The sequence below is a fragment of the Oncorhynchus tshawytscha genome, linkage group LG07, assembly GCF_018296145.1.
Source record: "Oncorhynchus tshawytscha isolate Ot180627B linkage group LG07, Otsh_v2.0, whole genome shotgun sequence".
NCBI lineage: Eukaryota > Metazoa > Chordata > Actinopteri > Salmoniformes > Salmonidae > Oncorhynchus > Oncorhynchus tshawytscha.
In genome coordinates, this window is record NC_056435.1 from 55,036,342 (window position 1) to 55,324,699 (window position 288,358).

The following is a 288,358-nucleotide window of genomic DNA, read 5'->3' on the forward strand; positions in this document are numbered from 1 at the left end:
ACCATTATCCTTAGAGAGAGAGAGAGGCTCTATAGAGGCAGCTAGCCATGAGCCACCATTATCCTTAGAGAGAGAGAGAGGCTCTATAGAGGCAGCTAGCCATGAGCCACCATTATCCTTAGAGAGAGAGAGAGGCTCTATAGAGGCAGCTAGCCATGAGCCACCATTATCCTTAGAGAGAGAGAGAGAGGCTCTACAGAGGGGATGAAAGCAGGGTGGGGTCTCAGATTACCCCCTGACAGTGCCACTGTTTAATGACACTATGGCCTTAACCACTCCTCAGAGCCAGAGGACCAGGACTTTAATTTATTTTTATTTAACTAGGCAAGTCAGTTAAGAACAAATTGTTATCTACAATGACGGCTTGCCCCGGCCAAACCCGGACGGCGCTGGGCCAATTTTGCGCTATCCTATGGGACTCCCAATCACGGTCGGATGTGATGCAGCCTGGATTTGAACCAGGGACTGCAGTGACGCCTCTTTCACTGAGATGCAGTGCCTTAGACCACTGCTCCACTCAGGAGCATTTGGCTGGTCTGGGACTTGTCTGGGTGGGAGTGTTATCAGTGTCGTAGTTAGAGTGTAATTGCAGTGGTTGTTCTACTGGTGTAAGTTGGTTTTAAGTGGAGTAGTCAATTTTTGTCTCTATGTTTTCTGAATTGTTTAGCAGTATCCTGAGCTTTTTGTTCTTCATTTAAGATTGGGGGTTAGGGGCTGGTTAGCAGTAAGGATATAAAGTTAGGGTTTAGGGTTGGTGATAAAAAAAACATTTTGTCGGTAGAAAGCACCATACTTCCATCCTTTCTAGCATGGTCATATAGTGAGGAGGGGTGGCACAGGCCTGTCAGAGCTCCATGGTTTGGCTGCTGACTGGCAAGACCATGCACAACCTGGTGATCTTGGCACTGGGTAGAGGTTGCCTGGGCAGCAGGGTAGCCTGGTGGTCTAAGTTTGGCACCACTATCCAGGTTAGGACACACAGACAAAGAACTAGGACCTGGGAGATGATGGATGACAGAGAGGAATTTGAATACTGCTCTTGTCGCTCCCATGAATAGAGGCCTTCTGTGTTTTGTGTGTGTGTGTGTGTGTGTGTGTGTGTGTGTGTGTGTGTGTGTGTGTGTGTGTGTGTGTGTGTGACTGTGTGTGTGTGACTGTGTGTGTGACTGTGTGACTGTGTGTGTGTGACTGTGTGTGTGTGTGTGTGTGTGTGTGTGTGTGTGTGTGTGTGTGTGTGTGTGTGTGTGTGTGTGTGTGTGTGTGTGTGTGTGTGTGTGTGTGTGTGTGTGTGTGTGTGTGTGTGTGTGTGTGTGTGTGTGTGTGACTGTGTGTGACTGTGTGTGTGTGTGTGACTGTGTGTGTGTGACTGTGTGTGTGAGACTGTGTGTGTGTGTGTGACTGTGTGTGCGTGACTGTGTTTCAGTATGTGTGTGTGAGGGAATGCCTTCCATGAGGGCACCAGTGCCCAAATGTCCCAATACCAGCTCCTGAAAGACCAATTAAAATCTTCATTTTCTGGAAGAATGTTCTGCTGCTCAGCCAGATTCGGATTCTATAGTCATCTTTTAGAGAGGGGAGCTGACAACAAACCCACATTGGGAACAGCAGCCGTTGTCCTTTAGATAGTGCCACTTGACTTATTGCTGTGCTTTATCCCCGTAAAAAGAGCTCTTGGCATCACTTGCTGCCCATGTCTTCATCCAAAGCCCTTCTGGTTCAGCCCATAGTGGTTGAGTGGTCTAACCAAACAAAGCAAGCAGTGAGCTGGGGAGAATAGAGGTGCAGGGATTATTGACGGGCTTTCCTGTCATTTCCCAACCTCTCTATATATAAACCCCTCTATGGTTGAGTTTAGGGTTGCGTCCCAAATGGCACCCTATTCTCTACATAGTTCACTATTTTCGACCAGAGCCCTATGAGCCCTGGTCAGAAGTGAATAGGGTTTGACGTGGGATGCACCCTAGCTCAGGTCTAGCCTCCTCACACATCTCCCATAGAACCTCTTGAAAGAGGGTTCTGAAAAAGCCTTTAGGTGGGTAAGAGTGGGTAGGGGGAAGTGGGAGCTGCAGTTAAAGGCGGGCTGAACTTCTTGATTTAGCCTCGGTTTCAATTCTCCTCAGTGGAAAATGCGACTGAGAACCAGATTTGGGTTTTGGAGGCGCGCTTTGATATGGGTGTCTCGTGTGTGTGTGTTCGAAGGTGGTAAGTGTATGTAATTTCACTTTGCCAAAACAGTACACAGTTAGTCACTCACCCTTCTAGATAACTTAAACAGTCTGACCAGGTCTTGTTTGGAAGTAGCTTAGACTAGCTAGCAAGCTAGCCAAATTATTTCGCCAATTAGCTTCAACCGTGGCAAGGTTTATTTGACTTTGGATAGCCTCTGGGGCTATTTAGGGACCAAATATAAATTACACAATGTAATTCGGACAACATTTTCATGTTGCACATCTTTTAGTTGTCTCATTAAATGCTTTCAGTATTTTTCTATGAATTTCAAAAATGTTGGTTTGAGGTTTTAAAGTCATTGAAATTTGGAGCTATTGACATTTAAAATATTGTCCCATGTACATTGTCTAATTTACTGATGGTCCCTAACTAGCCCCATAGGGATATCCAATGTCAAACCAAATTCACCATGGGCATCGGTTCGATGGCAGCTGTCCTCTGAATTGATGATTACTTGGGTGCTGCCAGCTGTGGGCTGTTGGGCAGGATTGAAATAAACCATCTCAAGGAAAACTATTACTGTACCCTTCATTCCATGACATATATTTTTTTTTAAATCACTATCAAATCTCTGTTTTGGACATGACTGACTTTATGACCAAAATCAACCTATTTACACATTGTAGTCAATTGTGACACAAGAATAAATGTTTCTGACAAATATCGATGCCACATAGAAAATGCCTATCAGAGAAGTTGTTTATTGCCTACAGTTGCTCTTTAAACTGTGGCAGGACTTCAGTTGAATTAGCCTGCAGCTAGACAATATAAGACCACTGCTAGTTGTCTTACTGACTCCTGAGAGCCACACACTCAGAATGTCCTCAGACCTAAACCACGTGTTGATTAGGAGTCAGGAGAGAGGAAAGAGGAGGATGGGGTGATGGGGAGGAGGAGAGAGGAGAGAGGAGGAGAGAGATGGTGTGTGTTTTGTACTGCTCTTTTACACCAGTGATATACAGCTGTGTATGTGTGTGTATGTGTGTGTGTTTTCCCCAATGTGTGTGTGTATGTGTATTCAGAGGGACTACTGGGTGAGTGCCTGTCTCCAGCAAAAGGAAGTTGAGACAACCACATATAGGGCTGTGGCTGGCACAACATTTTGTCAGCTGGTGATTGTCAAGCAAATAACTGTCGTAATGATGGTAATTGACCGTTAATTAACATAAACACATTTAGAATCTCCTGGCTTCTACAAACCACTGATGCAGACCTTTGGAACATCTACATTTTAAAACATCTAATAAATCCATGTAATTTAGCCTACACCTTCACAATATATGCATTATTTATTTAAGACAGTTCTGAAGAAGCGAGATATGGAGAAATGTAGTCTATTTCAAAAGAACAGAATAGCATAATCTGAGTTGTCCTTGTGTTAGGTCCTAATCTGGCTATGCCATATGGCTGTGGGCTACACTATTTCATTTAGCAGACAAGATTTGCTTATAATTCCATGGCATTATTCTATAGAATGAAGAATACAATTGAACATAGCTGAATAAAATATAAAGGATATTTTCTCCAAATGATTTGAAGGAGTGCACTATTCTGTGTTGAGTGATTACCAAAGACATACAGTGAGGGGAAAAAAGTATTTGATCCCCTGCTGATTTTGTACGTTTGCCCACTGACAAAGAAATGATCAGTCTATAATTTTAATGGTAGGTTTATTTGAACAGTGAGAGACAGAATAACAACAACAAAAAAATCCAGAAAAACGCATGTCAAAAATGTTCTAATTTTTATTTTTTATTTCTTTCTTTATTTTTACCCCTTTTTCTCCCCAATTTTTCATGGTATCCAATTGTTTTTTAGTAGCTACTATCTTGTCTCATCGCTACAACTCCCATACGGGCTTGGGAGAGACGAAGGTTGAAAGTCATGCGTCCTCCGATACACAACCCAACCAAGCTGCATTGCTTCTTAACACAGCGCCATCCAACCCGGAAGGCAGCCGCACCAATGTGTCGGAGGAAACACCGTGCACCTGGCAACCTTGGTTAGCGTGCACTGCGCCCGGCCCTCCACAGGAGTTGCTGGTGCGCGATGAGACAAGGATTTCCCTACCGGCCAAACCCTCCCTAACCCGGACGACGCTAGGCCAATTGTGGGTCGCCCCAGGGCCAGAGCCATCAATCAGCATGGAGCTGCCAGAGCCGTCAGTCAGCCAGGAGCTGCCAGAGCTGCCTGTCACGCAGGCGATGCCAGAATCGCCCTTCACTCCGGAGCTGCCGGAGTCTCCCACCTGTCTGGCGCTGCTGGAGTCTCCCGCCTGTCCGGCGCTGCTGGAGTCTCCCGCCTGTCTGGCGCTGCTGGAGTCTCCCGCCTGTCTTGCGCTGCTGGAGAACCCCGCCTGTCCGGCGCTGCCGGAATCTCCCGTCCGTCCGGCGCTGCCGGAATCTCCCGTCCATTTTGGACCCGTGGCGAGGGTCCTCAGTCCGAGGTCGGCGGCGAGGGTCGCCTCTCTTAAGAGGCCACGGAGGCGAATAGAGAGGCGGAGTGGGAGTGGGGTCCGCAGCTGGAGGTTTTGCAGCTGGAGTCCGCACCTTTGGGGGGGTTTGTTTTTCTATGTTGGTTTTTGAGTTCCGCCTAGTATGGTTCTCAATCAGAGGCAGCTGTCAATTGTTGTCCCTGATTGAGAATCACACTTAGGTAGCCTGGGTTTCACTTTTGGGTTGTGGGTGTATGTCTTCCGTGTCAGTGTTTGTTGCCACACGGGACTGTTTCGTTCATTTCACGTTAATTATTTTGTTACTCGTAGTGTTCAGTTTATGTTTTAAAATTAACATTATGGACACTTAACACGCTGCGTTTTGGTCCTCCGAGCCTTCTCGCTTCTCCTCCTCAGAAGAGGAGGAAGTGATCCCTTACACAGATTCCAAACTCTCCACCATGGCCAAGACCAAAGAGCTCTCCATGGATGTCAGGGACGAGATTGTAGACCATCACAAGGCTGGTGTGTGCTACAAGACCATCGCCAAGCAGCTTGGTGAGAAGTTGACAACAGTTGGTGCGATTGTTCACAAATGGAAGAAACATAAAAGAACTGTCAATCTCCCTCGGCCTGGGGCTCCATGCAAGATCTCACCTCGTGGAGTTGCAATGATCATGAGAACAGTGAGGAATCAGCCCAGAACTACATGGGAGGATCTTGTCAATGATCTCAAGGCAGCTGGGACCAAAGTCATCAAGAAAACAATTGGTAACACACTACACCGTGAAGGACTGAAATCCTACAGCGCCCGCAAGGTCCCCCTGCTCATGCCCGTCTGAAGTTTGCCAATGAACATCAGAATGATTCAGAGGACAACTGGGTGAAAGTGTTGTGGTCAGATGAGACCAAAATGGAGCTCTTTGGCATCAACTCAACTCGCCGTGTTTGGAGGAGGAGGAATGCTGTCTATGACCCCAAGAACACCATCCCCACCATCAAACATGGAGGTGGAAACATTATGTTTTGGGGGTGTTTTTCTGCTAAGGGGACGGGACAACTTCACCGGATCAAAGGGACGATGGACGGGCCATGTACCGTCAAATCTTGGGTGGGAACCTCCTTCCCTCAGCCAGAGCATTAAAAATGGGTCGTGGATGGGTATTCCAGCATGACAATGACCCAGAACACACGGCCAAGGCAACAAAGGAGTGGCTCAAGAAGAAGCACATTAATGTCCTGGAGTGGCCTAGCCAGTCTCCAGACCTTAATCCCATAGAAAATCTGTGGAGGGAACTGAAGGTTCGAGTTGCCAAACGTCAGCCTCGAAACCTTGATGCCTTGGAGGAGATCTGCAAAGAGGAGAGGGACAAAATCCCCCCTGAGATGTGTGCAAACCTGGTGACCAACTACAAGAAATGTCTGACCTCTGTGATTGCCAACAAGGGTTTTGCCACCAAGTACTAAGTCATGTTTTGCAGAGGGGTCAAATACTTATTTCCCTCATTAAAATGCAAATCAATTTATAACTTTTTTGACGTGCGTTTTTCTGGATTTTGTTGTTGTTATTGTTCAAATAAACCTACCATTAAAATTATAGACTAATAATTTATTTGTCAGTGGGCAAACGTACAAAATCAGCAGGGGATCAAATACTTTTTTCCTTCACTGTAGGCTATATGCTTAATTTAGAGTTATTAATGTGGGCGGCAGGGTAGCCTAGTGGTTAGAGCGTTGGACTGGTAACCGAAAGGTTGCAGGTTCGAATCCCCGAGCTGACAAGGTACAAATCTGTCGTTCTGCCCCTGAACAGGCAGTTAGCCCACTGTTCCTAGGCCGTAATTGAAAATAAGAATTTGTTCTTAACTGACTTGCCTAGTAAAAGAAAAAAAATTGTAGCTTTAGTTCTTCTACAAACGTTGGGCAATATGTTTAGATTTCTAATACATTCTAAGGCTGCATGCGACTCTAATGATGATTTGAAAAAAGTATCTTGAAAGGCATGAGCTCTGCTTAGTTTTTTTTGTGCAGGCTGTACACACTTCATCAGTTGCTCATTCACAATATGACAAGCACTTGATAATGCCTAGAACTTCACGGCGCATCCCCTTTGTGTGGCCGTAATGCACCCTAACAAAAACATGCCTTTTGTGGCCAGTGGCTGCTGTGCCCTTCTCCCTGAGTGCTACGCACTCCATCACATGATGGGTCCTTCTCACAGGCTACGAGTTAAGACAGACACATCGGGACGCAGCTACGCTTGTCCTTATCCAATTCCGAGGTGCATATTGAAGATATTGGAAGAACTGTCCACATTTACTTTTCGTCAGCCAACAAGATGAGTAGGCCTAACGAACAGCAAAAGCACTAGCCTCAAAAACAATCACTGGCAAGAAAAAAAAAAACGTTTTTACACTATATGGCTGACGCAACAGATCAGAAAGTTTAGCTTAAAATGTTGATAAACTAATAGGCTATTTCTTCGCATTATAAGCGCAGCAATGCACACATGGTAGAAGGCGATAAGTGCAGCAATGCACACATGGTAGTAGGCTATAAGCGCAGCAATGCACACATGGTAGTAGGCTATAAGCGCAGCAATGCACACATGGCAGTAGGCGATAAGCGCAGCAATGCGCACATGGTAGTAGGCGATAAGCGCAGCAATGCACACATGGTAGTAGGCGATAAGCGCAGCAATGCGCACATGGTAGTAGGCGATACGCGCAGCAATGCGCACATGGTAGTAGGCGATAAGCGCAGCAATGTGCACATGGTAGTAGGCTATAAGCGCAGCAATGCACACATGGTAGTAGGCTATAAGCGCAGCAATGCACACATTGTAGAAGGCTATAAGCGCAGCAATGCACACATGGTAGTAGGCTATAAGCGCAGCAATGCACACATGGTAGTAGGCTATAAGTGCAGCAATGCACACATGGTAGTAGGCTATAAGCGCAGCAATGCACACATGGTAGTAGGCTATAAGCGCAGCAATGCACACATGGTAGTAGGCTATAAGCGCAGCAATGCACACATGGTAGTAGGCTATAAGCGCAGCAATGGACACATGGTAGTAGGCTATAAGCGCAGCAATGCACACATGGTAGTAGGCTATAAGCGCAGCAATGCACACATGGTAGTAGGCTATAAGCGCAGCAATGCACACATGGTAGTAGGCGATAAGCGGGAATTTTCCATTAGCGGAAAACACCAATCTTTAAAAGTGACAGCAAATGCAATTATGGATGTAATGCTTTTATTATAAAGGTGCATTTTTATGGTGAAAATGATCTTCCCAAACTTGAAACTCACGTGCTGCTTATGTATGTCAGTTAGGCTCTACACCCCTTGTGAAGAGGATTAATGTACTTCATTTTAAGAAGCATTTTAGTTGTGATACTAACCTTATTCAAACATAGGGCTAGGCTACATGATGTGTGGGCCTACGATTAAAAAAAGTCGCAAAACACAAGGCATTGTTTCTTATGCTGGGCATCATTCACAAATGACAATATATAATTCAAAAGTGATAGGCTAATATTGTCACCCATCAGACAGTTCTTGATTTCATCTTGTCTTTACATATACTAAATAATGTATGTGGGGAATTTGTTTTGATTCAGAGTGGACCATTATCATGTACCTGTATCGAAACAGGGGCAGCGGTGAAAAAATACCTGTCATCTATGCACTTAAATAGTGAATGGAGGACACTTTTCCTCGTGGTTTATTTTCATGCCAGCCAGGTAGGCTATACTCCTGTTGTAAAGAGAATCAATGTGCTTAATATTAGGAAAGTTGAGAAATAAACATAAAAGGCCTCGCCTATAGAAAGCTGATGGGATCCTCCTCTTTTTAGGAGAGGCATTACTCATGCAATTGCATGGCCTATTGAAATGTGGCGCAACATGAGCTCACGGGCTCTCATTAAGTGTTTGATTAGATTGTTGAATACATTTGCATTGATGTCAGAGTGATTAGAGGGGCAATGGAGTATGGAATACCAGCCTGTTGGCAAGTTTGGTAGGCTACTAATAACCACCAGCAGCAGCAGAGCTTGGAGAAGCCTAATTACTGTGACTAAATGTGGAATTTGACCGCAGGTGTTGTGATAATATGGTCACCACAACAGCCCCAACCACACATTCCTGTAGTTCCATCAACCTGTCTCTACCTTTTCCTCTTTAGTCCCCCCCAGCAGGAGAGGATAGTCCCCCTCCTCCTCCTCCTCCACCTCCTCCTCCTCCTCCTCCTCCCTCCTCATTCCTCCTCCTCCTCCTCCTCCTCCTCCTCCTCCACCTCCTCCTCCTCCTCCTCCTCCACTCCTCCTCCTCCACCTCCTCCTCCTCCTCCTCCTCCTCCATACTCCACCTCCTCCTCCTCCTCCTCCTCCTCCTGTTCTTCCTTTAACCTCCTCCTCCTCCTCCTCTCCTCCCTCCCTCCTCCTCCCTCCACCTCCTCCTCCTCCTCCTCCACCTCCTCCTCCTCCTCCTCCTCCTCCTCCACCTCCTCCCTCCTCCTCCTCCTCCACCTCCTCCTCCTCCTCCTCCTCCTGGAGGACCTCCTCCTCCTCCTCCTCCTCCACCTCCCTCCCTCCTCCCTCCTCCTCCTGTCCTCCTCCACCTCCTCCTCCTCCTCCTCCCCTCCTCCTCCTCCTCCTCCTCCTCCTCCTCCTCCTCCTCCTCCCTCCTCCTCCTCCTCCTCCTCCACCTCCTCCTCCCCCTCCTCCTCCTCCACCTCCCTCCTCCTCCACCTCCCTCCTCCTCCCACCTCCTCCTCCTCCTCCTCCTCCACCTCCTCCTCCTCCTCCCCTCCTCCTCCTCCTCCTCCCACCTCCTCCTCCTCCTCCTCCCTCCTCCTCCTCCTCCTCCCTCCTCCTCCTCCTCCTCCACCTCCTCCTCCTCCTCCTCCTCCTCCTCCACCTCCTCCTCCTCCTCCTCCTCCCCTCCTCCTCCACCTCCTCCTCCTCCTCCTCCTCCTCCTCCTCCCCTCCTCCTCCACCTCCTCCTCCTCCTCCTCCTCCTCCTCCTCCTCCTCCTCCTCCTCCTCCTCCTCCCTCCTCCTCCTCCTCCTCCTCCTCCTCCACCTCCTCCTCCACCTCCTCCTCCCTCCTCCTCCTCCTCCTCCACCTCCTCCTCCACCTCCTCCTCCTCCTCCACCTCCTCCTCCTCCTCCTCCTCCACCTCCTCCTCCTCCTCCACCTCCTCCTCCTCCTCCTCCTCCACCTCCTCCTCCTCCTCCTCCACCTCCTCCTCCCACCTCCTCCTCCTCCTCCTCCTCCTCCTCCTCCTCCTCCTCCTCCACCTCCTCCACCTCCTCCTCCTCCTCCTCCTCCTCCTCCTCCTCCTCCTCCTCCACCTCCTCCTCCTCCTCCTCCTCCTCCTCCTCCACCCATACTCCATGTTCTTCCTTTAATCAAGGTGTAGGACTTCAGTATGTCCTGCAGTAAGGTACTGACCACAGGCCAAGGTGAGGTAGAGCATGCAGAATATGTTACACCTGTGTCAGAACGTCACTGTAAAAAAGCCTTCAGTCTCCAGTCCTGTGTTATCAGATAAACCCCTGACTGTCTCAAACCCACACAGCGTGAAGGGAGACACTCTTGTCTCAAGGTCATGTTGCTCTACAGATTAGCAGTAAATTAGCAGCTAATGGTCGGCAGACAAAACAAAGGAGGGGACATTGGAATGTTTTAATTGGCCAGGGAGTGGGCTGGCAGGGGAAAGGACTGGAGAAATTAGATATTTGTGGCTCTCTTGAATCGCAGAGGAGAGGGATGGAGATAGGGAGGAAGAATCAAAAAAGAGAGAGAGGGAGACGTCAGACTGTGGTGTAGGCTGCTGTTTGGCTGATTTTCATAATTAAGGGTTTAGGTGTGTGGCCAAGTTTATAGTGCTTTGTCTTGAGTGTGAGTTGTGCATGTGTGTGTATCAAACAGCTAGCAAAACATTGCAAAATATAAAAATAACTTAAACTGGTTTGAAGTTGGGTCACTGATTCATGAAGGCTCACGAGGCCAAGCAGCCATATGGAGATTTTGATGTACAGTATAAAGCATGTTGTCTCATTGTCTTGTCTCAATGTGGATCCAAACTAAGTCATATATTTAGAACCGACGTGTTGTGTTCCAGCTGTATAGTCTGGTTTCTGAAGGAGACACTATTGCAACATGCATGTATGTGTGTGTGTGTGTGTGTGTGTGTGTGTGTGTGTGTGTGTGTGTGTGTGTCTGTGTTTCTTTCTGTCTATTCTGTAGTGTGTATCATGTCCTGAATGCTTTGCTGATCTTGATTAGTTGTGGCACTTCACTATCCCCTCTCTTTCTGCCTCTCTGTGCATACCCCCCCAACAGCTTGCACGCTAATATGTACTGTGTGTGCGTGCGTGCCTGCGCCTGTGCCTGTAGTTAGAGTTATGTATTCAAAGCAAATAGAGCATTGCCATGTTAGTCCACTGAGTCTCTGTGACAACTTCCATTTAACCACCTACCATTGCCATCAATGTATATGTGTGTGCATACTGTATATGTGGGTCCATGTGCAAGTGCATCTGTGTGTATCTGCCCAAAATATCTGCGGGGACAATGACCGATGTGGGCATTTTAAATCAGGTCATCAGAGATTGTCCATCTGTACTGTTTCATAACTCACCCTGTTTAAATAGGAATAATACTCTTTAAGGTTTCCTATTGATCCTCATGGATTATATAATACTCTTTCAGGTTTCCTATTGATCCTCATGGATTATATAATACTCTTTCAGGTTTCCTATTGATCCTCATGGATTATATAATACTCTTTCAGGTTTCCTATTGATCCTCATGGATTATATAATACTCTTTCAGGTTTCCTATTGATCCTCATGGATTATATAATACTCTTTAAGGTTTCCTATTGATCCTCATGGATTATATAATACTCTTTAAGGATTCCTATTGATCCTCATGGATTATATAATACTCTTTAAGGTTTCCTACTGATCCTCATGGATTATATAATACTCTTTAAGGTTTCCTATTGATCCTCATGGATTATATAATACTCTTTCAGGTTTCCTATTGATCCTCATGGATTATATAATACTCTTTCAGGTTTCCTATTGATCCTCATGGATTATATAATACTCTTTAAGGTTTCCTATTGATCCTCATGGATTATATAATACTCTTTAAGGTTTCCTATTGATCCTCATGGATTATATAATACTCTTTCAGGTTTCCTATTGATCCTCATGGATTATATAATACTCTTTAAGGTTTCCTATTGATCCTCATGGATTATATAATACTCTTTAAGGTTTCCTATTGATCCTCATGGATTATATAATACTCTTTAAGGTTTCCTATTGATCCTCATGGATTATATATTTTAGCTGCTTGGCTCCATGGTATTTTTAAATGGATTCACAGAAGCTGGGTTTCATTGTGGTACACAGTCTCTCTTACTTCTGGGTTAGTGCATGTACTGCACAGTATAGTTGACCAAGAAAATGCTAGGAGGGCTAACTAATATCGAATATCGAATAAAAATGGGTTGCTTGATATAATGTTAGCTAGTTGTCCAGGGCGCTAGTGTACATTCCTCCACTAATAGTGGACCAGGGCCAGAGCTATACAGTAAACATATACAGCAAACTAAACAACAAATGAATTAGCTGACATTCTGCCTGGTTGAATGCTCATCACCCTATGAGAAAGTATTTGTTCTTGAGTTGCTGATCTAACTGTTGATTATGATTTAGAGTGTGTCCTAAGGGGTGTTGTGCAGCACGTAGACTAAAGGTTAGAGCATTGGGCCAGTAACCATAAGGTCGCTGGTTCCAATACCCGAGCCGACAAGATGAAAAATCTGTCCATGGGCCCTTGAGCAAGGCAGCGGTAAGGTAGTGATAGTGTCACGGTTGAGATCGGTTGAAATTCCTTTTGCTACACCAGCCTGCCACATACTGTAAGTAAGTAGCCCTTTGCTTGTGCAGGCCGGAACAGAGCAAGAGCATAGGAGCGTCTCCTGTTTCTGTAGAATGAGGCAGCTCGATGTGCAAGTACACCACCTGGACAGGACGTTAACACAGGGCCTTACCTCCAATCTCAGTGTGGACACTCCACAAGGCCACTCGGTTGGTTGCCACACACAAATGTAGGATCTTAATTTGAGCCAGTGTGCTACAGCAGGAAAGTAATACGGTAGCAACAGCAAATGTGGATTATAATTCTAAATATTGGAAATTTTTATAGGGGTAAGGGTTGATACATTTTTTGTAAGAGGAAACCAAGTAGAAATGGCAAACTTCATTAGCCTTTTTAAACCTTAAATACACTACAAGTTAAACAATTAAGATCCTACATCTGTACTGTACATGTACATGCACACATATTCACCCAATTTGCAAAGGTCCTCTTCTACACACCTGAATGCAGTGTTTACCATGTTTACCACAACCTTTGCTAACACACGGTAGAATTACAGATAATCACATTGAACTTTTATTTTGTCTCTCTGCCATGTCTCACAAAAACAAACCATGTAAACCCCTGCTACCTCATGTTGAACGTCACATTATAACCTGCGCTCTTTTGGCACCCTCCCTCCATGGCTTGTGAATGAAGCAGAACACAACAGAGGTCATATAGTGAATCATTCTGATGGAGAGATGGTGAAGGTTGGAAAATGGGCTTCAGCAATGAGAACCCTTCTCTAATAGCACTGCTGAGTCTTTTTGTGTTGTATATCTTAAAGGAAAAACAAATGGAATAACACTAAGGCCTTAGCAGTGTCCACTTATCCACACTACTCTCCACTGTCCTATCAGTGATACCACAGTGATTGATGAGGAGGACAGGGCTGAGGAAGAGTTTGTATAATGGTAATGACAAGTGGAGACAGACTCTACAAGATTAGAGCTCTACATTTTTTGTATTGTGAGTGACCACCTGAATGTTTCTTGCCACAGCTTGGTCGTTGGTTCTCATTGGTTCCAGGTGGTTCCAGCCCAGCAAGACTAAGCTGTGCATGCAGCATCAGGCATATAAGTCTTGCTGAGATAGGTGTGGTTAGTCTATTGACTCTCCATGCCCTCCCTGAAGAAAATATGAAGTGAAGGAGGGATGAAACTGACATAGCACAGCTGAAATCCCTGAGGAGAAGAGAGGAGAGAGAGATGAAAAGGAAGATAGAGGTGGAACAGAAGGAGTCGAACAATGGATGAAAAGAAGGGAGGTAAAACAGGAATAGGAAGATAGATGAAGAAAAGTGTGAAACGGTAGAGAGGGGTCAAATTAAATCAAATGTATTTATATAGCCCTTCTTACATCAGCTGATATCTCAAAGTGCTGTACAGAAACCCAGCCTAAAACCCCAAACAGCAAGCAATGCAGATGTAGAAGCACGGTGGCTAGGAAAAACTCCCTAGAAAGGCCAAAACATAGGAAGAAACCTAGAGAGGAACCAGGCTATGAGGGGTGGCCAGTCCTCTTCTGGCTGTGCCGGGTGGAGATTGTAACAGAACATGGCCAAGATGTTCAAATGTTCATAAATGACCAGCAGGGTCAAATAATAATAATCACAGTAGTTGTCGAGGGTGCAGCAAGTCAGCACCTCAGGAGTAATTGTCAGTTGGCTTTTCATAGCCGATCACATTCAGAGTATCTCTACTGCTCCTGCTGTTTCTATAGAGTTGAAAATAGCAGGTCTGGGCCAGGTGGACTGGGGACAGCAAGGATTCATCATGCCAGGTAGTCCTGAGGCATGGTCCTAGGGCTCAGGTCCTCCGAGAGAGAGGAAGAAAGAGAGAAAGAGAGAATTAGAGAGAGCATACTTAAATTCACACAGGACACCGGATAAGACAGGAGAAGTACTCCAGATATAACAGACTGACCCTAGCCCCCCGACACATAAACTACTGCAGCCTAAATACTGGAGGCTGAGACAGGATGGGTCAGTAGACACTGTGGCCCCATCCGATGATACCCACTGACAGGGTCAAACAGGAAGGATATAACCCCACCCACTTTGCCAAAGCACAGCCCCCACACCACTAGAGGGATATCTTCAACCACCAATTTACCATCCTGAGACAAGGCCGAGTATAGCCCACAAAGATCTCCGCCACGGCACAACCCAAGGGGGGCAACCCAGGGGTGTATGTTATGCATTATCGGTCGGTCTGTCGGTCTCTCTCTCTCTCTCTCTCTCTCTCTCTCTCTCTCTCCGTCCATCCGTCCGTCCGTTCGTTCTGGGAGCTTCCAACGACCTGTGGAATACACAAGCCACAGTCTGGGCCATATGATATGAGCACTATTAACTTTTGATATTCAATTAAGCTTTCTGAGTCCTGCTTTGTGCCGTTATGTAACATTCAGGAGCACATCAGCACAGTCCCACATAGATTTTATGTGTGTGTGTGTGTGTCCTGTCTTAGTTGTGAAGGTTACATGATTAGGGGTGGTCTTGGGGTGGGTCGGGTTGAGTGTTTGGGGTGGGTGAGCACGGGGGGGGGATAACTGAAGCGGTTAAGCTGGCGACTGGCACTGTGGCAAAAGTTAATGATTGGAAAGTAGAGGTGGAGGCGAGGCGGCGGAGTGAGGGAGCAGACAGGGTAGAACAGAGGGAGGGAGCGAGTGAGAGAAGGAGCTGACGGAGAGAAAGAGGGGAAAGAGCATGATGCTTAAATCCAGTCGGCTGCTCCCCTGGGAATGTAATCCATATGTGTGCACGACTTCAGCTCTTGGAGAGAGAAAATGTCTTAGCCGCAAAGAAATGATTGTTTCTACTCTCTCCCCTATTTAAATTCCACTCATACTGGCCCCAATACCCTAGCTCTGAGTCAACTGTGTGCACACAGAGATAGAGAGGAAGGGAGAGAAAGAGAAAGGGGAGGGAGGAGGGACAAAGAGAGAAAGAAAGAGAGGGAGAGAGTAAAGAGGGAGGGAAGAGAAAGTGAGAGAGTTACTGTAGAATGAGAGAGGGGAGTGAACAAGTGATAGAGTTAGAGGGGAAGGAAGAGTGAGGAAGATAAACGAGAGGGAGAGAAGAAGAGTAGGTGAGAGGGAGAAGAGAAAATAGTTGAAAGAGAGAGGGCAGAGCAGACTGCATTTCCAGACAGAGTCTACTCAAGAGTAGAAGAGAGAAATATAGAAAGGAGAGAGAGAACATGGGGATCATGGAGGGGTCAGCAATGAGGTAGGTCTGTCTTTATTCTGCTCTAAATCCTTTGTGACGTTTGGTCTGCAACTGTAGCTATGACAGCGGAGACCATGTGGACTCCATGAGAGAGGGGTGTGTATGCATGCATCTAAGGTTCTAGTAAACAGAGGGATATATTTATTAAACCATTGAAATAATACAAAAAAGTATGTGCAACATTTTGATTGGTGCAAAGGATAACTGTTTTCTGTCGTCTGTATTCTTTTTTCTGTGATTGTGCATGTTTACATTCATGCATGGTCATATGTATGTTTGTGAAGCCGTGTGTGTGTGTGTATGTGTGTGTGTGTGTGTGTGTGTGTGCGCGCGCACATGTGTGTAAGGTTGTATATGAGTACATATGAATGCACATATAATCTAAGTTCACCTACTGCAGAAAGCAAGCTCTCTCTTCTAAATTGATCTATCACAGCTAGAATCACTGATGAAACCCTATTCCATATATAGTGCACTACGTTTGACCAGGCCCCCTAAGGAATGAAGGGAACAGGGTGCCATATGTTGGCCATAGAGTGGTTATAGCAGGCTCACCTTTAACAAACTACCAAGCTACCTGTTGAGACCTCTATTTCACTGAGCTGCAGTGTCATAGGTTGGATTAAGTCAGGGGTAAGTACTATTTGAAAAGGTCCGGTCAAACAAATTACCTAGGTGGCAAAGGTACGGATGGATATTGTAATTTATTGGTGTAGTAACAAACAGCGACCTCGCAACCCATGCCTTAGGATCAGTCTTAGAATCAAGTTTGGAGATGCATTGTGACAACCCACCTAGTGAGTAATGATGCCACTGAGGGTGATGAGTTATTCGCCATGACCTCTTATTCGTGCCTGGGTTCAACCTTCTGTGACACACACACACACACACACACACACACACACACACACACACACACACACACACACACACACACACACACACACACACACACACACACACACACACACACACACACACACACACACACACACACACAGAAAGAAACACAGACACACAGAGTTCTTGACCTCATTGTAAAATGCAGCTAATTGAAGGGAAGGCCAGTAACTTAGTGACCTGATGAGAGGCCTGGGGTGGCTGTTACGTAACTGTTTAATACACACTGTCTGTGTGGGCATGGAGGTGAACTGGAGGTTTGGTGATGGGTTAGATGAGTGATAGGAGTTTTGGTGTTTGGATGTGTGTAAAAGATGTTTGTCCTTGACAGAGTCAGACCCTGTGGAGGGTGAAAGTGTTTGAGGGGAGTAGATGAGAAGATTGGGTGAGGGCTCTAGGGGATGGTTGAGACAGGACTGGGTTTTCAGTTTTCAGAGATGAGGGAGTCTCTTCCACAGGGACATTTTCTTGGTAAACAGAGAGAGGGCACTGGCCTGTTCTTCCTGGAGGAATTGCTCAGAGAGAGAGAGAGAGAGAGAGAGAGAGAGAGAGAGAGCAAGCACAGTTCACCCACAATAAAGTTCAAGAAGAGGAGTGACAGACTGTTGACCTCCCCAGTAAAAGCAGGCATTCAGTTCAATTCAGCTCTATTTGCACTGTGTATCAAGTCATTTACCATACACTGACTAACAAAGGGCTCATCCATGCCTGTTCCCTTTAAAGTGGGGACAAGCATGACAATGGTATAGTACAACACATCTATAGGCTGTGAAGATTGATAAACATAGAAATGGACCAGATTATTGAGGGGGAACCCAAATTTCTACCGACACCTACCTTTCATCTCCTTTATGGGACAGTGCTCTGCCTGGGACTGCCTGAAAGATTTGTTGACACGTTAGTGAGTTAGTTAAAAAAGAGAGAGAGAGAGAGAGGAGACAGTCAGGGAAAAAGAGAAAGGTGAGAGAGAAAATTGGGAAAATGTGAAAACTCTAAACAAACAACATGAAGAGTTATCTACAGTGAGAGCAAAAAGTATTTGATCCCCTGTTGATTTTGTACGTTTGCCCACTGACAAAGAAATGATCCGTCTATAATTTTAATGGTAGGTTTATTTGAACAGTGAGAGACAGAATAACAAGAAAAAAATCCAGAAAAACGCACTTCAAAAATGTTATAAATTGATTTGCATTTTAATGAGCGAAATAAAGTATTTGACCCCTCTGCAAAACATGACTTAGTACTTGGTGGCAAAACCCTTGTTGGCAATCACAGAGGTCAGACGTTTCTTGTAGTTGGTCACCAGGTTTGCACACATCTCAGGAGGGATTTTGTCCCTCTCCTCTTTGCAGATCTTCTCCAAGTCATTAACCTCTCTGGGATATGTAGGATGCTAGCGTCCCACCTGGCCAAAAGCCAGGGGAAATGCAGAGTGCCAAATTCAAATAAATTACTATAAAAATCAAACTTTCATCAAATCACACATGCAAGATAGCAAATTAAAGTTACACTTGTGAATCCAGCCAACATGTCAGATTTCAAAAAGGCTTTTCGGCAAAAGCAAACAATGCTATCATCTGAGGATAGCACCTCCGTGAACAAAGAGAAAAACATATTTCAACCCTGCAGGCGTGACACAAAACGCAGAAATAAAAATATAATTCATCCCTTACATTTGACGAGCTTATTTTGTTGGCACTCCAATATGTCCCATTAACATCACAAATGGTCCTTTTGTACGATTAATTCCATCGATACAGTGGGGCAAAAAAGTATTTAGTCAGCCACCAATTGTGCAAGTTCTCCCACTTAAAAAGATGAGAGAGGCCTGTAATTTTCATCATAGGTACACTTCAACTATGACAGACAAAATGAGAAAAAAAATCCAGAAAATCACATTGTAGGATTTTTAATGAATTTATTTGCAAATTATGGTGGAAAATAAATATTTGGTCACCAACAAACAAGCAAGATTTCTGGCTCTCACAGACCTGTAACTTCTTCTTTAAGAGGCTCCTCTGTCCTCCACTCGTTACCTGTATTAATGGCACCTGTTTGAACTTGTTATCAGTATAAAAGACACCTGTCCACAACCTCAAACAGTCACACTCCAAACTCCACTATGGCCAAGGCCAAAGAGCTGTCAAAGGACACCAGAAACAAAATTGTAGACCTGCACCAGGCTAGGAAGACTGAATCTGCAATAGGTAAGCAGCTTGGTTTGAAGAAATCAACTGTGGGAGCAATTATTAGGAAAAGACCACTGATAATCTCCCTCGATCTGGGGCTCCATGCAAGACCCCGTGGGGTCAAAATGATCACAAGAACGGTGAGCAAAAATCCCAGAACCAAACGGGGGGACCTAGTGAATGACCTGCAGAGAGCTGGGACCAAAGTAACAAAGCCTACCATCAGTAACACACTACGCCACCAGGGACTCAAATCCTGCAGTGCCAGATGTGTCCCCCTGTTTAAGCCAGTACATGTCCAGGCCCGTCTGAAGTTTGCTAGAGAGCATTTGGATGATCCAGAAAAAGATTGGGAGAATGTCATATGGTCAGATGAAACCAAAATATAAATTTTTGGTAAAAACTCAACTCGTCGTGTTTGGAGGACAAAGAATGCTGAGTTGCATCCAAAGAACACCATACCTACTGTGAAGCATGGGGGTGGAAACATCATGCTTTGGGGCTGTTTTTCTGCAAAGGGACCAGGACGACTGATCCATGTAAAGGAAAGAATGAATGGGGCCATGTATCATGAGATTTTGAGTGAAAACCTCCTTCCACCAGCAAGGGCATTGAAGATGAAACGTGGCTGGGTCTTTCAGCATGGCAATGATCCCAAACACACCGCCCGGGCAGCGAAGGAGTGGCTTCATAAGAAGCATTTCAAGGTCCTGGAGTGGCCTAGCCAGTCTCCAGATCTCAACCCCATAGAAAATCTTTGGAGGGAGTTGAAAGTCTGTGTTGCCCAGCAACAGCCCCAAAACATCACTGCTCTAGAGGAGATCTGCATGGAGGAATGGGCCAAAATACCAGCAACATTGTTTGAAAAACCCGTGAAGACTTACAGAAAACGTTTGACCTCTGTCATTGCCAACAAAGGGTATATAACAAAGTATTGAGATAAACTTTTGTTATTGACCAAATTCTTATTTTCCACCATAATTTGCAAATACATTCATTAAAAATCCTACAATGTGATTTTCTGGATTTTTTTCCCTCATTTTGTCTGTCATAGTTGAAGTGTACCTATGATGAAAATTACAGGCCTCTCTCATCTTTTTAAGTGGGAGAACTTGCACAATTGGTGGCTGACTAAATAATTTAATGCCCCACTGTATATAACCAAAATGTACATTTATTTGGCGCATTTGATCCAGAAAAACACTGGTTACAACTTACGCAACGTGACTACAAAATATCCTAAAAGTTACCTGTAAACTTTGCCAAAACGTTTTAAACAACTTTAGGTGTTTTTTAACGTAAATAATTGATCAAATTGAAGACGGGATGATCTGTGTTCAATACAGGAGGAAAACAAACTGTAGCTAGCATTCTGGTCACGCGCCTCTATCTAACAGTACACTTCAAGTTACCCTCGTTCAAGATGGCCGTACTTCTTCATTACACAAAGGAATAACCTCAACCAATTTCTAAAGACTGTTGACATCCAGTGGAAGCAATAGGAACTGCAAGAAGGTCCCTTAGAAATCTGGATTCCCAATGAAAAACCATTGAAAAGAGAGTGACCTCAAAAATAAATCTGAATGGTTTGTCCTCTGGGTTTCGCTTGCTAAATTAGTTCTGTTATACTCACAGACATCATTCAAACAGTTTTAGAAACTTCAGCGTGGTTTCTATCCAAATCTACTAATAATATGCACATCTTATCTTCTGGGGATGAGTAGCAGGCAGTTGAATTTAGGCATGCATTTAATCTGGACGTGAAAATACTGCCCCCTATTACCAAGAAGTTAAGGTTTCGAGGCTGACGTTTGGCAACTCGAACCTTCAGCTCCCTCCACAGATTTTCTATGGGATTAAGGTCTGGAGACTGGCCACTACAGGACCTTGATTTTCTTCTTCTTGAGCCACTCCTTTGTTGCCTTGGCCGTGTGTTTTGGGTCATTGTCATGCTGGAATACCCATCCACGACCCATTTTCAATGCCCTGGCTGAGGGAAAGAGGATCTCACCCAAGATTTGACGGTACATGGCCCGTCCATCGTCCCTTTGATCCGGTGAAGTTGTTCTGTCCCCTTAGCAGAAAAACACCCCCAAAGCATAATGTTTCCACCTACATGTTTGACGGTGGGGATGGTGTTCTTGGGGTCATAGGCAGCATTCCTCCTCCTCCAAACATGGTGAGTTGAGTTGATGCCAAAGAGCTCCATTTTGGTCTCATCTGACCACAACACTTTCACCCAGTTGTCCTCTGAGTCATTCAGATGTTCATGGGCAAACTTCAGACTGGCATGTGCTTTCTTGAGCAGGGGGACCTTGCGGGCGCTGTAGGATTTCAGTCCTTCACGGCGTAGTGTGTTACCAATTGTTTTCTTGATGACTATGGTCCCAGCTACCTTGAGATCATTGACAAGATCCTCCCGTGTAGTTCTGGGCTGATTCCTCACCGTTCTCATGATCATTGCAACTCAGCGAGGTGAGATCTTGCATGGAACCCCAGGCCGAGGGAGATTGACAGTTCTTTTGTGTTTCTTCCATTTGCGAATAATCGCACCAACTGTTGTCACCTTCTCACCAAGCTACTTGGCAATGGTCTTGTAGTCCATTCCAGCCTTGTGTAGGTCTACAATCTTGTCCCTGACATCCTTGGAGAGCTCTTTGGTGTTGGCCACAGATTGCTTCTGTGGGCAGGTGTCTTTTATACAGGTAACAAACTGAGATTAGGAGCACTCCCTTTACGAGTGTGCCCCTAATCTCCATTCGTTACCTGTATAAAAGACACCTGGGAGCCAGAAATCTTTCTGATTGAGAGGGGGTCAAATACTTATTTCCCTCATTAAAATGCAAATCAAGTTAGACATTTTTTGACATGCGTTTTTCTGGATTTTTTTGTTGTTATTCTGTCTCTCACTGTTCAAATAAACCTTTCATTAAAATTATAGACTGATCATTTCTTTTTCAGTGGGCAAACGTACAAAATCAACAGGGGATAAAATACTTTTCTCCCTCACTGTATCCAAAATGGAGATGTGTGGATAAACCACTTCTCCAATCTTTTTGGCTCTATAACAAAGAACAACTGGCAAAAATGCATATGCATAATCAAATACAAATCTTAGAATCAATTATTAAAGACTATCAGAATTACATTGAATGAACTACAGAACAAAACACAAACCCTCCAATACAAAAAGGCTTGTGGGGTTGATGGTATCCTAAATGGAATGATAATACATACAGACAACAAATTCCAATTGGCTATACTTAAATTCTTTAATAACACCATCCTTAGCTCTGGCATCTTCCCCAATATTTGGAACCAAGGACTGATCACCTCAATCGACCAAAGTGGAAACAGATTTGACCCCAATAACTACCATGGGATATGCATCAACAGCAACCTTGGGAAAATCCTCTGCATTATCATTAACAGCAGACTTGTGAAAACAATGTACTGAGCAAATGTCAAATGGACTTTTTACCAAATTACCATATGACAAACTATGTAACATTTGGCAAACACACATTTCTTTCCACAGAGATGGGGTGAGACAGGGATGCATCTTAAGCCCTACAGTCTTCAGCATATATAACAACAAATTGGCAAGGGATCTAGAACAGTCTGCAGCACCCGGCCTCAATCTACTAGAATCTGAAGTCAAATGTCTATTGTTTGTTGATGACCTGGGTCTTCTTTCCCCAACCAAGGAGGGCCTACAGCAGCATCTAGATCTTCTGCACAGATTCTGTCAGACCTGGGGCCTGACAGTAAATCTCAGTAAGACAAAAATAATGGTGTTACAAAAAAGATCCATTTGCCAGGACCACGAATACAAATTCCATTAGACACCGTCGCCCTAGAGCACACAAAAAAACGATACATACTGTAGCAGGCTCAAGGGTGTAGGGTTTCCACATCTCCAAGTTCAATAACAAAACATGCACCAGTAGCATAACTAGAATGCAAATGGGGAGTTCATTAAGGATTTTGGTACACTGGGGAAGTAGGGGGAATTCATCAATTACTTCACAAGCCATTCTCGTTGTCTGTTCCATTCTCCAGGGGTAATCCTAAAACGTGGGTCCTCAGCCAATCCGGTTCGGTACACAAGGTAGGTAATCCGACAGTCCAGGTCACAACGGGTAATCTCACAGATATTGTTCTCTCTTCTCCCACTCTTCATAACGCACGATTTTCTCTCCATTCTCTAACCCTTTGTGCAGGCTGCTTCCTCTTTTATCCCTAATTACTCCCTGGCTTAATGACCCACAGCCTCGCCTCTTTGGGGCAGGAAGTCCATATAAGGCTCAGGGGTGGAGCCAGTGGGCTGCAAGATATCTCCCCTCAATAACCACTCCCTTCACCTCTCCCTGCCATCTGCCCCCACCCCCTCAAAGGGAGGGACGGTCCAGCTCCCTAGAGCATCCCTCCTGGAGAGTGCATCGGCATTTCCATGGGCTGCACCTGCTCTGTGGATGACAGAGAAAGCAAAATGCTGTAAGGATAGGAACTAGCGGGTGACCTGGGTGTTACTGTCCTAATTCCATGACATCCAAACCAGGGGTGCATGGTCTGTTACAAGTGTGATGTGTCATCCTAATAAGTAATACTTCAGCGTTTCCAGTGCCCACTTGATTGCTAGACATTCTTTCTCCACCGTGGAATATCTTTGTTCCCGTGGCAACAGCTTCCGGTGAATGTACATGACTGGGTGTTCCTCACCTTCTTGTAGCTGTGATAGGACGGCACCCACCCCTGTATCGGACGCATAGGTCTGTACCACCAGTGGTTTGGAGAAGTCCGGGGTCAACAGGACGAGTCCAGAACACAGTGCTCCCTTTAGGTCCAGGAAGGCTTTTACCGTCTCCTCGGTCCACGTCACCTGCGCGGGCAGACCGGTCAAGGGGCTGGCTAGGGAGGCAAAGTGTGGAATAAAGCTCCGGTAGTAACTACTCAACCCCACAAATGTGCCTACCTGCTTCTTGGTGAGGGGGTGGAGCCAGTCCTGAATCACCTCCACTTTCTTCACCTGGGGTTTGACACATCCCCTCCCAATCGTGTACCCCAGGTACACAGCCTCCCGCAGGCTGAGCCGACATTTCTTTGGGTTTGCTGTTAGCCCCACCTGCCGTAAGGCCTGTAATACCACGCTCAGCTGGTTTAGATGTATCTCCCACTCGCTCCCATGGATCACAATATCGTCAATGTATGCCACTGCATACTCCTGATGGGGTTGGAGAACCCGGTCCATCAACCTCTAGAAGGTGGCCGGGGCCCCGTGCAGCCCAAAGGGCAGCTTCTTGTAATGGAACTGTCCGTCCGGGGTGGCGAAAGTAGTTTTCTCTTGTGCCTCAGGAGCTAAGGGCACCTGCCAATAACCATTCATCAGGTCGAGCGTGCTGATAAATCGGGCAGTACCTAGCCATTCGATTAACTTCACCCACCTTCTCAATGACTTCGTATGGCCTGTTCCATCAGGCCAAAAACGTACATTCTGAGGTGGGGTCCAAATACCAACACTTTGTCTCCTGACTGAAAGTCCCTTTGTTGTGCCCCTCTGTTGTACACCCGCTGTTGGGCCTCCTGTGCCTACAGCATGTGTTTCCGTACCAGTGGCCATAGGGTTGCTATCCGATCTCTCATGTCCCCCACATGCGCCACCAAGGTTCGGTGGGGCGACGATTGCTGTTCTCAGGCTTCTTTAGCCACGTCCAACAGTCCTCGGGGTTGTCTCCCATACAGGATTTCGAAGGGATACAATCCTGTTGAAGCTTGGGGCACTTCTCATTTTGAGAACATCAGGTAGGGTAACAGCTGGTCCCACCCTCTTTATCATCTGCTTCAGGGTTCGATTGAATCTTTCCACCAACCCATTGGTCTGAGGGTGAGAAAATGAGGTGCGCAACTAGGTTATTTTCATTAGCTTGCATAGATCCTTCATGATTCATGACATGAACGGGATGCCCTCATCGATTAATATCTTGTTGGGGATGCCTACACAGGAGAACAGCATGACCAACTCACGTGCGATTCCCTTGGTGGCCATGGTGCGCAGGGGAATGGCTTCCGGGTACAAGGTGACATAATCCAGAATTGGTAGAATGTATTGGTGCCCTTGGTTGCTTTTGGGTAGAGGTCCCACCAGGTCCATTGTGATCCTGCTGAAAGGGACAGAAATAATGCGTAGGGGAATTAAGGGACTGCAAAAATTGGGTTTTGGCGCCACCTGCTGGCAGTTTTCTTCCACTGGCAAGTAAAATCGTGCCTTAATCCTGTCTAAGGTCTTCTCCACCCCTAGGTGAGTCCCAAGAAGGTGGGAATGTGCCAACTGCAGGACAGATGGTACAAGGGGATGGGGCACCAACAACAACACCAGACATTCATTACTCTTCTTCACAACCTGATATAGCAACTTCTTCTTTATAGAAAAATGGGGTACCCCCTCCATGGGCTTTCCGTCCACCATAGTCACCTGCTGGAGAGTTGAGCCAAGTTTGGCCAAGTTGAGATCCTCCATTTGGGCCATGCCAAACAGGCCTGCTAGGGACGTGGGCTCTGGCGTCACCTCATGGTCCATTGAAAACATATCTTTCAGACCCGCCACCTCTTCCTCCAGTCTGGCTTCAACAGTCCCCCTCCGAGAGGGGTTCAGTTGTTGCCTGGGGGTCCACTTCCTGGAATCCACATGTCTGGCACCCCTACCACCTCCTTCTGGCACCCCTACCACATTTCCGGCTTCATCCTCCCTTCTGGTTCCCTCTGTTCCCCAAGTCTCCGGACATTCTGGTCCACAGTTGGAGGAATATCGGGTGATCCCTCCCTATGACTACCGGCACAGGCAGGTTTGGGACGACTCCTACTGGTCCCGTGTGTTGTCCCCTTGTCGCCTGTAGGTGGTGGAGTGTGGTAGGGTCGTCCTGGGTCTCATCGTGTATGCACATGATGGCCACGGTCTCTGCAAGGTTCGGGGACTCGGCGACGTCAGGTCGGACAGGGTCACCATACTCCCAGAGTCCACAAGTGCCGTGGTGTCCTTTCCATTGGCTCTTACCAGGGTGACAGGGGAAGGACCACTCTCCCTAGCCCAGCATGCCATTAGCAAGCCGCAGGGCCGCCTGTTGGCTACCTCACTGGCTGAGGCTGAAGGCATCGGGACATCGCAGTTTGAACAGTTCCAGGCGATGTGTCCCGGCTCGCCACACTCATAGCATTTCCTGCTGACCATGTTCAGGCCATCTGGTTGTGGGTGTCCCCCCATCCTTCTTTCCGGCGTGGTCCTCCTTCATTTTCACTCCTTCATGCAAGTGGAAGGTTCTGCCTTCTGTGGTTGTCCGCTGCGCAGGACCTCCAAAGCCACCTGTTGTCCTTCCACCAGCTGATCTGCGCTCTGCGGAATAGCTTGGCTGGCTAACTTTTTAGTTTCGAATGGGAGAGAGGGTATAAATGTATCTATCACTTTCTAGATGGTCGTGAGCATCAGGGTTCAGCAGTTAGCTGCCTCTTGGCCAGCCTAATCAATAGCCCACCCAACTACCTCATCCCCATATTGTTATTTATTTTTTTGCTCCTTTGCACCCCAGTATCTCTACTTCCACATTCATATTCTGTACATCTATCATTGTTACAACAATGTACATAGCCATAATATGACTTTCATTAGTGTAATGTTTACTGATTATTTTTGATTGTTTAACTTTTTTAGTTATATTTTTCACTTGCTTTGGCAATGTAAACATGTGCCAATAAATCCCTTTGAATTGAATTGATAGAGAGAAAGTGTGGGGGTGAGAGAGAGAGAGTCAGTGGAACATCATGAGGACTCCTGGAGGTCTGGGGCTGGGGGGACTCCTGGAGGTCTGGGGGATAGGGTGACTCCTGGAGGTTTGGGGCTGAGGTGACTGCCGGAGGTCTGGGGGGTAGGGTGACTCCTGGAGGTCTGGGTGTAGGGTGATTCCAGGAGGTCTGGGGGTGACTCCTGGAGGTCTGGAGGTGACTCCTGGAGGTCTGGGAAGTAGGGTGACTCTAGGAGGTCTGGGGCTGGGGTGACTCCTGGAGGTCTGGGGGATGACTCCTGGAGGTCTAGGGTAGGGTGACTCCTGGAGGTCTGGGGCTGGGGTGACTCCTGGAGGTCTAGGGCTGGGGTGACTCCTGGAGGTCTGGGAAGTAGGGTGACTCTAGGAGGTCTGGGGCTGGGGTGACTCCTGGAGGTCTGGGGGATGACTCCTGGAGGTCTAGGGTAGGGTGACTCTTGGAGGTCTGGGGCTGGGGTGACTCCTAGAGGTCTAGGGCTGAGGCTAGGAGAGGGCTTGTTGTCCACTGAGCAGCTCAGGCTGATTTCACAGTGGGACTGTGGGAGGTCAAACAAGGAGCCAGAATACTTGACTCCTGAAAAGTTCACAAGATGATGCTTTTTCTTTGAGTTGCTGATACCACAATATTTAGGTTACTATATGATTAGAAAGGTACACTATGTATCTGTGTCATTAACACATTGGTTACTAACTTGTGTACTATCAGAAGATTGGTATGAGCATTTACTTCATTGAACAACAGTGTAAACCCGTGGGTATATTTGATATCTCATTCTGTGACACAAAAACAAACTGATGAAAGTCTGCCTCTGTTGCCGACTGGGGCAAAGTTGTGCTGCCCACATTTCCTGTTGTGCCGTACTGTAAAGTTCTGAAGGATAGTTTTGCCAGGTAATCAGTGAGCGGCATCTGCTGTGTCTGCCAGGGAAGAGCAGGCCAGGGCACAGCCTTGTCTTCTGAGCCCTGAGGACGACACTCCCCTTGAACGACACATTGGATGACGTTCCCCTGTGAGTAAACGCTCATTCACACACCAGAGCCAGAGGAAAATGACACACACACACACACACACATACACAATAGGTCCACATTTGTTTTAGTCTCGCCACCGTGACCAAGCCTATTAGCTAGCATGGTTCTGTCACTGCTAGTAACTACTCTTGGCTGGATAGGATGAAATATGATGAAATTGGCTGAACTCCCAAAAGACCCACATAATCCCCCCTTTGTTTAGTGTTCACTCAGACGCGTTCGGTCAGGAAGTTTACAAAGTCAGACGACGGAGGGGCCAATTTCCTCCTGAGTTCTATGTGAATGTAATCAGGGAAAGATGCTCCATACTAGTTACCCAGGCATTCAGCACAGGCCAAGAACAGGAACGTCTGACTGAGGTTATTCACCACAGCTTGAGTTCAGCTCTGACTCAAAGCAGCACTGTTATAGACTCCCATGCAACATCTAAATATCAGAGCCATAAATGGCTCCCTGAATAGTCTTGGTACCAGAGCGGTTTGAGTATACGAGTGTAAAGGGATATGACAAGGTGAAACAGTTGGAAGAGTAACCTTCACTTGAGAAAGTCAAGTGAGCACAATGGGGACTTTCTCAAGTGAAGGTTACTGTTCCACCTGTTTTTCCTTGTCATACCCCTTTACACTCGTATATGGGCTTGAAAATGGCAGATTTGCGCACTGATAAATCCCCTAATGAAAATGCAGGGGACATGCTATACATGATGTCAGAGCTCTGGCCATTCTGAACTTGACCATGACAAAACGTTTCCCCCATCCCTCCTGCTAATTGGGCAACATTTGCCCATTTCTTTGTTGTCTGAGTGAGGGAAATTATGTAAGTTAAGATGCCTCAATGTATTTTGAAAGATCAAACATTGAGGATTAAAATAATACCGTTTTGATGTCATAAAAGCAAGCGAAACACCTGTGAGTCCAAATGTGCACTTCACATTTCCACATCATAAAACTCATGTTAGTGTCAGCGTTTATGATCACTATGTTTGATGTACAGTTACAAGATGACATGGTGTCATACCCTGTGTTGTTCTGAATAGAATGAGTCTGTTTGTCTATTGTGAAGAGAATGTGCCGCAGCACACACACCTGAAAACACCTTTGACACTGTTCTCTGCGTACCAAAATGACCTTCTGTTTCCCTTAATTACATTGGGAAAGCCTAAGAACGTAATATCGTATTTTATAACTTAGCTAGTCATATTGGCAATAGAATAAGCTTCCAAATGATGCCCACCTGACCCAGATTGTGATTTATAGTGGACCGTTTTTGGATTGAGTAAACAACAACAGTAATTATATGGTGGCAGGCAGGGTTGTGTTCCAACAAAAACAACTACTAGTCTGCTTGCTCTAGTTCCTCAACAGCACAGCTAGGAGAGGTAAAACAAACACCTTATAGTTGACTCTTCTCTGAGTCGTTCAAGTGCATTGAAATGACTTAGGAACTGTGCACACTTCGGAGAGGTGTGTGGCAAATTGGAGACACCAGTTAGACCTCTCATTCAAACCCTGGTCATTTTTTAAATCTTATGTTGCACCTACCCCACATTTTCCAGAAATATTTTTTATCATGTTACTGAATGTATCTAGGATATTTTCAGTTTTTCATTATCAATAAATGTGGCGAAGAGTACAGTAAATGTAAAATGCACATCAAATAAATAGTGTAATGTTTAGATTCAGTCTTGTGTCTGTGAACTGACAATGTCCTCACCTTTGGCCTAATAATTTCCCACAATCTCCAGACTGTTCCCTTTCAATTTCTACCATGGTTATGCATTTCATATTTATTTTATGAGAAACATCTCAAATTAGCCCTATGCATATAGGTCAATTCCCTTGAGTGTAAAGGGTTAATGCTGTTTTTAATCATACTTGCTCCTCCTCCTTTCTGGGTTGTTGCGATAAATTGAATGTTCCACATGTTATCAGTGTGTTTATTCTCGGTGTATAAGGCGTATGGTTTGTGTTAGCAGTTAGCGTTGAGTGCTAAGAGGGACATTATACACACTAATTAGCCTGCCTGTAGGCGTATCTACCTGTCTTTAACTGAAGGCCACAGCATCTGCCAGCCTCTCCCTTTACTCTACTGTACTTCCCCCTCTCTTTTCCTCCGTTTCCTCCTCTCTTATCTGCAGCAGCTGTTTAATCAGAGCCGTGCCTCTCCCTTTACTCTACTGTACTTCCCCCTCTCTTTTCCTCCGTTTCCTCCTCTCTTATCTGCAGCAGCTGTTTAATCAGAGCCGTGCCTCTCCCTTTACTCTACTGTACTTCCCCCTCTCTTTTCCTCCGTTTCCTCCTCTCTTATCTGCAGCAGCTGTTTAATCAGAGCCGTGCCTCTCCCTTTACTCTACTGTACTTCCCCCTCTCTTTTCCTCCGTTTCCTCCTCTCTTATCTGCAGCAGCTGTTTAATCAGAGCCGTGCCTCTCCCTTTACTCTACTGTACTTCCCCCTCTCTTTTCCTCCGTTTCCTCCTCTCTTATCTGCAGCAGCTGTTTAATCAGAGCCGTGCCTCTCCCTTTACTCTACTGTACTTCCCCCTCTCTTTTCCTCCGTTTCCTCCTCTCTTATCTGCAGCAGCTGTTTAATCAGAGCCCTGCCTCTCCCTTTACTCTACTGTACTTCCCCCTCTCTTTTCCTCCGTTTCCTCCTCTCTTATCTGCAGCAGCTGTTTAATCAGAGCCGTGCCTCTCCCTTTACTCTACTGTACTTCCCCCTCTCTTTTCCTCCGTTTCCTCCTCTCTTATCTGCAGCAGCTGTTTAATCAGAGCCGTGCCTCTCCCTTTACTCTACTGTACTTCCCCCTCTCTTTTCCTCCGTTTCCTCCTCTCTTATCTGCAGCAGCTGTTTAATCAGAGCCGTGCCTCTCCCTTTACTCTACTGTACTTCCCCCTCTCTTTTCCTCCGTTTCCTCCTCTCTTATCTGCAGCAGCTGTTTAATCAGAGCCGTGCCTCTCCCTTTACTCTACTGTACTTCCCCCTCTCTTTTCCTCCGTTTCCTCCTCTCTTATCTGCAGCAGCTGTTTAATCAGAGCCGTGCCTCTCCCTTTACTCTACTGTACTTCCCCCTCTCTTTTCCTCCGTTTCCTCCTCTCTTATCTGCAGCAGCTGTTTAATCAGAGCCGTGCCTCTCCCTTTACTCTACTGTACTTCCCCCTCTCTTTTCCTCCGTTTCCTCCTCTCTTATCTGCAGCAGCTGTTTAATCAGAGCCGTGCCTCTCCCTTTACTCTACTGTACTTCCCCCTCTCTTTTCCTCCGTTTCCTCCTCTCTTATCTGCAGCAGCTGTTTAATCAGAGCCGTGCCTCTCCCTTTACTCTACTGTACTTCCCCCTCTCTTTTCCTCCGTTTCCTCCCTCTCTTATCTGCAGCAGCTGTTTAATCAGAGCCGTGCCTCTCCCTTTACTCTACTGTACTTCCCCCTCTCTTTTCCTCCGTTTCCTCCTCTCTTATCTGCAGCAGCTGTTTAATCAGAGCCGTGCCTCTCCCTTTACTCTACTGTACTTCCCCCTCTCTTTTCCTCCGTTTCCTCCTCTCTTATCTGCAGCAGCTGTTTAATCAGAGCCGTGCCTCTCCCTTTACTCTACTGTACTTCCCCCTCTCTTTTCCTCCGTTTCCTCCTCTCTTATCTGCAGCAGCTGTTTAATCAGAGCCGTGCCTCTCCCTTTACTCTACTGTACTTCCCCCTCTCTTTTCCTCCGTTTCCTCCTCTCTTATCTGCAGCAGCTGTTTAATCAGAGCCGTGCCTCTCCCTTTACTCTACTGTACTTCCCCCTCTCTTTTCCTCCGTTTCCTCCTCTCTTATCTGCAGCAGCTGTTTAATCAGAGCCGTGCCTCTCCCTTTACTCTACTGTACTCCCCCTCTCTTTTCCTCCGTTTCCTCCTCTCTTATCTGCAGCAGCTGTTTAATCAGAGCCGTGCCTCTCCCTTTACTCTACTGTACTTCCCCCTCTCTTTTCCTCCGTTTCCTCCTCTCTTATCTGCAGCAGCTGTTTAATCAGAGCCGTGCCTCTCCCTTTACTCTACTGTACTTCCCCCTCTCTTTTCCTCCGTTTCCTCCTCTCTTATCTGCAGCAGCTGTTTAATCAGAGCCGTGCCTCTCCCTTTACTCTACTGTACTTCCCCCTCTCTTTTCCTCCGTTTCCTCCTCTCTTATCTGCAGCAGCTGTTTAATCAGAGCCGTGCCTCTCCCTTTACTCTACTGTACTTCCCCTCTCTTTTCCTCCGTTTCCTCCTCTCTTATCTGCAGCAGCTGTTTAATCAGAGCCGTGCCTCTCCCTTTACTCTACTGTACTTCCCCCTCTCTTTTCCTCCGTTTCCTCCTCTCTTATCTGCAGCAGCTGTTTAATCAGAGCCGTGCCTCTCCCTTTACTCTACTGTACTTCCCCCTCTCTTTTCCTCCGTTTCCTCCTCTCTTATCTGCAGCAGCTGTTTAATCAGAGCCGTGCCTCTCCCTTTACTCTACTGTACTTCCCCCTCTCTTTTCCTCCGTTTCCTCCTCTCTTATCTGCAGCAGCTGTTTAATCAGAGCCGTGCCTCTCCCTTTACTCTACTGTACTTCCCCTCTCTTTTCCTCCGTTTCCTCCTCTCTTATCTGCAGCAGCTGTTTAATCAGAGCCGTGCCTCTCCCTTTACTCTACTGTACTTCCCCCTCTCTTTTCCTCCGTTTCCTCCTCTCTTATCTGCAGCAGCTGTTTAATCAGAGCCGTGCCTCTCCCTTTACTCTACTGTACTTCCCCCTCTCTTTTCCTCCGTTTCCTCCTCTCTTATCTGCAGCAGCTGTTTAATCAGAGCCGTGCCTCTCCCTTTACTCTACTGTACTTCCCCCTCTCTTTTCCTCCGTTTCCTCCTCTCTTATCTGCAGCAGCTGTTTAATCAGAGCCGTGCCTCTCCCTTTACTCTACTGTACTTCCCCCTCTCTTTTCCTCCGTTTCCTCCTCTCTTATCTGCAGCAGCTGTTTAATCAGAGCCGTGCCTCTCCCTTTACTCTACTGTACTTCCCCCTCTCTTTTCCTCCGTTTCCTCCTCTCTTATCTGCAGCAGCTGTTTAATCAGAGCCGTGCCTCTCCCTTTACTCTACGTACTTCCCCCTCTCTTTTCCTCCGTTTCCTCCTCTCTTATCTGCAGCAGCTGTTTAATCAGAGCCGTGCCTCTCCCTTTACTCTACTGTACTTCCCCCTCTCTTTTCCTCCGTTTCCTCCTCTCTTATCTGCAGCAGCTGTTTAATCAGAGCCGTGCCTCTCCCTTTACTCTACTGTACTTCCCCCTCTCTTTTCCTCCGTTTCCTCCTCTCTTATCTGCAGCAGCTGTTTAATCAGAGCCCTGCCTCTCTCTCAACTCCATGGTGACGTGGAGCGATAATTGGAAACGGGAGTGATTGAAGGGAATCGGATGTCCCTGTCAAAGAGAGAGGAGAGAGGGGAGCTAAAGAGGAGGGAGATTATATGTAATGCTCCTTTTCAGCGTTCTGATTTAATGTCATGTGGTGTTTAGAGGATGGCTTAGGTTTGACAGAAAACCTTCAGAAGAGAAGACTTGTTGTTGTCTGTTCTCTTCAGATCAATCCACTATCACTGAGCCAGATTAAGCCTACAAATGAAAAGCGTGTTTAAAGCAACTCTCCTCTGAAAGTCAATGATTTAGTCCAGGAGTAGACAGAATCTCGGTCTGTGAAACCATAGAGTAGACCTTATCCTTTCACACATCGTTTTTGTGCTTCCTGTCACTACTTTGGATTATGTCCAGTTAGTGGCCAACACGGTCTCAGCATCATGAGTCCTTTCCCACTTTCTCTGACAGTGCGATATAGCAGGATGAACAGGATGTGTTAGAGGGGTTCTGTTCTGTCATGATGTTTTCCTCTTCCTCAGACTCTCTGTGATCTGATCTTGGGGAGTCTTGTTAGCTCTGTGAGAAGGTTGACAAACTCCAGCTGCGTTGGTTAGGCCAAGGACTGATTTGTCTAACAGAACATTCCCTGGCCTAACCCTTCTCCCTCTCTGGGCTGTCTTAATCCATCTCTGCTTGTCACGGATTAGCTAGCTCACACCCTCCACTGCGTCAAAAGACTCCTTCATCACTTTTAATCTGTCTCTTTGCATCTGGGGTATGCTGTCTTCTGCCCCACTAACTAGCTCACCTTAAGATGTAGAGGAAGATTAACTTTATCATGCTTACCATGTCGCTGTGCCCAAATCAGACAGTTGAGTTGTGTTTGATGATACTGGATCACTGAGCCTCACTGCTAAAGAAGGCAGATAGCCACCTGTTAGCCAAAACAAGCGATAGTTCCATCAATGACTCTGTCATGGGTGGCTGCACCTCTGTGGACCACCAACATTCTCTACATGCTGTTATTCTTGTTGATTTTACTCCCTGTCTCACTGTTTGTTGTTGCAACTATCTTTTGGACTGGAAAAGAGATACACATTTACTCCCAGTTTCTAGAACACCAAGGTATCATAAATTGCTAGTATCTGAGACGAATAACATTGACATCTCTCTACAGAGAACAATACATCCTATTTTCTCCTCAGCCTGGTTGGTTTGACTCAGAAGGTTTGACTCCCAGGTCAATGATTGTGTGTGTGTTTTATAAAAACATAGTTTCACTTTGACATTATGTGGTATTGTGTGTAGGCCAGTGACAAAACATCTAAATGTAATCCATTTTAAATGTTCAATCAATCCACTTTATTTATAAAGACCTCTTTACATCAGCCGATGTCACAAGGTGCTGTACAGAAACCCAGCCTAAAACCCCAAACAGCAAGCAATGCAGATGTAGAAGCATGGAAAAACTCCCTAGAAAGGAAGGAACCTAGGAAGAAACCTAGACAGGAACCAGGCTCTGATGGGTGGCCAGTCCTCTTCTGGCTGTGCCAGGTGGAGATTATAACAGTACATGGCCAAGATGTTCAAATGTTCATAGATGACCAGCAGGGTCAAATAATAATAATCACAGTGGTTGAAGAGGGTGCAACAGATCAGTACCTCAGGAGGAAATGTCAGTTGGCTTTTCATAGCCGATCATTCAGAGACAGCAGGTGCGGTAGAGAGAGAGAGTCGAAAAAAGCAGGTCTGAGACAGGTAGCACATCCAGTGAACATGTCAGGGTTCCATAGCCGCAGGCAGAACAGTTGAAACTGGAGCAGCAGCATGACCAGGACTGGGGACAGCAAGGAGTCATCAGGCCAGGTAGTCCTGAGGCATGGTCCTAGGGCTCAGGTCCTATGAGAGAAGAGAAAGAGAGAGAATTAGAGGGAGCATACTTAAATTCACACAGGACACCGGAAAAGACAGGAGAAATACTCCAGATATAACAGACTGACCCCAGCCCCCTGACACATAAACTACTGCAGCATAAATACTGGAGGCTGAGACAGGAGGGGTCAGGAGACACTGTGGCCCCGTCTGAATTATGTCTGTAACACAGCAAAATACGGAAAAAGTCAAGGAGTGTAAATACTTTCTGAAGGCACTGTACATTTGGACTGCAACACTGAGGAATGTCCTTGAATTATTGTCTATTTACAGAATATGGGATTCAGTATACTTTAATGGACCTGTATTGACTCTGACATGGTTCTGTACTGTACTCTATGCCTGTGTTGACTCTGACATGGCTCTGTACTCTATGCCTGTGTTGACTCTGACATGGCTCTGTACTCTATGCCTGTGTTGACTCTGACATGGCTCTGTACTCTATGCCTGTGTTGACTCTGACATGGCTCTGTACTCTATGCCTGTGTTGACTCTGACATGGTTCTGTACTGTACTCTATGCCTGTGTTGACTCTGATATGGCTCTGTACTCTATGCCTGTGTTGACTCTGACATGGTTCTGTACTCTATGCCTGTGTTGATTCTTACATGGTTCTGTACTCTATGCCTGTGTTGATTCTTACATGGTTCTGTACTCTATGACTGTGTTGACTCTGACATGGTTCTGTACTCTATGCCTGTGTTGACTCTGACATGGTTCTGTACTCTATGCCTATGTTGAGTCTGACATGGTTCTGTACTCTATGCCTGTGTTGACTCTGACATGGCTCTGTACTTTATGCCTGTGTTGACTCTGACATGGCTCTGTACTCTATGCCTGTGTTGACTCTGACATGGCTCTGTACTGTACTCTATGCCTGTGTTGACTCTGACATGGTTCTGTACTGTATGCCTGTGTTGACTCTGACATGGTTCTGTACTGTACTCTATGCCTGTGTTGACTCTGACATGGCTCTGTACTGTACTCTATGCCTGTGTTGACTCTGACATGGCTCTGTACTGTACTCTATGCCTGTGTTGACTCTGACATGGCTCTGTACTGTACTCTATGCCTGTGTTGACTCTGACATGGTTCTGTATTGTACTCTATGCCTGTGTTGACTCTGACATGGCTCTGTACTGTACTCTATGCCTGTGTTGACTCTGACATGGCTCTGTACTGTACTCTATGCCTGTGTTGACTCTGACATGGCTCTGTACTCTATGCCTGTGTTGACTCTGACATGGCTCTGTACTGTACTCTATGCCTGTGTTGACTCTGACATGGTTCTGTAGTCTATGCCTGTGTTGACTCTGACATGGTTCTGTACTGTACTCTATGCCTGTGTTGACTCTGACATGGTTCTGTAGTCTATGCCTGTGTTGACTCTGACATGGTTCTGTACTCTATGCCTGTGTTGACTCTGACATGGCTCTGTACTCTATGCCTGTGTTGACCCTGATATGGCTCTGTACTCTATGCCTGTGTTGACTCTGACATGGCTCTGTACTGTACTCTATGCCTGTGTTGACTCTGACATGGCTCTGTACTGTACTCTATGCCTGTGTTGACTCTGACATGGCTCTGTACTGTACTCTATGCCTGTGTTGACTCTGACATGGTTCTGTACTCTATGCCTATGTTGACTCTGACATGGCTCTGTACTCTATGCCTGTGTTGACTCTGACATGGTTCTGTACTCTATGCCTGTGTTGACTCTGACATGGCTCTGTACTCTATGCCTGTGTTGACTCTGACATGGTTCTGTACTCTATGCCTGTGTTGACTCTGACATGGCTCTGTACTCTATGCCTGTGTTGACTCTGACATGGTTCTGTACTCTATGCCTGTGTTGACTCTGACATGGCTCTGTACTGTACTCTATGCCTATGTTGACTCTGACATGGTTCTGTACTCTATGCCTGTGTTGACTCTGACATGGTTCTGTACTCTATGCCTGTGTTGACTCTGACATGGCTCTGTACTCTATGCCTGTGTTGACTCTGACATGGCTCTGTACTCTATGCCTGTGTTGACTCTGACATGGCTCTGTACTGTACTCTATGCCTGTGTTGACTCTGACATGGCTATGTACTCTATGCCTGTGTTGACTCTGACATGGTTCTGTACTCTATGCCTGTGTTGACTCTGACATGGCTCTGTACTGTACTCTATGCCTGTGTTGACTCTGACATGGTTTCTTTACTGTATGCCTGTGTTGACTCTGACATGGTTCTGTACTGTACTCTATGCCTGTGTTGACTCTGACATGGTTCTGTACTGTACTCTATGCCTGTGTTGACTCTGACATGGCTCTGTACTCTATGCCTGTGTTGACTCTGACATGGCTCTGTACTGTACTCTATGCCTGTGTTGACTCTGACATGGCTCTGTACTGTCTATGCCTGTGTTGACTCTGACATGGTTCTGTACTCTATGCCTGTGTTGACTCTGACATGGTTCTGTACTCTATGCCTGTGTTCTGACATTACTTTACTCTATGCCTGTGTTGACTCTGACATGGTTCTGTACTGTACTCTATGCCTGTGTTGACTCTGACATGGCTCTCTGTACTCTATGCCTGTGTTGACTCTGACATGGCTCTGTAGTCTATGCCTGTGTTGACTCTGACATGGTTCTGTACTCTATGCCTGTGTTGACTCTGACATGGTTCTGTACTCTATGCCTGTGTTGACTCTGACATGGCTCTGTACTCTATGCCTGTGTTGACTCTGACATGGCTCTGTACTCTATGCCTGTGTTGACTCTGACATGGCTCTGTAGTCTATGCCTGTGTTGACTCTGACATGGTTCTGTACTCTATGCCTGTGTTGACTCTGACATGGCTCTGTACTCTATGCCTGTGTTGACTCTGACATGGCTCTTTACTCTATGCCTGTGTTGACTCTGACATGGCTCTGTACTGTACTCTATGCCTGTGTTGACCCTGATATGGCTCTGTACTCTATGCCTATGTTGACTCTGACATGGTTCTGTACTCTATGCCTGTGTTGACCCTGATATGGCTCTGTACTCTATGCCTATGTTGACTCTGACATGGTTCTGTACTCTATGCCTGTGTTGACTCTGACATGGCTCTGTACTCTATGCCTGTGTTGACTCTGACATGGCTCTTTACTCTATGCCTGTGTTGACTCTGACATGGCTCTGTACTGTACTCTATGCCTGTGTTGACTCTGACATGGCTCTGTACTCTATGCCTGTGTTGACTCTGACATGGTTCTGTACTCTATGCCTGTGTTGACTCTGACATGGCTCTGTACTGTACTCTATGCCTGTGTTGACTCTGGCCCCGCATGCTGCCGTGCCTACAGCAGGAAATCTCCCCTCAATTACACACACACACACACACACACACACACACACACACACACACACACACACACACACACACACACACACACACACACACACAGGATTTAGATGCCCCTTGTAATTAGAAAACTGTGTTTGTGTGTCTGTCTTTCTCTCTCTATATCTCTCTTTTTCTCTCTCTCTGTTTCTCTCTCTCTCCCTCACTCTTGAAGACCAGGGCTTTTCACTTAGTTTGCAGATCCATTGAATTGACACAGAAAGGCATCTTCCAGTGAGGTCCATCCATGTCAGTAGTGATGTCTATGCACTTAATCTAGTTATCTAGTTTATCGGTGCCTCAGAAACACATTAACTGCTGGGAAGATTAGCATTGATGTTAACATCGCTGATCAATAAATTTACTTTAGGTTAAGGTTTGGGGGCTCCAGAGGTTCACAATCAACTTAGGTCATCAGTTAATGAAGACTTGGACGGTATGTTTGCAGTAGTTTGTAGCTTGTAGCTTTTACAGTGTTGGTCAACTCTGAAGTCACTGTTTGCTGAAATGGTTCAGTCTCTGTACTAACAGGGGACATTGAAGGAATACTACAGTCACAATGTAGATATCAGCATTGCCTGGTTCTGTGTTCACAGTCTCACATGGATCTCACATGGATGATCTGCTTGATTGGCTTTGGCTTTAACCTTAAAGTGGGAACAGAGACAATGTATATGACAGTCAATCAGACACTCCAAGTTCCTATTCATTCATAATCTCCACTCACCAACTCTGAAACCTAGACGGCAATCAGCTTTCTTCTATAACTGTAGCAGTAGCAGTGGGGCAATTCCATGGCAACAGAATTACGCTTTGACTCCAAAAACATTGATTTCAAAGCTTAACAACCTTACAACTCTATGTACAAGGACAGCTTTGATAAATGTACACATACAATTTCACAAAAACATATTTACTGGAAGAACTGTGCAGATGCTTAGTTTGTTGGCAGAATTATGGTGAAATGTCCTTTTTGTGTCCACATTTTCCAAGAACTCTGTTAAATATCTGCTCTGAATGAAGATTCAAGATGTCTGCAGAAGGAATGGTGTCAGCTATGATATCACACCTTGAGTTTGAAAAAAATCATTTTGGTCCAAACTTGTGAAACATAGACATCTATGATTGCTTCAGATTTGGTCCGGCCAGAGTGGACTGACCAAATTTCAACTACTTTTCAACATCCATGGACGTTTGGTGTCGGTCGGTGCTCAGTGGTTGAGGATGTTTGTTACAGTAAATGGAAAGAGGGTAGGTATCATGGTAGGTGCCAGTAAGAGCCGGGAGAGGTGACATTAACTGAAGAGAGAGAGAAGGAGGTAACGGAATTGCAAGGCACAAGGATTTGTTTCTTAAACTTAGAGAAGGAAGATATGTTCCTGTTCCCAAGAAAGCTAAGGTTCCCAAGAAAGCTAAGGTTCCCAAGAAAGCTAAGGTAACTGAGCTAAACGGCTACCGCCCCGTAGCACTCACTTCCGTCATCATGAAGTGCTTTGAGAGACTAGTCAAGGACCATATCACCTCCACCCTAACTAGACCCACTCCAATTTGCTTACCGCCCAAATAGGTCCACAGACGATGCAATCTCAACCACACTGCACACTGCCCTAACCCATCTGGACAAGAGGAATACCTATGTGAGAATGCTGTTCATCGACTACAGCTCGGCATTTAACACCATATTGCCCTCCAAGCTCGTCATCAAGCTCGAGACCCTGGGTCTCCACCCCGCCCTGTGCAACTGGGTACTTGACTTCCTGACGGGCCGCCCCCAGGTGGTGAGGGTAGGCAACAACATCTCCACCCCGCTGATCCTCAACACTGGGGCCCCACAAGGGTGCGTTCTGAGCCTACTCCTGTACTCCCTGTTCACCCACGACTGCGTAGCCACGCACGCCTCCAACTCAATCATCAAGTTTGCGGACGACACAACAGTGGTAGGCTTGATTACCAACAACGACGAGACGGCCTACAGGGAGGAGGTGAGGGCCCTCGGAGTGTGGTGTCAGGAAAATAACCTCACACTCAACGTCAACAAAACTAAGGAGATGATTGTGGACTTCAGTAAACAGCAGAGGGAACACCCCCCTATCCACATCGATGGAACAGTAGTGGAGAGGGTAGTAAGTTTTAAGTTCCTCGGCGTACACATCACAGACAAACTGAATTGGTCCACCCACACAGACAGCATCGTGAAGAAGGCGCAGCAGCGCCTCTTCAACCTCAGGAGGCTGAAGAAATTCGGCTTATCACCAAAAGCACTCACAAACTTCTACAGATGCACAATCGAGAGCATCCTGTCGGGCCCACAACCGTAAGGCTCTCCAGAGGGTAGTGAGGTCTGCACAACGCATCATCGGGGGCAAACTACCTGCCCTCCAGGACACCTACACCACCCGATGTCACAGGAAGGCCATAAAGATCATCAAGGACAGCAACCACCCGAGCCACTGCCTGTTCACCCCGCTATCATCCAGAAGGCGAGGTCAGTACAGGTGCATCAAAGCTGGGACCGAGAGACTGAAAAACAGCTTCTATCTCAAGGCCATCAGACTGTTAAACAGCCACCACTAACATTGAGTGGCTGCTGCCAACACACTGACTCAACTCCAGCCACTACTAATGGGAATTGATGGGAAATGATGTCAAATATATCACTAGCCACTTTAAACAATGCTACCTAATATAATGTTCCCTACATTATTCATCTCATATGTATACGTATATACTGTACTCTATATCATCTACTGCATCCTTATGTAATACATGTATCACTAGCCACTTTAACTATGCCACTTTGTTTACATACTCATCTCATGTGTATATATTGCACTCAATACCATCTACTGTATCTTGCCTATGCCGCTCTGTACCATCACTCATTCATATATCTTTATGTACATATTCTATATCCCCTTACACTTGTGTCTATAAGGTAGTAGTTTTGGAATTGTTAGCTAGATTACTTGTTGGTTATTACTGCATTGTCAGAACTAGAAGCACAAGCATTTCGCTACACTCGCACTAACATCTGCTAACCATGTGTATGTGACAAATAAAATTTGATTTGATTTGATTTATTTATGTTGATATTAGTTGGCAGGGGTCTTTACTTTAACATTATCATATTTTTGATGTACTTCTGTTGTGCACTTGAGTGAGGACCCAAAAGCGGTTTAACAAAAACAGAGTCAAAAGAGTCCCCTTCTTAGCAGCAGAGGAGAATAGCTGGGTTGCGGCGACAGACTGCTGGTCTCTCTGGGTAGACGCGGGTCGTAGCGGACAGAGGTACCTGATCACACGTAGCATCAGAAGAACAGGCAGATTCCGACAGGATGGGACAAGGGTGAAGCAAACGAGACGATAGTTTGGTTCTGGCATGAGAAACTCAAACGAGAATCTGACAAAGAAAGAAGCAGGAACAGAGAGAAATAGAGACCTAATCAGAGGGAAAAAAAGGGAACAGGTGGGAAAAGGGTGAACGAGGTAGTTAGAGAAGATGAGGAACAGCTGGGGGAAGGAGAGGAAGAGAAGGTAACCTAATACGACCAGCAGAGGGAAACGGAGTGAAGAGAAAGAACAGGAACAAGACATAATATGACAATACATGACAGTACCCCCACTCACCGAGCGCCTCCTGGCGCACTCGAGGAGGAAACCTGGCGGCAACGGAGGAAATCATCGATCAGCGAACGGTCCAGCACGTCCCGAGAGGGAACCCAACTCCTTTCCTCAGGACCGTACCCCTCCCAATCTACTAGGTACTGATGACCACGGCCCCGAGGACGCATGTCCAAAATCTTACGGACCCTGTAGATAGGTGCGCCCTCGACAAGGATGGGGGGAGACGAGCGGGGCGCAAAGAACGGGCTTAACACAGGAGACATGGAAGACCGGGTGGACGCGACGAAGATATCGCGGGAGAAGAAGTCGCACTGCGACAGGATTAATGATCTGAGAAATACGGAACGGACCAATGGACCGCGGGGTCAACTTGCGAGAAGCTGTCTTAAGGGGAAGGTTTTGAGTGGAGAGCCATACTCTCTGACCGCGACAATATCTAGGACTCTTAGTTCTACGCTTATTAGCGGCTCTCACAGTCTGCGCCCTATAACGGCAAAGTGCAGACCTGACCCTCTTCCAGGTGCGCTCACAACGTTGGACAAAAGCCTGAGCGGAGGGGACGCAGGACTCAGCGAGCTGAGACGAGAACAGCGGAGGCTGGTACCCGAGGCTACTCTGAAAAGGAGATAGACCGGTCGCAGACGAAGGAAGCGAGTTGTGGGCGTATTCTGCCCAGGGGAGCTGTTCTGCCCAATACGCAGGGTTACGAAAAGAAAGACTGCGTAAGATGCGACCAATAGTCTGATTGGCCCGTTCTGCTTGACCGTTAGACTGAGGATGAAAGCCGGAAGAGAGACTGACGGAAGCTCCAATCAAACGGCAAAACTCCCTCCAAAATTGAGACGTGAATTGCGGACCCCTGTCCGAAACGACGTCTGACGGAAGGCCATGAATTCTGAAAACATTCTCGATGATGATTTGTGCCGTTTCTTTAGCAGAAGGGAGCTTAGCGAGGGGAATAAAATGAGCCGCCTTAGAGAACCTATCGACAACCGTAAGAATAACAGTCTTCCCCGCTGACGAAGGCAGTCCGGTGATAAAATCTAAGGCGATGTGAGACCACGGTCGAGAGGGAATGGGAAGCGGTCTGAGACGGCCGGCAGGAGGTGAGTTACCGGACTTAGTCTGCGCGCAGACCAAACAAGCAGCCACGAAACGACGCGTGTCACGCTCCCGAGTGGGCCACCAAAAACGCTGGCGAATGGAAGCAAGCGTACCCCGAACGCCGGGGTGGCCGGCTAACTTGGCAGAGTGAGCCCACTGAAGAACGGCCAGACGAGTAGGAACGGGAATGAAAAGAAGGTTCCTAGGACAAGCGCGCGGCGACGGAGTGTGAGTGAGTGCTTGCTTTACCTGCCTCTCAATTCCCCAGACAGTCAACCCGACAACACGCCCCTCAGGGAGAATCCCCTCGGGGTCGGTGGAGACTACTGAAGAACTGAAGAGACGAGATAAAGCATCAGGCTTGGTGTTCTTAGAGCCCGGACGATAAGAAATTACGAACTCGAAACGAGCGAAAAACAGCGCCCAACGAGCCTGACGCACATTAAGTCGTTTGGCAGAACGGATGTACTCAAGGTTCCTATGGTCAGTCCAAACGACAAAAGGAACGGTCGCCCCCTCCAACCACTGTCGCCATTCGCCTAGGGCTAAGCGGATGGCGAGCAGTTCGCTGTTTCCCGCATCATAGTTACGTTCCGACGGCGACAGGCGATGAGAAAAATACGCGCAAGGGTGGACCTTGTCGTCAGAGAGGGAGCGCTGAGAAAGAATGGCTCTCACGCCCACCTCTGACGCGTCAACCTCGACAACGAACTGTCTAGAGACGTCAGGTGTAACAAGGATAGGTGCGGATGTAAAACGATTCTTGAGAAGATCAAAAGCTCCCTGGGCGGAATCGGACCACTTAAAGCACGTCTTGACAGAAGTAAGGGCTGTGAGGGGAGCTGCCACCTGACCGAAATTACGGATGAAACGACGATAGAAATTCGCGAAGCCGAGAAAGCGCTGCAGCTCGACGCGTGACTTAGGAACGGGCCAATCAATGACAGCTTGGACCTTAGCGGGATCCATCTTAATGCCTTCAGCAGAAATAACAGAACCGAGAAATGTGACGGAGGAGGCATGAAAAGTGCACTTCTCAGCCTTCACATAAAGACAATTCTCTAAAAGGCGCTGGAGGACACGTCGAACGTGCTGAACATGAATCTGGAGTGACGGTGAAAAAAATCAGGATATCGTCAAGGTAAACGAAAACAAAGATGTTCAGCATGTCTCTCAGGACGTCATTTACTAATGCCTGAAAGACAGCTGGAGCGTTTGCGAGGCCGAAAGGAAGAACCCGGTATTCAAAGTGCCCTAACGGAGTGTTAAACGCCGTTTTCCACTCGTCCCCCTCCCTGACGCGCACGAGATGGTAAGCGTTACGAAGGTCCAACTTAGTGAAAAACCTGGCTCCCTGCAGGATCTCGAAGGCTGAAGACATAAGAGGAAGCGGATAACGATTCTTAACTGTTATGTCATTCAGCCCTCGATAATCTATGCAGGGGCGCAGGGACCCGTCCTTCTTCTTAACAAAAAAACCCCGCTCCGGCGGGAGAGGAGGAGGGGACTATGGTACCGGCGTCGAGAGCTACAGACAAATAATCTTCGAGAGCCTTACGTTCGGGAGCCGACAGAGAGTATAGTCTACCCGGGGGGGGTGGTTCCTGGAAGGAGATCAATACTACAATCATACGACCGGTGCGGAGGAAGAGAGGTGGCCCTGGACCGACTGAACACCGTGCGCAGATCGTGATATTCCTCCGGCACCCTCGTCAAATCACCAGGCTCCTCCTGTGAAGAAGAGACAGAGGAAACAGGAGGGATAGCAGACATTAAACATTTCACATGACAAGAGACGTTCCAGGAGAGGATAGAATTACTAGACCAATTAATAGAAGGATTATGACAAACTAGCCAGGGATGACCCAAAACAACAGGTGTAAAAGGTGAACGAAAAATTAAAAAAGAAATGGTTTCGCTATGATTACCAGAGACAGTGAGGGTTAAAGGTAGCGTTTCACGCTGAATTCTGGGGAGAGAACTCCCATCCAGAGCGAACAAGGCCGTGGGCTCCTTTAACTGTCTGAGAGGAATGTCATGTTCCCGAGCCCAGGTCTCGTCCATAAAACAGCCCTCCGCCCCAGAGTCTATCAAGGCGCTGCAGGAAGCTGACGAACCGGTCCAGCGTAGATGGGCCGACAAGGTAGTGCAGGATCTTGAAGGAGAGATCAGAGTAGTAGCGCTCACCAGTAGCCCTCCTCTTACTGATGAGCTCTGGCTTTTACTGGACATGAAGTGACAAAATGACCAGCGGAACCGCAATAGAGACAGAGGCGGTTGGTGATTCTCCGTTCCCTCTCCTTAGTCGAGATGCGGATACCCCCCAGCTGCATAGGCTCAGCACCCGAGCCGGCGGAGGAAGATGGTAGTGATGCGGAGAGGGGGGCAACGGAGAACGCGAGCTCCTTTCCTCGAGCTCGGTGACGAAGATCAATCCGTCGCTCTATGCGAATAGCGAGTTCAATCAAGGAATCCACGCTGGAAGGAACCTCCCGGGAGAGAATCTCATCCTTAACCTCCGCGCGGAGACCCTCCAGAAAACGAGCGAGCAAAGCCGGCTCGTTCCAGTCACTGGAGGCAGCAAGAGTGCGAAACTCAATAGAGTAATCTGTTATGGATCGATTACCTTGACATAGGGAAGACAGGACCCTGGAAGCTTCCTCCCCAAAAACAGAACGATCAAAAACCCGTTTCATCTCCTCCTTAAATTCCTGATACTGGTTAGTACACTCAGCCCTCGCCTCCCAGATAGCCGTGCCCCACTCACGAGCCCGTCCAGTAAGGAGAGATATGACGTAGGCGATACGAGCTGTGCTCCTGGAGTAAGTGTTGGGCTGGAGAGAAAACACAATATCACACTGGGTGAGGAACGAGCGGCATTCAGTGGCCTCCCCAGAGTAACACGGCGGGTTATTGATTCTGGGCTCCGGAGATTCGGAAGCCCTGGAAGTGGCCGGTGGATCGAGGCGGAGATGGTGAACCTGTCTTGTGAGGTCGGAGACTTGGGCGGTCAGGGTCTCAACGGCATGTCGAGCAAACAGACAATTCCTGCTCGTGTCTGCCTAGCATCGCTCCCTGGATCTCGACGGCTGAGTGGAAAGGATCCGAAATCGCTGGGTCCATTCTTGGTCAGATTCTTCTGTTGTGCACTTGAGTGAGGACCCAAAAGCGGTTTAACAAAAACAGAGTCAAAAGAGTCCCCTTCTTAGCAGCAGAGGAGAATAGCTGGGTTGCGGCGACAGACTGCTGGTCTCTCTGGGTAGACGCGGGTCGTAGCGGACAGAGGTACCTGATCACACGTAGCATCAGAAGAACAGGCAGATTCCGACAGGATGGGACAAGGGTGAAGCAAACGAGACAATAGTTTGGTTCTGGCATGAGAAACTCAAACGAGAATCTGACAAAGAAAGAAGCAGGAACAGAGAGAGAAATAGAGACCTAATCAGAGGGAAAAAAGGGAACAGGTGGGAAAAGGGTGAACGAGGTAGTTAGAGAAGATGAGGAACAGCTGGGGGAAGGAGAGGAAGAGAAGGTAACCTAATACGACCAGCAGAGGGAAACGGAGTGAAGAGAAAGAACAGGAACAAGACATAATATGACAATACATGACAACTTCTAATAACTTTTAAGACTTTTTCTGGTAGATGTTGTCTAAAACATTTAAAGACTTTGTCTGATAGATGTTGTCTAAGACCTTTTAAGACTGTCTGGTAGATGTTGTGTCAGACATTTTCCATCTGTTTGACCAGAAATGAAAGCCTTTGCTTATTCCTAATGTTGAGGATGGAAAATGGTTGAAAAATGTGTATATGCCTCAATTTCTCAAAAATATTGACTCTTAGCTATAATTCGACACCAAATTTAACATTATCCTATGAACTTTACATATTGGTGCTCATGGGTCATTTAAGATGGAAATGCCTAGTGGTATTGGATGATTTTCCATGATAAGAAGACTGCTTGTCTCACAATAATGAGAGGACACAAATACACTGCTTGTTGTTCTCCACTCTGTTCTGTTCTGCTCCGGGCATCTACAAATGTCTCTCAGAGACAATGGGACAGGAGCCCCTTCTCTCTCTCTTGCTCTCTCTCGCTCTCTCTGCCCCCCTCTCTTTCTCTCCCTCTGCATGGCATTAACTGTAGAGCTGGAGTGTGTTACAGTAGAGCTGCAGTGTGTTACAGTAGAGCTGCAATGTGTTACAGTAGAGCTGGAGTGTGTTACAGTGTGTTACAGTAGAGCTGCAGTGTGTTACAGTAGAGCTGGAGTGTGTTACAGTGTGTTACAGTAGTGCTGGAGTGTGTTACAGTAGAGCTGGAGTGTGTTACAGTAGAGCTGCAGTGTGTTACAGTAGAGCTGGAGTGTGTTAGTGTGTTACAGTAGAGCTGCAATGTGTTACAGTAGAGCTGGAGTGTGTTACAGTGTGTTACAGTAGAGCTGCAGTGTGTTACAGTAGAGCTGGAGTGTGTTACAGTGTGTTACAGTAGAGCTGCAATGTGTTACAGTAGAGCTGGAGTGTGTTACAGTGTGTTACAGTAGAGCTGTAATATGTTACAGTGTGTTACAGTAGAGCTGGAGTGTGTTAGTGTGTTACAGTAGAGCTGCAATGTGTTACAGTGTGTTACAGTAGAGCTGGAGTGTGTTAGTGTGTTACAGTAGAGCTGCAATGTGTTACAGTAGAGCTGGAGTGTGTTACAGTGTGTTACAGTAGAGCTGCAATGTGTTACAGTGTGTTACAGTAGAGCTGGAGTGTGTTAGTGTGTTACAGTAGAGCTGCAATGTGTTACAGTAGAGCTGGAGTGTGTTACAGTGTGTTACAGTAGAGCTGCAATGTGTTACAGTAGAGCTGGAGTGTGTTACAGTGTGTTACAGTAGAGCTGCAGTGTGTTACAGTAGAGCTGGAGTGTGTTACAGTGTGTTACAGTATAGCTGGAGTGTGTTACAGCGTGTTACAGTAGAGCTGGAGTGTGTTACAGTAGAGCTGCAGTGTGTTACAGTAGAGCTGGAGTGTGTTACAGTAGAGCTGCAGTGTGTTACAGTAGAGCTGCAGTGTGTTACAGTAGAGCTGCAGTGTGTTACAGTAGAGCTGGAGTGTGTTACAGTAGAGCTGCAGTGTGTTACAGCGTGTTACAGTAGAGCTGGAGTGTGTTACAGTAGAGCTGCAGTGTGTTACAGTAGAGCTGGAGTGTGTTACAGTAGAGCTGCAGTGTGTTACAGTAGAGCTACAGTGAGTTACAGTAGAGCTGCAGTGTGTTACAGTAGAGCTGGAGTGTGTTACAGTAGAGCTGCAGTGTGTTACAGTAGAGCTGCAGTGTGTTACAGTAGAGCTGGAGTGTGTTACAGTAGAGCTGCAGTGTGTTACAGTAGAGCTGGAGTGTGTTACAGTAGAGCTGCAGTGTGTTACAGTAGAGCTACAGTGAGTTACAGTAGAGCTGCAGTGTGTTACAGTAGAGCTGGAGTGTGTTACAGTAGAGCTGCAGTGTGTTACAGTAGAGCTGCAGTGTGTTACAGTAGAGCTGGAGTGTGTTACAGTAGAGCTACAGTGAGTTACAGGAGTGCTGGAGTGTGTTACAGTAGAGCTGGAGTGTGTTACAGTAGAGCTGCAGTGTGTTACAGTAGAGCTGGAGTGTGTTACAGTAGAGCTGCAGTGTGTTACAGTAGAGCTGCAGTGTGTTACAGTAGAGCTGCCGTGTGTTACAGTAGAGCTGGAGTGTGTTACAGTAGAGCTGGAGTGTGTTACAGGAGTGCTGGAGTGTGTTACAGTAGAGCTGCAGTGTTTGTGGGGGACAGAGTGACGGTGGAGTGGGCTGATTCAACAGTGGAGGTAGCTAGTCTGCTCTAGAATTGGAATGTTTCAATTGTTTTATGCACCAGTGCTAATATCCAATCGAAAATGAGAATAATAAAAAAACATGTATTTATTTACCAATATAAACGTGTAGAGTTGGACTTGAACATTATGTTATAATTGCAAATGCCCTCTCCTCTAGCTAGCACTGTGTGAGTACTGCTCTCCTGTCCTAGTGTGTAAGTCTATAGTAACGGTATGGCTGCTGTGCAGACTGACTTACCATGCTGTCAGGGTACTACACTGATCTGACTATGTCTGTGTCCCAAAATGGCACCCCATTGCTTATACACTGAGTGGACAAAACATTAAGAACACCTGCTCTTCATAGACTGACCAGGTGAGTCCAGGTGAAAGCTACGATGTCACCTGTTAAATCCACTTCAATCAGTGTAGATGAAGGGGAGGAGACAGGTTAGAGAAGGATTTTTAAGCATTGACACAATTGAGGCATGGATTGTGTATGTGTGCCATTCAGAGGGTGAATGGGAAAGACAAAATATTGAAGTGCCTTTGAACGGGGGTATGGTAGTAGGTGCCAGACGCACTGGTTTGAGTGTGTCAAGAACTGCAACGCTGCTGGGTTTTTCATGCTCAACTGTTTCCCGTTTGTACCAAGAATGGTCCACCACCCAAAGGACATCCAGCCAACGAGTCAACATGGGCCAGCATCCCTGTGAAATGCTTTCGACACCTTGTAGATTTCATGCCCTGATGAATTGAGGCCTAAAGGGGATGCAATGTTTTGTCGAATCAGTGTATAGTGCACTACTTTTGAATAAGTGTACTACATAGGGAACATGGTACCATTTGGGATGCAGGCTATGTCACCTTCATATCCTCCTCCTATCAAACACAACATCCTGTCATGTCAGACTTTTCCCTCAGCACATTGAATCTTAATGATCTTTTCTTCTATCTCTCAATTCTATTCAATTCAAGGGGCTTTAATTCGCATGGGAAACATATGGTAACATTGCCAAAATAATTGAAGTAGATAATATACAAAGGTTAAATAAACAATAAAAATGAACAGTAAACATTACTCTCTCTCTCTCTCTCTCTCTCTCTCTCTCTCTCTCTCTCTCTCTCTCTCTCTCTCTCTCTCTCTCTCTCTGTGTCCCTCCCTCTCTGTATCTCTGTATCTCTGTATCTCTGTATCTCTCTCTCTCTCTCTCTCTCTCTCTCTCTCTCTCTCTGTGTCCCTCCCTCTCTGTATCTCTGTATCTCTGTATCTCTCTCTCTCTCTCTCTCTCTCTCTGTCTCTCCCCCCCTCTCTCTCTGTGTGTGTGTCCCTCTCTCTCTGCATGTCTCTCTCTCTCTGTGTGTGCGTGTCTCTCTCTATCTTTGTCTCTCTCTGTGTGTGTCTCTCTCTGTAAGTCTCTCTCTCTCTCTCTGTAAGTCTCTCTCTCTCTTTCTGTTTGTGCCTGTTTGTGATCCACCTGATATTTACTAATATGTGACAGACCCAGAAACAGACTAGTTCACTTCTAGCCATAATAAAGTCCTTATAATAATAAGGGACTTGGACTAGATTAAATGTTCGAGTAATTCATATGGTCATATGACTCTCAGCATTACAGCAATCCCATTAAAGAAGCCTGCAATCACCATTACAGTATTACAGGCTTGGGGTTGACCTTGTATACCCAGAGCGGTAATGTCCAACCCTGCTACCCTCAGCTTACTAAAGTATCATCCTGTACATATGGGACACAGCTAGAACATTATGGAGGCCAAGTGTCATTTACTATAATGCTACAATATGAAAACAAACACATCATCATGTCATGTACCTGATGTAAAGGCTGTGTTTATTATTCAATGTGTGGCCACTGGCCAGATAAACAGACTACAAACAAAACCAACAATATTTTCTGGATTGTTGGTACATTTTGTTTTTCACACATCCATCTGCCCCCCCCCCCTCTCTTTCTCTCTGAGTAGAGTGACACATGTTTGCTATTAGACATTTTATTTCTCTGACACTAGAACTCATTCCACACCTCAGAGGCTCTGTCATCAGCGTGTGCAAGGCAGAAACCATGATATAACAATGCACAAACCTGGCCTTCACAGACACATCTCATTCCTTCTACTCCTCCTCCTCCAAAGAAAAAATGTATACAAATAATAAAAGTGAGAGAGAGACGAGAGAGAGAGAGGCGAGAGAGAGACGAGAGAAACGAGAGAGACGAGAGAGACGAGAGAGAGACGAGAGAGAGACGAGAGAGAGACGAGAGAGAGACTAGAGACGAGAGAGACGAGAGAGAGAGAGAGAGAGAGAGAGAGAGACAAGAGAGAGACGAGAGAGACAGAGAGAGACTGGAGACGAGAAAGACGAGAGAGACGGGAGAGACGAGAGAGACGAGAGAGAGACGAGAGAAAGACGAGAGAGACTAGAGACGAGAGAGTGACGAGAGAGTGACGAGAGAGACGAGAGAGCGACGAGAGAGACGAGAGAGAGAGATGAGAGATAGAGAGAGACGAGAGAGAGAGACTAGAGAGACGAGAGAGCGAGATGAGAGAGAGCAAGAGAGAGACGAGAGAGAGAGAGAGAGAGACGAGAGAGAGAGAGACTAGAGACGAGAGAGACGAGCGAGATGAGAGAGAGCAAGAGAAAGACGAGAGAGAGAGAGAGAGAGACGAGAGAGAGCAAGACGAGAGAGAGACGAGAGAGAGAGAGACGAGAGAGAGCGAGACAAGGGAGAACGAGAGAAAGGAGATGGAGAGAGAGGGAGAGAGAGAGAGATAGGGAGAGTGATATGGAGAGACGAGACTGAGGGAGAGGTGTGAGAAAAGGAAAGAGTTAGAAAGAGGAGAGAAAGAGTGAGGAGAGAAAGAGAGAGAGACAAAAGAGAGAGAGATAGAGACAGACAGAAAGTTATAGGGAGAGGGGAGACAGAGAGAGAAGTCATGCAGAAGAACAGCTCCTGACCTGTTATAACTTTTTGGTTGTTAAGAGCGAGATTGACACGATTAAATTAGCAAAAAATGTATAGGTAATCAAATTGTACAACTGAAAATCAACACAGGAGGAAAATATTGACAGAGAGTGAGTTAAAAGACCAATTTTCATCGTGCTAGCTAGCCAAATTAAAATCTGTCAGCTTGCCTACCGTCTAGCGCCAACTGTTTACTGGTGGTAACCATAGCAACATGGCCACTGAGGCAGCGCTAGCAGCGACAGAGAATGAGAGACTTTCCCTCCCTTTTTTTTGAATACCCAGCAGAAATCAAATCAGAGAAACGAAGAATCAATTTTAAACACAGAATTCTGAGGGAGAACCCAGAAACTTTGTTTGCCGACTGCTCGTGAAACAGCACTGTTAGAAACCTGTTATTTTACACAGACCACACTACTGCCTGGCATACAGCTGTAACCAGGCATTTCAGCTACAAAGAAAGGCATCTGTAAGAGAAGGCAAATCCACATATTTGAGGACAGCGATAAGGACCAGGAAAACAGGTTTCTGATGGTAAAAATGTATCAGAACGGCACAGTCATGGTCCAGGGCAGTGAGGCTGCACTCAGCTCTGTTGTGCAGGACTTCCCCACCTTAACGAAGATGGCGGAAAGCAAAAAAGAAAAGGACAGCACCCCGACCTCTCCCCTCACCTCAGGCACCCCTACAGCAGGGCTATCCTCCCCCTCCCCCTCACCTCAGGCACCCCTACAGCAGGGCTATCCTCCCCCTCCCCCTCACCTCAGGCACCCCTACAGCAGGGCTATCCTCCCACCTCCCCCTCACCTCAGGCACCCCTACAGCAGGGCTATCCTCCCCCTCCCCCTCACCTCAGGCACCCCTACAGCAGGGCTATCCTCCCCCTCCCCCTCACCTCAGGCACCCCTACAGCAGGGCTATCCTCCCCCTCCCCCTCACCTCAGGCACCCCTACAGCAGGGCTATCCTCTCCCCTCACCTCAGGCACCCCTACAGCAGGGCAATCCTCCCCCTCCCCCTCACTTCAGGCACCCCTACAGCAGGGCTATCCTCCCCCTCCCCCTCACCTCAGGCATCCCTACAACAGGGCTATCCTCCCCCTCCCCCTCACCTCAGGCACCCCTACAGCAGGGCTATCCTCTCCCCTCACCTCAGGCACCCCTACAGCAGGGCTATCCTCCCCCCCCTCAGGCACCCCTACAGCAGGGCACCCCTCACCTCAGGCACCCCACAGCAGGGCTATCCTCTCCCCTCACCTCAGGCACCCCTACAGCAGGGCTATCCTCTCCCCTCACATCATAGCACCCCTACAGCAGGGCTATCCTCCCCCCTGCCCGCCTACAACCACCAGAGCCAAGACCACACTACCATCAGCCTACTGAGAGACAGGCTGGCTGTGATAGAGGTATGGGTTAATGAGCTGAAGGAGCAGCCCCCCAGCTACACCATCACCAGCCCAGACACAGAGCTTCTATAAATTCATATCAACCAGTGCAGGACCCAGCTGAAGAACTCTGTCCAGGAGCTGATAGAGAGTCTTACCACAGCGCTTGAGGAGGTATAGGCCACCATGAGGAGAGAGATGGTGCAAGTAAAGGAGGAGATGGCAAATGAGTTGTCTGTCATCAAGAGGGTGCTACAGCACAGAGAACAGACTGTAGAGACTCCCAGAGAGAAGCTGCAGCCCCTCACCACCCTTAACAACCCCACTGACCCACCTTTACCCACAATCCCCACCCATACCGACAACACTTTACCCACACCCCCATTCAACAAGGAGGTGCACATGGGGACACCTACTACAGAGAGAAGCTCTCTGGCCCGACCTGACACACCCCCACACACCACTCCATGTACACAGGCCCTGTGTACTCCAGCCCCAGACCGTAAACGCACTAATCTGGTAAATGCCACTGAGGTGGCCATCCTCATTGACTGAAATGGGAAATTCATCCAAGAAGATAAACTGTTCCCCCACAACAAGGTGTCCAAAATATGGTGCCCAAAAACACAGGATGCACTCCACATCCTGTCCTAGCCTGACTTTGGCACACCAGGCCACATTATTATTCACACCGGCACCAACAACATGCGAGAGGAGCAGGAGAGAGTAGGCAGCCTGGTCAACTGAGTAGCAGAGAGGGCCTCTGAGCGGTTCCCCAACTCCCACATCACCATCTCCACTCTGCTGCCCCGCAAAGACTTGCATCCCCGTACCATTCAGAAAGTCAACTCTGACATCACCAGAGGGTGTGGCCTACTCCCGAACGTACACGTTGCTTACCATCCAACAATCACCCCGGAGCACCTGCACAACCACTCCCACCTAAGGAAGTAGACAGTACAGATGTCTGCCAAGTCTCTAAAGGACGTGGCACTTGGTAGACAAACATCCCATGCCGCACTGGACAGAGGACAACCCAGAGATCCCTACCAGACCACTGCACCACCAAAGAGCCCCAGGTCCCTTCAACGCCCCACCAGACCCAGCGCACCCCACAGGCCCCACCCACCACCAGAGCATCACCACCTCCATCAGCGCAGCCAGACTGGACCGGGCCCAGCCTGCTACCCCACACCAGACCTCCACCTCTACCAGACCAGAGAGGAAGCCCCCCGGCTCAGACCTGGCCCCCCTCCACTCCACAGGGCCCAACAGCAGGACCAGCGCAGCTACGCAGAGGTTATCAGAGGACAGCAGAACCCTGTAGGCTTGAGTGAGATTAAACAGCTCCTCCAATACATCTGCACTAAACGTGCACACGGATGCATGCACACACACACACACACACACACACACACACACACACACACACACACACACACACACACACACACACACACCATTGTACTACATTTACCTATTGTACTAGAATTTACTTGTTCAATAAATAGGAATATATATATATATATATAACAGAAGAAATGTTAGCTGTTATCCTGTTTATCTCACTCTTAACAACTTATTAGTTAGTAGTTACTGTATTTCTTACTGCTATTCTTTCTTTTTGCAACATGAAATCCGTATCAGTCAGCATGTGGAACATTCAGGGCCTAAACTCATCATCCTTTGGACTGAAGAGTTTAGCACTGGAGTTAAATCTTAAAGATGTTGACATCATCATTCTGCAGGAGACATGGTGTAAGGCTGACATTGTCACTCACTGTCCCACAGGCTACAGAGAGGTAATCATTCTGCAGGAGACATGGTGTAAGGCTGACATTGTCACTCACTGTCCCACAGGCTACAGAGAGGTAATCATTCTGCAGGAGACATGGTGTAAGGCTGACATTGTCACTCACTGTCCCACAGGCTACAGAGAGGTAATCATTCTGCAGGAGACATGGTGTAAGGCTGACATTGTCACTCACTGTCCCACAGGCTACAGAGAGGTAATCATTCTGCAGGAGACATGGTGTAAGGCTGACATTGTTACTCACTGTCCCACAGGCTACAGAGAGGTAATCATTCTGCAGGAGACATGGTGTAAGGCAGACATTGTCATTCACTGCCCCACAGGCTACAGAGAGGTAATCATTCTGTAGGAGACAGTTGTCATTGTCACTCACTGTCCCACAGGCTACAGAGGTAATCATTCTGCAGGAGACATAGTGTAAGCTGCTCACTGTCCCACAGGCTACAGAGGTAATCATTCTGCAGGAGACATGGTGTAAGGCTGACATTGTCACTCACTGTCCCACAGGCTACAGAGGTAATCATTCTGCAGGAGACATAGTGTAAGGCTGACATTGTCACTCACTGCCCCACAGGCTACAGAGAGGTAATCATTCTGCAGGAGACATGGTGTAAGGCTGACATTGTCACTCACTGTCCCACAGGCTACAGAGAGGTAATCATTCTGCAGGAGACATGGTGTAAGGCTGACATTGTCACTCACTGCCCCACAGGCTACAGAGAGGTAATCATTCTGCAGGAGACATGGTGTAAGGCTGACATTGTCATTCACTGCCCCACAGGCTACAGAGAGGTAATTGTGCCGTCAGAAACACAGCTCTGTCAATAGAGGTAGAGACTCTGGAGGACTGATCATTTGGTACAAACCAGAACTACAACATCTAATTGATCCCCTCAAAATTGGCAAATATCACATTTGGTTAAAACTGAAAAAAAAATACTTGTACTGACAGAAAAAGCTGTGTTCCTTTGCGCAATATATATCCCCCCCTCAGAATCCCCATATTACTCAGAGGAGATCTTCCCCACCCTTGAGGAAGAGACGTGCCATTTCCAGGCCCAGGGAAATGTGCTCATCTTTGGGGACAAAAATGAGTGCACAGGACCCCTACCTGATCTAATGACCACAAGGGGGACAGGTTTATTACAGGCCATACTGTTTCTAACTGTCTTCATCTCCCCCATAGAAACAACAGTGACAGCACCGTCAACAACCATGGAAGGGATCTGTTGCAGCTCTGTAGAAGCCTGGGTCTGTACTTTGTCAATGGTAGGGGGGGACTCTTTGGGGAGATGCACCTACTGCTCACCTCTTGGCCACAGTAGACTATATGATTACAGACATTGACCCTTTCTCTCTCAGTTCATTCACTGTCAGGCCACTAACACCTCTATCTGAACACAGCCAAATTATGTTGTTTCTCAAAAGAACAGACATGGAAACAACTTCACATTCACAGCCCAGTAATCTGTACAACATCAGAAATTCATACAGATGGGCCCAAAACAGCACAGAAGAATACCAGAAAGCAACCTGGAACGAAAATATCCAAACACTCTTAGATAACTTTCTGGATAGCGCATGCACTCACAGTAAAGAAGGCATCAATCTAGCAGTACAAGACATCAACTACAGTGGGGCAAAAAAGTATTTAGTCAGCCACCAATTGTGCAAGTTCTCCCACTTAAAAAGATGAGAGGCCTGTAATTTTCATCATAGGTACACTTCAACTATGACAGACAAAATGAGAAGAAAAAAATTCAGAAAATCACATTGATTTTTAATGAATTTATTTGCAAATTATGGTGGAAAATAAGTATTTGGTCAATAACAAAAGTTTATCTCAATACTTTGTTATATACCCTTTGTTGGCAATGACAGAGGTCAAATGTTTTCTGTAAGTCTCCACAAGGTTTTCACACACTGTTTCTGGTATTTTGGCCCATTCCTCCATGCAGATCTCCTCTAGAGCAGTGATGTTTTGGGGCTGTTGCTGGGCAACACATACTTTCAACTCCCTCCAAAGATTTTCTATGGGGTTGAGATCTGGAGACTGGCTAGGCCACTCCAGGACCTTGAAATGCTTCTTACGAAGCCACTCCTTTGTTGCCCGGGCGGTGTGTTTTGGATCATTGTCATGCTGAAAGACCCAGCCACGTTTCATCTTCAATGCCCTTGCTGATAGAAGGAGGTTTTCACTCAAAATCTCACGATACATGGCCCCATTCATTCTTTCCTTTACACTGATCAGTCGTCCTGGTCCCTTTGCAGAAAAACAGTCCCAAAGCATGATGTTTCCACCCCCATGCTTCACAGTAGGTATGGTGTTCTTTGGATGCAACTCAGCATTCTTTGTCCTCCAAACATGACGAGTTGAGTTTTTACCAAAAAGTTATATTTTGGTTTCATCTGACCATATGACATTCTCCCAATCTTCTTCTGGATCATCCAAATGCCCTCTAGTAAACTTCAGACGGGCCTGGACATGTACTGGCTTAAGCAGGGGAACACGACTGGCACTGCAGGATTTGAGTCCCTGGCGGCGTAGTGTGTTACTGATGGTAGGCTTTGTTACTTTGGTCCCAGCTCTCTGCAGGTCATTCACTAAGTCACCCCGTGTGGTTCTGGGATTTTTGCTCACTGTTCTTGTGATCATTTTGACCCCACGGGGTGAGATCTTGCGTGGAGCCCCAGATCGAGGGAGATTATCAGTGGTCTTGTATGTCTTCCATTTCCTAATAATTGCTCCCACAGTTGATTTCTTCAAACCAAGCTGCTTACCTATTGCAGATTCAGTCTTCTCAGTCCGGTGCAGGTCTTTGTTTCTGGTGTCCTTTGACAGCTTTTTGGTCTTGGCCATAGTGGAGTTTGGAGTGTGACTGTTTGAGGTTGTGGACAGGTGTCTTTTATACTGATAACAAGTTCAAACAGGTGCCATTAATACAGGTAACAAGTGGAGGACAGAGGAGCCTCTTAAAGAAGAAGTTACAGGTCTGTGAGAGCCAGAAATCTTGTTTGTTTGTAGGTGACCAAATACTTATTTTCCACCATAATTTGCAAATGAATTCATTAGAAATCCTACAATGTGATTTTCTGGATTTTTTTCTTCTCATTTTGTCTGTCATTGTTGAAGTGTACCTATGATGAAAATTACAGGCCTCTCTCATCTTTTTAAGTGGGAGAACTTGCACAATTGGTGGCTGACTAAATACTTTTTTGCCCCACTGTATATATTTAGGCAAACGGCGAAAGAAGCACAATTGAAATTGATTTAAACAAAACAAAAAAGACCACAAATGACAACTGGTTTGATGCAGATTGTAAAAGTATAAGGAATAAACTTAGAACACCATCCAACCAAAAGCACAGAGACCCACATAATGGTGAATTACGTCTTCATTACTGTGAGACTTTAAAACTCTATAAACGTACACGCAGAACCAAAAAAGCACAGTTCAACAGCAAGCAGCTGACACTAATTGAGGAGTCCATAAACACACACAACTTCTGGCAAAATTGGAAAAAAAATTAAAAATCTAAACAAGAGGAATTATCGATACAAAATGGTGACATATGGACAACCCATTTTAAAACACTCTACAACACTGTTCAAATTGACACAAACGCAGAACAATGCCAAATTCATGAGAAGTTGAATGGATTAGAAAAAGCTATAAAGGACAATGAAAATCCATTGGACTCCCCAATTACTGACCAGGAGCTCTATAAGAAACTTCAGGCCCTCACATTTAAAAAGGCATGCGGACCTGATGGCATCCTAAATGAGATGCTCAAACTCACTAGTGCAAAATTTCAATTGGCTATATTAAAACTGTTTAATTTGATCCTGAGTGTAGGTTATTTCCCTGACATCTGGAATCAAGGACTCATAACTCCAATCTTTAAGAACGGAGACAAATTTGACCCTAACAATTACAGAGGCATTTCTGTGAACAGTAACCTGGGGAAGGTTTTCTGTAGTATTATACATGTAAGTATTCTAAACTTCCTTAATAAGCACAATGTCTTGAGTAAAAGCCAAATTGGATTTATTCCAAAACATCGCACAACTGATAATATTTACACCATACACACCCTGATAGATAAACATGTCCACCAAAATAATACCAAAATATACGCTAGCTTTATCGAGTTCCAAAAAGCATTTGATTCTATTTGGCATACTGGACTGTTCAATAAAGTTATTGAAAGTGGTGTAGGGGGTAAAACATATGACATAATTAAATCAATATATACTGGCAATACGTGCAGTATTAAAATTGGTAAGAAAATAACAGAATTCTTTAACCAGAGGCAGGGGCCTTTGTCAGGGTTGCAATCTAAGCCCTGCACTCTTCAATATTTACATTAACGAATTGGCCACAATTCTAGAAAAATCCTCAGCCCCTAGTGTTAGTCTCCACAATTCAGAAGTTAAATGCCTACTCTTCGCAGATGACCTATGCCTGCTGTCACCCACAGCACATGGCCTACAGCAGAGCCTGGACCTGCTAGAGCAGTACTGCCAGACCTGGGCCCTGGCAGTAAACCCCAAAAAGACTAAAATAATGATTTTCAGGGAATTAGACTAAAGTTCTCAATTGGTAAAAAAATATATAGAATATTGTACACACTACAATTACTTGGGTTTAAAAATAAGCTGAACTGGAAACCTTAATGAGGCAGTGAATGAGCTGAGAGAGAAAGCACACAGGGCATTCTACGCCATTAAAAAGCTAACTCAAATTGAAATACCTATTAAAATTTGGCTAAAACTAATTGAATATGTCATTGAACCAATTGCACTTTATGGCAGCGAGGTGCGGGGTCCACTTACAAAACAAGATTTCATCAAATGGGATAAACACCCCATTGAAACCCTGCATGCAGAGTTCTGTGGCCAATATCCACTAATAATAAAAACTCAAAAAAGAGCAATTAAGTTTTGGAAACATCTAAAATACAGTGACCCCCCTCTAATATCATTACCAAGCCCTGCAATACCAAGAGCTGAGCAAAGAAAAGAGTCCCCTCATCCAGCCCCTGGGGCTGAGTTCACAAACCTGTTCTACTAACTCACTGAAGCCTCAGGACCAGAACATCCCAATCAATCAGGATAAACCAAATTACAACACAGTCAAAACGAAACTATAATGCTTATTGGGAAACACAAACACAAGCACAAAGCAAAATGCCGTGCTATCTGGCCCTAAATAGACAGTACACCGTGGCTAAATATTTGACCATGGTTACTGATCAAAACCTTAGAAAAACCTTGACAAAGTACAGACTCAGTGAGCACAGCCTTGCCATTGAGAAGGGTAGACACAGGAAAAACTGGCTCCCTGTAGAGGAAAGGCTGTCCAACCACTGCACAACAGCAGAACCTGAGACTGAGCTGCATTTCCTGACAAAATATAAAAAATATAAAACAATTAGAGAGCGTCATTTTCCCAAATTTGAAACCCTTATTCAAGGTTTCAAAGACCTCTCTGATGAGGATAGGCTACCCGTCCTGTTGGGGGAGGACGCAGAGAGCTGTGGGTTGGCAGAGCACTACATTGCTGCCTGCCATAAGTTGAGGGACAGTGTCTGACAGACCAATCAACCTGCACATGTATTCTACTGTATGCTTATTGTTATTATTGAATGTATGGTTATTTTGACACTTGGTTATTGTTGTTACTGATTCTCATTTTAATTTATTTTTTATATTGTAAATATCCAAAATAAGCTTTGGCAATATGTACATCGTTACGTCATACCAATAAAGCGAATTGAATTGAATTGAGAGAGAGACGAGAGAGAGAGAGAGAGACGAGAGAGAGAGACGAGAGAGAGAGAGAGAGAGAGAGACGAGAGAGAGAGAGAGAGAGAGAGAGAGAGAGAGAGAGAGAGAGAGAGAGAGAGAGACGAGAGAGGGTGAGAGAGAGAGAGACGAGAGAGAGGAGAGAGAGAGAGAGAGAGAGAGAGAGAGAGAGACGAGAGAGAGAGAGAGAGAGAGAGAGACGAGAGAGAGAGAGAGAGAGAGAGAGAGAGAGAGAGAGAGAGAGAGAGACGAGAGAGAGGAGAGAGAGAGAGAGAGAGGGTGAGAGAGAGAGAGAGAGAGAGAGACGAGAGAGACGAGAGAGAGAGAGAGAGAGAGAGATGAGAGAGAGAGAGAGAGAGAGAGAGAGAGGGAGAGATGAGAGAGATGGAGAGAGAGACAAGAGAGAGAGAGAGAGAGAGAGAGAGAGAGAGACGAGAGAGAGAGAGAGAGAGAGAGAGAGAGAGATGGAGAGACGAGAGAGAGAGAGAGAGAGAGAAAGAGAGAGAGAGAGAGAGAGAGAGAGAGAGAGAGAGAGAGAGAGGAGAGAGAGAGAGAGAGAGAGAGAGAGAGAGAGACAGAGAGAGAGAGGGAGAGAGATAGTAAGTTGGGTTTGGGTGAATTGTGTATTGGGTATATCCATGTCTAATTTATTATAATAGGCCATTGAGGGTATTGATCTGGAGGCTGAGGCTCTGTCTGGGACCAGTCTTCCCCCAAACAGATCAATGCAGCCTGGAACGGAACCCAAAGAAGTTCTACTTGAAACCAAAAAGGGTTCCTCAAAGGGTTCTCCTATGGGGACAGCTGAATAACTCTTATTGGTTCTAGATAGCACCTTTTTTTCTGAGTGTATAGTTTCCTTACATCCCCTCAGACAGATTCACCAAAGCTGTAATGTGATCACACCTTGCATGAAGTCATGATAACGAACATTCCCAGCCAGGCACACATTACATTACTATTAATAAATGTGCCTATTTACCAACACACACTAGGTCTGCAGAGACGATATATGGTTTTCATTCAGATAACAATACAGTACAAACACATCTTTTCAGGTCAATATAACCTCATTCCTACTATAAGGTCATAGGAAATCATTATTCCTTCATATAATACACAGCATTTATCCGTTTTCGGGAGAGAAGGGAAAGCTCCATTTTTTTGTGCGGCGCTAAAAGGTATAGATTTGTACAGTCATGTCCGTGTGGAAATGGGTTTAGTTTTATCTCTGGGTAACGTTCTGTATTTTATCAGTGATAGAAATGCCAAATAAATTGTTGATGCTTATCCCAAAACATTATTTATGAATCTTATGCTAGTTATAATGTTTAGATACTGGTCTGCCAGGTTCTGGGTAATAATATTCATTTTTCCATTACCAAATTCCTCCTCCTCTTCCTCCTCCTGTCTTCTTCTCTTCTAGTCCCTGGGTTTCTCTGTGTGATGTGGTGAGGGCCATGACTCAGTGCATGACTCCCATATTGACCTTCCGGCGCCGACAGAGATGGCCGCCTCGCTTCGCGTTCCTAGGAAACTATGCAGTTTTTTGTTTTTTTACGTGTTATTTCTTACATTAGTACCCCAGGTCATCTTAGGTTTCATTACATACAGTCGAGAAGAACTACTGAATATAAGATCAGCGTCAACTCACCATCAGTACGACCAAGAATATGTTTTTCGCGACACGGATCCTGTGTTCTGCCTTACAAACAGGACAACGGAGTGGATTCCATGCAGCGACCCAAAAAACGACTCCGAAAAAGAGGGAAACGAGGCGGTCTTCTGGTCAGACTCCGGAGACGGGCACACCGTGCACCACTCCCCAGCATTCTTCTTGCCAATGTCCAGTCTCTTGACAACAAGGTTGATGAAATCCGAGCAAGGGTAGCATTCCAGAGGGACATCAGAGACTGTAACGTTCTTTGCTTCACAGAAACATGGCTCACTGGAGAGACGCTATCCGAGGCGGTGCAGCCAACGGGTTTCTCCACGCATCGCGCCGACAGAAACAAACATCTTTCTGGTAAGAAGAGGGGCGGGGGCGTATGCCTTATGGCTAACGTGACATGGTGTGATGAAAGAAACATACAGGAACTCAAATCCTTCTGTTCACCTGATTTAGAATTCCTCACAATCAAATGTAGACCGCATTATCTACCAAGAGAATTCTCTTCGATTATAATCACAGCCGTATATATCCCCCCAAGCAGACACATCGATGGCTCTGAACGAACTTTATTTAACTCTCTGCAAACTGGAAACGATTTATCCGGAGGCTGCATTCATTGTAGCTGGGGATTTTAACAAGGCTAATCTGAAAACAAGACTCCCTAAATTTTATCAGCATATCGATTGCGCAACCAGGGGTGGAAAGACCTTGGATCATTGTTACTCTAACTTCCGTGACGCATATAAGGCCCTGCCCCGCCCCCCTTTTGGAAAAGCTGACCACGACTCCATTTTGTTGATCCCTGCCTACAGACAGAAACTAAAACAAGAGGCTCCCACGCTGAGGTCTGTCCAACGCTGGTCCGACCAAGCTGACTCCACACTCCAAGACTGCTTCCATCACGTGGACTGGGAGATGTTTTGTATTTCGTCAGATAACAATATTGACGAATACGCTGATTCGGTGTGCGAGTTCATTAGAACGTGCGTTGAAGATGTCGTTCCCATAGCAACGATTAAAACATTCCCTAACCAGAAACCGTGGATTGATGGCAGCATTCGTGTGAAACTGAAGGCGCGAACCACTGCTTTTAATCAGGGCAAGGTGTCTGGTAACATGACTGAATACAAACAGTGCAGCTACTCCCTCCGCAAGGCTATCAAACAAGCTAAGCGTCAGTACAGAGACAAAGTAGAATCTCAATTTAACGGCTCAGACACAAGAGGCATGTGGCAGGGTCTACAGTCAATCACGGACTACAGGAAGAAATCCAGCCCAGTCACGGACCAGGATGTCTTGCTCCCAGGCAGACTAAATAACTTTTTGCCCGCTTTGAGGACAATACAGTGCCACTGACACGGCCTGCAATGAAAACATGCGGTCTCTCCTTCACTGCAGCCGAGGTGAGTAAGACATTTAAACGTGTTAACCCTCGCAAGGCTGCAGGCCCAGACGGCATCCCCAGCCGCGCCCTCAGAGCATGCGCAGACCAGCTGGCCGGTGTGTTTACGGACATATTCAATCAATCCCTATACCAGTCTGCTGTTCCCACATGCTTCAAGAGGGCCACCATTGTTCCTGTTCCCAAGAAAGCTAAGGTAACTGAGCTAAACGACTACCGCCCCGTAGCACTCACATCCGTCATCATGAAGTGCTTTGAGAGACTAGTCAAGGACCATATCACCTCCACCCTACCTGACACCCTAGACCCACTCCAATTTGCTTACCGCCCAAATAGGTCCACAGACGATGCAATCTCAACCACACTGCACACTGCCCTAACCCATCTGGACAAGAGGAATACCTATGTGAGAATGCTGTTCATCGACTACAGCTCGGCATTCAACACCATAGTACCCTCCAAGCTCGTCATCAAGCTCGAGACCCTGGGTCTCGACCCCGCCCTGTGCAACTGGGTACTGGACTTCCTGACGGGCCGCCCCCAGGTGGTGAGGGTAGGCAACAACATCTCCTCCCCGCTGATCCTCAACACTGGGGCCCCACAAGGGTGCGTTCTGAGCCCTCTCCTGTACTCCCTGTTCACCCACGACTGCGTGGCCACGCACACCTCCAACTCAATCATCAAGTTTGCGGACGACACAACAGTGGTAGGCTTGATTACCAACAACGACGAGACGGCCTACAGGGAGGAGGTGAGGGCCCTCGGAGTGTGGTGTCAGGAAAATAACCTCACACTCATCGTCAACAAAACTAAGGAGATGATTGTGGACTTCAGGAAACAGCAGAGGGAACACCCCCTATCCACATCGATGGAACAGTAGTGGAGAGGGTAGCAAGTTTTAAGTTCCTCGGCATACACATCACAGACAAACTGAATTGGTCCACTCACACAGACAGCATCGTGAAGAAGGCGCAGCAGCGCCTCTTCAACCTCAGGAGGCTGAAGAAATTCGGCTTGTCACCAAAAGCACTCACAAACTTCTACAGATGCACAATCGAGAGCATCCTGGCGGGCTGTATCACCGCCTGGTACGGCAACTGCTCCGCCCTCAACCGTAAGGCTCTCCAGAGGGTAGTGAGGTCTGCACAACGCATCACCGGGGGCAAACTACCTGCCCTCCAGGACACCTACACCACCCGATGTTACAGGAAGGCCATAAAGATCATCAAGGACATCAACCACCCGAGCCACTGCCTGTTCACCCCGCTATCATCCAGAAGGCGAGGTCAGTACAGGTGCATCAAAGCTGGGACCGAGAGACTGAAAAACAGCTTCTATCTCAAGGCCATCAGACTGTTAAACAGCCACCACTAACATTGAGTGGCTACTGCCAACACACTGGCAATGACACTGACTCAACTCCAGCCACTTTAATAATGGGAATTGATGGGAAAATGTAAATATATCACTAGCCACTTTAAACAATGCTACCTTATATAATGTTACTTACCCTACATTATTCATCTCATATGCATACGTATATACTGTACTCTATATCATCGACTGCATCCTTATGTAATACATGTATCACTAGCCACTTTAACTATGCCACTTTGTTTACATACTCATCTCATATGTATATACTGTACTCGATATCATCAACTGTATCTTGCCTATGCTGCTCTGTACCATCACTCATTCATATATCCTTATGTACATATTCTTTATCCCCTTACACTGTGTATAAGACAGTAGTTTTGGAATTGTTAGTTAGATTACTTGTTGGTTATTACTGCATTGTCGGAACTAGAAGCACAAGCATTTCGCTACACTCGCATTAACATCTGCTAACCATGTGTATGTGACAAATAAAATTTGATTTGATTTGATTTGATATTAGGAAGACAGAGTAGATTTTACATCATCACTCTGCGACAGAGCCTTTACTGGAAATCTTTGTTGAGCCTACAGGAGTTTTGTTGTTTATGATTGATCATTTTCCTTCCTGATCATTAGGACCCTTCTGGGTTGTACTCACTCAGCTTCTGGGTTGTACTCACTCAGCTTCTGGGCAAAGAGAAAGAGAAACACCCTGCATAGTAATGTTGTAGGCGTGGGACGGGAGGTTTGTTTGTTAGTCTGGAAGTTTTCTCTGCTCCTCTCTTATTAGAATGCCACAGACAGGTAGAAAGTCTGGTTAAGGAGTTTGAGGTTTGAGAACCCGACCAGGTCACTGTGGCCCTGTTCTGAATGCTGTTCTGAACGCTTGCCAGCTAACTGCCTGCCAATAGGTAGGCAGGGTCATAGAAGGGTCAGAGAATGATCCAGCGGTCACATCATGACACTAAGAACTGCCACACACTGGGAGAGCATGTCCAAACTCTCACCTCGGGTTCCCTCTGAGAGAGCTAGCCTTCCAAGTGGCCTAACAATGTATTAAATCAGACAGCTACTCTTGACCTTAAATAGGTTTGATAACATAATACTACAGCAGCAGTGGAATAGCCCTTTGTTAAGTACCTTTGAACAGGCTTGTAAGTACATGCGTTTATGCTGCACTTGCTACTTCTGTTGTACACGTTATAGTGTTTACTTAGATTACAATAAGTAGCAGTGGTAAGGACTATGAAACTACCGGTACGTACATACAGGTACCTGGTACAAGATGATGACACCAGTTGTTGCCAACAGTATGTGAGGTAAAACGTTGCCAATGAGGCTTATACAGTAATGGGAGTCTTTCAAAAATATGTTTTGGATAGATTTCACCTGACTACTGCCAGAAACAGAGGCTGATATTCATCAGAAACTCCAAATGAGAAATAGTGGGGAATTCTAACACTGTACACTCTACACCTAGTGTACAAAACATTAGGAACACCTGCTCTTTCCATGACATAGACTGACCAGGTGGATCCAGGTGAAATCTATGATCCATTATTGATGTCAACTATTGAATCCACTTTAATCAGTGTAGATGAAGGGCAGGAGACAAGTTAAAGAAGGACTGTTAAGCCTTGAGACAATTGAGACATTTTTATTAATTTGATTTATTTCACCTTTATTTAACCAGGTAGGCAAGCTGAGAACAAGTTCTCATTTACAATTGTGACCTGGCCAAGATAAAGCAAAGCAGTTCGACACATACAACGACACAGAGTTACACATGGAGTAAAACAAACATACAGTCAATAATACAGTATAAACAAGTCTATATACGATGTGAGCAAATGAGGTGAGATAAGGGAGGTAAAGGCAAAAAAAGGCCATGGTGGCAAAGTAAATACAATATAGCAAGTAAAACACTGGAATGGTAGATTTGCAGTGGAAGAATGTGCAAAGTAGAAATAAAAATAATGGGGAGCAAAATAAAATAAAAATAAATAAAAATACAGTAGGGAAAGAGGTAGTTGTTTGGGCTAAATTATAGATGGGCTATGTACAGGTGAAGTAATCTGTGAGCTGCTCTGACAGTTGGTGCTTAAAGCTAGTGAGGGAGATAAGTGTTTCCAGTTTCAGAGATTTTTGTAGTTCGTTCCAGTCATTGGCAGCAGAGAACTGGAAGGAGAGGCGGCCAAAGAAAGAATTTGTTTTGGGGGTGACTAGAGAGGTATACCTGCTGGAGCGTGTGCTACAGGTGGGAGATGCTATGGTGACCAGCGAGCTGAGATAAGGGGGGACTTTACCTAGCAGGGTCTTGTAGATGACATGGAGCCAGTGGGTTTGGCGACGAGTATGAAGCGAGGGCCAGCCAACGAGAGCGTACAGGTCGCAATGGTGGGTAGTATATGGGGCTTTGGTGACAAAACGGATTGCACTGTGATAGACTGCATCCAATTTGTTGAGTAGGGTATTGGAGCCTATTTTGTAAATGACATCGCCAAAGTCGAGGATTGGTAGGATGGTCAGTTTTACAAGGGTATGTTTGGCAGCATGAGTGAAGGATGCTTTGTTGCGAAATAGGAAGCCAACTCTAGATTTAACTTTGGATTGGAGATGTTTGATATGGGTCTGGAAGGAGAGTTTACAGTCTAACCAGACACCTAAGTATTTGTAGTTGTCCACGTATTCTAAGTCAGAGCCGTCCAGAGTAGTGATGTTGGACAGGCGGGTAGGTGCAGGTAGCGATCGGTTGAAGAGCATTTATTTAGTTTTACTTGTATTTAAGAGCAATTGGAGGCCACGGAAGGAGAGTTGTATGGCATTGAAGCTTGCCTGGAGGGTTGTTAACACAGTGTCCAAAGAAGGGCCAGAAGTATACAGAAAGGTGTCGTCTGCGTAGAGGTGGATCAGAGACTCACCAGCAGCAAGAGCGACCTCATTGATGTATACAGAGAAGAGAGTCGGTCCAATAATTGAACCCTGTGGCACCCCCATAGAGACTGCCAGAGGTCCGGACAGCAGACCCTCAGATTTGACACACTGAACTCTATCAGAGAAGTAGTTGGTGAACCAGGCGAGGCAATCATTTGAGAAACCAAGGCTGTCGAGTCTGCCGATGAGGATGTGGTGATTGACAGAGTCGAAAGCCTTGGCCAGATGAATGAATACGGCTGCACAGTAATGTTTCTTATCGATGGCGGTTAAGATATCATTTAGGACCTTGAGCGTGGCTGATGTGCACCCATGACCAGCTCTGAAACCAGATTGCATAGCAGAGAAGGTATGGTGAGATTCGAAATGGTCGGTAATCTGTTTGTTGACTTGGCTTTCGAAGACCTTAGAAAGGCATGGTAGGATAGATATAGGATAGAGTGTCCCCCTCTTTATCATCTCTTTGGGAATCTCAGACGACACGAAAGAGAGGTTGAACAGGCTAGTAATAGGGGTGGCAACAATTTTGGCAGATAATTTTAGAAAGAAAGGGTCCAGATTGTCTAGCCTGGCTGATTTGTAGGGGTCCAGATTTTGCAGCTCATTCAGAACATCAGCTGACTGGATTTGGGAGAAGGAGAAATGGGGAATCCTTGGGCGAGTTGCTGTGGGAGGTGCAGTGCTGTTGACCGGGGTAGGAGTAGCCAGGTGGAAAGCATGGCCAGCCGTAGAAAAATGTAGAAATTCTCAATTATGGTGGAAAAATGCAGTTATTGTTCTTATTCTCCATGGACTTTACACTGTCCCAGAACTTTTTGAGTTAGTGTTGCAGGAAGCAAATTTCAGCTTGAAAAAGCTAGCCTTTGCTTTTCTAACTGCCTGTGTATAATGGTTTCTAGCTTCCCTGAACAGCTGCATATCACGGGGGCTGTTCGATGCTAATGCAGAATGCCATAGGATGTTTTTGTGTTGGTTAAGGGCAGTCAGGTCTGGGGAGAACCAAGGGCTATATCTGTTCCTGGTTCTAAATTTCTTGAATGGGGCATGTTTATTTAAGATGGTTAACGTGGATTGTGTCTGTGTGTCATTCAGAGGGTGAATGGACAAGACAAAATATTTAAGTGCCTTTGAACGGGGTATGGTAGTAGGTGCCAGGCACACTGGTTTGAGTGTGTCAAGAACTGCAACGCTGCTGGGTTTTTCATGCTCAACAGTTTCAGCCAGCCAACTTGACACAACTGTGGGAAGCATTGGAGTCAACATGGGTCAGCATCCCTGTGGAATGCTTTCGACACCTTGTAGAGTCAATGCCTCGACAAATTGAGGCTGTTCTGAGTGCAAAAGGGGGTGAAACTCAATATTAGGAAGGTGTTCCTAATGGTTTGTCCACTCACTGTCTACCAGGAGCAATCTAGCTCCGTCATTCTAATGTGAGCTGTAGTGTAGTTGTAGTTTCTCCACATCTCTCTAGGTTCTATGGAGACTACAATGCACAAAGACCAATCCCCTGCTATTTCTAAAAAGGAGTGATTAAAAATGCATGGGAACAATCACTTATAGTTCATTAGCTATTCATTAGACTCTGAAGATCCAACCATTCACACTGAGTAAAGACACATTATTCAAGAAAGCCATTTGATGACACTCAAAATAAAGGATTAATGCTGAAATTAATAATTCAGTAAGGACATGCAAGATTAATAGAATATGAGGGGGAAGGCTTTGTCTCCTCACACACAGTGGAAATATTAGATATTTCTGGTTTCCGTCAACATCTCAGCATCAACATTGAGCATTTGAGAATGGCAAAGAGAAATGGTATTGAAATAGTTTGTTAATTAATGGTTGTGAGTGATAGAGGTTGACAATAGTATGACTGAGGCACAATAACCTACATATTATTGGCTCAATAAGAATAGAGAGGAGATGAATCATTGTGTTTTCAGTGAGAAAGCACATCACACACACTGACTCATATTGTACTGTAGGCCTACTGTACACTGTACTCTCTCTCTCTCTCTCTCTCTCTCTCTCTCTGTCTCTCACTCTCTCTTGCTCTCTCTCTCTTTCTCTGTCTCTCTCTCTCTCTGTCTCTCTCTCTCTCTCTGTCTCTCACTCTCTCTTGCTCTCTCTCTCATCACCCACTCGCTCCGTGTGTTAGTCTCTGAGGGTTAATAGAAGTCTTCTTCCTCCTACTGCTGCTGTTATCTCACTGACCTTCTGGCTGGCTGCTGTTATCCCACTGACCTTCTGGCTGGCTGCTGTTAACACACTGACCTTCTGGCTGGCTGATGTTAACACACTGACCCTCTGGCTGGCTGATGTTAACCCACTGACCTTCTGTCTGGCTGCTGTTAACCCACTGACCTTCTGGCTGGCTGTTAACACACTGACCTTCTGGCTGGCTGCTGTTAACACACTGACCTTCTGGCTGGCTGCTGTTAACCCACTGACCTTCTGGCTTCTGGCTGGCTGCTGTTAACACCTTCTGGCTGGCTGGCTACTGTTAACACACTGACCTTCTGGCTGGCTGCTGTTAACACACTGACCCTCTGGCTGGCTGATGTTAAAACACTGACCTTCTGGCTGGCTGATGTTAAAACACTGACCTTCTGGCTGGCTGATGTCAACACACTGACTCTCTGGCTGGCTGATGTTAAAACACTGACCCTCTGGCTGGCTGATGTTAAAACACTGACCCTCTGGCTGGCTGATGTTAAAACACTGACCCTCTGGCTGGCTGATGTTAAAACACTGACCTTCTGGCTGGCCCTCCCATGATAGAAGAACAACTGACACTTACGTTTAAGGAGTGTTCCTTTAGAGTAAAACCATAGCCTCATGCAGAGAGAGAGAGATACATCATCCCATATATAACACACACATAACCCCTTCAGCCTCCCAGCCTCACTGCTATACCTAGTCCTGATGGTTGGATGCATGGTGTTGGTAACACTAAGGTTTCTGATTTGATTCCCTATGAGTCATATATGTGTCATAATGATTAGTATAAATGGCTGTGTAAAACCGTATTTTCCAGGTGCAAGGAATACTTTTCATTATTACTTCCACTGTGATTTATATGGAGAAATAAATCACATTAAAAGAAGAGTAGACTATGTGTCATGTTCTGACCTTTATTTCCTTTGTTTTGTCATTATTTAGTATGGTCAGGGCATGAGTTGGGGTGGGCAGTCTTTGTTTGTTTTTCTATGATTTGGGGATTTCCATTTTTCGGCCTAGTATGGTTCTCAATCAGAGGCAGGTGTCATTAGTTGTCTCTGATTGAGAATCATACTTAGGTAGCCTGGGTTTCACTGTGTGTTTGTGGGTGTTTGTTTCCGTGTCTGTGTTTTTCACCACACGGTACTGTTTTGGGTTTCGTTCATTCCACGTTTATTGTTTTTGTATTCAGTTGTTCATGTGTAGTATTTCTTATTAAAAGAACCATGGACACTTACCACACCGCATATTGGTCCTCCGATCCTTTTCCCCTCTCCTCTTTGGAAGAAGAGGAGGAAAACACTATGCATCTCAGCCTGGCTTTCTCCAATAAATCTCTTGTTTCATCTACTACATCACATGCACATGCACGCACACACACACACACACACACACACACACACACACACACACACACACACACACACACACACACACACACACACACACACACACACACACACACACACACACACACACACACACACACACACACACACACACACACACACACACACAGAGACATTAAGTCCAACCTCAGGTTATTTAGGCAAAGCAGACCAATACATCAGCAACCTGAGTCACTGAGCTATCTGATGTTGACTATCTGACATTGACTCTCTGACGTTGACTATCTGAGGTTAATTATCTGAGGTTAACTATCTCAGGTTAACTTTCTCAGGTTAAGTATCTCAGGTTAACTATCTCAGGTTAACTATCTCAGGTTAACTATCTGACGTTGACTATCTGAGGTTGACTATCTGAGGTGGACTATCTGAGGTTAACTATCTGAGGTTAGCTATCTAATGTTCGCTATCCGAGGTTCGCTATCTGAGGTTAACTATCTGATGTTAACTATCTGATGTTAACTATCTGATGTTCGCTATCTGAGGGTCGCTATCTGAGGTTCGCTATCTGAGGGTCGCTATCTGAGGGTCGCTATCTGAGGTTCGCTATCTGAGGTTCGCTATCTGAGGTTCGCTATCTGAGGTTCGCTATCTGAGGTTCACTATCTGAGGTTCACTATCTGAGGTTCACTATCTGAGAATCACAATCTGAGGTTCACTATCTGAGGTTCACTATCTGAGGTTAACTATCTGAGGTTAGCTATCTAATGTTCGCAATCTGAGGTTCACTATCTGAGGTTCACTATCTGAGGTTAACTTAGGGATCAGTGTCCCTTCCACGGGATGGTTGAGCTAAGGTAGGCTGATGTGATTAGCATGAGGTTGAAGTAAACAAGACATTTTCCTAGGGCATAGACATATCTTATATTGGCAGAAAGCTTACATTCTTGTTAATCCAACTGCACTGTCCAATTTACAGTAGCTGTTACAGTGTAAGAATATCATGCTATTTTTTGAGGAGAGTGCACAATTTTGAAAATGAAAAGTTATTAATTAACAAATTAAGCACATTTGGGCTGTCTTGATATAAAATTATGAACAGAAATGCAATGGTTCATTGGATCAGTCTAAAACTGTGCACATACACAGATGCCATCTAGTGACCAACATCTAAATTGCACATGGGCTGGAATAATGCATTGTGGCCTTTCTCTTGCATTTCAAAGATGATGGTATAAAAAATACAAAAGAACAGTTTTTTTTTCTTTGTTTTATCTATTACCAGATCTATTCCGTTATATTCTCCTACATTTCCTTCACATTTTCATAAACGCCAAAATGTTTCCTTTCAAATGGTACCAAGAATATGCATATCCTTGCTTCAGGTCCTGAGCTACAGGCAGTTAGATTTGGGTATGTCATTTTAGGAGGAAATTGAAAAAAAGGGGCTAATCCTTAAGAGTAAAATTATCTGAGGTTCACTATCTGAGGTTCACTATCTGAGGTTCACTATCTGAGGTTCACTATCTCTGGTGTGTGTGGAGTAATACAGAGTCTTCCTCATAGAAGAACACCTTCAATATATCACATTACAAATGGCCAAGTGTGTAGTACCCTAGAATATAAACTGTTACAAACAGATGCTTTACATGAAAAATAAAAATGTCTTGCAAAGCTAACGGTGACATTGTGACATTTTAATATGGCCACCCCAGCCCGGGCCCTTCATTCTGTGTTTTAATGCTGAGCTTGTGAAATATGGATCTAATTATGATGATATGAGTGACTGAGGAGCTACGTCTCTCCTCCCTCGCATTGGGAGGGAGGGAGAGAGAGGGGGAGGAAGGGATGGACACTGGGGGAGTAGGGGAGGGAACTGGGAAGGAAGAGGATGAAGAACGAAGGGAGCATGATAGAGAAGAGAGTGAGGAAGGGAGGGAGGGGTACTGATGTGCTGGCTGTTATACCTGAATGGCATACAACATACATCCTTTGTCTATAATCCACCTTCCACTCGTCCTCCACCCAGGCAGGTCCCTGGGACATGACTCTCCCTGCCAGACCTCAACAGAAGCTGGGATCATTCAGACCTTAGTCTGGGGCCCGGCAGCATGGCCACATGGGTCTCTGTTATACTGCCTTCCCATAGGGAGAAAGCAAAAGGGAGGGAGAGGGATGGAGAGAGAGAGAGAGAGAGAAAATGAGAGGGAGAGTAAGAGAGAGAGAGAGGGAAACAGCTAAATAATTTGAGCCTTGCAGTTCTGTTAGGCAAGGGAGCATGAGAGAGAGCGTGAGAGAGATAGGAGGGGGTGAGAAGAGTGACAGTGATAGAGAGCAATTGTGTGTGTGAGAGAGAGGAGAGAGAGTGGTTACAGCATGCATTCTCAAGGAGAGAAAGGAGGACAGCAATTACTATATCTAACACCAATCGGCTTCTTCCTGGCACTGGGTTAGCTAGCCAGCTGCTCCCCTCTCTCTCTCTCTCTCTCTCTCTCTCTCTCTCCATCCCTCTCTCTCTATCCCTCAAACTCTGTCTGTCTCATCTGTTATATGATTGATCCGGTGGAGGATGCTGAAGTTCCGTGCGGACCGGAGGGTTAGGTAGGTAGGGGGACAGCGGAGTGGCTGAGGCTGGGGGGAAGTGGTCTCTTCTGGGGCTGCCTGGCAACGTGGTGGTGGGAGAGGGAACCAGAAGCTGGAGGTCAGAGAGTACTGCAATGCAGTGCTGCTGTAGAGAAAGCACAAAAGTCTGGTTTATGGCTTTTATTGGGCAGTTGTGTGAGGCAGGGACTGATACAGTAGATCTGATATGTGTATAGGAATGTGTGTGTTTGTTTGGGCTATGGCTTGATTTTCATGCTAGCGTAAGTAGCCTATCAGGAATGGCTAAACACTGCTGGCATGTGTTCACCCTAAAACGTGACTACCTCAGAGGACAGTCAATGGAACTAGTCCATTGTTTTTCTAGTCATGTTGGAGTCCATTTTTTGGTCATATTAAGGACTCTGTGATGTTACCGTATGCTTTTTAGCCATTTGTTTGTCCATATGTAGAAACAGGCAGTGATGCGGTCTCTCTCTATATAGGTTTGTAGGTTACGCATGAACAGGCATGCTCAGTCTCAGGACGCTCTGAGACCAAGTCACACACATGCGCGGCGCGTCAGCAGCAGCTTGTCCTGTCCCCGTGCCCAGGCAGGCTGTAGTAGGTTTGTCAGGGGTTGTTATGGTTAGCTGCACACAGGCAGAAGTGCTCTGGTGTGTGTTCCTTTGACATCAGGAGGTGCATGCCTTCTGTCTGACTGTGCTCTTGGCTGGCTGCCCTTGTCCTCTCTACCTATCATTGTGTGTGTGTGTGTGTGTGTGTGTGTGTGTGTGTGTGTGTGTGTGTGTGTGTGTGTGTGTGTGTGTGTGTGTGTGTGTGTGTGTGTGTGTGTGTGTGCATGTGTGCGTGCGTGCGTGCGTGCGTGTATGCATGTGTGTGTGGAGTATACCATGATTCTCTGCATGGCAGGGTCTGGGCCAGATGCCACTAACATTCTATCATCCAGTAGCGGACAGAGCCAGATCCAGAGACAGAGGCAGACAGGCTGTGGGGGTGGAAGTGTTCTGCCCTGCTTTACATAGAGCAGTGTTTTTAAAACCTGGTTCTGGACATCCACAGGGTGTGCAGGCTTTTTTCCCAACCCAGCACCAAAACATCTGATTCAGCTAGTCAATGAATTCTCAAGAGTGAGTAGCTGGATGTGTTACATGTATTGATGGGCTGGAACAAATCCCTGCACCCCCTCTGGTCCCAGGAACAGTGCCTAAGTATAGTGTACGGCAAAAGACTACCATATGGAGCCTGTCCTCGTCAAAGGGTCAAGGCCCTGCTCTGGGCCTAGCTAGGTGCAGTCCTGAGGCTGCACTATGGACTATCCTTACAGTCTTCCCATGTTCTAATTCTTTGCCTTGGGCCTACAATATGTTTCCTCTTAGGCTGTAAAACTAGTAGGCTGGCTCCCCTAAGGCCTTGGATGAGCAGAGAGAAGCTTTCAGTTTATGGACCATAGCCTATATGTTTAGGTGAGAAGGGTGTGTTCCTATAAACATCTTTCTGACTCCAGGCCTTTCCTCAGGTCCAGTCTAAGCAGCCCATTCATTTGATCTGGCCCTCATGTCTAGTAGCTACGTTCAGCCTTCCTTTCAGACCAGCAGCAGGTGTATTCCGCAGGCAGTTTAGGGGGAACACACTCCTGTATGATTTATAAATCCACTTAAGAGATGAAGGGCTCTATTTTGGTTTGGCATTAAGCCAGCGTAATTGTCAAACGCATGCTAGTTTGCAATTTTGACCTGTAAAAGCTGGCACACTTCTATTTTCAAACCGTAGCGCCAGGATTGGTAATTTACCTATCTTGTATGAGTTTTGCACCGAAGTTGGAGGGGTGGCAACATCTGAGGTATGTCCTTAAGAACGTGTGCCAAAGTGCTAATTTCAGTATGCGCCTGTGGGGACAGTTAACACCAACCGAAAGCTGGTCTAGGCTATTACACTGTTATAACCAGCTCCTGTTATTATTGTGGATGTGTGTAAAACCCCTCCATGTAGACTATATGTCCAGCATGGAACGTGAGGTGAGATCATTTGATTTCAGTTTAGTTTGATTCAAAATCAAGCCATAGTAGGCTACCCTTACCCTACTAAACTGGAACATGCTTAACACCCCAGCCATCCTACAATCTAAGCTTGATGCCCTCAATCTCACACAAATTATCAATGAACCTACCAGGTACCTCCCCAAAGCCTTAAACATGGGCACCCTCATAGATATCATCCTAACCAACTTGCCCTCTAAATACACCTCTGCTGTCTTCAACCAAGATCTCAGCGATCCCTGCCTCATTGCATCCATAATGGGTCAGCGGTCAAACGACCTCCACTCATCACTGTCAAACACTCCCTGAAACACTTCAGCGAGCAGGCCTTTCTAATCGACCTGGCCGGGGTATCCTGGAAAGATATTGATCTCATCCTGTCAGTAGAGGATGCCTGGTTATTTTTTTAAATGCCTTCCTAACCATCTTAAATAAGCATGCCCCATTCAACAAATTTAGAACCAGGAACAGATATAGCCCTTGGTTCTCCCCAGACCTGACTGCCCTCAACCAACACAAAAACATCCTATGGCATTCTGCATTAGCATAGAACAGCCCCTGTGATATGCAGCTGTTCAGGGAAGCTAGAAACCAATATACACAGGCAGTTAGAAAAGCTAAGGCTAGCTTTTTCAAGCAGAAATTTGCTTCCTGCAACACTAACTCAAAAAAGTTCTGGGACACTGTAAAGTCCATGGAGAATAAGAACACCTCCTCCCAGCTGCCCACTGCACTGAAGATAGGAAACACTGTCACCACTGATAAATCCACTATAATTGAGAATTTCAATAAGCATTTTTCTACGGCTGGCCATGCTTTCCACCTGGCTACTCCTACCCCGGTCAACAGCACTGCACCCCCCACAGCAACTCGCCCAAGCCTTCCCCATTTCTCCTTCTCCCAAATCCAGTCAGCTGATGTTCTGAAAGAGCTGCAAAATCTGGACCCCTACAAATCAGCCGGGCTAGACAATCTGGACCCTTTCTTTCTAAAATTATCTGCCGAAATTGTTGACACCCCTATTAATAGCCTGTTCAACCTCTCTTTCGTGTCGTCTGAGATTCCCAAAGATTGGAAAGCAGCTGTGGTCATCCCCCTCTTCAAAGGGGGGGACATTCTTGACCCAAACTGCTACAGACCTATATCTATCCTACTCTGCCTTTCTAAGGTCTTCGAAAGCCAAGTCAACAAACAGATTACCGACCATTTCGAATCTCACCATACCTTCTCTGCTATGCAATCTGGTTTCAGAGCTGGTCATGGGTGCACCTCAGCCACGCTCAAGGTCCTAAACGATATCTTAACCGCCATCGATAAGAAACATTACTGTGCAGCCGTATTCATTGATCTGGCCAAGGCTTTCGACTCTGTCAATCACCACATCCTCATCGGCAGACTCGACAGCCTTGGTTTCTCAAATGATTGCCTCGCCTGGTTCACCAACTACTTATCTGATAGAGTTGAGTGTGTCAAATCAGAGGGTCTGCTGTCCGGACCTCTGGCAGTCTCTATGGGGGTGCCACAGGGTTCAATTCTTGGACCGACTCTCTTCTCTGTATACATCAATGATGTCGCTCTTGCTGCTGGTGAGTCTCTGATCCACCTCTACGCAGACGACACCATTCTGTATACTTCTGGCCCTTCTTTGGACACTGTGTTAACAACCCTCCAGGCAAGCTTCAATGCCATACAACTCTCCTTCCGTGGCCTCCAATTGCTCTTAAATACAAATCAAACTAAATGCATGCTCTTCAACCAATCGCTGCCTGCACCTGCCCGCCTGTCCAACATCACTACTCTGGACGGCTCTGACTTAGAATACGTGGACAACTACAAATACCTAGGTGTCTGGTGTCTGTAAACTCTCCTTCCAGACCCACATCAAACATCTCCAATCCAAAGTTAAATCTAGAATTGGCTTCCTATTTCGCAACAAAGCATCCTTCACTCATGCTGCCAAACATACCCTTGTAAAACAGACCATCCTACCAATCCTCGACTTCGGCGATGTCATTTACAAAATAGCCTCCAATACCCTACTCAACAAATTGGATGCAGTCTATCACAGTGGAATCCGTTTTGTCACCAAAGCCCCATACACCATTGCGACCTGTACGCTCTCGTTGGCTGACCCTCGCTTCATACTCGTCACCAAACCCACTGGCTCCATGTCATTTACAAGACCCTGCTAGGTAAAGTCCCCCTTATCTCAGCTCGCTGGTCACCATAGCATCACCCACCTGTAGCACGCGCTCCAGCAGGTATATCTCTCGGGTCACCCCCAAAACCAATTCTTTCTTTGGCCGCCTCTCCTTCCAGTTCTCTGCTGCCAATGACTGGAACGAACTACAAAAATCTCTGAAACTGGAAACACTTATCTCCCTCACTAGCTTTAAGCACCAACTGTCAGAGCAGCTCACAGATTACTTCACCTGTACATAGCCCATCTATAATTTAGCCCAAACAACTACCTCTTTCCCTACTGTATTTTTATTTATTTTAATTTTATTTTGCTCCCCATTATTTTTATTTCTACTTTGCACATTCTTCCACTGCAAATCTACCATTCCAGTGTTTTACTTGCTATATTGTATTTACTTTGCCACCATGGCCTTTTTTTGCCTTTACCTCCCTTATCTCACCTCATTTGCTCACATCGTATATAGACTTGTTTATACTGTATTAATGACTGTATGTTTGTTTTACTCCATGTGTAACTCTGTGTCGTTGTATGTGTCGAACTGCTTTGCTTTATCTTGGCCAGGTCGCAATTGTAAATGAGAACTTGTTCTCAGCTTGCCTACCTGGTTAAATAAAGGTGGAATAAAATAATAAAATAACAATACTGGAGCGGAAGCTGGTTCAACAGCAATGCACCTATATACTCGATGAAGCCAGTTACAACAATGTTGGCTGTTTACACTTCAAACACATTAAGCAATGTTGAGCAATGTGGATGTTTTTTTACAGTTGCTATCTCTCGTTGCTGTAGCCTTTACTATTTACTAAAGTGTAGTATTAATCCACAATGGACCAGGAGCAGAATACTCCGTGCCCCAAGCCAAATTGGAGTTGATAACCTGACCGTCCGTCAATAACCTACACAACTTGAGACAAAGGAATGCAGTATTAAAGGACCATTAAAGGGCTATTCTACCACTTTTGAACCCCATTGACATGCTCTCCAACACCATACCTGTGTCTACATATGTGAAAACCGCACGTCTATGTTTTGTCAAATCTACCTGATGACATCATCGATGACATCATTTCAACCCTACTCTGTGATGTCACAGACAAGCATTTTTCACAAATAATTTAAATGCTCTGTTTTCACATATCTAGACACTGGTTTGTTGCTGGAGATCATTAATATGAGGTTGAAAAGTGGCAGAATTGCCCTTTAAGCCACAGAATGCCGTGACTCGCCAGTGAGTGGCCAAGGCCTCATCACACCTACAACTTGATTATTCATCAAAACCCAGCCCTTTCCCGCCACCGCCAGCTATTGAGCTCGTAATTCTGGGTGTGAAAATAATACAAAATATTCCTGACACACCCCCTGACCTAAGCACTACCAGCAGAGCTTAGATGTACCATTGCATTATGTTTGTTAAAATAGAGCCACAAAAGTGATCCACTGGTATCTTTCACATACAAAAGTGCTGTTCGTTTAGCATAGGGGTCAATCTATGTGTACTGTATTTATTTTTATTTTTAATTTATTCGTTATTTTACCAGGTAAGTTGACTGAGAACACGTTCTCATTTGCAGCAACAACCTGGGGAATAGTTACAGGGGAGAGGAGGGGGATGAATGAGCCAATTGTAAACTGGGGATTATTAGGTATGTGTGTGAGAGGAGCAGGTTATGTCTATGTGTGCATGTGCGACGTGAGTGTGTTTAGGTATGCATGCTAGTATGTTCATGACTGTACATGACTGGGTGTGTAAGGGTTTGCATTTGTTTGTATCAGTGGAGGCTGGTGGGTGGAGACAAAGGAGGCTTATTGTAATTAATGGACTGGTGTAATAATGGTTTGATACCATTCCAGTCCAGCCATTACGATAAGCCTGTTCTTCAGTATATCTACAGTATGCCCTCCAGCCTCCTCTGGTTTGTGTTCATGTGACTGAGCCAGGTTGTGTTTCTATTGAATCTAGTCTACAGTAGAAGTAGCCTGGTTGATCAGATGAAATATTGAATAGAGTTCATTATATATCTGGTGAGGAGAATATCTGGGGTGTCAGACCCACAAAGGGAGGCAGGGTACCACACTGCACTGCTCTACCTATAAAACAAGGGATATTTACCACTGGTTAGATTACACTGTGCATCAGAAATAAGAGTTGTGCACACACACATGCACGCAGGCACACACACAGTCATCGGTTGTAAAATCAATAGCAGGGAAGGACACACAGATCACAGAAACACATCCACACCACACTAGACCACACCAGACCAGACCACTCCACAGCACACCACACTAGACCACACTAGACCACACCACACTAGGCCACACCACACTAGGCCACACTAGACCACACCACACTAGGCCACACTAGACCACACCACACTAGACCACACCACACTAGACCACACCACACTAGACCACACTAGACCACACCACACTAGACCACACCACACTAGACCACACCACACCACACTAGGCCACACTAGACCACACCACACTAGGCCACACTAGACCACACCACACTAGGCCACACTAGACCACACCACACTAGGCCACACTAGACCACACCACACTAGACCATACCACACTAGGCCACACTAGACCACACCACACTAGGCCACACTAGACCACACCACACTAGGCCACACTAGACCACACCACACTAGACCACACCACACTAGGCCACACTAGACCACACCACACTAGGCCACACTAGACCACACCACACTAGGCCACACTAGACCACACCACACTAGACCACACTAGACCACACCACACTAGGCCACACTAGACCACACCACACTAGACCACACCACACTAGACCACACCAGACCAGACCACTCCACAGCACACCACACTAGACCACACTAGACCACACCACACTAGACCACACCACAGCACACTAGGCCACACTAGACCACACCACACTAGGCCACACTAGACCACACCACACTAGGCCACACTAGAACACACCACACCACACTAGGCCACACTAGACCACACCACACTAGGCCACACTAGACCACACCACACTAGGCCACACTAGACCACACCACACTAGACCACACTAGACCACACCACACTAGGCCACACTAGACCACACCACACTAGACCACACCACACTAGACCACACCACACTAGACCACACCACACTAGACCACACCACACTAGACCACACCAGACCAGACCACTCCACAGCACACCACACTAGACCACACTAGACCACACCACACTAGACCACACCACACCACACCACACCACACTAGGCCACACTAGACCACACCACACTAGACCACACTAGACCACACCACACTAGGCCACACTAGACCACACTAGACCACACCACACTAGACCACACCATACTGGACCACACTAGACCACACCACACTAGACCACATCACACTAGACCACACCATACTAGACCACACTAGACCACACCACACTAGACCACACCACACTAGACCACACCATACTGGACCACACTAGACCACACCACACTAGACCACACTAGACCACACCACACTAGGCCACACTAGACCACACCACACTAGACCATACCACACTAGGCCACACTAGACCACACCACACTAGGCCACACTAGACCACACCACACTAGGCCACACTAGACCACACCACACTAGACCACACCACACTAGGCCACACTAGACCACACCACACTAGGCCACACTAGACCACACCACACTAGGCCACACTAGACCACACCACACTAGACCACACTAGACCACACCACACTAGGCCACACTAGACCACACCACACTAGACCACACCACACTAGACCACACCACACTAGACCACACCAGACCAGACCACTCCACAGCACACCACACTAGACCACACTAGACCACACCACACTAGACCACACCACACCACACTAGGCCACACTAGACCACACCACACTAGGCCACACTAGACCACACCACACTAGGCCACACTAGAACACACCACACCACACTAGGCCACACTAGACCACACCACACTAGGCCACACTAGACCACACCACACTAGGCCACACTAGACCACACCACACTAGACCACACTAGACCACACCACACTAGGCCACACTAGACCACACCACACTAGACCACACCACACTAGACCACACCACACTAGACCACACCACACTAGACCACACCAGACCAGACCACTCCACAGCACACCACACTAGACCACACTAGACCACACCACACTAGACCACACCACACCACACTAGGCCACACTAGACCACACCACACTAGGCCACACTAGACCACACCACACTAGACCACACTAGACCACACCACACTAGGCCACACTAGAACACACCACACCACACTAGGCCACACTAGACCACACCACACTAGGCCACACTAGACCACACCACACTAGGCCACACTAGACCACACCACACTAGACCACACTAGACCACACCACACTAGGCCACACTAGACCACACCACACTAGACCACACCACACTAGACCCACCACACTAGACCACACCAGACCAGACCACTCCACAGCACACCACACTAGACCACACTAGACCACACCACACTAGACCACACCACACCACACTAGGCCACACTAGACCACACCACACTAGGCCACACTAGAACACACCACACCACACTAGGCCACACTAGACCACACCACACTAGGCCACACTAGACCACACCACACTAGGCCACACTAGACCACACCACACTAGACCACACTAGACCACACCACACTAGGCCACACTAGACCACACCACACTAGACCACACCACACTAGACCACACCACACTAGACCACACCACACTAGACCACACCAGACCAGACCACTCCACAGCACACCACACTAGACCACACTAGACCACACCACACTAGACCACACCACACCACACCACACCACACTAGGCCACACTAGACCACACCACACTAGACCACACTAGACCACACCACACTAGGCCACACTAGACCACACTAGACCACACCACACTAGACCACACCATACTGGACCACACTAGACCACACCACACTAGACCACATCACACTAGACCACACCATACTAGACCACACTAGACCACACCACACTAGACCACACCACACTAGACCACACCACACTAGACCACACCATACTGGACCACACTAGACCACACCACACTAGACCACACCACACTAGACCACACCACACTAGACCACACTAGACCACACCACACTAGGCCACACTAGACCACACCACACTGGGCCACACTAGACCACACCACACTAGACCATACCACACTGGGCCACACTAGACCACACCACACTAGGCCACACTAGACCACACCACACTAGGCCACACTAGACCACACCACACTAGACCACACCACACTAGGCCACACTAGACCACACCACACTAGGCCACACTAGACCACACCACACTAGGCCACACTAGACCACACCACACTAGACCACACTAGACCACACCACACTAGGCCACACTAGACCACACCACACTAGACCACACCACACTAGACCACACCACACTAGACCACACCAGACCAGACCACTCCACAGCACACCACACTAGACCACACTAGACCACACCACACTAGACCACACCACACCACACTAGGCCACACTAGACCACACCACACTAGGCCACACTAGACCACACCACACTAGGCCACACTAGAACACACCACACCACACTAGGCCACACTAGACCACACCACACTAGGCCACACTCGACCACACCACACTAGGCCACACTAGACCACACCACACTAGACCACACTAGACCACACCACACTAGGCCACACTAGACCACACCACACTAGACCACACCACACTAGACCACACCACACTAGACCACACCACACTAGACCACACCAGACCAGACCACTCCACAGCACACCACACTAGACCACACTAGACCACACCACACTAGACCACACCACACCACACTAGGCCACACTAGACCACACCACACTAGGCCACACTAGACCACACCACACTAGACCACACTAGACCACACCACACTAGGCCACACTAGAACACACCACACCACACTAGGCCACACTAGACCACACCACACTAGGCCACACTAGACCACACCACACTAGGCCACACTAGACCACACCACACTAGACCACACTAGACCACACCACACTAGGCCACACTAGACCACACCACACTAGACCACACCACACTAGACCACACCACACTAGACCACACCAGACCAGACCACTCCACAGCACACCACACTAGACCACACTAGACCACACCACACTAGACCACACCACACCACACTAGGCCACACTAGACCACACCACACTAGGCCACACTAGAACACACCACACCACACTAGGCCACACTAGACCACACCACACTAGGCCACACTAGACCACACCACACTAGGCCACACTAGACGACACCACACTAGACCACACTAGACCACACCACACTAGGCCACACTAGACCACACCACACTAGACCACACCACACTAGACCACACCACACTAGACCACACCACACTAGACCACACCAGACCAGACCACTCCACAGCACACCACACTAGACCACACTAGACCACACCACACTAGGCCACACTAGACCACACCACACTAGGCCACACTAGACCACACCACACTAGACCATACCACACTAGGCCACACTAGACCACACCACACTAGGCCACACTAGACCACACCACACTAGGCCACACTAGACCACACCACACTAGACCACACCACACTAGGCCACACTAGACCACACCACACTAGGCCACACTAGACCACACCACACTAGGCCACACTAGACCACACCACACTAGACCACACTAGACCACACCACACTAGGCCACACTAGACCACACCACACTAGACCACACCACACTAGACCACACCACACTAGACCACACCAGACCAGACCACTCCACAGCACACCACACTAGACCACACTAGACCACACCACACTAGACCACACCACACCACACTAGGCCACACTAGACCACACCACACTAGGCCACACTAGACCACACCACACTAGGCCACACTAGAACACACCACACCACACTAGGCCACACTAGACCACACCACACTTGGCCACACTAGACCACACCACACTAGGCCACACTAGACCACACCACACTAGACCACACTAGACCACACCACACTAGGCCACACTAGACCACACCACACTAGACCACACCACACTAGACCACACCACACTAGACCACACCACACTAGACCACACCACACTAGACCACACCAGACCAGACCACTCCACAGCACACCACACTAGACCACACTAGACCACACCACACTAGACCACACCACACCACACTAGGCCACACTAGACCACACCACACTAGGCCACACTAGACCACACCACACTAGACCACACTAGACCACACCACACTAGGCCACACTAGAACACACCACACCACACTAGGCCACACTAGACCACACCACACTAGGCCACACTAGACCACACCACACTAGGCCACACTAGACCACACCACACTAGACCACACCACACTAGACCACACCACACTAGACCACACCACACTAGACCACACCAGACCAGACCACTCCACAGCACACCACACTAGACCACACTAGACCACACCACACTAGACCACACCACACTAGACCACACCATACTGGACCACACTAGACCACACCACACTAGACCACATCACACTAGACCACACCATACTAGACCACACTAGACCACACCACACTAGACCACACCACACTAGGCCACACTAGACCACACCACACTAGACCACACCACACTAGGCCACACTAGACCACACCACACTAGACCACACCACACTAGACCACACCACACTAGACCACACCAGACCAGACCACTCCACAGCACACCACACTAGACCACACTAGACCACACCACACTAGACCACACCACACCACACTAGGCCACACTAGACCACACCACACTAGAACACACCACACCACACTAGGCCACACTAGACCACACCACACTAGGCCACACTAGACCACACCACACTAGGCCACACTAGACCACACCACACTAGACCACACTAGACCACACCACACTAGGCCACACTAGACCACACCACACTAGACCACACCACACTAGACCACACCACACTAGACCACACCACACTAGACCACACCACACTAGACCACACCAGACCAGACCACTCCACAGCACACCACACTAGACCACACTAGACCACACCACACTAGACCACACCACACCACACTAGGCCACACTAGACCACACCACACTAGGCCACACTAGACCACACCACACTAGACCACACCACACCACACTAGGCCACACTAGAACACACCACACCACACTAGGCCACACTAGACCACACCACACTAGGCCACACTAGACCACACCACACTAGGCCACACTAGACCACACCACACTAGACCACACTAGACCACACCACACTAGGCCACACTAGGCCACACTAGACCACACCACACTAGGCCACACTAGACCACACCACACTAGACCACACTAGACCACACCATACTAGGCCACACTAGACCACACCACACTAGGCCACACTAGACCACACCACACTAGACCACACCACACTAGACCCACCACACTAGACCACACTAGACCACACCACACTAGACCACACCACACTAGACCACACCATACTGGACCACACTAGACCACACCACACTAGACCACATCACACTAGACCACACCATACTAGACCACACTAGACCACACCACACTAGACCACACCACACTAGACCACACCATACTGGACCACACTAGACCACACCACACTAGACCACACCACACTAGACCACACCACACTAGACCACACTAGCCCATACCATACCAGACCACACTAGACCACACCACACTAGACCACACTAGACCACACCACACTAGGCCACACTAGACCACACCACACTAGACCACACCACACTAGACCACACCATACTGGACCACACTAGACCACACCACACTAGACCACACCACACCACACTAGACCACACCATACCAGACCACACTAGACCACACTATATAGACTATCCTACTGAGTTCGATGGAAAGTGGAGCGAGAACTCATATTGCTGTGCACAATTGGCACAGCGTCGTCCCGGTTAGGGTTCGGCCGGGGTAGGCTGTCATTGTAAATAAGAATTTGTTCTTAACTGACTTGCCTAGTTAAATAAAGGTTAAATTAAAAAAATCACTATATCATGCTGACCACACGCCACACTCTGCTGCTGTTGTATAATGAAACAGTTCAGGTGGCTGAGGTGCTGTGTGGCTGCTGGGTTGCCGCGACGTCAGTAATCAACATGATTGATAAGTTATCGATCAGCTGCTCTCACCATGTCTGACAGCTTGACATCATGGGTCCACCAATATCCACCTCTCTATCTTTTTCTCTTTTTCTTCCTCTCCTCATCTCCAGCCAAAATGATCTGAGTGGACCAGCTGGACAGCCAGTGAGCCAGATCCAGCTGGAGGAGACTGCAACCATTCACACATACATAACGTGAGTACAACATTAATCTGACTTTGATACAACCTTACCGTAACCTAACCTGGAACAGTAAAGACACACATAACGTAAGTGCAAGATAATCTATCTTTGATACAACCTAACCCCAACCTAACCTCGACCAATAAACACATACCTGACATGAGTACAACCCAGTTATAACCATAATAGTATAATCTTAAACCAACATAACCCTAAACAGACTGATTCACAAATAGCTGACGTGACTACAATCCAACCTCAACCTTAATACAACCTAATCGTGACCATATAACAACACAACTTTAAAACCTACACATACTGTGTACAGTTACTACATTGAGTAAAACTTTAACCTAATTTAAATCTCTACACCAGGGTTCCCAACAGGCGACCCATGGAACAAATTTGGCCGATGTGTGATTTTATTTGGCCCCCCCCAAGTTTTCTGAGCAAAAATAAATACATATTTTATTTTTATTTTTGGGTGACTGTAAAAACACCAGCAAATTATCTCCAAGTGATTTTAATTTGGAGATAACTCCCACGCATTATAGAGAGATTTGTGTGATCGTATACAAATGTAGGCAAGGTTTGAAATTATTATGTTTTAGTCAAATAATATATTTGTTTGAGCTTCAATTTGCAGTCTACAAATGATTTGTAATTACGTTCTGGCCCCCTGACCATCTGCTCAAGAAAAAATTGGCCTGCGGCTGAATCTAGTTGATGATCCCTGCTGTAGAGACTTACCTGCAGGGAGTATACATCAAACTTGAACCCTAATGCCCATGTAACCTTTACTTGTGGTCTGCATCACCAGCAATGCAGAAATGTTGCAGAAAACTTGTGAAAATCTCTGCAGTTCCCTTCAAAGTGTTGCTGTATTGAGATAATAAATGAAACATCCCATTTACTCAGCTTTGCAGCCAACCTAACACTAACTCCTGACACCAGGGGGAAAAAAAGTTGAGACAAACATGATGGTGTCACGCACACAGACAAATGGGCTGTGATATGTGACATGGAGAGACAGTTTGTGTGAGAGGGGACAGAGATGGAATAGAGTAGCAGGTGTCACAGAGTCACTTTGTTCACCCCGGTCACTATGGGGGGAATGCACTGTGCTATTGTTACAGGAAAGCATTTGAGCTGATGGGAATCAGCAATCTGATAATTATGCAGAGTCCTGGGGTCTGCTAACTCACAAAGTGTGTTCATGAGAGGGTTACCTGGGTTTAGACACCGAGGACTATGACAATGATACCCCACCCATAATGTAATATAACGTATAACAATAATACCAGTAATTCCACATCCCTGACAGCGAGATAAATGCCCCCAGTGGTGTTAAGACAATACTCCCACCCCCTTCATTGTGTGTTCCCCACCACGATCAATACTGTATCGAGCTGATGATGCATTGACATTAATAATATATGATGTTACCTGTGAAGAGGCTGTGTTTTACTGTAAGTTATTCAAAGCGTCAATATAAAACACAGGGACTAACTCTTACAATGGGGATATTTAATATTTACCTTCAGTTTACTAGGGGAGTTGATGAAGAACAAGCCTCTCAAAGCCACCTGATCCTGCAAGCTTACATTAAATGCTGCATGGATAGCTTTTAATGTAAGCTGGCGGGATCAGGCAGATTTGAAGAACACTCTTTTATAGCAAAAAGCTGAGGAAGTGTTGCAGTGGAAGGAAAAGGGTTCAATTATTAAACTGGAAGATCTAGGGATGATTATTTGGCCACAGTTTAAAGGGTCAGGCTGGACATGTAGTCAGGACATCACCTGGTTAACACCTCTACTGTCATCATAACTGTCATGGGGATCTACAGGTAAATGCCAAAATAAAGGAAATACTTGCGGAAATGAGGGATACAAAGTATATTGAAAGCAGATGCTTACACACAGGTATGGCTCCTGATTTAATTATGCAATTAACATCCCATCATGCTTAGGGTAATTTAAAAAAAATGGCCATTATCTATCTACCATGGCTAGAAGAGATGTCAGAAAGAGGGGTCTCAAAGGAGCATGGGTTTAAAAGAATGTGTGTGTGTGTGTGGGGGGGGTATATGTGTGTGTGTGTCTCAGTCACCAGATATCAACCCGTTTGAACACATATGGGAGATTTTGGAGTGTCTCCTGAGACAGCGTTTTCCTCCACCATCAAGTTATAGGATTTATTGTGGAAGAATGGTGTCGTGGAATCTATGCCAAGGTGCATTAAATCTGTTCTGACTCGTGGTGGCCCAACACCCTATTAGGAAGACACTTTGTGGTGTTTCCTTTATTTTGGAAGTTACCTATACAATGACCATTGAGAGTCAGGACCTCGTTATGCACCTCAACACATCTCATCATAAGTGGGCTCTTATGTTAGTGTGGACTGACCATATTCTGGTGAAACAACTGGAGAAAGATTTATATGGGATTTCTTGTCATATTTGTGGCTTTTTCTGTGCATCAGAGCAGTTTGTTTGTGTCTGTATCATGTGTGTGTGGGTGTATTTATGAAAGAAAGAAAGAAAGAAAGGTCATGATCAGATGAGCTCCTGCATTTTTTGCAATTTGTTCCAGTCATTGGCAGCAGAAAACTGGAAGAAAAAGCGTCCACAGAGGTGTTGGCTTTGGGGATGACCTGTGAGATATACCTGCTGGAGTGTGTGCTACAGGTGGGTGTTGTTATGGTGACCAGTGAGCTGAGATAAGGCAGAGCTTTACCACTTATAGATGACCTGGAGTCAGTGGGTCTGGCGACTAATATGTAGCGAGGGCCAGCCGATGAGAGCATACAGGTCGCAGTGGTGGGTGGTATAAGGGGCTTTGGTGACAAAACGGATGACACTGTGATAGACTGCATCCAGTTTGCTGAGTAGAGTGTTGGAGGCAATTTTGTAAATGACATCGTTGAGGATCGGTAGGATAGTCAGTTTTACGAGGGTATGTTTTGCAGCGTGAGTGAAGGAGGCTTTGTTGCGAAATAGGAAGCCGATTCTACATTTAATTTTGGAGATGCTTAATATATATATATATTTTGTTACCTTTATTTAACTAGGCAAGTCAGTTAAGAACAAATTCTTATTTTCAATGACGGCCTAGGAACGGTGGGTTAACTGTCTTGTTCAGGGGCAGAATGACAGATTTTTTACCTTGTCAACTCGGGATTCAATCTTACAACCTTTTGGTTACTACCACTAGGCTACCTGCCGCCCCAAATATGAGTCTGGAAGGTGTCTAACCAGACACCTAGGTATTTGTAGTTGTCCACATATTCTAAGTCAGAACTGTCCAGAGTAGTGATGCTAGTCGGGCAGGCAGGTGTGGGCAGCGATCGGTTGAAGAGCATGCATTTAGTTTTACTAGCGTTTAAGAGCAGTTGGAGGCCACGGAACGAGTGTTGTATGGCATTGAAGCTCATCTGGAGGTTTGTTAACACAGTGTCCAAAGAAGGGCCAAATGTATACAGAATGGTGTCATCTGTGTAGAGGTGGATCAGGGAATCACCCGCAGCAAGAGCGACACCATTGATAAATAGAGAAGAGAGTCGTCCCGAGAATTGAACCCTGTGGTACCCCCATAGAGACTGCCAGAGGTCCGGACAACAGGCCCACCAATTTGACACACTGAACTCTATCTGAGAAGTAATTGGTGAACCAGGCGAGGCAGTCATTTGAAAACCAAGGCTATTGAGTCTGCCGATAAGAATATGATGATTGACAGAATCGAAAGCCTTGGCCAGGTCGATGAAGACGGCTGCAGAGTAATGTCTTTTATTGATGGAGGTTAAGATATCGTTTAGGACCTTGAGCATGGCTGAGGTGCACCCATGACCAGCTCTGAAACCAGATTGCATAGCGGAGAAGGTATGGTGGGATTCGAAATGGTCGGTGATCTGTTTGTTGACTTGGCTTTCGAAGACCTTAGAAAGGCAGGGTAGGATAGATATAGGATAGATATAATCTTTGGGAATCTCAGACGACACGAAAGAGAGGTTGAACAGGCTTGTAATAGGGGTGGCAACAATTTTGGCAGATAATTTTAGAAAGAAAGGGTCCAGATTGTCTAGCCCGGCTGATTTGTAGGGGTCCAGATTTTGCAGCTCATTCAGAACATCAGCTGACTGGATTTGGGAGAAGGATAAATGGGAAGGCTTGGGCGAGTTGCTGTGGGGGGTGCAGTGCTGTTGACCGGGGTAGGGGTGGCCAGGTGGAAAGCATGGCCAGCCGTAGAAAAATGCTTATTGAAATTCTCAATTATAGTGGATTTATCAGTGGTGTTCTTATTCTCCATAGACTTTACACTGTCCCAGAACTTTTTTGAGTTTGTGTTGCAGGAAGCACATTTCTGCTTGAAAAAGCTAGCCTTTGCTTTTCTAACTGCCTGTGTATATTGGTTTCTAGCTTCCCTGAAAAGTTGCATATCAAGGAGCTGTTCGATGCTAATGCAGAACGCCATAGGATGTTTTTGTGTTGGTTAAGGGCAGTCAGGTCTGGAGAGAACCAAGGGCTGTATCTGTTCTTAATTCTACATTTTTGAAAGGGGCATGCTTATTTAAGATGGTGAGGAAATTACTTTTAAAGAACAACCAGGCATCCTCTACTGACGGGATGCGGTGAATATACTTCCAGGATACCCAGGACAGGTCGATTAGAAAGGCCTACTCGCAGAAGTGCTTTAGGGAGCGTTTGACAGTGATGAGGGGTGGTCATTTGATCTCGGACCCATAATGGATGCAGACAATGAGGCAGTGATCGCTGAGATCCTGATTGGAAACAGCAGAGGTATATTTGGAGGGCAAGTTGGTCAGGATAATATCTATGAAGGTGCCATGTTTATGGATTTAGGTTTGTACCTGGTGTGTTCCTTGATAATTTGTGTGAGATTGAGGGCATCTAGTTTAGATTGTAGGACTGCTGGGGTGTTAAGCATATCCCAGTTTAGGTCACCTAACAGAACAAACTCTGAAGATAGATGGGGGGCAATCAATTCACATATGGTGTCCAATTCACATATGGTGTCCAAATGCTCTGAAAACAAAGGAAACCTGAAAACACCATCCAACCTGGAACTGAGTGAGTAATGTCTAATCTGAAGCTATATTTTATTTCCAAAAGCCAAGAAGAAAAATTACCCTGAATTACTTTGTAAGGACTGAAAGCTAAATTAAGGCTACCAAGCTTGATACAACTTCAATTAGCACTGACGTGTCAAGTCAGAGGTGTCAAAGCCCTTTAGCCCAACAATGGCAGGAGAGTCGAACAGTCAACTCCAACCAAATGGAGAGACCTTAGAAGCTGCCTCCCACGGTTGAGATGGAATTAAAATGCAGTAGCCTGTAAAGAATGATAAGGCAAGAAAAGATCACAAAATGAAGCTCCTTATGGAAAATCAAGAGACACTTTTTGCTGACTGTTACAAAAATGGGAACATCAGCAACCTCATCTTCCACACAAACCATCGCCTGGCATGGCACAGGCTATATTAGCACACTACCCCTTTGTTATGAGAGGGGGTGTTAACAAGGGGGGGAAACTCAGGATACCAGACAACGAGGACTCTGAGTCAGCTAATATAAATCTCTATAAGTCTGGAACAGTATTAGTACAGAGCAACCCCAAACAGTTTCAGCTGGACTTTCACCTCATCAAAGAAATAGCCCAGCAGGAGAGGCTCTCCCTTGAGAAAGATACCCCCACCCCGAGCAGGTCAGATCAGACCTCTTCATTATATAACCCCATAGATGAGCAACCCCAAGCGGAAAGTCAACCTCCCAGCACAAAGTACTACCCCCCCCATTGAAATGAAGGACACATTTACCCAGCTGGAGGTAAGGCAGGTGGAGCTGGAACAGCAGGTGATTACACTTCAGTCAGCACAGACCCAGACAACAGTCCAGCACAACAACACCCCCTTAACCAGACCCTGAGAGCTGGAGGTGGAGAGGCATATCTGCACTGGACTGTGGTGAGACAACATCAACAATATAAAAAGCAAGAGCATGAGAAGAACAGAGCACGAGAGGAGAGGATCAGACTGCTGGAGGAGAGGTTGAGGGGGGTGGCGTGTGACAGAGAACAACCAACTAGAGAGGTAGCCACCCCTGCAGAGAAGCCAGCAGAACAGCCCACCTCAGCTCCCGACAAAAGTCTTGACACCACAGCAGAACAGTCCACACCAGACCCTGACCATAGCGTCAACACCACAGAAGAACAGATCCCACCCCCTCTGAGCAAACCCCCTGTCCGCCACCCTGATAGCCCCCTGGATTTTGATAATTAGTGGGTATCGGCCTAATTCTGCTCTGCATGCATTATTTGGTGTTCTACGTTGTACACTGAGAATATTTTTGCAGAATTCTGCATGCAGAGTCTCAATTTGGTGTTTGTCCCATTTTGAGAATTCTTGGTTGGTGAGTGGACCCCAGACCTCACAACCGTAAAGGGCAATGGGTTCTGTAACCGATTCAAGTTTTTTTAGCCAGATCCTAATTGATATGTCAAATTTTATCTTCCTTTTGATGGCATAGAAGGCCCTCCTTGCCTTGTCTCTCAGATCGTTCACAGCTTTGTGGAAGTTACCTGTGGCGCTGATGTTTAGGCCGAGGTATGTTTCGTTTTCTGTGTGCCTAGGGCAACGGTGTCTAGATGGAAATTGTATTTCTTCTCTCTCTCTCTCTCTCTCTCTCTCGCTCTCCCTCTCTCTCTCTCTCTCTCTCTCTCTCTCTCTATCTATCTTCCCTCTCCCCATTACTCTAAATGCATTATTATCAAGGGTCATTTTTGACACTACAACATCAAGCAGGTGTTCTCAGAGATAGTGACATAAAGATAGTAGACAATATACTGTCTTTGCATGTGTTATTTTTGTTGGCTGTGTGAGTCATTAACTTTATCTCTTTGTCTCTCTGTGTCTCTGTAGGAGCTGTGATTTGGAGATGAATGGGAAGGCGGGAGGTAGAGGACCTGTGAGTTCACCCAACGACATCAACTCCAACAGCTCCACCATGGTATCAGACCTATCCTCCCCTGAATCCCAGACCCAGTCCCAGCCCTTCACACCCCGGGTCAGTGTATGCACGCACGCACGCACGCACACACACACACACACACACACACACACACACACACACACACACACACACACACACACACACACACACACACACACACACACACACACACACACACACACACACACACACACACACACACACACACACACACACACACACCTCACTACACATTTACACTTCACTACATCATACACCAAGTCAAGGTTTTCTGACAGATTCAATGATACAGAGAGCTCCATTCGGTTCTCTCATCTTTCCTCTCTCCTTCCCTACTTTCCTCTCTTCACTCTCTCCTTCCCTCCTGCCCTCTCCAGGCATCTCGTACTCCAAGGAAAGCTGCTACATTTGGGAAACGTTCTAACTCCATGCGGAGGAACCCTAAAGCGGAGGTGACCAAACAGGGCTGGCTATACAAACAGGTAAATCAGCTCTATACACTACACTGTAAGTAACATGGGGCAGTGTCCCCTCAAATACTGCATAATACCCCATGAATACCCCATAAATACCCCATAACTAGGACCAGATATAGCTCTTCTTCCAATATACCTAGTCTCTTCCATTTGTTTTGATACAGTATATCTCAGACACTGACTTTGTTTTGGTCCAGTGTTGCTTTCTCTCTCATGTTGTTTTGGTCTCATATCTGTCTTCCTTTTCTTCACATAGGGCAGAATTTCTCACACTGTTTTGGTATTAGTGTTACCCCTGACATTGTCTAAACTGTTGTGTTTTCTCTCTGGACTTCAATCCATCTCACTGTGTGTGTAATTCCCCCTGTTTCTCCCTGTAGGCCAGTTAAGCCCATCTCACGGTGTGTTATTTTCTCTCTCTCTCTCTCTCTCTCTCTCTCTCACTCTCACTCTCTTACCCTTACTCTCACTCTCACTGTTTCTCACTGTCTCCCCATAGGCCAGCAGTGGAGTGAAACAGTGGAACAAGAGATGGTTCGTCCTCACTGACCGATGCCTCTTTTACTACAAAGGTAGACTGACAGCAAGATCTTCTTTTTTTTAGTTCTCTTTTCTTTGTTTCATAGCCCATCTTCACCCTTCACTGGAGATCAACTTTATCATTCTGCTTTATTCTATTGCATTTTATTGTATAATTTAGTCAGAAATATTTGAACTAATATAATATTTATTGTTGTATTTTACTGTAAGTATACATTTTCTATCTAACCTTTATTTGAACCAGGAAGTCCCACTGAGACATGGGTAGTGTGTCAACTGCCAACCTATTCCCTATAGAGAACCCTAAACAGAGCCCTTTGTGGCTATAGAATGTATTTTCAAAAGAAGACCTGGCTAAGATGAGTCACTACACCTGCTACTTCAGTCTCTCTCTCTACTCTGTCTATTTAAGAGTCCTACTCTGTGGATTTGTTTGATTGTATCTGGATTGCAAACTGGAAAGCTTTTATCCATTCTTGGTTTGGTTCTACTTTTGTGGGCTGGTGTCACATTTAACTCTTCTCTTGTTTGTGTTTTTTACCATAGCTACCTGATGTCATGTCAGTGTGTTAGTTCTGTTGGCTGAGTAGAGGGCTGTGTGTTTGGCGCATATCACCACTGTGTCAGGACTGTTGACTTGTTCGAGGTGCTTTAATACCACACAGAAACATTTGTCAAATTCTCCTAACAATCTCTACTCTCCTCCATGCCAAGTCTCTGAGTGTTTGCGGTCTTCATCCGTTATCCACAGTCAGGAGAATAAACAATCTGTTATTTGAATATGGCACACGGCTTGACGTGTCTTCAATGTCGATGTACGAGCTATGTGTGTGTGGGTTTATGTGTGGCTCTGTGTACATATGGAAGTGTGTAGAAATATGTTTCACTGCATATTATAGTCTTTAAAGATGGAAATTCAACACTGACAGACACAGACATGTAAACACACACCCGCACACACACCCACATACACACACACATACAAACACACACACTCTCCTTATACAGCTCAGTCTCTCCCTCTCAGTGGTGAAGGTGACATCGATAGCACACTAGGTGAAGCAATTGTGGGATAGTGGAGTCTGTTGCGCTTGCAGGCAGGCAGGCCGGCAGACAGTCTGTTGCGCAGGCAGGCAGGCAGGCCGGCAGACAGTCTGTTGCACAGGCAGGCAGGCCGGCAGGCAGGCAGAAGGGTGACTTGCAAGATCAAGAAGATGAAAGGAGATGATAATGATGAAAATAACGTCATTTTGCCTCTTGTCTTCAGCACACATCAGTATTTTATGCCCTGCAGGACTTGTTGTCTGAGTGAGACAAAGCAGGAGCCATACCTACAGTAACTTGTTTACCACCATACCTATTCTTATCAGCACAGAATCCACAGTGTCTGTCACGTTCTGACCCTAGTTCTTGTGTTATTTTTTTGTTTTAGTTGGTCAGGATGTGAGTTGTGTGGGCATTCTATGTTTTGTGTTTCTAGGTTGGTTTTCTGTGTTCGGCCTAGTATGGTTCTCAATCAGAGGCAGGTGTCGTTAGTTGTCTCTGATTGAGAATCATACTTAGGTAGCCTGGGTTTCACTGTTGTTTTGTGGGTGATTGTTTCCGTGTCTGTGTTTGTTTGCCACACGGTACTGTTTTGGTTTTGTTCACGTTTATTGTTTTGTATTCATTGAGGGTTCAGTTTGTTTTTAAATAAACAACCATGGACACTTACCACGAAGCATCTTGGCCCGAACATTGCTACACCTCCTCTTCAGATGAAGAGGTTGTATTTATCTCCTCCATGCCAAGTCTCTGAGTATTTGCGGTCCTCATCCGTTATCCACAGTCAGGAGAATAAACAATCTGTTATTTGAATATGACACACTCTTCAGATGAAGAGGAGGAAAACCCTTACAGTGTCAATGTAATTGTTTTTTAAAAGCTTGTGTGAGGCCCCGCATACAGATTTAGAGAGAGAAAGTGAGAGAGCAGAAAATGAGAGAGCAGAAAAAGAGAGACCGAGAGAGAGACAGAGAGAGAGAGACAGAGAGAGAGATAGCAGAAAAAGAGGGAAGGGAGGGGAGAGATAGGAGATAACAGGAAGGGAGGGGAGGAGAGAGAGAGAGGAGATAACAGGAAGAAAGGGGAGGAGATTAGGAGAAATCTGGTGTGATTTTCCTCTTAGCAACCCCTCAAGCCCATTTTGTCCTTCAATGTTTTTAAGACCTACACCACTAAGCCTCATCACAAGTGAGAACACCTGGGGCAGCTACTTTGGATAATATTTTATGTTTTGCCGTTTCTCTTGTTCCTCCATCCCTGTTCAGTTTTCCCTAGGGGGCTGTAGTAGTAGAATATAATTCATCATGAGATGTGGTGACATTTCCCTCCCCAGGGACAAAGATGGTCTGCACTCAAACAGCTGGAGTAAAGGTGCCGTCTAAAATACATACATATTGAAGGATGACTGAGGATTTAGTTTTAGTACGTCTTGGTGCCTCTTTCACCTCTATCTCAGGACATAGTATATTCTGTAATTTATTTATTTAATCTTTATTTAAGCAGTGAGTCATGTGAGCTATGTCGAGACCCTCCCTGATCACACTGTCATAGAGGGTTGAACTTTGACCCCTTGCATGTGCGTGTAAGAACTTCATGAGGGTGTGGAATTTGTGTACTGTATGTGTGTGTTTGGAGCACTGCAGCATTTCGCTGTGTCACCGTAAACATTCCCTACAACATGCCCTACAACATGCCATAGCAACATGAACCTGGGATTGCATGTGAGAGCCATGTTTAGTGTGTGTGGTGTGTAACTGTGGGAGAAAGCATGCTTGTGTGCATGTTTTGGTGTGTGTATGTTTCTATCATTTGCTTTGTACAGTACATCTTGTACAATGGACAGCCTTCTTCTTATGCTTCTTTAACAGTTCAGTTGACATATTGCCCCTACCAATCAGATGATGATATTCTGGTGCCATGATGTTGTGCAGGCTGTGTGTGTGTGTGTGTCGTGTGTGTGCCTGTGTGTGTGTGAGCGTGTTTGTGTGTCTCTGTGTGCGAGTGAACACGTGAGTATGTGACACGATTCTTCCCTGTTGACTTAGTCCAAACACACCTTTTCCTAGTCCTGAGAGAGTGTGAACTCCAGGTTAAAAGTTGAACAAGATGAGTGAATGTGTTAGTGGATCTACCTGTATCCTGTGAACTACAGGATGCAACTAGGACATTGTTTTAATACTAGAGGGTGATACCACGCTAGCGGGAGAGGAAAATATTTTTGGTATTTCAATTGTTCTGGCAATTCTCACGGAGCAACTTAATTGGGAGGAAGGAGGTTTGATTATTTTTATTTTTTACATTGTATCACAAACCTTGTTTTTAAAAATCATGATGAAAGCGGCCATTTTAGACCCTTTTTTAGACCCAGACATGCCTCCTGTAAGACCCTATGATCTGTGAACCACACGATACACAACATCTTGGTCTCGTTATACTCCTTATAGTGTGCACTAACATATGGAGTATGTCTAGATTCTGAAGAAAAAAAAGTCACATTCATGAATTCAACATAAAACAAATTGATGTTAGTATCTAAAAACGACTCATTTTGATTTTGTTTGCTTAAAAATGCATTGTTGGGAACAATATACAAGTACATCAAATTTCAGAGTTTCTCTGTTAATTCTGAATGTATGATACATATTATGAGCACCACCAACACAGTGAACGGGAAAATGGATTCAAAAGGAACTCTGCTGGTGATTTCCTGAATGTGCAATCCCAAAGGAGGGCTGTGATTGGTAAATGAACTATAATTGGTCATATCATTAAAAGTTCCAGAGAGCCCACTCTGGAAATGTGACGTTTGAAGAGTATATTTACAAAAATAAGCTACATCAAAAAGGGTAGTTTTAAGATATTAATATGACTAGTTTTAACATTGAATAAATTCATGTTGTATTTCAGAATGTAGTTAACCTGGAACTGGCCCTGTTGTCTACACTATCCCGTACACACAGATGCAAATATGACCTGAATAAGGAACGCAAAGCAGATAAATTAAATGATAAGAATAGTCAGGAAAAAATCCCTGCTTGCATCTTTCTTATGGAATTGTTCCAGTTGTTCTGTGATTTAATAGCTCAATGTGGAGTCACTGTCATTTTTCCACATTCACATTCAGAAACTGGCCCCTGAGCCACACTCACTTTTCTACTGGTTCTCCATTTCTTCACCCCTTCTCTTGATGACATTACAGTCATTTAGCAGACATGCTTACCCAGAGCAACTTACAGTAGTGAAATATATATTTTTCTTCATACTGGGAATCAAACCCACAACCCCCACCCTGGCATTGCAAGCACCATGCTCTACCAACTGAGCCACATGGGACTCTTCTTCTGGTTACAGTGATTCTCTCTCTGGATTTAGCACACGTCTCATGGGTTGTTTTAGTCTTAGTTTCCCGCCCTTCTCTCCTAGTTGTGTTGTGGAAAAAGAGAGAGGAAGGGAGGGAGACATGACAATGGAGAATGTGTGACTGTGCAGTTTACTGCCTCGGTCTCCATGCCAGCAAGGAGAGAGGGGCGAGAAATGGGCAGAAAGAGGCCAAGGTCTTTTGTTGTTGGGACTTGGGGACATATTGTCAAAGCGTGCCAGCTGTCCTGGCCAGGAGAGGTGAAGTAGTGTTGGTGGTGCTCTGGACATTAGGAGTGTGTCTATAGGTTTTCCCCACCCGGGATTTGAACCTACATCCCTCCAGGTCTGTATCTCTAACAACTAGCCTACATACCACACCCATCTCTAAAGTTTCTCAAAACATCCTGACTGTCCAAGACTGTATGTACAATCAAGGACTTTACTTCACAAGTTACTTTGCCAATGTCCGAGCTGCCCCGGGCATACACCTAGAGTAACTCTCAGTGAAATAGAGCCCTTTATGTAACTGCCATCTTCAGAAGTGTTGAGCTGCTGTTGTTTTGGGATGCTAATACACAGCTGTCAGAGAGCTGATTTACTACTGCTGACCCTTCATCCACACACACACGCACGCATGCGAGGGAGTCTGTGTGGTGTCAAACAGGTGTGACAGTAGCAGCAGCAGGGAATGCAAGCCAGGAGTCAGACTGCCATGGTATGAGTCAGAATGAGGTGACATTTTCACAGGGAAACCTGTCATTGTAGGGGACCTTTCAATTACTGTGCTTCTTCAAAAGTGTGTGTGCTAGGAGGAGTGTCTTCAGAAATGTGTTTTTCCAGAGTTGTGTGTGTGTGTGTGTGTGTGTGTGTGTGTGTGTTGCCTCTCCTTCTGCCTCTGTGTCCATGGGTGGGGACAGGATTGGTTGTTGAATGCTGAGAGACTCTGCCACATGTTTCCCAATAACAACTCCTCAGGATGTGAAAGGCTGTTTGGCAATAAATCACATTGTTTCTCATTACATACATTATTTGTGTGTGTTTGTATGATGCTGTATATTTAGTACAACTTGGTAGCCTATAGTATATGTGGGATATTTAATTTATTTTCAGTTATTGTGTGTTTGAGAATGAGCACGTGTCTCTTACCATGCATGTGTGTGTGAGAGTTTTTGCATGAAATACAGAACATGTGAGGTCAGGTTTGAATTTGTTTGAGAGAGAGATGGGGAGAGGGAGACAGGAAGAGAGAGGGAGACGTGGCTATTTACCTGTCTGTGTGTAGCAGAACACCCTGCTCTCTGATTGTTGGAGAGAGGGCAGGTACAGTTGGCTGGAGGCCAGAATTCAGGATTCCAGCAACACTGAGTCACATGGGCTGATCGCTAATACAAACACACACACACACACTCGCAGACACACAGAGAGCACAGCACAGAGAGCACTCTATGATTGCACAAACACAAACACCATGCCTCCCTCTCCCTCCTCTCGCTCCCTCCCTCCTCCCCCTGTCTCTCGCTCGCTCGCTCTCTCTCAAACACACACATGAGATCTGCAAGAGAGAAAGGCTCGTGTCTATGCAGTACAGCTCTGCTAGAGAGAGAGAACGAGACAGCGAACAGCCGAGCGAGAGAACGAGAAAGCCAGGCAGAGTGAGAGTGAGACAGAGACAGAGCGAGAGGGCAGTAGCTACAGTGGACACCCTGCCAGCCTCATCTCCAGCCCCCGAAATGTTCATCATCTGCTCCATTATTTAATCAGCACAAGTGCTGCTCTTGCACTCCTCCTTTTCCCCAGCACTCTGCTTGTTTTTTTCTGCCTGTCGTTGGATCTACACCAGTATGTGTGAGTGTGTTGAAGAGAGTTTGAGTGTACTGTCACTTCTCACTGGACTGCTGGACCAACATGGATATCAATTCTAGGATTCCACTAGAGTGGGACGGAGGTCTGTTGTTCCAGGGAGGTTCTATGGTACTCACTGAGCCAGCTACAGCCACAGCTACAACTAGAGGAGAGGACCGACTGTCACAGCAGAACTGACTGTGTTTACCATTCAGTCCTCTTTACTCACTGTAGGTTGAGACCCATCAGATCATATTAGATCTGTTTCTCAGATTTGTTGTTTATTTTGATCTTCATTTGTTCTCTTTTTTCCTCTTCCTCCAATCCAGACGAGAAGGAGGAAGGAGTGTTGGGAAGTCTTCCTCTGCTAAGCTTTGGGATTGGAGGAGTGCAGACGTCGGATAACATCAGCCGAAAGCACGCCTTTAAGGTCAGTACCCTGAAGATGAGGCAGTACGATGAGTACAGTATACGATTATCAACCTGAACAGAGAGCGCAGAAGTGATATTGGGGCCATTTAAATGGTCTATCTAGGATTGGGGCTGATGGATTTGTTGGGGTTTGGATGCTGGGGACACGTGATTGTCCCTCAGACAACCCAGGGAGAAGTGGTGACATTGTGGACAGTAGGGGCAGTGTACAGTGGGGATAATAGGGAATGAGCAGAGATGTCTGGCAGCCTGTCAAAACCAAACACCTTTATTTATTTATTCCCCCTCTCTCTCTCTCTGTCTAGACTGTACTGTAGAGAGGTAGACTGTACTGTAGAGCGGTAGACTGTACTGTAGAGCGGTAGACTGTACTGTAGAGCGTTAGACTGTACTGTAGAGCGGTAGACTATACTGTAGAGAGGTAGACTATACTGAAGAGAGGTAGACTATACTGTAGAGAGGTAGACTATACTGTAGAGAGGTAGACTATACTGTAGAGAGGTAGACTATACTGTAGAGCGGTAGACTATACTGTAGAGAAGTAGACTATACTGTAGAGAAGTAGACTATACTGTTGAGCGGTAGACTATACTGTAGAGAGGTAGACTATACTGTAGAGAGGTAGACTATACTGTAGAGCGGTAGACTATACTGTAGAGAGGTAGACTATACTGTAGAGAGGTAGACTATACTGTAGAGAGGTAGACTATACTGTAGAGAGGTAGACTATACTGTAGAGCGGTAGACTATACTGTAGAGAGGTAGACTATACTGTAGAGAGGTAGACTATACTGTAGAGAGGTAGACTATACTGTAGAGCGGTAGACTATACTGTAGAGCGATAGACTATACTGTAGAGCGGTAGACTATACTGTAGAGAGGTAGACTATACTGTAGAGCGATAGACTATACTGTAGAGCGGTAGACTATACTGTAGAGAAATAGACTATACTGTAGAGCGGTAAACTGTACTGTAGAGTTGTACACTATACTGTAGAGCGGTAGACTGTACTGTAGAGAGGTAGACTATACTGTATAGAGGTAGACTATACTGTAGAGCGGTAGACTATACTGTAGAGAGGTAGACTATACTGTAGAGAGGTAGACTGTACTGTAGAGCGGTAGACTATACTGGAGAGCGGTAGACTATACTGTAGAGCGGTAGACTGTACTGTAGAGAAGTAGACTATACTGTTGAGCGGTAGACTATACTGTAGAGAGGTAGACTATACTGTAGAGCGGTAGACTGTACTGTAGAGAGGTAGACTATACTGTAGAGAGGTAGACTATACTGTAGAGAAGTAGACTATACTGTAGAGAAGTAGACTATACTGTTGAGCGGTAGACTATACTGTAGAGAGGTAGACTATACTGTAGAGAAGTAGACTATACTGTAGAGAAGTAGACTATACTGTTGAGCGGTGGACTATACTGTAGAGAGGTAGACTATACTGTAGAGAGGTGGACTATACTGTAGAGCGGTAGTGTATACTGTAGAGAGGTAGACTATACTGTAGAGCGGTAGACTATACTATAGAGCGGTAGACTATACTGTAGAGAGGTAGACTATACTGTAGAGAGGTGGACTATACTGTAGAGCGGTAGTGTATACGGTAGAGAGGTAGACTATCCTGTAGAGCGGTAGACTATACTGTAGAGAGGTAGACTATACTGTAGAGAGGTAGACTATACTGTAGAGAGGTAGACTATACTGTAGAGAGGTAGACTATACTGTAGAAAGGTAGACTATACTGTAGAGCGGTAGACTATCCTGTAGAGCGGTAGACTATACTGTAGAGCGGTAGACTATACTGTAGAGAAGTAGACTATACTGTAGAGAGGTAGACTATACTGTAGAGCGGTAGACTATACAATAGAGAGGTAGACTATACTGTAGAGCGGTAGACTGCACTGTAGAGAGGTAGACTATACTGTAGAGAGGTAGACTATACTGTAGAGAGGTAGACTGTACTGTAAAGCGGTAGACTGTACTGTAGAGCGGTAGACTGTACTGTAGAGCGGTAGACTATACTGTAGAGCGGTAGACTATACTGTAGAGTGGTAGACTATACTGTAGAGCGGAAGACTATACTGTAGAGAGGTAGACTATACTGTAGAGAGGTAAAACTAAACTGTAGAGCAGTAGACTATACTGTAGAGAGGTAGACTTTACTGTAGAGAGGTAGACTATACTGTTGAGCGGTAGACTATACTGTAGAGAGGTAGACTATACTGTAGAGCGGTAGACTATACTGTAGAGAGATAGACTATACTCTAGAGAGGTAGACTATACTGTAGAGTAGACTATACTGTAGACTATACTGTAGAGAAGTAGACTATACTGTAGAGAAGTAGACTATACTGTAGAGGTAGACTATACTGTAGAGAGGTAGACTATACTGTAGAGAGGTGGACTATACTGTAGAGCGGTAGTGTATACTGTAGAGAGGTAGACTATACTGTAGAGCGGTAGACTATACTGTAGAGAGGTAGACTATAATGTAGAGAGGTAGACTATACTGTAGAGCGGTAGACTATACTGTAGAGAGGTAGACTATACTGTAGAGAGGTGGACTATACTGTAGAGCGGTAGTGTATACTGTAGAGAGGTAGACTATACTGTAGAGCGGTAGACTATACTGTAGAGAGGTAGACTATACTGTAGAGAGGTAGACTATACTGTAGAGAGGTAGACTATACTGTAGAGAGGTAGACTATACTGTAGAGCGGTAGACTATACTGTAGAGAGGTAAAACTATACTGTAGAGCGGTAGACTATACTGTAGAGAGGTAGACTACTGTAGAGCGGTAGACTATACTGTTGAGCGGTAGACTATACTGTAGAGAGGTAGACTATACTGTAGAGAAGTAGACTATACTGTTGAGCGGTGGACTATACTGTAGAGAGGTAGACTATACTGTAGAGAGGTGGACTATACTGTAGAGCGGTAGTGTATACTGTAGAGAGGTAGACTATACTGTAGAGCGGTAGACTATACTGTAGAGAGGTAGACTATACTGTAGAGAGGTAGACTATACTGTAGAGAGGTAGACTATGCTGTAGAGAGGTAGACTATACTGTAGAGCGGTAGACTATACTGTAGAGAGGTAGACTATACTGTAGGGTGGTAGACTATACTGTAGAGCGGTAGACTATACTGTAGAGAGGTAGACTATACTGTAGAGAGGTAGACTATACTGTAGAGCGGTAGACTATACTGTAGAGCGGTAGACTGTACTGTAGAGACGTAGACTATACTGTAGAGCGGTGGACTATAGACTATACTGTATAGAGGTAGACTATAATGTAGAGCGGTAGACTATACTGTAGAGAGGTAGACTACTGTAGAGCGGTAGACTATACTGTAGAGAGGTAAAACTATACTGTAGAGCGGTAGACTGTACTGTAGAGAAGTAGACTATACTGTAGAGAGGTAGACTATACTGTAGAGCGGTAGACTGTACTGTAGAGCGGTAGACTGTACTATACTGTAGAGCCGTAGACTATACTGTAGAGCGGTAGACTATACTGTAGAGCGGTAGACTATACTGTAGAGAGGTAGACTATACTGTAGAGAGGTAGACTATACTGTAGAGAGGTAGACTATACTGTAGAGCGGTAGACTATACTGTAGAGAGGTAGACTGTACTGTAGAGCGGTCGACTATACTGTAGAGAGTTAGACTATACTGTAGAGCGGTAGACTATACTGTAGAGAGGTAGACTATACTGTAGAGAGGTAGACTATACTGTAGAGCGGTAGACTATACTGTAGAGCGGTAGACTGTACTGTAGAGACGTAGACTATACTGTAGAGCGTTAGACTATACTGTAGAGAGGTAGACTATACTGTAGAGAGGTAGACTATACTGTAGAGAGGTAGACTATACTGTAGAGCGGTAGACTATACTATAGAGAGGTAGACTATACTGTAGAGCGGTAGACTATACTGTAGAGAGGTAGACTATACTGTAGAGAGGTAGACTATACTGTAGAGAGGTAGACTGTACTGTAAAGCGGTAGACTGTACTGTAGAGCGGTAGACTGTACTGTAGAGCGGTAGACTATACTGTAGAGCGGTAGACTATACTGTAGAGTGGTAGACTATACTGTAGAGCGGAAGACTATACTGTAGAGAGGTAGACTATACTGTAGAGAGGTAAAACTAAACTGTAGAGCAGTAGACTATACTGTAGAGAGGTAGACTTTACTGTAGAGAGGTAGACTATACTGTTGAGCGGTAGACTATACTGTAGAGAGGTAGACTATACTGTAGAGCGGTAGACTATACTGTAGAGAGATAGACTATACTCTAGAGAGGTAGACTATACTGTAGAGAGGTAGACTATACTGTAGAGAAGTAGACTATACTGTAGAGAAGTAGACTATACTGTAGAGAAGTAGACTATACTGTAGAGAGGTAGACTATACTGTAGAGAGGTGGACTATACTGTAGAGCGGTAGTGTATACTGTAGAGAGGTAGACTATACTGTAGAGCGGTAGACTATACTGTAGAGAGGTAGACTATAATGTAGAGAGGTAGACTATACTGTAGAGAGGTAGACTATACTGTAGAGAGGTAGACTATACTGTAGAGAGGTGGACTATACTGTAGAGCGGTAGTGTATACGGTAGAGAGGTAGACTATACTGTAGAGCGATAGACTATACTGTAGAGCGGTAGACTATACTGTAGAGAAATAGACTATACTGTAGAGCGGTAAACTGTACTGTAGAGTTGTACACTATACTGTAGAGCGGTAGACTATACTGTAGAGAGGTAGACTATACTGTAGAGAGGTAGACTGTACTGTAAAGCGGTAGACTGTACTGTTGAGCGGTAGACTATACTGTAGAGAGGTAGACTATACTGTAGAGAAGTAGACTATACTGTAGAGAAGTAGACTATACTGTTGAGCGGTGGACTATACTGTAGAGAGGTAGACTATACTGTAGAGAGGTGGACTATACTGTAGAGCGGTAGTGTATACTGTAGAGAGGTAGACTATACTGTAGAGCGGTAGACTATACTGTAGAGAAGTAGACTATACTGTAGAGAAGTAGACTATACTGTTGAGCGGTGGACTATACTGTAGAGAGGTAGACTATACTGTAGAGAGGTGGACTATACTGTAGAGCGGTAGTGTATACTGTAGAGAGGTAGACTATACTGTAGAGCGGTAGACTATACTATAGAGCGGTAGACTATACTGTAGAGAGGTAGACTATACTGTAGAGAGGTGGACTATACTGTAGAGCGGTAGTGTATACGGTAGAGAGGTAGACTATACTGTAGAGCGGTAGACTATACTGTAGAGAGGTAGACTATACTGTAGAGAGGTAGACTATACTGTAGAGAGGTAGACTATACTGTAGAGAGGTAGACTATACTGTAGAGTGGTAGACTATACTGTAGAGCGGTAGACTATACTGTAGAGCGGTAGACTATACTGTAGAGCGGTAGACTATACTGTAGAGAAGTAGACTATACTGTAGAGAGGTAGACTATACTGTAGAGCGGTAGACTATACTATAGAGAGGTAGACTATACTGTAGAGCGGTAGACTGCACTGTAGAGAGGTAGACTATACTGTAGAGAGGTAGACTATACTGTAGAGAGGTAGACTGTACTGTAAAGCGGTAGACTGTACTGTAGAGCGGTAGACTGTACTGTAGAGCGGTAGACTATACTGTAGAGCGGTAGACTATACTGTAGAGTGGTAGACTATACTGTAGAGCGGTAGACTATACTGTAGAGAGGTAGACTATACTGTAGAGAGGTAAAACTAAACTGTAGAGCGGTAGACTATACTGTAGAGAGGTAGACTTTACTGTAGAGCGGTAGACTATACTGTAGAGCGGTAGACTATACTGTAGAGAGGTAGACTATACTGTAGAGAAGTAGACTATACTGTAGAGAAGTAGACTATACTGTTGAGCGGTAGACTATACTGTAGAGAGGTAGACTATACTGTAGAGAAGTAGACTATACTGTAGAGAAGTAGACTATACTGTAGAGAAGGTAGACTATACTATAGAGAGGTAGACTATACTGTAGAGAGGTGGACTATACTGTAGAGCGGTAGTGTATACGGTAGAGAGGTAGACTATACTGTAGAGCGATAGACTATACTGTAGAGCGGTAGACTATACTGTAGAGAAATAGACTATACTGTAGAGCGGTAAACTGTACTGTAGAGAGGTAGACTATACTGTAGAGAGGTGGACTATACTGTAGAGCGGTAGTGTATACTGTAGAGAGGTAGACTATACTGTAGAGCGGTAGACTATACTGTAGAGAGGTAGACTGTACTGTAGAGCGGTAGACTGTACTTTAGACGTAGACTATACTGTAGAGCCGTAGACTATACTGTAGAGAGCGGTAGACTATACTGTAGAGAGGTAGACTATACTGTAGAGAGGTAGACTATACTGTAGAGAGGTAGACTATACTGTAGAGCGGTAGACTGTACTGTAGAGCGGTAGACTGTACTGTAGAGAGGTAGACTGTACTGTAGAGAGGTAGACTGTACTGTAGAGAGGTAGACTATACTGTTGAGAGGTAGACTATACTGTAGAGAGGTAGACTATACTGTAGAGCGGTAGACTATACTGTAGAGCGGTAGAATATACTGTAGAAAGGTAGACTATACTGTAGAGCGGTAGACTATACTGTGGAGAGGTAGACTATACTGTAGAGAGGTAGACTATACTGTAGAGAGGTAGACTATACTGTAGAGCGGAAGACTATACTGTAGAGCGGTAGACTGTACTGTAGAGCCGTAGACTATACTGTAGAGCGGTAGACTATACTGTAGAGAGGTAGACTACTGTAGAGCGGTAGACTATACTGTTGAGCGGTAGACTATACTGTAGAGAGGTAGACTATACTGTAGAGAAGTAGACTATACTGTTGAGCGGTGGACTATACTGTAGAGAGGTAGAGTATACTGTAGAGAGGTGGACTATACTGTAGAGCGGTAGTGTATACTGTAGAGAGGTAGACTATACTGTAGAGCGGTAGACTATACTGTAGAGAGGTAGACTATACTGTAGAGAGGTAGACTATACTGTAGAGAGGTAGACTATACTGTAGAGAGGTAGACTATACTGTAGAGCGGTAGACTATACTGTAGAGAGGTAGACTATACTGTAGAGTGGTAGACTATACTGTAGAGCGGTAGACTATACTGTAGAGAGGTAGACTATACTGTAGAGAGGTAGACTATACTGTAGAGCGGTAGACTATACTGTAGAGCGGTAGACTGTACTGTAGAGACGTAGACTATACTGTAGAGCGGTGGACTATAGACTATACTGTATAGAGGTAGACTATAATGTAGAGCGGTAGACTATACTGTAGAGAGGTAGACTACTGTAGAGCGGTAGACTATATTGTAGAGAGGTAAAACTATACTGTAGAGTGGTAGACTGTACTGTAGAGAAGTAGACTATACTGTAGAGAGGTAGACTATACTGTAGAGCGGTAGACTGTACTGTAGAGCGGTAGACTGTACTTTAGAGCCGTAGACTATACTGTAGAGCCGTAGACTATACTGTAGAGCGGTAGACTATACTGTAGAGAGGTAAAACTATACTGTAGAGCGGTAGACTATACTGTAGAGAGGTAGACTACTGTAGAGCGGTAGACTATACAGTAAAGCGGTAGACTGTACTGTAGAGAGGTAGACTGTACTGTAGAGAGGTAGACTATACTGTAGAGAGGTAGACTATACTGTAGAGAGGTGGACTATACTGTAGAGCGGTAGACTATACTGTAGAGAGGTAGACTATACTGTAGAGCGGTAGACTATACTGTAGAGAGGTAGACTATACTGTAGAGAGGTAGACTATACTGTAGAGAGGTAGACTATACTGTAGAGAGGTAGACTATACTGTAGAGCGGTAGACTATACTGTAGAGAGGTAGACTATACTGTAGAGCGGTAGACTATACTGTAGAGAGGTAGACTATACTGTAGAGCGGTAGACTATACTGTTGAGCGGTAGACTATACTGTAGAGAGGTAGACTATACTGTAGAGCGGTAGACTATACTGTAGAGAAGTAGACTATACTGTTGAGCGGTGGACTATACTGTAGAGAGGTAGACTATACTGTAGAGAGGTGGACTATACTGTAGAGCGGTAGTGTATACTGTAGAGAGGTAGACTATACTGTAGAGCGGTAGACTATACTGTAGAGAGGTAGACTATACTGTAGAGCGGTAGACTATACTGTAGAGAGGTAGACTATACTGTAGAGAGGTAGACTATACTGTAGAGCGGTAGACTATACTGTAGAGAGGTAGACTATACTGTAGAGTGGTAGACTATACTGTAGAGCGGTAGACTATACTGTAGAGAGGTAGACTATACTGTAGAGAGGTAGACTATACTGTAGAGCGGTAGACTATACTGTAGAGCGGTAGACTGTACTGTAGAGACGTAGACTATACTGTAGAGCGGTGGTAGACTATACTGTAGAGAGGTAGACTATAATGTAGAGCGGTAGACTATACTGTAGAGAGGTAGACTATACTGTAGAGCGGTAGACTATACTGTAGAGCGGTAGACTATACTGTAGAGAGGTAGACTATACTGTAGAGCGGTAGACTATACTGTAGAGAGGTAGACTATACTGTAGAGAGGTAGACTATACTGTAGAGCGGTAGACTATACTGTAGAGAGGTAGACTATACTGTAGAGCGGTAGACTATACTGTAGAGAGTTAGACTATACTGTAGAGCGGTAGACTATACTGTAGAGAGGTAGACTATACTGTAGAGAGGTAGACTATACTGTAGAGCGGTAGACTATACTGTAGAGCGGTAGACTGTACTGTAGAGAGGTAGACTATACTGTAGAGCGGTAGACTATACTGTAGAGAGGTAGACTATACTGTAGAGAGGTGGACTATACTGTAGAGCGGTAGACTATACTGTAGAGAGGTAGACTATACTGTAGAGCGGTAGACTATACTGTAGAGAGGTAGACTATACTGTAGAGAGGTAGACTATACTGTAGAGAGGTAGACTATACTGTAGAGAGGTAGACTATACTGTAGAGTGGTAGACTATACTGTAGAGCGGTAGACTATCCTGTAGAGCGGTAGACTATACTGTAGAGCGGTAGACTATACTGTAGAGAAGTAGACTATACTGTAGAGAGGTAGACTATACTGTAGAGCGGTAGACTATACTGTAGAGAGGTAGACTATACTGTAGAGCGGTAGACTACTGTAGAGAGGTAGACTATACTGTAGAGAGGTAGACTATACTGTAGAGAGGTAGACTGTACTGTAGAGCGGTAGACTGTACTGTAGAGCGGTAGACTGTACTGTAGAGCGGTAGACTATACTGTAGAGCGGTAGACTATACTGTAGAGTGGTAGACTATACTGTAGAGCGGTAGACTATACTGTAGAGAGGTAGACTATACTGTAGAGAGGTAAAGACTAACTGTAGAGCGGTAGACTATACTGTAGAGAGGTAGACTATACTGTAGAGAAGTAGACTATACTGTTGAGCGGTAGACTATACTGTAGAGAGGTAGACTATACTGTAGAGCGGTAGACTGTACTGTAGAGAGGTAGACTATACTGTAGAGAGGTAGACTGTACTGTAGAGAGGTAGACTATACTGTAGAGAGGTAGACTATACTGTAGAGAAGTAGACTATACTGTAGAGAAGTAGACTATACTGTTGAGCGGTAGACTATACTGTAGAGAGGTAGACTATACTGTAGAGAAGTAGACTATACTGTAGAGAAGTAGACTATACTGTAGAGAGGTAGACTGTACTGTAGAGAGGTAGACTATACTGTAGAGAGGTAGACTATACTGTAGAGAAGTAGACTATACTGTAGAGAGGTAGACTATACTGTAGAGCGGTAGACTATACTGTAGAGAGGTAGACTATACTGTAGAGCGGTAGACTATACTGTAGAGAGGTAGACTATACTGTAGAGAGGTAGACTATACTGTAGAGAGGTAGACTATAGACTGTACTGTAGAGGTAGACTATACTGTAGAGCGGTAGACTATACTGTAGAGAGGTAGACTATACTGTAGAGCGGTAGACTATACTGTAGAGAGGTAGACTATATGTAGAGCGGTAGACTATACTGTTGAGCGGTAGACTATACTGTAGAGAGGTAGACTATACTGTAGAGAAGTAGACTATACTGTAGAGAAGTAGACTATACTGTTGAGCGGTGGACTATACTGTAGAGAGGTAGACTATACTGTAGAGAGGTGGACTATACTGTAGAGCGGTAGTGTATACTGTAGAGAGGTAGACTATACTGTAGAGCGGTAGACTATACTGTAGAGAGGTAGACTATACTGTAGAGAGGTAGACTATACTGTAGAGAGGTAGACTATACTGTAGAGAGGTAGACTATACTGTAGAGCGGTAGACTATACTGTAGAGAGGTAGACTATACTGTAGAGTGGTAGACTATACTGTAGAGCGGTAGACTATACTGTAGAGAGGTAGACTATACTGTAGAGAGGTAGACTATACTGTAGAGCGGTAGACTATACTGTAGAGCGGTAGACTGTACTGTAGAGACGTAGACTATACTGTAGAGCGGTGGACTATAGACTATACTGTATAGAGGTAGACTATAATGTAGAGCGGTAGACTATACTGTAGAGAGGTAGACTGTACTGTAGAGCGGTAGACTATACTGTAGAGAGGTAAAACTATACTGTAGAGTGGTAGACTGTACTGTAGAGAAGTAGACTATACTGTAGAGAGGTAGACTATACTGTAGAGCGGTAGACTGTACTGTAGAGCGGTAGACTGTACTTTAGAGCCGTAGACTATACTGTAGAGCCGTAGACTATACTGTAGAGCGGTAGACTATACTGTAGAGAGGTAGACTATACTGTAGAGAGGTAGACTATACTGTAGAGAGGTAGACTATACTGTAGAGCGGTAGACTATACTGTAGAGAGGTAGACTGTACTGTAAAGCGGTAGACTGTACTGTAGAGAGGTAGACTGTACTGTAGAGAGGTAGACTGTACTGTAGAGAGGTAGACTATACTGTAGAGAGGTAGACTATACTGTAGAGAGGTAGACTATACTGTAGAGCGGTAGACTATACTGTAGAGCGGTAGAATATACTGTAGAGAGGTAGACTATACTGTAGAGCGGTAGACTATACTGTAGAGAGGTAGACTATACTGTAGAGAGGTAGACTATACTGTAGAGCGGTAGACTATACTGTAGAGAGGTAGACTATACTGTAGAGCGGTCGACTATACTGTAGAGAGTTAGACTATACTGTAGAGCGGTAGACTATACTGTAGAGAGGTAGACTATACTGTAGAGAGGTAGACTATACTGTAGAGCGGTAGACTATACTGTAGAGCGGTAGACTGTACTGTAGAGACGTAGACTATACTGTAGAGCGGTGGACTATAGACTATACTGTATAGAGGTAGACTATAATGTAGAGCGGTAGACTATACTGTAGAGAGGTAGACTGTACTGTAGAGCGGTAGACTATACTGTAGAGAGTTAAAACTATACTGTAGAGCGGTAGACTGTACTGTAGAGAAGTAGACTATACTGTAGAGAGGTAGACTATACTGTAGAGCGGTAGACTGTACTGTAGAGCGGTAGACTGTACTGTAGAGCCGTAGACTATACTGTAGAGCCGTAGACTATACTGTAGAGCGGTAGACTATACTGTAGAGAGGTAGACTATACTGTAGAGAGGTAGACTATACTGTAGAGAGGTAGACTATACTGTAGAGCGGTAGACTATACTGTAGAGAGGTAGACTGTACTGTAAAGCGGTAGACTGTACTGTAGAGAGGTAGACTGTACTGTAGAGAGGTAGACTATACTGTAGAGAGGTAGACTATACTGTAGAGAGGTAGACTATACTGTAGAGCGGTAGACTATACTGTAGAGCGGTAGACTATACTGTAGAGAGGTAGACTATACTGTAGAGCGGTAGACTATACTGTAGAGAGGTAGACTATACTGTAGAGACGTAGACTATACTGTAGAGCGGTAGAATATACTGTAGAAAGGTAGACTATACTGTAGAGCGGTAGACTATACTGTGGAGAGGTAGACTATACTGTAGAGAGGTAGACTATACTGTAGAGAGGTAGACTATACTGTAGAGCGGAAGACTACTGTAGAGCGGTAGACTGTACTGTAGAGCCGTAGACTATACTGTAGAGCGGTAGACTATACTGTAGAGCGGTAGACTATACTGTAGAGAGGTAGACTATACTGTAGAGAGGTAGACTGTACTGTAGAGCGGTAGACTATACTGTAGAGAGGTAGACTATACTGTAGAGAGGTAGACTATACTGTAGAGCGGTAGACTATACTGTAGAGAGGTAGACTATACTGTAGAGAGGTAGACTATACTGTAGAGAAGTAGACTATACTGTTGAGAAGTAGACTATACTGTTGAGCGGTAGACTATACTCTAGAGAGGTAGACTATACTGTAGAGAGGTGGACTATACTGTAGAGCGGTAGACTATACTGTAGAGAGGTAGACTATACTGTAGAGCGGTAGACTATACTGTTGAGCAGTAGACTATACTGTAGAGAGGTAGACTATACTGTAGAGAAGTAGACTATACTGTAGAGAAGTAGACTATACTGTTGAGCGGTGGACTATACTGTAGAGAGGTAGACGATACTGTAGAGAGGTGGACTATACTGTAGAGCGGTAGTGTATACTGTAGAGAGGTACACTATACTGTAGAGCGGTAGACTATACTGTAGAGAGGTAGACTATACTGTAGAGAGGTAGACTATACTGTAGAGCGGTAGACTATACTGTAGAGAGGTAGACTATACTGTAGAGAGGTAGACTATACTGTAGAGAGGTAGACTATACTGTAGAGAGGTAGACTATACTGTAGAGAGGTAGACTATACTGTAGAGAGGTAGACTATACTGTAGAGTGGTAGACTATACTGTAGAGCGGTAGACTATACTGTAGAGCGGTAGACTATACTGTAGAGCGGTAGACTATACTGTAGAGAGGTAGACTATACTGTAGAGCGGTAGACTGCACTGTAGAGAGGTAGACTATACTGTAGAGCGGTAGACTATACTGTAGAGAGGTAGACTGTACTGTAAAGCGGTAGACTGTGCTGTAGAGAGGTAGACTGTCATGTAGAGAGGTAGACTATACTGTAGAGAGGTAGACTATACTGTAGAGAGGTAGACTATACTGTAGAGAGTTAGACTATACTGTAGAGCGGTAGACTATACTGTAGAGAGGTAGACTATACTGTAGAGCGGTAGACTATACTATAGAGCGGTAGACTATACTGTAGAGCGGTAGACTGTACTGTAGAGACGTAGACTATACTGTAGAGCGGTAGACTATAGACTATACTGTATAGAGGTAGACTATACTGTAGAGCGGTAGACTATACTGTAGAGAGGTAGACTGTACAGTAGAGCGGTAGACTATACTGTAGAGAGGTAAAACTATACTGTAGAGCGGTAGACTGTACTGTAGAGAAGTAGACTATACTGTAGAGAGGTAGACTATACTGTAGAGCGGTAGACTGTACTGTAGAGAGGTAGACTGTACTGTAAAGCGGTAGACTGTACTGTAGAGAGGTAGACTGTACTGTAGAGAGGTAGACTATACTGTAGAGAGGTAGACTATACTATAGAGCGGTAGACTGTACTGTAGAGCGGTAGACTGTCATGTAGAGAGGTAGACTATACTGTAGAGAGGTAGACTATACTGTAGAGAGGTAGACTATACTGTAGAGAGTTAGACTATACTGTAGAGCGGTAGACTATACTGTAGAGAGGTAGACTATACTGTAGAGCGGTAGACTATACTGTAGAGCGGTAGACTATACTGTAGAGAGTAGACTGTACTGTAGAGACGTAGACTATACTGTAGAGCGGTAGACTATAGACTATACTGTATAGAGGTAGACTATACTGTAGAGCGGTAGACTATACTGTAGAGAGGTAGACTGTACAGTAGAGCGGTAGACTATACTGTAGAGAGGTAAAACTATACTGTAGAGCCGTAGACTGTACTGTAGAGAAGTAGACTATACTGTAGAGAGGTAGACTATACTGTAGAGCGGTAGACTGTACTGTAGAGCGGTAGACTATACTGTAGAGAGGTAGACTATACTGTAGAGAGGTAGACTATACTGTAGAGAGGTAGACTATACTGTAGAGCGGTAGACTATACTGTAGAAAGGTAGACTGTACTGTAAAGCGGTAGACTGTACTGTAGAGAGGTAGACTGTACTGTAGAGAGGTAGACTATACTGTAGAGCGGTAGACTATACTGTAGAGAGGTAGACTGTACTGTAAAGCAGTAGACTGTACTGTAGAGAGGTAGACTGTACTGTAGAGAGGTAGACTGTACTGTAGAGAGGTAGACTATACTGTAGAGAAGTAGACTATACTGTTGAGAAGTAGACTATACTGTTGAGCGGTAGACTATACTGTAGAGAGGTGGACTATACTGTAGAGCGGTAGACTATACTGTAGAGAGGTAGACTATACTGTAGAGCGGTAGACTATACTGTAGAGAAGTAGACTATACTGTAGAGAGGTAGACTATACTGTAGAGCGGTAGACTATACTGTAGAGAGGTAGACTATACTGTAGAGAGGTAGACTATACTGTAGAGGGGTAGACTATACTGTAGAGAGGTAGACTATACTGTAGAGCAGTAGACTGCACTGTAGAGTGGTAGACTATACTGTAGAGCGGTAGACTGTACTGTAGAGAGGTAGACTATACTGTATAGAGGTAGACTATACTGTAGAGAAGTAGACTATACTGTAGAGAGGTAGACTATACTGTAGAGCAGTAGACTGTACTGTAGAGCGGTAGACTGTACTGTAGAGCCGTAGACTATACTGTAGAGCCGTAGACTATACTGTAGAGCGGTAGACTATACTGTAGAGCGGTAGACTATACTGTAGAGCGGTAGACTATACTGTAGAGAGGTAGACTATACTGTAGAGAGTTAGACTATACTGTAGAGCGGTAGACTATACTGTAGAGAGGTAGACTATACTGTAGAGCGGTAGACTATACTGTAGAGCGGTAGACTATACTGTAGAGCGGTAGACTATACTGTAGAGCGGTAGACAATACTGTAGAGAGGTAGACTATACTGTAGAGAGGTAGACTATACTGTAGAGCGGTAGACTATACTGTAGAGAGGTAGACTGTACTGTAAAGCGGTAGACTGTACTGTAGAGAGGTAGACTATACTGTAAAGCGGTAGACTGTACTGTAGAGAGGTAGACTGTACTGTAAAGCGGTAGACTATACTGTAGAGAGGTAGACTGTACTGTAAAGCGGTAGACTGTACTGTAGAGAGGTAGACTGTACTGTAGGGCAGTAGCTAGTTGGAGGTTTCACCCAGCTACATTGGCTCCTCTGTAGTACACATGGTTGTAGAAACAAATGGCAGTAGATGAATAGGCAAAATAATACAATGTAATGTTCTTACAGTACATTGACACAGTACTCTGGGTTCAGCTGGAATTTGTGGTGGTGCTGGTAGTGCTGGCCAGTAAAATGTTATTTGTCTCCTTACCTCCGTGTTGTTAGCCTGCTGCCTGGTGTTGATTCTACAGGGAGGCAGTGTGAGACAGTATGAATGAGTCATGAGGACAGAGCAGACCAGCCAGGGGTTTCTAGAGAGACCTTTAGTGTTTCAGGTATTAACAGTGTGGACTATAACTGGATGCACTAAGTGCTGCGTAGGTCTACAAAAGGCTGTCTGTGTTTCTGATGTTATAATACTGGAGCTTTACAAGCTATGAGATAGATCTTAATGCTCTGTGTTAACAAGTCAACCAAGTACATGGTTTTCAATGTTGCTTTTAAGGGCTTTGTACTGTACTGTACTGTACTGTACTGTACTGTACTGTACTATGCTGTATTGTTCTGCACTGTTCTGTATTGTTCTGTTCGTTCTGTTCTGTTCTGTTCTGTACTGTACTGTACTGTTCTGTATTGTTCTGTACTGTACTGTACTGTTCTGTACTGTTCTATATTGTACTGTACTGTACTGTACTGTACTGTATAGTTCTGTTTTGTTCTGTATTGTACTGTACTGTACTGTACTGTTCTGTATTGTTCTATATTGTACTGTACTGTTCTGTATCGTTCTGTTCTGTTCTGTATTGTACTGTACTGTACTGTACTGTTCTGTTCTATATTGTACTGTACTGTTCTGTATCATTCTGTTATGTTCTGTATTGTACTGTACTGTTCTGTTCTGTTCTGTATTGTTCTATTTTGTACTGTACTGTTCTGTATCGTTCTGTTCTGTTCTGTATTGTACTGTACTGTTCTATTCTGTATTGTTCTATATTGTACTGTACTGTACTGTACTGTACTGTTCTGTACTGTTCTGTATTGCACTGTACTGTACTGTACTGTACTGTACTGTTCTGTATTGCACTGTACTGTACTGTACTGTACTGTATTGTTCTGTACTGTATTGTATTGTTCTGTACTGTATTGTACTGTACTGTTCTGTATTGTTCTGTATTGTACTGTACTGTATTGTATTGTATTGTTCTGTACTGTATTGTACTGTTCTGTTCTGTTCTGTATTGCACTGTACTGTACTGTTCTGTATTGTTCTGTATTGTACTGTACTGTACTGTTCTGTATTATACTGTACTGTACTGTACTGTACTGTACTGTTCTTTTCTGTATTGTATTGTTCTGTATTGTTCTGTTCTGTACTGTTCTGTATTGTTCTGTTCTGTACTGTACTGTACTGTACTGTTCAGTATTGTATTGTACTGTACTGTACTGTACTGTTCTGTACTGTACTGTACTGTACTGTACTGTTCTGTATTGCACTGTACTGTACTGTACTGTTCTATTCTGTATTGTTCTGTATTGTACTGTACTGTACTGTACTGTACTGTTCTGTATTGCACTGTACTGTACTGTACTGTACTGTACTGTTCTGTATTGCACTGTACTGTACTGTACTGTACTGTATTGTTCTGTACTGTATTGTATTGTTCTGTACTGTATTGTACTGTACTGTTCTGTATTGTTCTGTATTGTACTGTACTGTATTGTATTGTATTGTTCTGTACTGTATTGTACTGTTCTGTTCTGTTCTGTATTGCACTGTACTGTACTGTTCTGTATTGTTCTGTATTGTACTGTACTGTACTGTTCTGTACTGTTCTGTATTATACTGTACTGTATTGTTCTGTACTTATATTGTTCTGTACTGTATTGTACTGTACTGTTCTGTATTGTTCTGTATTTACTGTTGTATTGTATTGTATTGTTCTTACTGTATTGTACTGTTCTGTTCTGTATTGTACTGTACTGTACTGTTCTGTATTATACTGTACTGTACTGTACTGTACTGTACTGTTCTTTTCTGTATTGTATTGTTCTGTATTGTTCTGTTCTGTACTGTTCTGTATTGTTCTGTTCTGTACTGTACTGTACTGTACTGTTCAGTATTGTATTGTACTGTATTGTACTGTACTGTTCTGTACTGTACTGTACTGTTCTGTATTGTTCTGTATTGTACTGTACTGTATTGTACTGTAATTTATTGTTCTGTATTGTACTGTACTGTATTGTATTGTACTGTATTGTACTGTATTGTTCTGTACTGTTCTGTATTGTTCCAGGAACGTGGCTCTCTGTATTAGCCAGGTATTTAGGATAGTATACAGTACATGGGGGTTAAGATACATCACAGTGTCTAAGTAAAGGAGGATGTGCAGCCAGATATTCAGGGGTAAGTGCTGTTATATTGTAAGACAGACAGACAGTACAGGTATGTCATAGTGTTTAAGTGTTCTCAGTACTAATACCGGGTGGTGTTCTGATCTGATCAGGCTCTCGTGAGTGGGGGGAAGGGAAGGTGTGTTTTTGGACTGGCCACCCTCGTCTGGTCTGGTGGGGCCCCTCGGGCTGAGGAGGGGTTGGGGCGGGTTGATACGGGACAGGAGGGAAGTCGAGTCTGAGCACGCTCCTGGAGTCTGCTGGGATTCCTGTAGAACTACATCTTTATGACGCCTGTTACTTCAAACCGACCAATGAGAGAGAAGCAGGGAGCGGGGGAGAGGGAGGGGAGACTCTAAAGTACATTTTAGCTTTGATTATAAGATTACCTTTCAAAGGTGAACTGCTTTGACTTGACTTTTCAGTACCTAAATATTTTGGGGGGCATGAAGTCATGAATGCTTCATTAAATGAAAGGGTATAATCTCTAACACTTTAGATATGAGCCTAATCAAGCCTATTCAATAGCACTATCAGATTGTTAGGTCTTTGAGGAATGATGTTTTGCTGTGAGCTCCCAACAGAGAGAGCAGCCTGGGTGTGTGGTGTGTGGTTTTCCGGCACCCCTCACAGCTTTTTTCCTCTCTTGGTTTCTTCCTACGTTCTGGCCTTTCTAGGGAGTTTTTCCTAGCCATAGTGCTTCTACACCAGCATTGCTTGCTGTTTGGGGTTTTAGGCTGGGTTTCTGTACAGCACTTTGAGATATCAGCTGATTTAAGAAGTTCTTTACAAATACATTGGATTTGATTTGGTGTGTGGTGTATGATGTGTGGTCTGTGCTGTGTGGTGTGTGGTGTGTGGTGTGTGGTCTGTGGTCTGTGCTGTGTGGTGTGTGGTGTGTGGTGTATGATGTGTGGTCTGTGCTGTGGTCTGTGCTGTGTGGTGTGTGGTGTGTGGGTATCTGTGGTCTGTGCTGTGTGGTGTGTGGTCTGTGGTCTATGATGTGTGGTCTGTGCTGTGTGTATGATGTGTGGTCTGTGCTGTGTGGTCTGTGGTCTGTGCTGTGTGGTGTGTGGTCTGTGGTCTGTGCTGTGTGGTGTGTGGTGTGTGGTGTGTGGTCTGTGGTCTGTGCTGTGTGGTGTGTGGTGTGTGGTCTGTGGTCTGTGGTCTGTGCTGTGTGGTGTGTGATGTGTGGTGTGTGATCTGTGGTCTGTGGTGTGTGATGTGGGGTGTGTGGTGTGTGGGTGTTTGACTGGTTTACTAGCATCTTAAGATTAAGTTACAGCTATAGGTGTCTGTGTGTGTGTGTGTGTGTGTGTGTGTGTGTGTGTGTGTGTGTGTGTGTGTGTGTGTGTTTTCTGACAGTGAACAGTGCCGCATATCAGGTGGCTTATGAAAGGGGATCGTTACTTCCTGCGGGCGTTTGTGCTACTTCCTGTACAGGTGCTTTTGTCCACTGTGTGTCATTATTGTGTTAGACATGTAAAAAATGTGGACTGTGTGTGTGTACATACGTTAATTTGTGTGTGTACATGCGTTAATTTGTGTGTGTGTGTGTATATGTGTGTGTACATGTGCTAATTTGTGTGTGTACATGCATTAATTTGTGTGTGTGTGTGTGTGTACATGCGTTAATTTGTGTGTGTGTGTGTACATGCGTTAATTTGTGTGTGTGTGTGTGTGTGTGTGTGTGTGTGTGTGTGTACATGCATTAATTTGTGTGTGTGTGTGTGTACATGCGTTAATTTGTGTGTGTGTATGTGTGTGTATGCATGCATTAATTTGTGTGTGTGTGTGTGTGTGTGTGTTTGTGTGTGTACATCCATTAATTTGTGTGTGTGTACATCCATTAATTTGTGTGTGTGTGTGTGTACATGCGTTAATTTGTGTGTGTATGTGTGTGTGTGTACATGCGTTAATTGTGTGTGTGTGTGTGTGTGTGTGTGTGTGTGTGTGTGTGTGTGTGTGTGTGTGTGTGTGTGTGTGTGTGTGTGTGTGTACACAACCATACGTCTACACCTTCAGAGATTGCACTAGTTATTATTAAACTCCATGGTGAGACTGAATGTCATGGTCTATACCACATTCACTCAGAGTGGTGTCACCTGAGTGGCAAATATTCCCAAATTAAATATTCTCTGAGACTTTTGGAGATGCTGCATTCCACAGTGGAAGTGCGTATGTGTCTATTTGTGTTAAGAGGGAGAGATAGAAAGAGGAAGAGAGAGGGGCAGAAAGTGTGAGAGAAAATTAACAGTCGGAGTGAGAACACTGCACAACACCAACACTGTACAACACCAACACTGTACAACACCAACACTGCACAACACCAACACTGTACAACACCAACACTGCACAACACCAACACTGCACAACACCAACACCAACACAACACTGCACACACCAACACTGCACAACACCAACACTGCACAACACCAACACTGCACAACACCAACACTGCACAACACCAACACTGCACAACACCACACAACACACTGCACAACACCAACACTGCACACCAACACTGCACAACACCAACACTGTACAACACCAACACTGTACAACACCACACTGCACAACACCAACACCAACACTACACAACACCAACACTGCACAACACCAACACTGCACAACACCAACACTATACAACACCAACACTGTACAACACCAACACTGCACAACACCAACACTGCACAACAGCAACACTGCACAACACCAACACTGCACAACAGCAACACTGCACAACACCAACAAGGTACAACACCAACACTGGACAACAATTTGTATGGACATGTTGCCTGTCCCAGACTAGCTAAGGGTTTTGGTCACATTTACATTTGAGTAATTTAGCAGACACTCTTATTCAGAGAGACTTACAGGAGCAATTTGGGTTAAGTGCCTTGCTCAAGGGCATATCGGCAGATTTTTACACCTAGTCGGCTCAGGGATTTAACCCAGCGACCTTTCCATTTCTGGACCAATAAATCAATCAATCAATCAATCAAATGTATTTATTAAGCCATTTTTACATCAGCCAATGTCACAAAGTGCTGTCCAGAGGAGGAGGTGAGGGCCCTCGGAGTGTGGTGTCAGGAAAATAACCTCACACTCAACGTCAACAAAACTAAAGAGATGATTGTGAGATGATTGTGGACTTCAGGAAACAGCAGAGGGAACACCCCCCTATCCACATCGATGGAACAGTAGTGGAGAGGGTAGCAAGTTTTAAGTTCCTCGGCATACACATCACAGACAAACTGAATTCGTCCACTCACACAGACAGCATCGTGAAGAAGGCGCAGCAGCGCCTCTTCAACCTCAGGAGGCTGAAGAAATTTGGCTTGTCACCAAAAGCACTCACAAACTTCTACAGATGCACAATCGAGAGCATCCTGGCGGGCTGTATCACCGCCTGGTACGGCAACTGCTCCGCCCACAACCGTAAGGCTCTCCAGAGGGTAGTGAGGTCTGCACAACGCATCACCGGGGGCAAACTACCTGCCCTCCAGGACACCTACACCACCCGATGTTACAGGAAGGCCATAAAGATCATCAAGGACATCAACCACCCGAGCCACTGCCTGTTCAGTGGCTCGGGTGAACATCCAGAAGGCGAGGTCAGTACAGGTGCATCAAAGCTGGGACCGAGAGACTGAAAAACATCTTCTATCTCAAGGCCATCAGACTGTTAAACAGCCACCACTAACATTGAGTGGCTGCTGCCAACACACTGACACTGACACTGACTCAACTCCAGCCACTTTAATAATGGGAATTGATGGGAAATGATGTAAATATATCACTAGCCACTTTAAACAATGCTACCTTATATAATGTTACTTACCCTACATTATTCATCTCATATGCATACGTATATACTGTACTCTATATCATCGACTGCATCCTTATGTAATACATGTATCACTAGCCACTTTAACTATGCCACTTTGTTTACATACTCATCTCATATGTATATACTGTACTCGATACCATCTACTGTATCTTGCCTATGCTGCTCTGTACCATCACTCATTCATATATCCTTATGTACATATTCTTTATCCCCTTACACTGTGTATAAGACAGTAGTTTTGGAATTGTTAGTTAGATTACTTGTTGGTTATTACTGCATTGTCGGAACTAGAAGCACAAGCATTTCGCTACACTCGCATTAACATCTGCTAACCATGTGTATGTGACAAATAAAATTTCATTTGATTTGATTTGAGAAACCCGGCCTAAAACCCCAAACAGCAAGCAATGCAGATGTAGAACACAGTGCTCTTTACCGTTAGGCTACCTGCCGACCTTGATCACAGATGGAAAACACAGATACATACACTAATGCTAACCTTAAACCTAACCCTAATGCTAACCTTAAACGTAACCTTAACCCCAAAACCCTAATTCTAACTGTTAAGCTTAAAATATAATTTGAACAAATTCAAGGCCTGAAAAAAGTAATAACCCCTCAAAAAACTTTTCTAACATTTCAGGACATTCAGGTAAAATGTTAGGACTTGGGGTCCTGCTAATGTAGGAAAACGCACACACGCACACACACACGCACACACACGCACACACACACACACACACACACACACACACACACACACACACACACACACACACACACACACACACACACACACACGCACACACACACACACACACACACACACACTCTCTCTCTCTCTCTCTCTCTCTCTCTCTCTCTCTCTGTAGGTCCGGCCTCAGAATAGTGCTCATAGAATATTAATGAAGAGGTCTTACATAAGTATAGTGCTGCAGCAGTGTATCAGTCTGATGTCATCAGTCTGATGTCATCAGTCTGATGTCTCTCTATCTCTGCTAGAACCTTCCCTTTCTGCGTGTGTATTTACCCAGATTCATAGACGTACACAAGCAATACTCATAAAAACATCCTAAGTTGGGAGCTACACTTAGAAATTAATAGGCTAGACTCAGAAAACCCATTATTTTGTCACAGCCCTCAAATAATCACTGTCAAAGGCATATATTTGGATAAATATATAGCACTGATTACTAAATAATCATTATACAACACACCAACACAAACACACACACATTCTCCCGCCAGCCCAGAACAGACAGTGAGACTGCCAGTGATAAGGGAGGATGTTCCTGTGGCGGGATCAAATCAGCGGATATTTTAGAGCGCCACCTATTGTTTTCAATAAAACTCAAACTTTCATTAAAACACAAATGCAAGGTAGTGAATTAAAGCTACACTCGTTGTGAATCTAGCCACCAAGTCAGATTTGTAAAATGCTTTTCGGCGAAAGCATGAGAAGCTATTATCTGATAGCATACACCCCCCAGAAATACCAGACCGTCAACAAAACAACAGATTTTGCGGTAGCCGGCGCTACCCAAAACGCAGAAATAAAATATAAAACTTTCATTACCTTTGACGAGCTTCTTTCTTGGCACTCCTATATGTCACATAAACATCACAATTGGGTCTTTTTCCCGATTAAATCCGTCATTGTATACCCAAAATGTGATTTGCTGAAGACCGGTCTGATCCAGAAAAATGCCCCTTTACATGACGCAACGTCACTTTTTAAAATTACAAAAGTTACCTATATACTTTTACAAATCACTTCAAATTACTTTTCTAAACCAACTTTAGGTATTAATAAACGTTAATAATCTATTAAATTGATCACGGGGCGATCTGTATTCGATAGCAGCAAGTCTTGAAATCATCGTCCATGTTTTCACATTCAAAACATCCTGTGGTGAGCCCAAAGAAAGGAAATGCGTCACGTTTCCAAACCAAGGATAAAGCAGCCCCTAAATGACAGCATTGGCGACATCATGTGGAAGCTGTAGGCATTTACAGGGGCTTGACATGTATTTTCTTCAGCCTTAGACAATACATTGACTGGCGGATGGATATTATTTTTGTGTTTTTGGTGAGCAGTTTTTCGAAGGATTTTGACTCCTAAACACGTTATGTTCTAGCCACAGACACGATTTAACCAGTTTTAGAGACTTCAGGGTGTTTTCTATACACACACACTTATCATATGCATATACTATATTCCTGGCATGAGTAGCAGGACGCTGAAATGTTGCGCGATTTTTAACAAAAAGCTGCGAAAATTCACAGCCTCCTTAAGAGGTTTTTAAGATGGTGCCGTTGTCATTCAGCAGGTTTAAAACTGATAAGGTTATATCATGTTTTGTGATTAGCACATTCCATATTCTTTGGCGTGAGAGGGGCCATTCCCAGCCCAGGACATACTCTAGATATGCCAGATATAGATATGCAGAGTATAGATGTGGGGCACATTCATATACTGTAGATATGCAGAGGTCCAGAGGTATTTGTATTACAGCAGGACATAGATATGCAAGGCATAGAGACTGTAGGGAGAGTCCATGCTGTATAAATCTAGAGAGCTGTGCATTGTAGGGGAACGAACATAGATATTAAAAGCCTAGATACTGTAGGGAGGGCCCATGTTGTAGAGATATACAGAGCTGTGCAGTGTAGCAGGTATAGATATGGAGGGTAATATGTTGCAATAATACAGAGGTGCTGAGGGATGCTTGGCTGGGGTCAATCTCTTATTTTCCCTCCCCTGATGCAGTCCCATTCACCCTTTCCCAACAGCCTGCCCAGCCTTTGAGTGTATGTGTTTGGAAAGTAAGTTTGTGTTATTTTTGTCTGTCCTCTCTTCGTCTCACCCTCCCTTTGTCGCCACTCCATAAGAAATAATTAGGTGGGTGCTTAGATTTGTCCTATTTCACACAAGTGGGGTCACGGATCAGCTGTTCTCAGTGGCAACCCTGGACCCGCCCTTCTCTCTATTTCAATCTCTCTCTTAACTAGCACCTGTTAAGAAGAGCTCTTCTACAGTACTGAATGATAGGATGACTGTCAGTGACATGCTGGCTCAGAGCGTAACTTCCTGGACTTATTTACTACTGGAGAGGGAGGGAGAGAGATGCTTTTTCTTCCTCTCCACCCCAGAGAAGCGTCTCATGACATGGAGATGTGATGCCAATGTACCCCAGGGCATGTTTGACTAGTCAGGCACACTGTGTATTGTATCTCTGCATCCGTCGCCTTGGTGTTTACACACACACCCAAGAACAAACACATGCACACAGGTTAGATCAGAAAGCAACAGAGTCTCACGAAGCTTGTGAGCAGTGCATGGAAGAACTAACGGACTTATATTTACTGACATTTACAAGAATGTTAGCAAGAGCAATGGGTAGTTGGGGAGGAGGAGGAGGGACAGCAGGGAGGTGGCATGGTATAGAGAATACAGAAGATGAGAGGAGAGGAGAGAGGGAGGACAAGGTTGGAAAGAGAATAGAAAAGGCTTAAAAGGGATGGAAGAAAATGAAAAGGGGAGGGAGGAGAGGAGAGGATGGAGGAAAGGAGAGGGGGGGCATGTTTCCCTGTTTTAATGGTTAGGAACATTTGCCCTCATCTGGCACATATTTCTGTTCCCTGTTCGGCGTTCCCATCGCCTCCTGTTAGAATCCTTGTTCAATGGAGTGAGCTGGGAGTATTCCATGAACCTCAGTTACACCTCAGTGTCTATTACACTGTAATCCCAACAGTATATACCCCTCTCCTCCCTCTCGCTGTCCTCATCACTCATCACTCAACTCTCCCACACCCCTCCCCTCTCTTCCCTCCCTCATCTCTCATCTCTCTCCCCCCTCCATGCAGTGCCCAGGGACAGAATATAATCATACACCTTTAACCCAGACCCATGTTACCAATGACCTGCATCCCTGACCTTATTACTGCTAGAATAACAGAGAGAGGGGAGAGAGAGATGGTGAAAAGAGATATGTGTATAGAGGGGGGGGAGAGAGATGGGGAGAGAGAGATGGTGAAAAGAGATATGTGTATAGAGATAGGGGGAGAGAGAGGGTGGAGAGAGAGATGGTGAAAAGAGATATGTGTATAGAGGGGGGAGATAGATGGTGAAAAGAGATATGTGTATAGAGGGTGGAGAGAGAGGGAGAGAGATGGTGAAAAGAGATATGTGTATAGAGGGGGGGGAGGGGAGAGAGATGGTGAAAAGAGATATGTGTATAGAGGGGGAGAGAGAGGGGAGAGAGATGGTGAAAAGAGATATGTGTATAGAGGGGGAGAGAGAGGGGGAGAGAGATGGTGAAAAGAGATATGTGCATAGAGGGTGGAGAGAGAGGGGAGAGAGATGGTAAAAAGAGATATGTGTATAGAGGGGGGATGGTTAAAAGAGAGGGGAGGTGGGAGAGAGAGATGGTGAAAAGAGATATGTGTATAGAGGGTGGAGAGAGAGGGGAGATAGATGGTGAAAAGAGATATGTGTATAGAGGGTGGAGAGAGAGGGGAGAGAGATGGTTGAAAAGAGAGATGTGTATAGAGGTGGGAGAGAGAGATGGTGAAAAGAGATATGTGTATAGAGGGTGGAGAGAGAGGGGAGAGAGATGGTGAAAAGAGATATGTGTATAGAGGGTGGAGAGACAGGGGAGAGAGATGGTGAAAAGAGATATGTGCATAGAGGGGGGAGAGAGACAGGGAGAGAGAGATGGTGAAAAGAGATATGTGTATAGGGTGGAGAGAGGGGAGAGAGATGGTGAAAAGAGATATGTGTATAGAGGGGGAGGAGATGGTGAAAAGAGATAGATAGGGGGAGAGAGATGGTGAAAAGAGATATGTGTATAGAGATGGGGGAGAGAGACAGAGGGAGAGAGAGATGGTGAGAAGAGATATGTGTATAGAGGGGAGAGAGACAGGGTGGGAGAGAGAGATGGTGAAAAGAGATATGTGTATAGAGAGTGGAGAGAGGGGGAGAGAGATGGTGAAAAGAGATATGTGTATAGAGGGTGGAGAGAGACAGGGGAGAGAGAGATGGTGAAAAGAGATATGTGTATAGAGGGGGAGAGAGGGGAGGGAGAGATGGTGAAAAGAGATATGTGAGGGGGAGAGAGATGGTGAAAAGAGATATGTGTATAGAGGGTGGAGAGAGACAGGGAGAGAGAGATGGTGAAAAGAGATGTGTATAGAGGGTGGAGAGAGACAGGGGAGAGAGATGGTGAAAAGAGATATGTGTATAGAGGGGGGAGAGAGAGGGGAGAGAGATGGTGAAAAGAGATATGTGTATAGAGGGTGGAGAGAGAGGTGAGAGAGATGGTGAAAAGAGATATGTGTATAGAGGGGGGAGAGAGAGGGGAGAGAGATGGTGAAAAGAGATATGTGTATAAAGGGGGAGAGAGAGATGAGGCTATAAAGTAGGTAGAGAGGGCAGAAGGAGAGAACATTTTGAGAAAGTGATCTCTGCCTTGATTGCCTATTAAATTCATAAAACTGTAAAAAAAAAGTTTATACACACCTACTCATTGAAGGGTTTTTATTTATTTTTTACTATTTTCTACATTGTAGAATAACAGTGAAGACTTCTAAACTATGAAATAACACATATGGAATCATATAGTAACCAAAAAAGTGTTAAACAAATCAAAATATATTTTGTGCAAAAAGTTTGCACACTTGGTATTTATTCTCTCAATCAACTTCATGAGGAATGCTTTTACAACAGGCTTTAAGGAGTTCCCACATATGATGAGCACGTGTCGACTGCTTTTCCTTCACTCTGCAGTCCAACTCATCCCAAACCATCTCAATTGGGTTGAGGTCAGTTGATTGTGGAGGCCAGGTGATCTGAAGCAGCACTCCATTACTCTCCTTCTTGTTCAAATAGCCCTTACACAGCCTGGAGGTGTGTTTTGGGTCACAGTCCTGTTGAAAAACAAATGATAGTCCCACTAAGTGAAAACCAGATGGGATGACATGTCACTGCAGATTGCTGTGGTAGCCATGCTGGTTAAGTGTGCCTTGAATTCTAAATAAATCATCAACACTGTCACCAGCAAAGCACCACCACACCATCACACCTCCTCCTCCATGCTTCACGGTGGGAACCACACATGCAGAGATAATCCATTCACCTACTCTGCATCTCACAAAGACACGGAGGTTGGAACCAAAAATGTCAAAATTTGACTCATCAGAGCAAAGGACAGATTTCCACCTGTCTAATGTCCATTGCTCATGTTTCTTGTCTCAAGCAAGTCTCTTCTTCTTATGGGTGTCCTTTAGTAGTGGTTTAGTTGCATCAATTTGACCATGAAGGCCTGATTCACACAGTATCCTCTGTGAAGCCTCTGTGAAGGATTTATTTGGGCTGTAATTTTCTGAGGCTGGTAACTCTAATGAACGTATCCTCTGCAGCAGAGGTAACTCTGGGTCTTCCTTTCCTGTGGGGGTCCTCATGAGAGCCAGTCTCATCATAGTGCTTGATAGTTTTTGCAACGGCACTTGAAGAAACATCAAAGTTCTTGAAATGTGAATGTTTTAAAGTAATGATGAACTGTCGTTTCTCTTTGCTTATTTGAGCTGTTCTTGCCATAATATGGACTTGGTCTTTAACCAAATAGAGCTGTCTTCTGTATACCACCTTGTCACAACTAAACTGATTGTCTCAAACGCATTAAGAAGGAAATAAAAACCACAAATTAACTTATAACAAGGTACACCTGTTAATTGAAGTTCATTCCAGGTGACTACCTCATGAAGCTGGTTGAGAGAATTCCAAGAGTGTGCAAAACTGTCATCAAGACAAAGGGTGGCTACTTTGAAGAATCTCAAATATAAAATATATTTTGATTTGTTTAACACTTTTTTGGTTACTACATGATTCCATATGTGTTATTTTGTTGTTTTGATGTCGTCACTATTATTTTACAATGTAGAAAATAGTAAAAATAAAGACAAACCCTTAAATGAGTAGGTGTGTCCAAACTTTTGACTGGTACTGTATTTCTTTTCAAACCATTTCTGCGGGGGGCTCCAGAAAAAAAATATCCCTCCAAGAATGAAATGTAGCCCCGTTCTTGCTGGACCATGTCATATTCATACAGTATAACCTACTGGTGCTGATGCTGTTACTATGGTGTTGCCATGGCTTGCATCAGCATCCTCTCTTAAGGAGGAGGTATACCAGCACCCTCCACCGTGGCAGGAAATTACGTTTATGGCATCATAGGCACATGACTTCAGCATCTCTCTCTCTCTCTCTCTCTCTCTCTCTGTCTCTCTCTGTCTCTCTCTCTCTCTCTCTCCCCTGTATCCCGCCACCCAACCCCCACCAGCTCAGAAGGGGATGGAGAAACAACATAAAGATCTTATTTCCCGCTACCTCGCTGTACTCTATTTTAAAGTAACAGTCAATGGTTATGATTCAGAATGTTGAAACATCATCATGATCTTACTTATCATCTTACTTACTTACTTACTTACTTAAGTATCATCAACTAGATTCAGCCGCGGGCCAATTATTTAATGAGCAGATGGTCTGGAGGCCGGAACGTAATTACAAATAATTTGTAGACTGTAAGAAGTACAAACAGATATAATAAAATAAAACATTTGTTTTATTTATGTTAAAATACAATCACACAATTGTAACATCTTATTTCCCCCTCCAGTAAAAATTGATTGTGATATTCTGTGGTTATGATTAAGGATGTAGAAATGATTTCAAAGCAGATTTTGCGTGCAGTATTAAAATATTGACTTGTAGAAATAAGGGAACCAGTGGGTCTCGTAGAGCTGGATGGAGGAGGAGGATGGTAGGGTTATGTTGAAGATTGGGGGAGGTAGGAAGAGTTCGATATCAAGAGACAATAAGGCTCCAGACATAGACACACCCATGCTCACATGCACTCACAACACACACACTCTGTCGATATCTTCTCAGCATGGATGACTGTTCTCTAGGTCCAGGCTATAATTAAACAGCCAAGAATAAGTATAGAGCTTCACAAATAACAACCTGACAGAAACACTCTCATCACACACAAACACACTCGCACACACACATATGCGCACGCATGTACACACACACACACATGTATACACGCACACACACATTGAGGAGAGAGGATGAGAAGAAGGAGAGAAGAAAGATAAGGGAGGATGGCTTGGAGATAGGCATTGGTCATCATGGTCATCCAGTCCAGTTTCAGTGATTCACCAGATCCTTGGCCTCAGTGATTCACCAGATTCTTGGCCTCAGTGGTTCACCAGGTTCTTGGCCTCAGTGATTCACCAGATCCTTGGCCTCAGTGATTCACCAGATCCTTGGCCTCAGTGATTCACCAGATCCTTGGCCTCAGTGATTCACCAGATTCTTGGCCTCAGTGGTTCACCAGGTTCTTGGCCTCAGTGATTCACCAGATCCTTGGCCTCAGTGATTCACCAGATCCTTGGCCTCAGTGATTCACCAGATCCTTGGCCTCAGTGATTCACCAGGCCTGGAAAAGACTCTGCTCTTTACCAAGCATGACTCAAAGCTGGATATTGATTTAAATAATTTGACCTTTTTTGCACAAATATTACAGTTGATTACTTTGACAATCATGCCTAATACACTATCTAATTGACCTGCCACTGTTTCTATATGGAAGGGTATTTTGCTACAGTTCCCAGACCAAACTGCTTACTGTAGAAATCATGCAAATCAGCAACTGCCAAGTCGACTTTAATCTAAGTAAACCCCCTAGCTAGCTAGCAGGAGCTGCTGTGCCATGGCCCTCACAGTCAATGAGTCACAACAACATAGGAGGGAGTGTTTTTCTCCTGATCACCGACTCTCCTCCTGAGTCCTGCCCCAAATGTGTATGGGTGTGTAGGGGATCCTGGGAAACACACACACACACACACACACACACACACACACATGGCTCGCTGTGTTAGTGTGTGCAGGACCGGTTTGACCACTGCACCGGGGGTGTGTGTGAGTTGTGGAACAGTTTGAGATCACACACCTGTACTTATGGTTGTTTTAGTCTTGGTGAGTCCGTTGACACGATGTGACGAATGACAAGACTTGCCAGGTCGTTCCTTTGAAATTATTTTTCTAGAGCGACCAGCTTTTCTTCTTGTTGCTGTTTTGACCTTGACAATGTACCATTCAGACAATTTCTATTGATAAACGAGATCTGAAACAGTCAGTCAACCTGTCAAGCTTTACGAGATGCATATGGAAGTAGGACTATAATAGTAATTATTATATGTTATTATATTGTGCATTATCTTGTTACATCACAAGTCAACAGAGATAAATAAGACAAATATGATCAGCTACTGAGCTAAAAGGGCACAGGTACGCGGAAAAACATCTGATGTGTCCTAAACGGGGTGCAGGTAAGTTGAGCCATAAAATGGTTTGTTTCTATGTACCTAGTTCAAAACATGTAATTTTGTAGGCATAGTACCCATTCTGTCAGTTACATATAGACCTTGGACCTCAAACTCCTCAACCAGAAACCCCTAAGTACTTGGTATATATGTGAGGAATACTGCCTCTGGTACTGGCTGGCCGCTGTCACAGAGAGACATAGGGAGGAAGGGAGTGCCTTCTCTCGTGTAGCCGTACCTCAAAATGACATTGTTGGCAGGCCTCATTTGGAGTTCTGGAGAATTTTGTATTAGCCTAAATGGCTACAATGTTCTGCCTCCAGTGACTACATTTTTGGTGGGATGTTACATTTGAAGAACCCCTCCCACATAGAAAGGATGTTATGTTCGTCACTGTTTTCAGATCGGGTAGGATATGCTGGTTTGTAACATTGCAGAAAATGGAAGAAAACCTGCAAGAAAAACTGAATTCTGTTTTGCCAGAACTGTTCTCTATACACACAACTGAGTCGATGAAGGCATTAAAACTCCTCTCCGTCCAAGCAAGGCATTTGATTGGTTTGACACATTGCGAGGCGTCACTGATTTACACTTGATTTACTCCCCTTTTTCGCTACTTTCTGCCATTGACTTCAACAGGCTTTCTGATTAGGGAAGCCTGGTTCTCGACGAGGCTAGGGAGTGCCTAACGAAGTTCCAGAGTAGCTAGTGTTACATCCTAATCAGTAGAAGATAGAAACATAAAGCATTGATTTGCTCAATCATGCAAATGTTAAGGTAATTAGTCTTCTTAGTGAAAGCCCTCCAGAGACCTTCTGCCTCTGTCAACTTGCACGGTTTAGGGAGAACGCGGTCAACAGTGCTCAACAACGGTCGAGAACAGTCAACGACGGTAGAGAACGGTCAAAAACGGTCAACAACAAAATTCCAAATGCAATACAAAGATCTATTGTATGAACGGTCAACATCAAAATTCAAAACGCAATACAGAGATCTATTGTATGAACGGTCAACATCAAAATTCAAAACGCAATACAGAGATCTATTGTATGAACGGTCAACATCAAAATTCAAAATGCAATACAGAGATCTATTGTATGAACGGTCAACATCAAAATTCAAAATGCAATACAGAGATCTATTGTATGAACGGTCAACATCAAAATTCAAAACGCAATACAGAGATCTATTGTATGAACGGTCAACATCAAAATTCAAAATGCAATACAGAGATCTATTGTATGAACGGTCAACATCAAAATTCAAAATGCAATACAGAGATCTATTGTATGAACGGTCAACATCAAAATTCAAAACGCAATACAGAGATCTATTGTATGAATGGTCAACATTAAAATTCAAAACGCAATACAGAGATCTATTGTATGAACGTGGCAAAGAGATTCAGTTTGAGACAGAAATATTGAGCAGTAGCAGCAGTGAACTAGGGTTTGACAGAGCTACAGCAGGCCTATAGATTCAGTATACAGTACAGTGTCTGGCAAACTACCTTCCATGTTGGCATCAAACACAACAACAATATTCTAATCTACATTCTAACTAGAATCTAGCCAAACTGTCTTGGAACTCTGGGTGCCAGCATGGCATACATTCCTATACTCAATCTCCAACCAAGTTGGCCAAGTTGTCTCTGAGGCCAGTGTGTGTGTGTGAACATATTTTTCAGCCCTTTGTCCTTCTGTCAGGACATTAACAGTCTGCCTAAGAAAAGAGCAACTCCACAGCAGCCGGAAGGTCTGGGACTGGGGAGGGTTGAGACACACATCACAACAACACTATAATTAAAACAGCTATTAGAGCCCAGAGAACAACAACACTATTCTAGTCCCAAGACACAGAACACTACTGGCTGTTATAGCTTGACAGGTTGACTGACTGTTTCAGATCTCGTTTTCTCCATTTCCGCCTGAATGACGAGCCCAAAGTAAATTGCCTGTTGCTCAGGCTCTGAAGCCAGGATATGCATATAATTGGTAACATTGGAAAGAAAACACTTTGAAGTTTGTAGAAATCGTAAAATAACATAGGAGAATATAACACAATAGATATGGTAGGAGAAAATCCAAAGAAAAACCAACCTGAATCTTTTTTATGTTGAGAGACCATGCTCTTACAATGGCAAGTATAAGGGCATACTGAAAATTAGCTCCCAGGATGCAATTCCTATGGCTTCCACAACAGTCTGTGTTCAAGGTTTCAGGCTTGTAACTTCCAAAATGATTAAGAAATATCAGTTTTAGTACAACGTCGCCATGAAGACAGGACACACCTGCCAAAATCGGTTTCCTATTGAACATACTTCACACAAAAAAAACATATAGTTTTATTACATTTTAGGGTATCTGAGGAGTAAATAGAAACATATTTTGACTTGTTGAAAGAAAGTTAAAGGGTAGATTTTCGGATTCCTTTCTCTGCATGTTGAACGAGTGGATTACTCAAATCGATGTCACCAACTAAACTTTTTGGGATATAAAGAAGAATTTTATCTAACAAAACGACACTACATGTTATAGCTTGGTCCATTTTGATGACAAGTCAGAGGAAGATTTTCAAAAAGTAAGTGAATATTTATTCGCTATTTGTGAATTTCTGAAACCTGCGGCGGTGGAAAAATATTTTGATGTCCTCAAACAATTGCATGGCATGTTTGCGCTGTAATAGCTACTGTAAATCGGACAGTGCAGTTAGATTAACAAGAATGTAAGCTTTTAACTGATATGAGACACTTATATGTATCTAAATGTTTAATATCCATAATTCTTATGATTATTTATTTGAATTGCGCGCCCTCCAGTTCCACCGGAAGTTGTCCCGCTAGCGGGATGCCTAGGCTTAAGAAGTTTTAACCTGATATGGTTATACTGACCTCATGTGACTGATGAAAGAAATTACAGTAAATATCACCCACGTTACCTTTGCATGTTGATGTTGTGTAGATTAGAACGGAGTGTGAGCTATTTTAACAATCACAATGACATCAGGGAAGAGACAGGACAGCTAATGGATGTATTTTCTCCTTAAAACCAGTTTTTCTTTCAGGATAGCAGTTGTTGCATGATATTTGTGGATCCTTGAGTTTTCCAGCAATATGAGGCTATGTCTAGGATAGGATCCTTACACTTACCTCTGTCTAGGATAGGATCCTTACCCTTACTTCTGTCTAGGATCCTTACCCTTACCTCTGTCTAGGATATGATCCTTACCCTTACCTCTGTCTAGGATATGATCCTTACCCTTACCTCTGTCTAGGATAGGATCCTTACCCTTACTTCTGTCTAGGATCCTTACACTTACCTCTGTCTAGGATAGGATCCTTACCCTTACTTCTGACTAGGATCCTTACCCTTACCTCTGTCTATGATATGATCCTTACCTTTACCTCTGTCTAGAATATGATCCTTACCCTTACTTCTGTCTAGAATATGATCCTTACCCTTACCTTTCTCTCTAGGACCCTCACCCTTACCCCTTGCCCACCATAACACCCTGAGTACCCCTCCAATTAAAGTGCTCTGACCTCTGAACTTTCACCTTTATAACCTCGGACCCTCACCAATTTCTCCTCTCCTTCCTCACTCCCCAAACTGCGAGGACCCCCGGGCATAGCTGTCTTCCATTGTGCCTGTGTAGAGTTACCCAGATGATCTTGTTCCATGTAGGTAGTTTTCACCTTTTATTCACCATTTCTCTTCTCCTTCTCCCAACTGCATGCTTACTCTGCTCACTGCATGGTGTTGGTCACTAACTGTTAAAGAGTGAGATGCTGGATTCACCTGGTTGGTTTTACTGTCAAGAGTCTGTGGATCCGGACAATGGTTTTATACTACATATTATTGGGCTTTGACATTGCAGGCAACATTGCAGGCAAGACACACTTGACTGATCTACAAATCACCTTTCATTATAAACAACTAGTTATTATTTTTTGTAGATCAGTCAGTCACAATTTATCCACAATGCATCACAGATTTGATAACTGCAGTGCCATCTAAAGGCTGGATATTCACAACTAACCTGGACTGTATTCTGAGTAATCTAAACTGACTGTGGTTTGAATATTGTGACTATTCACCAATACATCAGTCAATGTAAATACAACTATTTCATCTTACTTCACTATACTAGTCAAGCTGTGTACTAGTCAAGCTGTATACTAGTCATGATGTGTATTAGTCAAGCTGTCTATTAGTCAAGGTGTCTATTAGTCAAGCTGTGTACTAGTCATGATGTGTATTAGTCAAGCTGTGTACTAGTCAAGCTGACTATTAGTCAAACTGACTATTAGTCAAGCTGACTATTAGTCAAGCTGACTATTAGTCAAGCTGTCTATTAGTCAAGCTGTGTACTAGTCAAGCTGTTTATTAGTCAAGCTGTCTATTAGTCAAGCTGTGTACTAGTCAAGCTGTTTATTAGTCAAGCTGTCTATTAGTCAAGCTGACTATTTCAAGCTGTCTATTAGTCAAGCTGTGTACTAGTCAAGCTGTTTATTATGTCTATTCAATGTCAAGCTGTGTACTAGTCAAGCTGTTTATTAGTCAAGCTGTCTATTAGTCAAGCTGTATTTGTTGATCATTGACAATTATTCAATGCAACATTAAAATACATGTATGTGTTTGAGACCTGTGTATGTTTTTTTGCATCACAGCACAGTATGTGATGATTATGATGATGTTTCATGTTGAGGAAGGCTCTGTCTAACACTGTGTCTCCTCTCTGTCTGTCTATTACAGGTTTGGTACGAGGAAGAGGAGGAAGGTGAGATTAAGGGCCACATTGTGTTCTGTATGCAGGCTGAACACGCAGGAACACGCACATACTACTTCAGCGCTGAGACTGCTGAGGAACAGGAGGAGTGGGTCGACGCCATGAACGAGGCAGTCCACATACTCCCTTCATGGAGGTACGCACACATAGTGTACAAGCACACATGCACGCACACACGTAAGCAAGCAAGCACGCACGCACACACTCACACACACACACACACACACAAGAACACACGCACGCACACACACACACACACACACACACACACACACACACAAAAACACACACACGCACGCACACACACACACACGCACGCACACGTAAGCATGCAAACACATGCACGCAAACACACACACGTAAACAAGCATCCAAGCACACACGTAAGCACACACACGCATGCACAAACTCATACACACGTAAGCAAGCATGCGCACGCACGCACACACACACACACACACACACACACACACACATACACACACACACACATAAGCACGCACACACACACACACACAAGCACACACTCATGCACGCACACACACACATACACACACACAAACACACAAGCATGCACACACACACACAACCACTTAATGTATTGTAAGATCTTACAAATACACGTTCAAATACACACATAAAAACACACAAATACACACACACACACGCTAACTCTCTCCCTTCCTCACAGGACCACCAACTCAGAGGCCACCACACCCACAGCGGAACTCCATGGTAACACCTTGGTAACCAAAGGACCTGAACCACACACCCAGACACACACATACATCGAGGACAACAGCCAGACGACGGACTTCCAAGACCCAGAGCCCGGACCACGAAAACCCGCCCATCACAAGGTCAACGGGGTCGATGCCATGGAAACGCCCCTTCCCTCCACCAGCAACTCAGAGCAGGAGGGGAGGATGGAGGGAGAGAGGACAGGAGGGCCTGGACCTGGGGGTGCACACCATCCTCATCACCAACCCAATGGGTTTGGCCCCTACGGTCCCCCAAACGGACCCCCCCAGGGTAACGGGCGGCCGCTCCAGGGACCTCCAGAGGGAGGGATGATAGAGGGGAGGGAGGTGAGGGAGCAGCCTGAGAATGTGGTGCTGAGACGGGGCTTTGTGCCACGGACGAACCCTGAGAGACAGGCCCAGAGGAAGAGCTCCATGACCCAGCTACAGCAGTGGGTCAACCAGCGCAGAGTCATGGCTGTACAGGAGGACATGAACAGGTGAGAGAGAGAAAGAGGGAGCGAGAGAGAGGGATGGGAGCGAGAGGATAGAGAGAGAAAAAGAGAGCAGGAGAGAGAGCGAGAGAGAGGAGGGGATGGGAGAGAGGATGAGTAAGAGAGCTGTTTTTGTGTGTCTACAACCACGTCTCCCTTCAACCATCTTTCTGTCTCTCTTTTTATCTTCCCCCAGTAGCTCCCGTTACTACACAGTGAACCGGGGTGTTCCAGCTGACTACTACAGCGTCTACGGTAGCGTGGTGGGTGGTCCGGGCTACGTGGAGCAGTACCCCCTCTACCCCTTGGGCGTACGCCCTGACAGCATCTGCTCTGTGTCAGCCGTGGGCTACGACCGCCTGGGCCCCCCTCGCTGGACCAACGAGGACAAGAGATGCTCACTACGGGACGGACCCCCGCCCCCTCGAGACCCATACGGTCCCCCACCCGGCCCTGCCTATTACAACCAGATGGATGTAGCCCAGACCTCCATGAGGCGTCTCTCCATTCAGCCCAGGTCTAGGTCTGTCCCCAGGTCCCCCTCCCCATCCTCGGGTGGTCCCTGCTCACCCGGCCCTCATAGCTTTGCCTCGCCCATCCGCTCACCCTCGGCCCGGTTTGACAGAGGACCAAGCAGGCTACAGGAGGATGTGATCTACGCTGACCCCTCTGTGTACGGACTGAGGAGATCACTGAGCTCACCCAAGGTGAGAGGGGGGAGAGGGTGTGTGTGTGTGTGCACGCTTTGTCAGGGTATGTTTGTTATGCCTGACGATCATTTTTGGGGAAAAAGACCAGATGGTAGATGTGTTGCAATTTTCTACAATCACGTTGGCACAAATTTCCGATCCTTGAGGTCATTTTTCAAAACTCTAGACACAAAACTCAAAACGGTCATCACTTGTAACACAGTCTGTTCAATGGTCAAAACATTGCATTGTGCATTCATATCTTTAAAGAAACCTTGCACATGCAGTATTCTTTTTTCAAATATCTTGTTTAGCATGAAATACCATAGGAACATTAATTTAGATCACCCAAACACAAGATACTGATAGTTTCACTGTGTAGTTGTTTGTACAATCATTAAATATTCTAGTACCAAATATGTGATGTTTCATTATGGTACTACACATAAATACATCACTGTAAAATGACTAGTAGAGAGAATACAACAGACACAGTGGAATCATTTAACAAAATCTTAAATGTATTGATTAAATACAATAAAATCACAACATAGGTTTCTTTGAATCAAAGCAAAAATAATTAGCTACAAAAAAGAAAAAACTACAGTAAAACGTCAGCTGCAGTGTTCCTCACCTGGCTTACTGTAAAACATCACTGCAGTGTTCCTCACCTGGCTTACTGTAAAACATCACTGCAGTGTTCCTCACCTGGCTTACTGTAAAACATCACTGCAGTGTTCCTCACCTGGCTTACTGTAAAACATCACTGCAGTGTTCCTCACCTAACTTACTGTAAAAAGCAAAACAAAGGATTAATTACTGTACTTCTATATTTCCATCAACTCTGTCTTGTGGATTTGGCCAAAGGTTCTCTTCCACATCACAATGGATGTTTTCATTGGCCAAACATCTTGGGAAGAATCTTCAGGCAGGGTGAATCCAGGCCTGACACTGGTCTGCCGTGATGTCATTGCATACATCATCCATGGCCTGGAGAAGGGTGGCTTGTTCCTGAGGGCGCCTATCATATACCTTTCACCTCCACTTGGAGAAAAATGTCTCAATCGGGTTAAGGAAAGGAGAGTATAGGGGTGAAACCATGCTTGCACCATTTGAGCATGGTAGAACCTGACATTATCCCACGCAATGACATAGGTCACGACATCAGCTCTACAGACCCGATTTATCTCATCAAGAAGGTTACACAAGGAGAGCTGCTTCATATGATCCAATACGAGGTCTGCGTCCCACCACGACATCAGCTCTACAGACCCGATTTATCTCATCAAGGTTACACAAGGAGAGCTGCTTTATATGATCCAATACGAGGTCTGCGTCCCACCACGACATCAGCTCTACAGACCTGATTTATCTCATCAAGAAGGTTACACAAGGAGAGCTGCTTTATATGATCCAATACGAGGTCTGCGTCCCACCACGACATCAGCTCTACAGACCTGATTTATCTCATCAAGAAGGTTACACAAGGAGAGCTGCTTTATATGATCCAATACGAGGTCTGCATCCCACCACGACATCAGCTCTACAGACCCGATTTATCTCATCAAGAAGGTTACACAAGGAGAGCTGCTTTATATGATCCAATACGAGGTCTGCGTCCCACCACGACATCATGTTGTCCAGGTACTTGGTTGGTTGCCCGCTGGCCAATGAGATTCCAACCTCTCCTCCTTGTCTTGGCCAGGTTGAAGCCTGCTTCATCCAAAAAGAGGAATTTGTGAAGGTTTTCATCAGCATCCAGCTCCATCACCCTCTAGAAATACATTTTGGAAAGACAATTACAATGATGTAGAATTTTGGGGGAATTTTTCACAACAGGCATCAGGAACATACTCAGTCCTCAGTTGCTTCACTCTGTCTGCATTTCTTTCAAAGGGCACACGGTATAGCTGTTTTTCTTTCAAAAGGCACACGGTATAGCTGTTTTTCTTTCAAAAGGCACACGATATAGCTGTTTTTCTTTCAAAGGGCACACGGTATAGCTGTTTTTCTTTCAAAAGGCACACAGTATAGCTGTTTTTCTTTCAAAAGGCACACGGTATAGCTGTTTTTCTTTCAAAAGGCACACGGTATAGCTGTTTTTCTTTCAAAAGGCACACGGTATAGCTGTTTTTCTTTCAAAAGGCACACGGTATAGCTGTTTTTCTTTCAAAAGGCACACGGTATAGCTGTTTTTCTTTCAAAAGGCACACGGTATAGCTGTTTTTCTTTCAAAAGGCACACGGTATAGCTGTTTTCTTTCAAAAGGCACACGATATAGCTGTTTTTCTTTCAAAAGGCACACGGTATAGCTGTTTTTCTTTCAAAAGGCACACGATATAGGTGTTTTTCTTTCAAAGGGCACACGGTATAGCTGTTTTTCTTTCAAAAGGCACACGGTATAGCTGTTTTTCTTTCAAAAGGCAAGATGTGCTGCCGAATTTCTGTAAGGTGAATACTATTTCTGGCCTGAACCAAATTGACCACAGCCCGCTCTTGTTGGTCAGTCAGAATTTTGCCTCTGCGTCCCCTATTTGGCCTAGTCTCAATTCTGCAGGGAAAATTACAGTAAGTACACATTTAGTCACATCACCTACTCTGTGGTACACATTGGCATGTAGTATACAGTCATTTGACAATTGAGAGTAGCCTAATGTTTAATGCATTCTGAAGACTTACTGGTTCTCATTGTGGAAAGTGCTGATGATTGAGACGGTTGATCTTCTGAGGTTCGGTTGAATCATTGTAGCTGCCTCAGTCATTGTCATGCCATGATTTACAACATGGTCTACAACTATTGCTCGGATTTAATTGGACACTCTTTGCTGTTGCTGCCGCTGTCTTGGTCCCTGGCCTTGTCCTCTACCACGTTCCCCCACACCTCTCAAACGATGCCCACGACCACCTCTCAGAAGGGGTGCTTGTCCCCTGACATTCGTTTCACCAATACGTCTTCCTCGTCTTCCTCCTCTCACTGCTTGACCTCTGTTGTGACCTGGATCACCTGCCGGCTCCATGTTATCACTATGTTGTGGTAGGTGGATACCACTCACTTCACTATACAGCTCCATGTTATCACTATGTTGTTGTAGGTGGATACCACTCACTTCACTATACAGCTCCATGTTATCACTATGTTGTGGTAGGTGGATACCACTCACTTCACTATACAGCTCCATGTTATCACTATGTTGTGGTAGGTGGATACCACTCACTTCACTATACAGCTCCATGTTATCACTATGTTGTGGTAGGTGAATACCACTCAGTCCACTATACAGCTCCATGTTATCTCTATGTTGTGGTAGGTGGATACCACTCAGTCCACTATACAGCTCCATGTTATCACTATGTTGTGGTAGGTGAATACCACTCAGTCCACTATACAGCTCCATGTTATCACTATGTTGTTGTAGGTGGATACCACTCAGTCCACTATACAGCTCCATGTTATCACTATGTTGTGGTAGGTGAATACCACTCAGTCCACTATACAGCTCCATGTTATCACTATGTTGTTGTAGGTGGATACCACTCAGTCCACTATACAGCTCCATGTTATCACTATGTTGTGGTAGGTGAATACCACTCAGTCCACTATACAGCTCCATGTTATCACTATGTTGTGGTAGGTGGATACCACTCAGTCCACTATACAGCTCCATGTTATCACTATGTTGTGGTAGGTGGATACCACTCAGTCCACTATACAGCTCCATGTTATCACTATGTTGTGGTAGGTGGATACCACTCACTTCACTATACAGCTCCATGTTATCACTATGTTGTTGTAGGTGGATACCACTCAGTCCACTATACAGCTCCATGTTATCACTATGTTGTGGTAGGTGGATACCACTCAGTCCACTATACAGCTCCATGTTATCACTATGTTGTGGTAGGTGGATACCCAGTACCACTCAGTCCACTATACAGCTCCATGTTATCACTATGTTGTGGTAGGTGGATACCACTCAGTCCACTATACAGCTCCATGTTATCACTATGTTGTTGTAGGTGGATACCACTCAGTCCACTATACAGCTCCATGTTATCACTATGTTGTTGTAGGTGGATACCACTCAGTCCACTATACAGCTCCATGTTATCACTATGTTGTGGTAGGTGGATACCACTCAGTCCACTATACAGCTCCATGTTATCACTATGTTGTTGTAGGTGGATACCACTCAGTCCACTATACAGCTCCATGTTATCACTATGTTGTTGTAGGTGGATACCACTCAGTCCACTATACAGCTCCATGTTATCACTATGTTGTGGTAGGTGGATACCACTCAGTCCACTATACAGCTCCATGTTATCACTATGTTGTTGTAGGTGGATACCACTCAGTCCACTATACAGCTCCATGTTATCACTATGTTGTGGTAGGTGGATACCACTCAGTCCACTATACAGCTCCATGTTATCACTATGTTGTGGTAGGTGAATACCACTCAGTCCACTATACAGCTCCATGTTATCACTATGTTGTTGTAGGTGGATACCACTCAGTCCACTATACAGCTCCATGTTATCACTATGTTGTGGTAGGTGGATACCACTCAGTCCACTATACAGCTCCATGTTATCACTATGTTGTGGTAGGTGGATACCACTCAGTCCACTATACAGCTCCATGTTATCACTATGTTGTTGTAGGTGGATACCACTCAGTCCACTATACAGCTCCATGTTATCACTATGTTGTGGTAGGTGGATACCACTCAGTCCACTATACAGCTCCATGTTATCACTATGTTGTGGTAGGTGGATACCACTCAGTCCACTATACAGCTCCATGTTATCACTATGTTGTTGTAGGTGGATACCACTCAGTCCACTATACAGCTCCATGTTATCACTATGTTGTGGTAGGTGGATACCACTCAGTCCACTATACAGCTCCATGTTATCACTATGTTGTTGTAGGTGGATACCACTCAGTCCACTATACAGCTCCATGTTATCACTGTGTTGTTGTAGGTGGATACCACTCAGTCCACTATACAGCTCCATGTTATCACTGTGTTGTTGTAGGTGGATACCACTCAGTCCACTATACAGCTCCATGTTATCACTATGTTGTGGTAGGTGGATACCACTCAGTCCACTATACAGCTCCATGTTATCACTATGTTGTTGTAGGTGGATACCACTCAGTCCACTATACAGCTCCATGTTATCACTATGTTGTGGTAGGTGGATACCACTCAGTCCACTATACAGCTCCATGTTATCACTATGTTGTTGTAGGTGGATACCACTCAGTCCACTATACAGCTCCATGTTATCACTATGTTGTGGTAGGTGGATACCACTCAGTCCACTATACAGCTCCATGTTATCACTATGTTGTTGTAGGTGAATACCACTCAGTCCACTATACAGCTCCATGTTATCACTGTGTTGTTGTAGGTGGATACCACTCAGTCCACTATACAGCTCCATGTTATCACTATGTTGTGGTAGGTGGATACCACTCAGTCCACTATACAGCTCCATGTTATCACTATGTTGTGGTAGGTGGATACCACTCAGTCCACTATACAGCTCCATGTTATCACTATGTTGTGGTAGGTGGATACCACTCAGTCCACTATACAGCTCCATGTTATCACTATGTTGTGGTAGGTGGATACCACTCATTTCACTATATACTCGTACCACAATGTGAAATCAATCATCAGTAACGAGTTGTCAGTATTGGGAAAGCAATTACAAGGGCCTGCATACATACACTCACTGGCCACTTTATTAGACCATATTCAACCAATCCCTATACCAGTCTGCTGTTCCCACATGCTTCAAGAGGGCCACCATTGTTCCTGTTCCCAAGAAAGCTAAGGTAACTGAGCTAAACGACTACCGCCCCGTAGCACTCACATCCGTCATCATGAAGTGCTTTGAGAGACTAGTCAAGGACCATATCACCTCCACCCTACCTGACACCCTAGACCCACTCCAATTTGCTTACCGCCCAAATAGGTCCACAGACGATGCAATCTCAACCACACTGCACACTGCCCTAACCCATCTGAGGAACACTGAGAATGCCTACAGGGCATTCAACACCTCCTCCAACCCCGCTCGAGACCCTGTGCAACTGGGTACTGGACTTCCTGACGGGCCGCCCCCAGGTGGTGAGGGTAGGCAACAACATCTCCTCCCCGCTGATCCTCAACACTGGGGCCCCACAAGGGTGCGTTCTGAGCCCTCTCCTGTACTCCCTGTTCACCCACGACTGCGTGGCCACGCACGCCTCCAACTCAATCCAACTCAATTGATTACCAACAAGTTTGAGGGAGGAGGCGAGGGCCCTCGGAGTGTGGTGTCAGGAAAATAACCTCACACTCAACGTCAACAAAACTAAGGAGATGATTGTGGACTTCAGGAAACAGCAGAGGGAACACCCCCCCATCCACATCCACAACCTCAGGAGGCTGAAGAAATTCGGCTTGTCACCAAAAGCACTCACAAACTTCTACAGATGCACAATCGAGAGCATCCTGGCGGGCTGTATCACCGCCTGGTATGGCAACTGCACCGCCCTCAACCGTAAGGCTCTCCAGAGGGTAGTGAGGTCTGCACAACGCATCACCGGGGGCAAACTACCTGCCCTCCAGGACACCTACACCACCCGATGCTACAGGAAGGCCATAAAGATCATCAAGGACATCAACCACCCGAGCCACTGCCTGTTCACCCCGCTGTCATCCAGAAGGCGAGGTCAGTACAGGTGCATCAAAGCTGGGACCGAGAGACTGAAAAACAGCTTCTATCTCAAGGCCATCAGACTGTTAAACAGCCACCACTAACATTGAGTGGCTACTGCCAACACACTGTCAATGACACTGACTCTACTCCAGCCACTTTAATCATGGGAATTGATGGGAAATGATGTAAATATATCACTAGCCACTTTAAACAATGCTACCTTATATAATGTTACTTACCCTACATTATTCATCTCATATGCATACGTAGATACTGTACTCTATATCATCGACTGCATCCTTATGTAATACATGTATCACTAGCCACTTTAACTATGCCACTTTGTTTACATACTCATCTCATATGTATATACTGTACTCGATATCATCTACTGTATCTTGCCTATGCTGCTCTGTACCATCACTCATTCATATATCCTTATGTACATATTCTTTATCCCCTTACACTGTGTATAAGACAGTAGTTTTTTTGGAATTGTTAGTTAGATTACTTGTTCGTTATTACTGCATTGTCGGAACTAGAAGCACAAGCATTTCGCTACACTCGCATTAACATCTGCTAACCATGTGTATGTGACAAATAAAATTTGATTTGATTTGATTTGATTTAGGTACACCTGCTTGTTAACGCAAATAGCCTGCTCCTTCGAACAGCAAATCATGTGGCTGCCTGCAACTCAACATATAGAGTAGAGAGCTTTAGTTATTGTTCGACCAAACATTAGATTGGGCAAGATGCGTAATCTCAGCAACTTTGACCGTGGTATGATTGCTGGTGCCACACATGGTGGTTCCAGCATCTCAGAAACAGCTGCCCGCCTGCTTCTTTTTTTTTTGCACACTACAGTCTCTAGAGTTTACAGAGAATGGTGCGATAAACATAACACATTCAGTGAGCGGCAGTTCTGTGGGCAAAACACCTTGTTAATGAGAGAGGTCAGAGGAGAATGTCCAGACTCATTCAAGCTAACAGAAAGGCCACATGCTCAAATAACAGCCGTTTTAAAACAGTGGTGTGGAGAAGGGTATCTCTTACCGTACAACACTGAATAATTCAGGCTGTTGTGGAGGCAAAAGGGGGTCCTAGCCAGTACTAGATAGGTGTACCTAATTAAGTGGCCGGTGAGTGCACTGTCAAATGTCAGTAATGTCAAATCTGAAAACATGGTTCGGAAAAGTGGTACATGGGACATAGAAACAGTGTCTGATAAAGAATGATGATGAAACATTACATCCATAGATAATGTAGTCCAATTGGTTCATGTTCCACGGTAATTGGTGTCAATGGATCTTGTTATCCTGAAACTTTCATGATCTAAACATGGAATATTGTTCATCAGTTTCCATAAAACTATGCATTAAGAGTAACGCAACAGTTACTTATCATTTTGAGCAGTTGTATCAATTGATAGTTAGATCATTGTAATGAAATGAATAGACAGTCATCTCAGATGTAATGTGTGAATTGCATTTTGAAATGGTAACACTGAGGTTAAGTTGTGTCATTTTGAACAGGTGATTTTAGTTCAATGAACAAATGATCTTAGCTTTATGTGTATTGTATCCAAGCAATTGGAAAAAGTGTTAGAGTTTTGAAAAATGTGCATTTTGATCATCGGATTTGAGTTCTGTGTCTTGAGTTTTGAAAAATGACATCAAGGTTCTGAAATGAGTGCCAAAGTGATTGTAAAGATGTGTAATTTGTGAAGATTTTCTTTGTGTTGCTAGCCCAGTGATCATAGAACATCCCGGTTATTTCTCTTATTTCAGTATGATTACCCTGGAGACAGGAGGTCGCTAAGCCAAGGAATGTACCACTACAACTACCCTGCCTCCCCCTCTCTCCAAAGCAAAATGGTACGTCCTCCCAAAGCGTGTTACACTATCAAGAGACACAGACCAATGAGTCCAATGTCAAGTTTGTGAGACACTTGACTACAGCCCTCACACACACCTACACGAGCTTAGCGGGAAAATTGTGCTCGACAGCTACCTGTGCTTAAAATAAGATCAGCAGTGTCTCTAAAGGTATGTTATAGCTGTGCTTCACTGCTGTATCTGGTGTGAGTTCATATGTCTGTCCTCTCTTTCTGTCTTCTCTCTTTCTGTCTTCTCTCTTTCTGTCTTCTCTCTTTCTGTCTTCTCTCTTTCTGTCTTCTCTCTTTCTGTCTGTCCTCTCTTTCTGTCTTCTCTCTTTCTGTCTTCTCTCTTTCTGTCTTCTCTCTTTCTGTCTTCTCTCTTTCTGTCTTCTCTCTTTCTGTCTTCTCTCTTTCTGTCTTCTCTCTTTCTGTCTTCTCTCTTTCTGTCTGTCCTCTCTTTCTGTCTTCTCTCTTTCTGTCTTCTCTCTTTCTGTCTTCTCTCTTTCTGTCTTCTCTCTTTCTGTCTTCTCTCTTTCTGTCTGTCCTCTCTTTCTGTCTTCTCTCTTTCTGTCTTCTCTCTTTCTGTCTTCTCTCTTTCTGTCTTCTCTCTTTCTGTCTTCTCTCTTTCTGTCTTCTCTCTTTCTGTCTTCTCTCTTTCTGTCTTCTCTCTTTCTGTCTTCTCTCTTTCTGTCTGTCCTCTCTTTCTGTCTTCTCTCTTTCTGTCTATCTTTTGTTTTGTCTCTGTCACTCTTTCACCCTCTCTTTCTCTGTCTGTCTCTTTCTTTAATTCTGTCTCTGTTACTCTTTCTTTTTCTCTACATACACAACTCTCTCTCCTTGTACTCTTTGTTTATGTCTCTGCGTCTGCTGGTGCCACTGATGCTGTTGCTACTGGTTTCACTGGTTTCTCTGGTACTGGATCTTGCACTGTCCTCGTCCTTGTCACTGCTGCTGTCACTGCTGCTGCTTGTATCAGGAGGGCATTTTAGACTTGCAGCTCCAGAGAAACCTGGAGTACCTCGATCAACAGGTATGTGCCGTAGACATCTCTGAGCACAGCTTTACCACTACCTCTACTCAAGCACATGAACACTAACACACCAAACAAAATCCAATGTATTTTACACATACGTGCTATGTCACAATACATTGTAAAAGCTAGGTAACTAACAAATGACTTGGAAACAACGTTGATTCAACTAGTTTGTACCCAGTGGGAAAGCTTGGTAACTTACAGTGCCTTCGGAAAGTATTCAGACTTTGACTTTTTCCACATTTTGTTACGTTACAGCCTTTTTCTAAAATTGATTGAAATGTTTTTTTTTCTCATCAATCTACACACAATACCCCGTAATGATAAAGCAAAAGCAGGTCTTTTAGAAATTTTAGCAAATTTGTACATTTAAAAAAAAAAAACGGGATTGTGAGATTTACATAAGTATTCAGACCCTTTACACAGTACTTTTTTGAAGCACCTTTGGCAGCGATTAGAGCATTGATAGCGTCTTGTAGCATCTTGGGTGTGACGCTACAAGCTTGGCTCACCTGTTTTTGAGGAGTTTCTCAGATTCTTCTCTGCAGATCCTCTCAAGCTCTGTCATGCAGGATGGGGAGTGTTGCTGCACAGCTATTTTCAGGTCTCTCCAGAGATGTTCGATTGGGTTCAAGTCCGGGCTCTGGCTGGGCCACTCAAGGACAGTCAGAGACTTGTCCCAAAGCCACTCCTGTGTTGTCTTGGCAGTCTGCCTTGGGCCGTTGTCCTGTTGGAAGGTGAACCGTCGCCCCAGTCTGAGGACCTGAGGGATTTGGAGCAGGTTTTCATCAAGGATCTCTCTGTACTTTGCTCCGTTCATCTTTGCCTGGATCCTGACTGGTCTCCCAGTCCCTGCCGCTGAAAAACATCCCCACAGCATGATGCTGCCACCACCATGCTTCACTGTATGGATGGTGACAGGTTTCTTCCATACGTGACTCTTGGCATTCAGGCCAAAGAGATCAATATTTATTTGATCAGACTAGAGAATCTTGTTTCTCATGGTCTGAGAGTGTTTAAGTGCCTTTGGCAAACTCCAAGCGGGCTGTCATGTGCCTTTTACTGAGGAGTGGCTTCCGCCTGGCCACCATAAAGGCCCGATTGGTGGAGTGCTGCAGAGATGGTTGTCCTTTATCGTTCTGGAAGTTTCTCCCATCTCCACAGAGGACTTCTAGAGCTCTGTCAGAGTGACCAGCGGGTTCTTTGTCAGCTCCCCAACCAAGGCCCTTCTCCTTTGATTGGCCAGTTTTGCTGGGCAGCCAGCTGGCCAATTCCTGGAAGAGTCTTGGTACTTCCAACCTTTTTCCATTTAAGAATGATGGAGGGCCACTGTGTTCTTGGGGACCTTCAATGCTACAGACATTTTTTGGTTCCCTTCCCCAGATTTATTCCTTGATTCAATGCTGTCTCGGAGCTCTGCGGACAATTACTTTGATCTCATAGCTTGGTTTTTGCTCTGACATGCGCTGTCAACTACAGGACCTTATATAGACAGGTGTGTGCCTTTCCAAATCATGTCCAATTAATTGAATTTACCACAGGTGGACTCCAATCAAGTTGTAGAAACATCTCAAGGATGAACAATGGAAACTCTGAATACTTATGTAAATAAGCTATTTCTGTTTTCACTTTTTCATTGTGGGGTTTTGTGTGCAGATTTCTGAGGAATTTTGTTTATTTAATACATTTTAGAATCAGGCTGTAACATAACAAACTGTGGTAATGTCAAGTGGTCTGAATACTTTCCGGAGGCACTGTAGCTACTGAGAACAGAGAAGGTAGAGTCTAGACGTCTTGAGAACATGAGAATAATTACATTTGGATCACCCATAAACTGTTGGCTACACTAAACCCCTCACAAAGTGTGGTTGACAGCATTTGTGTGATGTTTGCCAAAGCATTTTTAAAATTTTTAATTTACCTTTATTTTACTAGGCAAGTCAGTTAAGAACAAATTCTTATTTTCAATGACGGCCTAGGAACAGTGGGTTAACTGCCTGTTCAGGGGCAGAACGACAGATTTTGTACCTTGTCAGCTCGGGGATTTGAATTTGCAACCTTTCGGTTACTAGTCCAATGCTCTAACCACTAGGCTACCCTGCCGCCCCATTCAGATGTATTGTCGTGTGGAAGATGTATTGTCCATGTTGTCCACACTGCTACCTGCTAAAAACCTGTTGTTTCTCACAACCACATTCCAGATTCACTCCCACTATTACCCTCTCTCCCCTGTCTCACTGTCACTGACTGCTTACACCTTCTGGTAATGACCAGTCTCTGGTAATGCAGTATACACACTCCATCAGATCTACAAGTACTGGAACTCTTTGTTCAACATTAAACACAAACAGAAAGTTGTCTCTTCGATTTAACCAATTTGATTCTCAAATTCAAATTAGAATAGAACCACACTAGTCAGGGACTGTTACTGCGGCCAAGCTCCTGTCTTTACTGTGACAACCAGCAGAATGATGGATAGTGTGTTTCGCCCCAGGTGAGCGGTGGAGATCACCTTATCGGCATGGTAACCAGAATGGTGAAGCGATCCTCCTCTAGAGCAAATCTCTTCTCACAAGAGAGGAGAGAGTGTCCCAGAGAGGCAGGTTTCAGCAAGACCCACAGGCCCCACAGTGGTCCCCAAATTATTTTCTTTCCACTGGGACCCACCTAAAGCCTTTCAACTTTTCGCATGAGTCATCATGGAAATACAAATAATGTTTCTAACCATGACCCAGTCACGCCATAACACAAAGGAAGGAGACATTACTACTCAAAGACCCCTATACCCTCACAATATTCCCCTTCCCCTAATATGCGTTTCCAAGATGTCTGTATCATTGTAGCACAGGTTGTTTGCCTTGTAGCCACATGGTTTCTGGTATCAGAACTCCTTGTGCAGGCTCTCTCTTTCCGCAGAGGTCAACTACTGCCCTCTTCAGGGCTTTTCTAGTCACTAGTGATTTAGGGCGTGGGGCTCAGGTGTAGTCTAGACAGAATCAAATCAAATTGAATAAAACTTTATTTGTCACATGCGCCGAATAGGTCTCATAGGGCGGTGCACAATTGTCTGGGTTAGGGGAGGGTTTGGCCGGGGTAGGCCGTCATTGTAAATAAGAATTTGTCTTTAACTGACTTGCCTAGTTAAATAAAGGTTAAAAAAATAAAAACAACAATGCAGTTCAAGAAAGAGCTAAGAAAAGTTTTTAATAAATAACCTAGAAAGTAACACAATAAAATAACACAAACGAGGCTATATACAGGAGGTACCAGTACCGAGTCAATGTGTGGGGGTACAGGATAGTTGAGGTAATTTGTACATGTAGGTAGGGTTGAAGTGACTATGTATAGATAATAAACAGCGTGTAGAAGCAGTGTAAAAACAAATGGGGGCAGAGGGGTCAATGTAAATAGTCCAGGTGGCCATTTGATTAATTGTTCATCAATCTTATGGCTTGGGGGTAGAAGCTGTTAAGGATTTTCCCCTCCCACTCCCACAAGCTCCCACAGCCAAGCCTACGAACCCCTATTCTAGCATGTGGCTTTTAGATGCTAGGCTCTATCCACAGAACTGGCTTTTGCTTTCTTTGTCTTACCAATTCATTTGCGATTTTAGTTCTCCATGTTGCTTCACAGTACTTTATGTTTCTTTGTCTTTCCATCTGTGTTCTATGTCATATCCTGTCTTGTGCTGTAGCTTAATAGTGTGTCAGTGCTTTACAACATCCCCAACCACCCTCCCTCTTTGTTGTACCCCTCTTTCTCCACTGTGATGTCATATCCTCCTTCATATACCATCCAATCACAGTCCCCCATAAGGACATAGATCAGTGTTTCCCGACCTTGGTCCTCGAGTACCTCCAACAAAACACAGTTTCGTTGTAGCCCTTGACATACAAACCGCATTCAACTCATTGAGGGCTTGATGATTAGTTGACAAGTTGAATCAGGTGTGCTTGTCCAGGGATAGAATAAAAATGTGTACTGTTGTGTGTACTCGAGGACCAGGGTTGGGAAAACTGAAATAGATGACCTGGATATGACCATGGACATTTTGACAGAGGGGGTAAGCATTCCAGTTCACCCTACTGCAAGGATCATGAACTGGATTCAGCCGCGGGTCGATTATTTCTTGAGCGGATCGTTAGGGGGCCGGAACATAATTACAAATAATGAGTAGAATGCAAACTGACCGCAAGAAGCCCAAATGTGTAGGAATACATTTGATCAGATTTCCAGGGCCTCCCGAGTGGCACAGCGGTCTAAGGCACTGCATCGCAGTGCTTGAGGTGTCACTACAGACCTGGGTTTGATCCCAGGCTGTGTCACAGCAAGCTGTGACCGGGAGACCCATGAGGCGGTGCACAACTGGACCATCGTTGTCCGGGATAGGGGAGGGTTCAGCCGGCTGGGATTTCCTTGTCCCATTGCGCTCTTGTGGCGTGCCGGGTGCTGGCAAACTGACTTCTGTCGCCAGCTGGACTGTGTTTCCTCCAAAACATTGGTGTGGCTGGGTTAAGTGAGCAATGTGTCAAGAAGCAGTGTGGCTTGGCAGGGTTGTGTTTAGGAGGATGCATGACCTTCGTCTCTCCCGAGTCCGTAGTCCGTTCTCACCAATTGGGGAGAAAAATTTTTAATTTTTTTTTTAAATCCCAAATTAAAATCACTTGGAGCTGATTTGCTGGTGTCTTTAGTCTTTTATGTCCAACATTAAAAAATATAAAAAATTGGGGGGCCAAATAAAATATGCAGAAAACTTGGGGGGTGGGGGGCAAATAAAATCACCCGCAGGCTAAATTCGGCCAGCGGACCGTCAGTTGGGGAACCCTGCCCTATCGGTGCTCTCTGTTCTATACTGTAAACAACCCAGATTTATATGTTTTTTGTTTGTTATTTTTTGTCATTATCTTATTTGTTCAGTATTAATACCGATGTGATATGTACTGTACTCTGAAGTAGTGATATACTATGCATGTACTACGCACATGGTATGGTGTTGTTATTACTAGTTCTGTTCTGTGATACGCCATTGATAAAATGTTGTTTACAACTGGGTGAGTCTGGGCCATTCCTACTGTATGGCTCACTGAAGCCTTCTATAAAATGATGTGTGTGTTGTTTACAACTGGGTGAGTCTGGGCCATTCCTACTGTATGGCTCACTGAAGCCTTCTATAAAATGTTGTTTACAACTGGGTGAGTCTGGGCCATTCCTACTGTATGGCTCACTGAAGCCTTCTGTAAAATGTTGTTTACAACTGGGTGAGTCTGGGCCATTCCTACTGTATGGCTCACTGAAGCCTTCTGTAAAATGTTGTTTACAACTGGGTGAGTCTGGGCCATTCCTACTGTATGGCTCACTGAAGCCTTCTGTAAAATGTTGTTTACAAATGGGTGAGTCTGGGCCATTCCTACTGTATGGCTCACTGAAGCCTTCTGTAAAATGTTGTTTACCACTGGGTGAGTCTGGGCCATTCCTACTGTATGGCTCACTGAAGCCTTCTGTAAAATGTTGTTTACCACTGGGTGAGTCTGGCCATTCCTACTGTGGTCTGGGCTTCATTACCACTGGGTGAGTCTGGGCCATTCCTACTGTATGGCTCACTGAAGCCTTCTGTAAAATGTTGTTTACCACTGGGTGAGTCTGGGCCATTCCTACTGTATGGCTCACTGAAGCCTTCTATAAAATGATGTGTGTGTTGTTTACAACTGGGTGAGTCTGGGCCATTCCTACTGTATGGCTCACTGAAGCCTTCTGTAAAATATTGTTTACAACTGGGTGAGTCTGGGCCATTCCTACTGTATGACTCACTGAAGCCTTCTATAAAATGATGTGTGTGTTGTTTACAACTGGGTGAGTCTGGGCCATTCCTACTGTATGACTCACTGAAGCCTTCTATAAAATGATGTGTGTGTTGTTTACAACTGGGTGAGTCTGGGCCATTCCTACTGTATGGCTCACTGAAGCCTTCTGTAAAATGTTGTTTACAACTGGGTGAGTCTGGGCCATTCCTACTGTATGGCTCACTGAAGCCTTCTGTAAAATGTTGTTTACAAATGGGTGAGTCTGGGCCATTCCTACTGTATGGCTCACTGAAAGTCTGGGCCTTCTGTAAAATGTTGTTTACAACTGGGTGAGTCTGGGCCATTCCTACTGTATGGCTCACTGTATGGCTCACTGAGCCTTCTGTAAAATGTTGTTTACAACTGGGTGAGTCTGGGCCATTCCTACTGTATGGCTCACTGAAGCCTTCTGTAAAATGTTGTTTACCACTGGGTGAGTCTGGGCCATTCCTACTGTATGGCTCACTGAAGCCTTCTGTAAAATGTTGTTTACCACTGGGTGAGTCTGGGCCATTCCTACTGTATGGCTCACTGAAGCCTTCTGTAAAATGTTGTTTACAACTGGGTGAGTCTGGGCCATTCCTACTGTATGGCTCACTGAAGCCTTCTATAAAATGATGTGTGTGTTGTTTACAACTGGGTGAGTCTGGGTCATTCCTACTGTATGGCTCACTGAAGCCTTCTATAAAATGATGTGTGTGTTGTTTACAACTGGGTGAGTCTGGGCCATTCCTACTGTATGGCTCACTGAAGCCTTCTATAAAATGATGTGTGTGTTGTTTACAACTGGGTGAGTCTGGGCCATTCCTACTATATGGCTCACTGAAGCCTTCTGTAAAATATTGTTTACAACTGGGTGAGTCTGGGCCATTCCTACTGTATGACTCACTGAAGCCTTCTATAAAATTATGTGTGTGTTGTTTACAACTGGGTGAGTCTGGGCCATTCCTACTGTATGACTCACTGAAGCCTTCTATAAAATGATGTGTGTGTTGTTTACAACTGGGTGAGTCTGGGCCATTCCTACTGTATGGCTCACTGAAACCTTCTGTAAAATGTTGTTTACAACTGGGTGAGTCTGGGCCATTCCTACTGTATGGCTCACTGAAGCCTTCTGTAAAATGTTGTTTACAACTGGGTGAGTCTGGGCCATTCCTACTGTATGGCTCACTGAAGCCTTCTGTAAAATGTTGTTTACAACTGGGTGAGTCTGGGCCACTCCTACTGTATGGCCCACTGAAGCCTTCTGTAAAATGTTGTTTACAACTGGGTGAGTCTGGGCCATTCCTACTGTATGGCTCACTGAAGCCTTCTGTAAAATGTTGTTTACAACTGGGTGAGTCTGGGCCATTCCTACTGTATGGCTCACTGAAGCCTTCTGTAAAATGTTGTTTACCACTGGGTGAGTCTGGGCCATTCCTACTGTATGGCTCACTGAAGCCTTCTGTAAAATGTTGTTTACAACTGGGTGAGTCTGGGCCATTCCTACTGTATGGCTCACTGAAGCCTTCTGTAAAATGTTGTTTACCACTGGGTGAGTCTGGGCCATTCCTACTGTATGGCTCACTGAAGCCTTCTGTAAAATGTTGTTTACCACTGGGTGAGTCTGGGCCATTCCTACTGTATGGCTCACTGAAGCCTTCTGTAAAATGTTGTTTACCACTGGGTGAGTCTGGGCCATTCCTACTGTATGGCTCACTGAAGCCTTCTGTAAAATGTTGTTTACAACTGGGTGAGTCTGGGCCATTCCTACTGTATGGCTCACTGAAGCCTTCTGTAAAATGTTGTTTACCACTGGGTGAGTCTGGGCCATTCCTACTGTGAAGCCTTCTGTAAAATGGCTCACTGATGGCTCACTGAAGCCTTCTGTAAAATGTTGTTTACCACTGGGTGAGTCTGGGCCTTCTGTAAAATGTTGTTTTTACCACTGGGTGAGTCTGGGCCATTCCATTACTGTATGGCTCACTGAAGCCTTCTGTAAAATGTTGTTTACAACTGGGTGAGTCTGGGCCATTCCTACTGTATGGCTCACTGAAGCCTTCTGTAAAATGTTGTTTACCACTGGGTGAGTCTGGGCCATTCCTACTGTATGGCTCACTGAAGCTTTCTGTAAAATGACGTGTGTGTTGTTTACAACTGGGTGAGTCTGGGCCATTCCTACTGTATGGCTCACTGAAGCCTTCTGTAAAATGATATGTGTGTTGTTTACAACTGGGTGAGTCTGGGCCATTCCTACTGTATGGCTCACTGAAGCCTTCTGTAAAATGTTGTTTACAACTGGGTGAGTCTGGGCCATTCCTACTGTATGGCTCACTGAAGCCTTCTGTAAAATGTTGTTTACAACTGGGTGAGTCTGGGCCATTCCTACTGTATGGCTCACTGAAGCCTTCTGTAAAATGTTGTTTACAACTGGGTGAGTCTGGGCCATTCCTACTGTATGGCTCACTGAAGCCTTCTGTAAAATGTTGTTTACCACTGGGTGAGTCTGGGCCACTCCTACTGTATGGCCCACTGAAGCCTTCTGTAAAATGTTGTTTACAACTGGGTGAGTCTGGGCCATTCCTACTGTATGGCTCACTGAAGCCTTCTGTAAAATGTTGTTTACCACTGGGTGAGTCTGGGCCATTCCTACTATATGGCTCACTGAAGCCTTCTGTAAAATGTTGTTTACAACTGGGTGAGTCTGGGCCACTCCTACTGTATGGCCCACTGAAGCCTTCTGTAAAATGTTGTTTACAACTGGGTGAGTCTGGGCCATTACTACTGTATGGCTCACTGAAGCCTTCTGTAAAATGTTGTTTACCACTGGGTGAGTCTGGGCCATTACTACTGTATGGCTCACTGAAGCCTTCTGTAAAATGTTGTTTACAACTGGGTGAGTCTGGGCCATTCCTACTGTATGGCTCACTGAAGCCTTCTGTAAAATGTTGTTTACCACTGGGTGAGTCTGGGCCATTACTACTGTATGGCTCACTGAAGCCTTCTGTAAAATGTTGTTTACCACTGGGTGAGTCTGGGCCATTCCTACTGTATGGCTCACTGAAGCCTTCTGTAAAATGTTGTTTACAACTGGGTGAGTCTGGGCCACTCCTACTGTATGGCCCACTGAAGCCTTCTGTAAAATGTTGTTTACAACTGGGTGAGTCTGGGCCATTACTACTGTATGGCTCACTGAAGCTTTCTGTAAAATGTTGTTTACCACTGGGTGAGTCTGGGCCATTACTACTGTATGGCTCACTGAAGCTTTCTGTAAAATGTTGTTTACCACTGGGTGAGTCTGGGCCATTCCTACTGTATGGCTCACTGAAGCCTTCTGTAAAATGTTGTTTACAACTGCCATTCCTACTGTATGGCTCACTGAGTCTGTAAAATGGCCATTCCTACTGTATGGCTCACTGAAGCCTTCTGTAAAATGTTGTTTACAACTGGGTGAGTCTGGGCCATTCCTACTGTATGGCTCACTGAAGCTTTCTGTAAAATGACGTGTGTGTTGTTTACAACTGGGTGAGTCTGGGCCATTCCTACTGTATGGCTCACTGAAGCCTTCTGTAAAATGATATGTGTGTTGTTTACAACTGGGTGAGTCTGGGCCATTCCTACTGTATGGCTCACTGAAGCCTTCTGTAAAATGTTGTTTACAACTGGGTGAGTCTGGGCCATTCCTACTGTATGGCTCACTGAAGCCTTCTGTAAAATGTTTACACTTGTTTACCACTGGGTGAGTCTGGGCCATTACTACTGTATGGCTCACTGAAGCCTTCTGTAAAATGTTGTTTACCACTGGGTGAGTCTGGGCCATTCCTACTGTATGGCTCACTGAAGCCTTCTGTAAAATGTTGTTTACCACTGGGTGAGTCTGGGCCATTCCTACTGTATGGCTCACTGAAGCCTTCTGTAAAATGTTGTTTACCACTGGGTGAGTCTGGGCCATTCCTACTGTATGGCTCACTGAAGCCTTCTGTAAAATGTTGTTTACCACTGGGTGAGTCTGGGCCATTACTACTGTATGGCTCACTGAAGCCTTCTGTAAAATGTTGTTTACCACTGGGTGAGTCTGGGCCATTACTACTGTATGGCTCACTGAAACTTTCTGTAAAATGATGTGTGTGTTGTTTACAACTGGGTGAGTCTGGGCCATTCCTACTGTATGGCTCACTGAAGCCTTCTGTAAAAAATGTTGTTTACAACTGGGTGAGTCTGGGCCATTCCTACTGTATGGCTCACTGAAGCCTTCTGTAAAATGTTGTTTACAACTGGGTGAGTCTGGGCCATTCCTACTGTATGGCTCACTGAAGCCTTCTGTAAAATGTTGTTTACAACTGGGTGAGTCTGGGCCATTCCTACTGTATGGCTCACTGAAGCCTTCTGTAAAATGTTGTTTACAACTGGGTGAGTCTGGGGCCATTCAACTACTGTATGGCTCACTGAAGCCTTCTGTAAAATGATATGTGTTTTGTTTACAACTGGGTGAGTCTGGGCCATTCCTACTGTATGGCTCACTGAAGCCTTCTGTAAAATGTTGTTTACAACTGGGTGAGTCTGGGCCATTCCTACTGTATGGCTCACTGAAGCCTTCTGTAAAATGTTGTTTACCACTGGGTGAGTCTGGGCCATTCCTACTGTATGGCTCACTGAAGCCTTCTGTAAAATGTTGTTTACAACTGGGTGAGTCTGGGCCATTCCTACTGTATGGCTCACTGAAGCCTTCTGTAAAATGTTGTTTACCACTGGGTGAGTCTGGGCCATTCCTACTGTATGGCTCACTGAAGCCTTCTGTAAAATGTTGTTTACCACTGGGTGAGTCTGGGCCATTACTACTGTATGGCTCACTGAAGCCTTCTGTAAAATGTTGTTTACCACTGGGTGAGTCTGGGCCATTACTACTGTATGGCTCACTGAAGCCTTCTGTAAAATGTTGTTTACCACTGGGTGAGTCTGGGCCATTACTACTGTATGGCTCACTGAAGCTTTCTGTAAAATGATGTGTGTGTTGTTTACAACTGGGTGAGTCTGGGCCATTCCTACTGTATGGCTCACTGAAGCCTTCTGTAAAATGATATGTGTGTTGTTTACAACTGGGTGAGTCTGGGCCATTCCTACTGTATGGCTCACTGAAGCCTTCTGTAAAATGTTGTTTACAACTGGGTGAGTCTGGGCCACTCCTACTGTATGGCTCACTGAAGCCTTCTGTAAAATGTTGTTTACAACTGGGTGAGTCTGGGCCATTCCTACTGTATGGCTCACTGAAGCCTTCTGTAAAATGTTGTTTACAACTGGGTGAGTCTGGGCCATTCCTACTGTATGGCTCACTGAAGCCTTCTGTAAAATGTTGTTTACCACTGGGTGAGTCTGGGCCATTCCTACTGTATGGCTCACTGAAGCCTTCTGTAAAATGTTGTTTACCACTGGGTGAGTCTGGGCCATTACTACTGTATGGCTCACTGAAGCCTTCTGTAAAATGTTGTTTACCACTGGGTGAGTCTGGGCCATTACTACTGTATGGCTCACTGAAGCCTTCTGTAAAATGTTGTTTACAACTGGGTGAGTCTGGGCCATTCCTACTGTATGGCTCACTGAAGCCTTCTGTAAAATGTTGTTTACCACTGGGTGAGTCTGGGCCATTACTACTGTATGGCTCACTGAAGCCTTCTGTAAAATGTTGTTTACAACTGGGTGAGTCTGGGCCATTCCTACTGTATGGCTCACTGAAGCCTTCTGTAAAATGTTGTTTACCACTGGGTGAGTCTGGGCCATTCCTACTGTATGGCTCACTGAAGCCTTCTGTAAAATGTTGTTTACCACTGGGTGAGTCTGGGCCATTCCTACTGTATGGCTCACTGAAGCCTTCTGTAAAATGTTGTTTACCACTGGGTGAGTCTGGGCCATTACTACTGTATGGCTCACTGAAGCCTTCTGTAAAATGTTGTTTACAACTGGGTGAGTCTGGGCCACTCCTACTGTATGGCCCACTGAAGCCTTCTGTAAAATGATGTTTACCACTGGGTGAGTCTGGGCCACTCCTACTGTATGGCTCACTGAAGCCTTCTATAAAATGATATGTGTGTTGTTTACAACTGGGTGAGTCTGGGCCATTCCTACTGTATGGCTCACTGAAGCCTTCTATAAAATGATATTTGTGTTGTTTACAACTGGGTGAGTCTGGGCCACTCCTACTGTATGGCTCACTGAAGCCTTCTATAAAATGATATGTGTGTTGTTTACAACTGGGTGAGTCTGGGCCACTCCTACTGTATGGCTCACTGAAGCCTTCTATAAAATGATATGTGTGTTGTTTACCACTGGGTGAGTCTGGGCCATTCCTACTGTATGGCTCACTGAAGCCTTCTGTAAAATGTTGTTTACCACTGGGTGAGTCTGGGCCATTCCTACTCTATGGCTCACTGAAGCCTTCTGTAAAATGATGTGCATGTTGTTTTACAAACCATTGGTCCACAAAGGATTAGTTTGATTAGGATCTGGTTGATATAATGTAAGTATTAAGAATCCTGTCTCTGTTTTCCCAGGTGCCTCCATTCCATGACCCCTACAGGGAGCTGCACCCTACACTGAAACTCAACGAGATGGAGACCAGCGTAAGGCCCTGTCCCTCCATCAAACCATCCCATAAACAGCCTCAAACTTCAGCCACCTCAACCTTCAGCCACCTTACTCGCTCTCACCTTACTCGCTCTCTCTCTCTAGAAACTTCTGGGTCGTCTGTGTGAACAGAACAGGATTCTAAAGGACCAGGAAGCAGTGGTCCACAGGCTGAGGATGGACAAGGTAGATAGAGAAGTTTTACCACTAAAATATTTCCCTAGTACTCTGCCAGCTCCAGGATTCTAAACATTTCAAAGTCCAGGCGAGTCCAGCTGAAGACACTGCATGTCTATTAGTATATCCTTTTACGAAATGTATTGTATTTATTTATTTATAAGGGACAATGCACATTAATCAACATCAATATTACAATAATGCAAAATCCATGTAAATGTGCCAAGGTTAGCCAAAAGCTCATTTGCACCTGTCGTCCCTGGGCAGGTAAGGGCCTACACAGCCACTATACAAATACTCACTAAAACAATACAACATACAAATACATTACATTCAACAATATATCATTCTAACAACCACAACCTCAACTGTTATCTTACATGAGGAACCACAGATAACTCGTGTACGTACTGGTTTGGATAGATTTGAGCAACAATCAGTGCAACTTCTCAAGTCCATGGGCATTGCATTCCAGTATTCCAGTATATTGTAGCTCTAACAGAGAAGGCCGATTTACCAATTTTACTGTGTTGAAAAGGGACAACGCAACCCCCTCGAGTTACTGTTCTTGTTATCCTGGAGGGGCTTTCCTTGAGCATGATATGCCAGTTTAGGGGTGGAGGGGCAAGAACATGCAGGATGTTAAAGACCAGGCTTGCATCGACATAATGCTTAAACTATCCTGACTAAATAAATTATGTTTGTAAATTATATGACAAAGGTGACAAATGTTTGGTTTGTTATCAAAACTCTTAACTGTTTGTTTGTAGAGTGATTCAATTGGTTTCAGAATAGTAGCTCCTGCTTGTGACCAGCATGTGAGGCAGTATCTCAGGTGTGAGAAGATCACAGCATGCATGTATAATTTGGCCTTCTCCAGAGGAAGGAAAGGTCTTACAAACCTAAAGTTGAATAATCCAATCTTGACAGTGTTAATCACCTTCACGTTTCTTAAATGTCAAGTTGGAGTCCAAAATGATGCCGAGATACATGAAGTTAGACACAACTTTCAGATTCTCACCATTAACAACAACAGCTAGTTGGGAAGAATCAATTGATTTCTTAGAGAAGTACATACAGTCTTGTCGATTTGTTAAAATTACATTTGTACCCTTTGACCTCTAAATAAAAATACAAATGCAGGCAAGAATTAGTCATTCATTCAGAAACATGTAACATAGCTAGTTGTTAACAACTAGTTGTCTATTTTTTGACTGTATATACAGTATTATATTTCTGCATACATCTGTATGTTAACTTGTGGGCAAGCAAGTGGGAGATCATTTATATACAGTGCCTTGCGAAAGTATTCGGCCCCCTTGAACTTTGCAACCTTTTGCCACATTTCAGGCTTCAAACATAAGGATATAAAACTGTATTTTTTTGTGAAGAATCAACAACAAGTGGGACACAATCATGAAGTGGAACGACATTTATTGGATATTTCAAACTTTTTTAACAAATCAAAAACTGAAAAATTGGGCGTGCAAAATTATTCAGCCCCCTTAAGTTAATACTTTGTAGCGCCACCGCTTGGGGTATGTCTCTATCAGTTTTGCACATCGAGAGACTGAAATTTTTTCCCATTCCTCCTTGCAAAACAGCTCGAGCTCAGTGAGGTTGGATGGAGAGCATTTGTGAACAGCAGTTTCGGTTCTTTCCACAGATTCTCGATTGGATTCATGTCTGGACTTTGACTTGGCCATTCTAACACCTGGATATGTTTATTTTTGAACCATTCCATTGTAGATTTTGATTTATGTTTTGGATCATTGTCTTGTTGGAAGACAAATCTCCGTCCCAGTCTCAGGTCTTTTGCAGACTCCATCAGGTTTTCTTCCAGAATGGTCCTGTATTTGGCTCCATCCATCTTCCCATCAATTTTAACCATCTTCCCTGTCCCTGCTGAAGAAAAGCAGGCCCAAACCATGATGCTGCCACCACCATGTTTGACAGTGGGGATGGTGTGTTCAGGGTGATGAGCTGTGTTGCTTTTACGCCAAACATAACGTTTTGCATTGTTGCCAAAAAGTTCAATTTTGGTTTCATCTGACCAGAGCACCTTCTTCCACATGTTTGGTGTGTCTCACAGGTGGCTTGTGGCAAACTTTAAACGACACTTTTTATGGATATCTTTAAGAAATGGCTTTCTTCTTGCCACTCTTCTATAAAGGCAAGATTTGTGCAATATACGACTGATTGTTGTCCTATGGACAGAGTCTCCCACCTCAGCTGTAGATCTCTGCAGTTCATCCAGAGTGATCATGGGCCTCTTGGCTGCATCTCTGATCAGTCTTCTCCTTGTATGAGCTGAAAGTTTAGAGGGACGGCCAGGTCTTGGTAGATTTGCAGTGGTCTGATACTCCTTCCATTTCAATATTATCGCTTGCACAGTGCTCCTTGGGATGTTTAAAGCTTGGGAAATCTTTTTGTATCCAAATCCGGCTTTAAACTTCTTCACAACAGTATGGTATCTCAGACCTGCCTGGTGTGTTCCTTGTTCTTCATGATGCTCTCTGCGCTTTTAACGGACCTCTGAGACTATCACAGTGCAGGTGCATTTATACGGAGACTTGATTACACACAGGTGGATTGTATTTATCATCATTAGTCATTTAGGTCAACATTGGATCATTCAGAGATCCTCACTGAACTTCTGGAGAGAGTTTGCTGCACTGAAAGTAAAGGGGCTGAATAATTTTGCACGCCCAATTTTTCAGTTTTTGATTTGTTAAAAAAGTTTGAAATATCCAATAAATGTCATTCCACTTCATGATTGTGTCCCACTTGTTGTTGATTCTTCACAAAAAAATACAGTTTTATATCTTTATGTTTGAAGCCTGAAATGTGGCAAAAGGTCGCAAAGTTCAAGGGGGCCGAATACTTTCGCAAGGCACTGTAGATGGTAAACAGAAGGGGGCCTAATATAGACCCTTGTGGGACCCCAATGTTATTGCAAAGACAGTCCGACTGAGTGTCCCCCAGATGAACCCTTTGACTTCTGTTTGTCAGATAGGAATACATCCAACTAATAACTTCAGTTGACACATTAATGGAGGATAGTTTGGATAGGAGGACCTCATGATTCACAGTATCAAATGTATTTTTAAGATCAAAAAACACAGTGCTGACTTCACCATCTATGTCCAGTTTAGATTTAATACACTCCAGAAAATAGCAATTGGCTGTTTCGGTAGAATGGTTAGTTCTGAATCCAAATTGCATTTGATGTATGGAGTTGCCCTGAATGAGGTGATCAGTCAGATGATCAGCCACCCATCTATCAGCTACTTTTGAGAACACAGGAAGAATGCTAATAGTTGGGTAATTTTCCACCAGTGTTGGGTCACCAGATTTGAAAACAGGTATCACTGCAGCAGACTTCCAAGCATTGGGAAGAACCCATATTTGATGGACAGATTAACTACATGTACAATGGGGGCAATCAGAGAATATTCTCATCAGGAATACAGTGTCTAGACCAAATACATATTTTGTTCTAGAGCCCCTGAAGAAGCTAATAATACTGTGCACTACTGATGCTGAGATTTCAGGAATTCTGAATGTTGTTTTATTATTATCTATGGGAGTGAGAACTGCGGTCTTGGTTGAAAATCTCTGAGCCAGTCCCCTGACAGAGTCAACCAAAAAAAGTGTTAAAGGTGGTGGGATATGAAATCGGAGTCTTGAATTAGAATCCTATGAACCTTCACTCAGGATGTTTTTCTGAATTTTCAGCTCCTCTCCCTGTTAGTTTGTTAAGATTTTCCCAAATCACTTTAACATTTCTTGCTTCATTGATCACTTTAAGAAAGAGCTCTGCTTTGGCAAATATTCCTTACCACCTTATTTCTCAGTGCTGTAAATATGCATCTGTCATCATTCTGACCAGACTTCAGTGTTTTTTGAAAGTAAAGATGCTGTTCTCTCATCCGCCTCCAGAGGTCCTCATTGAACCATTGTAGAGAGGTTTTCTGTCTATGTTTACCTTTTTATTTTTTATTTAACTTGGCAAGTCAGTTAAGAAAAAAAATGTGTTTACAATGACAGCCTATGCCAGTCACACCTGAGCCAATTGTGCACCACCCTATGGGCAGCCTGGACTCAAACCAGGGACTGCAGTGACGACTCTTGCACTGAGATGCAGTGCCTTAGACCACTGCGCCACTCGGGAGCAAATTTGGGTCTTCAATGCTTAACAGATCAGACCAGATCCCCCGATTATGTCCAAGGACAATAAAAACAAAGTCATAAACAAAGCAGTCATGGTGTTTCTTTTTTATCTTTATTTAACTAGGCAAGTCATTTAAAAACAAATTCTTATTTTCAATGACAGCCAAGAAACAGTGGGTTAACTGCCTTGTTCAGGGGCAGAACAACATATGTTTACCTTGTCAGCTCGGGGATTCAGTCTAGCAACCTTTCAGTGACTAGTCCAATGCTCTAACCACTAGGCAACCCTGCCACCCCAATTTACAATGTGACGTTTTAAATATGGCATGTGAGGTGTCCTATGGCTTCTCTTATTAAATGTAGGTCGTAAATATCTATCTGTTATGTCATATCGATCCAGAATAATGCTATAAAATGCAAATCTGCTAAAGAAAGTAAACATAAAAGTGTGCTCTGGGGTGGAGTTTACTCTTGGTAAATATATAGGATCAGCTTCCCGGCCCTACTCCAAAACTGACCCAAGGTCAGTGTCTAGGGGCAACTTCACCCTACTCCATAAAAGTAGCCAACCCATGGTCTGACATGTCCGATGTTACCTGCTGTTCCCAGGACAGCCTAGAGTGTGCGCTGGTGGCCACACACCAGGAGATGGAGCTGTACCGGGGTCAGCTGATGGCTGCAGACAAATTACAGCTGAAGAAGGAGACACTGCAGAACCAGCTCATCAACATCAGAGGAGAACTCTCCCAGGCATCCAGCGTAAGAAAAACACATAGCCAGGGATAATTCATGATAATCCATAGTGATCCATTAGATATCATCTATAATCTATAAGTAAATCAAGGAGATCCCTTTAAGGTATCCTGTATAAGTTACATGGGGGATGAATCTAAAATATGACAACATCTCATCTATAAGACCTGATCACCATCAGAGGACAACTCTCCTACTCCAGTGTGATAGATATTGTATGGTTGCTTTAGAAAGTGACTATAAGGCTAGAGGCTTCAGCATACAGTCAGGGTTTTTCATGCGTAAAAACTGTGCCTATTGCCACACCCACCACCCAAGCCTCTTTTTGATTTAGGAAAAACACTGATAGTGTTCATAGTTCCAGGGTCTAAGTGTGTGTTCCAGGATCTGAGTGTGTGTTCCAGGCTCTGAGTGTATGTTCTCTCCCCTGCTGTCCAGGTTCTGACCACCAGTCGGATGGAGTTTGAAGCTTTGGAGGACGAGGTCAATGCTATCCATGGAGACCTGTGGGAACAGCTCAACACAGGCGGGCAGGTACACTGGCCACTTAATCTATGACCCACCTAAAGCTTCTGATGTTTTATTGTAGCGTATTGTTTCTAACCAGTCGCCAGTCGAACACTGAATATGAAGCTTTGAAAGGAAATGACTAGAATGCAACTTGAATCTCTAATCTCACCTGCTCATGAACACACCTGTGTGGTTCCATTTTAAAGTTTCTATTGCTGTTCGTTGGCTAATTTCCAGTCACTTACCACAGTGTTATCCTAGTTTGCTAATAGGTGAGTCCAACCTTTCCTCCTAATCAGTCATTTAAACAGAATATGAATCACTCATCAACAATAAATTACCACAAACATTCATTTTCATCATGTCCTATTTATCATCATACTTCTCATGATATCATCTAGAATGTATAAAGTACAGGCGTGGGCAAAGGTTTTGAGAATGACACAAGTATTAATTTTCACAACGTTTGCTGCTGAAGTGTCTTTAGATATTTTTGTCAGATGTTACTATGGAATACTGAAGTATAATTACAAGCATTTCATAAGTGTCAAAGGCTTTTATTGACAATTACATGAAGTTGATGCAAAGAGTCAATATTTGCCGTGTTGAACCTACTTTTTCAAGACTTCTGCAATCCGCCCTGGCATGCTGCCAATTAACTTCTGGGCCACATCCTGACTGATGGCAGCCCATTCTTGCATAATCAATGCTTGGAGTTTGTCAGAATTTGCTGGGTTTTGTTTGTCCACCCGCCTCTTGAGGATTGACCACAAGTTCTCAATGGGATTAAGGTCTGGGGAGTTTCCTTGGCCATGGACCCAAAATATTGATGTTTTGTTCCTCGAGCCACTTAGTTATTACTTTTGCCTTATGGCAAGGTGCTCCATCATGCTGGAAAAGGCATTGTTCGTCACCAAACTGTTCCTGGATGGTTGGGAGAAGTTCTTCTCGGAGGATGTGTTGGTACCATTCTTTATTCATTATTTATTCATTCTGTGTTCTTAGGCAAAATTGTGAGTGAGCCCACTCCATTGGCTGAGAAGCAACCCCACACATGAATGGTCTCAGGATGCTTTACAGTTGGCATGACACAGGACTAATGATAGCGCTCACCTTGTCTTCTCCGGACAAGCTTTTTTCCAGTCATTTTACCAAACAATCGGAAAGGGGATTCATCAGAGAAAATGACTTTACCCCAGTCCTCAGCAGTCCAATCCCTGTACCTTTTGCAGTCTGTCCCTGATGTTTTTCCTGGAGAGAAGTGGGTCCTTTGCTGCCCTTCTTGACACCAGGCCATCCTCCAAAAGTCTTTGCCTCACTGTGCGTGCAGATGCACTCACACCTGCCTGCTGCCATTCCTGAGCAAGCTCTGTGCTGGTGGTGCCTTGATCCCGCAGCTGAACCAACTTACGGAGACAGTCCTTCTTCACAACAATTGAACCGCTCTCCTTGAAGTTCTTGATGATCCGATAAATGGTTGATTTAGGTACAATCTTACTGACAGTAATATCCTTGCCCGTGAAGCCCTTTTGTGCAAAGCAATGATGACGGCACGTGTTTCCTTCCCGGTAACCATGGCTCACAGAGGAAGAACAATGATTCCAAGCACCACCCTCCTTTTGAAGCGTACAGTCTGTTATTCAAACTCAATCAGCATGACAGAGTGATCTCCAGCCTTGTCCTCGTCAAAACTCACACCTGTGTTAACAAGAGAATCACTGACATGATGTCAGCTGGTCCTTTTGTGGCAGGGCTGAAATGCAGTGGAAATGTTTTTTTTTCTGTTAATTTGCATGCCAAAGAGCGACTTTGCAATTCATCTGATCACTCTTCATAACATTCTGGAGTATATGCAAATTGCCATTATACAAACTGAGGCAGGAGACTTTGTGAAAATTAATATTTGTGTCATTCTCAAAGCTTTTGGCCACGACTGTACAGTTAACCTGCCCCATTAAACACATGTCTGCCCCCCTCCTCTCCATGGAGTTTCACCTGGCTCATAGTGGTGAACTATTAAGTGAATGTCCATAAGAGTGCAGTGTCTGTGATCAACTCAATAAAACGGGGTTGTTTTCATTAGGAATGAAACAGAAGCAAACGGGCCAAAACGGGAAGGGGGGGGGGACCTGAACTTGTCCAATAAACAAAAAAACATGTTTAGGTTTTCCTTCGTGAAATGTTTGCTACATTTTGTTATAGTATGACCCTGTTGTTTTCTTAGACAATAAGGCTACCTGGTGTCACTCTCTCACACTACCTCTGGTCTTATAGCTGCCTAACTGCTGCTACATCACTCCCTGACTTGTTTTCTAATAGAAGACTACAATAACAACAAGTTATTAACAGTATTACATCTATTCAGTATTATACTTCAAATGTTCTTCTCTCCTCTATCCTTCTACAATCACCTTTACTTCCCTCATCTTCTCTACATACTCCACCCCTCCTCTCCTCCATCAGAGTGAGATGATCCACAGACACATTCAGAAGGAGTTCTGGAGGGTTCAAGATGTGTTGGAGGGACTCCACAAGAGCAACCTTTCCAGAGGCACAGACACAGCCAAACACCGGGGTATGCTTGCACCTCACAGTAACATAACCTACAGTATAGTCGTACATGCAGTGCTTTTGGAAAGTATTCAGACCCTTTGACGTTTTCAACATTTTGTTACGTTACAGCCTTATTATAAAATTGATAGCAAAGAAAAAACAGTTTTTTATGTTATTTTAGCAAATCTAAAAAAATATATATTTTTTTAAATACAATTTACGTAATTATTCAGGCTCTTTACTCAGTACTTTGTTGAAGCTCCTTTGGCAGCGATTACAGCCTTGAGTCTTCTTGGGTATGACACTACAAGCTTGGTACACCTGTATTTGTGGAGTTTCTCCCATTGTTTTCTGCAGATCCTCTCAAGCTCTGTCAGGTTTGATGGGGAGCATCGCTGCACAGCTATTTTCAGGTCTCTCCAGAGATCAAATCAAATCAAATTTATTTATATAGCCCTTCGTACATCAGCTGATATCTCAAAGTGCTGTACAGAAACGCAGCCTAAAACCCCAAACAGCAAGCAATGCAGGTGTTGAAGCATGTTGGCTAGGAAAAACTCCCTAGAAAAGGCCAAAACCTAGGAAGAAACCTAGAGAGGAACCAGGCTATGAGGGGTGGCCAACCCAGACAGGAAGATCAAGATATTAGATTGGGTTCAAATCTGGGCTCTGGCTGGGCCACTCAAGGACATTCAGAGATTTGTCCCGAAGGAAGCCACTCCTGTGTTGTTTTGGCTGTGTGCTTAGGGTCGTTGTATTGTTGGAGCAGATTTTCATCAGGGATCTCTCTGTACTTTGCTCTGTTCATCTTTCACTCAATCCTGACTATTCTCCCTGCATCTGAATAACATCCCCACAGCATGATGCTGCCACCACCAGGTTTCCTCCAGACTTGACGCTTGGCATTCAGGCCAAAGAGTTTAATCTTGGTTTCATCGGACCACAGAATCTTGTTTCACGTGGTCTGTGAGTCCTTTAGGTGCCTTTTGGCAAACTCCAAGCAGGCTGTCACTTGCCTTTTACTGAGGAGGGGCTTCGGCCCGGCCATTCTACCATAAAGGCCTGATTGGTAGAGTGCAGCAGAGATGGTTGTTCTTCTGGAAAGTTCTTCTATCTCCACAGAGAATATCTGGAGCTCTGTCAGAGTGACCATCGGGTTCTTGGTCACCTCCCTGACCAAGGCCCTTTTCCCCAATTGCTCATTTTAGCCGGGGCGGCCAGCTCTACGAAGGGTCTTGGTGGTTCCAAACTTCTTCCATTTAGGAATGATGGAGGCCACTGTGTTCTTGGGGACCTTCAATGCTGCAGACATTTTTTGGTGCACTTCCTCAGATCTGTGCCTTGACACAATCTTGTCTCGGAGCACTACGGGCAATTCCTTCGACCTCATGGCTTGTTTTTGCTCTGACATGCGCTGTCAACTGTGGGACCTTATATAGACAGGTGTGTGCCTTTCCAGATCATGTCCAATCAATTGAATATACCACAAGTGGACTCCAATCAAGTTGTAGAAACATCTTAATTAAGGATGATCAATGGAAACAGGATGAACCTGAGCTCAATTTTTCGAGTCTTATAGCATAGGGTCTGAATAGTTATGTAAGTAATTTATTTCAGTTTTTTATTTTTAAGACATTTGCAAAAATTTCTATAAAACAGTTTTCGCTTGGTCATTATTGGGTGTTGTGTGTAAATTGATGAGGAAACATTTTTACTTAATCAATTTTAGAATAAGGCTGTAAACTCACAAAAGGTGGAAAAAGTCAAAGGATCTGAATACTTTCTGAATGGTCTGTACAGTAATTTCCACTTAAGCTATGTTTTTTTCTATCTGTCTGAACTGTAGCTGACTCTCTAGCTGAAGTAGTTGATAAATGAACCAATAGGAGTATATTGATGAAGAGTGTTCTGCATGCATTTCTAACTCCCTCCCTCTCCTCTATCTCTCTGTCTCTCTATCTCTCTATCTCTCTTTGTCTCTCTGTCTCTCTATCTGTCTGTCTGTCTCTCTATCTCTCTGTCTCTCTATCTCTCTGACTCTCTGTCTCTCTGGCAGTGGCCAGTGGAGCATCAGGTTCTTTTAGCACCAATAGTCCTGACAGTCCCATGAGCTCAGTAAGCCTCACCAGTCCACTCAGTCCCTTCTCCCCAGTGCCCTGTTCGCAGGCCTCCCCCTCCAAACAACTGGGTCCGGAGGTAAGCATCGCCTCCTCTTACTATCCACGCACCCACCTGAGTCCCCACCCAGGTCCTCCAACTAACACCCATCTGAGTCCTCAACGTAACACCCAACCATGTTTTGTTCTAAATGCCCAACTAAATCTAACACTCAACCAGGTCCTGATCCAAATAGACCAGTCTCTGAACCAAACACCCACCTGGATCTTGACCCAAACACCAAAAACCCTCTTATACACTCCTTACCTTGTACCCATCCCAGGCCCCTCAGTCCTGAAACACAGTGCCAGGTCCCATACTTAGGCACCCAGTCCCATCCTGAACTTAAATCCCTACCTAACACCCAAACAAGTCCGGAGCCAAGTAGGCACACTGGTCTTGAACCAAATATCCACTGGGTCCTGAGCCAAACTCCCACCCTAGCACTAGCCATGTCAACCAGCTAGCCCCTGTAGAGAGTACAGACACCAAGCAACATGCACAACCGCACACCTCCCAAGCCAACCAACATGACCTTAGAAACACAGTGGACACCTAACCAAATCAAATGTATTTATATAGCCCTTTGTACATCAGCTGATATCTCAAAGTGCTGTACAGAAACCCAGCCTAAAACCCCAAACAGCAAGCAATGCAGGTGTTGAAGCACATTGTCTAGGAAAAACTCCCTAGAAAGGCCAAAAGCTAGGAAGAAACCTTGAGAGGAACCAGGCTATGAGGGGTGGCCAGTCCTCTTCTGGCTGTGCCGGGTGGAGATTATAACAGAACATGGCCAAGATGTTCAAATGTTCATAAATTTCTAGCATGGTCAAATAATATTAATCAGTGGTTGTCGAGGGTGCAGAAAGTCAGCACCTCAGGAGGAAATGTCAGTTGGTTTTTCATAGCCGATCATTAAAAGTATCTCTACCACTCCTGCCATCTCTAGAGAGTTGAAAACAGCAGGTCTGGGACAGGTAGCACATCCGGTGAACAGGTCAGGATTCCATGGCCGCAGGCAGAACAGTTGAAACCGGAGCAGCAGCACGGCCAGGTGGACTGGGGACAGAAAAGAGTCATCATGCCAGGTAGTCCTGAGGCATGGTCCTAGGGCTCAGGTCCTCAGAGAGAGAGAAAGAAAGAGAGAAAGAGAGGATTAGAGAGAGCATACTTAAATTCACACAGGACACCGGATAAGACAGGAGAAGTACTCCAGATATAACAAACTGACCCTAAACTGACACATGAACTACTGCAGTATAAATACTGGAGGCTGAGACAGGAGGGGTCAGGAGACACTGTGGCCCCATCCGATGATACCCCCGGACAGGGCCAAACAGGAAGGATATTACCCCACCCACTTTGCCAAAGCACAGCCCCCACACCACTAGAGGGATATCTTCAACCACCAACTTACCATCCTGAGACAAGGCCGAGTATAGCCCACAAAGATTTCCGCCACGGCACAACCCAAGGGGGGGCGTCAACTCAGACAGGAAGATCACGTCAGTGACTCAACCCTCTCAAGTGACGCACCCCTCCTAGGGACGGCATGAAGTAACCAAACACAGAGCCAACACCAACATCAACCGCCAGCACCAGCCAAGCCATCCAGGCAGTCCTTAGTGACAGTGCACAGCCACACAGCCATCAAGCCAATTCTGGAGTTCCACTCCCCCATGAAGACAGCCAGAGCTCCACCCACTCACTCACCCACCCACCCTGCCAAACTGACCAATCAACAAGCTCCTACAGGCAGTAACCCACCAACACACCCAGCTAGCCAGTGAGCTTGCCTTTCAGCCGAAACAGCAAGCCATTGGCTACAGGAAAGATCTTCTCCCAGAACCACCTTTCTACCAAGCTAGCTACCCTGACTTCCTCAGTTACCCACCTCAGCGCACCCACCTGACATTCCCTGAGACTCAGTACTCATTTTCCTGCCAAAACTCCTGTCTTGATAGCCAGCTAGCCTATAGCCATAGCTCAGAGCTCCGTACACACTCCCTATCACCTTGCCCCATGTCCAGGGCCCTCAGTCCTGAAACGCAGTACCTTGTACTCTGCTTAGCCACTCAGTCCCGAGAACGATCCCCTTCTTGTGCCCACCCACTCACCTTCCCCAAAAACAAGCTTGATCTTAGTGACGGTGCTTTCCTTACATCCCAGACCCCGGTACCATCCCAGAACCCGGTAAAACCACACACCCCGGTACCACCACACACCCCGGTACCACCACACACCCCAGTACCACCACACACCACGGTACCACCACACACCCCGGTACCACCACACACCATGGTACCACCACACACCACGGTACAACCATACACTCCGGTTCCATCACACACCCCGGTACCACAGCCATCCAAACATCAGGCCTTGGGCTAGACTCAGTGTACTTGCAGACCCATCTCTTGACCCTGTGGACTGTCCTGTAATATTTAAGATGTTTAAGGTGGGTTGCAGCAGTTGTAACCCACACCAGACAGACTTGATACAATAACAGTTCTAATGTGATGTTATACTTACTGTATTATGATGATGCAGCTTATAGTACTTTGTTTTGCCAATAGTAAGAAGCAAAGCAAGAGGTTTGAAGCAGAATGTGTTATACTTTCTGAGGTAAAGTATATAGCTGAGGGTGACTAATGGTCCTAGTCAGTAAGTGGTTAATCAAGTTCTGTATCCAGCAGGATCAGGGAATCCTCACTGACATTATCTGAGAAAAAGGAGTCAGCAGTTCGCAGCCTGCATAACATGTTGTTAAATAATTATGTATAGAGTCATGTCAACATCAATAAGCTCTTTCTCTGCCATAAATTATGAGGTCAAAAAAGTTATGTGTAGCACTGTACCAGACAGACCTGTTACTGTAAATGATTTATAGAAACCTCATTGGGAGGTGGAGCAGAAATGTGATAAATGTTCTCCTTTTCCTTCATGCCATCTCTCATTATGTGGAACATGGTACTTAGTGGTGGGTCATTCCATGTCATTTAAGCCATCTCACCCACCAGGTTGTTAGATTGGTTATTTTCATCATGAACAAAGGAAATTGGTTTTCTACACAAAGTTGCAAAGAAAATGTTGTGATCCATTTAATAACCCCAAGAGGGATAAAAGGGGGACTTTCCTCTATAGTGCTTAATCAATCAATTAATTAATTGATATCAAGGAATATGATAGGCCAAGAAATCAAGTAAACTGGTTATCCAGCGACACAGGCAGTTTAATAAAAAATATATATTTATTAGGATCCCCATTAGCCGACGCCAATGGTGACACCTAGTCTTACTGGTGTCCGACATATAATTAAAAAGACATTGCAGACAAAATTCTTTACAATGTACATACATTTAAAAACATTAACATTTAGTGTGTGTGCATCTATCAGTTCCACATACAGTGGGGCAAAAAAGTATTTAGTCAATTCTCCCACTTAAAAAGATGAGAGAGGCCTGTAATTTTCATCATAGGTACACTTCAACTATGACAGACAAAATGAGAAAAAAATCCAGAAAATCACATTGTAGGATTTTTAATGAATTTATTTGCAAATTATGGTGGAAAATAAGTATCTGGTCAATAACAAAAGTTTATCTCAATACTTTGTTATATACCCTTTGTTGGCAATGACAGAGGTCAAACGTTTTCTGTAAGTCTTCACGAGGTTTTCACACACTGTTGCTGGTATTTTGGCCCATTCCTCCATGCAGATCTCCTCTAGAGCAGTGCTGTTTTGGGGCTGTTGCTGGGCAACACGGACTTTCAACTCCCTCCAAAGATTTTCTATAGGGTTGAGATCTGGAGACTGGCTAGGCCACTCCAGAACCTTGAAATGCTTCTCCTTCCAAGCCACTCCTTCGTTGCCCGGGTGGTGTGTTTGGGATCATTGCCATGCTGAAAGACCCAGCCACGTTTCATCTTCAATGCCCTTGCTGATGGAAGGAGGTTTTCACTCAAAATCTCACGATACATGGCCCCATTCATTCTTTCCTTTACACAGATCAGTCGTCCTGGTCCCTTTGCAGAAAAACAGCCCCAAAGCATGATGTTTCCACCCCCATGCTTCATAGTAGGTATGGTGTTCTTTGGATGCAACTCAGCATTCTTTGTCCTCCAAACACGACGAGTTGCGTTTTTACCAAAAAGTTCTATTTTGGTTTCATCTGACCATATGACATTCTCCCAATCTTCTTCTGGATCATCCTCTCCTCTATGCTCTCTAGCAAACTTCAGATGGGCCTGGACGTGTACTGGCTTAAGCAGGGGGACACGTCTGGCACTGCAGGATTTGAGTCCCTGGCGGTGTAGTGTGTTACTGATGGTAGGCTTTGTTACTTTGGTCCCAGCTCTCTGCATGTCATTCACTAGTTCCCCCCCGTGTGGTTCTGGGATTTTTGCTCACCGTTCTTGTGATCATTTTGACCCCACGGGGTGAGATCTTGCGTGGAGCCCCAGATCGAGGGAGATTATCAGTGGTCTTGTATGTCTTCCATTTCCTAATAATTGCTCCCACAGTTGATTTCTTCAAACCAAGCTGCTTACCTATTGCAGATTCAGTCTTCCCAGCCTGGTGCAGGTCTACAATTTTGTTTCTGGTGTCCTTTGACAGCTCTTTGGTCTTGGCCATAGTGGAGTTTGGAGTGTGACTGTTTGAGGTTGTGGACAGGTGTCTTTTATACTGATAACAAGTTCAAACAGGTGCCATTAATACAGGTAACGAGTGGAGGACAGAGGAGCCTCTTAAAGAAGAAGTTACAGGTCTGTGAGAGCCAGAAATCTTGCTTGTTTGTAGGTGACCAAATACTTATTTTCCACCATAATCTCGTTGAACGCCTGTGACCCTTCACCCCTGAAGTTCATTGGGGTCGGGGCTACATTCCTCATATCGTTCCATGATCCTCTCTGCTCTGCACTCTGCCTGGCTTTTGTCACTCTTCCTGATGCACAGTGCTCTCTCTTCCTCCTCCTACCATCATCCTCCGTTTTTTCTTCTTCCTTCCCTCTCGTCCTCTTATTCTTCCTACCTAATTCCTGTGGCTGTAGGACATTGGCCCGCCACGGCCACCACTTCCCAAATCCTACTACCCCCTGGTGTCGCTCCCCTCCCTTCCCCCCTCCCTCCTCCCTCTGCCCTTCGACAGCTCCACCTGGCTACGCAGCCTGGGCCTGGATGACGGTTACCTTGACGATGAAGAGTCCCGCGGCAGAAAGGTATTTGGAGAAGGGAGGGTGGGAGGGAGTTCCCATCCCTGCCACGCCCCCTGTCACTCACGCAAGCTGGTAAATGTGGTTCATAACCACTGATTCAGGGACATAATCATTTGCATCCCCCTAATGGGTAAAGTAAGGATAGGGGCTAGAGTAAGCTGATCTGTGGTAAAGTGCAACTCCCAGTTGATACATGTCCCATAGAAGCCATCCCTGTCATCCCCATAAACACTTCCGGACCCCTAAACACTTCCGGACCCCTTCTTTCTTCTCTCTTTCTCTTTCTCTCTCTCTTTCCCTGCCTCTCTGCCTCCCTGCCTCCATGCCTCCATCACAGCCTATATCTGCTCTCCAACAGCAATTGCACTAGAAGTGATTGTTCTGGCTCTGACTTCTCTTCAATCACTTACTGTGGTTGATACCAAAAACTCTTCATTACATTTAAATTGAATCAGTTGATATGTAATTATTCAATAGGATCTAAAGCAACAATACCAAACAAATAGGACAACCAATTTTAAGTATTTGAAATATTAGCCATTCTAGTGTACTGGGTGCTTTTGAATGCTAAGACTTAGCTTAGGGTGAGGTACAGGTTCCCCTATGAATGGTAAGGTTGGGAATGGAGGTGTGTGGATCCATCCACAGCTAGCGGTTCCTTCACCATACTGTCTGTGTGCCAGTCGTTCTAGTGATGTGCTAGTGCTGTGTCTGTCCTGTAGTATGTAGACCGTATGCTTTGGCTTATCCCATATCTACATCCCACCATTGAGCTCTGGAACCCGCCATATCTGGCAATAACCCCATCATTGCATTCCACACTAATGCATATTATCTAATGCATTCTGTGTTTGGGTAACTATATGGCCAATAGTTCCAACACTCTCCCGGTACGTAAATATCTTACTGTTGATTGGCTGATGATGCATTAGCTCTTCCTCCTACTCTGTGTTACAGCACAAGTACGGTTATCGACAGGACATGTCACCGGAAGAATGGACTAATAGCAACGAAGCTCAGGAGCTGGATCAGGATCGACAGGCCAACATGAATAAAGGTACAGGAAGCAAGGGAGCCTGGGTAAAGGTGCTCTGGTGTGTCAGTAAGTCTGCATAGCTGGGTCATTCCTACAATGCGGTACCATTTTGACCTCAAAACATTTTAATTTTACAAACATGTACAACAAAATAGTATTCTTTCAGAAAAACGTATTGGTCAAGCTCAGGCACATAACATTTTTTTGGGATGCATTTTCCAATTTGTTACCTATCAGGGTGGAAATGTTGAACCTCAATTAGCCATAGCTCTGTGAGTGAACAGACTGAGCAAACATAATGGTAAACACTTCAACAGGATTTTAACTTCTCTATCAAACATATTTTAACATTTGGAATTATTATTTTTATATATATATATATATAATTTAGCCTAAAAATGTGGAAACATACAGACTAAGAACATTAACAAATAGATAGAAATGAGGGTTTATATTTATTTAGCTTTGCACCATAGGAAATATGACTCTTCCTGAAGGTGGGGTCATTGTAGGAAGGGATTGTTTTCTTCAATGGAGAATTACAACAAACTAAAAGGGTGGAAAGTGGTATCAGGGACACACAGAAAATCTGAAATGAAATAGTAATAAATACAATAGTCATTAACTTGTTTTATTATTTTATGGCTTATGTTTATTCTTTATTTTTAGGGGGTAGATCAGCTTAAAAATGGCAGAGATTGTGGCTTCCATCAATGTATTTGTCTGCATCATTTCCAATCCCCCATATTTTCTTTGTAAATAGCAGTAAGAAATTTGGACAATCCTATTCATTCCAGGGTTTTTCATTATTTGTACTATTTTCTAAATTGTAGAATAATAGTGAAGACATCAACACATGTGGAATAATGTACTAACCAAAAAAGTGTTAAACAAATTAAAATATGTTTTATATTTGAGATTCTTCAAAATAGCCACCCTTTGCCTTGATGACAGCTTTGCACACTCTTGGCATTCTCTCAACCAGCTTCATTAGGTAATCCCAGCGCAAACCAGATGGGATGGCATATTGCTGCAGAATGCTGTGGTAGCCATGCTGGTTAAGTGGGCCTTAAATTCTAAATAAATCACAGATAGTGTCACCAGCAAAGCACCTCCATATTATCTATTGGTGCTAACTTTCTATTAAAAAATGATTGTAGTGAGGTCATTTCTTTCAGGATATGAATATCGAGTATGTCCACACCATTTTATTTGGTTGTAATCCAGAGAGGTTAGAAAAAGCATCTAGATCATATATGAGGCTGTGGATCCAAATTGTGAATTTAAAAGAAAACATGGATCATCAGCATAAAATGACACCTCTGTTTTTTGTGGCGAAAACTAAAGTAGGGTGGTTGGTTGGGGTGGATGATGGGTGGGCTTATAACATGAACGTTTAGCAAGCCAAAACTGTGTTTGAATCTCATCACGGACAACTTTGGCATTTTAGCTAATTAGCAACTTTGCAACTACAGTACTTAATACATTTTATCTAATTTGCAACTACTTAGCATGTTAGTTAACCATTCCACTAACCCTAACCTTAAACTTTTAACCTAACCTTAAGCCGAGTTAGCAAGTGAGAAGACCTTGCGCCATTTTTGTTTGGCATAACAACAATGAACGACCAGTCTGCTTGACTGGGAACGATACCAACCGAACAACCAGTCGGCTTGACTGGGAACGATACCAACCGAACAACCAGTCTGCTTGACTGGGAACGATACCAACTGAACAACCAGTCGGCTTGACTGGGAACGATACCAACTGAACAACCAGTCTGCTTGACTGGGAACGATACCAACCGAACAACCAGTCTGCTTGACTGGGAACGATACCAACCGAACAACCAGTCTGCTTGACTGGGAACGATACCAACTGAACAACCAGTCTGCTTGACTGGGAACGATACCAACTGAACAACCAGTCTGCTTGACTGGGAACGATACCAACTGAACAACCAGTCGGCTTGACTGGGAACGATACCAACTGAACAACCAGTCTGCTTGACTGGGAACGATACCAACCGAACAACCAGTCTGCTTGACTGGGAACGATACCAACCGAACAACCAGTCTGCTTGACTGGGAACGATACCAACTGAACAACCAGTCTGCTTGACTGGGAACGATACCAACCGAACAACCAGTCGGCTTGACTGGGAACGATACCAACCGAACAACCAGTCTGCTTGACTGGGAACGATACCAACTGAACAACCAGTCTGCTTGACTGGGAACGATACCAACTGAACAACCAGTCTGCTTGACTGGGAACGATACCAACCGAACAACCAGTCTGCTTGACTGGGAACGATACCAACTGAACAACCAGTCGGCTTGACTGGGAACGATACCAACTGAACAACCAGTCTGCTTGACTGGGAACGATACCAACTGAACAACCAGTCTGCTTGACTGGGGACGATACCAACCGATCAACCAGTCGGCTTGACTGGGAACGATACCAACTGAACAACCAGTCTGCTTGACTGGGAACGATACCAACTGAACAACCAGTCTGCTTGACTGGGAACGATACCAACTGAACAACCAGTCTGCTTGACTGGGAACGATACCAACTGAACAACCAGTCGGCTTGACTGGGAACGATACCAACTGAACAACCAGTCTGCTTGACTGGGAACGATACCAACTGAACAACCAGTCTGCTTGACTGGGAACGATACCAACCGAACAACCAGTCGGCTTGACTGGGAACGATACCAACTGAACAACCAGTCTGCTTGACTGGGAACGATACCAACTGAACAACCAGTCTGCTTGACTGGGGACGATACCAACCGATCAACCAGTCGGCTTGACTGGGAACGATACCAACTGAACAACCAGTCTGCTTGACTGGGAACGATACCAACCGAACAACCAGTCGGCTTGACTGGGAACGATACCAACTGAACAACCAGTCTGCTTGACTGGGAACGATACCAACTGAACAACCAGTCTGCTTGACTGGGAACGATACCAACCGAACAACCAGTCTGCTTGACTGGGAACGATACCAACCGAACAACCAGTCTGCTTGACTGGGGACGATACCAACCGATCAACCAGTCGGCTTGACTGGGAACGATACCAACCGAACAACCAGTCTGCTTGACTGGGAACGATACCAACCGAACAACCAGTCTGCTTGACTGGGAACGATACCAACTGAACAACCAGTCTGCTTGACTGGGAACGATACCAACCGAACAACCAGTCTGCTTGACTGGGAACGATACCAACCGAACAACCAGTCTGCTTGACTGGGAACGATACCAACTGAACAACCAGTCTGCTTGACTGGGAACGATACCAACCGAACAACCAGTCGGCTTGACTGGGAACGATACCAACCGAACAACCAGTCTGCTTGACTGGGAACGATACCAACCGAACAACCAGTCTGCTTGACTGGGGACGATACCAACCGAACAACCAGTCGGCTTGACTGGGAACGATACCAACCGAACAACCAGTCGGCTTGACTGGGAACGATACCAACCGAACAAGCAGTCGGCTTGACTGGGAACGATACCAACCGAACAACCAGTCTGCTTGACTGGGAACGATACCAACCGAACAAGCAGTCGGCTTGACTGGGAACGATACCAACCGAATGACCAGTCGGGTTGGTAGCTAATAGAAGGCACAAAGACCTCGATTTCTTCTCGGGCCTAACAACATCCGTGCCAGTATAGCCTCCAAACCACGGCTTCTTGGGCATTATCACTTAATAATATCATAGGTCCTTATAAACCATTTACTAATCATTAGTTAAGTTTTTTTGGGTGGCCTAATGTAAAGTGAGATGTATTTATACTATATAAATGTTTTGAGTGACCAGTGTAATTTCTTTAAAAAATATGGTCATGCCATTGGTAGCCATTTCAGCAGTACCCGATGCTCCTTAAGGTCTCAAACAAGCCAAGAACTTATCAATGGTAAAACATTAAGCAGACAACACAGGATGTTTAAAAGACTAAAGCATTAGAAGCATTATTGTTTTTATGTATTTAAGCTTTATTTTATCAGGGAGTCCCATTGAGATCAAGTCCTCGTTTCCAGGGCAGCACTGCAGGAACATAATTGACAAAATGTACAACAAACACAATGTAGTAAAACATACAGTATTACAAGCAATTTAAGAACAAACACATTAGGATCTTAGGGAAACATTCATTATTGACTTTGTGTGTACTAGGCCAGGGCCAGAGCAATAACCCACAGGATGGCAGACCCCCAGTGTGAGGACTGAGCAGCCCAGCAGCTAGGTATAGCCTGAAGAGGTATCTCCCCTGACGTGGTCATGTTTTCAATACAGACTCTGTCTTACTGTATTTAGTACAATGTCTCCATACATAACTTTACATTTCTGTCATCTATCGTGACATTGTGGGAGGATAACCAACCTTCCAATTAATGACAATGCATTTCTTAGCCGCTAAAAATGCTAGGTTACACAGTTTCTCCTGATAACAGTCTCCAGTATCAACATTTAAAAGCAAACAAAAACAGAGAGAATATTAATCTGTAGACATGCTGAGATTAAAGAACATACTCTTTGCCAGAATTCAGACAGCTTTTCACAAGACACATGACCTTTTAAATGCTTCCAGTGCTTCAGTCTTTTAATCTTTTAACTTTGAATGTTTGTTTACACTTTGTTTGGCAGCACTTTAACTGGCCCATTAAAGGTAGTAACTCTTTAAACGTAATTGGATAATTCAGCGAAACGTAATGGGATAGTTCAGCGAAATATTAAACGTAATGGGATAGTGCAGATGTTTGTTTCCATTCCTCTCAAGCACTTTATGAGTGCTCTAATGAGTGACTGCAATCCACACTTTGGTTTTGGTGGAAAAGTCTCCCAACAAATGCTAATGTTACAATTTTCAGATTTTTTAAAATACTTTACACAGCATCAAAGTGTTTACTGTTTTGGATAAAAAAATGTCAATATATTTTACCAAACATCCTCTGTATTGTGTGATATGTTCTAGGGGCCATTTTGAGACCTTAAGGAGCATCACGTACTGCTGGAATGCCTACCAATGGCATTTCCATCTTTTTGTGAGAAATAACACTGCTCACTCAAAACATTTAAAAAAAGTATTTATGAAGTATAAATAGACCAAAAATATTGAACTAATGATTAGTAAATGAGGACTCATATTGAACATCTTATGAATTATCTTATGAATAATTATGAAATACTTTCAAAGTTGTTTATAAATGTCTGAATACCTAGCTTACTAACATTACAGATGTGGGAGTAATGATTCATAAATGATGAATAAACTATTTAATAATCTATTATAAATGCTTTATTACAAGGGAGTATTGTGGGGGTATTATTACAAGGGAGTATTGTGGGGGTATTATTACAAGGGAGTGTTATGGGGGTATTATTACAAGGGAGTGTTATGGGGGTATTATTACAATGGAGTATTGTGGGGGTATTATTACAAGGGAGTGTTATGGGGGTATTATTACAAGGGAGTGTTATGGGGGTATTATTACAAGGGAGTGTTATGGGGGTATTATTACAAGGGAGTGTTATGGGGGTATTATTACAAGGGAGTATTGTGGGGTATTATTACAAGGAGTGTTATGGGGGTATTATTACAAGGGAGTATTGTGGGGGTATTATTTCAAGGGAGTGTTATGGGGGTATTATTACAAGGGAGTATTGTGGGGGTATTATTACAAGGGAGTGTTATGGGGGTATTATTACAAGGGAGTATTATGCTAACTTTTTCTGATCTAATCCCAAACTGTTAGATAACAGACTCATTGGAATGAAATCCTGTTTATAATCAGAAATGAAAGAACATCATCATCTAAAATATCAGAGTATTTACTGTATATACAAATATAATTAGATTACTAGTCCTCAGAACTAGGTGTACCTTATTAAAGTAAATTGTTTACATAATAATAGATTGGATTATGTAACCCCAATGACTCATCCTCTGTGTTTGCGTCCCAAACGGCACCCTATTGCCTACATAGTGCTCTATGGGCCCTGATCAAAAGTTGTGCTCTATATAGGAATGTGGTGCCATTTGAGACACAACCTGTGTCATCCTCTGACATGCTGTTTGTCTCTCTCCTGTCCAGTGGGGATCGTTCCTCCCAGGACTAAGTCTCCCCTGGAGGACCAGGGCCAATCCTACGACCATGGAATCTCCCAACGCAACTGCAAGGTGCCTAATGGAATCTCCAGGGTAGGCAGGATGCCAGAGAGGGCTTTATGGAGCTCAGGAAACTCACAGACTATATGCATTATATTATATGACACATACACATTATGTTTTGTAACTACACTGTATTAGGATAGTGTTACTCATTGATGTTGCCTTTATGTTGTGGTGGTGGGCCTATGTCAGGTATATTGAATGGTGATCTTTTAAAGAGCAATACATTTGATGCTTCAAATGTTCATCACAAGTTATTCATATGTCATTCCCCTCTCCCAGGAGCGTCCGAAGAGTGCGGTGTTCCCGGCGGAGGTGAAGTCCAAGATGAGCGTTGAGGAGCAAAACAAGCGTATCCGTAGGAACCAGAGCAGCTCCGTCAGGGACAAGAGACGCAGCCTGAACCTGGGTAGCCAGGCTGGTACCAATTACAGAGTGGTAGGCTCTCTCTTCTATTTACATGTACAGAACCTGTCAAAACTTTGGACACATCTACTCATTCAGGGTTTTCTTTCTTTTTACGATTTTCTACATTGTAGAATAATAGTGAAGACATCAAAACTATTAAATAACACATATGGAATCATGTAGTAACCAAAAAAGTGTTAAACAAACATTTTGAGATTCTTCAAAGTAGCCAGTCTTGCCAGCCTTTGCCTTGATGACAGCTTTGCACACTCTTGGCATTCTCTCAACTAGCTTCACCTGGAATGCTTTTCCAACAGTCTTGAAGGAGTTCCCACATATGTTGAGCACTTGTTGTCTGCTTTTCCATTCACTCTGCAGTCCAACTCATCCCAAACTATCTCAATTGGGTTGAGGTCAGGTGATTGTGGAGGTCAGATCATCTGATGCAGCACTCCATCACTCTCTTTCTTGGTCAAATAGCCCTTACAAATCAAATGTGTCACACATCAGCAGATGTTAATGCAAGTGTAGCGAAATGCTTGTACTTCGAGTTCTGAAAGTGCAGTAATATCTAACAAGTACTCTAACAATTCTCCAACAACTACCTAATGTGTACATGTAAGTATATGGATGAGCGATGGCTAAGCGGCATCCTGGAGGTGTGTTTTGGATCATTGTCCTGTTGAATAACAAATGATAGTCCCACTAAGTGGAAACCAGATGGGATTGTGGATCGCTCCAGAATGCTATGGAAGCCATGCTGGTGAAGTGTGCCGTGAATTCTAAATAAATCACGGACAGTGTCACCAGCAAAGCACCATCACACCTCCTCCTAAATGCTTTACGGTGCCACCCACACGTGGAGATCATCCGTTCACCTACTCTGCGTCTCACAAAGGCACGGCAGTTGGAAACAAAAATCTCAAATTTGGACTCATCAGACTAAAGGTCAGATTTCCACGGGTCTAATGTCCACCAGTCTAATTGATCGTGTTTCTTGACCTAAGCAAGTCTCTTATTATTACTGGCATCAGTTAGTAGTGGTTTCTTTGCAGCAGATCGACCATGAAGGCCTGATTCACCCAGTCTCCTCTGAACAGTTGTTTTGAGATGTGTCTGTTACTTGAACTATGTGAAGCATTTATTTGGGCTGCAATTTCTGAGGCTGGTAACTAATGAACGTATTCTCTGTTAATTGAAATGCATTCCAGGTCACTACCTCATGAAGCTTGTTGAGAAAATGCCAAGAGTGTGAAAAGCTGTCATCAAGGCAAAGGGTGGCTACTTTGAAGAATCTAGTATACAATGTAGAAAATATTGAAAAAAAAGAAAAACCCTTGAATGAGTAGGTGTCCAAACTTTTGACTGGTACAATACATGTACCTCTATGAGCTAGACACCAGCAATATGTACTGTATGTTGAAATGTATTATAAAGGAAGATCCAGTATATTGTTCTGGCCTCTTGTCTATCTTTCTGGGCCATGTTGATTGGCTGAGCCCTTGGCTGAGCCAATCTGAGCCCTTATCTCTGTGTGTGGGTGTCCAGGTGAGGCGGAGGCTGACAACCCATGAGGTGGACATCAAGGACCTGGAGGCTGCAGTACGGGGCGAGGGGGTACAAGAGTCACCCCGGGAGGAGATTGCTCGCCTCAGACGGATACAGATGGAACCTGACCAGTACAACCTGGACATCAGCAAAGAGGTTAGACACACTCTGAACAACATTCAAACTATGTGATACAATCATTATGTGACTATGATCCAGTCGTGATGTGATATAGTTGTGCTTAGCCTCTAGCGTCGAGCAATCCCGTATCCGGGAGCGTAATCATAGCCTCAAGCTCATTACCATAACGCAACGTTTCCTATTCATGAAAATCGCAAATGAAATGAAATAAATATATTCAAACACAAGCTTAGCCTTTTGTTAACAACAGATTTTCAAAATATGCTTTTCAACCAAAGCTACACAAGCATTTGTGTAAGAGTATTGATAGCCTAGCATAGCATTAAGCCTAGCATTCAGCAGGCAACATTTTCACAAAAACAAGAAAAGCATTCAAATAAAATAATTTACCTTTGAAGAACTTCAGATGTTTTCAATGACGAGACTCTTAGTTAGATAGCAAATGTTCATTTTTCCAAAAATATTATTTGTGTAGACGAAATAGCTCCGTTTTGTTCATCACGTTTGACTAAGAAAAAGACCGGAAAATGCAGTCACTTACAACGCCAAACTTTTTTCCAAATTAGCTCCATAATATCGACAGAAACATGGCAAACGTTGTTTAGAATCAATCCTCAAGGTGTTTTTCACATATCTATTCGATAATCTATCAGTGGTGGCAGTTGGCTTCTCATCAGAAGCAAACGGAAAAATACTGCAGCTGGAGATTACGCAATAATTGCGACGGAGGACACCAAGCGACCACCTGGTAGATGTAGTGTCTTATGGTCAATCTTCCAATGATATGCCTACAAATACGTCACAATGCTGCAGACACCTTGGGGAAAACGTGGAAAACGTAAGCCGACTCCTAGCTCCTCCACAGCCATATAAGGAGTCCTTGCCATGAGGCGGTTTCAAAAAATGCAGCACTTCCTGATTGGATTTTTATCTGTTTTTTTTTTGGTAACATCAGTTCTGTGGCACTCACATACAATATCTTTGCAGATTTGGAAACATCAGAGTGTTTTCTTTCCAAAGCTGTCAATTATATGCATTGTCGAGCATCTTTTCGTGACAAAATATCTTGTTTAAAACAGGAACATTTTTCATCCAAAAATTAAAATAGCGCCCCCTATATCCAAGAAGTTAATGCAAAGTTAATTAAGCACTTTGAAAACAGCTTATTTCAGTTATTTCAGTAACACTTCATTCTGTGGAGCTCTTTCAGCTGGTATTTGTCTGGTATAAAAAAATGCAGTGATAATTAACAATTTAGAAGATGTTTTTGTGGGTGTAGTGAAATGCTTGTGTTCCTAGCTCCAACAGTGTAGTAATATCTAACAATTCACAAGAACAAACACAAATCTAAAAGTAAAATAATGAAATTAATAAATAAATAACTATTACAACGAGCAATGTCGGAGTGGCATTGACTAAAATACAGTAGAATAGAATACAGTATGTACATATGATATGAATAAGCGGTATATAAACGTTATTCATTATTAAGGATTTGCGTTCCGTCAATGGGACAGTTGTAAATCATGCAGCGCGTTATATCAAGATAGCAGATTTTAGAATAATAACATATGTCGGTGCATAGAAGTGTCTTATATCGGGTGAAAGCTTAAATTCTTGTTAATATAACTGCCCTGTCCAATTTACAGTAGCTATTACTGCGAAAAAATGCCATACGATTGTTTGAGGAGAGCTCCCAACAACAAAACACCTTTTTCAACCCGATAGGTTTGATAAATTTGTACTTACATTCTGAAATCTTGCCCTGATTTATCATCCAAAGGGTCCCAGAGATAACATGAAGTGTCGTTTGTTAGATAAAATTATTTTTCATATCCTAAAAAGGTCCATATAGCGCGGGTGATCGATTTTGTGTTTCCACTCGTTCAATTTGCAAACAAAGGACTCTGTGAAAATCTCACCCTAATCGTTGTTTGAACGAGTCAAATCACGTTTGTATGTATTCCTCCGATATCCTAGATGGTAACAAGACTTCACTATATATATCAATAGGGGTGTAGTATATCCTATGGACACCATATTTGGTCAGAGAGCGACGCCTTCATGGCACGCCGATGACGCGGGCGGCCATCACTTGAAGGACTGTATCTTTATCAAATAAGCACCAATCGGGGTCAAGCTAGATAGCCAATGAGCTGGGCTTTACGGGAGTATCCAGAAACCCTGTCTCGGTCGCAAAATGTAGTTAGTGTCATTCCAGTTGATTTCATCTGTTACATGTTAAATATGATCATTGTTAGTGATGGTGTTTTGTGAAAGACTCATGTATGGCTTGTGTCAATTGAAAGTGATGTGTAAATCAGTGGTTCTCAATTCTCTCCTCAGGGACCCCCAGTCGTTTCAGATCTAGCACACCTGTTTCAAACTCACAATAATTAAACCTATGGAATTGTAACAATATAATATCGCTAACGAGAAAAAGTAACCCAGTATTGTTCTTCAAATGGTTATTTCTAGAACATTGAAATGGTTCTATACAGTACCAAAAAGGGTTGTGACAATAGCAGATTTGTTTTGTGCTATATAGAGCCTTTTTGTTTATAGTTTTTTATTGAATCATAGGAGTGGTTCTTGATTGCACCATAAACGGTTCTGCTATTATTACGAGCTAAATAATCCTTATTTGGCCCTACACAGAAAAGTTTGTTTTTAGTGTGTGCTGGCTTCAAATCATTTTCCACAATTGGTCACTACTTGTTTACGTAATGTTTTTTCTAATTGCAAACCAAGTAAATAGTGGGCCATAAAACAAAAGATTATCAAACCTCATCTGTAACTCGTTGTGTCCTCAGCTGTGTACTCCAGACAAGGTTCTGATTCTGGAGCGTTACCTGGACATGGACACTCCTCTCAGCCCAGAGGAGCAAAAGGAGAAACAGAAGAAAGTAGAGAGGATCAAGACGCTCATTGCCAAATCAAAGTATGTACAGACACTACTGAACTACTATCTAACACAGCTCTCACACAGTACAGCAGTGTATTTAGCCAAAGTTTGGCTAAACGTTCTCCCCTCTACTGATTATCTGATTCACATCTGAATGATGGGATGCCACATATTCTGTATAAAAAGGTATAATTTAATCTCCTTTCTCTTGCGCTCTACTTCTTTTCTTTGTCACTCTCTCGCCCTCCTCTCCCCCTCCCCTCTGCCCATCACTCCCTCCAGTCTCCAGAACGTGGTTCCCCTATTGGACGGTCCTACTGAGGGGGTTGGTTCCCACCACCAGGGTAACCCAGAGCAGCAGCTCCAGGACCAGGAGAAGAGGATTGAGATCTCCTGTGCCCTGGCCACCGAGGCCTCGCGACGATCCCGTCTGCTCTCCGGTGAGGACACCACCGCAGCCTGCCGCTCCACCGCCACCACACCGACCACCTTGTCGCTACGGTTATCCCCGTCACGGTTATCGTTGCCCACCCCGGGTCTGTCGCCCCCCTGTCATTGAGAGGACCCCCCAGCGATGAGTGGCGATGTGTTGCTGCAACACCCCCCACCCCCCACCGCCATCCAAAACCCCTTCTCTCTCTGTCACATGTCCACCACCAACCACACGTGTTCAAACCTTCTCCAGCTGTTTGCATCACATTCAACATCCCTAACTGCTGTGTTGGGATTAGATTGGAGGTTAACCTAGTCGAACTGCCTTGTTATAAAAATACATCTGGGGATAAAATATACAACGAGGGCCAGTTCCATCAACTTTAAAATCCCAATGTAACTCCTAGTTAAACCTCACTTTCAACTGTCTGCAAACGACTCCACTATCCAACACTTATGAAAGTGTTGTCATGTTGGCACCAGATGTTTCAGGGTGATAATCTTCCATTGAGAAATGCAAGTTAGAATGGAATGTTATGGAACGTCTGGTGCTAGCAGGGAAGATAGTTCACCAAACTCTTATCTCTGGCTCTGCCTGTTTCACAGTCTGCCTCACGACCCCACTCCTCCACTCTTCACAATATTCACTGTCTGTCTCACTACCCCAATCCTCCACTCTCCACAATATTCACTGTCTGCCTCACTACCCCCACTCTCCACTCTCCACAATATTCACTGTCTGTCTCACTACCCCACTCCTCCACTCTCCACAATATTCACTGTCTGTCTCGCTACCCCCACTCTCCACTCTCCACAACATTCACTGTCTGTCTCACTACCCCACTCTCCACTCTCCACAATATTCACTGTCTGTCTCGCTACCCCCACTCTCCACTCTCCACAACATTCACTGTCTGTCTCACTACCCCACTCTCCACTCTCCACAATATTCACTGTCTGTCTCACTACCTCCACTTTCCACTCTCCACAATATTCACTGTCTGTCTCACTACCCACACTCTCCACTCTCCACAATATTCACTGTCTGTCTCACTACCCCCACTCTCCACAATATTCACTGTCTGTCTCACTACCCCCACTCTCCACTCTCCACAATATTCCCTACAAACGCTGATGCTCCACTGTCTTAACCTAGAGGCTCTACTATATAGTCCTTGAAGATCGCAAGGACTATATAGTTAGATCGACAGTTTCCGTTTGCTCAAAACTATGACTCAATTTTTTACTGCTTACCCTTTGTCTCTGCCCCCCTACCCACAACCAACCACATATTCACAATGGCATCACAGTTAACTTTATGATTAGGGGAAATTGAACATCATCTTGTCAGCTTTAAGTGATGAGCTGAAGAAAAACAAAACTGGCTTGATTTATCAACTCTTATTAGCTTCCTCCCTCACCTCGTCCCTCATCCCAACCTGGTCTTGAACCAGGGACCCTCTGCACACATCAACCACAGTCACTCACAAAATATTGTTACCCATCACGCCACAAAAGTCGCGGCCCTTGCAGAGCAAGGAGAACAACTACTTCTAGGTCTCAGAGCTAGTGACATCACCGACTGAAACACTATTAGCGCGCATCACCGCTAACTAGCTAGCCATTTCACCTCGGCCACACCATTAGTATGCAGTCATTATATGTGCTGCCTGCTGTAAAACGGCTGCGTGGTCATAAAAACATGGTCCAGCTGCACAGAGTTCAAACCAAGTTTGCGCTTTATACTGTATCTGTGTTTCTCTGGTGATGCCAGATAGCAACAATTTTTTTTTGTCTAGCCTCCTTAGGCTCCAGAGCCTAAGTGCTCTGAATGTGTGTAGGTGAACTCCAGATCTAGCTGCAACGGCTTTATCATAGTATACATGCTACATCCTCTTGCTTCCTCAGTACAGAGCTACAGGCTAAGCACCATTTATCTTATGCTTGTGAGGTGATGTGAGTGCACAGTCTCCCCTGTTTTATCTCCCTCACTCTACCTACCCTTTTTAAATTGCTTTACACCTTTATGTTTTGCTATTTGTTTTGCTCGATCTCACGTCACACCCCAATTCCATTCCAGCCCAGTGCGCCCCCAGCCCCCTCACCTCCCCGACCAGCCTGGCCCCTCCCCCTCCTCCACTGGTTTCTCTGACTCTGCCCACATCATGAAGGTGTGAGTCTGTGAAGGTGAGTCCCCGCCCACCAAACACACCTTCCTCCTCCCTTAACCCCCCACTCCCCCTTAACCCTTCGCTGGTTGCCGTACCTCCTACCTCTCCTGGTTTGGGCAGGGCTCTCTGTTTTTCCCTCAGGTGATGTCTTGACCAATTGCAGCAGGTGGACATCAAGGGATCTTTTGTTGTTACCTTTTATTACTATCTGCTTTGCTCAATTGTTTCACAAACTGGCAAACAATTCAGAATGCACTCAATGGCCAGTGCTAACATGAGATTTTTGCTAAGTGTACCAAAATAAACATACACCAACAATATATTACTACCAGTCCTTTCCATATACTGTACTCATTTTAAGGTAAGGAAACCATTAATCAATACAGATACAGCAGTGAACTATCCTTTTAAGATTTATGACTGTTATTATTAATATCACAGGGTCAGATCAGTATGGATAAGCTGTTATTACTATTATCACAGTGTCAGGTCAGTGTGGATAAGCTGTTATTACTATTATCACAGTGTCAGGTCAGTGTGGATAAGCTGTTATTACTATTATCACAGGGTCAGGTCAGCGTGGATAAGCTGTTATTACTATTATCACAGGGTCAGATCAGTATGGATAAGCTGTTATTACTATTATCACAGGGTCATGTCAGTATGGATAAGCTGTTATTACTATTATCACAGGGTCAGGTTAGTGTGGATAAGCTGTTATTACTATTATCACAGGGTCAGGTCAGTGTGGATAAGCTATTATTACTATTATCCCAGGGTCAGGTCAGTGTGGATAAGCTGTTATTACTATTATCACAGGGTCAGGTCAGTGTGGATAAGCTGTTATTACTATTATCCCAGGGTCAGGTCAGTGTGGATAAGCTGTTATTGCTATTATCACAGGGTCAGGTCAGTGTGGATATGCTGTTATTACTATTATCACAGTGTCAGGTCAGTGTGGATAAACTGTTATTACTATTATCACAGGGTCAGGTCAGTGTGGATAAGCTGATATTGCTATTATCACAGTGTCAGGTCAGTGTGGATAAGCTGTTATTACTATTATCACAGTGTCAGGTCAGTGTGGATAAGCTGTTATTACTATTATCACAGGGTCAGGTCAGTGTGGATAAGCTGTTATTACTATTATCACAGTGTCAGGTCAGTGTGGATAAGCTGTTATTACTATTATCACAGGGTCAGATAAGTATCGATAAGCTGTTATTACTATTATCACAGGGTCAGGTCAGTGTGGATGAGCTGCTATTACTATTATCCCAGGGTCATGTCATTGTGGATAAGCTGTTATTACGATTATCACAGTGTCAGGTCAGTGTGGATAAGCTGTTATTACTATTATCACAGGGTCAGGTCAGTGTGGATAAGCTGTTATTATTATCACAGTGTCAGATCAGTATGGATAAGCTGTTATTACTATTTTCACAGTGTCAGGTCAGTGTGGATAAGCTGTTATTATTATCACAGTGCCAGATCAGTGTGGTAAGCTGTTATTACTAATATAAAAGGGTCAGGGCAGTATGGATAAGCTGTTATTGCTATTATCACAGTGTCAGGTCAGTGTGGATAAGCTGTTATTACTATTATCCCAGGGTCAGATAAGTATCGATAAGCTGTTATTACTATTATCACAGGGTCAGGTCAGTGTGGATAAGCTGTTATTACTATTATCCCAGGGTCATGTCAGTGTGGATAAGCTGTTATTATTATCACAGTGTCAGATCAGTGTGGATAAGCTGTTATTACTATTTTCACAGTGTCAGGTCAGTGTGGATAAGCTGTTATTATTATCACAGTGTCAGGTCAGTGTGGATAAGCTGTTATTACTATTATCACAGTGTCAGGTCAGTGTGGATAAGCTGCTATTATTATCACAGTGTCAGGTCAGTGTGGATAAGCTGTTATTATTATCACAGTGTCAGGTCAGTGTGGATAAGCTGTTATTACTATTTTCACAGTGTCAGATCAGTGTGGGTAAGCTGTTATTATTATCACAGTGTCAGGTCAGTGTGGATAAGCTGTTATTATTATCACAGTGTCAGGTCAGTGTGGATAAGCTGTTATTATTATCACAGTGTCAGATCAGTATGGATAAGCTGTTATTATTATCACAGTGTCAGGTCAGTGTGGATAAGCTGTTATTATTATCACAGTGTCAGGTCAGTGTGGATAAGCTGTTATTATTATCACAGTGTCATGTCAGTGTGGATAAGCTGTTATTATTATCACAGTGTCAGGTCAGTGTGGATAAGCTGTTATTATTATCACAGTGTCAGGTCAGTGTGGATAAGCTGTTATTATTATCACAGTGTCAGGTCAGTGTGGATAAGCTGTTATTATTATCACAGTGTCAGGTCAGTGTGGATAAGCTGTTATTATTATCACAGTGTCAGGTCAGTGTGGATAAGCTGTTATTATTATCACAGTGTCAGGTCAGTGTGGATAAGCTGTTTTACTATTATCACATGGTCAGATCAGTGGGGCTAAGCTGTTATTACTGACAACACTCAGTGGTTTTGGCTCTGCATGCCTCATGTTGCTCCACATGTGTCCTAAATGGCACCCCTTTCCCCATTTTGTCCAGAGGCCTATGGGACTAGGGTGGTATTTGGGATGCAGCCTTGGACCAGTCAATTTAGAGCTATACACGTTGAATAAAGCCAGGCTGCCACATCCAACATATATTCAGCAATGAACCCAAATAATGATAAAGTGCTGTTTCAGACTTTGAAGCTAACAGACATCACATTCAACTATTAAGAAGAGGATCACTCTGACTGTCAGCACTTTAGTTTTATCATATCATGTGTACAGACTGGGATGAATACCAGATATTTGAGTTAGTTTAAATATTGAGGGATCGACACTGGGTGGTTGCAACGATAATGCAACCATTATCTTTATAAGCTCTCCAGAAGACATTCTTGTCATTTCTTGTCAAGAAATCAAACCTCAAAAACTATACTGATTTATTTCCCTTTCATTGTGTTTGGCAAAAACAACTCAAGATATCCGCCTTACTTTTAAACATTGGCAGGATCACACATGGTCCTTACAAAAACCAAATGCACAAATTGAATGCAGACGTACACCAATAGCACAAGACTGCAATGCCTTGAAATACCTTGAAGTCCATGGGTAGTATTAGGTTCAAACCTAATGTCTTTCTGCTTGGCTTATGATGTTCAGGGTCTATTGTCCATATACTCACACCAAACATACTTCCATGACTTTCTATGATCATTGTTGTTGTTGTTTTTTTGATAAATCAGCACATTTCCTAAGACCATTGTGGACTTGTTTTACCCAAAATTACAACTATGCAGGAAAAGTATGTTAGCTGGAAAATTACTCAAGTTGATGTTGCACTGCGGCTTTCTTGGCCTGGTTGTGACAGCTATTGAATACCTTCAATAACTACTCTCCCACATAACAGGGGCACTTCCTGTACTGTGCGACAGGATTCTCAGCTGTGATTGGTTCAAACTGGCCTGGAGCGGTTGACGAAAATGAGGCAGCACAGAGAGTTGTCCTGCGGTCAAATGAGCATTTAGAGTCACACGAAGACATAACAGAATGGAATCTCATATGAGTTCGGATGCATTTCCTTTCCTTGCTTTCAGTTTTCATTGTCTCTGTTTGAATGTTTTTTAAGAGTTTTACTGGAGTTAAAGTGTATTCTCTCTCTCTCCTTCCCGTCCTCCCTCTATCTATCACTGTCTCTATCTATATCACTGTCTCTATCTCTGTGTCTATCTCTGTGTCTGTCTCTGTGTCTATCTCTATGTCTATTTCTGTGTTTATCTATGTGTATATCTATGTCTCTATCTCTGTGTCTATCTCTGCACCTATGTATGTATCTATCTCTGTCTCTATCTATATCACTGTCTCTATCTCTGTGTCTATCTCTGTGTCTATTCCTGTGTTTATCTGTGTATATCTATGTATCTATCTCTATCTCTGCACCTATGTATGTATCTATCTCTATCTCTGTGTCTATCTCTGTGTCTATCACTGTGTCTCTGTGTCTATCTCTGTGTCTATCACTGTGTCTCTGTGTCTATCTCTGCCTCTAACTCTGCGTCTATCTCTGTCTCTATCTCTGTGTATCTCTGTCTCTATCTCTGTGTATCTCTGTCTCTATCTCTGTCTCTGTCTCTATCTCTGTCTCTATTCCTGTGTCTATGTCTGTCTCTATCCCTCTCTCCCTTTTTCATGTCTAGCTCAAGCTCTGGCTGCCGTTAGGTTTGATGGAGCATCCTTCTGAGGATCCACTGGAATATAAAGAATAAGCCCAAAGAAACTGGTTTTGTTTAGTCTCTGACCGCACGCCCGCCAGTGTATAAACCCAACGACTTCCACAACAACACAACAGGAAAAAGGAAGCTGTCACAGGAAGTCTGGAAAGTTGGCCACCTGAGGACGTCTTCAAGTCAAACAGACTAATGATGGAGAAACTTAAACTTAATGTGCACACCTCCCACCCACCCCAGGGGCTGCTATAAGAGCAAGCCCCACTCTCCCTCTTTCAATTACCATACTTACACTCTTCCTCTCAGCCTAGGCCTGGTAGAAAAGAGCTTCTCTATGAAGGCAGGAAAAGCAAACAAAACACAATGTTGTAATTTTCACAATTTTCGGTGTACACAATTTTTTGAAGCTACTAAACTAGCCATAGAGCATGGGGTGTATAGAGTACATTACTCTAACATGGTCTCCGCCATGCTAAACAGACAGTGAGACAGTGTTCATGAGGGCACTTGTTGTATGTGATGCACAGATCTCAGTTAAGATGATTAGGGAAGAGGACTGGCTGAGCTGGACTTTGGGAAGAATGGAGGAATGTTTTTATTGGTGCAGAGAGTAGTAGAACAAATCAGAGACTGATGTGTTTAGTGTAACAGAAAAAGGTCACAGAGGAGAAGGAGGTGAACGGAGGGTGGTTCAAGAACCATAAAGAGATAAAAGTAGTAACAGTAACAGAACGGTACCAGAACAGAATACGGCATCTTAAGAGCAATGTGGTCTTCTCTCTATTTGACCCCTGGGTCATATAGTCTAGTTTCTGATTGGCCCCTGGGTCATTGTCTCTAACTCAGTTAAACAGCCCTTGACCCTCAGAGGCTATTAGTGGGAGAGCTGTACTGCATGCAAGCACAGTGTCGCACAGTAAACACACACACACCCTTCGTTCCCATCTCAATCCACTGGTGTCAGGGCATGGGTGTATAGCAGTGCTTGATGAGCCCCCCCCCCCCTCTCTATTCCTTTCCAACCCTCTCATCCCTGGTGAGGAACACACCTGTTGAACACTTACCTGACCCACTGTGCCTGCCTCCCAGCCCTTCTCCAGGCTTGGCTATCCCCTTCGGTTCCCTCTTCTGCCTACACCCCGAGCTGGTTGGAACATGTATGTGTATGTGTGTGACTGTCTACAGGAAGACCCATTCTGACTCTGATAACTGTGAATCTAGAGGTAAGTAAAGCCCAAACACCTTTAGCAATAAAGCCACTGTCTTCTCTTACTCCTCTCACTGCTAGGACCTTTCTTCAGTGATACAGTACGTCAATAGCTAAATGTCTGGATAAAATCCATGCATACAGTACCAGTCAAAAGTTTGGACACACTTACTCATCTCAGGGTTTTTCTTTATTTTTACAATTTTCTACATTGTAGAATAATAGTGAAGACATCAAAACTATGAAATAACACACATGGAATCATGTAGTAACCAAAGAAGAGTTAAACAAATCAAAATATGTTTTATATTTGAGATTCTTCAAAGTAGCCACCATTTGCCTTGATGACAGCTTTGCACACTCTTGGCATTCTCAACCAGCTTCATGAGGTAATCACCTGGAATGCATTTCAATTAACAGGTTTGCCTTTTAAAAAGTTAATTTGTGGAATTTCTTTCCTTCTTAATGTGTTTGAGCCAAAGTTGTGTTGTGACAAGGTAGAGTTGGAATATAGAAGATAGCCCTATTTGGTAAAAGACCAAGTCTATATTAACTCAAGAACACCTCAAAAGATCAATGACAGGCCATCATTACTTTAAGACATGAAGGTCAGTCAATCTGGAAAATGTTAAGAACGTTGAAGTTTCTTCAAGTTGCAAAAATCATCAAACGCTATGATAAAACTCTCTAATGAAGACTGTCACAGGAAAGGAAGACCCAGAGTTACCTCTGCTGCAGAGAATAACTTCATTAGAGTTACCAGCCTCAGAAATTGCAGCTCAAATAAATGCTTCACAGTGTTCAAGAAACAGACACATCTCAACATCAACTGTTCAGAGGAGACTGCGTGAATCAGGCCTTCATGGTCGAATTACTGCAAAGAAACCACTACTAAAGGACACCAATAAGAAGAAGAGACTTGCTTGGTCCAAGAAACACGAGCAATGGATATTAGACCGGTGGAAATCTGTCCTTTGCTCAGATCAGTACAAACATGCGATTTTTGGTTCCAACCGCTGTGTCTTTGTGAGATGCAGAGTAGGTGAACGGATGACATGTGTGGTTCCCACCGTGAAGCATGGAGGAGGTGTGATGGTGTGGAGGTGCTTTGCTGGTGACACTGTCAGTGATTTATTTAGAATTCAAGGTACACTTAACCAGCATGGCTACCACAGCATTGTGCAGCGATTCACCATCCCATCTGGTTTGTGCTTAGTGGGACTATCATTTGTTTTTCAACAGGACAATGACCCAAAACACACCTCCAGGCTGTGTAAGGGCTATTTGACCAAGAAGGAGAGTGATGGAGTGCTGCATCAGATGACCTGGTCTCCACAATTACCCGACCTCAAACCAATTGAGATGGTTTGGGATGAGTTGGACCGCAGAGTGAAGGAAAAGCAGCCAACAAGTGCTCAGCATATGTAGGAACTCCTTCAAGTCTGTTGGAAAAGCATTCCAGGTGAAGCGGGTTGAGAGAATGCCAAGAGTGTGCAGAGCTGTCATCAAGGCAAAGGGTGGCTACTTTGAAGAATCCAAAATATAAAATAAGTAAAACATTTTATAACACATTTTTGGTTACAACATGATTCCATATGTGTTATTTCATAGTTTTGATGTCTTCACTATTATTCTACAATGAAGAAAATATGAAAAATAAAGAAAACCTTTGAATGAGTAGGTGTGTCCAAACTTTTGACTGGTACTGTACATATACAGGTATATCAATATATATACATACAGTACAGTATAAAGTATGTGGAAAGATGTCAGTGGAAAAAAGAAGTGACCTTAGAATTGTAAGTCTGCTAGTTGAAACACTTGTGTTAAGATGGGCCAGCAACTTGCATCACAGCCAGCTTACAGTGCATAAATATCAGAAAACAAAATGCATCCTACATGTATCATATCCCTAATATTAAACAGTGCCATGATGAAGTCTGAAGCTATTTTAGCATATAGAGATGGTTGATCATGTCATTCTGATCAGACAGATAAACAGATAGAGATATCCTGGTAAGGGTTGGAGGAAAGGAATTATATTTGGAGTGAATGATGTTTATTGGTGCAGTAATGTGCCCTGTTCTGCTTCTACTGCATTCCTCCCATGCAAGTTGTTGACCTATCCTTTGTATTTGGTCTGTCTCTCTTGACACACAATCTGTTTGTAAGTTTGTCAGATGATTACTGTCAGTGTTTCCAGATCTAACCTGTGGCCTTTGCGAAAGTCCAGCCCTTTTTATTGCCTTTCATTCATCCTCCCTCCATCACTATCCACCCATTTCTTCCTGTCTCTTTTTCCCATCCCTCCCTCTGTTTCTCTCTCTCTTTGTCATATTGGCCCAAGAGGTAATGTTGTGTCTGTACAGAAAGACATGTTTCTTCAGACCAGCCAAGATGTTTGATGGTAGGTGAAACGTGTAAACACAAAGCAGATTATCAATCTCACCAAGCAAAAAACAACAGCAGGTCTGAGGAAAATAGTTCTATTTTTTCTTGTTTTGAGAAAGGGAAAATAAGGTAAAAAAGATGCACTACATATTTTTTTAGACACATGGGTATTTTATGATTCAAATAAGATTTCAGCCAACAGGTTACATTTTTAACAAGTAATCAGGAATGTTTAGCATTTTTTACGACATTGGGGAACAATTGTTGCAGAAATATTTTATTTAGGCTATTTATTGCTTTTAAGAATTGATTTTGGAAATGGTTGATTTTGGTTGATTTTGAAAATATAGGTATTTTTGGAACAATTGGCATCAGATACAAAAGAGCCAAATAAGGGGTGTCCAATATTTGATAACAAATTAAGCATTTATGGCTAATAATGATGTGGAGAGATTTAGCACATTGGTCAATGTACATATTTCTTATTTCAACTACGTATATCTTAATAATAATATTAACTGCTACTATTTTGGGGAAATACACAAACTGCTTGAACTATGCAAATAAAAAAGTGAAAAATCATATGCTTGCTTAGGAAAACCTTGCAATAAAGTGAATGTATTCAATAAAGTATGTGTTACTCTTTAGATGCTATTGGAATATTCACTCCGTACTTTATAAGAAAAATGATTATCCTAATCATTGATATTATTAGCGTTATTGTTTTAATCATGTTATTGATGTTGACTAGGCCTATCACTGCCAAAATAATCACACTACTGAGATTGATTGCTCACCTTTTTGTCTGTTATATTAATAGACCTTTACTTAAAATAACATAATGACTCTGTTATATTATATCATGTGTATGTCTGGATAAATAAACCTGATGATATCATGTAGACTTTGAAGACTGACTGGATTTGTGGAAAACACTGTATCATTGTCCCTTGACTTTCAGTATTTCTTTGAAACTTTCTCTTCTGCATCTCGGACACATTTGACTGACAGATTATCACCATGGATACACCATGGATTGTAAATAAGAATTTGTCCTTAACTGACTTGCCTAGTTAAATAAAGATTAAATAAAATAAATAAATACTGGACAAAACACGGAGGTCAAACTTCATTGCTTCACATGGGGAGCACTTTCTGGATTGTGCTATGGTCAAGAGCCTGCTACTATTCACAGGGAACTCCTCTATTGAAGTATATTTTCATTTCTATAAGGTAAAGCGATCTGTCATCTGTTTGTTCTTATTGACATTGGTAGCCTAGTGGTAGAGTTTGGAGAAGCAACAAAGCAACTTGGTCATCTTTTATGCCACAAACAATTAGATCTTTTACTAATGAAGTAAGTTGCAGGCTGTTGAGAGAGGCGGATCTCACATTGACTAAAGCTATGATGTGTGTCATGCCAGTGAAATCACATTCAGTCAGGTTAAAATGCTCAATGAGGAAATTGAAGTACACAAGATAAAAGTGTACAGTGTTGGCAAAAAGTTTTGAGACTGACACAAATCTAAATTTCCATAAAGTTTACTGCTTCAGTGTCTTTAGATATTTGTGTCAGATGTTACTATGTCATACTGAAGTATAATTACAAGCATTTCATAAGTGTCAAAGGCTTTTATTGACAATTACATGAAGTTGATGCAAAGAGTCAATATTTAGGGTGTTGACCCTTCTTTTTCAAGAACTCTGCAATCCACCCTGGCATGCTGTCAATTAACTTCTGGGCCACATCCTGACTGATGGCAGCCCATTCTTCCATAATCAATGCTTGGAGTTTGTCAGAATTTGTGGGGTTTTGTTTGTCCACCTGTTTGTCCACCTGCCTCTTGATAATGTTAACTTTCACTGCTATGCGGGTGACACACAGCTGTACATTTCAATGAGACATGGTGAAGCCCCAAAATTGCCCTCGCTAGAAGCCTGTGTTTCAGACATAAGGAAGTGGAAGGCTGCAAACGTTCTACTTTTAAACTCGGACGAAACAGAGATGCTTGTTCTAGGTCCCAAGAAACAAAGAGATCTTCTGTTGAATCTGACAATTAATCTTAATGGTTGTACAGTCGTCTCAAATAAAACTGTGATGGACCTCGGCGTTACTCTGGACCCTGATCTCTCTTTTGAAGTACATATCAAGACTGTTTCAAGGACAGCTTTTTTCCATCTACGTAACATTGCAAAAATCTGAAACTTTCTGTCCAAAAATGATGCAGAAAAATTGTTCCATGCTTTTGTCACTTCTAGGTTAGACTACTGCAATGCTCTACTTTCCGGCTACCCGGATAAAGCACTAAATAAACTTCAGTTAGTGCTAAATTCGGCTGTTAGAATCCTGACTAGAACCCAAAAATGTAATCATATTACTCCAGTGCTAGCCTCCCTACACTGGCTTCCTGTCAAGGCAAGGGCTGATTTCAAGGTTTTACTGCTAACCTACAAAGCATTACATGGGCTTGCTCCTACCTATCTCTCTCATTTGGTCCTGCCGTACATACCTACACGTACGCTACAGTCACAAGACGCAGGCCTCCTAATTGTCCCTAGAATTTCTAAGCAAACAGCTGGAGGCAGGGCTTTCTCCTATAGAGCTCCATTTTTATGGAATGGTCTGCCTACCCATGTGAGAGACACAAACTTGGTCTCAACATTTAAGTCTTTACTGAAGACTCATCTCTTCAGTGGGTCATATGATTGAGTGTAGTCTGGCCCAGGAGTGTGAAGGTGAACAGAAAGGCACTGGAGCAACGAACCACCCTTGCTGTCTCTGCCTGGCCGGTTTCCCTCTTTCCACTGGGATTCTCTGCCTCTAACCCTATTACAGGGGCTGAGTCACTGGCTTACTAGGCCTCTTTCATACCGTCCCTAGGAGGGGTGCGTCACTTGAGTGGGTTGAGTCACTGATGTGATCTTCCTATCTGGGTTGCCGTGGCGGAGATCTTTGTGGGCTATACTCAGCCTTGTCTCAGGATGGTAAGTTGGTGGTTGAAGATATCCCTCTAGTGGTGTGGGGGCTGTGCTTTGGCAAAGTGGGTGGGGTTATATCCTTCCTGTTTGGTCCTGTCCAGGGGTGTCATCGGATGGGGCCACAGTGTCTCCTGACCCCTCCTGTCTCAGCCTCCAGTATTTATGCTGCAGTAGTTTATGTGTCGGGGGGCTAGGGTCAGTTTGTTATATCTGGAGTACTTCTCCTGTCCTATCCGGTGTCCTGTGTGAATTTAAGTATGCTCTCTCTAATTCTCTCTTTCTCTCTTTCTTTCTCTCTCTCGGAGGACCTGAGCCCTAGGACCATGCCTCAGGACTACCTGACATGATGACTTCTCACTGTCCCCAGTCCAGCTGGCCGTGCTGCTGCTCCAGTTTCAACTGTTGTGCCTTTGATTTTTATTATTTGACCATGCTGGTCATTTATGAACATTTGAACATCTTGGCCATGTTCTGTTATAATCTCCACCCGGCACAGCCAGAAGAGGACTGGCCACCCCACATAGCCTGGTTCCTCTCTAGGTTTCTTCCTAGGTTTTGGCCTTTCTAGGGAGTTTTTCCTAGCCACTGTGCTTCTACACCTGCATTGCTTGCTGTTTGGGGTTTTAGGCTGGGTTTCTGTACAGCACTTTGAGATATCAGCTGATGTACGAAGGGCTATATAAATAAATTTGATTTGATTTGATTCTTGAGGATTGACCACAAGTTCTCAAAGGGATTAAGGTCTGGGGAGTTTCCTGGCCATGGAACCAAAATATTGGTGTTTTGTTCCCCTAGCCACTTAGTTATCACTTTTGCCTTATGGCAAGGTGCTCCATAATGCTGTAAAAGGCATTGTTCGTCACCAAACTGTTCCAGGATGGTTGGGAGAAGTTGATCTCGGAGGATGTGTTGGTTCCATTCTTTATTCATGGCTGTGTTCTTAGGCAAAATTGTGAGTGAGCCCACTCCCTTGGCTGCAAAGCAACCCCACACATGAATCTTCTCCGTACAAGCTTTTTTCCGGATGCCCCAAACAATCGGAAAGGGGATTCATCAGAGAAAATGACTTTACTCCAGTCCTCAGCAGTCCAATTCCTGAACCTTTTGCAGAATATCAGTCTGTCCCTGATGTTTTTCCTGGAGAGAAGTGGCTTCTTTGCTGCCCTTCTTGACACCAGGCCATCCTCCAAAAGTCTTCACCTCCTGCCTGCTGCCATTACTGAGCAAGCTCTGTACTGGTGGTGCCCTGATCCCACAGCCGAATCAACTTTAAGAGAATGTCCTGGCGCTTGCTGGACTTTCTTGGGCGCCCTAAAGCCTTCTACACAACAATTGAACTGCTCTCCTTGAAGTTCTTGATGATCCGATAAATGGTTGATTTAGGTGCAATCTTACTGGAGGCAATATCCTTGTCTGTGAAGCCCTTTTTGTGCAAAGCAATGATGGCGGCACGTGTTTCCATGGTTGACAGAGGAAGAACAATGATTCCAAGCACCACCCTCCTTTTGAAGCTTCCAGTCTGTTATTCGAACTCAATCAGCATGACAGAGTGATCTCCAGCCTTGTTCTCGTCAACACTCACACCTGTGTTAACGAGAGAATCACTGACATGATGTCAGCTGGTCCTTTTGTGGCAGGGCTGAAATGCAGTGGAAATGTTTTGGGGGATTCAGTTTATTTGCATGGCGAAGAGGGACTTTGCAATTAATAGCAATTCATCTGATCACTCTTCGTAACATTCTGGAGTATATGCAAATTGCCATCATACAAACTGAGACAGCAGACTGTGAAAATTAATATTTGTGTAATTCTCAAAAGTTTTGGCCATGACTGTAGAGCTCCCAAGAACAGAGCAAAGGCAGCTCAAGATGAACAAAAAAAAATATATAAATTGCAACAGATGTGGTTACAAGCATGAGTACAGAAAATTCCCAGCCTATGTTCAAGTATGTACTGCCAAAAGAAGAATCACTTTGCCAAGATGTGCAAATCACAGAGCCAACAAAGGAAAATGCCTGCAGTTGAGCAGAGTGAAGACAATGACAGTATGTTCCTAGGCACAGTTGAGATTGAGATGACTGAAAAATTCAAACACATTGAAGTTGTCACTGCAGATGTGGACAATGACAAAGCGAAATAGACTAAGAAACTGAGAATAGGAAGGCCATAAAGATCATCAAGGACGACAACCTGAGAAACTGAGAATAGGAAGGCCATAAAGATCATCAAGGACGACAACCACCTGAGCCACTGCCTGTTCACCCCGTTATCATCCAGAAGACGAGGTCCAAAGGCGAGGTCAGTACAGGTGCATCAAAGCAGGGACAGAGAGACTGAAAAACAGCTTCTATCTCAAGGCCATCAGACTGTTAAACAGCCACCAATAACATTGTGTGGCTGCTGCCAACACACTGACTCAACTCCAGTCACTTTAATAATGGGAATTGATGGCAATTGATGCAAAATATATCACTAGCCACTTTAAACAATGCTACTTAATATAATGTTTACATACCCTACATTACTAATCTCATATGTATATGTATATACTGTACTCTATATCATCAACTGCATCTTTATGTAATACATGTATCACTAGCCACTTTAAACTATGCCACTTTGTTTACATACCCTACATTACTCATCTCATATGTATATACTGTACTCGATACCATCTACTGCATCTTTATGTAATACATGTATCACTAGCCACTTTAAACTATGCCACTTTGTTTACATACCCTACATTACTCATCTCATATGTATATACTGTACTCGATACCATCTACTGCATCTTGCCTATAGCGTTCTGTACCATCACTCATTCATATATCTTTATGTACATATTCTTTATCCCTTTACACTTGTGTGTATAAGTTAGTAGTTGTGGAATTGTTAGTTAGATTACTTGTTGGTTATTACTGCATTGTCGGAACTAGAAGCACAAGCATTTTGCTACACTCACATTAACATCTGCTATCCATGTGTATGTGACAAATACATTTGATTTGATTTTTAAAAAACAAAGATGTGACATTCAAGCTTTACACTGGTATTGAGTGCAAAGTAATGTCTTCAAAGATCTTCAACTCACTTGGACTGAAAGAAAAGTTTTGGGGCGGCAGGTAGCCTAGTGGTTAGAGCGTTGGGCCAGTAATCAAAAAGTTTCTAGATCGAATCCCTGAGCTGATGAAAAAAATCTGTCGTTCTGATACAAGGCAGTTAACCCACTGTTCCTAGACTGTCATTGTAAATAAGCAGTTGTTCTTAAACTGACTTGCCTAGTTAAATAAAGGTTAAATAAATCAAATCTTAAAAAATAAAGTTGAAGACGTTCACCTGCAAACAGTTGACCTTTTCTGGCCACCAGATTGTGCCATTGGGTCAGAAATCATTAACCTGTGTGTACAAAGGACAGAGACACAAGGTAAGTTGAAGATTATTTAAAGACATGCTCCAGCAATTCTCAGAAGAGACACAAAAACTAGGCATGGTGAAGACAATACATGATGTTAGAGTCAAAAACAATGACATACTGAAAGACTTTGAAGATAAGTTTTCTGATCTCGGGTGCATGATGGAACAACATAATATACAGTGAGATCCTACAGTTGCACCAGTTGTGCATGCCCCAAGATAGTTTCCAGTTGCTCTCAAAGACAAGATCGTTGTGGAACTTCACGGAATGGAATAAATGGAAGTGATCACTAAGCAGACAGAACCGGCAGACTGGGTTAGTAGTGTGCTCAAACCAAACAAGATACGGATTTCTATGGATCCACTGGACTTGATCAAAGTGATCAAACGGGAACACTACCCACTCCTCACTGTTGAAGAAGTTGTATCCAGCATGCCAAATGCTAAGATATTATCTGTACTGGACACGAACCAAGGACTCTGGCAGATAAAACTGGACAACGAGAGTTCTGTACATTCAACACACCCATAGGAAGATATTGATTCCTGTGTTTACCCTTTGGTGTCTCATCTGCGTCTAAGGTGTTCCGGAGATCCGTGGCACAGATGATTGAAGGCCTGGAAGGAGATGTCAACATCATCAATGATTTGTTGGTCTGGGGTGAAACTATGAAGGAACATGACCACTGACTGAACAAGCTGCTACATAGAGCGAGAGTACAATCTCAAACTAAACAGAAAGTAATGTAATATCAGAACGACAGAGATAAAGCACATAGTCAATAGCACATAGCACAATAGTCTGAAACCAGATGATGAGAAGGTGAGGGCTGATGTGCAGATGCCTCAACCTGAAGAGATGCATGGGCATGCTACAGTATCTTGCCCAACTCAATCCCAACCTGTCTGAAGCTAGCGCTCCACTCAGAAAGCTCCTCGAGAGTGTCACTGAATGGCATTGGGATCAAAAACAGAAGAACAGTTTTGAGAAACTCAAAAGTCTGGGAACAATTGCGCAAACACTGACGTTCTACGACATGAATAACTCCTAATACTGTCAGTAGATGCCAGTTCAGGAAGTATAGGAGCAGTCATACTCCAAGATGGTAGATCTGTTGCATATGTGGTTCTCAATCATTCACACACTGTCAACGTAGATACAGTATGCACAGATCTAGAAGGAACTACTTGCTATTGTTTACGGATGTGAGAGGTTCCATCAGTATGTGTATGGCAGAGAGGTACAAGTTGAGAGTGATCACAAGCCCCTCGATGGCATATTCAAGAAGCCGCTAAATCAATCTCCTTCAAGACTGCATAGGATGTTGTTCCGACATCAAAGATAGAGTCTCAATGTAACCTACAAGCCAGGCAAAGAAATGCACATAGCAGGTGTGCAAACAAAATGAAGATGTGCTGGGAGAGGAGTTGGAGGTAAACTGGATAACACCTCAGCTGCCAATCAGAGGAGAAGCTACAAGCGTTCAGGAAAGCAACGGTACAAGATCCCGAACGATGAGTGGATGGCCCAGTGAAAAGTGTGGAGTTTCCAAAGAAATACATCCATACATTCAAGGAGGAAATCAGCTACACATCAGGACTGATGTTCAAAGCCATAAAGTTCATTGTACTACATCAAATGAGACAAGAAATGCTGAACAGAGTTAACGAATCACACCTGGGAATAGTCAAGTGCAAAGAAAGAGCAAAATACATTCTATATTGGCCAGGTATGTCAACACAGATTGAGGACATGCGTGCGGTGTCTCTACCGCCAAAAAGAAAAGCAACCCGAGAGAGCCATTGCTTCCACACACTCCACTAGAAAGACCAGCACTGATCTGTTTCACTACATTGGCTCAGAGTATCTTCTCTATGTCGAAAATTACTTCAAAGATCCAGAGATCACTAAACTGAGTGAAACTACGAGCAGTAGTTTCATCACAGCCATGAAGTCTACATTCGCTAGGCATGGCATAGCAGATGTTGTCGTTTCCGACAGAGATCCACAATATGCAAGCATTGAGTTCAGATGTTTTGCTGAAAGCTCAGTCAAATGGACACTCGGAGATGACTGTGCAAACAGTCAAGAACCTGATCAAGAAGGCACAAAGTAGCAAGAGTGACCCCAACAAAGGTCTACTGGAGTACCGCGACACACCACTAGAGGGCATAGGTTTATCACCAGCCGCACTACTAATGGGATGGTGACTGAAGTCCAAGTTGCCAACCTTTACCACCCTAGCGACTCCTAATGATAATGTTCAAATTCAAGACAAGCTGAAGAACAGACAGCTGAAACAAATCATATCAAATTGTATTGGTCACATACACATGATTAGCAGATGTTAATGTGAGTGTACTGAAATACTTGTGCTTCTAGTTCCGACAATGCAGTAATAACCAATGAGTAATCTAACAAATTCCCAACAATTACCTTATACACACAAATGTATGATATGAATAAGAATATGTACATATAAATATAAATATATGGATGAGAGATGGCCATGCGGCATAGGCAAGATGCATTACATGGTATAGAGCAGTGTATAGTAGTACATATGAGATGAGTGATGTAGGATATGTAAACATTATTAAAGTGGCATTATTTAAGGTGACTAGTGATCCCTTTATTACGTCCATTTATTAAAGTGTGCCTTGAATTCTAAATGAATCCCTGACAGTGTCGCCAGCAAAACACCATCACACCTCCTCCTCCTCCATGCTTCACAGTGGGAACCACACATGTAGAGATCATCCGTTCACCTACTCTGCATCTCACCATGACATGGCATTTGGAACCATAAATCTCAAATTTGGACTCATCAGATCAAAGGACAGATTTCTAGTGGTCTTATGTCCATTGCTTGTGTTTCTTGGCCCAAGCAAGTCTCTTCTTATTATTGGTGTCCTTTAGTAGTGGTTTCTTTGCAACAATTTGACCATGAAGGCCTGATTCACTGACCATGAAGGCCTCCTCTGAACAGTTGTCATTGAGATATGTCTGTTATTTGAACTCTGTGAAGCATGTATTTGGGCTGCAATCTGAGGTGCAGTTAACTCTAATGAACTTATCCTCTGCAGCAGAGGTAACTCTGGGTCTTCCTTTCCTGTGGCGGTCCTCATGAGAGCCAGTCCCATCATAGAGCTGAATTTTTTTTGCGACTGTACTTGAAGAAACGTTCAAAGTTCTTGACATTTTCCCGATTGACTGACCTTAATGTCTTAAAGTAATGATGGACTGTCATTTCTCTTTGCATATTTGAGTTGTTCTTGCCATAATATGGACTTTGTATTTTACCAAATAGGGCTATCTTCTTTATACCAACTCTACACAACTGATTCTCTCAAATGCAATAAGAAGGGAAAAAAATCGACAAATTAACTTTTAACAAGGCACTCCTGTTAATTGAAATACATTCCAGGTGACTAACTCATGAAGCTGGTTGAGAGAATGCCAAGAGTGTGAAACGTTGTCATTAAGGCAAAGGGTGGCTACTTTCATACTTTTTTTGGTTACTATATGATTACATATGTGTCATTTCATAGTTTTGATGGCTTCACTTTTATTCTGCAATGTATTAAATAGTTTAAAAAAATAATAAACTGAAATGAATAGGTGTGTCCAAAGTTTTTACTGGTACTGTAAATGCAAGAGAAAAGTCAGGATTCAGAGAGGAGAGGTGTGGCAACCAGCTGTCGCGTGCTGAAAAGACATGAGCAGCTAAGGTCATTTGTTGTTCGTATGCCGGATGGAAGAATCTACAGGAGAAACAGGAAGCATCTGGTGAAGACAGGCGAATCAGCGTTTTCACAAATGGAGTCAAAGAGAGACATTAGTGCTGACTCTGGGATCACAAACACTCATGTGTGTGATGATGATGATCAGTCAGCATCGAACAAGATCACATACCAGCCTGACACACCTCAGAGACACAACTGTGTCAGACAACTAGATTAGGCAGCGAGATCAATGTTCCAGCTAGATTCAAAGACTAAAAAACATTCAGCACAGATTTACACTTAGTTTATGTTCATGTATAGTGTATAAGTGAAAAGAATAAGGACAATGTCTGGACTGTGTTGTAATTGAATGTATGTGCTGATAAAAAAAGTGTCAAAAGTTTTGTTTCTTTGTTTAGTTTTGCTGGAAGTAAGATACAGCAGGATTGCACATTTGAGGCATTATTTCATGTTAATGGCACATATATAGTGAACAAAAATATAAACGCAACATGCAACAATTTCAACATTTTTACTGAGTTACGGTTCATATAAGAAAGTCAGTCAATTTATATAAATTCATTAGGCCGTAATCTATGGATTTCACACAACCGGGCAGGGGCGCAGCCATGGGTGTGCCTGGGAGGGCATAGGTCCACCCAATTGGGAGCCATGCCTACCCACTGTGGAGGCAGGCCCAGCCAATCAGAATGAGTTTTTGCCAACAAAGGGCTTTATTATAGATAGAAATACTCTTCAGTTTCGTCTGGGTGGCTGGTCTCAGATGATTTGAAGCCGATGTGGAGGTTCTGGGCTGGCGTGGTTACACGTGGTCTGCAGTTGTGAGGGCGGTTGGACGTACTGCCAAATTCTCTAAAAAGACGTTGGAGGTGGCTTATGGTAGAGAAATTAAGATTCAATTCACGGCAACAGCTCTGGTGTACCTTCCTGTGGAATCAGCATTCCAAATGCATGGTCCCTCAAAATTTGAGACATCTGTGGTATTGTGTTGAGAAAAAACTGCACATTTTAGAGTGGACTTTATTTGTCCCCATCACAAGGTGCAGCTGTGTAATGATCATGCTGTTTAATCAGTGTCTTGATATGCCACACCTGTCAGGTGGATTATCTTGGCCTCATTAACAGGGATGTTAACAGATTTGTGCACGAATTTAGAGAGAAATACGTTTTTCTGCACATTTCTGGGATCTTTTATTTCAGCTCATGAAACATGGGACAAACACTTACATGTTGCATTTATATTTTTGTTATTTATGGCAAAAACAAAAAATCTCCAATAGAATGCTATTGTCATACGACATGTGTTGCTAACACAGAGAATAGTATGCCAAACTCTGTTTAGTGGTTCTGGATATTGGGTGGTCTATGGACTACTAGTAATGACTATCTCTACAGCAGGGGTTCCCAAATTTTGGGCCCCCTTCCAGCATTGAGGAACATCCTGCTCACCCCTTCTTGTGTGCACGCCCTACATCTAGTTCTATGGACACAAGCACTGTTCATGACACAAACTGTTCCCACCCCTCTTGTTGGTGAAGAGAATTTTGCAGGTTTAAAGCTTATTTCCTGAAATTCTACACATTTTGAAGTTTTGATGCAAATTTTCTTGAAATTCTTTAATATTTTTTTTACCATTTTTCTCCCCAAGTTCGTGGTATTTACAGTCTTGTCTCATTGCTGCAACTCCCGAAACACAACCACACCAAGCCTTGCTGATTCTTGACACACTTAACCTGGAAGCCATTCGCACCAGTGTGTTGGAGGAAACACCATGCACCAGGCGACATGTCAGCGTGCACTGCGCCCGGCCCGCCACAGGAGTCGCTAATGCGCGATGGGACAAGGACATCCCTGCCGGCCAAACCCTCCCCTAACCCGTATGACGCTGGGCCAATTGTGCGCCGCACCATGGGCCTCCCGGTCGCGGGCGGCTGCGACGGTGCCTGGACTCAAACCCTGAATCTCTAGTGGCACAACTAGCACTGCGATGCAGTGCCTTAGACCGCTGCGCCTCCGGGAGAGCCCTTTGCAATTCTATACATTTTGCCATGTCTAATGTGTATTCATGTGAAATTTGAGTGACAAAAATTACAACAATATCTATGGGCTAAAAAACCTAAATATAAAAATGTTATCAGAGATGGGCTAGTTGATCTGGACATTTCTGAGAAGTTATAAATAGCTCTCTAAGGTATGCAATGACTAACATGGCAAGAGGAACTGATGATGCACTACCCAATTCAAAAATGATACCTTGTGCATTCTATTACTACAACTTTCAAGAGTAAGTTTAAAGCCAGACCCACACACAGAGACGTACGCACGCACGCATACAGACACATACCCACACACATTCTCTCTCCTTCTCTCTCTCTCTCTCTGTCTCTCTCTGTCTCGTGACTTCAGATTCTGAAGTTTGTACACATTTCTCCAAACGTAACATTTTGAACACCCTGGACACATTTTTGGTTGAGTTAAGAGTTAATGTTTGGGAAGAGTTAAAACAAAAACACGGTTAAGTTTAGGCATTAAGATTGAACACCTTAACCTCTGAGGTTTGTCTCTCGGCTTACGCCTGTCCACCTTCCCTGTCCACATGCCCTAGCAAAATCCAAGCCAACTTGATGGTAATAGCTCTCACTGTTGCCCCTAGTGGCAGGTTTTGAAGACATCTCCCGACGACCTCCCGACTTTCACACTGTGGACACTATCCTGCTGCTTTTCCACCATTGTCCACTGTAGCCTGCTTCATTACTCAAACACAGGGCGAGACGAGGTTAAACTCTCTCGGGTCTGTACAACCTCCGGTGTACACATGATGCTGGGTATCTTGTTTCTTCACAAGTAAGACTTTGTAGTGCCTGTAGCCTTTTTTGAAAAGATTACAACCATGCCAGAACAATCCCACTGAGTCTGTGAAAACTGTGAATCTAATGATCATGGTGGAGAGAGGAGCCTCTGACAAACCAATCAGTTGATAACAAGCCTACAGAGGCAATCAATTTCACATCCACTTTATCAAAACATGTAAATTGTCTCCTTTATAAAAATAGGGCCATTAAAAACAACAGGTGTGTGATTCCTTGATTGAAACTAGAAAGTCCCATTATGATAAACTGGATCCGTTTTTCAAGAGAGACCAAGTCAGGAAGGCAGCTTAAGAGCAAATCAATGGATAACCCCCCCTAGTCTGGTTGATGATCACCTAGCACGCAGGATGTGACAGCACAGTTCAAAGGTTACCGAAGAGAAAGGAGGTGCACAGATCTACACACCGATCGCAAAGAGAAGGAAACATAGAGAGAGAGAGAGAGAGAGAGAGAGAGAGAGAGACGCAAGAAGGGGGAGAGAAGGAGAGAGAATTCAGGGGAAGACAAGGACATCATGGTTTCAATCACGGAGACTCAGAGTGAGTGGTTTACAACAGCCTTTCTTACAATCAGTTTGTTTTTTATTTACTTGCAAGGATTGCTCAGGTAAATCTGCTAGTCGACATATTGTACCTGGACTTGAGTTATTTTGTTGTGAACTTTTAACTTTGAAGTGTGTCATGGTGAAAGCCTACAAGGCTATGGATACTGTAAGTTTGAACTCTGTAGACTAAATGTAGGAACAGACTGTAGAGACTGTAGAGCTAATTTGTATGTGTGTGTGTTTCTCTCTCTATGTGTGTGTGTGTTCCAGAGATTGGTGTTGGTCTCACAGGCTTTGGCCTCTTCTTCCTGCTCTTTGGCGTGCTGCTGTACTTTGACTCTGTCTTGCTGGCGTTTGGGAATGTAAGTAATAATCTTTCTAATTTGAAAATAATAATACAAATATATATTTTGAACACAATAAAGAAAATAAATTATGGGTCAACATCTAAATATTGCTTGATCTGACTGAGTTCTAATCGCGCCTGCCTCTTTGTGAACAAGTGGAATCTTGAACAATGGTTTGTATGTTATGTTGGCCTGTGTCTTCTGGATTCGCCTCCCAGATTTGCCTTTTTAGCAGCACATTCACCACTCTCTCAGTCAGCTAACTCCGCACTCTCGGGTCACATGCAGAGAGCCTGAAACATGAAACGAACTACCCCAGTTCGGAATCGGCTCCCCTCTAGGCAACTATACTGTTGGCGGCGACAGTGTGTTTGTTAGTCAGTTGGTTAGCTGCCGGCAGAGACTTCTATTGCAGTCACGTTGAAGGGCTCCTGAGGGGGAAGAGGCGTTGTCGTGCCCTCTTCACAACTTTGTGGGTATGTGTCAAACATGTTCATTTCGTAGTGATGTGGACACCTTTGGAACTTGAAGCTCTCGACCCACTTCACTACAGCCCCATTAATGTGAATGGGGGCGTGCTCACCCCTCCATTTCCTGTATTCCACTACAGCCCCATTAATGTGAATGGGGGCGTGCTCACACCTCCATTTCCTGTATTCCACTATCAGCTCCTTTGTCTTGCTGCCGTTGATTGACAGGTTGTTGTCTTGGTAACACACTGCCAGGTCTCTGACCTCCTCTCAAACTTGATGATGGTGTTGGAGTCGTGGGCCAGGCAGTCACGGGTGAACAGGGAGTACAGGAGGGGACTAAGCACACACTGTTGAGGGGCTTCATATTTATGGTTGGATATGTTGTTGCCTACCCTCATCGTCTGGGGGCGGCCCATTAGGAAGTCCAGGATCCAGTTGTAGCGGAAGGGGTTCAGTCCCAGGGTCCTGAGCTTAGTGATGAGAGTGAAGGGGACTATGATGTTGAACTGTTGTACTCAGTGAACAGCGTTCTTATCCTGAACAAAAACATAAATGCAACATGCAACAATTTCAAAGATTTGCCTGGCTTACAATCTATATAAAGAAATCAGTGAATTGAAATAAATTCATTAGAATTAACATGACTGGTAATACAGATGTGCATCTGTTGATCACAGACACCTGTAATAAAAGAAGGGGTGTGGATCAGAAAACCAGTCAGTATCTTGTGTGACCATCATTGCCTCATGCAGCGCGACACATCTACTTCGCATGGAGTTGATCAGGCTGTTTTGGGGACTTTGGACTTCAATGGCTGTGCAAAGTTCCAGGATATTGGCAGGAACTGGAACACGCTGTCGTATAAGTCAATGCAGAGCATCAGATGTCTGGTGAGTATGCAGGCCATGGAAGAACTGGGACATTTTCAACTTCCAGGAATTGTGTACATATCCAAGTGACATGGGGCTGTGGATTATCATGCTGCAACATGGGGTGATGGTGGCGGATGAATGGCACAACAATGGACATCAGGATCTTGTCACTCTATCTCTGTGCATTCAAATTGCCATCGATAAATACAATTGTGTTCAATGTCTGTAGCTAATACCTGCCCATACCATAACCCCACCAAACACAAGTGAAGTGTTGGTCCCATGTTTCATGAGCTAAAATAAAAGATCCCAGAAATGTTCCATATGCAGAGTTGGCTGAGAGCCAGAGGAAGGAAGAACACTACAGGTTTCACATGGGTTTAATACTAAAACAGGAGGATCCAACCCCAGTCCCAGAGTTCTTCAATATCTTCTATACTGAACGAAAATATTAAGTTTAACATGTAAAGTATTGGTCCCATGTTTCATTTGTTGAAATAAAAGATCCCAGAAATGTTCTATACATTATGCACAAAAAGTGTATTTCTCTCAAATGTTGTGCACAAATTTGTTTACATCCCTGTTAGTGAGCATTTCTCCTTTGCCAAGATAATCCATTCATCTAACAGGTGTGGTATATCAAGAAGCTGATTAAACAGCTTGACCATTACACAGGTGCACCTTGTGATGGGGACAATAAAAGGCCACTCTAAAATGTGCAGTTTTGTCACACAATACAATGCCACAGTTGTCTCAAGTCTTGAGGGAGCGTGCAATTTGCATGCTGAGCGCAGAATTTCCACCAGAGCTGTTACCAGAAAAATGGAATGTTCATTTTTCTACCATAAGCCACCTGCAACTTCATTTTAGAAAATGTGGCTGTACGTCCAACTGGCCTCACAATGGCAGACCATGTGTAACTACTCTAGCCCAGGTCCTCCACATCCAGCTTCTTCACCTGCGGGATCATCTGAGACAAGTCACCCAGACAGCTGGTGAAACTGAGGAGTATTTCTGTCTGTAATAAAGCCCTTTTGTGGGGAAAAACTCATTCTGATTGGCTGGGCCTGGCTCCCAGGTGGGTGGGCCTATACCCTCCCAGACTCACCAATGGCTGTGCCCCTGCCCAGTCATGTGAAATCCATAGATTAGGGTCTAATGAATTTATGTAAATTAACTAATTTCCTTATATGTACTGTAATTCAGTAAAATTGTTGAAATTGTTGCACATTGCGTTTACATTTTGGTTCAGTATAATTTAAGAAAAGAGTTATCTATGGAATGTGTTCATGATTTTATGCAATTCATCATCACAACTCACTGCATAAAATTGCATAGAATTATGAACACTTTCTCTGATGTTTTTTTAACCTTTATTTAACTAGGCAAGACAGTTAAGAACAAATTCTTATTTACAGCCTAGGAACAGTGGGTTAACTGGCTGTTCAGGGGCAGAATGACAGATTTGTACCTTGTCAGCTCAGGGATTTGAACTTGCAACCTTCCGGTGACTAGTCCAACGCTCTAATCACTAGGCTACCCTGTCGCCCCAGGGTATGCATTAGTGTGAATCATTTCCCATATTTCCCCCCTTCTCAGGGCTATAACATTACAACTGTATAGCTAATAGGCTATGTGTTTGTAGATCGACTGAGATTTAATGAAAATGTTATGTGGAAAAATGTTGTCTTTGTTGAAATATCTGGGGTGTACCCAAACATCTAGTAGTCTTGGAGACGGGCTCATGTATTGTTGTTTTTTTCCATTGCTTTGAGAGCCCAAACAACGCTTCCCATATCTACTGATGGATCTCGGCTAAGATGGCGACCGCAGAACTCTAACTCTGTCGGCAATTCGGTTGCATGACAATAGTCACAGTAACAGGAAATAACAGTGACAATAATAGCATCACAAACAGGAAAACAGTTTTCTATATTTTCAAACAGAACTTGTTTCATACTTCTTTCCTTCAGGTTCTGTTTCTGACTGGTCTGACCTTCATCATTGGCCTGAGGAGGTCGGCCGGTTTCTTCTTCCAGAGACAGAAGCTCAGAGGCTCCACCTTCTTCCTGGGGGGCGTGGCCTTGGTGCTGTTCCGCTGGCCAATCATCGGTATGGCCGTGGAGAGCTATGGCTTCGTGCTCCTGTTCAGGTGAGTTCAAAAGCACATCTGGGGTATTGATAGAGAGGACAATTTTAGATGTTCCATTTTTTTTAACATTCAGCAGACACTTTCATCCAGAGCGTCTTAGAAGACATGCTTTCTAGAATGCAAGGTGGAACAACCACATAGCAACAGGAGAGCTGGGAGACGATTAGGTTATATGAGAGACATACAGTACCTTGGTGGCAGCATCGTATTTTTAATGCCTGCTTCTCCTTGTTTCCTTTCTTTGATGCCAACTGATTGGAAAGTTCCAGGGGAAAGCAATATCAACTTTCCCAGACGTCTCAACTATATTGGCCTTCAATTTAAAACAGACAAAGCAAAGAAGGGATTCCATTTAAGGTAGTTGGGAAAAAGTACGTTTAACACAGCAGCTAAATGACTGATGCCATGCCAACACTGTCAAAATGAACGCCCAGTTTGGAAGATCACAGACGCTACCACGTCAGAGTTTCTCTTCCACCTTATCAAAGGTTCTGACATGACTGAAGGGTCAAAGAAAGCCAACATCACTTTACTGACCGCGTCCAGGGACCAGCCCTGGACCACTTTCTGAGACAAACTGTGGTCAAAGCACGTGAGAAAGCGTAAAAAAATCATTTCTGATATCTCTACAGGGATATTTGTCTTGGGCATTCAAGTTCTGAAGTTCTGTAACACCAAAGACTACTCTGTGGTAGTTGTAAGCTGAAGTGACAGTGTCTGCTGGGTTGAAATGTTCACACTTCTTATGCATGTCTATATCTCCTTCCAGGTCATTCTTCCCTGTGGCGTGTGGATTCATTTTATCGTTGGTGAATATACCCTATCTCAATGTGGTGAGAGCAACAATCCTATTTTCAACTGTGACTGTCACTAAGCCAGACTCATCACTTTGAATGAACACAATACATTATGATTTTTTTCATTCTCCCACAAAATAGCCGAGATCCATCAGTAGATATGGGAAGCGTTGTTTGGGCTCTCAAAGCAATGGAAAAACAACAATACATGAGCCCGGCTCCAAGACTACTAGATGTTTGGGTACACCCCAGATATTTCAACAAAGACAACATTTTTCCACATAACATTTTCACAATGTGTCTAGTGGCAAGTTGTAGTCTCCCGATAGTGCTGAAAGACTGAAATCTCTCTCGCTTCTCTTTTGTTTCTCCAAGGGAAACAGCTCCTCTATAATCTGAGGGAAGAGAAAGGGAGTGGAAGCTCTCTATATTTATCTCACTCTTTCTCTCTTCTTTCATGTCCCAGTTGTACAACAGCTTCCTAGGAAGTAGCCCTTCTATTGTCTGAGGAAAGGGAGAGAGAGAAGCCAAAAAAGAAGAGAGGAGGAATGGAAGTGATGGATGACAAAAGGAGAAGTGTATTTGGGCTCAGACTGGCTATAACCTTTGACAGAGACTGATGGAACGGGGAGGGGGCTAAGAGCCTTCCCCCATCAACAACCATGAACCAACCAATGGACTCTTCTTCTTGAAATGTTTACATAAACATGAACCACCACATGATGTGTGGCAATGACTAGCTGCCACACCCCTAATGTACATGGTTGGGAGTAACCGATTACATGTAATCAATGGCGTAATCATTTACAAGAAACTGTAACTGCAATCAGTTACGTTACAAGCAGAAATATTGTAATCAGATTACAGATACTTTTGATAAACTAGGTGATTAGGTCTTGGATTACTTTTACATTTAGAAAGGATGTTTGCAGAAAAAAAGACATTATGACACCTTTCTGTTTTCTCAATTCAGCATTGACGAAAAGGCATGTTTAAGTTTCTTCAGCCTGAGAGTCTGACCACAAGTCAGAGACCACTATGATGCGTTTGATGGATCCTTTTTGTCTTCCTCTAATGCCTCTTTAGAGAAAAGCATTCAAAAAGCAACCTAAAGTTATCAGATTATTACTTAGTTTGGGTAATCATTTAGAAAGTAACCTACCCAACCCTGCTATGTATTTATAATAAAAACATATTTTTGATCTACAGTTTATCATACCCTTTACTATAGTTGTAGTCAAGCAACTACGAGCCCTTTTGTTAAACACACTTTGGGCTCGATTCAATCCATACTGCTGAAGTGCGATAGAAATGTAAAGTCAATGTTCCGCCGTTCGAAGAGACTGCATTTATGGTTAATGCTGTATATGTTGGTTCAATCGAAATTAACTTTACATTTCCCTCTAAAGTGTGGATCTTCAGCGCTACGGATTAAATCTAGCCCTACACATATTTATTTACAGTGCATTCGGAATGTATTCAGACCCCTTGATTTGTTCCATATTTTGTTACGTTACAGCCTTCTAAAATGTACTAAATAATTTCAACCCCTCGTCAATCTACACACAATACACCATAATGACAAAGCAAAAACATGTTTTTAGACATTTTTGCAAATGTATTACAAATAAAAAAACAAGTATTCAGACCCTTTGTTATGAGACTCAAAATTAAGCTCAGCTGAATCCTTTTTCCAATGATTATTCTTAAGATGTTTCTTAAACTTGAGTTGTCCACCCCCCTTTTGTGTAGTTTAAGTACAAGGAACAACATCAAGAAGACATTGGGTATGAGGCTAAATATTCATCAAACCACTTCTCCTTTGCAATGTTCCATTATTTTGTTTATAGTCCGGATGATCATGACATGTTCCATTATTTTGTTTATTGTCCGGATGATCGTGTCATAAAACTAAATTACCCTGCATTATGTGCTGGACGGGTCTAAATACAACTTAATTACCCTGCATTATGTGCTGGACGGGTCTAAATACAACTTAATTACCCTGCATTATGTGCTGGACGGGTCTAAATACAACTTAATAACCCTGCATTATGTGCTTGAAGGGTCTAAATACAACTTAATTACCCTGCATTATGTGCTGGACGGGTCTAAATACAACTTCATAACCCTGCATTATGTGCTGGAAGGGTCTAAATACAACTTAATTACCCTGCATTATGTGCTGGACGGGTCTAAATACAACTTAATTACCCTGCATTATGTGCTGGACGGGTCTAAATACAACTTAATTACCCTGCATTATGTGCTGGACGGGTCTAAATACAACTTAATTACCCTGCATTATGTGCTGGACAGGTCTAAATACAACTTAATTACCCTGCATTATGTGCTGGACGGATGGGTCTAAATACAACTTAATTACCCTGCATTATGTGCTGGACAGGTCAACATACAACTTAATTACCCTGCATTATGTGCTGGATGGGTCTAAATACAACTTAATTACATTATGTGCCTGCATTATGTGCTGGACAGGTCTAAATACAACTTAATTACCCTGCATTATGTGCTGGACGGAAGGGTCTAAATACAACTTAATTACCCTGCATTATGTGCTGGACAGGTCTAAATACAACTTAATTACCCTGCATTATGTGCTGGACGGACGGGTCTAAATACAACTTAATTACCCTGCATTATGTGCTGGACAGGTCTAAATACAACTTAATTACCCTGCATTATGTGCTGGAAGGGTCTAAATACAACTTAATTACCCTGCATTATGTGCTGGAAGGACGGGTCTAAATACAACTTAATTACCCTGCATTATGTGCTGGACAGGTCTAAATACAACTTAATTACCCTGCATTATGTGCTGGAAGGGTCTAAATACAACTTAATTACCCTGCATTATGTGCTGGACGGGTCTAAATACAACTTCATTTCATCCAATTCAGGGGATTCACTTCTGAGAAATTCTGGCAATCACCAAACAGAAGAGAGAACAGGGGGATGAAAGGATAGATAGAAAGAAGGGAGGAGGTCCAAGCACACCAGGTTACAACACAGGGATGATGACGCAAGTGGTCACCCTACAAAAGCCCCTTTGCGTTGGGAAGTGAGGACACAGTCGGAGTGGTCTACATATCTTTCCTCTTCAGGCGGCTCCACAGGGAAACAGGTAAGCCAATGTTGTTCCTCCCATGGTAGATTTTGTTATGGTGAACAGAATATGTATGCCATTGCCTTGAAACTGAGTGGTTTGTCAACTTGGTGTTGAAATCAACCACATTGATTGCTCCTGGTTCTAAACAAACAAGATATTTGGCCTAAATTTCAGCAAGTAGAATTCAAGAAAGAAACTGGGTTTCCAGGAAGTTCAAGATGTCAAGAATCACCTATTTTTGTCAGTCTATCTTTCTCTTTATTTACATTCAATGTACTGTACATATGCCTTGTCAAGGTTTTCAGGAACGTAGTAAAGGTTGTGGTTAGTGTGGTGTACTGTAATGCACCAGAGGAGTGCCAGATTAACCAGATCCACAGCTGAGGCAGGCAGTGATCAGTATCCCTTTGTTAACTGAGATCTGCACTGCAGGATCAGTGTCTTTGACTTTAGCGGAGCATGGAAAGCAGATAAACTACTAGGTTACAGGCCTCTTTAGTGTTTAACGAGCCAGAAGAGTCAAGGCTTGAGTCAAGGTTCCCCTCCATCAAAACCACAATCTGGAGGTTTCTGAAGATAATATTATTTTTAGGCTATTCTATATTTTTATGCATTTTAACAGACACTTTTATCCAAAGTGACTTACATTCGTGCATGCATATTTTTTATATTTTTTTATATATTTTTTACATATATATATATGTGTTCACAGGAATCAAACCCACTATCCTGGCATTGCAAGCATCATACTCTACCAATTGAGCTACATAGGACCGTGTCTATTTTGAATTTATGAGTACTGTGCGGAATAGATACATTCAACTGGTTACTGAAAATATTCTGTTGGTCCAAAGTGGATTTTTTTTTAGATCATTAATATGATTCAGGATTTATTGGCATATGAAAACCTTTAAAAACATTTGTAGCTAATGTTTCCCTTCCGCTTAACTGTCCAAAGTAAGCAAGTCAGGAAAAATAATTAGCCAATAAAAAGTGATTCAGGGCTCCCTGGAAAGCTCCTTGAATATGAAAGATTTGGAAATGTTTACTTCTCATCGTTACAATGTGGTGTTTGGGAAGAAATGGGACTCTAGCAGTGAGTAAACAGGATACTTGAATATCAAGCGCATCCCGTCAGCCAGAGATAACTGAGGAAGTAGTGGTTGGTAATGATGTCACAGACCTTTGATGCTCCTGTTTGAAGTCAACTGTTGAGTTTTTGAGAGATTGTGTGTGTGGGGGGTAGGAGTAGGAGGAGATCATTCTGTTTTGTGTGTGTGCGCGTCCGTGCGTGCATGCACAATAATCTATGTGTGTGTCTGAAAGAGTGAGTTTCTGTCTTCGTTGAGAAGAGTATGAGCAGCTCTGGGAGTATTCAGTCAGCTGTAGGAGGTCAATACCCCAACCTTTCCCCTGTGTTCCTCCTGTGTGCTCTGCAGGGTGAGTTGCTTTCATCTCCACAGAGCAGGTGTCATGAGTTAACACTGAGGTCACATTGGCAAGTTGCCCAGCAACCACACACATCCCTGACACATCAAACTGTCCTTTACATACATCCCCAATACATCAAACTACCTTTTACACACATCCACAATATATCAAACTGTCTTTTACACACATCCACAAGACATGAAACTGCCTTTTACACATCTCCCCAATACATCAACTGCCTTTTACACACATCCCCAATACATCAACTGCCTTTTACACATCTCCCCAATACATCAACTGGCTTTTACACATCTCCCCAATACATCAACTGGCTTTTACACATCTCCCCAATACGTCTACTGGCTTTTACACATCTCCCCAATAGATGAACTGATGAGTTCATAAACTCCACTGTTATGTCATCCCGTCTAAGCTGACAAGGTAAAGATACAACTTCGTGCATTGGGAAGTTGTTGCCTTTTATACACCTCCCCGATACTTCAAACTGCCTTTTACACACCTCCCCAATACTTCAAACTGCCTTTTACACACCTCCCCAATACTTCAAACTGCCTTTTACACACCTCCCCAATACCTCAAACAGCTTTTTACACACATCCCCAATACATCAACTGCCTTTTACACACATCCACAATACTTCAAAATGCCTTTTACACACATCCACAATACCTCAAACAGCTTTTTACATACATCAACTGCCTTTTAAACACACCCCAAATACATCAACTGCCTTTTACACACATCCCCAATACATCAACTGCCTTTTACACATCTCCCAATAGATCAACTGCCTTTTACACACATCCCCAATACATCAACTGCCTTTTACACATCTCCCCAATACATCAACTGCCTTTTACACATCTCCCCAATACATCAACTGCCTTTTACACATCTCCCCATTTCAGTTCAGTTCAGTGTGTCAAATCTGAGGGCATGTGTGTCAAATCGGAGGGCATGTTGTCCGGTCCTCTGGCAGTCTCTATGGGGGTGCCACAGGTTTCAATTCTCTATATATATCAATGATGTTGCTCTTGCTGCGGGCGATTCCCTGATCCACCTCTACGCAGACGACACCATTCTGTATACTTCTGGCCCTTCCTTGGACACTGTGCTATCTAACCTCCAAACGAGCATCAATGCCATACAACACTCCTTCCGTGGCCTCCAACTGCTCTTAAATGCTAGTAAAACCAAATGCATGCTTTTCAACCGTTCGCTGCCTGCACCTGCATGCCTGACTAGCATCACCACCCTGGATGGTTCCGACCTAGAATATGTGGTCATCTATAAGTACCTAGGTGTCTGGCTAGACTGTAAACTCTCCTTCCAGACTCATATCAAACATCTCCAATCTAAAATCAAATCTAGAGTCGGCTTTCTATTCCGCAACAAAGCCTCCTTCACTCATGCCGCCAAACTTACCCTAGTAAAACTGACTATCCTACCGATCCTCGACTTCGGCGATGTCATCTACAAAATAGCTTCCAATACTCTACTCAGCTAACTGGATGCAGTTTATCACAGTGCCATCCGTTTTGTTACTAAAGCACCTTATACAACCCACCACTGTGACCTGTATGCTCTAGTCGGCTGGCCCTCGCTACATATTAGTCGCCAGACCCACAGGTCATCTACATGTCCGTGCTAGGTAAAGCTCCGCCTTATTTCAGTTCACTGGTCACGATGGCAACACCCACCCGTAGCACGTGCTCCAGCAGGTGTATCTCACTGATCATCCCTAAAGCCAACACCTCATTTGGCCACCTTTCCTTCCAGTTCTCTGCTGCCTGTGACTGGAATGAATTGCAAAAATCACTGAAGTTGGAGAATTTGATCTCCCTCACCAACTTTAAACATCTGCTATCTGAGCAGCTAACCGATCGCTGCAGCTGTACATAGTCCATCGGTAAATAGCCCACCCAATTTACCTACCTCATCCCCATACTGTTTTTATTTATTTACTTTTTTGCTCTTTTGCCCACCAGTATCTCTACCTGCACATGACCATCTGATCATTTATCACTCCAGTGTTAATCTGCAAAATTGTAATTATTCGCCATCCCCAATACATCAACTGCCCTTTACACACATCCACAATACATCAACTGCCCTTTACACACATCCCCAATACATCAACTGCCCTTTACACACATCCACAATACATCAAACTGGATTTCACACTAAACCAACCCCTGCTAAGATTCACTGTATCCATTTACAGAATCCACATTGATCTAAAGGGGTGAGCAGGTTGACAATATACAGTGATATACATATACAGTTTTTTACCATGCTTTATTTTGGCTAGATACTTCACTTTTAAGGCCTTCCTACTACCCTAAGGTCTATTCAAATGTTGGTCATTACTGCACCTTTAATGTACTGGACTTCTCTCCTGTGTTTCTCCTTACAGATACATTAAGCCAAGCGGTGGGTTCTAGGTTAACACCACCAACCATGCTGCAGTTCACCGTGGTTCTGATGTTAATCGCTTCACTAACAGAGACTTTCCCCACTAGCAGTCTCAGATACTCCCACTATACCCAAGGTACAGTCACTCATGTAAATGAAATAGTGTCTGTAAATACAGTATGTATGTGGACAAATTATCAGTGGTTTAGATCAAATGAGATGAGATAGAAAGCATGAAGGTCATGCTTCACACAAGTGTTAGTCCTAAAATCATCATTTTGACTATGACATGACAGTATTATAACAGAGATATAAAGGCTGACTGAGACATGTGTTGTTTTTGCTGTGGTGACTGTTAAGGCTCATATTGGGATCTACAATGCAATATAAACTTTGTTTCCACAGGGGAGAGTCCAGACAATGCAATGCTAAAAGTCTTGAGAGATTTATCCACTGCATCAACAGAGGGCCCACCCCCTGACAAACTTCCTGCTCTTCTACCCAATGACGTAGACAATCCACTGCTAGAGGCGGAACTACCCAGAAGGGTGTGGTGGTGGTGGTACCCAGCGAAGCCCCACCCACAAAACAGGATTCGTCAGAATCGAGCATGGAGGTCCTCATACAACCATAACTCCTTCGGCCTACGTTACGGGAAATGATAGTTATTAGGATGGGCTCTACGTCTCTCAGTTATGTATTTGATTATATTTTGAACAGTGCCTGACAATATGATGTAGGTAGATATATTTATGTGTAAAAAGCAGACAAAATTCCAAGGCCTACACTTGAAATATTGCTATATCATCTATGACGATTCATGACAGCTATTGATGAAATTACTTTATAATGAATTTATAATTTCTTGTTTACAACAGCCACTGTCATGTGTTACCCTTATGTGTGTGTGTGAACCCTATGTTTTGCAACATATTTCCATTCTGATACCTGTGATAGGTTTTATGAATGCAACTGGAAATCAAAAAGATGACACCATTCAATAAATGGGCACTGTAATCCAGCAGACTGAAATGTAATTTATCTTCAGCAATACTTTCAAGCAACTCCACCTCATGTGTTATCAGTTCAACATCAACATGGTTTCCTCTCTACAGAGTGGTTGTGGTCAACACGTTTTCACTGGGGGTTTGGCTTATTTGTCTGATCTATTGGTCTATAAACTGCTCAAGCATAAGATGAACTAAGTGCTGACGATGTAGAGTGGATAATGTTTTAGAATGAAGTAGCCAAAGCATGTAGACACTCAGAGACAACTGCACCTTTACTGGGTCAGAGACCTTGGGCCAAGAGTAGTAGGACTTTAATACTGTACATGAACATGAAGATAGTCTACAGTTTTCTTATCGGGATGCTTCTGCTTACCAGGTTGGAAGGTAAGGTTCAACAGAATAAACCACAATGCATTGAGGGGGGGGGGGTAGTAAAGTAACTAAATAAAGTATATTCATAAACTGAATTAGTAGTTAACCAAACATGAAAACATTTAGTTTTATTGACTAAAAAGCAGACAACATTGTTAAAAGCCCATAGATTTTGTTGAGTGGCTAGCCCTAGCTAGCATGGTTTAAAGCTACTGTTCTGTTCACTGAAATTGATATACAGTACAAGAAAATGAATGACAGTGTAGAAAAAGGCAGATCACAAAACGGGTCCTGTGTGAATTATACCAGATCTGGTATCCTCATTCAGACATTTGCATGCAAATTAGAACTAAATAAAAAAATATACAATGTGACAATTCTACAATTTCAACAGGTGATTCGGGAGTTCAGCAGAATAATGGGAAATTTGGAGGCTCTGTGGGATTTATGTGTTCAGATGTTTACTGGCTATGGAAATGTCCAGTTTGGCCTATCATTGAAAACTGTGATCAGCTTTTTGCCAAGTTTCCAGAGACTGGAGAAACAATAAGTTAACAGTTCCAACCTTTTCTGCCTGCCCTGACACCGAACCCGCCTGCCATACCATTCGGCCTGCCCTGACCTCGAGCCTGCCTGCCACCCTGTACCATTCGGCCTGCCCTGACCTCGAGCCTGCCTGCCACCCTGTACCTTTCGGAATCTGACCTGTTTTACGAACTTATGCCTGTCCTTGACTTGCCTCTTGCCTGCCCCTTATATTTGAATAAATATCAGAGATTCTAACCATCTGCCTCCCGTGTATGCATCTGGGTCTTATCCTGAGGTTTGATAGAAATGGAATTACCGACAATAGTTATTGTTGTTATATCAATGACATTAACTGGTATAAATCCTAACTTGATATGTGTCCGCTTAACTCAGACTTTCACGTAAATCATCCATTGTCCATTGAAGATTTGGACAAAAACAGATCGGATGAGATAAGTTAGTATTCGGCTCAAAGGCAATACATCCTCACCCACTGTGTTATTTGTTTTTTTGCTGCGGCCCAAACCCATTGGTGTTCTACATACATGGCCATAGGAGAGGCACTGCCATATCCTTAGCATTGTGTTGGTGGTTCTGAAGAAGTGAAGGGGTGAGTGTTAAAGGTGATCATTTAAACTTAAAACAATGGTTGATTAATCAGATGTCATCATAATCTCATATGTTAATAACATTGTTCCTTACATAACAAGGTTGGGGTCAATTTTAATTCAAGGTAGTCAATTCAGGAAGTAAACTGAAATTCCAATTAAATAATTTTTCCAGTTTCCGTGATTTTCAATAAACTGAAAAGAAGAAGCCAAATATTTCAAATGTTTTTAAATGTTTGAATTTTATATTGGAATCACCTCCATGAATTGACTGCCTTCAATTTGAATTGACCCTAGCCCTGTTACATCAGAATCTCACCGGTGTCAATCATTTACTTACATAAACTCTCATTTTCACTTGAAATATTTTTGAGTAAATGAAGTTGACATCCTGTAATGCATGACATACACAGAAGTTTAAGTTAAACACAATGGCTGCATCTCAAGATAGATGTGGTCCTCTGGCGCAATAATGGGTTTAATTCCCGCTGGGGCCACCCATACAAAAATGGATGCACGCATGACTGTAAGTCGCTTTGGATAAAAGCATCAGCTACGTGGCATGCTTAAACTAGGACTCTTCCCTAACTTTCTTAATGCTCTTCGTCCCTTTTGGGGAACAATAGCTAGATGTCTGTAACATACAGGGCATTAGCTGTTAGGTCAATCTGAGCAGCTATCTTATCCATTACATCCACTCATAAATCAACATATAAATGTTTTTTTGTCTTTTCACTAAATCCAGCCACATCCAACCAAGGTGGAGGCAAATACCAGGTAGGATTCTCCAGGACCACCCCAACAAATATGGCTCATGGCAATGCTTATGACTGGGAGATTTATTTATAATGTACCATCAACACCATCATCTCACCGGAGTCATTGAAGAGGCTGCAGATAAACGTATCTCTCTCCTGTGTATAAGTAACATTCCCACTTGGTATCCCAATAGTTATGTACATTTGTTTTACAATTAACCAATGTAGACCAGACATTATTTAAGTTCATACAGACTTTATAAACTAAATTCAAAATGGATGTCTCCATTTTGTTGATGACAAGACTTCCTCAACGAGATCTGATGACTTGGTGATTGACCTCACAGGAAGCAGGAACCCTCTAAAACCTCTGCTTTTAATAATTGCCATAACAACATGAAGCTAAAAATAACATAATATAACTTGGAGAACATTATGTTAGGCTATTCTGCTAGAAAAGTTTACTTGAGATGTGCACAATCCTGACAACTGTTGAGTTCTATAAAATACAGAATAAGTCCTATATGAATAACAGTGTGTAAAGTTGACATTTCCCCTGTGTTTTTTCTAGTCTGACAATTTCACCTTTGGCCCCTGCATTAATCCCAGTGTCAGAGCATTCAGCCAAGACAAGGATTACATCAACGTTTCCCCTGAGGCGTCTTTAAGGGGGGACTATGAGAACGTGGCGTCTGTCCTGGGAGGAAGGTACAATGGTCGATGGACGATCTGCCCTGGAGATGACTATAAGAACATGGAGGAATAGCTAAGAGAGGCGAAGGAGGAGGAGGATGACTATTACGATGAGGTGAAGACAGAAGAGGCCTCTGCCAGGATATGTAGCCCAACAGAAGAAAGAGAGGGGGTGAGACAGACAAAGGAGATGATATGGAGGATGGGGAGGACATGGAGGACATGGAGGATGGGAAGGATGGGGAGGACAGTGATGACAATGATAATGATGACGCTGTGAACTATTCCACTGTGGTGTTCAAACCCAGACACAAGATCAAATGAGCCTAAAGAGGGAAGCTACCAGACACTGTCTGTCAGTATGTTGTCACCTTGTACCAAAAGTATGGTTGTAAATGTGCAGTGTGTAGAAATCGCTCCGGTATTACCGTGATAAAAATGATAAACTGTTTGATTTATTTCAGGTTATGTGACAAAACAAGAAATGTAGAGATTCATTGTATCATCTAAACAGATTTAAAATGTATTTTCAATAACCAAAAATATAGAATTTTCAGCTGTTTGAAGCTGGTGTACAAAACTGAAAGTAAAAAGATGCAAAAACAAAGCTTAACAGCAAGAAGCATAGAAATAGTAGAATGAATAAAATGAATCAACTGCTTGTCAGACTTCGTTCAATGAGAAATACAGATCCAATGACATTTGATGATGTTGAAATGTTGAAGTTGAAATGGTGCTGGAATAGTGGAGGATATGACAGTGGAGGATATGACAATATGACATTTTGGCCGATACCGATATCCAAAATGTTCCTTCCGATACCGATATCCAAAATGTTCCTTCCGATACCGATATCCAAAATGTTCCTTCTGATACCAATATCCAAAATGTTCCTTCCGATACCGATATCCAAAATGTTCCTTCCGATACCGATAACCGATGTTTAACATTTATGCTGCTTTTGAAGCATTCTAGTACAGTTAAATAGTTAACACACACACATGGTTAACACACAGCAGGTCTAAGGCACTGCATCTGAACACAAGATGCGTCACTATAGTCCCTGGTTCGAATCAAGGCTGTATCACATCCGGCCGTGATTGGGAGTCCCATAGGGTGGCGCCCAATTGGCCCAGCGTCGTCCGGCTTTGGCTGGGGTAGGCCGTCATTGCAAATAAGAATTTGTTCTTAAGGTTACACACACACACACACCACACTGACCAAAAGGTTATTTTGATGGCATTTACGTATGTCCCTATTACCAGTAAAACGTCATCAAAACCTATTTCTTTCACTTACTTGATGTGCTGTTTCGTTGTTCATTTGTTTAGTCGTTTCATTCTCAACCAGGATTTCTATGGAACGCTGTTTGGGTCTTTGCTATGGAACGCTTGTTGACCAATCAGGACCTGAATATGACTGCACGTCACATAATCATTTAACGCTTTCATACATTTTTTACATAGTTATTATTTAACATTGTTTACACTATCACTCGCATTTCATATGTCACAACAATTAATCAATACATATGCTATAATGCTGGTAAAGTTGTCTTGCACATCTACAGTGCTGGTCATAAAAAAAGCTAGCTAGGTCATGGATGCAAACAATGTTCTTCCCTAGAAACATAACAAAACAATATAATCTGTTTCAGTAGCTATAGTTAGCTAGCTAACTATATAGTAGGTATCATCATCTAAAATAACCCTAATTTATTAGACAGTTCTTATTGGATTAATGGTGGTAGGACCCATCTATGTTAAACTAGCCACAATAAGGATTAGTCACAATAGTGGGCGTTTTTAGCTAATATTGTCCGATTCCGACATGCTCACCGATCTATCATGCATCCTTCATTTCAATGAGAATTTGGTCGGGTCGCTTGCGAAGCTGAATATCGTGTCTTTAAAATAATGTTCCATCTACTCAAATGTTATGTGCATAGATGACATCAGTCATTTATGTAACTATTGAGTAGTTTGCTGTTTGGACAACGTGTAAGTAAACCCACTATGGTCCTCAAAGATATTCAAGACTTCTCTCCACTACATTATGTCATTACTGTTTATTGATTCATATTATTCATCTCAGAAACATACTTGAGGGATTCTTATCTATGTGTCTGATGTTCTGGCAATAGCAGTGTGTGGGTAAAATCACTGGGGAAGCCAAGCCAGGGAAAAAAAGCAATATTACAATGCATATGTTGTGATAATTGTGATTGTGTTGATTGCTTTTTAACCTGTTAGTTCATATGCCTTGCACCATGATATATAGGCCTAAGGCTGAGACAATAAGAAGACACAGTGGTAGAATAAATTCAACCACACCTTTGCTTCATGACAACTCTGGAGAGCAACATCTGTCCGGGGAAGTCCACAAAGCATTTTGCATGTAACTAACATGATCTACAGCATGGTCAATCAAATCGTTGATTTAGAACCACAGCGAGTTACTGTAAGGAGCTTCCTCCACTATTCCAGCACCATTTCAACTTCAACATTTCAACATCATCAAATCACCTATGCTTAGTTTAGTACAGTGACAACTGTAAAAATGTAGTTCAATCAATGTAAGCTAAATATGATGTGGCTGTCCATGGTGCTAATTTCTCTGTGTGTGTGTGTGTGTGTGTGTGTGTGTGTGTGTGTGTGTGTGTGTGTGTGTGTGTGTGTGTGTGTGTGTGTGTGTGTGTGTGCATGCATGCCCGCAAATAGAAAAAAATATGTTGAATCACTCTGCTTGCGGAGAAATTCCAGTGATATCCAAAAAGGACTATGATCCTATCATACAGTACAAGCTTTGAGTTTTTGTTGTCCTAGGCTACCTGGCTAAATTGCTTGCTTGCTAGCCTAACTTCCTTTCATGGGCAATGATGCTACAATACTACATCTACGTATTGAACTTCCATCCTCTCAGGCCAGGGGCGAAATATATGAATTTATGGTTGGATCACAATCACCGTTAAAATCATTGGCCAGTACAGATAATAATGTAAAAGTCAAATTCCCTTACTCCATCCATGGTTAATTTGGTATTTGGTCATTTATTAGGATCCCCATTAGCTGTTGCAAAAGCAGCAGTTACTTTTCTCGTAGGGTCCACGCAAAACATGAAACATGACATAATACAGAACATTAATAGACAAGAACAGAATTACATAAATACATATACTTTTTTAAAGGCACACATAGCCTACATATCAATACCTACACACAACCTATCTAGCTGGCTAGCAGCATACCACCCTGCATACCACTGCTGGCTTGCATCTGAAGCTAAGCAGGGTTGGTCCTGGTCAGTCCTTAGATGGGAGACCAGATGCTGCTGGAAGTGGTGTTGGAGGGCCAGTAGGAGGCACTCTTTCCACTGGTCTAAAAAAATATCCCAATGCCCCAGGGCAGTGATTGGGGACACTGCCCTGTGTAGGGTGCCGTCTCTCGGATGGGATGTTGTGTGTCCTGACACTCTGAGGTCATTAAAGATCGCATGGCACTTATCGTAAGAGTAGGGGTGTTAACCCCGGTGTCCTAGCTAAATTCCCAATCTGACCCTCAAACCATCACGGTCACCTAATAATCCCCAGTTTACAATTGGCTCATTCATCCCCCTCCTCTCCCCTGTAACTATTCCCCAGGTTGTTGCTGTAAATGAGAATGTGTTCTCAGTCAACTTACCTGGTAAAATAACAGATAAATAAAAATATCAAATAGTGGAGAGGTGCTGTGAGGTGTTGCTTTATCTGTTTTTTGAAACCAGGTTTGCTATTTATTTGAGCAATATGAGATGGAACGAAGTTCCATGCAATAAAGGCTCTATATATCATACTGTACGCTCTCTGGAATTTGTTCTGGACTTGGGGATTGCGAAAAGACCCCTGTTGGCATGTCTGTGTGTGTCAGAGCTGTGTGTAAGTTGACTATGCGAACAATGTTTGAATCTATATGTTTTGCACCTGACAGTTTACAATCTAAGGCAACGCCAAATCATTTAGACTCCTCAACTTATTCAACAGCCACACCATTTATTACCAGATTCAGCATATGTCTAGAACTTAGGGAATGATTTGTACAAATACAATGCTCTTAGTTTTAGAGATGTTCAGTTTATTACTGGCCACCCATTCCAAAACAGACTGCAACTATTTTATAAGAGTTTCATTGACTTCTTTAGCTGTGGTTGCATATATGGTTGAATCATCAGCATACATGGACACATTTTTTTTACTGCCAATGGCAGGTCATTGGTAAAAATAGAAAACAGTAGAGGGCCTAGAGAGCTGCACTGCGGTACACCATACTTTACATGTTTGACATTAGAGAAGATTCCATTAAATAAAATCATTTGAGTTATATTAGATAGATTGCTCTGAATCCACATTATGTCAGAGGTTGAAAAGCCATAACACATACATTTTTTCAACAACAGGTCATGGTCAGTATATCAAAGGCTGCAATGAAATCTAGCAGTACAGCTCCCACAATCTTCTTATTATCAATTTCTTTCAACCAATCATCAGTAATTTGTGTCAGTGCAGTACATATTGAGTGCCCTTCTATATAGGCATGCTGAAAGTCCATTGTTAATTTGTTTACAAAGAAATAGCATTGTATTTGGTCAAACACTATTTTTTCCAACAGTTTGCTAAGAGCTGGCAGCAAGCTTATAGGTCTGCTGTTAGAAACAGTAAAGGCCTCTTTACCACTTTTGGGTAGCGGAATTACTTTGGCTTCCCTCCAGGCCAAGGGACAAAGACTTTCCTCTAGGCTCAGATTAAAGATATGACAGATAGGAGTGCCTACAGAGTCAGCTACCATCCTCAGTAGCTTTCCATCTAAGCTGTCAATGCTCAGAGGTTTGTCATTATAGATCGATAACAACAATTTTTCCACCTCTCCCACACAAACTTGACAAAATTCAAACTTGCAATGCTTTTCTTTCATTATTTCTTTTTCTATGCATGAACATCTCACTGTTCATTGTTGCCATTTCCTGTTGTCATGTCCTGACCATAGAGAGCCCTTATTTTCTATGGTAGAGTAGGTCAAGGTGTGACTGGGGGTTAGTCTAGTTTATTATTTCTATGTGGGGTTCCAGTTTTTTTTCTATGTTGGTTATTGGTATGATTCCCATTTAGAGGCAGCTGGTAATCGTTGTCTCTAATTGGGGATCATATTTAAGTAGCATTGTGTCCACGTGTTTGTGGGATGTTGTTTATGTGTAGTTAGTTGCATGTTAGCACTCCATTGTCGTCACGTTTCATTTAGTATTTATTGTTTTGTTGTGTGGTTCACTTATTTCTAATAAAAGATGTGGAACTTAACAGTTCTTACAGTCAGTTTCTTAACAGGTGCATGTTTATCAATAATTTGAAGAAGCAATTTCATAAATTAATCAAGTGCAACATCAGGATGCTCCTTATTAATCACATCAGACCAACACATTTTTTTTTAACATCATCCACATAAGAGTCATGGCAAAATCTTTTGTATGGTCTCTTATACACACATCTTGGACCAGCTTTTGGAATTTTGACTTTCCTGGATATAGCCACTGCATCCAATGGGTACAGATACAGCTTTAGAACAAAGTTCTACAGTATTAACATGTGGATGATCTTGTTCATGTAGTGTTTTTAAACACCCTGGTAGGTTGATTAGTAACCTAAACAAGATTACAGACACTGGTTACAGTGAGAAGCTTCCTCTTGAGCAGACAGATATTCAGGTCCCCAAGAAAGTAGACATCTCTGTTTACATCACATACACTATCAAGCATTTCACACATATTATTTAGTTACTGACTGTTAGCACTTGGTAGCCTATAGCAACACCCCGAAAGAAAAGGCTTTAGACGTGCCAAGTGAACCTGCAACCACAACACTTAAATTACACTTGACATGAGATCTTCTCTAAGCATTACAGGGATATGACTGAATATTTACAGCAACACCTCACCCATAAGCATTTCTGTCTCTTCTACATATGGTATATCCTTGTATTGTTTCTGCTGAATCATCAAATAAATAATCTAAGTGAGTCTCAAAAATGGCTAATTTATGAATATTATTTGATGTTAGCAAGTTGTTTATTTCTTGAACCTTATTTCTAAGGCTACATACATTAATAGGGAACATTTTTAGCCCTTTCCCGAGTACAGTAGTTTATCTGAGATAGATATAATACTGAAAAGAACAAACAAAGCAAGAGAGAAAAATATGCATTCAGCAGTCCCTTAATCAATTGGTGTGTGTGTGTGTAGGAAAGGGACAATTTTAGCCAACCGCTGGAGGACAACGACATAACAAGATGCAACAATTCAGTTTTTTCATTTTTCATTCATTTTTTTTCTATAAATGACGTTCTGATTTATGGTGATTGGTGTAAAGCCAAATCCAAACTGGCTTCTCTTGACACTTTTGTTGTGTGCCAGGACCATTCACAGTTGAGTTCCCTCAGTTTAGCTCAAAGCTGATTGGCTATTATTATCAAAAATGTTTATCATTAAGTGCTATGGACGGCAAGAATGTCATGCTTTTTTTTACCAGACAGCATCAGATAGATGGGCTACATATACTGGAAAAGAGGGGTGCTGTTTCGTTCGCTCAAACGTTTTCTCCAGTGAGATACATTCAGCTTTTTGTGAATTGAAGGAAAATTATGAAACACAGAGAAACAAAAGATGCGTTATATATATTTAGATTTTATTCTTTGTACATGTTTTGGCATCCATGATTACACACCACTGCGTTTGGAGGTTTCTTAGACTTCAAATAGTGATATAAATTACTGTCACTATGCGATAATGAAATAATTGAATATCTCACTTATCTCTGTTTGTGAATTCAATCTGGAATGCCAGAGTGTGCTCAGAGTGCGCTCTGGGCGTTCATAAATTCAGAGCGGTGGACCACACACTGGACGCTCTGGCCGAGGAGTAGGGTTGATCCGAGCATTCTGACCTACATTAACAACAGCAGTCAAGCATCAGCAGTCAAGCACCCAAGCTAACTGGCTAGCTGGTTGGCTAGCTACTTCCAGACACAAATGAAGGAACAGCTCACTCTGACCATTTTACTCGCTCTAGCAGAGCTGGTTAGGCTGTTTTATAGCACAGTGACATCATGAACATTCTATTGAAATGGGTCCTTGCATAGCTAGTTAGCTAAACAAGGACCCATAATCCTAACTCATAATGTTACTACCCAGCACGTTACTACCCTGCATGAATCTGCAGGTAGCTAACCAACCAACCAGGTTCAATGTTACATAGCTAGCTAACATTAGGCTATAACTAACACAAATAATATTATTACACAGATAATACATGTAATGTTAGCTAGCAAGCCAGCCAGCTAACGTTAGATGGCTAGCTAACAGTACGCTTTACCTTGAAATTAAAACGACTTTCTGACAAAATTAGAAACATATCTGAAAATGTTGCAAGCTAGACTATCTTAGCCATATACATGGGTGGACGCTTATCCCTCTCTGTCACGGATGCCATGGTTGCTTAGTTTGTTGATGTAATTTATACAACAGCCTTCTGTGTTTTCTCTTTTCGACTCTGTCTGCATATTTTGAATTAAACCCCAGAAATTTCTCCATCTCCTTTAACTATCATACTCTAATTCCACTGTGCATTCCACTGATTTCAAAACTCTGTCCTACAGAAAGTGGAAGGCAATACCTTTACAGTCCTACTACGTGATATATTTCAAAAGGCTGCACTAGTAAGGATTACATACACATACTGACCAGTTCATTTTATAGACAGAAGGGTTCTACATGGCAAACCAATCCAAACTCATCTCTCTGCATGTCCAGCCCAGCCATTATCTCAGCCAATCATGGCTAGAGGGAAATTTCCTGTCTTTTTCTGTGGCTAAACCAACTGGGCTCGTAATTTAACCTCTTTATTCATATTGACAGATTGCATACACGTTTGTTATTCAGGCACATGAAAGTTCACATGTTCCAGAAGGCATTTCTGACAAAAAAGCATTTAGATTTTTAAAAAAAACACTTTCAAATGGCTCTCCTGTGAAGTAGTAACGTGCGACAGACACCTTGTTTCCTGAAATGAGTCACATTTGGGCAAAATAAAATATTACTCAAAGGGTTGTCTTTAATGGAAGCTTCTCTAATGCCAAACATGTAAAGTGTGATGTACCGCAGGGCAGCTCTCTAGGTCCTCTACTCTTTTCTATTTTTACCAATGACCTGCCACTGGTAGTTAACTGTATCCATGTATGCTGATGATTCAACCATGCAGTGTATTCAGACCCGTTCCTTTTTTCCACATTTTGTAACATTACAGCCTTATTCTAAAATGGATTTTAAAAATCCTCATAAATCTACAGACAATACCCCATAATGACAAAGCAAAAACAGTTTATTTTTTATTTTTATTTTTTACATTTTTGCACATTTAAAAAAACACAAACTGAAATAACTTATTTTCATTAGTATTCAGACCCTTTGCTAAGAGACTCGAAATTAAACTCCATTGACCATCCTTGAGATGTTTCTACAACTTGTTTGGAGTCCACCTGTGTTAAATTAAAATGATTGGACATGATTTGGAAAGGCACACACCTGTCTATATAAGGTCCCACAGTTGACAGTGCATGTAAAACAAAAACCAAGCCATTTAAAACAAAAACAAAAACCAAGTACAGTATTTAAACTGTACTCTATACCATCTACTGCATCTTGCCTATGCCGTTCGGCCATCTTTCATTCATATATTTTTATGTACATATTCTTATTAATTCCTTTACACTTGTGTATATAAGGTAGTTGTTGTGAAATTGTTAGGTTAGATTACTTGTTAGATATTACTGCATGGTCGGAACTAGAAACACAAGCATTTTGCTACACTCTCATTAACATCTGCTAACCATGTGTATGTGACAAATAACATTTGATTTGATTTGAACTAAAATAATGTTGTTAAACTATTTCAATCACAAAGCCTGGTTGGATTGCATCTCCTCAGTCTCATTCAGTACAGCACAATTAACGTTGCATTTTATCATGGGCATAGTGGGAATTCATGATGTTTAAATGTCTTTCCACCAGAGTGAGAGAGTACATCACTTCCAGCAGCTCTCCCTGGTTAGGGAAGCGTTGATCCTGCACTGCTTAATGTTACGCATTTACGCCTCATGTCTAAAACATGAAAAAAGGGGGCATAAAGTCAAAATGTCAATGCATCTACAAATTCAATGTTTTACACAATATTGTATCATATTTGATCTGAACAGTCTGTCCGCGGGCTCGATTTACTGTAGTCTCCACAACTAGACACTCACACTCGGATCACACTGGCACAGGATGTCCATGCACCGGATGGTCTGAGGGATGTACTTCTGTTGGAAAACAAAGAGACATTTGGTCAGAGGTAGGTCTGTTTCAATGCTGTATCACCATCTTCATCTGGACTGAAAACGGATTGTTTTTCATAACACAAACCCACCTTAGACAATGTGACAAGTGGTCCCTCAACAATTAACGTAAACTCGTACATCGCCTTGGTCCGTACAATTGCCCTTATTTTAGCGCCCCCAAAAAGTAATACTTCCAGATCAACTGTAACGTCAATACCATTGTAAAGCACAATTTCTCCCCTTTCCAACAGAATCAATTACATGTCCTAAACGCTGCCTGTTTCTGCATAATTCAAGCAGGCAATGAGCCCCGTCGGGTCTTTTTAAAAATGGCGGGTGGGGAAGCAAAACTATTGCGTGATAGTGAGAAGGAGAGATGTTGTGTGGGAAAATTGCTTTTTTTCACTCGATCTGTCCAACTTATCACCTTATCGCCTCTAAAATGTAAATAAAACACTATAAAGAGTTTATATAATGTATCATTACATACCTATTTGAAGGTTTGTGTCGAATTTGAATCGGGTTTTTAGGGCGGTGCTAAAGTGATCTTAGAAGTAAACAGCGGCTTTGAGAATGATGATCGCATGCAATGATGACGAAAAAAATGACTAGGTATCCCCCCTTACCCCCGTCACTGTCCATTTCTTGTTTTTAAAGGATGATAGAAGTACTATACCTGGTGGAGAGAGATTGTAAGACAGAAATAGTTGCTTTATGTGTGCTGTACGTTACGACATGACACGTCAAGATGTAACGGAGGGTTAGTTTTTTCAACTTTTCTCCAATACTATAGAGACATTACCATGTCGATCAACGCTTGAATAGAAGCCTAGTTCACACCCCCGATTTTGACGTCAACACAGTCGCTACAGTCCCATTGGTTTTCTTTGTAGCCTCGTTTGAATGTTGCGCATGCACACATTTGTACAGAATGGAGTGAGTTTACATTAGTCATGTACAACATATGCACTTATGGAACAAAGCTGTATGGGGAAAACATTGAAGCCACAAGTTGTGAGCTAGCTAGCCAACTTCAGATAATTTAGTTAACTAGCCAAGCATGGTGCCTAAATAGCTAGCCCACAAGCCAATATTTAGATAGATAGCTAGTTAGTTAACATTAGCTCACCATTCATGTATCCAGACTTTTCTAAGTGGTGACATGTTAGCTAACCAACTTTCCTTGCCATGGTGCCAGCCTAACGTTAGCTGGCAAATCTAACTACACGAATGGTGAGTTAACATTAACTAGCTAGGTAAATATCCCTTCCCTGGTGGGCTAATGCAAGCTAGCATGTCACCACGTGAAAAAGTATGAATGCAGTATGAAGCTAATGTTAACTAGCTGGCTAGCTCACTAAAAACGTGTCAATAAGAAGGTCAAAAGAGTCATTAAGCTAGCCTATGCTGGTTTTCTTTTTACTTGTAAGAAATGTAACATGCATTGTACACTTAACTACAGTCATTGGTTATCTAGCAAATTTTCATAAGCCCCTAGCTTACCATACATCTTTGACTTAACCAAAATAGCTTGTTAGCAGATAGCAAACAACGCTTACCCATCCAACTTGAAGGAGCTGGAGCCGTTTTGCCTGGAAGAATGGGCACAATTCCCAGTGGCTAGATGTACCAAGCTTATAGAGACTTACATCAAGAAACTTGAAGCTTTATTTGCTGCAAAGTATTGACTTTGGGGGGGGGGTGAATAGTTATGCACACTCAAGTTTTCTGTTTTTTGGTCTTATTTCTTATTTGTTTCACAAGAAAAAATATTTTGCATCATCAAAGTGGTAGTAGGCATGTTGTGTAAATCAAATGATACAAACCCCCCACAAATATATTTTAATTCCAGGTTGACAATAGGAAAATTGCCAAGGGTGTGAATACTTTCGCAAGCCACTGTATCACAAGCCACAATTGGCACAAAATTGGAATGCGATAATGAGTACAGAATCGTATGCTGTGCTCGGCCCACATATCACTGGACATAGCCGAGGCTGGGCCAGCAGTGCCAAATAGTTGTCATAAGTGGCTCAGAATCACCTGCAATATGGTTATAGTGTAGCGAACCATTGTGCCATCTAAACCACTGTGAAATATATTTTCAATAATCCAAAATATTGTGCTTTCAGCTGTTGGAAGCTGGTGTACAAAACCGAAAGTACAACACTTCAAAAATTTAACTTAATGAGGAGACGAGCACACCACCCACTGCTTCCGAGTATATTACTCACTAATGTTCAGTCTTTAGATAACGAAGTTGATGAGCTTAGAGCAAGGATATCCTTCCAGAGAGACATCGGGGCCTGTAACATACTTTGTTTCACGGAAACATGGCTCTCTTGGGATACTTTATTGGAGTCGGTAAAGCCAGCAGGAATCTAAGTACATCGCGCTGACAGGAATACATATCTCTCCGGGAAGCAGAAGTGCGGAGGGTTGTGTTTCATGATTAACGACTATTGGTGTAAATCTAGGAACAGACAGGAATTCAAGTCCTTTTGTTCACCTGATCTAGAATACCTCACAATTAAATGCCGACCATATTATCTCCTAAGATAATTATCCTCCGCCATTGCCATGGCTGTTTACATCCCACCTCAAGCCGATACTTCGACTGCCCTCAAAGAACTTTACTGGACTTTGTGCAAACTGGAAACCACATTTCCTGAGGCTGCATTTATAGTAGCTGGGGAGTTTTACAAAACAAATCTGAGGACTAGCCTACCGAAGTTCTATCAACATATTGACTGTACTACTCGCGCTGCGAAGACTCTCGACCATTGCTATTCAAACTTCCGGAATGCTTACAAGGCCCTCCCCCGCCCTCCTTTCGGCAAATCTGACCATGACTCCATCTTGTTCCTCCCGTCCTATAGGCAGAAACTCAAACAGGAAGTACCCGTGCTTCAAACTGTTCAATACTGGTCTGACCAATTGGAATCCACACTTCAGGATTGTTTTGTTAATGTTAACTGGGATATGTTCCAGGTAGCTTGCAAAAATAATCTAGACGCATACACAGATAAGGTGACTGAGTTTATAATGAAGTGTATAGGAGATGTAGTACACACTGTGACTATAAAACCTACCCTAACCAGAAACCGTGGATAGATGGTGGCATTTGCGCAAAACTGGAAGCGCAAACCACTGCATTTAACCATGGCAAGGTGACTGGTAATATGGCAGAATATAAATAGTGTAGTTATTCACTCCACAAGGCAATCAAACAAGCTAAACGTCAGTATAGAGATAAAGTGGAGTCGCAATTCAACAGCTCAGACACGAGACGTATGTGGCAGGGACTACAGACACTCACGGACTACAAAAGGAAAACCAGCCACATCGCCGCAATCGACGTCTTGCTTCCGGACACTCTAAATACATTCTTTGCATGCTTTTGAGGATAACACAGTGCCACGAACGTAGCCTGGACTTCCTGACGGGCCGCTCCCAGGTGGTGAAGGTAGGAAACAACCTCCAATCCGCTGATCCTCAACACTGGGGGCCCCACAAGGGTGCGTGCTCAGCCCCCTCCTGTACTCCCTGTTCACCCATGACTGTGTGGCCAAGCACGCCTCCAACTCAATCATCAAGTTTGCAGACGACACAACAGTAGTAGACTTGATTACCAACGATGACAAGACCACCTACAGGGAAGAGGTGAGGGCTCTGGAAGTGTGGTGCCTGGAAAACAACCTCTCACTCAACGTCAACAAAACAAAGGAGATGATTGTGGACTTAAGGAAACAGCAGAGGGTGCAGACCCTATCTACATCGACGAGAACGCAGTTGAGAAGGTGGAAAGCTTTAAGTTCCTTGGCATACACATCACTGACAAACTGAAATAGACAGTGTGGTGAAAACAGACAGTGTGGTCAAGAAGGCGCAACAGAGCCTCTTCAACCTCAGGAGGATAAAGAAATGTAACTTGTCACCTAAAATTCTCACAAACGTTTGCAGATGCACAACTGAAGGCATCCTGTAAGGCTGTATGGTACGGTCGGTACGCTGCCTGGTACGGCAACTGCACCACCCGCAACCGCAAGGCTCTCCAGAGGGTGGTGCGGTCTGCCCAACGCATTACCATCAGCAAACTACCCGCCCTCCAGGACACCTACAGTACCCAATGTCACAGGAAGGCCAAAAAGATCATCAAGGACATCAACCACCCAAGCCACTGCCTGTTCATCCCGCTATCATCCAGAAGGCGAGGTCAGTACAGATGCATCAAAGCTGGGATTGAGTGACTGAAAAACAGCTTCTATCTCAAGGCCGTCAGACTGTTAAACAGCCATAGACTAGAAATCACTGGCCACTTTAAGGAATCACTTTAATAATGTTTACATTTCTGGTACTACTCATCTCATGTGTATATACTGAATTCTATACTATTCTATGATATCATAGTCACTTAATAATGTTTACAAATCTTGCATTACTCATCTCATATGTATATACTGTATTCTATACTATTCTACTGTATCTTAGTCCATTCCTCTCTAACATCGCTCGTCCATATGTATATAGTCTTAATTCATTCCTATTTAGATTTCTGTGTATTCGGTATATGTTTTGTAATTTGTTAGATATTACTTGTTAGACATTACTGCACTGTCAGAGCTAGAAGCACAAGCATTTCGCTACACGTGCAATAACATCTGCTAATCATGTGTATGTGACCCAAAAAATTGGATTTGAATAAAACAATGAATTTGTCCAATGTTTGCGGATTTGTGAACCATGCATTAACTGACAATGGAGCAGAGTGAGGCTTGCATCAAGCAGGCTGTCCCAGTTCTGCACTCCAAAGACAGAGATAGAATGAACTACAGGACTACAAATACAAATACAAATTCCATCTAGACACCGTTGACATAGAGCACACAAAAAAACAATATATACTGTACCTTGGCCTAAACATCAGCGCCACAGGTAACTTCCGCAAAGCTGTGAATGAGCTGAGAGACAAGGCAAGAAGTGCCTTCTGCGCCATCAAAAGGAACATAAAATTCGACATACCAATTAGGATCTGGCTAAAAATATTTAAATCAATTATAGAACCCTCTGCCCTATATGGTTGTGAGGTCTGGGGTCCACTCACCAACCAAGAACCCAACACCCTAACCCAGCACCCCATCATACAAACACATGACAATCATATTTCAACCAGCCAGGCGAGGCACAAAACTCAGAAATAACGATATAAGTCATGCCTTTACCTTTGAAGATCTTCTTCTGTTGGCACTCGAAAATGTCCCATAAACATCACAAATGGTCCTTTTGTTCGATAATTTCCTTTGTTATATCCCCAAAATGTCCATTTATATGGTGCTTTTGATTCAGAAAAACACCGGTTCCAACTCGCCCAATATGACTACAAATGATCTAATAAGTTACCTGTAAACTTGGTCCAAACATTTCAAACAACTTTCCTAATCCAACTTTAGGTATCCTAAATCGTAAATAATCAATCAAATTTAAGACGGAATATACTGTGTTCAATAGCGGATAAAATCAAGGTGGAGCGAGCTCCAGGTCGCATGCCCCAAACAAATGAGTCCACTTGGCTTGAAAAAAACTTGGAACTCAGAAAGGAAAGGGCTACTTCTTCATGACTCAAAAGAAAAACATCAACCAATTTCTAAAGACTTGTTGGCATCTAGTGGAAGCAATAGGAACTGCAACCAGGTGTCTCAGAAATCTAGATTCCCATAGAAAACCAATTGAAAACACAGTGAACTCAAGAAATGTTTTTCCTGGATGTTTTGTCCTCGGGGTTTCACCTGCCAAATAAGTTCTGCTATATTCATAGACATTATTTTAACAGTTTTAGAAACTTTAGAGTGTTTCCTATCTAAATCAAATTATATGCATATCCTAGCTCTGGGCCTGAGCAGCAGGCAGTTTACTTTGGGCACGCTTTTCATCCGGATGTGAAAATACTGCCCCCTATCCCAAATAGGGTTTACAAACCCATCACCTACAGAGAGATGAACCTGGAGAAGAGTCACCTAAGCAAGCTGGTCCTTTGACTATGTACAGTGAGCATAGCCTTGCTATTGAGAAAGGCTGCCGTAGGCAGACTTGGCTCTCAGGAGAAGACAGGCTATGTGCACATTGCGCAGAAAATGAGGTGGAAACTGAGCTGCACTTCCTGACCTCCTGCCAAATGTATGACCATATTAGAGACACATATTTCCCTCAGATTACACAGATACACAAAGAATCCGAAAACAAACACACTTTTGAGAATCTCTCATATCTTTTGATGAAATACCACAGTTGGCCATCACAGCAGCAATATGTGTGACCTGTTGCCACAAGAAAAGGGCAATCAAACAACATAGTAAACACACAACATATTTACGTTTATGTATTTTCCCTTTTGTAATTATTTGCACATAATATGACATTTGTAATGTCTTAATTATTTTGGAAATGTTGTGGGTACTGTTAATTATTATTATTTATTTCACTTTTGTTTATCTAGTTCACTTGCTTTGACAATGTTAACATATGTTTCCCATGCCAATAAATCCCTTGAATTTAATTGAATTGAGAGAGAGAAGAGGGAAGTGGAAGAGGAAAGGAGAAGAGAAAGAAAGAGGAGGGCAGAGGGCAAACTCCACAGAACTAGTTTCAATGTATTGAATCATCTGGGAGTCTCTGGATTTTGGGTTAACTTTTACTTTAAAGCCCCCATGCTGTCTTTTTAATTTTATGTCATCGCTGTGCAGTATGTCTAATAAATCACTGTGTGTTTATTTTATGAAAATAACTTCAAACATATTTGTAATATTGTATTTACCTGAGCCTCCTTTTGCCAATGAAATGGTCAATCTGTTTGCCCTGTCTTTGTGATTGTCTCCACCCCCTCTAGTTGTTGCACATCTTCCCCATTATCCCCTGTGTATTTATACCTGTGTTCTCTGTTTGTCTGTTGCCAGTTAATTTTGTTCGGTCATACCTACCAGCGGGTTTCCCCTTGCTCCTGTCCTGTCGATAGTGCCTGTTTTCCCGGTTTTGACCTTTCTGCCTGCCCTGACCCTGAGTCTGCTTATCGTCCCGTACCTTTGCCCCACTACTCTGGATTACTGAGCTCTGCCCGCCCTGAGCCTGTCTGCCGTCCTGTACCTTTGCCCCGCTACTCTGGATTACCGACCTCTGCTTAACCTGACTCTGAACCTGCCTGCCATCTTGTACCTTTGACTGCCTGTGTTCGATTTAATCAACTTTTGTTACTTCAACATTGTCTGCACCTGGGTCTTACCTTGAAACTTGATAGAGTGGGCGTATTGATACATATTTACATCCACAGCCTTGGTTGGCGGATAGGATCGTCTAGACTCAAGAGTGTACCCCGCTTACCCCTTCAAAGTATGCAAATAAATTATGATTTTTCCAATCAGATCAGTTCAGGATGTCATGATCTGGGCCAAAAACTCCATCCTACCTGAACAGGCTGTAATTCCAGGCATTTTTTATCAGACAGGGCTCACAAAAAAAGTGCATTATCATAATTGTTATTATTTCAGAGTGTTATTTCAACCACATAGAGTGGAAATATCAGTAAAACATTTTGACTGCCCCTTTAAGTCAAGTTCCTCTGAGTTTGTGGTGGTTGGGTTGGTAAGGGATTAGTCAGGGGTGTTTTAGGAGTGTTGGAGCGTTTTAGGGGCTGATCGCGGAGAGAAGAACTGCTGTGTACAGTAGGTCCTACCCTGTCAGATTTGGAGAGATTATTTGGCTCTTCTGTACATCAGCTACAAGGGCAGTGAGACGCCATCTTAATTCTCTGCTGTCACTCTGCACCAAACACCTCAAACTGACACAAACTGGCATCCTCATTGCCAAATAACACCAGTGAAACATACCCCAGGGCAATATCATGGTCAATTTAATGTGATGTGAAGTCAAATAGTGTTATAGTTAAACCATCGATTATTATGTAAAAGAGGTGTCTGAATCACAATGATCTTTCTGTCATGAATCTGGTAGAATATTTGGTTTCAAGTATGTGTTGGATGAAATACTTTTTGAAGAAGTTGTTGTATTGGCTTGTTTATTTGAAAATACTCAAATACAATGAAAAGACGATTTTCAAATACAAATACCTAAATACACATCTATTTCAGCCAACGTCTGCTCCAAAAAGGGTACTTGATGTATTTGCTTTTTTTAAATTTTTTTTACTGAAGTCATCTTATACCTTGGTGACATTTTCATACGATCCAAGACATCAAAGCAATAACGAACTGAACAGAATCATCACAATAACAGGCAAAACCAGGGATTCATTCCAGTCCAATTTTATTGAGGATTCCTTTAATATATTGTTCTTTCTGCATTTAGACACTAAGGCTTCAAGCCGTTCACGCATGTACAGATATAGGATCTTAATATGAGCTAGTTTGCTACAGCAACAGGACATGTACATTATAATGTGGATTAATATGTATGGACATTTTTGTAGGGGTTGATACATTTTTAAGGGAAAATCAAGTCTGACATTTCAAAGTGGAAATTACAAACTTCAGAAACACCACACGTTTTAAATTATTCTACAACAGGGTGATCAAATTAAGTTCCTAAATCTAAAGACAATGCAGCTTTTAAGGCAATGTCCCCACTTTTGCTGAGATTGCATTGACGGTAAACGCTGCAGATGTCAGCTCAATCGGATATGACCTTCACGTCAAACGCACTATAACATGACTCTAACACCTTTTTGGATTGAATCGTGGCCTAAGCAAAGACCAATATGAACAGACAACACCTCAACTTCTATTTACTGCAATTGTGCATAAGAGTCTAAATATTTAACAGTTCCATGTCAATCTTCATTATTATTTGTATTATTATTATTATTGTATACAGTATTAAAGTAATACATAAATGATCCTGGGGCTTAACATGATCTAATACATTGCATTGAATCAACACAATTGATCCGAAATACAGCATAATCCAAGGGTGACTCATATGGGTTAGCACTGTCAAGATGTTCATTTACACTTATTACAGGGCACAAGTCATATTGAAACATTTCATAATTTAGGTAACAAACTGAAAATGGAATTGCAGTTTCTATTTAATTGTCTAGTGCTTGTTGAAGGTTCTAGGCACAGTCATCAATTAGCAGCACTTCAATTGCATTCTCTTACTTCCCAATTAAGCAATTGAAAGGGACAAAGGACCAACAACATGTTCAACTTTTGTGATTTACAAAAATCCTCACGCCACATGACTATAACACAATCCTTTGTATATGGATATGATTCACTGTATGGGAATGGAGCACTCTAATAGGTTTACAAACTGCTGGAGATTGTCATACATTCTCATTGGTATCAGCACAACATGGCATGAGAAACAGGTTTAAGTCATTGTCATAATTTGAAAGGGACAAAACAGAGTAATGTTAAAATGCTAATTAATCCAGTATGATGCATCATTGCATTTATGGAGTTCACTAAAAACGTTGTGGTTTTTTTCTATTTAATTTATTTATCCCCAAAGATACATCTCTCTGTCAGCTTGAGGTAATGGCACCTGGTTTTACTTAGGCTCAAGAACCCAACTCCATTCAACAATGTCATGGGAGTACTTCAGTCACACAGACTTTCTTAACTTTGATTTTGACTTAGGAGACACATCCAAACACAGATGCTGATGTAATAAAAAATGAGGTTCTTCCCCTCTTGAACTGTGCATTTCACTGTGAGGATCTATCAGTCACGCTTGGAGATGTTTGATGGCAGGACATTGAAAAAAGCATCCGAGTTAGGTGAAGTCGCTAACCCCTGCCATGACGAAGAGTCCTTGGAGGATTGATTGGTCCGCTCTATTTCTGATGTACATGACACCGTCCAAATAGTCTATGAGCGACAAATTCACTCAGACCTTTTAAACAAAAAAAGAATAGAAGCAGGCCAATATTGTATAACTTTGAAACCACAAGATTCTCTGTAAAAAAAAAAATCCAGCAATATTTCAAGCAATAATAAACTTAATTTGTATAAAAATAGATTACTTTAGATATTCTTAGATATTTATATACAAAAGTGACACGAGTAAAATAGTTCAGCCAAATGTCCATGTCTTCCACTTATTCGACAAATTAGGTGGTTATTGGTCTCTTACTGGCAGTTGAAATCAATCCTAGAGAGAGAGAGAGAGAGAGAGAGAGAGAGAGAGAGAGAGAGAGAGAGAGAGAGAGAGAGAGAGAGAGAGAGAGAGAGAGAGAGAGAGAGAGAGACTAACTTAACTTAGTCATTGTGTGAATGATATACTAAAAGAGAGAGAGAGAGAGAGAGAGACTAACTTCTTAGTCATTGTGTGAATGATATACTAAGAGAGAGAGAGAGAGAGAGAGAGAGAGAGAGACTAACTTCTTAGTCATTGTGTGAATGATATACTAAGAGAGAGAGAGAGAGAGAGAGAGACTAACTTCTTAGTCATTGTGTGAATGATATACTAAGAGAGAGAGAGAGAGAGAGAGAGAGAGAGAGAGACTAACTTCTTAGTCATTGTGTGAATGATATACTGAGAGAGAGAGAGAGAGAGAGAGAGAGAGAGAGAGAGACTAACTTCTTAGTCATTGTGTGAATGATATACTGAGAGAGAGAGAGAGAGAGAGAGAGAGAGAGAGAGACTAACTTCTTAGTCATTGTGTGAGAGAGAGAGAGAGAGATTGTGTGAATGATATACTAAGAGAGAGAGAGAGAGAGAGAGAGAGAGAGAGAGAGAGAGACTAACTTCTTAGTCATTGTGTGAGAGAGAGAGAGAGAGAGAGAGAGAGAGAGAGAGAGAGAGAGACTAACTTCTTAGTCATTGTGTGAATGATATACTAAGAGAGAGAGAGAGAGAGAGAGAGAGAGAGAGAGAGAGACTAACTTCTTAGTCATTGTGTGAATGATATACTAAGAGAGGGAGAGAGAGAGAGAGAGAGAGAGAGAGAGAGTCATTGTGTGAATGATATACTAAGAGAGGGAGAGAGAGAGAGAGAGAGAGAGACTAACTTAGTCATTGTGTGAATGATATACTAAGAGAGAGAGAGAGAGAGAGAGACTAACTTCTTAGTCATTGTGTGAATGATATACTAAGAGAGAGAGAGAGAGAGAGAGAGAGACTAACTTCTTAGTCATTGTGTGAATGATATACTAAGAGAGAAGAGAGAGAGAGAGAGAGAGAGAGAGAGAGAGACTAACTTCTTAGTCATTGTGTGAATGATATATAAGAGAGAGAGAGAGAGAGAGAGAGAGAGAGAGATATAGTCATTGTGTGAAGAGAGAGAGAGAGAGAGAGAGAGAGAGAGAGAGAGAGAGAGAGAGAGAGAGAGAGAGAGAGAGAGACTAACTTCTTAGTTAGTCATTAGTCATTGTGTGAATGATATACTAAGAGAGAGAGAGAGAGAGAGAGAGAGAGAGAGAGAGACTAACTTCTTAGTCATTGTGTGAATGATATACTAAGAGAGAGAGAGAGAGAGAGAGAGAGAGAGAGAGAGACTAACTTCTTAGTCATTGTGTGAATGATATACTAAGAGAGAGACTAATTCTTAGAGAGAGAGAGAGAGAGAGAGAGACTAACTTCTTAGTCATTGTGTGAATGATATACTAAGAGAGAGGAGAGAGAGAGAGAGAGAGAGAGAGGGACTAACTTCTTAGTCATTGTGTGAATGATATACTGAGAGAGAGAGAGAGAGAGAGAGAGAGAGAGAGAGAGAGAGAGAGAGACTAATTCTTAGTCATTTGTGAATGATATACTGAGAGAGAGAGAGAGGGAGACAGACTATCTTCTTAGTCATTGTGTGAATGATATATTGAGTGAGAGAGAGAGAGAGAGACTAACTTAGTCATTCATGAATGATATACTGAGAGAGAGAGAGAGAGAGAGAGAGAGAGAGAGAGACTAACTTCTTAGTCATTGTGTGAATGATATACAGAGAGAGAGGGACTAACTTCTTAGTCATTGTGTGAATGATATACTGAGAGAGAGAGAGGGAGAGAGAGAGAGCGAGCGAGAGAGAGAGGGAGAGAACTGTTTCCCTCATATCTCAATAGGGGTGCATTAGTCCCAGCCAATTCCACATGTGGGACATTGTAAAGAACATACCATTTGAGAAATGCTCAAAGCGAAAACAAACTCTGGCCATCTGAAGTGCTTGGATAGGAATGAAGGATGTTTTCTAATGACTCAATAAATAATTTAGCGTTCATTCTTGCTGAAGACGTGGAAAGGAATGTTAGTGGCTCTTACCAGGTCTCTCAATCCTTGGCTTTATAATACTGCAGCTCAATGTCCTTAATGTTGCGGCATGCCCTGTGGAACATGTTACAGTCCCTTCAGATATTATTCACACCCTTTACTTTTTCCACATTTTGTTGTGTTACAGCCTGAATTTAAATGGATTAAATTGAGATTTTGTGTCACTGGTCTACACAAAATACCCCATAATGTCAAAGTGAAATGATGTCTTTTACAAATTAATAAAAAATAAAAAGCTAAAATGTTTTGAGTCTATAAGTATGAAACCCCTGTCACACCCTGACCGTAGAGATCTTTTTATGTCTCTATTTTTGGTTTGGTCAGGGTGTGATTTGGGTGCCCCCCCTTTACAACCCCTTTATTATGGCAAGCCTAAATAAGTTCAGGAGTAAAAATGTGCTTACCAAGTCACATAATATGTTGCATGGACTCTGTGATTAATAATCATGTTTAACATGATTTTTCAATGACTACCTCATCTCTGTACCCCACACATACAATGAACTGTAAGGTCCCTCGTCGAGCAGGGAATTTTAATCACAGATTCAACCACAAAGACCAGGGATGTTTTCCAATGCCTCATAAAGACGGGCATCTTCAGTACTGGTAGATGGGTTAACAACAAAAAAAGCAGACAGTGAATATATGGACTGTTCCTGAGTGATCTAGATCAGCTTGAAAATCCATGGCAAGACTTGAAACAACCAACTTGACAGAACTTGAAGAATTTTTTCAAGAATAATGTGCAAATATTGTACAATCCAGGTGTGCAAAGCTCTTAGAGACTTAGCCAGAAAGACTCACAGCTGTAAGGGGATTCTAACTGTATTGACTACTTATGTAAATGAGATATTTCTGTATTTAATTTTCCCAACATGTTCACTTTGTCTTTATGGGGTATTGTGAGTAGATGGGTGAGAAAACACATCTATTTAATCCATTTTGTATTCAGGCTGTAACACAACACAATGGGTTAGGTTTTAGTGAAGACTAGTCAATGGTATTGTGAGGGTGAGGTAGCATGTGATCATTGTGTAAATATAGGCTACTTAAGTTAAAACAGAACAGACAGTTGCTGCAGTTTTATATTAATAAATGAATCAACAATACATTTATTTAAATGAATGCATTCATCTGAACATGTGGAAAGACATCACATCACTAGGACTGAATGTACCAATAAACGTTAGCCTATTTATAGATTTTGATTTCCAGAGAACGTTTGAGTAAAAATCAATATGACACTGAGTTGGAGTTGAGCATAAATTGCAGATGATCATCTTGAGCCACAACCATAAGTTCATTGCCTGACGATTTCTGTGTCTGTTGGCTGCACCATCGCCATGTCTGAATGTTTGTGTTGTGGTTGTTGCCTAGCAATAGTGCCGCCCTGATTAATGTAAAAAGCCTTCAAAGGACTACACTAGCTTTTCAGTTTTCTGTTTTTACCACCATGACATTTAAGGATCATATTAAATATAATTGTTTACCTCTGGTTTTCAATTATGTTGGCACTGTGGAGAAGGGCTCGGAGTCTCTGAGAAATGAGAAAAATATTCAATTAGACTTCTATGTAGGAATTAGAGTGGGATTGGTTAGCAGGGTTAATCCCCACATGTGGAGGCAGATGTAAGTAGTTGTCTCTGACAGCTTAGTTGGGCACTACAATTGTTTGTTCAGTGTGTGTTCCCTCTTACCTTCTTCTCACCAAATAGTGTTGTGATGAGGAGAAATCCACCGCACATGGCTCCAATGATAAAGGCTGTCTGGTAGTAGGTGCTGGAATCGTAATGACCAGTTTTCCCATTCTGGAATTTATTCTCTGAGCCTTCACTGGGCCTTTCTGAAATAGGAGTGTCATCCACATCTGTCTTCTCTGACAGGATATCTGAGGGATGATGGCATGGTATTTAAATGGCATGGTATTTAAGATTATTCTACATGGTGAAATGGTAATACACATCAACATGCATTACTTTATTGTTTCCTTAAAATTCATTAAAACATGCATAATTTGGTAGTACCACATACTTACGAATACTTTCTTTAAAGTATCAGGTAAATATCAGGTACATACTAGAGAAAACAGCCAAATCTCTATGCAAGTGAATGTGTGTATTTTGAATCAGGAGGAGGACACATAAAGTAGTTCAAACAGGGTGCTATGCTACAGTATTTACCTGTGCTCAAGACTTCCTCATAGTATGTCCTAGTATGTTTTGACTCAGTCTTCCTGATTTGGCCCAGGACCTTTGTAGTGGTGTGTAGTTTGTCTGGCTCCTCCTCTGTCATCTTCAAATGTGGAGATGCTTCAGTCGTAGTGCTCCCAATCAGATGGTTCCAGTCATGTGAATATCTCTCTGTGCTTGGGTATGTTTTTGTAGTGTCCTGTAGTTGAAGGGTCTCTGTTGAAACTCCATCCTGGAATATTCCATAGTTCCTGGCATCCAGTGACCTCTTGGCCAAGACATAGGCAGTGCTCTCATCACTACTGAGGGTGATGCCCATCACCTTGTACAAGAAAGGGACAGGTGTGACCAGCTTGACCCTAGGGACAACAAAGAGATTGTGGGGTGAACCTGCTGCTCCTCTCCCTGTTGGTTTGTCTGCAGAAGCCTCCATCGCCCTTTCAGTCTGGGGGTAGTAAAAAGCCTTGTCCTTGGAGCCAACAGTCTCCAGGAGAACTAGGCTGGGAGGGGAAGACACTAAAGGGTGGTCTGTAGCAGAAGGGGGGTTAGAGCCTGTTTTATAGAGTGCAGAGTCTGACTCAGTTCCAGTGGGTGGAGGTGGACGAGAGTCCCGGTGTAACTCCCCCTCTCTGCCCTCTCCAAGTGAATGTCCATCAGGGACAGTCACCTGCAGCTCCCTAAGGGAGGGGGGTCCTACGGTACCAGGACTCCCTAGGAACACCCCAGGGTCAGCGCTGTGGGTACCCAAGGGTGGGTGAGGAGGCCTGGGTTGCATGGCTGTGGTGGGTTGGGAGAGGGTGGGCTGTGGGGGACTGCTCCATACACTGTGAGAGACCAGGGAGACATCAGGGGCCACCGGACCCACTGTTGGACATGCACACTGGTGTTCCGGTTCAGGTTCAGCTAGGGGCAGATGAGAGGAAGATGTAAGGGGTTTGGTAGTCAACCAATCTAACCTGTCTAACCAGTCTATCCTGCTCTCTATCCACCATTCATAGCGACAATAGTGGTAGGTGGATTGTTTGTCCAGATCTGAAATAGGCTAACTAGCAATCATACCACACATAAAAGCCTTCAAATCTGCATATATTTTCTATATGAATCCACATGAACAAAAAGGAATAGCTGATAGGCAGCGGAGAGGCCAGGTGCATCACTGCGTATGAACAGTGAAGACATGAGACACGCAACTCAAAAAGCTCCCCTATATACGTATCTTGTTTAGGGACAATACAATTATCGTACCTAGACTAGCCTACAACACCACAATGCAATGAATAATTGCAATATTGTTTTCAAATGAGTACCAAAGTCTACTCTAGGCGGCAGTGAAATCATCATTTGAATAACAGCGCAGAAGCTGTGTGATTTGAATGTTTAATTCCATTTGGATTGGTTGTGAGTCTACTCTCCACAATTTATACAGTCTAGAAAGGCACAGTAGCAGCCCAGTCTGGCTGTATTTCTACTTCTGATAATGAGATGGGGTGTCTGTAGCAGATCATCATTCTCCCAAGTCATCCTATAATAGGGAAAGGGGGATACCTAGTCAGTTGTACAACTGAATTCCTTCAACTGAAATGTGTCTTCCTCATTTAACCAAACCTCTCTGAATCAGAGAGGTGCGGGGGGGCTGCCTTAATCAACATCCATGTCTTTGGCAACCAGGGGCAGAATGACAGATTTTTACCTTGTCAACTCGGGGATTCGATCCAGCAGCCTTTTGGTTACTGGCCCAACACTCCAACCACTAGGCGACCTGCCGTGGCCACATATGCTCCCCGAAATCTTAGTGTACACTCTGTCTCCTCTCCAATCGGAGCAGCTCACACACCTAGAACCTAACACTTCAATATAGCCTAAATGTGTGTCATTTAACTTTTAAAATGTTTTGGCTTTTATATGTGGCATAAACACAGCCAGTCACAATATTCTAATCTGATTAGGCTACTTCAAAAGTCTCCTGTAAGCATACACACGCGTTCATCCCAAATAGAATTCCTGCATCCTCAAAGTAAAGTACATGTCGGATAAAACATGTCACAACGTCATGGGAAAGCATGCAATCCACAGATGAAATAAATGATGATGAACTTCACAGGGTGGTGAAAGTGCACGGTGATGAGCTTGATGCTCCTTTCAATAAATATTGAGGGTCTTATTCTGGTGACATGATGATTGACGCTTGGCTGCCATTTGACAGATAAAAATCATCTCACAGTTTTGTCCATAATAATCTCATTGTGTAGGCTATACCAACACCGTATCTCTGCGCTATTGGCTAGAGCACACATGCCAGTACAAGAGTGGGTACATTCACTATACTGTACCTATACAACATTTTTTGTGACAAAACCATCAGTAGGCCTAGAGTTGAAAATGAGATGGAAACCCATTTAACTTGAATTTTGTGTTCGTTACAATTGAATTGAACTGCAGAAGGTATTTGTATGTTCACTACATATTTACTTAAGCACAGACTTTTATCCACAACAAGTTAATTTTATGGACACAAAACACTGATGGGAAAATGCACATATTTTTCTGAAGCAGATTTGAGAATATTTGCATGACAATCTGTGGTCAACTGGATGGTAACCTACAGACACCCTAAACAACACAGTTGCAGTTCTGACATACGCTATTATGTTTGTTTTAACAAAAGAAACTGTGTACACCTGCGACCCAAACTGGCCATTGTTTTATTAGAAGAAATATTGCTTTCATAATATCCACTGATGTACATAGGATGCTGTATATAGCATTTTGTAAACATACTAAAACAAAAAAAGAGATAAATAATATTTGTCCAGCCTTTGCTGCTATGCTTGCAGATGCGCATAATAACCTACGACCCCCTAAAAAGTACGTGTTAGTGGAATTTCTAAATTCCTGTATGTTTTGTAGCCGAAACCAGATTCTCACTCATTCTAATTCATTAATGAGTTGTAAATTCATTAATTATGCATGAAGTAGATTGAGACCAGTCTTAAAAGCCAAAAGTAACAGCGTTTATTTCAAGAGAGTACTACCCACATACACATATTTCCACAGGTTATAAACTGAAAATGACGTCAGCGTTTTCTAAACGTTCTATCTATTTCACAAGTAGAGGGGCCCTCTAGCTCTCGAGCCTTCGCGTTATCAGCACGAAGTCAAGGCCAGTCAGTATAAATCAACATTCTAGACAATCTGGAGATGGGCCGTTCCCGCCACCTGGAGATTGTACAACTGAATGAACTAAGGAACAGACCTTCATTGTTACTAAACTCCTGACTACATTATATACAATTGGGAATGGGAGCAAGAGAGAAAATTCACATGTACAGTACATTATAGCATTTGGACTAGTCAGTTCTGATTGGAATGTATACATAATTAGTCATTTCAACCATAATTTCCTCTAACAGTACATAATAACTCCAAATATAAAAAATGTATCTCGGTTGTTGTCAGTGGCGATTTCAGCATGTAAATCTTTGAGGGGAAAACCTTTAAAAATGTATTAAGACGCATGCCAACTATGCCACTACACAACAGTAAATAATTGCACTATAACAGTGACAAATGGTGCCCACAAACTGTTAGGGCCTACATAAAGCTGTCCCAACAGCAGAGCTTTCTTTTCAGCACCATGAATCCTTACCACCTCTACACCTGACTATCAGCGGAGCCTTGTCTGGCAGCGAACAGTTCATTCAGCCTCATTTACTGCCTTTTTAAAAACATAGTTGATATGGCTTACTTGTTTAAACAAGTGCTGTTTCTACTGACAATTGACATGTACAAACTATGGCATATGGGAACAATGAGCTGATAAGAGGCAATCCAGGATTTTTATTAAGACATTAATGAGCAAGCCAAGTCAGACGTAGTCAATAAAACTATTTGTTCAGCACTTTTGAAATGTACAGCGACAGAGCTCAGAACATGGGCCGTTCTTACACTAATTTCCCTGTACACCAAGCCAGAACCGTAGGATAAATAAACGGGGCATATAAACAGACAATGAAAGCTTTTACAATATTCGATGATGACATTTCTCTATTCCAGGCTATGTGCGCCACCAGATCAGAACAGTAGGCTGAGTTATGAGAGGGAAAGCGACCAATTTATTAGGGTGAGGCACATGGGCTACTAACAGCTTACTACAAAACATTGTTGTGTCTTTGGTATCATTAAACTGAAGACTGTTAGTTTATCAAATCAATTCTCTGTAATTATTATTACGTGACTAACTACTCAGGTAAATGTAATTAACTAGAATGTCTTGGCACCAAGGAAAATAGGTTATAATTTTCCTAATATCACTTTCAGATATTTTAATATCTGATCAATTAGTCTTCTAATTAATTAATTATTCTTTACCTCACATTAGTCTCATTCCAAACGTCGGAAATTGTTGGTTATCTGCACAAATCCAGTCTTCACTATGAATCCTTCATACATTAATTGTCTCAATCATTTATTTATTAACTAACTAAATAATCACAGAAATGCACATACAAACAAACAAAGTAGATATGGTTACAAGGAAATGATAGGGGATGTGCCCTAGTGGGCTAAACCGGTATTACGGATTTGTGGACAAAAGGGAAGTGGGTGTAGACTGAGAAAGGCGGGAATTATGCAAATTAGTCACTACACACTTGATGATCGTATTCATTGAAATGCTAAACGTTTGCACATGAACGCTCACTCATTCGGGAATAATTGCAATCAATATATATATTTATGCTCAGTGTGTCGTTGTGATCTCTGTTGGGATCGTTCGTTTTTCTGTTGGAGAGTTTGTCCGCCCTCTCTCTCTCTCTCTTTCGTGGTTAGAATGGATAGTTCAGAGTAACATTCAGCAAGGTTGTTATAGAATAGATGTTTCGGCGGTTGTCGGCCTTCGCATTCAATGATATAGAATTCCTAGCTGCAGACTAGTAATTAGTATCAAAGATTTGCTCTTATTCTGTTGGTATTGATAGTCTCGGAGTTTCAACAAGCATTACAACCTTAGTTTAATCGAGGTAAGCTGGTCTGAAGAGAATTCCTCCCTGTGGGGGTTATATTCGTAACAGTAGAAAGGGGCTGTCCCATGATGTCAGATCAATGTCTGTGCTCATGGGGCGGGCCAATGATTTAGTTATAATTGAAAGTGAATTGGAGTTTCCTTCATTAAACAGTTTAAAATCACATTACATAATTTCACAAATAGTTTCATCTTTACTCCTTAATTTTATACAACAATTAGATGCAAGCCTCATAACTGAGACTCTTGTATAAGCAGAGTTATGGTAATGTGGCTGTATTGTCTCAAATGAGTTTCAGAAAATTGTACAACACGGACCAGTTCATAGCTGGATTCTTCCCCGACCATGTACACCTTCTCCAAAACATGGAAATTGCTCAGTTCTCAAGTTCTGTGATGTGGAAGAGGTTCCTTTGTTCTCCTGTGAACCTTACTCCCTCTCTAATCTGGCCATGAGGAGAGAACTCCTCTAGGAATTTATGACCTGCCTAACAAAGCCTGGGTGTAGGGGGAAGAGAGAGAGGTGGTGAGAGAGAGAGGGGGATGGTGCAGAGAGGGGGGGGGTGGTGCTGGCTGTACCCAAAGAGGGCCAAATTATGACAACAAACACTTAGTATTACTTTCTTTGCTACAATATACATATCTCCCTATGAAAATTTTGGTCTCACCATGAACAGGAAGGTGGCGAGGCGGTCCTTCTTGTGGGCAAATTTTGTCATCAAACTTTGTCATCAAAGTCTGCCATTCTCTGGATTGATGGTGCATTCAAGACAACTGGGAACTCCAAGAAGAAAATAAAAAAAAGTTCAATCATGACATCAGTGATCTTCATGTCAGAGCTTTAGAAAGAGGCCTGAGTTCCCGACTTGGAATTTTGAGTTCTTTGACCATTCAAAACGCATTTTCCCAGTTGTTTTTTTCCAAGTTGTCTTGATCTCACTGAACTCTGAGATTTCCCAGTTCTGAGTTACCAGATGTTTTGAAAACAGCAGAAGTCATGCTGGATTGACAGCATGGCCAATGTACTCAACCTTTTCTGGCCCATGGAGTTGCATGTGAATGTTTTTCCTTTAAAGCTTGGAAAAGAGACCCTTAACCTCTTGATCCTACTTCAGACGCAGACGTCCCAACTAGAGCTCTGGAAATGCAAATGCACTACGCTAAACGCTAATAGTATTAGTTAAAACGCAAACGTTCATTAAAATACACATGCTTGGTATTGAATTAAAGCTACACTCGTTGTGAATCCAGTCACCAAGTCAGATTTTTAAAATGCTTTTCGGCGAAAGCATGAGAAGCTATTATCTGATAGCATGTAACACCCCAAAAGACCCGTAGGGGATGTAAACAAAAGAATTAGCATAGTCGGCGCTACACAAACCGCACAATAAAATATAAAACATTCATTACCTTTGACCATCTTCTTTGTTGGCACTCCTTGATGTCCCATAATCAATACTGGGTCTTTTTTCGATTAAATCGGTCCATATATAGCCTAGATATCGATCTATGAAGACTGTGTGATAAACGGAAAAAATAGCGTTTCATAACGTAACGTCATTTTTTAAAAGTTAAAAAGTCGACGATAAACTTTCACAAAACACTTCGAAATACTTTTCTAATGCAACTTTAGGTATTAGTACACGTTAATAAGCGATAAAAATCATCAGGAGGCGATGTAAATTCGATAGCTGGTCGTCTGGAAAAAATGTCCGGAAAAACACCGGGCCAATGCATCAAGTTGGTGGTCGGAGGGAATCGGTTCCCTTTGGTCGGTTCTACCAATAATCAAATCAGAATCAAATGAGAAGACTCTATACATCCTGTGGAAGCTGTAGGTACTGCAACCTCGGCCTCATTTAATACGGTTCACCTTTAACAATGGGTTGAAGTGGCGCATGGATATTTTTTTCCATTTCCAGTGATCAGATTTTCCTGCGCTTTTCGATGAAACAGACGTTCTGTTATAGTCACAGCCGTGATTTAACCAGTTTTAGAAACGTTAGAGTGTTTTCTATACACACATACTAATCATATGCATATACTATATTCCTGGCATGAGTAGCAGGACGCCAAAATGTTGCACGATTTTTAACAGAATGTTCGAAAAAGTAGGGGGTAGGCTTAAGAGGTTTTAAACCAAGACTTGGACCACTCCACTGAATAGCAGGCTATTGATTGCTTTGTAACACTTGCAGTTAGCCACTGATTCCTTCCAAACCACTCACTGTTGAATTTGCAATTTCCGACTTGTTGTGTAATGTTTATGTCCAGTGGCCGATGAGCACAGATACATTTTATCTATAATGTCTCTTCATATGACAACGATTGAAAAGGATTTGCCAGTAGATTGTCGACTTGATTCATGGAGATGACTGCTTGTCTAGCTTGCTAGCTAAGATTTTGAAAGTATGATGTTGACATGATCAGGCCAATCAAAGCTACGATAGATATAACGTGATTTGACATCATTTTATCTGTGGCCAATGACCTTGAACCTTCTTGGATCAGCACCCAAGGGACTTGAATTGTTTTGCTCTTCCTGTAGATTTTGTGGTGACGTAGTGTCCCCATGACTGACAGAACACTGAGCCAATCACAGGGCAACTAGAGAACATTACCAACCCCTTTGATCTGTATTTTTCCGCTGGCTGCCCCACCACCACAGAAAGCACTGAGTTAGGCTGAAACACCTTCATTTTGGAGCTGCCTAACTCAAAAAAGACAAAAAGAGAATGTTTGTAGGTGGCTATATTAACTCAATTTTGATTTTATTTATTACATTGTTTGCAAACTGATATGTCTAATAAAAAGCATGAGCTGGCACACACCCAGAGACAATTATTTAGTGTAAAGGTACTGACTGACGGTGAATAAACTGTAAATTATAAAACAAAGAGTCGCACACTCCGAATGTATAACCTCCCAGTAATTTACCGCGTAAAAAACACCAATGTTTCGGCATCACTGTGCCTTCTTCAGGGTAATGCCATGAATGCTTGAACCAGGTTATGTAGACAAACAGTGCAATTAGTGCAACCAATGACAAAAGTGAGGGGTGTGTCGTAATTGCTAGGTTGATCAGAATGAATTGAGCTAAACTGTTAAAAGACAATAGCCCATAGCATATTGGATATATTATGCCATTAACATTAGCATAACATTAGCATCAACATACATTATTTCATTTAATTTTACCTTTAAATGTCAATATTTTTGATTTCATTTAAAATATTGTTACATGTAATAGTTTGGTTAAACCATAATAATAATAAGCATCATCAACAGTGGGAACATAGTAGGTGCACTCTGATAATATGTAGAAAGAATACATTCATTGACAAGCCCTGTTCACAGAATATATAATTGGTCATAAGAAGGGCCTGAGATCAAAGTCAATATTCAGACCACTAGGGGTCAAAGTTTTTAAATAGGATATCCAGTAAACCTCCCTCTGTAGTAGTAGGATCTCCATGTTACCTCCTCTCCTTGGTAGAGCAACATGCTCAATGCCTCTACATTTGAAGGAGGAGATGGGATGGTTAGTGTTGGATTTTGGGTAAACTTTGAACATTGCTAAACTACAGGACTGTTTTGCGATCACAGACTGGAACATGTTCCGGGATTCCTCCGATGGCATTGAGGAGTACACCACACCAGTCACTGGCTTTATCAATAAGTGCATCGAGGACGTCGTCCCCATAGTGACTGTGCGTACATACCCCAACCAGAAGCCATGGATTACAGGAAACATTCGCACTGAGCTAAAGGGAAAAGCTGCCGCTTTCAAGGTGCGGGACTCTAACCCGGAAGCTCATAAGAAATCCTGCTATGCCCTCTGACGAACCATCAAACAGGCAAAGCGTCAATACAGGGTTAAGATTGAATCGTACTACACCGACTCCGACGCTCATTTTATGTGGCAGGGCTTGCAAACTATTACAGAATACAAAGGGAAGCACAGCCATGAGCTGCCCAGTGGCTCTGGGCATATGCTGACCAACTGGCCGGTGTCTTCACTGACATTTTCAACATGTCCCTGATTGAGTCTGTAATACCAACATGTTACAAGCAGACCATCATAGTCCATGTGCCTAAGAACACAAAGGCAACCTGCCTAATGACTACATACCCGTAGCACTCACGTCCGTAGCCATGAAGTGCTTTCAAAGGCTGGTAATGCCTCACATCAACACCATTATCCCAGAAACCCTAGACACACTACAATTTGCATACCGCCCAAACAGATCCACAGATGATGCAATCTCCATTGCACTCCACACTGCCCTTTCCCAGCTGGACAAAAGGAACACTTACGTGAGAATGCTGTTCATTGACTACAGCTCAGCGTTCAACACCATAGTACCCTCAAAGCTCATCACTAAGCTAAGGATCTTGGAACTAAACACCTCCCTCTGAAGCTAGATCCTGGACTTCCTGACGGGCCGTCCCCAGGTGGCGAGGGTAGGTAGCAACACATCTGCAACGCTGATCCTCAACACTGGAGCCCCTCAGGGTGCTCAGTCCCCTCCTGTACTCCATTCTCATCGACGGGGCTGTAGTGGAGCAGGTTGAGAGCTTCAAGTTCCTTGGTGTCTATATCACCAACAAACTAGAATGGGGCAAACACACCAAGACAGTTGAGAAGATGGCACAACAAAGCCTATTCCCCCTCAGGAAACTGAAAAGATTTTGCATGGGTCCTCAGATCCTCAAAAGGTTCTACAGCTGCAACATTGAGAGCACTGGTTGCATCACTGCCTGGTATGGCAACTGCTTGGCCTCCGACCGCAAGGCACTACAGAGGGTAGTGTGTATGGCCCAGTACATCACTGGGGCTAAACTGCCTGCCATCCAGGACCTCTATACCAGGCGGTTTCAGAGGAAAGCCCTAAAAATTGTCAAAGACCCCAGCCTACCCAGTCATAGACTGTTCTCTCTACTACCACATGGCAAGTGGTACTGGAGTACCAAGTCTAGGACAAAAAGGCTTCTCAACAGATTTTACCCCCAAGCCATAAGACTCCTGAACAGGTAATCAAAAACCTGGACTATTTGCATTGTGCCCCCCTCCCAACCAACCCTTCTTTTACGCTGCTGCTACTCTCTGTTGATCATATATGCATAGTCACATTAATTATACATTCATGTACATACTACCTCAATTAGCCCGACTGACCCGAACTATCTGCATTGTGTCCCGCCACCCACCACCCGCCAAACCCTCTTTTATGCTACTGCTACTCTCTGTTTATCAATAGTCACTTTAACCATACCTACATGAACATACTACCTCAGTCAGCCTGACTAACCGGTGCCTGTATATAGCCTTGCTACTGTTATTGCACCGTTACTGTTATTTTTCTTTTTTACTGTTGTTTTTATTTATTTACGTAACTATTGTTCACCTAATAGCCTTTTTTAAACTTATACATCTCACTGTTGGTGTCACGTTCTGACCATAGTTCTGTTATTTTATTATTTGTTTTAGTATGGTCAGGGTTGGGGTGGGCATTCTATGTTGGTTTTTCTATGTTGGTTTTTGTGTTCGGCCTAGTATGGTTCTCAATCAGAGGCAGGTGTCGTTAGTTGTCTCTGATTGAGAATCATACTTAGGTAGCCTGGGTTTCACTTTTGGTTTGTGGGTGTTTGTTTCTGTGTGAGTGTTTGGGCCACACGGTACTGTTTCGGTTTTTGTTTTGTTTTGTTTTGTTTTGTTTTGTTTTGTTTTGTTTTGTTCACATCGTTTATTGTTTTGTATTTCAGTGTTCAGTTCGTTTTGAATAAATCATCATGAACACTTACCAACTTGCACTTTGGTCCGATCCTTCTTCCACCTCTGAATGCCGTTACAGTTGGTTAAAGCCTGTAAGTAAGCATTTCACTGTAAGGTCTACACCTGTTGTATCCGGCTCACGTGACAAATTAAATTTGATTTGAACATTTCTATACTAATGACATGATAGATCAGAAGTAATACTATAGTATCAGGGATGATAGAAAATAGTTTTTACATCAGAAGTTAATGGTTATCTGTAGGAACCAGATGGCTTTGGAATGTGTAGGGGAGATGGGTGGAGATCTTAGAAACTAACAATGTCACTGAGGGAGAGAGGGTAATGTATAATGTTTACATTATGTCAGGATATGTTTTTGTTAGTCATCAGGGATCCGCTGGGAGGAGAGGAGACAGTCTGGTTTTAATGACCATGACAGCCTTGAATTGGTGAGGAGTGAGCACTTTGGGGTAGAGGTCAAGTAAAATGAAGTGAGGAAGAACAGATATCACTAAGGTTCTGTCTAGCAACAGGGATGCATTGGCTGTTCAGTTGTGGAGAATGAGACTCCGACTAGGAGAAAGGGTTAAATATCAGTACTTTTGTGAAATGTTTGTCTGAATGCAGCTGTATCAACACTTAGGGAAGAATTACACTTGGTTAAGCTTCTCTAATGTCCGTGAGTTATTTACTCTGAAAATTAGAACTTAATATTAGCTTCAACAAAGTGAGCTGTAACTGGATAGTCCGTATTCTTACACCTAATTGAGCTGCGGTGTTCAGCTATGCATTGTTTTAATTGTCTTTTCGTTTGTCCCATGTAGGCTTTCCCACATGTAAAGGATATGAGAGAGATTACTCCCTTTGTCTTGCATGAGATGTTACCCCTAACATGGAGTTTTCGAACTGTATGTGGGTGTCTGAAGAAGGATGTTTTTATAGTGCTATTGCACTGTGCGCATGATCAACATTTGTAGTTCCCATTTGGAATAGGTATCAAGAGTCTAGGAGTGGGCTCAGGAGGCAGGTCAGATCTCACCAAGTTAACCCCAATATTGCGACCCCAGCTTATAGACCACCAGTAGGGGCTCCTTGAAGAGGTGTGCAATTTTTTTTGTCTGATTGCAGAATATGCCGGTGCTTTTTCAGGATTGCTTTCATGTTCTCCGAACACTTGGTGCAAAACACTGTTGCGTTTTTTCTTTGGTTTAGTTTTTAGCAATTCCTCTTGGTTTTTGAGATTTTTTTCGCATTATTAAGAGTTTTGTCCTTGTAGCCTCTAATTTTTAATTTCTGTCCTTTTCTTAGCATTGCTATCAAAATCTGACTGGTGGGCACAGATCTGTTTTAACCCAGCATAACTGGCTATGTGGTAGACCATTCCTGAGGGGAAGGGGATGCATACTATCTGCATGTAGCAGGGTATTGCGGTCTGTGGGCTTTGTGTATAAGTCTGTATGTAATGCATCATTCTCTTCGATGATCCATAAATCCAGGTAATTACATTTTCTCTCATCAGTCTGAGTTTGAAGATAGGTCTTGAAATACATCCACAGGTACACCTCCAATTGACTCGAATGATGTCAATGATGTCAATTAGCCTATCAGAAGCTTCTAAAGCCACGACATCATTTTCTGGAATTTTCCAAGCTGGTTAGTGGATGTAAACAACTTAGTGGATGTAAACTTCTGACCCATTGGAATTTTGATACAGTGAAATAATCTGTCTGTAAACAATTGTTGGAGAAATTACTTGTGTCATGCACAAAGTAGATGTCCTAACGGACTTGACAAAACTATAGTTTGTTAACAAAAAATTTGTGGAGTGGTTGAAAAACAATTTTTAATGACTCCAACCTAAGTGTATGTAAACTTCCAACTTCAACTGAATGTGTTATTTCATAGTTTTGATGTCTTCACTATCATTCTACAATGTAGAAAATGGTAAAAATAAAGAAACCCTGCAATGAGTGGGCATGTCCAAACATTTGACTGATATTATATATATATCCCCACTTGTTTAGCAAAATGTGTATATATGTCCCACTTGCCCTGAATGATGGGTCGCCTTTTTATTTTTTGGGAAATGCATGGATCACCAATGCGGTTGAATGCAGCATTGGTGTATGGCCACTCAAAATGTCTTGTAGCCGAGGCTACTGCACAAATGTTTCTGTGCTTTATCTGCATTGCTTGCTGTTTGGGGTTTAAGGCTGGGTTTCTGTACAGCACTTTGTGAAATCTGCTGATGTAAAAAGGGCTTTATAAATACATTTGATTGTAATAGTTCTATATGTTTCTCCTTTGCATGGTGTTGTAGGTTTTGTTTTTTGGTTGTTTTGAAGTCATGCTTAAAAAAACAAAAGGCGGGAAACGTTTTTGCCTGCTATCGGTCCAATTTTTCAGGGAGTGTTGCAGCACCCTTAGCATCCCTTGGAGGAGGGGGTTGTGTGTGTGTGTGTGTGTTGCAATTCCATTTGGCGTGTAGCACTTTGGCAGCACTTGCTGTGACTTGGAGTGCAGCGCATCGTGGGCTGTATGGAAGCATTCTTAATTGAATTGACAACCCAAATCATTGGGCGGCCAGATAGAGATGTGTCATGGGCCGGATTCGGCCCACAAGCCTTGTGTTTGACCCATGCGATCTAAAGAATAAGCTATAGACTATCCAAAACAAGATTGTAAGTATTGGGATTAAACTCCCCTCTTACTCCTCTGGAGGTTGAGCATGTACTTTGTCCATATACTGTCTTTTTACTGACAAATAAAATTAATCAATCAATACAAACTTGGCAGCAGACATTTGTTGAATGGAAAGAGACATCTGTACCAGAACACCAAAAAGTTTAACTACATTTGGAGATTGCCAAGCCTTTAATACTGGATAGACCTTCAAGGTAGGTAAGGATGTATTTTCTGTTTGTCGAGCTTGACATTGTCTATTTACTGATGTTGAAAACACAAACCGTGATATTGAAGTGCGCAGAGTCGGTATGCTTTGTTTATTGGTTGTGTGGTGCATTTGCACATTTGAACATGTTGGTCTAAAATTTGTTGCATGTATTAGTAAATATGGCTTCGAAATTGTGTGAACCTAATTTCCCCCCAACTCGTCATTGTCTGCAGCCGGCTTGTAATGTATGCCTAAAGAAACAAACAGGGAGCATGAGCTCGTCCGTAGTGATCAGTGAACCCTCAACTTTCTGGCCTGTAGCTCTGCTTGGCATCGACTGTGCCACAAAAGTGGCAAAGTCGATATCCACGTTTCTAAACGCATGATCGCTTTAGTTATTGTTATTTGTGGTGGTAAACATTATTTAGAGTTAATTCTATGAGGGGGGGACGGTGTGCAATTTTTTTTTTACAGTACAAGGGGAAGGTCATGTGAAAACGTTTTTTATGTTGGGGAGGGGGGTGCATTTTTGGGGTGGACACCTTGAACTGTCTAACATGGTCATGGTAAGTAGGTCTAAGAGAATAGTCTGAAAACAGCTTGGAGTAATCATGTGTGGCAAAAATGTTTGGTTCTTAAACAGCAAAGTAAACACGTACACAATCTCTAAAACATTGCTGGGAGTTTTGCTGGCTTTTGAAAATCTAGCATTGTTTAGATGCGTGTTTCCCAGATTTTCTGTTGATACTTTAGACCTTGACTGGTTTTTAAATGGGCTATAATGTTATATTTTCCTCAACTTTTAAGCCTGCCATTCCAAATGAAAGATGATCCTTTAAGCCTACGCTCATAAAATGTTCCACTACGGGGGACAAACAGCAAAAATAATCAAAAGAATATGTGGTAGTTATGGGAGACGGTAAACAATTCACAATGACTTCAACTGTCTCTTAGAATAGATATTAATGGGTAGTATAATTAATCTCACTCTACCTTTGGTTTGGGTGGGGAGGACAGTGGCGGATTCTGAGTAATCCTCAGCGTACTCTTCCTCACAGTTCCAGTCAACAGGCCCGTTGCTCTTGGTCATCAGGGTCATGTACATCTCAATGACCCCGCGGGCTTTCCTCAGAGCCTCTCTGGGCGAGGTGCTCTGCACCCTCACAAACTTCACTGGGTTGTCCTGTGACAGAGACGAGGGAGAGTGGTGATGGGATGGGTCACATTCTCTACAAACAATTCAAAACATCCTGAAATACTTTCAAGTTGTTTTTAATTGCACTCAGTTAATGCCTCATACCTAATGAATGTTTCATCAACTCTAACTATGAAAACTCCGATCCTATGAAGGAAGTTGCAAGAGGAGCAGGCTATTCTAGATAATTATTAGAAACAAAATGAAAGTGTCTATTTCCAACGCCACTTCATTGGCTATTGGCCACCTTGGCTTAAGTCTTCAGTATTTCATAGTTTAAAAGGGTTTTGTGAAGCACTCTAAAACAAATTACTTGAAAGTAAAAGTATATCAAAATAGTACAATTGTTTATTTTGTTTAAAGAAATCAACTGAGAAATTATACAATCACTCTGATTGGGTCCAGTAATTTGTTTTGAAAAGGAGTTCATTTAATATTTGATACTGGATAAGACTACAGCCAAACAGACACATTTAGCCAGCCCAAACTTCAGTGTAGATGTTGGACAAGCATTCCCTTAAGAGACAGGAGTCACCTGAAGAGGGACCATTGTCTGATACCATCATCACAGGGTACCCAGGGACATACCGGGGCACCAGTCTCATGTCTGACCTTAATCTAACACTAATCTAATATAGACAAGATGATTTGCCCAGACTTACTGGCATTCTGAAGTGTGCATGCTTATGCTGTCTTCTGGGCCCTGCTACCTCTCCAAGCCAACTTAAGAGATCACATTTTTTTCCATGCTGTTAAACATATTCTGTTAACCCTGCCATATCAGGGGTCACAATCTCATTGAAGAAAGAATTCTATGCTAAATTGAATATTGGTGACTGTTCCTCTGTACTCTGTAAATTGAATTGATTTGAGGTCTGAGGAAGCTGGATTGATTGTATTTTATCCCTACTTCATCTATCTAACAACCATGATCACTGAGCAGCTTAAAATGTTTAGAGAAAATAATATATATCTAAGGAGCCGGAATTGTAATAAAGCAATGTGTTTAGAGTTACCATGTCCTATTGGAATTTTAAGAAACATTATTAACATCACTGCATACTACTATGCCGTTTCATATAGTCCAATTTAATAAGGCTGAACTTCATGCACCAACCACCCAAGCACTGTTTCACTTTGTTTACTTCTAAGAAGTAATTATGCTGCCATCAATAGAAGTTGAAGTCTGGCACAATCCAACAGACCTTTGGAAGAGATTTAGCTAAGCCTATTCCCAGACTAGAGTAGCAATGCTCATAAGTAGCACACACCTCAATCTCCTCGTTGATTTCGGGTATGCAGTTGTGGGAGTAGAGGTTGTATATGACCTTCTTCAGGGATTTGACATAGCGCCCGTTGTCCGACTTCATGACATAATTGAAGTTTGTGTTCAGAAACTCCAGGATTTGTGGAAATGCTGCTTTCACATAACAGACTTCACTCTGTGGTTCAAAGGAGAAAGAAACCTATCGTCACTGCATTATTTTTAACACAGATTTCCATTGAGGTTTGAACCTCCTTTCCAAAGCAGACCTGGAAAGTCACTCATGACTCAACATTCATTTCCACTTAGCCATAGTGACTTTGCTTCCTGTATCACTAGACTTAATTGGAGGTGCAGGAAAAGTTAGCTACATACCAACAGGTCCTTGTGGTTGTTTTTGGCACAACCTTTAAACAGACCTTCACCATTTCAGAGACCTTGATAGCCCTTTCCTGCAGTCAAATGACCTAGTGGCCGCATGGGTGGAATGTTATCAAAATAATAAACCTTAGAAAGACCGGCATTTACATTTTAGTTATATTTCAGTCTTTCATGTATATAAAGTATAATATTGGGATGCAAACTCAAAATACATTCAAACTCTATCTGACAAGGTACAGGGGTCTTTTTTGAAGCCCATAACCATGTGTGTGTGTGTGAGGTGTAAACTTTTGTTTCAAAGTACATTTGTTTAAGACTACCAAGAAACACTGTGTGACCTTGATTTAGCCCACTGCAGTAAACAGTTAACCTGTAAACCATTTCCTGATCAGTGTCAAGTTAAACTGGGGGGGGCTTAACTCCGTACTGCCACACAGCTCTCTCTATCTACTGTAACTTGGCACAGTTGAGGTATTTTCAAAACATTTCCCTTCCAGGGGATGAACAACCTCGTTCGTTCATGGCATTATACTTTTCTTCTAAATATAATTCCATTTTTGCTGTAAAGGCTGGATGGAGCAAGAGATGTTATGAACTTAGACCTGTAATGTCAGAAGTGAGCATTAGTTTGAATCGGTATGCCAGCCTGGCACATCTTGAAAGAACAAGACTATCTTGACAGTGACTGGTGGTGATGTTTATCTATGGTATAATATCCTTTATGTGCACGCATCAAACTCATTTTGTTGTGAAAGTTGTAATTACAGTGTAGTAGGAAGGAAATACTCACCAAACTCTGGAGCTCAGTAAATGCATAGCTTATTGAACAGCCATTCTCCAACTGATTGTCAATCTGTGTGGTAAACAAAGATCCAAACAGTGAAGTGTGGAACTCAGTCATGCAGCCATACAGAATTCACGGCTGCCACATTTTGTGTGAGGGTCACAGAAGGAAAAATCCTACATTTAGATAATACATTAACTAACTTGGGAGGAAACCTTTCATTAACATCAATATGTTCAGGCATGAGTTGAGTGATTGAAAGCAACTATCTCAAGTTGATTTTTTTTGTTTGGAGTCTATCATTGCATGATTTAGTGTGGTATGAGGTGTCCTCACCAGGCGATTGAGGTTGAGGAGGTGACCCTTTGTCACAGAGTGCCGACATGGACCAGGGACGCCAGCCCACGCCAAAGGGAAGCAGAGGAGGACGACGAAGCACAAATGCCTAGCCTGAAATAAACGGAGCAGTATTATTACACTACTACTACTACTACTACAACATAGTACTACAACAACTTATATTTCCACTACAACTACTGCTTAGGGATCTACAAGTCAAAGTTTAGTTCACACTGAACCATATGTTCCCATAAAGAAGAGCAAAGATCTAAATCGGGTTCAATATTGTTCATTAATGAGTTGCAAAATGTTAGGCACAATAGTGCCTTTTATCCACATGTGATAACTAAATTACATATTAAGTATATACAATTCTAGGTCACATGGGGTATGACACATTTTTGGATATGTCTTCAAATTTGATAGTCAATAAAATCATGCTAGTTTCATTTAAAATCATATTGTATCTTGTCTATTTGAGAACACAATAGTTTTTGATTCCACAACTTGTAAGGGTCATACTGAAAGTGATTGTAAAGTACTATGGGGGGGGGAAGCACCACTTGCAGCAGCACCACTTGCAAAATCATAAGGAGTACATTTAAATAAATCTTTAAAGTAGTGCACTGGGCCTTTAAAACATAGCCGTCTGTAACGCAGCCAAACATTCCCCAGCGTCCCCGCCCCCACCACACACACACACACATCCTGTGGCTACACAAGTTTGCGTTTCCTACAACAGCAGGAGGATCAAATTACGATACGGCATTTGTATTTTATGGTTATTCTCCCCAAAATCATGACCAGATGGAACCTGTGGGCTTATTTATTTTCCTTTCTTTCACAGCAAAAGCTGCATATGTAATTGATAGATTGATATGTTTCGCAACAGTATAAAATGTAATATGGATTAATGCCATAATAATAAAATAAAATAAATAAATATTGAAATAACATGTGTTCATCAGAAGATGTTGCCTCCATAGATTCCGTCATGGCCCTAACCATACACCAGAGAACAATTCATTTCAAGACATATACAGACATCAGCCACTGGTCACATTCATCCCATCTTTGAAACAGAACAGAAAAAAATCAACATGTGAATAAAATCTTAATGTACACATTGGCTAGCACCGTGAAGGCCAAAAACAACAGTTATTGATGGGTGGGTGTTCTAATGAAACCCTCCAACAGCACTCAAGTATTTTTATTTCAATTAACTCAACTCATGTAAACACCCTGCTTCCAATATCCCAACAATATGAGCACAGTAGTTATTTGTTTAATATGAAGACCGTTTGTGACCCACTGTATAAAACAGGACTTTTGTTGAAAAAAAGTACATATAGAGATTTTTGTTACAATGACGGCTTTCAAATGAATGAATTATGTATTTTCATAAAAAAATCAAATGCAATAATAATCTAACAAGATTAATGTAATAATAAAATAATCTTATTACTACATCTTGAAGCTGTTTCCTGTGGAGAGGAATTCCAAGACTTGCCTTTCTGAGAGAACAGTATATCAAACAATTATAAAAAGATTTCTATTAGTAGCGTCCGTTAATGTGGAAGAAATGTTTAGCTTTTAAATGTAATCCCTCTCAAATTCATATACAGAGATATGGATCCAAGGAATGACCATGCATGATATCACCACTATAGTTAAGTACATGTTTTGAGGCTATACAGTTTGTTGACATGTATTTTGTTTACAAATAAGATTATATTTTGGGTTCTGATGGGGTACAACAGTTAAACTAAGTTCATGTGGCATTATTTACAGTGCCTTCAGAAAGTATGCATACCCCTTGACCTATTCCACATGTTGAGTGTAACAGCCTGAATTCAAAATGTATTCACTTCATTGGGATAGGGGGCAGCATTTCACTTTTGGATGAAAAGCGTGCCCAGAGTAAACTGCCTGCTACTCAGTCCCAGATGCTAATATATGCATATTATTAGTAGCGCTGGATAGAAAACACTCAAGTTTCTGAAACTGTTTGAATGATGTATGTGATTATAACAGAACTCATATGGCAGGCAAAAACCTGAGAAAATCCAACCAGGAAGTGGGAAATCAGATGTTTGTAGTTTTTCAATTCAGCCCCTATTGAAGATAGGTGGGATATTGGTCATGTTGCACTTCCTAAGGCTTCCACTAGATGTCAACAGTCGTTGGAAAGTTATTTCAGGCTTCTACTGTGAAGGGGGTGAGAGGGGAATGAGTCAGAGGTCTGCCACGAGCTCGTGACGTGCGGTCATGTGAAAGTTACCTTGCATTCCATTGCTTTTCTACAGACAAAGGAATTCTCCGGTTGAGACATTATTGAAGATTTATGTTAATAACATCCTAAAGATTGATTCTATACTTCGTTTGATATGTTTCTATGACCAGTAATATAACTTTTTAGACCTTTCATCCGACCTTTCCGCTGGACTTGCACGCGCGTTTGGATTTCTTTACCAAACTCCCTAACAAAAGGAGGTATATGGACATAATATTTATAATGCTAGTTCTGACTAATGTTGACTACACAACATGACAGATATTTCTTTGGCTGGTTTGGGCTCTGAGCGCCGTACTCAGATTATTGCATGCAATGCTTTATCCGTAAAGTTTTTTAAAATCTGACACGGCAGTTGCATTAAGGAGAAGTTTATCTAAAGTTCCATGTTTAATAGTTGTATCTATTATCAATGTTTATGATGAGTATTTCTGTGAATTGATGTGGATCTCTGCCAAATCACTGCATGTTTTGGAACTACTGAACATAACACGCCAATGTAAAATTAGATTTTTGGATATAAATATGCACTTTTTCAAACAAAACATACATGTATTGTGTAACATGAAGTCCTATAAGTGTCATCTGAAGATCAAAGGTTAGTGATAAATAATCTTCTGCTTTTTGTTACTCCTCTTTGGCTGGAAAAATGGCTGTGTTTTTCTGTGACTTGGTGGTGACCTAACATAATCGTTTGTGGAGCTTTCACTATAAAGCCTTTTTGAAATCAGACACTGTTGCTGGATTAACGCAATTTTTTTTGTCTTTAAAATGGTGCCTAATACTTGTATGTTTGAGAAATTTGATTTGAGATTTCTGTTTGAATTTGTCGCCCTGCAATTTCACTGGCTGTTGACGAGGGGTTCCGCTGGCGGAACGGGGTTCCATTCCCAGACAGGTTAAACATATTTTTTGCGTCAACAAAACGAAGTAGCTGATCGTGGACTTCAGGAAAAGGCAGAGGGAACACGCCCCTATCCACACTGACAGGACCGCAGTGGGTGGAAAGGTGGAAAGCTTCAAGTTCCTTGGCGTACACATCAATGACGATCTGAAATGGTCGGTACAGGTGCATCAAAGCTGGGACTGAGAGACTGAAAAACAGCTTCTATCTCAAGGCCATCAGACTGTTAAATAGCCATCACTAGCCAGCTACCACCCGATCACTCAACCCTGCGCTGTAGAGGCTGCTGCCCTATATACAGTGGGGCAAAAAAAGTATTTAGTCAACCACCAATTGTGCAAGTTCTCCCACTTAAAAAGATGAGGCCTGTAATTTTCATCATAGGTACACTTCAACTATGACAGAAAATCACATTGTAGGATTTTGTATGAATTTATTTGACTAAATACTTTTTGCCTCACTGTACATTGACATATAATGACTGTTCACTATAATAATGGAACACTAGTCACTTTAATGTTTACGTACTGCTTTACTCATTTCATATGTATATACTAAATTCTATTATACTGTATTTTAGTCAATGCCACTGACATTGCACATCCAAATATTTATATATTTTTAAATTCCATTATTTTACATTTAGATTTGTGTGTATTGTTGCGAATTGTTAGATATTACTGCACTGTTGGGGCTAGGAACACAAGCATTTCGCTACACCCACAATAACATCTGCTAAATATGTGTATGTGAAAAAAACAATTTCATTTGATTTGAAACTCAACTGTTTTAAAGTCGACATTTGCCTCATGGTGAAATCCCTGAACGGTTTCCTTCCTCTTCGGCAACTTAGTTAGGAAGGACGCATATTCCCCCTCAGGAAACTAAAAAGATGTGGCATGGGTCCTGAGATCCTCAAAAGGTTCTACAGCTGCAACATCGAGAGCATCCTGACCGGTTGCATCACTGCCTGGTAAGGTAATTGCTCGGCCTCCGACCGCAAGGCACTTCAGAAGGTGGTGCGTACGGCCCAGTACATTACTGCCATCCAGGACCTCTACTCCAGGCAGTGTCAGAGGAAGGCCCTAAAAATGACCAAAGACCCCAGCCACCCCAGTCCTAGACTGTTCTCTCTACTACCGCATGGTAAGTGGTACTGGAGTGCCAAGTCTAGGACAAAAAGGCTTCTCAACAGTTTTTACCCCCAAGCCATAAGACTCCTGAACAGGTAATCAAATGGCTACCTGGACTATTTTCATTGTGCCACCCCCCAACCCCTCTTTTACACTGCTGCTACTCTCTGTTTATCATATATGCATAGTCACTTTAACTATACATTCATGTACATACTACCTCAATTTGCCCAACCAACCAGTGCTCCCGCACATTGGCTAACCGGGCTATCTGCATTATGTCCCACCACCCGCCAACCCCTCTTTTTACGCTACTGCTACACTCTGTTCATCATATATGCATAGTCACTTTAACCGTAACTACATGTACATACTACCTCAATAAGCCTGACTAACCGGTGTCTGTATATAACCTTGCTACTGTTATTTTCAAATGTCTTTTTACTGTTTTGGAAAATCTCCCTGGTCTTTGTGGTTGAATCTGTGCTTGAAATTCACTGCTCGACTGAGGGACCTTACAATTATCTGTATGTGTGGGGTACAGAGGTGATGTAGTCATTTAAAAATGACTTAAACACTATTGCACACAGAGTGAGTCCGTATTTAAACTTGTCATAAGTTTGAATGCTTACTGACTCAATACATTACATGTTTTACTAATTCGTAAACATTCCACTGGAATTATAGAATATTGTTTGAAGGCCAGTGACACAATCTAAAGGTAATCCATTTCAAATTCAGGCTGTAACAAGTCAAGGGGTGTGAATAATTTCTGAAGACACTGTATATTCTTCAGGAATCAATAGGTGTATGTCATTAATTTATGAGTAGAAAAATGTATGTAGCAACTGCTGATTTCCCTTAAGGTTTGGGTGCATTTTCTGACATTTGGAACAAATGCACTGTTTGACGGAGAGCATCATATTTTGAACACAGAATATTTAGAATTATAGGATAGCACCTATGTATCATCCAAGCTCACTTTAATCCATTTTACAAAAAAAGGACGATACAATCATTAATTTCTTCAATTTGCTATCGTACCCAGAATCTAACAGAATAGTTGCAAAATGTTGCATTCGAAAATGTGACTGTCTCAGCTCCGTACATGACACCCTTCTATTGGGGTTAACGCTGTTGCATGTTTCAGAATACCCTGTGTCTGAGCAGTTTGAGCCAGGTTCCATACCACAGCGCCAGGGAATTCCACCCAATAGTACAGGAAGGGAAAGAAGGAAAATAAATAAAGGAGGAGATTATTCAGTCTATCATAATGCTTATCAATCATCTTCTCTGTGAAAACGCTAGCAAAAAAATGCTTTACTTTTAAGGATTCAGACATATTTCACAACTTCAGTCATAGTAACAGACACCAGATTGTGGCAAATGGTTGAACTTTTCATGCGAATCATTGATCCCATAGATGTAGACATGCCATTGGAATGATCATATTCGTGTCTGGTATCTGAAATAGGTCAAAATTAGACATTCATCCATTTTCTCAAATGTAACATTTCAAAGCTATTGCAAAAGTCAAATTTTGAAGTGGTTAAGTTGAGGCATTAAAATCTCAAAAACAACTTTCTATCACTGGGATGGAACTTGAAACCTCTATATATTTTCCACTTCACAGTAACAGCAGACATTTGACTAACTGACTTGTTGGAAAGGTGGCATCTGTGATGGTGCCACGTTGAAGTTACTGAGCTTTTCAATAAGGCCATTCTACTGCTAATGTTTGTCTATAGAGTTCGCATGGCTGTGTGCTTGATTTTATACACCTGTCAGCAATGGGTGTGGCTGAAATAGCCAAATCAACTTATTTTAAGGGATGTCCACATACTTTTGTGTGTGTGTGTGTATATATATGTGTATATACAGTGCCTTGCGAAAGTATTCGGCCCCCTTGAACTTTGCGACCTTCTGCCACATTTCAGGCTTCAAACATAAAGATATAAAACTGTATTTTTTTGTGAAGAATCAACAACAAGTGGGACACAATCATGAAGTGGAACGACATTTATTGGATATTTCAAACTTTTTTAACAAATCAAAAACTGAAAAATTGGGTGTGCAAAATTATTCAGCCCCTTTACTTTCAGTGCAGCAAACTCTCTCCAGAAGTTCAGTGAGGATCTCTGAATGATCCAATGTTGACCTAAATGACTAATGATGATAAATACAATCCAACTGTGTGTAATCAAGTCTCCGTATAAATGCACCTGCACTGTGATAGTCTCAGAGGTCCGTTAAAAGCGCAGAGAGCATCATGAAGAACAAGGAACACACCAGGCAGGTCCGAGATACTGTTGTGAAGAAGTTTAAAGCGGATTTGGATACAAAAGATTTCCCAAGCTTTAAACATCCCAAAAGCACTGTGCAAGCGATAATATTGAAATGGAAGGAGTATCACACCACTGCAAATCTACCAAGACCTGGCCGTCCCTCTAAACTTTCAGCTCATACAAGAGAAGACTGATCAGAGATGCAGCCAAGAGGCCCATGATCACTCTGGGTGAACTGCAGAGATCTACAGCTGAGGTGGGAGACCCTGTCCATAGGACAACAATCAGTCGTATATTGCACAAATCTGGCCTTTATGGAAGAGTGGCAAGAAGAAAGCCATTTATTAAAGATATCCATAAAAAGTGTTGTTTAACGTTTGCCACAAGCCACCTGGGAGACACACCAAACATGTGGAAGAAGGTGCTCTGGTCAGATGAAATCGAAATTGAACTTTTTGGCAACAATGCAAAACATTATGTTTGGCGTAAAAGCAACACAGCTCATCACCCTGAACACACCATCCCCACTGTCAAACATGGTGGAGGCAGCATCATGGTTTGGGCCTGCTTTTTCTTCAGCAGGGACAGGGAAGATGGTTAAAATTGATGGGAAGATGGATGGAGCCAAATACAGGACCATTCTGGAAGAAAACCTGATGGAGTCTGCAAAAGACCTGAGACTTATTCGGAGATTTGTCTTCCAACAAGACAATGATCCAAAACATAAAGCATAATCTACAATGGAATGGTTCAAAAATAAACATATCCAGGTGTTAGAATGGCCAAGTCAAAGTCCAGACCTGAATCCAATCGAGAATCTGTGGAAAGAACTGAAAACTGCTGTTCACAAATGCTCTCCATCCAACCTCACTGAGCTCAAATGTAACAGCTGTTTGCAAGGAGGAATGGGAAAAAATGTCAGTCTTTCGATGTGCAAAACTGATAGAGACATACCCCAAGCGACTTACAGCTGTAATCGCAGTAAAGCAGGCGCTACAAAGTATTAACTTGGAAAGGGGCTGAATAATTTTGCACGCCCAATTTTTCAGTTTTTGATTTGTTAAAAAGTTTGAAATATCAATAAATGTTTTCCACTTCATGATTGTGTCCCACTTGTTGTTGATTCTTCACAAAAAAATACAGTTTTATATCTTTATGTTTGAAGCCTGAAATGTGGCAAAAGGTCGCAAAGTTCAAGGGGGCCGAATACTTTCGCAAGGCACTGTATATATATGTGTGTGTGTGTGTGTATTTAACCCCTCATTGTTGTCACTAAACAGTCTCCATATCTACACTGAACAAAAATATAAACGCAAATGTAAAGTGTTTGTCACATGTTTCAAGAGCTGAAAAAAAATATCCCATATATATTTCCATACACTTTATATGTTCCATACACATAACAGTTTATATCTCTCAAATTGTGTCCACAAATTTGTTTACATCCCTGTTAGTGAGCATTTCTTATTTGCCAAGATAATACATCGACCTGACAGATGTGGCATATCAAGAAGCTGATTAAACAGCATGATCATTACACAGGTGCATTTTGCCAATAAAAGGCCACTCTAAAATGTTCAGTTTTGTCACACAATATAATGCCACAGATGTCTCAAGTTTTGAGAGTGTGCAATTGGCATACTGGCTGCAGGAATGTCTACCAAAGCTGTTGCCAGAGAATTGGCAGTACGTCCAACCGGCCTCACAACTGCAGACAACGTGTGGCATTGGGTGAGCAAGTGGTTTGCTGATGTCGTGAACAGAGTGCCCCATTGTGGCGGTGGGGTTATGGTATAGGCAGGCATAAGCTATGAACAACAAACACAATTGCATTTTATCAATGGATCCCTCTGCAACTGGATCCTGGACTTCCTGTCGGGCCGCCCCCAGGTGGTGAGGGTAGGTAACAACACATATGCCAAGCTGATCCTCAACACTGGAATCCCTCAGGGGTGCGTGCTCAGTGCCTTCCTGTACTCCCTGTTCACCCACGACTGCATGGCCAGGCACGACTCCAACACCTTCATTAAGTTTGCAGCAACACAACAGTGATCACTGACAACCTGATCACTGACAACGACAAAACAGCTTATAGGGAGGACGTCAGAGACCTAGCCAGGTTGAGAGCTTCACGTTCCTTGGTGTCCAGATCACCAACAAACTAGAATGGTCCAAACACACCAAGACTGTTGTGAAGAGGACACGACAAAGCCTATTCCACTACAGGAAACAAAAAATATTTGGCATGGGTCCTCAGATCCTCAAAAGGTTCTACAGCTGCAACATCGAGAGCAACATGACTGGTTGCATTACTGCCTGGTACGGCAACTGCTCGGCCTCAGATCGCAAGGCAATACAGAGGGTAGTGCGTACAGCCCAGTACATCACTGGGGCTAAACTGCCTGCCATCCAGGACCTCTATACCAGGCGGTGTCAGAGGAAGGCCCTAAAAATTATCAAAGACTCCAACCACCCCATTCATAGACTGTTCTCTCTACTACCACATGGCAAGCGGTACCAGAGCGTCAAGTCTAGGTCCAAAATGCTTCTCAACAGTTTTCAGTTTTTACCCCCAAGCCCTAACACTCCTGAACAGCTAATCATATGGCTACCCCCCCGACCCCTCCACCCTCCCGACTAACCGATGCACCCACACATTGACTCTGTACCGCTACCACCTGTGTATAGCCTCGCTACTGTTCTTTTTGACCGTTTTTTAACTTTTTATATCTTGACTTATTTATTGTTTACCTAATACCTTTTTTTTTATTTTTTTAAACTTAACTGCACTGTTGGTTAGGGCTTGCAAGTAAGCATTTCACTGTAAGGTCTACCTACACCTGTTGTGTTCGGCGCAAGTGACAAATACATTTTGATTTTATTTTATTTGAATGCATAGAGATACCGTGATGAGATCCTGAGGCACATTGTTAGGCCAATTTCTTTTAAGGTATCTGTGACCAACAGATTCATATCCGTATTCCCAGTAATAGGAAATCCACAGATTAGGGCCTAAGGAATTCATTTAAATTGACTGATTTCCTTTTATGATATGTAACTAAATAACATCTTGAAATTGTTGCGTTTATTTTTTATCAGTATACTTCCATGAATTTTTCAACTGGTACCCGGGGACCTTCAGGCGAGTCTTGTGAGGCCTGTGAGCATTCTAGAACAAAACAACCGACATCTACGTGTTCATGAGAGACTCGTCTGTCTTTTGTAGGCCAAACCGTTCGATAGACTAGTTTGTGAGAAGACCAATTTTAAGGATGTCCCATGGTCTGACAAACACTGCTCTAGCTCTGTCACCTTTCAACACAGATGTGAGACATAGCCGGATGTGGTGGATTGAGACGCATCTAATGCAAAACAGCAGATATCTCTAACTTGAACTGATATATTTATTTTTATGCTAATTACATTTCCACGGGGGCACGAAAATTGACCTTATTAAGGGGTTTAAACTTGTGAAGTCTTTGTGCAGGAAATTGACTAATTCCTTTAATGTGGCTTTTTGTCTGCTTCAATTACTCTTCTTTTCACAACCCATCTCCCCATGCATCCCATTCACTACGGTCATATACATGTATGATACACCAAGAGCCTGCCTGTCGCAGAAAACGCAGCACCCCCACCCCCAAACTACTTCCTGCGGCTATGAATACACCTACAGGATTGCCTTTCTGGCATTACAATGGTTACACAAACTAGAAGCTCAAAGAACCAACAAGAACCACAGGAGAGAGAGATATCTGCTGAGCTTAGCAAATAAGTTCAAGAAGAGACATTTAAAAAAAGACAGTGTTCTTATGTCATCCTAGATGTTAACTTTTCAGTGTGGTACTGTGTGTTTTAGCTGGACCACAGAAGTTGTTTCATAAACCTGTGACGCATCCCAAGCTCATTTCATAAGCAACAAAAAAATGCTTCCAATATTTCTTCTCACTCCTTAAGATCCATTGGCTACACTGGGTGTGTTTCACAGTACAGACTGGAACAGTAAATGCAGTTAATTACAACTCAATAACTGTCTTGTCAAATTCACACAAAGTATGTGGCTTAATAAAATAAACTTGCCTTCAATCAAGTCAAAGCATCACTCTCTGTGTGAATTGCAAACTTAGACCTTATACTCTAAACAAAATCCACAGCCATGATAAATACATAATTTAAAACAAATAAATACATGTCATTAATGTCGATAACAAATGTTGATAACAAAATATCTAGCATTCAGCTTACAATTTCCAGCCCATAATTTATGCCCTCAACAAAGAAAGCTTGGAATGATACAAGTTGACATCAGAATAAGATGCCCAAAATGCCAAGGTTCCAGAGTGGGGGACCTACCTTGGCTTTGTGGGCTGGTTTGTGTGTGTTCATCTGGCTGACCTAGGCAAGTAGAAAAGAGTAGAGTCCACTTTTAGAGTCATTGGAGCAAAGTTCCTTTCTCTGGTGGTGATTCAATTATTTCCCAATTGAAGTGCATAACGATGAGGAGAAAAGAGAAGGAAAGAAGTGACACCAAATGAGGGAAAGATCAATGTCTGGATGTTGACTGACAAGAAGTTCAGCTCTGCTTAGCCATATCTGTCTTCACTGACTGAATGACTGAGCGAGCCTGAGTGTGGATTGGGTTGTGGGTGTGGGTGTGTGTGTGACCGCCTCTCCTCACTGGTACCTCATTAAAACATTTTTTTTTTGAGAGGCAGTGTTATAACCCCTCCTATTTCTCTCTGTCTTTGTCCATCCCCCAGCCACACTCTCTATCTTGTTCCTCTTACTTGCTCTCTCATTCTCAATCTCCTCTCTTTGTAACTTGCTGTCAAAATCTACTGTATCAATCTCTCTTTCCCAAGTCATACTTTCCTTGACACATGGAGCGGTGCCCCTGTTGAGCACCCATGAAACCCAATGCAGTGAGAGTCCTATCAGATGTCTATCTTAGTCCAACTCTTTGGCACAGTATGACCACTTGTTATTTGTCTTGTACAACCTTTGTAACTGGCCCGTAATATCTTAAAGACTCTGTATGTGAAGACACATTGAGCAGCTCTGTGAACATGAAGGGTATTGTCTAATTCAACTCTACAAACAAGACAGATTTTGTGTTTCAATAATGTCTCATTAAATATAACATGATCAGGCTGAATCCTTATAGCAATAGTTTACCATTGTGAACATTGGCGGTATGTTCACAATGGTAAACTATTGCAAAAAGGATTCAGCTTGATCATGTGATCTTTAATGAGACATTATTGAAACACAACAGCTCAGTCTTGTTTGTAGAGTTGAATTAGAAAATCCTTGAATTCAGTGCATTTTTACAATGAGTGAAATCCAAATTAAAAATAGCAAAATGTTTGTAATTAGATTAAATTGACATCATATTGTACAATCTATGTGTCTCCCTTTCGTACACATACGTTATTGGTTGCATTCAAGAGGAGATCATTTTTTAAATTGTTTTCAGTTTGTCAATATCAAAGTAGCCTGTCATTTTTGTCTTTTTGTGGTATAAAAAAATATTATGCTAATTTCTCCAATCTGTAAAATTAGGTAAAACATTTTTGTAAAAGGACAATGTTTTCCCGGACAGCCTAAAATGATTTACCCCTGGACCTCGAGTGTGCGCTCTGTACAGAAGGTAATTTTTGCAAATAGTTGTTGAGTTCAATAACCTGCAGTGACTAGGCTACTGGTACCAAATCTGGACATATTCCTAGTCATCACATTAGGAATAGTATTTTACTGTTTGTCTGCAAATGCGATGATATGAATGCATATGCTTTATTATCCAGATTATCTATTTATTTATTATTAAGGTGAATTCTTCAGTTCTGGTCAAAGGTTTCAACCATATCCTGGGAAGATAGTTTGACCCTTAACCTTGACCCTTCCTGTGGCTATGGTGGAAACTCAAGACTAGATAACTGGTCAAATTTCTTTTTTATTACATACTGACATTCAAAATGTCAATATATGACCACTAAATCATGAGACCAGGTTGTCAGACTCAGTACATTATATAATGATGACCCAGCTCCAGTCCATTGGGTCATGGGGGAAAGTCAGGATGCTGAGATTTCACTTTCAGATTGGTGTCTGACCCAGAGTCAAGCCAATCACTGCTATATGACACTTGGCAGACTGGACATCACTGATCACATTAGCCCTCTGGCATACCCAAAGCCACAGTCCCGGACAATGATGCTCCAAATAACTGCGATCCTCTATCTCCTTATCTAATAAGCTGTATCGCCATTGAACATCCCATCTGTCTTTATGGTCCCCAGGCCCTATTGGCTATGTATACAGTGCCTTCAGAAAGTATTCACACCCCTTGACTATTTCCACATTTTGTTGTGTTACAGCCTGAATTTAAAATGTATTACATTTTGATTTTGTGTTACTGGCTTACACACAACAACCCATAATGTCAAAGTGGAAATATGTTTTTTGACATTTTTACAAATTAATTCAAATGAAAAGCTGAAATGTCTTGAGGCACGATATTGAGTACTCATAATGAAGGGCACAAATTGGTAGACTGGTAAAATAAAAGCAAACATTGAATATACCTTTGAGCACGGTTAAGTTTTTAATTACACTTAATTACACATTTTTAACACACCCAGTCACCTTTCTTAACTCAGTTGCCGGAGAGGAAGGAAACCGCTCAAAGATTTTACCATGAGGCCAAATGTGACTTTAAAAAAGTTAGAGTTTAACGTCTGTGATAGGAGAAAACTGAGGATGGATCAACAACATTGTAGTTACTCCACAATAATAACCTTGTCACACCCTGATCTGTTTCACATGTCTTTGTGCTTGTCTCCACCCCCCTCCAGGTGTCGCCCATCTTCCCCATTATCCCCGGTGCATTTATACCTGTGTTCTCTGTTTGTCTGTAACCAGTTCCTCTTGTCTTGTCAGGTCTTACCAGCATACTTTCCCGTCTTCCTGTTTCTCAAGTTCTGTATCCTAGTTTTCTCAGTTCTGACTATTCTGCCTGCCCTGACCCCGAGCCTGCCTGTCGTCCTGTACCTGCCTGACTCTGACCTGATTACGAACCTCTGCCTGCCCTGACCCCAAACCTGCCTGCCATCCTGTACCTGCCAGACTCTGACCTGATCACAAACCCCTGCCTGCCCTCAACCTGCCCTTTGCCAGCCCGACTGGCCATGACAGACCCAGCAGACTCAGACCAGATCCACAATGTTATCTGCCAGCAAAGAGCCACCATTGGAAGACACAAGGAGTTATCGCCACCAGCGATTGTTCTTCCCAGCCTACCCCAGTGTCCCGAGAACCCCACTTACTTCCTCCGGAGCACTACACTGGAGATTCTGGAACCTGCTGGCCTTTCTCTCCCAGTGCTCTCTCATCTTTGAGCTGCAGCCTTCTTCTTTCCCCTCGGACCGCCATCTACCTTCTCCCGGGCACTACACCTCCTCAGGTGTGACTTTATTCCCTGTCGGGTCCGGAGACCGAAACGATGGAAGGGTATATTGAGGACACTCTCACTGCTGGGTTTATGTGTCTCTCTTCCTCCCCACCTGCATCCATGTATTGACTACCGGGGTCTCAATGACATTACGGTTAAAAACCGTTTCGCGCTACGACTCATCTCCTCAGCTTTCGACACTCTCCAGGGAGCAACCATCTTTTCCAAATTGGACCTTCGGAACACCTACCATCCGGTTCTGATAAGGGACAGATGCAGAGCCTCGTTCTGACGCCATTATAAGGTCATTTACCACCTTCACAAGCACAGTCTCAGTGCTATGATGGGTTCTAAAACCAGACTGAAGCGTTTCGTATACATTCTGTGTCTTCAGGAAGGCAAACAGTTCTCTAAAATTTTTGAGAGGCATGGGAGATTCGATATAGCCGATCGTTATTATATTTTCTGGGTCAAGGTGTTGCTTTTTCAAGAGAGGCTTTATTACTTCCGCTTTTAGTGAGTTTGGTACACATCTGTTGGATAGAGAGCCATTTATTATGTTCAACATAGGAGGACCAAGCACAAGAAGCAGCTCTTACAGTAGTTTAGTTGGAATAGGGTCCAGTATGCAGCTTGAAGGTTTAGAGGCCATGATTATTTTCATCATTGTGTCAAGAGATATAATACTAAAACACTTGTGTCTCCCTTGATCCTAGGTCCTGGCAGAGTTGTGCAGACTCAGGACAACAGAGCTTTGGAGGAATACGCAGATTTGAAGAGAAGTCCGCAAATTTCCTTTCGAAAGATCATGATCTTTTCCTCAAAGAAGTTAATGAATTTATCACTGCTGAAGTGAAAGCCATCCTCTCTTGGGGAATGCTGCTTTTTAGTTAGCTTTGCGACAGTGTCAAAAAGGCATCTTCTTGGATTATTATTTTCCTTAATTCAGTTGGAAAACTAGGATGATCGAGCAGTAGTGAGGGCTCTTCGATACGGCATGGTATGGTAGTTTTGTTCGATAATGTCCTTCTTTATATCCCAAAAAGTCTGTTTAGTAGGTGTCATTAAGTTCCGTAATCACGTTCAACAGGCAGACAAAAGTCCCAAAAGTTACCTGTAAAGTTTGTCCAAACAAGTCAAATGACATTTCTAATTCATCCTCAGGTAGTCTAATATCTAAATAAATTATAATATTTCATACAGAGAATAGTATGTTCAATAAGGAAGTAAAATAATGAAGAGCGTTCCCTCGTTTACGCGCTCAAAGAGACTGTTTGCCTTAGTGCTCCACATGCTAAAAAAAAAAGATTTGGGATTGATTGTCCTCAGGTTTGCACTTGCCATATCAGTTATGTTATACACACAGACATTATTTTAACAGTTTTAGAAACATCAGAGTGTTTTCTATCCAATGCTATCAATTATATTGGGCACATTTGTCATCCGAGATTCCGAACAAAAACAGGTCTCCAAACAGGTTAACAAACTATAGTTTTGGCAAGTTGGTTAGGATATCTACTTTGTGAATGACACAAGTCATTTTTCCAACAATTTTTTATAGACAGATTATTTCACTTCTAATTCCTTGTATCACAATTCCAATGGGTCAGAAGTTTACATCCACTAAGTTGACTGTGCCTTTTAAACAGCTTGGAAAATTCCAGAAAATAATGTCATGGCTTTAGTAGCTTCTGATAGGCTAATTGACATCATTTGAGTCAATTGGAGGTGTACCAGTGGAGGTATTTCAAGGCCTACCTTCAAATTTAGTGCCTCTGTGCTTGACATCAAGGGAAAATCAAAATTAATCCGCCAAGACCTCAGAAAAAAAGTTGTAGATGTTCACAAGTCTGGTTCATCCTTGGGAGCAATTTCCAAATGACTGAAGGTACCACGTTCAACTGTACATACAGTAGTACGCGGGTATGAACACCATGGGACCACGCATGCGTCATACTGCTCAGGAAGTAGTCCCGTTCTGTCTCCGACAGATGAACGTACTTTGGTGCAAAAAGTGCAAATCAATCCCAGAACAGTAAAGGACCTTGTGAAGATGCTGGAGGAAACAGGTACACAAGTATCTATATCCACAGTAAAATGAGTCCAATATCAACATAACCTGAAAGGCCGCTCAGTAAGGAAGAAGCCACTGATCCAAAACAGCCATAAAAAAGACAGACTATGCTTTGCAACTGCAAATGGGGACAAAGATCGTAATTTTTGGAGAAATGTCCTCTGTTCTGATGACACAAAAATAGAGCTGTTTGGCCATAATGACCATTGTTATGTTTGGAGGTAAAAGGGGGAGGTTTGCAAGTCGAACAACACCATCCCAACTGTGAAGCACTGGGGGGGGGGGCAGCATCATGTTGTGGGGGTGCTTTGCAGCGGGAGGGACTAGTGCATTTCACAAAATAGATGGTATCTTGTGGAAGGACAATTAGGTGGATATATTGAAGCAACATCTCAAGACATCAGTCATGAAGTTAAAGATTTGTCACAAATGAGTCTTCCAAATGGACAATGGCCCCAAGCATACTTCCAAAGTTATGGCAAAATGGTTTAAGGGCCACAAAGTCAAGGTATTGGAGTGGCCATCACAAAGCTCTGACCTCAATCCTATAGACAGTTTGTGGGCAGAACTGAAAAAGTGTATGT

The 288,358-nt window shown here is 43.4% G+C and overlaps 4 protein-coding genes across 15 annotated transcripts; 3 read left to right on the forward strand and 1 right to left on the reverse strand.

Annotated features, from left to right (window-relative positions):
• Positions 1-15,682: 15,682 nt before the first annotated feature.
• Positions 15,683-198,090, forward strand: LOC112254853 (pleckstrin homology domain-containing family A member 6). 7 transcript variants are annotated; one of them, XM_042324642.1, is made up of 25 exons: positions 15,683-15,843; positions 88,143-88,226; positions 95,147-95,291; positions 95,615-95,719; positions 96,213-96,285; positions 102,829-102,929; positions 138,688-138,857; positions 139,413-139,961; positions 140,152-140,662; positions 149,155-149,241; positions 162,641-162,709; positions 162,819-162,899; positions 167,673-167,822; positions 168,255-168,350; positions 170,790-170,901; positions 172,936-173,075; positions 178,089-178,256; positions 179,211-179,310; positions 185,415-185,500; positions 185,774-185,929; positions 187,448-187,603; positions 190,402-190,529; positions 190,776-190,933; positions 193,006-193,112; positions 197,338-198,090. In XM_042324642.1, the coding sequence occupies exons 1-24, from the start codon at positions 15,815-15,817 to the stop codon at positions 193,092-193,094; spliced, it is 3,543 nt and encodes a 1,180-aa protein (XP_042180576.1). In that variant the 5' UTR covers positions 15,683-15,814; the 3' UTR covers positions 193,095-193,112; positions 197,338-198,090. The 7 variants fall into 7 exon arrangements, with proteins under 7 accessions (XP_042180576.1, XP_042180575.1, XP_042180578.1 ...); XM_042324641.1 differs by having other exon boundaries at positions 140,155-140,662; positions 185,415-185,521; XM_042324644.1 differs by having other exon boundaries at positions 138,748-138,857; positions 185,415-185,521.
• Positions 198,091-213,464: 15,374 nt separating this feature from the next.
• Positions 213,465-222,210, forward strand: LOC112254854 (vesicle transport protein GOT1A). Of its 5 annotated transcripts, XR_006083792.1 has the most exons (6): positions 213,465-214,517; positions 214,793-214,884; positions 218,188-218,366; positions 218,630-218,723; positions 219,136-219,199; positions 219,630-219,691. XR_006083792.1 is itself a non-coding variant. In XM_024427767.2 (5 exons), the coding sequence occupies exons 1-5, from the start codon at positions 214,493-214,495 to the stop codon at positions 222,097-222,099; spliced, it is 375 nt and encodes a 124-aa protein (XP_024283535.1). In that variant the 5' UTR covers positions 213,621-214,492; the 3' UTR covers positions 222,100-222,210. The 5 variants fall into 5 exon arrangements, 4 of the variants coding, with proteins under 4 accessions (XP_024283536.1, XP_024283538.1, XP_024283535.1 ...); XM_024427767.2 differs by lacking the exons at positions 218,630-218,723; positions 219,630-219,691 and adding an exon at positions 222,085-222,210 and having other exon boundaries at positions 213,621-214,517; XM_024427766.2 differs by lacking the exon at positions 218,630-218,723 and having other exon boundaries at positions 213,634-214,517; positions 219,630-220,371.
• kiss1 (KiSS-1 metastasis suppressor) lies at positions 222,194-227,181 on the forward strand. The gene is made up of 3 exons (XM_042324646.1): positions 222,194-222,308; positions 226,162-226,296; positions 226,566-227,181. The coding sequence occupies exons 2-3, from the start codon at positions 226,206-226,208 to the stop codon at positions 226,820-226,822; spliced, it is 348 nt and encodes a 115-aa protein (XP_042180580.1). The 5' UTR covers positions 222,194-222,308; positions 226,162-226,205; the 3' UTR covers positions 226,823-227,181.
• An 11,831-nt stretch (positions 227,182-239,012) lies between these two features.
• On the reverse strand, positions 239,013-282,890 carry csf1a (colony stimulating factor 1a (macrophage)). Of its 2 annotated transcripts, none has more exons than XM_042324648.1 (10): positions 282,604-282,890; positions 271,633-271,746; positions 271,303-271,365; positions 270,139-270,309; positions 268,666-268,855; positions 253,974-254,885; positions 253,491-253,681; positions 253,284-253,330; positions 251,785-251,847; positions 239,013-239,505 (listed from the first exon to the last, which is right to left on the reverse strand). In XM_042324648.1, the coding sequence occupies exons 1-9, from the start codon at positions 282,634-282,636 to the stop codon at positions 251,793-251,795; spliced, it is 1,776 nt and encodes a 591-aa protein (XP_042180582.1). In that variant the 5' UTR covers positions 282,637-282,890; the 3' UTR covers positions 239,013-239,505; positions 251,785-251,792. The 2 variants fall into 2 exon arrangements, with proteins under 2 accessions (XP_042180582.1, XP_042180581.1); XM_042324647.1 differs by lacking the exon at positions 239,013-239,505 and adding an exon at positions 247,826-249,687.
• Between the last annotated feature and the right edge of the window lie 5,468 nt (positions 282,891-288,358).

Coding starts and splice junctions, on each gene's coding strand:
- csf1a (XM_042324648.1), bottom strand. CDS start 282,636: ATGAACACACACAAACCAGCCCACAAAGCCAAG. Junction 271,366..271,632: donor TCCTCAACCTCAATCGCCTG/GTGAGGACACCT, acceptor TTTACCACACAG/ATTGACAATCAGTTGGAGAA. Junction 268,856..270,138: donor AAATCAACGAGGAGATTGAG/GTGTGTGCTACT, acceptor TCTCTGTCACAG/GACAACCCAGTGAAGTTTGT.
- LOC112254854 (XM_024427766.2), top strand. CDS start 214,493: ATGGTTTCAATCACGGAGACTCAGA. Junction 214,885..218,187: donor TCTTGCTGGCGTTTGGGAAT/GTAAGTAATAAT, acceptor TCTTTCCTTCAG/GTTCTGTTTCTGACTGGTCT. Junction 218,367..219,135: donor GGCTTCGTGCTCCTGTTCAG/GTGAGTTCAAAA, acceptor ATCTCCTTCCAG/GTCATTCTTCCCTGTGGCGT.
- LOC112254853 (XM_042324640.1), top strand. CDS start 15,815: ATGGGGATCATGGAGGGGTCAGCAATGAG. Junction 162,900..167,672: donor ACAGGCTGAGGATGGACAAG/GTAGATAGAGAA, acceptor TGCTGTTCCCAG/GACAGCCTAGAGTGTGCGCT. Junction 185,930..187,447: donor CTGGTACCAATTACAGAGTG/GTAGGCTCTCTC, acceptor GTGGGTGTCCAG/GTGAGGCGGAGGCTGACAAC.
- kiss1 (XM_042324646.1), top strand. CDS start 226,206: ATGCTGCAGTTCACCGTGGTTCTGATGTTAATCGCTTCACTAACAGAG. Junction 226,297..226,565: donor ATACTCCCACTATACCCAAG/GTACAGTCACTC, acceptor TTGTTTCCACAG/GGGAGAGTCCAGACAATGCA.